The 288,358-nt window shown below is 38.9% G+C and overlaps 1 protein-coding gene across 1 annotated transcript; it reads left to right on the plus strand.

The window, feature by feature from the left end:
* The first annotated feature begins 4,665 nt into the window (after nucleotides 1-4,665).
* On the plus strand, nucleotides 4,666-230,924 carry LOC122803162 (hemopexin-like). The gene is made up of 10 exons (XM_044072779.1): nucleotides 4,666-4,856; nucleotides 14,003-14,073; nucleotides 24,187-24,267; nucleotides 44,724-44,863; nucleotides 95,135-95,288; nucleotides 132,467-132,703; nucleotides 142,728-142,844; nucleotides 186,377-186,507; nucleotides 199,895-200,045; nucleotides 230,281-230,924. The coding sequence occupies exons 1-10, from the start codon at nucleotides 4,681-4,683 to the stop codon at nucleotides 230,505-230,507; spliced, it is 1,485 nt and encodes a 494-aa protein (XP_043928714.1). The 5' UTR covers nucleotides 4,666-4,680; the 3' UTR covers nucleotides 230,508-230,924.
* Nucleotides 230,925-288,358: the final 57,434 nt, after the last annotated feature.

A 288,358-nucleotide genomic window follows, 5' to 3' on the forward strand; every position in this document is an offset into this window, starting at 1 on the left:
TCTCAGGTTGAGCTATATGTTTAGACAAATACATGGCAAAACGTGTATTATATTCAATAATGGGTCTGATGGGATACAACTAAGAGGGGAAAAAAGACTTCCTTGGATCTGGTGATGTGTTTGGAAATCACATGAGACAGATACAAGGCTATCCAAGCTACTGCACTGATATATTGCTTTTTCACAGCCTGACAAATTCAGAAAATGCTTCCAGGCACATGATGCAGTCTATTTTCTGGCAATATTAGCAGTCATTTATCAGACTGATGGACATGGGCCATGTGATTTAAATCTGCACTATTATCTACAATAATGGAGTGGTACAAGCTTAGAAAATCTTGCCCATTGTGGCAAAGAAATGATGTCCAACAGGGGCATGTTGGCATGATTCAAAGTATTAGCACAAAACAAACTAAAATATAAAATCTATATGAATATAAATCAATATAAACTGTTAAGGAAGTGAAGCTTGGCCTTAGCACCATGTAGGAAATGAGCACTGTTACCCTGGGCTATACACTGACACCAACCACTACTAAATAGGCTCCACACTGAATAACTACTGGTCAGAGTTATAGACTCCTCCTTCCCAGGCCCCTTCCACACCTTCATTTGAATTCAGTGCCTTACAGTTTAAACTTATCCACACTAACTGCAAGTTGAATAAACTATTACATTCACACACAGGCGTGCCCACACACACACACACACACACACACACACACACACACACACACACACACACACACACACACACATATTATAATTTGCAGAAAAGATCAATAACGCCCTTCAGTATTATAATCTCCTTTGAAATTAAAATTTCAGTGAATGGTACACCAAAAAGATCATTGACAACTTGTAGGTAAACTAGGCAAACATCTTGGAGAAAGCAAATACTTGGTGTTCTGGAAAAACATAAGTAGTTCATTTCTCTGAGGTGTGGCCACGTCATTGTTTGCTCATAGGTACATAGATTAGTACTAGGATAACTGCCCTTGTGGGCCATTTTAAGCCTAGCCAATTACCCCATAGGAGAATCAAACCATGCACCTTGTGTCTCTAAAGTAAACACCTTAATCACTATGCCAACCTCCCAACAGTACTTGGTTAGCTGTTCTTGCAGGCCATTTTAAGCTTAACTAATTTCCTTTCTAATATGAGAATCAAACCCTGTACTTTTTGTTTTGTGAGGTAAACACCTCAAGCATTATGCCAACCCCCAAATGTGCTTGTTTAAAGAAACATCACATCTCAGTTTTGCAAAGGTTTTGGCAAGATTTGGATGACTGATAACCTAGATGGGCAGTATTGAACCATGGATATGTGTACTGTGTGACTCATTTACTACAGTACTGCATTAATCTGCTCAAGTATAATCAAAGTTACATGCGAACACCAGAAAATAAAAAATATGATATCCCATTGCATTTGCAAACACTACAAAAGCAACTGGGTGAATTGTTTAGGAAATACTCTGTGATCCAGAGTTGCTTAAAAACAAGCAGACATGAATACTTATGTGCATCCCAAGATTTAGTAATGGTGATATTGTAATACCCCCATCCACAAAGTATTTTTTAATATTTTATGGCAAGGTCTGGGAATATAAGCTGCATTACATAGACTAGCATGCAGTGTCTTGTAGTATTGAAAGGTTTTGTACATTTGTACATATGTACTTTTGTAAGCTGTCAAAGAGCATGTAAGAAGGGCAGTAACCCCTAGCCAGAGCATTATGCTATTTAGTAATAATAAACTTCCTCATAGCACACTTAGCAAAACTGCTTGCAATAAGGGTGAGAATATGCTATTTCTGATTACTCCTCTGTGTTTCCTCTATGTTTTTATTAAATAATTAACTAGTAATTATAATATGTAAGATGGGTTCTCCCTTTTAACTCCCCTCTACTCCATGCCATGGAATACTTTTTTCTACTAATGTTATAAGACAATTATTTATTATTACTAAATAGCATAATGCTCCAGCTAGGGATTACTGCAGCAACTACCACAGGAAAGTGCCGATTTTCAATAGTTAAGGGCAATTCAGAGACATGTAAATTAGCTGATAATGAGGTCTGCACTGCAATACATAGATATCCAACAAAAATATTTTATCTACAAGTGGTTAAGGTGAAATTCCTTGTGAATCAATTTGCTGAAGCACAAGATGTATATGAACAGAACATTGGTCACTGTTTTCCAATGGAAATCATTGCCAGTATGATTTCTAGGCATGCACTGGCAATATTTGCCTTCCTTCAGGAGATTTTGCCCTTCATTAAGTTGGCAAAATTGTGATATTGGTATACACAAGTTTGGTGGGGGGGGGGGCCTGCCCCCATAAGGGGTGGGAGGGAGTCCTCATCAGAAAAAAACTTACACTATACTTTTTCACCCTTTTATGTTTCAGGCATTAGTTTTCAGTGTTTCTGATTCTTTAGGTTTTGCCAGTCAGTGTTCCATAACAGAACCCAAAAACATATGCCATATGTGAATTGGCAATACTTCCATGTGCATGCCATGTTCAAATGACTGCGCATGCATCCTTGGTTAGTTTGATGCCCCTTTCAGTATTAGTTCCTTTGCCTCGGGCTACCCCATAACCCTAAATTAGAAGGCATTTGCTAATCATTTAGTAAAATCCTTATGCTTCTTAAAGTTTTTCAAGCCTGTCACTTGAAGTATCCAGCATATCATTTTTATAAATATTTCAATGGCAACCATTTTAGCAGAAATTAAGAAAATTTTGAACAGAACATAAGATCATGAATGAACATTTGCTAAAATTAGTGTTTTATGCAGATTTGACAAACATTTTAGCAGAAATGAACGATACTGGAATCAGAACATAAGATCTTAAATGGACCTTTGCTAGAATAAGTGTTTTATGCAAATGCTACACACACACACACACACACACACACACACACACACACACACACACACACACACACACACACTCCACAACAACTGTGTTCCTCTACCATATCCCTGTTAGTTATTACAGTCACCTCACAGGTTGCTATTACTCACAGAAAATATGAGTAGTTGGTCTTTTCATGAATGGTAATCATTTCTCATTCCTTCTTCAGTGACTAAAGAATAGAAAAACTATAGAAACAATGTGCACAAATAAAGATACAGTACATAACTATACTATAGTTAAATCATACTAAACTACTTGGAGTTATCATTGACGATGAATTAAAATTTGATAGTCATATTTAACAAAGTATAAAAACGACCCACCAGAAACTTGGACTTCTTTTTTGTAATCAAAATTTCTGTCACCCACCTCCAAACCCTCCCTCGCTCAGGCCCTACTCCTACCCTGCCTTCTTTACGCTGCCCCTATCTGTATTCATGTTCAAACATCTCTTATCACTAAACTAGAACAAACTTATATCAAAATTGCCATATTTGCCGCCAACCTTCCTTACAAATCTCACCACTATCTTGCCCTTAAGTTACTCCAATAGCCATAATTCTCCAAACAGCTACTTATAACCCAGCTACATATTGCACACTATATCCTATGTGAACCCTCATCCTGTCCCTCCATCTTTAATTTAGTCTCCCTCTATAACCCCCTCTTACAAATACTCTGTAGCCCATGTTTGGAACTCACTGCCTCTCTACATAAGAAGCATTCAGCATAAATACCTGTTTAAGAAAGAACTTAAACTTTTTCTCCTGAAGACTTGGTCGTGCCCTTGTCAGACCCCCACTTGAGCCAGTCTCCTCCCTTCTCATCTGTCTGCTTTTCCCTATCGACTCTTTGTCCTTCTTGTACTTGGTCCAGCAAACGGTATTTATACTGTACTCCTTAGTGTAATATTCTCTAAACCTTTTAATTGTTAAACTCTGTTCATACTGTACTACTTCGTACAATATTCTCTAAACCTTTTAATTGTTAAACTGTATTCATACTGTACTCCTTAGTGTAATATTCTCTAAACCTTTTAATTGTTAAACTGTATTCATACTGTACTCCTTTGTGTAATATTCTCTAAACCTTTTAATTGTTATTTGGCCTATGCTATATACTGTTGTTCACAAATTTTGGAAATTGTACTTGTTAACTATTATTTTACCTATGCATTGTACTGCTGTATACAAATTTTTGACTTGTACTATATTTCTGTGACCCTTCTTTAATATTTTGTAAATATCATAATTGTATTATTTCTGGAGCTTTTTACCGGGTCTCCACTGAAAATGGGGTCCTGGCTTAGCTGGACTAACCCAGTTAGCAAATATCAATAAATAAATAAATCAAAGTCAGATTTATGCCTGATTTCATTCTATAGTCATCACAAGCTATATTTTATATTCCTTATGAAAAAAAAGTTCTCATCTTTTTTTTTATTTGATTATTGAAGCATCTGATTTTAGGCAAGCTATTAATGCAAATGATATGCAAAATTCAAAACTATTTTATTTATTAGGTTGCCTATGAATTTAAACCTTTCTGAGTGGACTGGAAGTACATTAAAAGGTTATGAGTAGTTTACATGTAGAATTTTAACCTTGCTGACTAATATCTTTAACACATGGTTAAATGAACTTTGCTCACAACCTCATGAAAAATCAATAGTATGAATACTTCTAACAAATAGTTTCAAAACTCTTCTTTGATATTTAGTGTGGAAATTTCCTGGCCAGAGTATATAAATGCTTGCGCAGTCCAGTTGTTCTACTATATCAGATTGTTTTCTACTTAGGATTTGCAAGTGCAGAGAAAAAATATTTCTGATCCGCCATGAGGCCAGTTCTGGAAGCCTTGTTTCTGTGTTGCATCCTCACATTTGGAATCAGCTATCCCATGTAAGGTTTAATTTTGTTATCCAGTAAGTTTATGCAAAATTTAGATAATGCATTATTTACAAAGTTGAAGGGTGAATTCCAAATCTGTATAGTTTATGGAATGTCTGGTGCAAATATTTTGTTTACAGGTTGCAGTATGAGTAGCATAACCTTACCATCTACCTTCTTGGCACCCCAGATATAGTCATGGTGTCCTTGAGTATGACACCAGACTGTAGCATCCTATGACTATCGGTACAAAATTAAGGAAAGCACACTAAAATAGTACAAAACACATCCTTCATCCACATTTCCAGGTTGTCTGTAAAATGTATTTGTTTATTTATTTGACATTTGTTTACCGGGAAAGTCCGACTGGGCATGTGCCCATTTTCAGCAGAGGCCCTGGGAGAAAAGCTCCAGAAACACATTAGCATAGTTAAATGTTTACATTTTTACATAGAAGTTCAGGTAAAATACAATATAGATACAATCATCACTGTCAACAAACAAAAATAGTTGTGTAAATAACAAATTCATCAAAAAAATATCTAGTACAAGGTATATTCAATATAATACAGGTTATTATAATAGGATGGGGAAACGGTAGAGTGAAGAGAGAAAAATAAATTTCGGGTAGAATATGGATTACAGGTGGAAAAGATAGAAAAAAGGATAAGTGTAATAGCTCATATGGTAGGACATGAGAAAATAGTACTGCACTCCAGCTATGAGAGTTGAGACAGAGAACTAAGTTGGCATAGGGCATTGGCAGAGCCAGTTGTTGGATAGATGTTCATTCGGTTGAGATTTTAAGGAAGAGTGATGGGGTATACATCTAATAGATTTAGGAACTGTGTTCCAGGTTTTAGCAACACATTGTGAGTGCAGACTAACTCCAGATGATCTGTGAGGTTTACATATAGATAGTAGATATTTATGAGATGAAAGTAAGTCATGGGATAGGGTGTAATATTGAAGTAAAGTTGAGGTTGATTGCGAAAAAGAAGTGTTATACATTATTTTTTGTGTTAACATGAGGTGATGCAGAGTTAGCAGGTTGGGGAATTCAAGCCAATGTAAGGCTTTGAGTGAGGAGCAGTGGTGAGTGCTGGAGGGCTGTCCTGTGGCAAACCTAGCTATTTTGTTGTAGCATTGACTGAGTTTTGCTTTTAGGGAATAGTGAAGATTAGTTAAGACTGGGCAAGCATATAGAACTGTTGGTACAAGATCGAAGGTGGCGAGAGTTTCTCTTGTGGAGTTATTGAGGAATTTTTTTACCCTATACAACATGCCTAGTTTTTGATAGGTGTTTCTATAATGCTATTGATATGCAGATCAAACTTGAGATTATGGTCAATTATAGCACCTAGCAGTTTGGTGTGAGTAACAACATCTATTCTGGTGCTGTTCAAGGAAGTAATTATGAAGGTATTATTATTAAGGAGGGATTGCTTTTGTAAGAATAACAGGAGTTGCGTTTTTTGGGAAATTCTGAGCAAGTACATCAGTTTCTCACTGCCATGCTATAAAACAAGTTTTATCTAGTCAAAACTCAGACTTTGCACACTGTACTGTTATGAAGTGCACTGCACAGAACTCAAAATTAAATAGTGAGCATTTATGTGCTTCAGTTCAGTCAAAAGTCCCGTTAACTGCATTTGTGGTGATTTGCTTAAGATACTCCTTTTGATCATATGGTGTGAGATAGTGTTTAGACTACTTTCAGCTTATTGAATGAAATTGATTGTTTACAGCAATTATTTTCCTGCATACAGTAGCTATTTGCTCAGTTAGTTTTTTGTAATCTTTATATCTTTACCATCTCAAAAGTGCTTACTCCTCTCTGTACTCTTCTTTTCTAGACCTGACACCACTCAAGTATTCAACTGCAGTACCACCTTTATCATTCTTATAAGAAAAGTGCAGTCCGGGTCTGAACTGTCTGCAAACAGCTAAAGTTAACTTTGAGTATGTGTCTACCTGTTTGAGCCAATATACATTTTCCCCTAGAGAGCAGTCTGCTTTGGCTTGTAAGCAACCCCCCCCACCCCCCCACCCCACACACACACACACACACACACACACTCGTCTTCCACTTTCTCTCTTATTCCCTTCTGTTAGCAAATAGTATCCATAACTGATCAATACTGTGTGTTTGTTAATTTAAACTGAGACCACAGTAGCCTACTGATACAAGGTTATCCTGTTTTTCCTCCTGAGAAATGGTTAAGAAATGACTTACAGTTCCAGAGCAGTCCTTGGTCAATTGTGATTGTTTCTTAAACACAAACTTGTCTTTGCTTTGGCTCATTAGCAGCAGTACAAAGAACTGCCTGCTCACACCCTTGTTCTCCCCTCCCCCTTCCCTGTTTATTACCTTAAGACAATCCCACAGTTAATAAATATTACCTGTGGCAGGCACCATTTTTAAAACTACAACCACCCTTGTCACTATCATATGTTCATTTATCAGTTAACTCTGTTACCTGATTGTTTCCAGCCCCCTTATAACAGCAACTAACAGGGTTTCTACCCACTTCACTCCCCACCCTGCCCCCTATTACCTCCCGCCCCCAGTGGTCCCACCTTTATTACACTCACAATCCCCACCCATCTTTCCAATAGCCAACCACAGTGCTAACCCAACACTACCTCCTCCGTCTTCCCACTACTATCACACCTCCTCAACTAACATGTAAAATCATACCTTATCTATGCTCATGGCATGCACTCTCCTTGCATATCTTACATCCTACCAAAGCTCCATCATTCCCCCCACTCAATCACTACCACTGTACTACTACTCACACCACCACTCGTGTCTCACCCTCACTCAGCTCCCCTCCCACCAACTCAAGAACCATCCCTATGTACCCCCCACATATTCTACCAACTATATTACTCAAGCATAAAGCATCCCTACAACTTAACACAGTAACCCTCCCAACATACCTATTACCCACAGAGCACAATCATAAAGTTTCCCTTATAAACAAACACATTCAAAAACTGAGAAAACTAATAACCTCATGCATATCAAAACTAGCCCTAAGTGGAGACATCCACCCCAACCCTGGCCCTACCATCTCCAACCCCAATCCTCATAATCAGACTAGAACCCACAACTTCTCCCATATTACAGCCAATAGAAAGCCAAGTGACTTCCTTCTACTAAGCCTAAATATTAGAAGTATATCCAACAAAGTCCATGAACTCCATGCCACCATAGACTTGTACTCCCCAGATATAGTCATCCTGACAGAAACCTGGCTAAAACCTCACATTACCAGTGAGCAAATACTCCCTACAGGTTATGGCATACTAAGATTAGACTGGCTAAACAAGAAAGGAGGCGGTGTAGCTATAATATTTAAACAGCATCTAAACATCCAGATCTTAAAATCATCAGCTACAAAAATAGGCAATGAAGAAATAATATATACCAACTTCAAAATAAGCCAAAACAAAACCATCAACATAATTGGATGCTACTTCCCACCTAGTCAAAACATCCCTCCACTAGAAAACCTCCTCAGCTGGTCTACCCACCTTCTCCCCCAAGAAACTATCATTTTAGGTGATTTCAATATTGACTGGCAATCCTGTTCTGGCAACCATCCAACCCATCATGTAAACCTTCGTGGCGTCACCCAACTAGTCCAGTCGCCAACCAGGATAAATAAAAACTCCAGCAAGCACACTACCCTGGATTGGATACTAGTCAGTAAGAGCCCCCAGTCATATATAACAGGCTGCTTATCAGTTAGCCTCAGTGATCACTCCCCAACATTCCTACTCAAAAAATACCTATACCAAGCTAAACCTGTCATCTACCGTCAAATACATAAACAACTAAACTTTAACCCACTCACATTCAACTCATCTCTCAAAGAATGTAACTGGCATCCTCTAAAGTACCTCAGTCTTGACGACGCAGTTGAATTTTTTAATACTACCTTCCTGAGCATCCTTAATTACCATGCCCCCATAAGACTTTCCAGAACCAAAGCACAACCCTCCCCATGGCTACAGAAAACCACTAAGTCAGAAATGAAAAACAGGGATAAAGCCTGGGAGCACTGGCGCAAAACCAAAACCCCTCAACTAGACAGAAATTCCTAGAACTATGCAATAGAGTCAAAAAGCTAATAAAACAGGACAAATTCCAATACTACCAGTCTGCCCTAGACTCCTCCCAACACAGCCCCAAACAATTCTGGTCCTCCATAAACTCCATCCTCCACCCAGGTAAAGTCAGTACCCTCCTCCTAACATCCCTCACTCCTCAGAAAATATTGCTACCTCATTCAACACACACTTCACACAAACCATACTATCACTAGCTAAACAACACAACCCCCCCTCCCCTCCAACCCACACTTTCAACTAGTAATCTCCCCACTGCCTTCTCTTTTTCTCCTGTACCTACCTCCATCATAAAAAAACTCTTAACTAAACTTAAGCCCACCAAATTAGCAGCAGACAACCTCCCAAGTGAATACCTACAAATCGCAGCTGATGCTCTGGCCTACCCAGTATCCATCTTGATTAACCGATCTCTGTCAGAAAGTTATGTTCCCACACTGTGGAAAGTATCACATATAATTCCCCCCCACAAAGGCGGACCCTCCACAGAACTAACCAATTACTGCCCCATAGCTATTCTCTCTCCACTCTCCAAAATACTAGAGAGATGCATACACTCTCAGGTTTCAGACTACCTCCTTACTAACAACCTCCTTTCCAATACTCAGCATGGTTTCCGACCAAACCATAGCACCACCACTGCCTTACTCTCCTTTACTAACACTATCCTTCAGCATAAAAACAATGGCTATCTCTCCTCTACTACTTTCCTAGACCTATCTAAAGCATTTGACATGGTCCTACATAAACAACTTATCTCTGTCCTCAATAACCTATCCTTCTCTCAATCAGTCACCAACTGGTTTCAGAGTTACCTGTCTGACTGCCAACAATCCATTGTATGGCAGAATGACATATCTCCCCAACTACCTGTCTCCATAGGGGTTCCCCAAGGATCCATCCCTGGACCCCTAGTCTTCTCTGTTTTCACCAATAATCTAGCCTCTGCCACCAAACATGGCACACTCATACAATACGCAGATGACTCAACCATCATCTGCTCAGCCCAGTCCCTACCCAAACTGCAAAAAGTCACACAGGAAGCCTTTTCCTCTGTTGAAACTTGGTTATCCAATGCCCAATTAATACTCAACCCAAACAAAACCAAACTACTCATCTTCCAACCCATAAAACATACTCAAAACAACTCTCACTTTAACATCACAGCAAAAGATAACACCACTATATACCCAGCTGAACACACCAAACTGCTAGGAGTGGAAATAAACAATAAACTAAAATTTGACATTCACATATCCATGACCATAAAAAAAGTCCACAAAAAACTAGGAGCATTATACAGAAATAAGCAACTTCTCACCAAAGCAGCAAAGATTTCAATAGCAAATTCCCACCTTATCTCCACCCTACTTTATGCCTCTCCAATATATATCAACCTAAGGCAATGTGATCTAAACAAGCTAGAGACCTGCTACAACAAAATCGACACATTCGCCACAGGGCCATCCTTCCGTAGTCACTACTGTTTCTCACTTGCTGAACTGGGATGGCTTGAACTCCCTCACCTCCTTCAATGGTATCAACTCTCACTCACCCACAAACTAGTAAACCATCCACTAAATCTCCCATCCCTCCAGAATCTACTCTAACCCTATTGCACCACCAGGCCACTAAGATCCAGCAACAAAAAACATTTGCAGACCACTAAAGCCAATAACTCTGCTGGTGAAGCACTATTCTCTTGCACCATAGCCAAACTATGGAACTCCCTCCCACCCACAATTACCTCCATACCATAATGCACCCACTTCAAAACTTTACTAAAAGCACTCCTAAAAACATGCTGGCTATGCCCTTGCAACTCCCACTCTAAAATCACCCACCCCATCCAACCACTACCTTTCTTTCCACTTCACTAACTACCTTGATTATAGCAAGCTCAGATGCTCATAAGTCTAGTACTTATTATACAGCAGGAACTTCTTATTGTAACATTTGTTAATGTCTGTTATGTACTTCACAGATAAAGATTCTAGTTGTCTACTGATGTACTATGTTCTTCATTTGTAAATATGTTGTACATAATTGCTATGTTATATTGTTAATCGCTATGTAATCCAATGTAACTACTGTCTATTTTAACTGTAGAGCTTTTCTCCCCGGGCCTCTGCTGAAAATGAACCTACATCCAGTCGGACACTCCCGGTCAACAAATGTAAATAAACAAATGTAAATAAATAAATAAATACAGCAGCTATATGACTCAGATCATAATGAAATCACAATGTATAGTAGTTCCCACTTCTAGCAATGGTGTTTTAAAGTTAAATTGTGGATATTTGGAGGTATGTCATATATGAAGTAATTCACTTATTACATTTGTAGAACTATACACTGAATGGTCACATTATACACATTAGCCATTAACTTCATTTAGAATTGTATTGTGCATACCTTGTAGAAGAGTGATTCAAATAACTGAAAGTCTCCAAAACATTAATTTCCCAAAATCTAACTGCCCTTTTACAGTTGTCTGTATAATTAACTGTAAGAATTGTAAGTAACCATCTATAGTTTCAAAGACAGGTAGAATGGTGACCATGCTTTGTCTTTGACTTTACTCGGAGATGAAGTCAGATCAAGTCATTTTAAAATAAGTAGAATCAGGTCTAAAAATATCTAACATCTAAATGTTTTTTTCTCTGAGATAAAGCAATCTTAAATGAGAAAACTGTTCTACCTGTGTCCATGATTAAAAGTAAGTATTTAACTGGTCACGTTTTAGTCATCATGCTAAAATGCAATCATGAAACTAAACAAAAACTGTGTGAAAGTAATGAGTAAATAAATATTATTGCAAATATATATGCCAGAAATGAAATACATCAATATTAAATGATATTTTGTAGGAAGGGGGAGACATACATTCCTGGTAAGAATGCTAATTAACTTTGAGGTTGCAGTATCTTAGAGATAATGCTTAGCTTTCCTGTAAAACCAATTATTCACTTAACTTTGAGGTTCTGCACCCTCAGCATTAGTATTTTTGCTAAGTAGAGATATGAGAGTGTAGCTTCTACCTCAGGGGTGCAGCACCACTGGAAAAAATCTCATTGCAATATTATTTTTCTCAAGATCTAATTTCATTACTCTATATTGCCATAGTAACCATGAACATATTTTCTATGTCTTGCAAGTTACTCTTACATGAGGAAACTGCTGTAACGTGGTACATATGTTTTTTTTATTGCATGTATGGGTACACATGCATGTGTGCAATGTATACCTACACATTTAATTTAAAATATTTAAAGAAAATCAAAGTACAAAACCAGCATGGTTTTAAAAATGCAGCAATAGAAAACCACATACAATTAACATTCAGCACCTTCAACCCTTGTTACTGACAAAATGGCCAGTTGAGAGAATTGGAGAGTTCAATTAGCAAAGGTTAACCAACCAACCAATGAGTTAAAAATTGAGAGCATTAGGATGATGAAGTTTCAGCCTAATGCAGACTGCAGACTGCTGCCATAAAAACCCAGACAGTTTTGTTCCAGGTCGTTAAAAATGAGTCTGCCTTAGAGACCTGTGTTAAGCAAAATAATAATTGTTGCTTTTCAGGATTCATTACCCCAGCATCTACATGTAGCTAATAGGCTTGCATACTGTGAGATACAAAGTAGCAACAGTATCAAAAATAAAACTATTAGTGCTATTTGCAGTGTGTTTCACCCTTTAACTCTAATGCATCAGCAGGATACTGCCCACTTGTAGCATGGGTCTGCACTGGTTTATCTATGTTTTAATGTCGTCAGTACAGTGCAGTTCTAGCATAATGTTTATCAATGGGTAAAAGTTATGTAACTATATTCTGTCTGCCTCATTACTTGATTGTACTGTGTTTTAAAATCCAGTAAATTAAAAGCAATGAAACAAACTAACACCCTGCCTCACATGGGCATAGAAACAACCCCCCACACACACACACACACACACAAAATCCATGTCCTGGCTCTAGAGTGACAGGACTGAATTATATTCTACTGTTGAGTGGAGTTCATACCTCTCAACCATCCCAGATTTTGCAGAATTTTTAATTGATTGTTTTTGGTCTGTTCCTAAAAAATATTGATTGAAGTTAATAAATAATGACACACATTTGAGTTCCAGACTTCTTATTGTTTGGAAAATTAATGTTTATGCAAAATATGTTATTCTAGCAAGTCTCTGAGTTTTTAAAAGCAATATTTAACATCTGTCCCTGATTTTGGACCTTTGTCTCTCCGCTATTTTTTACTTTGTCCAAAATTCGTTTGGGTGCTGTATCTAAAATATTTTACTGTAAAACTATTTCCTTTCCACTTGCTAACCATGGCTGCTAAAAAACGGTTAGTCATCATAATCATCACCATCATTAACCTCCTTTTTTCCCATTTTTTCTGCAGGAGACCAAGGTATTGCATCAACTATTGCCACATCTCTCAATTCTGTACCACTCCACTACCTTTTTTCAGTGGTCATGTGTGACTATCATACACTCCACCCTTCTTCTGGCTGGGCAGACTCATTTTTTCTTGTATTTGCCCTGTTTCTCCCAACTCTTCTTTACCTAATCATCTGCTTTCCTGCACACTTGTCTAAACCACCATGATCTGTTCTCTTTGACCTTCTCTGCAAATGGAGCTACTTTGGCTTCTGCTCTGATAACATACTTTATTTATCTAACAGTGTGCATCCTACCACCCGTCATGGACACTTCATCGCCATCATCTCTAGCTTCCTGCACACTTACACAGATATTTCTGTCTGTCTGTCTATATATCTATGTAACTCACTATCTATTTACAATTCACTAAGCTGTCTGCATCACTGTACTACAAAATAGTAGCATCTGAGTAGCTAATAGAAACAACAGAGATGGACAGAATATGTGTCTCAGAACTTTGTTACTGCGTTTATAATGCTTATATGCAGTTGGAATACAGATTCCAGATTAATGAATTAATGAATCTGCTACATGATATTAAACATTTGGCATCTCTGTTTTAATGGGTTCCTCTCTTTCTTTTCTAAACAGGAGAAATGGACATGGCAGAGACACTGGACATCTTGCACACTTTGAGTTCTACAATGGTTCTGAACCAACAGGTACATAGAATACTCGCAGAATGTATGCCCCCATTTTAGGACTGCTGTAGTGCTGTAGGATAAAACCCAGCATGCAAGGTCTGAAAAATATTTCTTACAATGTAATGCTGAAGATTTTGCTAGATTTTAAGACAGACTAAAATAAGTATTGTTACATATTGAATCAGCTTTGCCTGTCTATAAACATTATGAACTGTTTGGTAAATTAGTTAAACGTTGAATTATATTGCTGAAGATCTTCCTGTGGATTTTTTCTTTTATTTTCATAATTTTTGTATAAAAAATAGGGTCTATATTATGTTGTTGAACATTTACATGTTCGAACATCATATGGTCAATACCTTATGATCGAACATGTAAATGTTTGAACGTTTCAACAGAGATCTCCGTACATTGCAGAAATGGAAGTTTTCCATTGTCTGCACTGTAGTGCAATCTCTGAGTTGATATATTTAAAGAGCAGAGGGTGTGGTGGGTGCAGGGGGGTTCCCCTCCTGCTTAACCTTTCAGGTAGGTTTTTTCCTGTTTTTGTTTTTTTTTTTTTTTTTTTGATTTTTGAACTTTTAAGAGTTCTAACATATGGTGTTGACCATATGGTGTTCGAACTTTTAAAAGTTCAATAATCTAATATAGACCCTAGAAAATATACAGTGTTGTGAGAAATTTATCAAATATATGGCTGACAGTTGAAAATGCTTTTGGTGACTCCCACAGGATCAGTAATCCGGTATTGGCAAACGGCAAAAAACACAATAAAGGCTTTTTGGGAAACAGAGCCCCTACATCTATGGACTTAATGTAAATAACTTTGAGATTGCCACACATATGGGAAAAGTAAATCCCAATGCTCGTAACCTTAATTAAAACCACTATTCCAAACATGCAAGACCTTTTTAAAACCTTTTGCTTGACTAAATTATGCATCAGCAAATTAGGAGTCAGGAGATCATTGTATTATAGTGTATATATTTAAAGCTGTGCACTGTATAAATTCTGCAACTCAAATCCTGATGCTGTTCTTGTTTTGACCTGAAGCTTATTATGTTACCAAGATGTGTATACTATTTTATATCACTTAAGTACAGTACTAGAAGAAGAAGGCAGTATGTAATATCAAAATATTATCTCCTGAGGAAAAAATTGGGTAGGGGTAAAATGATTTTAACCAAGAAGTTACTAACTTACTTTACCTACAACTTACCTGTAATTATGGGAAACAAAGGCCCTGAGTAGTTCCTGAAAGTAGTTCAAGGGTAATGTCCAAGCGAGACGCCGTTACTCTAGTAATGTGATATTTGAAATAGCTAGTTCCAGCAATGAGCACATATGACTCACTGCTTAACTAAAACTTACCTCTACCACTTAATTTGCCCCAACAAGAGAGTCAGACCTCCCCAACTTAGTGGCTCACTGGACTTTTTGAAAACTGTTAAGAAAAGCAAAATCTGTCAAAGTCCAGTTATTTTCTTCAAGTGTATCCCCACCAGTCACCTGCATAAAGTATATTATAAAATGATAAGATCACTCAGGATAGTTATGTATCACAAAGAATTTCTGCTGACCTCTCCAAGGAATGTAGACTATAACAATTAAACAAATATATATGCCTGTCACTGATGAGGCCATACGCTGTATTGTTGTACTTGAACTGATGTTCAGGACAGCTCCTGACCTTTAGGCATGCTTAAGGATAGAGTGTTCAACAGTAAATAATTCATGCTCACACTCAGAAAATTCATAACAAAGGTAACCTGAGTCACAGAAAAAGCTGAGCCAGCAAGGGAAAGCAGGTCTAGCTACACTATCCAAAGAAACCTCACTAAAAGCTCATACAAGGCTGGTCAAAGATATTTATTTATAAAAGTACTAAAGAAGATTCATAGTTAAGTCCTGACATCTAGAAATGGATAAGTTAGTTCAGGGTGGCATATGAGATAAGAAAAGCCCTCTGGAACCTTAAAATGTGCAGGTTCAGTTGTTTTCTGCCATACAATTTGCTGAAATTATTAGTCAAGAATTTGGATTTTTTTTTTCTAAAGATTCCTGAACATGGTACATTGCAAGTAGCAGTACTGACCATTCAGAGCTGAAGCTGACTTGTCCCTGTCCTCTGTTTAGAAAACATAACTAATTTGCTATCATTTGCCTGCTCTCTCTCTCTCTCTCTCTCTTCCTTCATAAGGTAACATGACAAGTAATTGATAGTGTTCTCCCTGGATGTTTTCACTTAGTAAAGTAAACCTTTGCCAGGTACATTAGTATTTGTAATGAATGCTTTACTTAACACTATCACTATGCCATACCTCAAGAAAACAAATTGTGATTACATATTCCAAGACTGAATGCACCCTTAATATGAAAAACTATAGGCTAGTGTTTATGCTGCTCATCATATTCAACATTTTGGAAAGTGTGGCATATGCTCATTTTCTGGAGAATGTAACCAGAGTGGCCTCATCACAATGTGAAAAAAATGAATAATAGTACCCTTTAGAAAAACAACTACCCCTGGAAATAACCACATTGATAATACACCCCAAAAAGTGGATGTGATCAGGGATCTGAGAACACATGTTGACATTAACCTGGCCTTTGACCACCACTTGTTGGTAAGAACATCATTCTGTGTTGCAGAACTTATAAGGACATGGCATCCAGGTCCAAGGAGGTCATTATTCCACTGTACTTAACTATCATCAGACCAGTCATTGAGTATAATGCACTCTTCAGCATGTACCTAACCAGGAACTTGAAATAGCTTGAGAGACCACAGAGGTTCCTCACAAAAAGAATGCAGGGAGTAAACAACAAGTCCTCTGTGGACTGTCTCAAAGTCCTATTCCTGTATTCAGTGCCTTACACACTGCTGTATGGTGATGTATGTTTAGCCCACTAGGCATTCTCTGATCTGACATTGATGGATTTACTGCACATTCACAAAACAAAATTCATCAGATGCACCCATTCTAAAGACCTAAACCTTGTTTGCAACATAATCAGGGCATGTTGTAGGGACAGGTATGTGTCTGAACAACTATCCCTTTGCTTGAACAGGCTTCCCATCCATGTGATGTGAAGCTCATTACTACCCATATTCAAACATAATTTGCACCAATGTATGGGAAATCACAAAGGTACCCCTGGTTTTGAACCTATGTCCCTAAGGGACAGAGGCACACTGTGAACTCTTGATGAGTACAAGCCTATATCATAATCGTAAAATTCCTTGGGGGTGCTGACATATCCCAGCAATATTTTGGTAAAGTTGGGGTAAGCCTGGCTAGGACTAAAATGTCTCTTAGGCTGATAGCCTAATAACTATATATGAACCTCTCAACCTCTAAGATCAAGAAATCTGGACAAAGCCACAAATAGTGGGGGGGGGGGGGACACAAAGTTCCAAAAAAGGGACACTTTTTAAATATTGTTTACAAACTTAGAAATTTTCTGTTGATAGAATAACAGGTTTTGCATTAGCATGACTTTTCTGAAGGATGTGAAGTCTGAAACTCAAATGTCTGCCATTATTTTCTGATTTTAGTCCTCAATGATTTGCCAGTGATTTGCCAGAAAAATACAATTTTATAAAAAACGGACCAAAAATATGAGTAAAAAATGTGGAGATTCTGCAAAAATCTGGACAGTTAAGAGCTATGAACCTATGAACAATGAACAATTGTTTATCTAAGAAATGCTATAGCATGTGCAGTGCTACTGCTTGTCTTAGAAATAATATGTTCTGAGGAATACTCTCTGTGTATCTTGCTAGAGTGATCTTAATATTTCAAAAGCTTCTGAAAGTGAACTGTGACCTACTAAAAACAAAAGCAACATAGTGTTTTCAGGCATAGAACTTTCTAAGAGAAATTTCCAAGTATTTCTTGTTGGTGATGTTTCTCATCTGATGCAATCAACCATGTACTTCTAATGGACCTTTCTAGATCATCATCTGTTTTCAGGTTTTCTTAATGTACTAATATTGATAAATGGACAGTCAGAAGAGATACTCAGATCTGAACACATAATGGCAACAAAACTTTCAGTTGAAATCATATGTCTGTTCCATTAATTTTTAGCATTAATGTCATTAAATTCAGGATGCCAAAGATGAAATCTATGCTACTTAGAAAAGTGAAAACGATGGAGAAAATTATCTGGTTGCGGACAGCATGCTGTCCATATAATGACAAAAAATTAAGAATCTGGTGGTTTGATTAGACTTTATTCTGTATGTAATGTTCAGTACAAAGTTCAGAAAGCATAGATAGAGGTAACAGAAAAGACCTGAAGGCAGCTTAAAACATGTTTGTATGTCTGTGATTGTCTCATCTTGTAAATAAGGCTACATGTTTGTGGGAAAGAGTAGCTTCTACTACTAGAATTACTGTTCTTCTGGTTCACAAAAGACTTTAACCTTACCCACCTTACAGCTACCTACAAAATGTCTGCCATTTTATACTAGTGCTACTTTTTGAGAAAAAAGATTGTCTCTGTATTCAACTCAAATGGTTCCATCTGTTAGAAGAGCAGGGAGGACAGTCCTCACACACAAGTTTAACAAGAATCCCACTTACCATTTTGAATGAAAATTGTCCAAATGCAATGAACAATGTGGTTTAGCTCTGGAGATTGTTCCCTTCCGTTGGTTATTCATGCTGTGCTGGTATAATGTTCAGACTGCTCGACACTCATCTGTACAGCATCAAATCATAACTCATTGCAAAGAAAAGCTCAAGAATTATTTACCTCCACTAGTCCTTGCTTAATAACTCCCAACTCCCTGTTAAATCCCTAAAAAAACAAACTGTTCCTCCTTATTTCCAAATCACAGAATGATACTAAGTCAGACCTAACCACTATTTCCCTAAACAAACACTCATTTTCAACAAGTTACCCATACCAAACTATTCAGGGTCACTATTGGTGATAACCTAAAATTCAGTTTGACTTACAAATACAGAAAGTAGTGAAAAAAGACATATTAGGAACATTTCTTGTTATGTCAGTTTTGCATGCAAGCCTCTGCTTGTACCCTGGGAAGCAGTCACTGGACCACCAGGCCCTCCCACAAAAGTAGGTGAGCTGGCATTTACTCTTCACTCCCTTCCTCTCTTGCCAGGCTTTCCAGTGCCCAAGCTACTAATCAAAGTTGGTTTGTATAGGTCCTAGTCATGGCTTCATCCCTAGGTGCCCCAGAGCCATGACACCAGTATTTATCTGAACATGAACAGCTGTATGATGAGTAGTAAGCTAAGAACTGCAAAATCTTATTATAACCAATGCTGTCATAGTCATGGTTGTATTCCTGCAAATTAACAAATTACAGAGCAAATGATTTACAATAGGTTCGTAAGTAATTACTAGACATGCAGTCCAGGAGACTACTGAGGAGACTAGCACAGATTCGCAATAGGCCCAAAGCACTGTCTGGTTAAGTGACTTGCTCAAGATCACACAGTAGGCAAATGAAGACTAAGTTAATCAAACCCTGTGCCACAGGAAGTAGCTCATTAACAGCTCACAGCCTTGGTCCTCCGTGCTAACTGTATTATGAAACTGAGTATAAAGTGTAGTCTTCAGTATGGTAACTATAGCAATTGTGCTGGATGTTACTCACTAATAGAGTATTTCTGGTGTAAGGCTGACATGCACTGAAAGTCTCTTACAATGGCATAGACAATGCAGACAAGACAGAAGGTCAGCTATGAAAGGGATATAACGCACTTGGCAAGAAGTTTTGGCAATAATCCTTCAGTATGTTGCACTTATACTGCTATCTTACACAACATTTTAGGCTTGTGGACAATAATTTCCACTATCTTTATCAAACTTTGCACATTGTTGTAGATGTTTGTGCACTGACGGAAACCTGGTTCAAGGCTCAAGAGAGCACCCCAGCACTGCCAGGTTACACAGTTACCGGATCGCAGTACAAAGGGGGAAAGGTCCTACCCAACACCATAATCTTGGTGATTTTCAACTACCCTGGTATAGACTGGGGAAATACCAATGTTCCAACTGATCAACTAGTATGTTCCCCACTAGAGGGGGACAACATATTGGATTTAATCACACAAATATGGGCCACACTGTACCACACACCCATTACCCTGACATCCTCACCCCTCCACCTCCCCCAGTCAAAAAAAATAGTCAAAAACTTTTCCAAAAAAAATTTCAAACTACTGCATCCGAAAAGAAAGCTTCACTATTCCTTGCAGAAGGGTAATGATATCCAGGATGTATATGCATCTTCAGGATTGCATGGACCGTGCTATCCCAAATGAGACTTATACAAAAAAGGCCAATCTCAAGTAGAAAAAGCATCCTGATCCAGCATTAGTAAATTGAGGCTCTCATCATCTCAAGTACTACTAATTTTAAAAAAAAAAAGCTGCCATAATAATAAATAAGGCCTGGCTACATCACATCAAGACATTTACCATTCCAGGGGATTGTGTAGTCCAAATATTACTGATACATTGGTTAACAAGGCTCTATCTAAAGCTGTCCCAGGCTGTGTCATACGCAAGCTCCAAAAGGAATTAACAGGATATGTGCCCAGAGAATGGCGCATGGCAATGGTGACCAGTCTGATTTGTAAGGCTATGGAGCCAATCATTATGGAACTCATAAATGGTCAGGCTATAGATAAGGGAAAGGAGGTACACACAGCAGCTTACCTTTTTGCTAAAGCATTTGACACATTTCCCCATTCGGCATTATTGCAGACCAGTAATGAGTGGTGTGCCTCAGGGCTCTGTCCTGGGCCCCCTCTTTGTGGTATATATACTTCTCAGAAGTACAGGCAAAGGGAAGGGGCTGTGGCGACTAGTGTTATAATAGAGTCTCCGGCGACATGGAGATCCTTCTCAAGCTAAATTCAAAAATGCGCGTAAAATCCCTTTGAAAAAAACAGTACCTCAGAAACTACAACATAAGGGTTCGCATCAAGATCTAAGGATGTAATGGTGCCCTTCTACTCTTCCCCATCAAAACCATTATTGAGTACAATGCACCAATTGGAATGTACCTACATAGACATCTCCAGCAGCTGGCAGAGAGGGTACAGACCCCAGAAGAAGAGAACTGGCAAAACAAACAGTTGCTGCAGCACGCACAGAAAAAGCTTTCTCAGAGGCGCATCTCTCTCTAACGTACAGAGCCATGTCCAACCAACCCAGAATTGTTGAATCTTTCCATCTTAAGCAAGCTAAATCTACTGAAGCTACACGGATATATAAATAAATACACATCAATGAATAGAACATGCTGGAGGGATAGATTCCCTCAGCATAGACTTCCCTTTACTATGGAACAAGGTCCCACATATATAAGACAGAGCTCACTATCACTCTTCAAGAGGAACCTTGATGAGTGGATGGGTAACAGAAAGTTCACACCGGGATCACCACAACAGCACTACTAGATAGGCCAAGGGTAAGCTGCTAGTACAAGGGTCTAGGAACTACTAAAAGGGCGTGTGAATACAATGTGTGTGGGGGCTATACATGCTTCTTCGCAGAGATAGCTCAGTACCAACCAATGAACCTATGTTTGATTTTATTTGTGTTGCTTCATATAACTAGGCACAGAATAATGCATCATTATGTTGACTACATGTCTTTAATCACTACTGCTGTACTGCTGCAGTTCAACTGCTTTGCAACCCAACATTCAAAACTGACAACTGATTATTTAAAAGTATTATGCACTTGGATGCTGTAGATTCTCCTGCTAGGTAGAATTTATGAAGGAATATAAAGGGAAACAGCTTTGCTGAAGTTATGTCCACACCTTGGCTTTTTATGAGGTCTTGGAATGTACAATGGTGCACAGAGATTTGAATGAACTGGTATTAAGTCCCTGTCAAAAGTTTAGTCTTTACCTATATTCTGTGCTAATTTAAATTGTACTTGTTAGTTGTATCAGTGTGTGTGTGCTTATGTGTGTGTGTGAGTGACCTAGAATTCCTGAGAGAAGGAAATGCTAAGGATTTAGAGCTTTACTGAAAACAGTTTTGTTTGGCATTATACACTGATGATTCTTATCACATTGTGATATGTGGATATATTAACTTTTTGCCCTGATGGCATAGCAGTGCTGTTCAGTAAAAGACCCTACTTGCTTTTCTAGTCAGGACAGATGTCAAAGTCCATGACCATTGGGATAAGTAGAAAAAAATGTCTCCCCTACTTTGTTGTAGCACTCTGGTGTCCAGTATCCAAAGGTTAAAATTCTAACCTCTTTTCATGTTTCATGCACAGCACACACATAATACCCCCTCCTGGTAATATGATATTTAAGGACAAATATGAAAATAAAATTACCCTTTTGCAGTACATTCCCTAGCAGACATCCAATTGTAACTGTCTCCATCACATCAAGTAGTAACCAGAGGCCTGGCTCACTTCAACAATGTATATTCCCCATCCCTTTAGCTGTGTGAATTCCACAACACACAGAAGTGTACCATATATTCTCTTACTCCTCCTTGCAGTGCAGTCTTCACTGTACATATTATACATAACTTTGCAATACACTTGTGCACAAACTCATGCCAACATACACAAAGTAGCTTTATTTACATGCCAACAATCTTTTCAATCCCCAGAAGAGCTCTGTTTCCCAAACCCACTCCTCCTCTTGCATTGTACGACGGTACCTGACACAACAGTTCATTTGCACCACTCCATTTCATCCACTCCCACCTTATGTTCATACTGCTGGCACACACTGTAATATCTCCATGTGACTCCTACCTTGCAGTCATGCAGATATATTGCTAATGCAAAATATCATAATTACATCTTGCATTCTACCTAACAGTAATATACAAAACTATTTCACAAAGGACCTCCCACCTTGCAGTCACCTCTCCAGTGCTAGCATAGCTCTTAGTTCTATACCAAGTCCTTCTTTTGCACAGGGCATTATAATCCATGCCATGAACTGGTAAAAATGTGCATCTCATTACAATATTACCAGGACAGCACAGAAGTGTTATTCACAGTGCAGTTCCCTAGCTACCCTAGCATTTTACTGTTGTTGTAATAAGGCAGAGTATCAGGAGGCAGCCATCATCCTCCCTTCTTTCCTGTTCTGCACATTTCAACATGCCAGGACAAGAATCTATGTACCTTCGGTACACAACAATTTTTGGTGTGATACAAGCCCTATGCAAACCTTGCCATCATTTCCATAAATAACATGGGTCATCAACAGTAGAGCAGTTTTCAGACATCTACATCCGTAACCTGTTACCCCAGAATATCTTAAAAAACACAGATCGTCATAGCTTCAAAAAACTCCTAAAGGAATACTTTACTCAACAATGGCTATGCTCCTGTAATACTCCTGGTTAGTTTCTCATGCCTTCGATCAAATGTTTTCTATTCTGCTATCTTCTTGTCTTACTTCTACCAAATGAAAATGTCATAATGGTTTTTAGTTATATAGCTAATGAGTTTCATATAAGGCTTAAGAAATGTAATGTTTGCTGTCTTAGATTCACCTTTTGTACATTGTGATTGTTGGCAACTGTCAAACTTTTTTGTATATTGCTTGTAAATCTTTTAAAAATTTTTGTAATCTTTTGCACTATTGCTATGGAGCTTATCTCCCCAGGCCTCTGATGAAAACGGGCTACTTGCCAGCTGTACTCTACCCAGTTAACAAATATAAAAAAAATAAATAAAATTAAAAGTAAATGAGATAGGTAGCTGGTTATGAATATAGCATGTCATTTTAGCTACCAAAAGTAGTGTGTCTCTAGATTACATTCAGCTATATCTTTAAGTAATGCAAATGGTTGGGAGGGTGGCCAAATGGTTAAGGTGTTTGCCTTATAAACACAAGGTGCAGGGTTTGAGTCTCACAAGGGATAATTGGCTAGGCTTAAAATGGCTCGCAAGGGCAGTTAGACTAGTTCTAATCTATTAACTATTAACTATTACTCTGAATAGCACATTTACGAATCCTAACATCTGCACTGTATGGAAAATGATTCTGTGTTCCTGCCGTCTTGACCAAATCTGTAGTTTCTAATAAGAAATGTGACATCACCGTAATATCACAGTACTTCATATGGAATATTGTTTGCTTTGTTACAAGGTGCCCCAAATCGGTGTGAAGATGAGGAGGGCTTTGATGCAGTGACAATGGATCAAAATGGAGTCATGAACTTTTTTAAAGGTAATATTTTTATATTAACAGGTTATATGATGTTTCCCTTCTAGTGTAAGCTTATTATATTGAGTTCTGGTCTTACCCCTTCTATAAGATGTGAAACTCATATGATACAGAAGATGCTATATGGTGTATAGATTATGAAACATAGATAATACTTTAACATAAGAAATGGAATTTTATGCATTTTGACAATCCTTAGTGTGGTAGGTGGTTGGAGCAAGAGGTATCCCAAACCACTGTTCCTACCACTCATCCTGCAGACGTTGAAAATAGAAACAAAGGCCCTTGAAAAGAAGGAACATTCAGCCAAATATCTGGACCTCTAATTAGCATAACATTTGAATACCAAATAGCACATAACCATTGTTATTTCCAGTAAAAATGTGGGATAGTACTCAGGCACACATGTTTAAAAATATAGGGAGTGACAAAAATGATGGAAAAATATAAGCAAATTATGAAAGAGACAGTGTAAAATCTATAGGCTTTAAGGAACTCTTGCAAAATTCTACAGTACAAGGTAATTTATTTTTGCTTCAAAAAGGTGCAATATAGGATGTGTGTCCTCTGTCTTCAAACTGTTGTTTCCACTAGTATGTTGGCCACGTAGTACAGTTTTCTGTGTACCATACAGTTTCAACTGTCTGATGAGGGGATTAAAAAAAAATAGAAATGGTAAAATAGCCTGAGAATAGGAACATACCTGCAAATGTAGGAACATCCTGTGCCAGATCTAAAAATAGGAATATTCCTCCAAAATAAGGACAGTTAAGAGGTCTGCCACTGCTCTCTTCTGTGATGCATGTTGTAATAAAACAAGAATTTCACTGAAAATGAATACTCAGTAATAAATATGCATTAAACCAAACCATTTTGATAAGCCATTTCTTTTATTGGTACAGTGGCCAGGTTCTTCTTTAATGCTATTTTCACATTGGCTGTTATACATTCTAGAACAGTAGCAATTAATGCTGGATTTGTTTATACATAATGTAGCTACATGAACTCACTTCTTTATACAGGCTCTAGCAGGGGTAGAATACCACAGCCATTTCCTTTCTGGTTTATCAAACCTCTGCAATGTATATTCACTGGCAGTCATGAGAAGAGTCAATATGTGTTATGAGGTATACCCAGCAACTGTGGAACCTTGAAAAAGAGAGAAAGTCCTAAGTTCGTCTAATGTTTAGATGTTGTCATATTGACTCTTGCGGCAACCTTAGCTCTGTGGGTTATATACTACAGAGGATATAACAGCTGTCTAGCTTCCAAAGCTTCAGGGGACCTTCCACATGCCCTAAATTGTCAAGCATCTCAAGATGAGCTGACTAAATGACAAGTTTGGATGCAAAACCCTTTAGAAGTTTACTGCCACTGAACCGTAAGCTCCTCTGAAGCTTTTGAGGATCGACAGTTGGATTGTGCTTTCCTTTGCTGGGCAAATAAATTCCCTTTGGAGAAAAAAATTACATTTTCTTCAATTTAATGATGCTTTATTATTTTCCTCTTCAGGAAAGTTATTTTAGAGCTAGAAGTGGTGTTTGTAATGGACTGTTGATTTTTCTGTCAGTTTTACAGTGATATATTTTGTATGCAGAAATTGTATTTAATTTTCCATTGTGGGGCTGCCACAGTATTTGAAAGTCTTTTTACTGTTTTTCCTATCAAAAAAGTAACTTCTGTGAATTAGTAGTTTTAGTGGTATTTGCCGCTTGTCTTCCCTGGGAAAGAGGCTCCATTTTCAGCTTGACCATGGAACAGGTTGTCAGTCCCATGGTCAGTCCTTCTTCCAGCCACAAAAAGAAAAAGTTAAGCAAACAATGCTTTGCCACCACAGCAGGCTAGTAATTCACCTCAGCTGCAGGTGGGTGACTGTGCTGTAGCCATTTATTGCACCTCAGACCACTCATCTTTTACCCCAAAACCCTCTGATGTAGTACCTACACCCACCAGCGAATCTCTAAGATTTTCAGCCTTCTGTTTCCAAATTGCCCAAGGGAATTTCTTTCTCCTTATCCAGTTTTAGCAAAAGACAGAATAAATAGGCTCAACAGAATTCAAGTAAACAGATGTTTAAGAAGAATTGGCAAAGGGTTTCAAAAGGACATCTCAAACCTCCCAAAAGCTAAGGACAGTCCAACAAGTCTGAATGACCTTTCAAGAGACGTTGTGACACCCCCCCCCCCCACCAAGGCCCTTATTCTCATCAAGAAAGTCTGAATCTCCATTTTTTTCTTTGATAACTGATTGCTTCAGACAAATTGGATCTGAAAATTATTCAGCAGGGTTACAGATGGTAGTGGGAGGAAATTCTTCCTTTCCAGGGTGTCATTCCTCATCCTGCAGATCAAATTCTTTTTTAACTCCTGTTCTTCAGCACATGGTTTCCCAAGGAGTGATAGAACCAGTTCCTCCTTCCAACATAGGGAAGGGGTTTTATTCAAAGATGTTCTTAGTACCAAAAAAGAAAAAGAAAATGGTTGGATACTAGTTCTGGATCTTTCTTTCCCAAACCTGTTTGTGATAGTGCCCAAATTCAAAATGATGTCACTCCATAACCTGTTACCTCTTCTTCCTCTTTCATGTTTCCTGGTAAAACTAGACTTAAAAGATGCTTATCATCACTTCCGTGTTCATCAAGACCTCAGGTGTTTCTTCAGGTTTTATGTATCTGGATGACATTATCAGTTCTCTGTCTTACATCTACTGCACCAAGAGTGCTTTTGCTGACTACTGGATATCCACATTGTCCATGCATAGGCAACTTGTTTATCTTTGCAGAGTCTTTTTCAAAATGTCAGGAGTTTGTCTCTTGGGTGAGACATCTCTTGCACAAGCTGGGATTCCAAGAGAACATTTAAACTCCTTTCTTGACTTTCTCACACAGGATTCTGTTCCTGGGATATCAACTAGATTCCTGATTTCAAAGAGCTTTTCTTCCACAGGAAAATATAGTTCTTTATCTAGATCTATTTCTAGGGTTTTCCACTCAGACTTCAGTTATTAGAAGGGAGTACCTCAGAATATTAGGTCTCATGGCATCTATGATTCTCATGAAACCCCTGGTAAGACTCCACATGAGAAAGACACAATTGTATCCGAAATTTCTTTGGTTCCAGCATCAACACCATTTATCTTTTCAAATTCCAGTACTGGGGTTTGTCAGAAGATAAATGTTTTTGTGGAGACAACATATATCCTTAAATCCAGGCATCCTCTTCTCCATCTGTTCTCCAAAGCAGTCAGTCATTCTCCACAGATGCTTTGGTCTTTGCTTGGGGAGCAGTTCTAGGAGGGATAAAAGTGCAGGGGGTGTGGGACACCAAGGACAGATGCAAGCACATAAATATCAAGGTGATACTTCACCTGGTCAAGCCACTCAACTCTCTGAAGCATCTTTGGTCCCCGGGACCTCTTCAAGTGATTACAGACAATACCACAGTCATGTGTTACACCAACAAGCAAGGGGAAACCAGGTTGTACTCCCTTTGCAGACTAGCCACATTAGCTTCAGATATAGCTTCACAGCACAATCTCACTCTGCAGGCATCCTACATTCTGTCAGAGCAAAACTGTGTTGCAGACAAGCTGAACAGGACCAGGGCAGAACCTCTCAAATGGAAACTAGATCAAAAAGTCTTCCAGGATTTGATCCAGCTGTTCTGAGTCCTTCGAGTAGACCTCTTTGCCTCCTCTCAGAACAGTCAACTGGCAAAAGTCAGTTCCAGGACTCACTGCAAGGAGACCTGGAAGACAGATGACTTTTCTTTTCTTTGGACAGGAACATTCCTGTATGCCTTTCTACCTTTTCTACTAATATCCAGGGTACTTATGAAGATTTAGAGGGAATCCCCAAGATCATTGTGGTGACTCCCTTCTGGCCCAGGCAACCATAGTTCTCCCTTCTTTTGGAAATGGCTAGGGGCAAGTACCACAAGCTTCCTCACACCAGAACAGAGATGCTTGATACACCCCTGCATCAATCATCTTCAGATGACTGCCTGGATGATTGGGCCTTAATTCCTTTTAGGTACCTGTTTTTTGAGGATTTGCAGCAGGTACTAATGGAAGCAAGAAAGCCTGCTACTTGAAAATCATATATCAACAAATGGAAAAGTGTTTCTTGTTGGTGCAAACAACATAACCAGCACCCATTCAGGGCTAGTTGTTCTCTGGTTTTACAGGATTTGTGTGAGTTACTATCCCATGGCCTTTTTTATTCCTCTGATCAAGCTTCATTTATCAGTAATTTCAGCATGTCTGCCCATGGATCATTCTCTTTCAAGGCAGTCTCATGATAAAATGTTCTTGAAAGGGTTTTGCATAAGAGGCCTCCAAGTAAACCAGTAGCCCCTCCCTGGGATCTTAATTTTGTGTTAAAGAAGTCAACACTTGCTCCATTCAGCTATTCCAATGTCCCATTACTTGGCTACTTCACCCCATTTACCATAAACACTATAATGTGCATACTGCTTTACTTCTACGATGATTTGGATTTCATTTAAAAGTTTTATTTTACATTAACAACAGACATCTGCTAAATAAAGCAATGGAGTCTCACAATGAAAATAGACTTAGCATTAAAACTTCTCTGCCCTTGAAACTCTTGAAACAGCTTTGAAACCTACATTCAAAGAAAATACATCTGCCCAAAGATTAACTTTGAGCTGTTTTCAAATCATAGGCCCCTTGCACAGGAAACATGCATACACCTTCCTGGTTGTATTAAATTATATTCCTTATATAATACAGTGCAGTTGTTAGAGGGCATTTTAAATCTATTGTTTTGAACATTTTCCAGTAAACAATGAAACAAAATGCATGCACCAATAATGACAAAACTGCCCATTTCAGAACATTTCCATCATAAAAGTCTACTCAAACTTCTACAGTCCACCAGTATCAGTAAATATGCACAATCTCTGCAGAAGTAAAAGTCATCTAAATAATTCCACATTAAAAAGATCTGTAGCTAATGAAGAGGTTGCTGCCAGTAAACAACTTCATATTTCATTGTTTCAGCTACAAATAAAGTGTCTGCTGCCCTTCAGGAATAAATTGCCTATGTTACAATAAACAAAATGATAAGCTAGTAATATTGCAATAGGGAATGGATGGCAAAATGATAACAGGTTCATCGTTACTAGGTATCTCTGCCAAAGACAACATTCTCAGGACTGCAGCATCTACCCCCTTTAAAAGTACAACACAGTACAGTATCAGCAATGCACCTATACACTGTGGGAGTAGAACCCACAGCATTCTGCATCGAAAGTAAGTACACTACCTGTTGTACTATTAACAATGCAAGCAAATATAGCATAAGCAGCACTAAACATCTCTTCAAGCTCTCAGCTCCTTGTAAAATCCACTCAACACTCAACTGTATCTGTCAACTTTGAAGCACAAGAAATCTGGAAAAATCCAAAATTTATTAGGGTGATAAAAGCCCAGAAACTAGGGACATATTTTAAACATTGCTTGTATAATCTTGGAAAGTTGTTAGAAAATGTTGCATTACCACCATGCATTTCACTGCCAAACCTTGAACACAGGACCCTGTGCACTACAGTCAGAAAAATATAGCACTATATCAAATCAGCTGTTTTATGAAAGACAGACTGAAACTTAAATGTGAATTCAGTTCTTACCACAGCTTTCAACCTCTTAGCACAAAACACTTAGACAAAGACAATAATGGGGGAATACAGCCCCCAGACATATTCAGTGAATTCAGTTCTCACCATAGCTGTCAACCTCTTAGCACAAAAAACCTGGACAAAGCCACTATACAGCCCCAAAATTGGGACAATTTTCAAATATTGATCATATAAACAGAAAATTGCCAGAATAAAAGATTTTGTGTTACCATGTACTTTCTGAAGAATATGAAGTCTGAAATTTAAATGCCTGTCATTATTTAGTGAATTAAAAATCCTGAAAACCGCAGACATTATGAGGAACAAAAGTTACAGAACAAAATTTCACAAGTGATGAGGAACAAAAGTTACAGAACAAAATTTCACAAGTGGTGGTGGGTAGGGAGCCTAAAAGCCTGAAAACCATAGACATTATGAGGAACAGAACAAAACTTCATAAGTGATGGTGGGTACTAGGGAAGCTAAGCTGTAGCTACCTGCTTCCCAAGGCTCAGGATTTGAGTCTAGCTCATTCTAGCCACATGTAGCTGAGGCATTTTACACACACACAAATTAAAAGCTCTGCTGCTCCATTCAAGTTAAGCCATAACATTTTCTGCTGTAAAGAGTAAGTGCAAGCAACGGCCAAAAAGACCACAAAACCCAAAAATAAAAAGATGATGCCGAAACCAGTAAACCAGTCTGTTTATTACTCCTGGTTTACTGGTTTCAGTATCATCTTTTTGTTTCTGCTATAAAGACTCTGCAGTTCTGTTCTGATATAAAGACATACACACAAGACTCTGCAGCTCCGTTCAAGTTAAGCCATAAAAGTTTCTGCTATAAAGAGACTCTGCAATTCCATTCTGCAGCTGCTATAAAGACATACACACACAGTTCTGCTATAAAGACTCCACAGTTACACACACACACACACACACACACACACACACACACACACACACACACACACACACACACACACACACACACACACACTTACCTGAATGAAGCATAGTGCACCTTCCAGCCGGGAACTCCTGACCAGTCCATGAGAACTTAACTCTCCTCCTAATAATATCACCATTAGTGTTCCTTGTGAGAACTCAACTCCCCTCCTGTTTAGTGTTTGCAAGAATTCCTGACTGGTCCATGAGAACTCAACTCTCCTCCTGATTGGTTCGGAGAGCTCAACTCTCCTCCTAACTGGTCCAGCCTGCAGACCATGCAGTCCGGAGTTCCCAAACTTCTGGTCATCTGCGGGGCAGAGATGCCTTTCCCCCTATCCGGACTGCTGTGTCAGCAGTCTGGAGTTTGAGTTCTGAGTTACAGGAACTACGTGCACGCATGTGCGGAATTCCGGGACTCGCAATATTTTTATTTTTTATTTTCTTTATTTCTAGGTTTCCGTTTGCTTGTTTTCTTTCTACAGGTGGGGGGGCTGCAATCCTATAGCATGAGCCGCCCCTGCTTGGAATGTTTTTTTTTTTTAATCTCCTCCAGTGTAATAGAAAATACAGGTGCAATGCTTAGCTATTAGAACTGATAAGACCTCCCCTCCAGTGATTTACTATTCATTCCTTCTAACCTCTAGATGACACATTTGTTCCACCATCCAACCCGGTTTAATACCCTGCATCACCCTGTGGGACTTTTCTCTTTCTGGGAAGGAATACCTACTCAATAACCACAACTTATTCCTGGTTAGAAGGGCCAGGATTTGCCTGTGTCATATATAGGTTCATAGCTGTATACTAGGCTAATGACCACTAGGGCCTTTTGAAGGCAAGCCATGCATATCAAATCTCTGACAAGTTCTAGTACCTTTGATAAATGTAACAGGGGGTGTAGGAGATGAAGCATTTATAAGCAGGAGCCTGGGAAACAAACTGCTAAGTGTTTGTCTATATATCTGATATACCACCCTTCCTGAGTATAAATCAGAGAGCATAGAGTATGCTACGCTAGTCTTTAAAGGTGTCATGTGCATGTACTTTATCATGCACATCTGTGCTGACTGCTGCTGCTACTGCACAGTGTTAACCCTTGAACATCTCAGTTCTTGCAGCATATTCTTTTGGCCTCTGACAGGAGTCATTCCCAATGCAAAGGTCCCTTTCCACCCGTCCCCTGAAGGGAGTAGAATCAATAATAATTACTCGCTCTTATCATCTGGGCTAGCTCCTGCCAAGACTGGCCTTTCTTGCTACATAAAATCCATATCAACATCTTTACTGGTAAAGTTATATCCTTCTATATCATGGACGTGGTTATTATAAGAATTTGTGTTTGACTCTATTAAAGAAAAGCTTGTTGTAAATATTGTACAGAATATATTTAATGTGAACTATAGATGCTAATGCCTAAGTAATATGTTGCAGTATGCTGCTACATATGAATAATAATAATAATTTTCTATAACATCAGGAAGCTTAACTAATAACACAAAGCCACTTGTAATTTAGTGTAACCTCAATAAGGTGTGTATATTTTCCATCTGAATTATCTGAAAGTACAATGTGCCACATGACAAGCATACCATGCAGCTAACACATTAGTCTTAAAGCAACACACCCAGTATATGAAGTCATCCTTTTTAATTAAAAATTAATCTTTATCTGTGAAAAAGCATGCATTATGTTGTATTAATTGCAGTAAATTGTACATGGATATCAGCTCTTTTCATGAAAATGTTAACTGTAGCATATTAAAAAAACACTTTTAAATAAATTAAACTCTTCAGTCCATAGAATCACTTTTAATGCTCACAAACTCCATACATCTGTCTGATTTCTTCAGTAGTCTACCATATTTGAATTTACCAGGACTTTTTACAATGAATCTCTGGTCTTCCTTTTTTGACAATTTTTGTTTCACTACAACTTTGACTTCAGGGGATCCTTTGCAGCTAGTAGATACTCCAGCCCTCACATCACAGCTTATTCACATCATCTTGTAAATAACAGCATGAATACGCACATTCTTGTGAACTGTGTATTCAAGCTTATCATTTTATCAGATAATGCGAAAACTAATAAAAACAGTCAGATTTTCCCGGTTAACAAAAGTAAAATAAATAAATAAGTTAATGTTTTTGTTTAAAGAGAAGCATTATTATTGCAACATTGTTACTGTTATCTTTTTTGCGGAGCTTTCCTCCCCGGACCTCCACTGAAAATGGACCCAGTCCAGTTGGATTTTCCCAGTTAACAAAAGTAAAATAAATAAATAAAATAAATAAATGAAGGCAGGAGATTGGCATAATGGTTAAGGTATTTACCTTACAGACACAAGGTGGGGGTTTGAGTCTCACATGGGGTAATTGATTAGGCTTAAGATGGCCCACAAGGGCAGCTAGCCAAGTATTAACCTATGAATCTTGTATTGGGAAGCCCTACCCATGTTCCCTTACTTTATTATTGTCACTCTGAGGTTGCTGTATATTGGAAAAGCAACAATCACTAACAGGAAATTCAAAAGTATTCTCAGCATACCTCTCAACCTCTCAGCACAAGAAATCTGGACAAAGCCAGAAATAATGGGGGGACAAAGGCCCAAAATAGGGACAAATTTTAAAGACTGCTCCTATAAGCTTAGGCAGTTGCTAGAATAACATGTTGTGAATTTCTGTGTATTTTCTGGAGGATATGAAGTCTGAAACTCAAATGTCTGTCATTATTTAGTATTATTTAGTGACTTCAGCGGTGGTGGTGCTGCGGTAGCATTGTCGCCTCACAGTAAGATGTTGTCCTGTTCAATTCTCAGCTAGAGCGTCTTCTGTCTGGAGACATGCGTGAATGGGAGTACCTTCGTTGAAGGTTGTGCATCAGGGCCGGCAACTCCATACATAAAAATCTACTGCCAATCATTAGTGGACCGGAGTTCCACTGTGGCGACCCCTAACCGGGAAAAGCCGAAAGATACAACAAGTGACTTCAAATCTTAATAATTTGCTAGAAAACCACAAATTTTATGAGGACAACACCAGAAATATGAGGCAAAAATCTGGACAGTTTTGTTTCAAGTCTCAGTTTTCTTCCAAGGTATACCAACTTTGGAGAAATCATAGTTGCTTTAATCTAAGCACTTATCATGTCTCAGCACTTAGAAGCAAGCTATGAAATATAAGCAAGCTCAACTTATCTTGCTTTAGCAGCTGTGACTTGAGATTGGGTGGTCTGACTGAGTAACTGGACTCCAGAATCAGGAATCTTTCCCTGGAACTCTTAACTATCAATGTTGTCATGGTCCATATTTTCTTGCAACTGGACTGGTTGTTACACTTCTGATTGTTCCTTTTTCCTGGTACTTCATTGTGATTGTCTTGCACAGCTGTCTCCATTTCTTTCTACACAGCTTTCCATTTTCCCCACACAGGATCTTGGATAAGCTGCTTCCCCATCAGCTTCATCTTCAGGCTGCAGACTTTACTATAGACTTTGTATTCTTGTTCTGTCCCAGCATCTACATCTGATAATATTTTTAGTTTCTACCATATTAGTGTAATCAGTCTCTGCTGATTTCTCTGTCTCAAGACTATAGACTTCAGTGCATTAACCATGCTTGCAATAATTGTAGATGTCAGTTTGATTATTTCATGTAACTTGCAATAAATGTTCACACATATGAGATGCATGACATCTTTGGAATGGAATAGATCTGTGCCAACCCATCTCCAAGAAAGAGCTGGTACTATATATGGTGTCATATTTTCCAGGATGAGCTAGTACTAGATATGGTGTCATATTTTCCTTTAAATTGCTGTTGATATGATATGCATTGCTTATGATGCGTCTCTGCACTACTTGTTCTACTTACATTTCCATTCCTGGACAGTGGATTGCATTTATTGCAGCTTGTTGCTGTTTCATTTTGTACTTTACTATTCAGCAATATGATTCATATACCCTACCAATAATTGTCATATCAGTTGATGGGTAATTGATATTTTGTCAACTTTGAACATAAAGCCCTGGTCAAATTTCCTTATTCCCTGAAACAAAAATATTTATTTCCTAACTTTCTTTCTACCTTCATGATTTTTGGTCGAGCCACACTTTCTCTTTAACATCTTTCAGTAGCAGCATTTCTAAGTCTGCATCAGCACATCTCTACAACTTTTCTGTCATTCCCATGTTGTTACCCAAATAATCTCCGGTTCTTATTCATTATTCTTTATGCATCTTTGGTAAATATGTTGTACTCAGCATACTTGCTATTGGCAGTTCCTTGCCTGGTATGGTTTCAAGCCATGATTCTGTAGATTAAATAATATCCTATTAAGTCTAAGAGGTAACTGTTGTGAGAACTTTCTGAATATGCTTTACAATGATTTATAGTCTGTTCTTACCTGAACTTCATTAACATAAAAATATCCTTGAATGTTCTCATATACATTCATGAGCATATCACACTTGTAGATCGGTAAATGCTGTTGCTCCACAGGAAAGTGGTCTGATCTCTTGCTGAATCACAACTTCTATACCATTCTGACTGTATCCTACTTGTTCTAAAATGGCTTCTTCATACCAAAGTCTGCATCTGTAACTGCTTTCATGATCATTTCAAAACTATTTTCTTGTTTACAACTCAATTCCTATGCTGTATTTTACTCTAAATGTTCTCTTAGAAGAACAGTTAGCTTACACATATTATAACAAAACATATCAAGATCTTATATTGTTCTTAGAAACCTTTATAATGCCCATTTTTTTTCTTTTGGCTTTGTTATTTGCATAATTGCTTTAAGTTATCCTGCATCAGGTTTCAGGTTCTCTGACGTTATAACATGGCCCATGTATTTCAGAATTTGTCAGTCTAGTTTTACATTTGTTCTTGTATAAATTGACATTATACTGCATTAATCTATTTCACAATTGTATCAGTCTCTTGTCAAGTTTTTTACTTTTCAGATTATACATTAATGTATAACCAATTATATTTGTAATACCTTCCAAGTCATAAATCATGTGTTTAACTCACTGGTAATGACAAAATGGCATGGTTTGAGGTATTGTTTGCTTGTTCTACTACCAACCTTAATTATATAGTGATGCTTGAAAGGTCAGAAAAGTATTAGAGAAAGATTACCAACCTTAATTATATAGTGATGCTTGAAAGGTCAAAAAGTATTAGAGAAAGAGTGATAACTTTTTTTCATTTTTATAAATGACAACTCTTTCTGTGAGATGGAGCAACCTCGTAGTCAGAATGTATAAGTAAGGGGGGGCCAATGTGCCCCTTCACATGGGAGATCCAGGGAGCATGCTTATTTCAAAATGTGTCTTGTTCTCATAAAATACCATGTTCTTTGAATATATGCGTTTCGAGTTTATATGTACTTGAATTAATGAGGTGCACACAGAAATGTGTGGATTGCCATGCTTACAGCATACACGTTTCAGTAAAACATAGCAATCTCCTTGTTTTCTACTACATTTTCTTGCCCTACGTGCATTGTAGGATGGTACCAGTGAGCATTATTTCTATGAAATAGTATACTGCTGTAATTCCAAACACTTGAAATCTTGAAAACAAATAGATTTCTTCAGGTTTCCACCTATACGGTCTTCAGTAAAGGCAGTCATTTCTCTACTTCTGACAGATATTTCTTCACTTTTGACACCATATCATATCAGGAGGCTTAATACATAGCACATAAACACTTAGGATGTAGTGTAGTCTCGATGAGATTTTTATTCCAAATAAATTCTTTGGAAACTCTAAGTATGAAAAGCACTAGAGCAAGCTTATTAGCCTTAAAGATATACACCTCATATATGATATGTTCCATTTTGTTATGTAGAAGATAGTGTACTGTGACATAATCTATGAACAGGTAGCTTATAAATTGGAAATTTCTATATCTGGAAATATTTTTAACCTCTTCTTCATTAGAATACTTTTTTAAACTCTGGGAAAATTATTTGCATTGCCTTTTGTCTTCACATATCATGAACGCAGGGCATACATTACAAACCTACTACCATTCTCCCAGTACTGGTAAAATGTGTAAGAAAAGTTGTCTGTTTCCAAATGTAATCCTTCCAAATGGATTTCACAAAATTATGTTATGAGCACCACAATGCTCACCTTCACTGATGATGCAAAGAGTGCCCTAAATTCCAATTACGTGACTGGTCATATTTTTGCTGGTTTGACATGGTCATTAGTTTAAAGTAACATGGAACACTAAGCACATATAGTGATGCCATTCCCTAGTTAAATATGCCAAACCATACCAAGCTTCTTAAGTAGAAGTTAACTTGCTTCATCTTGTGTATATCCTGCTTTGGATTCCATATAGATCCTTAATGAAGCCTCTTCTTCCTTTATATGAATGGCATAATCAGACACATTACAGCCTTTAAATTCCTGCTTTGCATGGAACATGTAGTGCTTTAATATATCATAAATCTAACTTCAAATAGTTACATTTCAGCCAGATTTGGTTACCAGTCACTCCTTAACTGATTATCTAGAATCCAGTTTTCATCCCTTACTGGTAAGACTCCTTCTGTACCGTGCCTCTCTGAGTCAGAGCTATACACTTTGATGTACCTCTCAATGGCAATGCCTATGATACCGCCATTAACTTTATTGAGTGTTTTAAGTGTGCAGAATTCGTTATCAGCAGTGTTCTTACCATCAGCATATGTTTCTTATGAAAGTGTGCAGATATTAGGAATGGAGACAGACAGAGAGAGCACACACCTGCATAGGAGAGCTTACTTCGTTTCCTTACCTGTGATTTTATATCATTCTGTGCTGAAAGCAAAACAGCATTACTAGTTGTCATGCCACTACATCGATGTTTGCAGCTCTTCTGCCATCTACTACAGACTTTCCAGTTTAGAAATTATACCATTACAAGGAAATCTTAACAGCTCCCACCATTGTCCCATAGATCCAAAACTGTTGATTATAGAGTGGATTCTTTCATATGTTAGAATATAGCATCAGGCTTCATGGGTCTGTTTATCCTCTGCAGCTCATTTTCCTTAAAATTGGTGGAAAAAGCTTTCCCTCTTGCGTGTCTCAAGATATGAAACAACTGTGGGAGGCCAGCTTATTTAACAAATCTGCAGGACATTTGCAATGGCATATAAGCTGAAAATGTTGACCTGCTTCTATCAAAGGTTCCCTCCATCCCTATCAAAGGATTTTAAGATCAAACTTGGGTGCCAAACATTAAAATAGGTCAGTTTTGACTGCCGAACTGGATTAGCTACACTGAAATGTAATACACATTAAAGACGTTGTCATCCATGATAGTTGTTACTATCTATGTGAAAAAACCTTACATCTTGCAGACTAACAGTATAGACAGGAAACAGGAAATAGGTACTGATGTAATCCCAAGTGGCTGAGATCATCCCAATGTATGTTATTTGGGGCCAACAAAATGCTATGTAATATTAAACCAATATCAGTTTCATTCACAGTGTCATGATGTACTTTGCATGACAACTGACTTAAAGCTACACATTTCACTAGTCTTTTCTAAGTATTGTTGCAGCTAACTACTGTTACTCACTAGGTTAACCTGTTTATATAACACCATAAGAAATTGAACATATACAGTCTGAGAGCTTTGCCAGGGATAGCCAAATATATGTTATTGTCGTATGTATAGGAAATGTGAATCAGAAAATGTGAAATGAACAAGGACTTACCCAAATATTAAAAAGTATCTGCTAGATCCCCAGGATCATACACATTTATCAAGCCTTGTTTGGTAGTTGTACAGCTGCTTGGAAGGAGACATGAGTCATATACACTGATCAGACTTTTAAGGGTACTTATATGGCAACATCTAAAGGAGTTATGGAGCTATTGTAGTTCTTGTATGAGGCATGTCAAAGTTGGAGCCATTAAAGGCACAGAGTTCAGAACTTGCCACACTTCCATTGTGAGGTGCTTAAGGAGTTTAAGAAGTTGTTAGGGGAGAGTAACATAACTTATGCATGTCAGACCACAAATCAAAACATACTTGGATATTAATGTTATAGTTTTTTATCATACCTAATTCTTTGTACCAGTTCAACTTTTAACATGTTATTGAAATATAATAGCAATAATATAATAATCACCCATTTTTGGTGTGTAGTCTGGAATATTATAGCTTGAGACATATAAACCAGGTGAAATATAACTCTGGCTCATTGTGCATTGTTTACATGCATGAATGCAGCTATGACATACATGTCTGGCACTTTGTTCTACACTGGCAAATGGTAACTACATTTATAGACTATGGGAGCCTCAGACGGCACCAGCGGTGATCGCACAACTATCAGCAGGTATGAATGAATACAGAATTTTGAAAGGAATGCATTTTCCTACTTGTTGTGCATATGTGATATGGAGCAATGTTCCTCATCATGACAGCATGATTCTTTTTTTATTATGTAAGTTGCATATCTCTGTATTGTTATCCCAAATGGGTCTTTAATCTTTCTTTGGTGGTGACTTCAGAATATTAATAACTCTGAATGGAGAAAATCTGGCCATTACAAAAAGAAAATCGTCATCATCTGTGTCAAATGCCACTGGGTACTACGTGGTGCACCTGCTTAACCAGACAATCACAGCACTGAAAACATGATTTTATACAGCTGTTAAAGTTCCAGCTCCTCAGCAGGAAGAAGTCCCAGCAAAGTAAGCATTAGCATTGCAAAATTAAAAAGTCTCCACTCCATTCTGATGTTTAGAAGAGAAACCAGAAATACTTTACTAAATATTGTACATGTGTTTTAAGACATAAAAAACTTTCCTTAAAGTAACAATAAAACTAATCTTTAAAAACAAAAAAAAAATTGCATAATAGCAGTCTATAATGAAGAAGCTTCATAGGTAAGTATTAGGTTATCTGCCCTTGTTGGCCATTTTAAGCCTAGCCAGTTTCCCTTTTTTTGCTCAAAATAACCTATCACATTTGTTTACAGATTGGCCTTATTATCCCATCCCATGTCATGTTTAATCACTCTGTTAATATTTATACCCCAAGGCTTTACCCACTCCCCATCAGTATATATCGCTTAAAGTTACGTCAGTGTGAAAGGTAGCCATTCAGCAAAAACATCCCATTTTGTTCTACATGCATTAAACATTGTGTTGTAGAGATGGTAATACTTTTATACTCTGTTTTTCTAGCTAGTGGCACTCTGCATAGACGTTGTATAGGGATGGGGGCAACCGACCTCTTAGTGTAATGTCAAAGTCTCACTTTTGACACACTGCTAATCTGATAATGTTTATTTCAATGAATTTGGATTACAAAATTCATTTTTTGATGCCTCATAGTTGACCTGAGGTCAATATGTTAAAGATGTTAAATGCAGACCATGGCTGGGGATTTCCATTGATGATCTACAAGATATTGACTTCAGACAGTCAGTAATATAGAAAATTATGACTGAGTTTCTGCTTGTAACCAGGTTATCTGTTCAAGACAAGGCTGTTGACAAGTTCTTTTTCAGATATAACTTCTTACTGATAAATTTAGGTCCAACTATACACTTCCCACCTTCCACATCTAACCCACATTTCTCCACTGACTGTACCACTGTTACCACCCTTGATCAAGCGGCTTCTACTTTTTCAAAAACTTAAAATCCTAGCTCCATGGAACCTGGCAGTATTCCAGGCTGTATGCTTGTAGGTATCACATATCACAGGATGCAACCTCTTCTGAATCTATTTGACTTTAGTTTCTTAACAGGCAATGTATCTGAAATTTGGAGAGCATACGCAGTTGTCTTCCTTCACAGGGGCAGCCCCACAATAGACAGCAGTACTATAGTTCTATTAGTTGAATTATCTGTAACGCTGTGGAACACATTATCACTGAACTAGTTAATGACAGCTTAGATTACCTCCAACCCCTGATCCTAATCAGTTTGGATTTATTAAGGACAGGTCACGCCTACTCAACTTAGGCTGATATTTGACAAATGTCACAAAAGCTTTAGATGAAGGCCAGATGTTGACTATAACGCTCAACCTCTAAGCTCAAGAAATCCTGGCAAAACCAAAGACAATAGGGGCCAAACGGCCAAACTCAGGGTTAAATTGTAAATTTATTTATTTATTTTATTTATTTACATTTGTTGACCGGGAGTGTCCGACTGGACTTAGGTCCATTTTCAGCGGAGGCCCGGGGAGAAAAGCTCCATGGTTAAAATAAACAGACAGTAGTTACATTGGATTACATAGCGATTAACAATTTAACATAGCAATTACTTACAACATATTTACAGATGAAGAACATAGTACATCAGTAGACAACTAGAATCTTTATCTGTGAAGTACATAACAGACATCAACAAATGTTACAATAAGAAGTTCCTGCTGTATAATAAGTACTAGGCTTATGAGCATCTGAGCTTGCTATAATCAAGGTAGTTAGTGGAGTGGAAAGAAAGGTAGTGGTTGGATGGGGTGGGTGATATTAGAGTGGGAGTTGCAAGGGCATAGCCAGCATGTGTTTAGGTGCGCTTTTAGTAAAGTTTTGAAGTGGGTGCATGATGGTACAGAGGTAATTGTGGGTGGAAAGAAAGGTGCTAAAATAACAGTTATTGCATTAGCATGCATTTTCTGAATTATCTGAAGTCTGAAACTCAAATTTATATAATTATTTAGTAATTTTAATGCTTAATTATTTGCCAGAAAACCAGAGTTTATGAGCAACAAACCAAAATATGAGCCAAAAATGGACATTCTGCAAAAATATGGGCAATTGAGAGGTATGTATTCTGACTATATCAACGTTATTAGCACCTTTGACTCCATTTTCCATGTGGGCATCATAAGCAAACTCTCTCATTTCAGCATTAGCCCTTACATTGGCTGCTGGTTAGCTACATGGATTATACACCAAACACATGTAGTCTAAGTTGGGGGTGTCTTCCCTGGCTGTAGAAATGTTACTAGGGATTTCCTTCCATATTTATTCTTAGGATACTTCTTGACTGACATTTACTTCTCTGAGATAAACATCTATGAATAACCAAGTTTTCAGATCATTGCAAACTGGGTGTTGTTGCCAATTCACCCCATGATATCAAAATTCTCCAGTACGTCCCGGATCAAGCCCACATCTGCTAGGCTAATTCTTCTTCTTCTTTTGGCTTTTCCCAGTTAGGGGTCGCCACAGCGGATCACCTGTCCACTCATGATTGCCAGTGGAGTTTTACAGTGTCAAGTTGCCAGCCCGGCACCCAACCTTCCACAGAAGGCACGCACGCACTCACACATAGGACTAATTTAGAGTGTTCAATCCACCTACAGCATGTCTTTGGGATGTGGGAGGAAACCGGAGCACCCAGAGAAAACCCACGCAGCCACAAGGAGGACATGCAGACTCCACACAGAAGGCAGCCCAGCCGAGGATCGAACTGGAGAACCTCTTGCTGTGAGGCGACAATGCTAACTGCTGCACCACCATTAATTCTAAATGCTAAGAAGCATAGCATACATACCTTCAGTAAAAATATTATCTCTTCTTATTATATCGCTAGTGTTCCTCTTCAGACCCCTTTATTAGAGAACTGATGCTCACATTGACCACGAGCTCATGTCTCAGCTGTAATCAGAAAGTTCTTTTGCCCACATAGCTTATCTGTTGTGGCATCTAAGTACAATGATGTCCTTGCCCCCCCATTTAATCTTCCCCTTAAACCCATTATTAAACACAATACATCCTTTGAAATTTATGCCATCTCTAAACACTTTGTATAACTTGAAATGCTTCAAAGATCCCTAACTAGCAAAAATATCTGCTTTAATCCACTTCAACTGCTCTGTCTTACACACTCTTGAGAAGCGATTTTTGCCTAGCATATTGTGCTCTGAAAGGCCTGTTGCTTTTTACAGGTTATCTTAAATCTCCACTGAAAGATTAGTAATGCTTGCTTCTGTGATAAGTTTCTTACCCAAAGCATGTAAGATCAGTAATACCTGCTGGCATTATGGGTTTCTTACTCCACACATGCCACATGTTTGGTTTAGTCTCCCTCTGCATATCAAGCAGAGGACCTCTTAAAAGCTTTAAAGCAAATATGCAAAGCTCTATGAAGGGATGGGTAACTACAAATTCATGATTGACATCAGTGCTAATGATTTCCTGTCCAAAGGGAACTAGCCTATCCTTACCCTTATAAGGGTGCGGTGACTCATCTTCTTGATAGCTATCCAGTAGTAGTTTAATATAAACCTATGAACCTGTAACAATGCTACTGTTAATGACATGGTGAATTGCAATGTTTTCTTTCCTTTTATTTTATTTATTTATTTCTGTTTGTTAACAATGGCACATCAGTTCTAGATATGTGCAATTAAATTTCAGATGCATGTTATTTGAATTTTTAAAGTACTGCATGTTTCTATTTGTATTACTGACCAGAATTTAGTGCATGTGTGTGCGTGTGTGTGTGTGCGTGTGTGTGTGTGTGTGTGTGTGTGTGTGTGTGTGTGTGTGTGTGTGTGTGTGTGTGTGTTTGGGGGGGATATGTTTGTAAGAGATTCAGTGAATGTGATTGACTATGGGGAGAGGAGTATGCTTTTGGGCATTACCGTTACATGTTCTGTACTCCTTATATGTTCACAGAAGTTTGTTCTATCCCTCCTGAAATGTGTGAATTTCCTCACAAAATACAGTTGGTGACAGACGTAAAATTATGCTATGTGTATCTGTTACAAACTACCATTTTTTCAGAAGAAACAATATTCTTAATTATTCTAGCAACTTAAACCTTTTTGTCTAACTTAAGTTATGAGTTTGAGGATGACACAGCTGTATTATGTTGCATGCAATATTACATACTGTAGAAACTGATTAGGTAGTATATATGACTACAAAGTAAACACACTAAACAAACTTTAAAAAATAGTCTGGATTTAGACAGGCTTACTGAGAAATGGCTGTTTTCCCATTGTGGTAAACTCTCCTTTATTCCTTAGATAGCCCTATCCCTGTGGTCACTTGGAAAATGATCTCACTGGCACAGCTGCATTCTAATATGAAATCTGGGGGAGGGGCTAATGCTAATTACTCCTGCACTATACATCAGAAATGCAGGCAGCACTCAGTTTACACTGCTGTGCAATTCAGAGAATTGCGCAACAGAGTAAAATGTCACTGTTGGAGGAGCTATCAAAAGACAGAGGTCACCCTTTCACTCCTATGAAAGCAATCACACTGCAGGAATGAAGGTGAAAAGTGTGCTTGTATGTGTATTTGAATGGGTGTACGTATGTGTGTGTATATGTGTGTGTTTGTGTAGGCATGTATGTGTGAGGGTAGGGGGTGCCTTAGCCAACATGATGCATAGGAGATTAGGGAAAACACTTCTGCTGTCAGGTCTGACAGCACTACAATCACTTAGAGGACAATTCAGATATGTGCTAATGAACCAATAATGATTTTTTTCATTGTAGTCATAGTTGTCTCTAATTTGCATTTTCTTACCTTCACGGTAATTAACCTATCTGCTTTAAGCAATTACCACAAGTGATGAACTTTTTTTCTGAATCCTAAGATACATCTTTCTCCATTTATTGCTAAATTAAGAGTATAAATGACTGAAAAATAAGAGTAGACCCATAATCACTAGAATGATTCATTGTATTAATACTCTGAGAGAAAAGACTGTTTTGTATTATTCTAAATTATCCTTATGTGTAGTACCTGTGGCAGTTATTGGAGATATCTAAACATGCTTATAATGATTTATGTTAGCATTTGATAGCTTTAGCAGAGTGCAAAAGCATTGTGCAAATAGGAATAACTGAGATGTATTCATTTTTTTCAAATTTCAGAAAACTTCTTGTGGAAGGGTGGGTCCAGCGCTGCAGTTTTTGTAAATGAGAGCTATCCAGAAGTTGGAGGACAGATAGATGATGCATTCCGAATTAAAAAGAAAAAGGCAGAAGAGCATGATAGGATATTTTTATTGAAGGTATAGTAACTCTAGTCTGCTTTTCTTTACTGTTATTAAAACAGGACTGACAGTGGGAGCCTGACAGCTTAAAAAAGTAATTTTAGGAAGTTCAATTATGGTGCAACAGTTACCCTGAAAATGATTTTTTATGAACTTTGTGCCTTTGTGTGACCACGAAGTTAGCATATATAAGCTATGAAGGGGAGAGAGTACCCCTATATGGGGAAAGCAGGAGTGTTCCCCCTTTAAAAAAGGCTTGTTTTGTGTTCGCTGAAAGTAGTTTTCAGTGTATTGGTTGTGCAGTAACAGGACTTAAAGAATTACCTTCAGTCAGTTGACATGATTTCCCCTGACAACGTATAAACATGTATTGTTTTACAGGTTGCTGATTAACTTTATTGTAAGAGCCATATTTTATTGTACTGCATTATTTTTATTGCTGCAGTCCTATTCACTGGATGATGTGAAATGAACCAAGCTAATCAGAGATAAAAGTGAAAGTGTTACTGTAGCCCCTTTCTCCATCCTTGGTTCTGCAGAATAGGATAGGATATAAGGGCTATATCATTAGTACAACCACATGAAGCTAAAAACAGCACCCCAGGAAATCACCAACGTAGTGCAGTGTTTTATCCAAAAAAAGTCAATGAGCCAGGAAACAGATGAGGATGCTAGCAAAAGAGTTATATCCTTTGGTACCAGATCCACCTGAAACTAGAACAACTACTTCAGAAAAGTACAAATTTAATGCAATATTTTACCCAAGAATCCCAATGAAAGTGTTACATCTCTTGATAACACAATCCCTGAAAGTAGAAAACACCAGCATAGTACAATGTTCTATCCAAGAAGTTTACTGATTCAGAACACAAATGTGGACCCTGTAAGACTTCATAAAAGTTTATAATGCATTTATCATTATTTCTAAACCAACCTGTACTGTGTAGACACAGGAATCCCTCTGCCCACACCCATTTTTATAAAACTTCCATTTCCTCATAAAATATATTCTAAAATTTGCAGAGAAACCATGTTTTCAAATATCAACAGACTAATGGCACTTAAAAAAGCAAAAAACTGCAAGGCCTTTTTAGGAGGGAATTGATCATTCACATTGAGGTTGGGAAGGGAGCCTGCAGTTCATTGAGTCACATTTTATTTGAACCTCTGACTTGATAAACTGAAACCATTATAAATGCACCTTGTTGACTCTTAGAGTGGAGTGTTAATTGACCTGGCCCACTCCCAGACCCATGTTGGCGCTCACCTCTAGTCGATGTGATTTGGAGTTTAGTTGAGTTGATGACATTGATTCTGGGACAACATGTAGCTTACTTTCTTCCCATCTCTTAAGTTATTAAGATGCAGATTTGAATCCATGGTTAAATGCAATGCTTATGCTAAACAGGTTCCTATTACATGATCGTAAGCTAGAAATAGCAAACGCTCATTTGTCTAACCCAAATGCACAAAACCACAGAATATCAAAGGAACGGATCAGCGAATTTATGCCCAGGGAAAAAAATTTGCTGGGCCATTCTCAGGTCTTTGCTGTTTTCTTCACTGTGTTGCGATCTCAGAGTTGGTATATTTATGGTGGGGAGGGGGGTGAAGCCCCCCACTTTAGGTTGCCTTTACATTTTCCCTGGACAAAAATTTGCTGATCCGTTCCTTCGATATTTCCCTGGGGAAAAAACTTGCTGATCCGTTCCTTGGACATTTTGCGGTTATGTGCATTTGGGTTCGATAATAGATCGGTCGCTATTTCTAGCATTCAATCATATAATATGAACCCATGCTAAAAGTGTGCAATAATGTGTAAACATGGGTCCACTTCTTATTTTCGAAATACCACAATCTCAAGTTTCAGAATATCGAGTTCAGAATCTCGAGATCTTGGAATCTCGAAATTAAGAACCTCCCCAAAAAAAAAAGCAGTCAACACATCACAAAACATGTTTTTGCAGGGGGCAAGCCACCCTGCACCTCCCACACCATACATACTTAAATATACCAACTCTGAGATCGCACTACAGCGAGAAAAGGGAAATCTCCCATTCAGCCCTGTATGCCAATCCCCGTTCAGGATTTCGAAGTTTTAAAACATTGATCATATGTTCTTCGATCATATGAATTTCAAAGTTTTAAGCTTCGAAATTCTGTAGTGGACCCGTAGTCATATATATATATATATATATATATATATATATATATATATATATATATACATGTTTATCAGCTCACTGAAATTAAATCTCCACCAGTGTACTGAAATTAAATCTGATGGATCAATTACAGAGAACTCTGCAATGTTTTTCCAGTGTTTCAACTGCAACCAGAACCATCCAAGCTAAGATAAGATTATTTTCTTGATTAACTGCACTTGTACTTGCTTTATACAGTGATCATGACTGTTTTTGAACATTTTTAAAGCATTTATTTAATTTTGTGGTGAAAATAGTATTTTCTCTTTTATTGTTGGCTTTTCTAGTCTATGTGCCTCCAAATCTCATTGCAGATGGGCAAATTAGCAAGGGACTTAGTTGTTTGGTAGTTGTTTGTTATTTATTCTGCTTTGTTGTGCCTTTTAATTAATAAATTCCAGGATCTGACATTTTGTGGCAGAAGGTGTTTACCTGGTCTCTTGGAGTTGGGAAGCATTGGAGGAAGCTCAACGTGTGGTTGTTTATTGGTTAGAGAGCAAAGGAGTCCGTTTTCAAGCTTTCTTTCTCTGTGTGGAGCTGTTCACTAGGCTGTGGTGGTTAGCAATGCCCTGTATTGTAGCAAATGCCTAGGTGGTAAAATGTACCTATAAAGTTAGCATTAGATCCAAAACCTGTTAAACAGTGTGCCATTGTGCAAAAATAAGCTTAGAGCAGCAAGGCTGTGCTTCAGATAGTGCTACCATATCCTAGCATTTTAAAACTATCTGCTTTTAACCCCAGAAACTACAATAGAAGACCCTGTTAAACCCCAATCCTTAATCCTAAGCAGCCAACTGTATTATACGACCAGACAACATGGATATGAAATTTTCATTGGATAGCTTGGTAGATTTGGGCATCCTAATCATGTTCTCAGACAACCAGTTAATCATTAAGGAAAATAACACTGTATGTGATTGATGTGAATACACAATTTCCTTGGAGGCAAAAATCTTGCATACAAATGAGGTTGTCAGAAATACCCACACTTCATCCCTCACACATACCACTCACGATATACACAGATTGTTTTATGCTAAGGCACTTAAATGAAACCTTCCCAAATCTCACAGACCTCCAAAGCCACATAATGGCAATAGTGGTCCTCAACAATCACTAAAGTACACACCAAAAAGACACCAAACATTTCACATAAGCCTACCCCAAGTGCAAAGCTAATAAGGCAAGCATACACTTTACCTAATACTCTTATTGCTGTGAACTGAACTGTACAACATACAGATGCTTCACTCACTAGGTTGGACAAGGAAAAGGTAACGCTTAGTTGCCTATCTGGAGCTAGGATCCCTTGTAATATATGAACAGATAGATATAAGCCTTACATTGAGCAGCATTCTGCCTTCACCAAGGAAGATGCCACAGTATAAATGTAAAATGATTGATTTTAATAATCGGCATAGTTTCTGGTGTCACTCCAGGGAGATCCAATATTTGTCAGCATAGGCGAAAATGGTCAAAAGACCATGTTGCTTTGCCAAGGATGGGTTGCACCTTTTTGATAGTGGCTAAAATCTTATCCATTCCCTTAGACCATTTCTTAGGCAATACCAAAAAGACAAAACTACCAACATAGTAAAAAGGTCTACAAGCAACCTTAAGGTGTTACTGCTCAATGCTCAGAGCCTAAAAAAAAAAAAACTTCACAACCTTCAAGCCCTCCTCACTCTGGAGAATGTAGACATCTGAGTCATGACTAAGACTTGGTTTAACACTGTAGAATGTACTCCAGAAGTGGAAGACTACAGTGCCTTCCATACATTTAGACCAACAACAACACAGACTGGGTCCAAAGGGGAGATTCCTCAAGATTGGAGACGTGCTTATCAACCCCTTTTTTAAGGGAAAGGGGAACAGGACAAACCCAGAGTCATATAGACCCTTAAGTCTATTTTCATGTTGTGGAAAAATAATGGAGAAGGTAATATTGGATAAGTAATTGTCAGAACTGGATAGGCTGGGACTTGAAACGATATATCAGCATGCATACATTGAAAACAGATCTATTACCACCTGTAACATGATGTTCCATAACAGTATAATAACAGCTATGAGTAAAAAATTGTGCTGTGATGTAATTTTTGTAGATTTAACTTCAGCATTTGATAGGGCCATACACATAACACTAATCAATAAATTAGGTACTAGATATTGATGAACTCTTGATAAGATGGATAGCTGCATGGCTTACAAATAGGACATGGCAAGTATAATACAGAAACTGGACAGGCAAAATCTTTGGTTACAGTCAGGGTGTCCCACAGGGCTCTGTCCTAGGCCCTTACTTGTTTAGATTGCATCTTTCAGACCTAACGTTTTCATCTGAGGTGTTCTACAGTCTATATGCAGACAAGCTGAAACTGGGTAAACTGATTACATGTGTTACAGATAAGGCATGTCTGCGAAATAACTTGACTAAATTGACCATTTGGGCACAGGAGAATAATATGCTGATAAATACATCAAAAACTAAGCATATGAGATTTGGTAGGCACAAATTGAAAGGTGAATATTTAATACAGCACACAGTGATTGAAACTGTACATTCATTTAAGGACCTGGGTATATGGGTAGATTCAGTTATGAGTTTTTCTAATCATATCAACCAATTGGTTAATGATAGTTATAGAACTATAGGTTGTATAAAAAGATTTATAAAGTGTAGGAAATCAAAAATAATGAAGTCATTGTTTGTAAGTTACATTAGACCCAAACTTAAGTATGGAATAACAATATGGAAACCCTATAAGAAAAAAAGCATGAGTAAACTGGAAAGAGTACAACGGAAATATACTAAGGGCATCCATGGATGTGAAAATTTAATTTATTATGAAAGACTAAAATATCTGAACTTGTACAGTGTCTCTTACAGATATCTAAGTAAGATTTTATCACAGATATCTAAGTAAGTAAGATTTTAAGTATTTTCTTCTGATTTTTTGTTAAGTTTTACTGCTTTGCCACCTACTTTTTGGCTTGCTAAAGTTTATATCTGTAACAGTAACATTACTTGGAACACATCTAGAGCCTGTTTACTGCATTTCCTGTGTTGCACTTAATTTAAAATCATTTTTTTCTCTAAAAACTGCATTTTACCTGATTTTGGCCTAGCACTCAAGTGTGGGGTCATTTATTGCACTGTTGTGATTATTTTGCTGCTTGTGTATCTCTGCTACCTTTAAACTACAACAAAAAGAAAAAAAAATCTTGCTTTTTCCCACTTTCTGAAAGTTAAGAAAGTTCAGTTACAGATTTGCTGTTCTGAACTGTTTGGAAGTTTCTAGAAGGCCAGTGCTTGCTTGGGCTAAAGGGAAGTCTCTGTGTTCACCTGGAGGAGTGGTTACTACATAGAAGCTGTAGTTTTATTGGCCATTTTGGGTCAATTCTAAACTCCGTGATCTCTCTATCTTAAAACCCTACAACTCTCTTTTTGCGTGGTTTTGCGCACTGAGCAGCATCAGGCAGCGCCGCCTAAACAGGTTTAAACTATTCCAGGCTGCACAAAGTCTACTCTTCACTTTTTCCATAAGAACTGTTCAAACTCTCAAAGTAATCACTCTGTTCTCTTTCTAAAGCCCTGCACTTGCTCAGCTCTTATAAGGAAACACTAACTAACTAAAGCACTACACCCTCCTTGACTTCTCATAAGTATTAGGCTCCCGATTGGTCCTTCCTGATCAAGTGAAAAATCAGTTCCCTTCCCTAATCTGATCAGTAAAAAAACAGTTCCCTATACTAATCTGGTATGTCCAAGGGTCAGTTTCAAGGTTACTCTCCAGTCCAGCTGGTGAATCTGGGAATTTTGAGGCAATGTTACAATTGCCTTATGTACACAGACAACCCTCTCCTCCTTCCAACAAACTCTAATACATGTGAGAGATGCAGTTACACAGCCAAACTGGAGGCAGAGCTCTCTCAACCCAAGACTGGCACAGTCAGTCTGGAGGAAAAGGTAACCACTCACACCACAAATCCAGTCTCACACAGACCTATTGCATCTGCATACCCAACACATAAACACACAAAAACATACTCAGAGGCTCTAAATAAAAATCTGCCTAAACGGCAAAGGCCTCCTAAGCAGATATCCAAGCAACAGCCACCCCTCAACAATGCACATGAATCACATATCTCACAAAATCAGTGTGCCTCACAGTCACAGCCCTTAAGGCCAAACAACACACCAAATACACTTGTTATAGGGGACTCTATTGTCTGGCACACTGATGTCCCGCTCACCAGACTGAACAAGGAGAAGGTCACTGTAAGCTGCCTGTTGGGTGCCAGGATCTTTCACATAACGCAAGCACTCAGGTCACTCCAAAGCAAGTACAAGTATGACTCCATTATTGTCCATGCTGGTGTGAATGACCTGAGACGTACCTCCCTGGACTACATGAAAAGAGACATAGAGGAGCTCTCTGACCATGTAGCCCAGGTTGGTATGACCCTGACCTTGAGTAGCATCTTGCCCTCACCAAGAATGATGCCACAGTATAAAGACAAAATGATCAGTTTCAACAATTGGCTAAAGTATTGGTGTCATTCAAAGGGGATCCAGTGTCTGTCAGCCTGGGATGACATGCTCGACAAGCCACGTTGCTTCGCTAGGGACGGCTTGCACCTGTCACCCTTAGGCTTTCGTATACTGGCCAAGGCTCTTGCCACCCTCATAGTGCCTTTTTTAGGCAAGGCTCAAAGGACAAACCCACCTCCATAGACAGCCCAAGGATAAAAACACTAAAGGTAATGCTACTCAATGCCAGAAGTCTAAACCTCAAGATGCATGCACTTGAGGCTCTCCTCAGTATGGAGAAAATCGATGTCTGTGCAGTAACAGAAACCTGGTTCAAGGCTCCTGAGAGCACCCCAGCACTACCAGGTTATAACTCATACCATGCGTTTCGGCCCCAAAACTCAGACCGAAGCACAAAAGGAGGGGGAGTATCTATATTCATCAAAGATACCTACACCTCCAGGTTAGTGGCACTGCACGAAGCATCGGAAACCATCCATGTGCAACTAACAGTGGGCAAAACTGCCTTTCAGTTTGTAGCCTGCTACAGAACATCCTCCCTATTGCAGGAACCCCACTAGGCATTCCTGAGAACACTGGAGAATATGAAGGTCTCTCCAAACACTATGTTATTGGGTGACTTCAACTACCCAAACATTGACTGGGAAAACTACTCAAGCCCAAACACCCTCACTCAACGGTTCCTTGAATTTATAAACTCTAACGCAATGGAACAACTGGTCACCACTCCCACAAGAGGGAACAACATATTGGACCTGGTCATCACCAACATGGCGGCTCTATGTTCCACACGAGAGGTAAACCTCTCATTGGTAAGATCAGACCATAAACAAATTTCCCTGGACATCCATATCCCACCCCCAGCCAAGGAAATCACTGTAAAGAATTTCTCAAAAGCCAACTTTGTACTTCTCAAGACTGAGGTGGAATCCTTCAAAGCCCCTGGGCCAGAGGATAATACAGCCCAATCTGCAGAATCCTTTACAAATGCATTCTATGAGCACCTGCAGGAATGCATGGATCGTGCTATCCCAAATAAAACCAAGACTCACTCCTCCAAAAACAGGAGACTGGTCTGGTGGATCCCGGCCACAAATAAGCTATACAACAGAAGGAGGAAGCTACTACATGACAGAGCAAAATCCCAAAAAGGGAAGGCATCTCTGATCAGTATTAGAAAAAAACTTCGATCCCTCATAAAATCATCAAAGGCCAGTTTCGAAAGAAAAATTGCCCTTGACACTAAAGATAATCACAAGGCCTTCTTTAGTTATGTCAGGAACATGGGCGGAAACTCCCAGATATGCTCTGAATTGTTGCATAATGGTACAAAATATACCGAACCTACAGACATATCCAACATCCTGGCAGACAGATTCAGCGCAAACTTCCCCTTCCCCCAAAGGAGCAAATGCCTATCCCAACTGAATGTAACCTCCCTGACATCACAGATGCACAGGTGAAAGCTGCCCTCTCCAAAGCAAAAAACACAGCATCTATGGGACCGGACGGTGTCCCAGGCTGTGTCTTACACGAGCTCCAAGAAGAACTGAACCCTCACATTAAGTCACTGTTCAAACTTAGCCTTACTACAGGATATGTACCCAAAGAATGGCGTACAGCTACAGTGGTCCCACTCCACAAAGGTGTGCCACAACGGACCCCAGAAATTATCGCCCCATAAGCCTGACTAGTCTGGTCTGTAAAGCTATGGAGCGTATTATAATGGAACTCATAAACAAAGACATTGGGAGCCTCCAGACACTGGACCCTACCCAATTTGGCTTTGTTAAGGGCAAATCTTGCCTCTTAAACCTAGTTGATTTCTTTGAAACGGTTACCAAAGCCATAGATGAGGGCAAGGTAGTCCAAACAGCCTACCTGGACCTCGCAAAAGCCTTCAACACAATACCCCACTCTGGCATCATAAATAAGCTTACCAGCTTAAATATCAACCCCTATATCACAAGATGGGTTGCAAACTGGCTTAGAGATAAAACCCACATTGTCAGAATCGCAGGTGCCATGTCCGAATCCAAGCCAGTTACAAGTGGCGTCCCACAGGGCTCAGTTCTGGGACCTCTCTTGTTCAGTATATACTTCTCTGAGGTTCAGGCTAACATGGGGGAATTATGGCTGACAAAGTTCGCAGATGACTGCAAACTGGGGGCCATAGTCGAATCTCCAGCTGACACAAGCATCCTCCAAAAGGGTCTCACAGAGACGGATGCTTGGTGCCAGAGCCACGGCCTCAAGCTAAATGCTAAAAAGTGCATAGTCATCCCCTTTGGGAAAAACAAGGTGCCCACAAATTACCACATAGGTGGTAATCCATTAAGTACGGAAGAAGTAATTAGAGATTTGGGGGACAACGTAGTTAGCAATCTCTCCTTTGATAATCACGTTGCCAAAGTGGTTAGAAAGACCTTCTATATAGCCCACCTTATCACAAAAGGGTTTGCATCTAGATCAAGAGAGGTTATTGTGCCCCTCTACTCGTCACTCATCAGGCCCATAATTGAATACAATGCCCCTTTTGAGATGTACCTTACACGACACCTGCAGCAACTGGAGAGACCCCAAAAGTACCTCACCAAGAGGATCATGGGCTACAAACAGATGTCCTATGCAGCTCGACTAAAGAAACTCCAGCTCTACTCAGTTGCTTACCGCCTACTCAGAGGCAATCTATGCCTGACGTACAAAGCCATGTCAAACCGGGAATTAATGGACATGCTCCACCTCAAAAAATCCAAGTCCCTTAGAGCTACATGCTCCAGGGACCTAAACCTCAGCACAAAAATAAATAGGACATGCTGGAGGGACAGATTCATTTCCCAGAGGCTCCCCTCACTCTGGAATAGAATCTCAATTCATGTTAGACATAGCCCCTCACTGACCCTCTTCAAGCGAAATCTGGACGCGTGGATGGGAAATCTCTTCTGTGTCCCTGCTAGACAGAGGCACAGTAAACTCATCTTAAAAGGGTACCTTCTGTGACCTACTTTACAGAGGCACAGTAGGCTAATCTAATAGGGAGGCAGAAGCCAAATACACTCTGGCTAGGCTTATAAATGCCCTAGGGCAGATAGCCTAGTATCTACCTATGAACCTATAAGAGGTGATCTTATTCAGGTATATAGGGCATTTAGTGACAACTTCCTCTGGGAATGTTTGAGGTTAACAAAAAGTACAAGAGAATCACCAGACAACCTATGTAGAAGATTCTATAGGAACGAGAAGTGTACTAATTGGTTCTCTGACAGAGTAGCTGATGCATGGACTACCAAATTACATTAACGCAAGTACTAGTTTAGATATTTTTAAGAACAGCCCGGATACGTATTATGGGAACAAGTGTTTTGGTATATTGGCAAGCTAGAAGGGCATTAATGCCCGTGCTTGAAATATTTGTATATATGTATATGTATGTAAAGCTGGAGGTGTTGCAATCTATGTTAACAACACACATAACTACAGGTTCATTAAACAGGATGATACCGTGGAGCTCAACCATGTGCAAGTCACCATACGTAAGGTCCCTTACCATATAATGGCTAGCTACAGGTCACCATCTATTCCCCTAGAGTCTCATGACTCTTACCAAAACCTACTAGAGGTGCTCACCATCTATCCAAACACCCTATTCATGGGTGACGTTAACTACCCATCTATAGACTGGGAAACATACACTGCCTCAGACTTACAGGCACAATGCTTAATAGACATTTATTAAAACAAACACCCTGGAACAGATAGTGCAGACTCCGACCAAAGCATCAAACATGCTGGATCTGGTACTCACCAGCATGGGATAGTGTTGCACCCCCCCCCCCCATGTCACATCCTCATTAGTGAGGTTGGATCACAAAGCTGTCTCATTTGAAGTAAAGTCAAGCCAGAGAATCCATCTAAACCAGTAATTATTCAAAGGCAGACTACATCCTATTAAGTGACAGTTTATCAAAATTCAAGCCCCCACCCCCCACAACACTGAGACCACAGCTGCCTATGCAGAATTATTCACAGAGTCACTGTACAAACATGTGAATGGTTGCATAGAGGCTGCCATACCTACTAGAAATATACCCAAAACAAACATCAAAAACAAACTTACTGTTGGAATCCTCACCTAAGCAGGGTATATAATAAAAGAAGAAATCTCATGGCCAAAATCAAGAAAAACAACTCCCTTAAAGACAAATGTCTTGTACAACTAAACAAGAAATTAGGAGGTCTAATAAAGTCCAACAAAGCCAACTATGAGGTCAGGATAGCCTTGCAGGCTAAGCACAATCAGAAGTCCTTCTTCAGCTACATCCGGAACCTTAGAGGTAATACACAACACTGTGCTGAACTGATGGTGAATGGTATCACCTACACCAATCAGGGTGACATAGCAAATCTACTGGCTGATAACTTCAGCTCAAACTTCACCCCATCCCAGTTCCAGCAGGTGAAATACTCTCCAACATACTTCCCCCAGCTGTCAGCAGGGCTCAGGTGCTCCCAAACAGTTTAAAACATAACTTATTAGGACCACTTAGGCACTCTTCAACTACAGCATTGAAATAGGCTATGTTCCCATTGTATGGAGGACCACAACAGTCATTCTCCTCCACAAGGGTGGACCATCAACTGACCCAGGAAACTACAGACCCATCCATCTAACAAGCCTAATGTGCAAAGTCACAGAACAAATTATCATAGAAATGATAAACATGGACATTGGCAACCTACATACACTAGACCCATTCCAGTTTGGCTTTGTTAAGGAAAGGTCATGCCTACCTAATCTAGTGGACTTCTTTGAGAGGGACTCCAAGACAATGGACAAGGGTAAAACAGTGCATACTGAGTATCTTGACCTGGATAAGACATTTGATACAATACCCCACTCAGACATTGTTGATAAGTTCTCTGAGCTAGGCGTAAACCCTTACATAATTCACTAGATTGCTGTCTGGTGCATAGACAAGACCCAAGAAGTCAGGATCAGTGTCAGATCACCTCTACCAAGCGACCAGTCAGCAGTGGAGTACCCCATGGCACTGTGCTGCGCCCTCTCCTGTTTGGCATCTACTTCTCGGAAGTCAAGGGTAATGTTAAAGGCCTCTGACTCACCAAGTTTGCAGATGACTGTAAACTGGGAGGTATAATAGATTCCCTCAAAACACAAACCCCTGCAATTGGGTTTAACACAGACAAATGTCTGCTGCCAAAGCCATGGACTAAAACTCAATGCAAAAAAATCCTTTATACTGCTCTTTGGGAAACTGTCAATGCAAGTTAATTACTCCAGCAATAAAACACCCCTAAGAGTCAACCCAGTAGTAAGGGATCTGGGAACATGTATAGACAGCAATCTGGCCTTTGACCAACATCTAGCTAAGATGATAAGAAATCATTCTGTGTTGCCCAGCCTATAGTTAAGGGTATGACATCTAGGCCCAAGGAAGTTATATCACTGTACTTGTCCTTTTATCAGACCTATCACTGAGTACAGAGCCTCCTTGGCATGTATCTAACAAGACATTTGCAACAGCTGGAATATCCACAAATATTTCTTAACAGGAGAATTCAGGGCATGAATACCCTGTCCTACACTGATTACCTAAAAGCTCTGTCTCTACATTCAGTCTCCTACAGGCAGATGACAGGGGGTCTTTGAATGTCTTACAGAGCTTCATGATGTCCAGCCCGGATGGATCTATTACACATCTGCATAACAAACTGCACCAGAAACATTAGATCAAGGGATCTGAACTTTCCTTGTGACATAAACAGAATGTTCTGGAGAGACAGATATGTGTCCCAAAGAATCCTCATGCTATGGAATAGGCTCCCCATCCATGTGAAAGAGAGTGCACCCCTTACCCTTCTCAAACAAAACCTTGACAGTTGGACAGGAAATCATAAATTTAGCCCTGGTTTGGCCCCCATGTCCCTTATGGACAGAGGCCATTGATAAGAAAAATATTATTCTAACACCCCTTACAAATCCTTAGCTATCTGCCTACTAACATGCCCACCAACACCCCTCTGTATGACGTTTGGGACCCAAATGGTTTGGGGATATGTGGCTAGGCTTGTAAGGGCCTTAGTGGTCATTAGCTTAGTAACAACCTATGAACTTGTTTGTAGTTTATTCAAGAAATATAAACTTGTATTTAAGTTTCTCAGTTGCTTGTTTTTAGCCATTTCCTCTATATAACTTGCCATTTTAGCAAACATAAGGGTGGTCCTCAAGACTGTACATTGTAAGCCATTTAAGGCTGTGAAACTTGCTGTACCTCCTTTCTGTGTTATTCAGTTTAATTCTTAGTAGCATGATTGTCTGCAGCCTCTATATCTTATCCATATGCATGGTTATACTCAGACAATCCATACCATCCACAATCTGTATCAGAACTCTTGGAGTGCATTGGTGATTAAAGCACATTTCTAGTTTGCTGTATGAATATCCTGTTGTCAGCTCACCCTATGATATCAACATTATCCAGCATAGCAAAGATCAGACCCACATCTGTTAAGGAAACTTAAGGTCATATCCCTGTCCTGCAATAGAAACCTGTGCAGGTATTTTATTTCATGTTTACTCTATGCTTGACTCTTCACTGCTCCTTACAATTCCCTAAATGTTCCTTCTAACCTATCCTCTTAGCCGTCCCACCACATGCTCTCTGCAATTAACTGCACAAGTTTAGGTTAAATTGTAATTAACATGAACAAAATCCAAAATCCACAGTGTAAAAATGTTAAGAGTATAGCAGAAGAAATACTCTAGAATGCTGTATTATGAAAAGCCATTCTTTATTCTGGTAAATCAAAACGCTTTTGAGCTTTTTAACCCTTCATTAGGATGAACATCAAACTGGAATTATTCAACACACATCTAATAAATATCCCCAAAAACAATAAACATCATCCAATCAGATTAGAGATCCTGTTAAACAAGAACATCTGATTAGCACTTCATCTTGATAATCCATTTATTCTTTAAGGTAACCTTCAAAGAAAATTTACCATTTAGGTACTTGGTAGTATATCAGGACAATTCAGCCTGCCACTGCCCCTCACATTTCAGTTAAATGTTGGTATAATGCCCCTACAAAGGGGATGTTTTAACAACTACTAAGGTTTGAAACTTATAACCCAGCTCATGTTGAGTTTAACTTTTATATCTAAATAAAGCATTTGAGTTGCTTTGTTAGGAAATAACCCTTATATGCTCATATTTAGAAATTCAAAAGGCTCTTGCTATCTTCCCCACATAAAACGAGCTACAAAATCAGAATGCAGCAACATAGACATTTTTAGAGGTATAATTACAAAAAAAGACCTTAAAATATTTACTGTCAGTCTCAAGGTGTGGGGAAAGAAAAGTCCAAGTTGGACACATATTGACATATACTGTGGTCATTGCAAAGTCCTCATTCAAGCAATTATTACCCTTCTGAGAACTAAAGGCTTACTAAAGATCATCCTTATCTTTTAGATCTCCTGTGAATAAAGATAGGACAAACCCACTAACTGTGAAACCTGTGATGTTGATTTCTAATACTTTCCATTTGTTTCTGTTATCTCAAATTACCTAGATGTTTCCTTAAAAGTCATTAAAAAAGTACAAGCTGCACAATGTCCCTTCTTAAAGCCCCACATCAAACAAGGTAGTCCTGTGATGTGGGGTTTAACTTCCCCCCTTGCTATACCCCCTTGACATTGCCAGGAATCCTGTCTGACTCATGTGAACTCATAAAACACATACTCTTGTCCAGTTCACCAGAAATATTGCAGGCTGCCCACAGTAATAACCCTTCAGTAGATTATAGTACCATGAGTAAGATGACAGCAGGCTGTATAAAGAAGAGCATCCAAAGCTACTAACTTCCATAGGTTTTGGATGCAAATTATAACCAATCACCATCATCATTATTATCAACCCCTTTTTCCCATTTTTCTACATGGGGATGGGGTGTCAACTGTTGCCATCTCTATCAATTCAATGTCATACTCCCACCTTCTTCAATAGTCATGCCTGTCTGTTGCAGGTTTTCTCGCACACCATCCATCCACCTCTTTGCTGGATGCCCTCATTTCCTCTTGCCTTCCTCCTGTCTGTCCAAAATCTTCTTCACCAGATTGTATTCTGCTTTCCTGCACATATGCCCAAAGCAGAAGCTTTGCGGGCTTAACTAGCACCCTACGCCAGTACTATGAACCATCATCCCATCCCTTCAGCTTTTCAAGTGAAGAAAAAAAAAAGACTTTATTGTATTAAGCAATTGGCTTTTTACAGTCAGATTTATGCCCCCACCCCCAGCTTTCCCACTGAAGAGTGATAAAAAAACAGATGTTCCTTTTACTGGCACACCGTCTGACTAGGTGGCCAGATGCATGACATGACCCAGCCATTCGGGTACAATTTTTGTGCCCTGCCCTGATCCTCCTTCAACACATTAAAAATAAAATAATTTCTTCTTTTAAACTGTAGTAAACTGATTGATACAAATGTAGTAAACAATTACTGCAATTTATACTCTGCCTTCACAAGGCACTATGGCGCTCATGTTTTAGTTAAAAATATATTTCTTCTTCTGAACTGTAAGAAGCAGTTGATATAGTTTATACCCTGCCAGCATGGAGTACTACAGCACTCAGGTTTTAATTAAAAAAATAAGAGAGCTACAGTGCTCAGGTTTGACTGGGAATGCAATACTGGCTTTTGAAAAAAAACAGTATTGCATTAACAGAGATCTGGATCAGTTGATCGCGTATCCCTCCACCACTCTGTGCCTGGAGCAGTTGCCCCTTTTGCCCTGTCCTAACTGTGCTATTGGCCCAGGCCACTGTAATCTGTTCTTTTTGACCATCTCTGCAGTGAGAGCTACTTGGGTTTCTGCTCTGATGTCCTCATTTCTTCATCAGTCACACAGTGTACATCTTATGATTCATCATAGGCACCACAATGTGCATCTCATGATTCATCTTAGGCACTTCATCTCCATCACTTGTATCTTCCACAACTGTTCTGCCTTCTCTGCTCAAGTTTCTGTACAATGCAGTAGTACTGGTCACACCACTATTTTATAAACATTCCTTTTCAGTTTCGTTGGCATTCTTCTGTCACACACTACACCTGACACTCTGTGCCAATTGGCTGTAACCCCTATGAGTCTAGCTCTAACATCCTCATTCAGACCTCTTCTCCTCAACCACCCCTCCCAGATACTTGAAGCTGCTAACCTGTTTACTATTTTGCCTTCTATCTCAATTCTCATCTTCTGCTGAGTCCCCCATTTGCTGCCATTACAGCTCTTACCTGTACTTAGTTTCATCTTTTGTGCCTTTGGTTTTGTACTATATTCCCCTATCATCTACTGAAGTTCTTATTCAGAGCCTTCCTGTAATGCCACATTGTCTGCATACATCAGTTTTGTTAATCTCTCCCTGATAACGTTTGCTATTGTAGTCCATCACTAGTATGAACAGCAGTGGACTCAGAGCTGAACTCTGATGCACACCCACTCCCACTGGGAACCCCTCTGTGAGTCCAAACAGTGTTCATACTTGGGTTATTGGGTCATTGTACCTAGCCTGAACCAATTCTACTAATATTTCAGGGACTTCAAACTATCATAGGACTGCTCAAATCAGCTTTCTTGGAACTTTGCCATATGCTTTTTCCAAGTCTAGAAATGCCCAGTTGAACTTTTTCCTCATCTCTTGCTTCTTCCCATCTATCTGTCTCACTGCAACCACTGGGTCACTTGTGCTGCATCCTGTTCTAAATCCAAACTGCTCATTTCTCATCTTACTTTCTACTACTCTGCATTTTCATTAATTAATCACCATCTTCAAAACTTTCATGCAGTGTGACAGAAGTTTTACACCTTTGTACTGCCACATTTGTAAATGTCCTCTTTGCTGGTGTACACTGGCACTAGTATGCTTTTTCTCTAGTCATCTGGGATACGCCTATCTCTCCATACTGCTATGACTACCCTCTGAGACATCTCTCCCCTGAATGACTCAATATCTTGAGCATATCTGGCATGACCTCATCTAAACTTGCTGCTTTCCCTGGCTTCATTTTCTTAAATGCTGTTCTTACTTCTTACTTCTTCAAGTGTGGCCTCCTCTTCTTCTTTCATCATAGGCTGTGTCTGGGGTAGTTCAGCTTCTGTGGGTGTTTCTTCATTCAGATGCTGCTGGAAGTGCTCCCTTCATCTACCATATCACTTTTTGGTGCCCCAAGATCGTTTAATAACAAATCAATCCACTCTAGAGCTTCCTGATGTGGAATAGATGTGTATAAATCCACCACATCGATGGTCAAAAAGTTAATGTCAGCTTCTAGTGTGATCTTATTTAAGTTAGATAAAAAGGACCATGAATCTTTGCAGATACTAGGTATGAGCTCCATGTATTTAGACAGTAGTGAGTCAACATATTTAGAACAAGGGTAAGTAACAGATGACCTGCCATCAACTAAAGCTCTCATTGGGGGATCACCAAGGTTCTTGTGAACCTTGGGGATCCCAAACATGACCGGGGTCTTCGCATACAAGATGTCAATGTATTTAAAAGTATCTTCATCTATTCTACCACTAATGAATAGATCTCTAAAATAACCCCTAATCCTGTTAGAAGAAATGTTCATCTCATTAACAGAGGCCATCTCATAAGAGCCCGAATCTAGCACCCTATGCATTCTCTCAACATAGTCATTGTGCTCAAAAATGGCTAGGCCCCCACCCTTGTCTGGTTTAATGATCCTGACTCTGAAAACGGAGTCCACTAAGAGCTGACAATTGCTCCGTCGAGATGTTAAACTGGTTGCGATTGGAAACGGGATTTTTCATCATATACCTAATATCCAATTCGCAAGCACTCTCAAACATCCTTAAAGCCACATGTAATGGTGGATTGAAAACACTCGGAAGCTTCAATTTAGGAGCAGATAGTTGTGTAGTGTCATTAAACAATAGTTTTAGATTTAACTTCCTGACATAGCATTTAAGGTCTATTAAGACTCTAGCTACGTCACATTTCCTAGAAGGGACAAACGTGTTACCCAAGGACAATAGTTCAACTAGTTCTGATTCTAGTAGAAGGGTAGAAAAATTATAGATAGTAAAATCACCTCTTTTATTCATTATAATTTTCGGGGTAACATCCATACCTTCCACTGCTAAAGTAACTAGTGGTTCCAATTCCTGTTCCCCCTCCATTGTCTTTGGGTCTTTCTGTTCACTAAAAAAACATCATCACTATTTTGGTCACAATTAGAATCAAAATTATGTGTCACTGCAGATGTTACATTCTGTGCACTAACATTATCCTGCCTATTCCTATTCCTATTGCTTCTACGAAGGGGTTGCACATCTCTCCCCCTGGAGGCTTGCCCTGATGTATTATCTGACTCAACAGTGCCATCCACTTCCGTTTGGTCCAATAACTCATCACCCGGAACAGGGTTAGAAGGCTTGCATAAATTGGGAAAAGTCTTATTCTTAGAATAAGCTAGCCTATCCCTGTATAATTTTTTGGACTTATTAGATTTTAGTTTGACCATGTACGTATCAATACTTGAAAAGATACGAGCATGGTCATACTTGAATTGTATAAAGGCACTGTTAATTTTGATTTCCTCATCAAGATCACATATATCTTTAGTTAGTTCATCAATACAAATCGAGTAGTGTTTAACTAACACTTCTAACAGTTGTAAACCTTGTGACTGGAAAAGTAATCTCAAGTCAGACAAAAAATCACTATTATTTAGTAAACTTGACGGAGAAAAATTGTTCCTTAGTCCCTTAGGGATAATCCCTTCATTTAAGCATTGTTTGAAATATGCAACCTCCAGCTGCATTTTCCTCAGTTTTAAAGTTTTACTGTCCAGCAACTTCAGTTTTTCAGTTAAACAGTCAGGAGAGTTATTACCAGGCCGCACATTCTGCACCGACGGAGCATCATTCAAAGGCTTTGTAAATAAAAGAAAGTCACCTGTGTTTGAAATCCATTCGGATATCGAAGCTGCGCCAATAAGTGCCTCATCTCGACTGTTTACAACAATGGTTGATTTACTTAGTAAATTGGAAGACTCACCGACAAAAGAGCTGGTACCAGAAGCGGCCCCTCTAATCGGTTGCGCCGCTGGAATAGATCCTTGAGTACTTATAGAGTGGACAATAGCAGGACTACGATTGTTTAAAGCGCCCACATTATCACAAGACGCTAATGGATATACCTTCTCAAATGCAGAGAAACGCTCATTTAGAGCTTCAATCTTTTGCGTAAGCGACAAGAGTAAATTTGGAACGCCAGTGACATCCAAGTTAGATTGCTCCAACAAAACGGGACTAGCAGGACTCCCCATATCTCTGGAATGTACAGAAGAAACAGCAACAGACCAATTGAATCCACACACCAACGAAAAACCTCAAAATTCCAGAGTAACAAAAAGTCCGCACGTACAGGAACCTTAACGCAATTTTATTAAAATAATACAATCAAGACAGAGTTTTCGCTACTCTATGTAGGTAGCTTCCTCAGAGGTAAAAAAGTGCGCGATATCCGTATGCATGGTTATACTCAGACAATCCATACCATCCACAATCTGTATCAGAACTCTTGGAGTGCATTGGTGATTAAAGCACATTTCTAGTTTGCTGTATGAATATCCTGTTGTCAGCTCACCCTATGATATCAACATTATCCAGCATAGCAAAGATCAGACCCACATTTGTTAAGGAAACTTAAGGTCATATCCCTGTCCTGCAATAGAAACCTGTGCAGGTATTTTATTTCATGTTTACTCTATGCTTGACTCTTCACTGCTCCTTACAATTCCCTAAATGTTCCTTCTAACCTATCCTCTTAGCCGTCCCACCACATGCTCTCTGCAATTAACTGCACAAGGTTAGGTTAAATTGTAATTAACATGAACAAAATCCAAAATCCACAGTGTAAAAATGTTAAAGAGTATAGCAGAAGAAATACTCTAGAATGCTGTATTATGAAAAGCCATTCTTTATTCTGGTAAATCAAAAAGCTTTTGAGCTTTTTAACCCTTCATTAGGATAAACATCAAACTGGAATTATTCAACACACATCTAATAAATATCCCCAAAAACAATAAACATCATCCAATCAGATTAGAGATCCTATTAAACAAGAACAACTGATTAGCACTTCATCTTGATAATGCATTTATTCTTTAAGGTAACCTTCAAAGAAAATTTACCATTTAGGTACTTGGTAGTATATCAGGACAATTCAGCCTGCCACTGCCCCTCACATTTCAGTTAAATGTTGGTATAATGCCCCTACAAAGGGGATGTTTTAACAACTACTAAGGTTTGAAACTTATAAAACAGCTCATGTTGAGTTTAACTTTTATATCTAAATAAAGCATTTGAGTTGCTTTGTTAGGAAATAACCCTTATATGCTCATATTTAGAAATTCAAAAGGCTCTTGCTATCTTCCCCACATAAAACGAGCTACAAAATCAGAATGCAGCAACATAGACATTTTTAGAGGTATAATTACAAAAAAAGACCTTAAAATATTTACTGTCAGTCTCAAGGTGTGGGGAAAGAAAAGTCCAAGTTGGACACATATTGACATATACTGTGGTCATTGCAAAGTCCCCATTCAAGCAATTATTACCCTTCTGAGAACTAAAGGCTTACTAAAGATCATCCTTATCTTTTTAGATCTCCTGTGAATAAAGATAGGACAAACCCACTAACTGTGAAACCTGTGATGTTGATTTCTAATACTTTCCATTTGTTTCTGTTATCTCAAATTACCTAGATGTTTCCTTAAAAGTCATTAAAAAAGTACAAGCTGCACAATGTCCCTTCTTAAAGCCCCACATCAAACAAGGTAGTCCTGTGATGTGGGGTTTAACTTCCCCCCTTGCTATACCCCCTTGACATTGCCAGGAATCCTGTCTGACTCATGTGAACTCATAAAACACATACTCTTGTCCAGTTCACCAGAAATATTGCAGGCTGCCCACAGTAATAACCCTTCAGTATATTATAGTACCATGAGTAAGATGACAGCAGGCCGTATAAAGAAGAGCATCCAAAGCTACTAACTTCCATAGGTTTTGGATGCAAATTATAACCAATCACCATCATCATTATTATCAACCCCTTTTTCCCATTTTTCTACATGGGGACGGGGTGTCAACTGTTGCCATCTCTATCAATTCAATGTCATACTCCCACCTTCTTCAATAGTCATGCCTGTCTGTTGCAGGTTTTCTAGCACACCATCCATCCACCTCTTTGCTGGATGCCCTCATTTCCTCTTGCCTTCCTCCTGTCTGTCCAAAATCTTCTTCACCAGTTTGAATTCTGCTTTCCTGCACATATGCCCAAAGCAGAAGCTTTGTGGGCTTAACTAGCACCCTACACCAGTACTATGAACCACCATCCCATCCCTTCAGCTTTTCAAGTGAAGAAAAAAAAAGACTTTATTGTATTAAGCAATTGGCTTTTTACAGTCAGATGTATGCCCCCACCCCCAGCTTTCCCACTGAAGAGTGATAAAAAAACAGATGTTCCTTTTACTGGCACACCCTCTGACTAGGTGGCCAGATGCATGATATGACCCAGCCATTCGGGTACAATTTTTGTGCCCTGCCCTGATCCTCCTTCAACACATTAAAAATAAAATAATTTCTTCTTTTAAACTGTAGTAAACTGATTGATACAAATGTAGTAAACAATTCCTGCAGTTTATACTCTGCCTTCACAAGGCACTATGGCACTCATGTTTTAGTTAAAAATATATTTCTTCTTCTGAACTGTAAGAAGCAGTTGATATAGTTTATACCCTGCCAGCATGGAGTACTACAGCACTCAGGTTTTAATTAAAAAAATAAGAGAGCTACAGTGCTCAGGTTTGACTGGGAATGCAATACTGGCTTTTGAAAAAAAACAGTATTGCATTAACAGAGATCTGGATCAGTTGATCGCGCATCCCTCCACCACTCTGTGCCTGGAGCAGTTGCCCCTTTTGCCCTGTCCTAACTGTGCTATTGGCCCAGGCCACTGTAATCTGTTCTTTTTGACCATCTCTGCAGTGAGAGCTACTTGGGTTTCTGCTCTGATGTCCTCATTTCTTCATCGGTCACACAGTGTACATCTTATGATTCATCATAGGCACCACAATGTGCATCTTATGATCCATCTTAGGCACTTCATCTCCATCACTTGTATCTTCCACAACTGTTCTGCCTTCTCTGCTCAAGTTTCTGTACAATGCAGTAGTACTGGTCACACCACTATTTTATAAACATTCCTTTTCAGTTTCGTTGGCATTCTTCTGTCACACACTACACCTGACACTCTGTGCCAGTTGGCTGTAACCCCTATGAGTCTAGCTCTAACATCCTCATTCAGACCTCTTCTCCTCAACCACCCCTCCCAGATACTTGAAGCTGCTAACCTGTTCACTATTTTGCCTTCTATCTCAATTCTCATCTTCTTCTGAGTCTCCCATTTGCTGCCATTACAGCTGTCTTACCTGTACTTGTTTCATCTTTTGTGCCTTTGGTTTTGTACTATATTCCCCTATCATCTGCTGAAGTTCTTATTCAGAGCCTTCCTGTAATGCCACATTGTCTGCGTACATCAGTTTTGTTAATCTCTCCCTGATAACATTTGCTATTGTAATCCATCACTAGTATGGACAGCAGTGGACTCAGAGCTGAACTCTGATGCACACCCACTCCCACTGGGAACCCCTCTGTGAGTCCGAACAGTGTTCATACTTGGGTTATTGGGTCATTGTACCTAGCCTGCACCAATTCTACTAATATTTCAGGGACTTCAAACTATCACAGGACTGCTCAAATCAGCTTTCTTGGAACTTTGACATAGGCTTTCTCCAAGTCTAGAAATGCCCAGTTGAACTTTTTCCTCATCTCTTGCTTCTTCCCAACTATCTGTCTCACTGCAACCACTGGGTCACTTGTGCTGCATCCTGTTCTAAATCCAAACTGCTCATTTCTCATCTTACTTTCTACTACTCTGCATTTTCATTAATTAATCACCATCTTCAAAACTTTCATGCAGTGTGACAGAAGTTTTACACCTTTGTACTGCCACAGTTGTAAATGTCCTCTTTGCTGTTGTACACTGGCACTAGTATGCTTTTTCTCTAGTCATCTGGGATATGCCTATCTCTCCATACTGCTATGACTACCCTCTGAGACATCTCTCCCCTGAATGACCCAATATCTTGAGCATATCTGGCATGACCTCATCTACACTTGCTGCTTTCCCTGGATTCATTTTCTTAAATGCTGTTCTTAGTTCTTACTTCTTCAAGTGTGGCCTCCTCTTCTTCTTTCATCATAGGCTGTGTCTGGGGGTAGTTCAGCTTCTGTGGGTTTTTCTTCATTCAGATGCTGCTGGAAGTGCTCCCTTCATCTACCTTTGGTGACCTATTGATGAACAGGTGATTGCTGGTATCCATTATGAAGGGTGTCTAATGACTATTTTCTTTATCTTTCTGTCTTTGCCTTGCAGCCTGATAGTTTCTTTATGCCATTTACTGCATCACTTTCCAGCAACTTGCAGGGTGCCCTTGATGCCTTGTTCTTTGCTATTGCAACTGCTATCTTAGCATCTTAGTTAGCTTAACAGTATTCCTTCTTTGCCTGGTCTGTCTTTTCTATTTCTCACTTTTTCCTGCACTCCTTCTTTCTTCTGATGAATTCTTGGACTTCTGCATTCCACCACCAGCTTTTCTTATGTACCTTATCTCTATAGTTGGCACAGCTGCATATCTGTTCTATAGTCCTCACACATGCTGTTCTGAGGAACTGCCATTTTTTTGCAATGCTACATATTTCCTTTTCTTCTTGAGCTGTTAGAGCCCTGAGTATTTCACTGAACTGTTGTGCTTTCTTTCCATTCAGCTTCCAGGTCTTTGACCTAGTCTCTGTCGACCTGAGAACCTTCTCTGACCACTACTTACAGCTAATTGTGGCAATCAGTGGTTTATGCTGATAGCCAACTGTTTCACTGAGGTGACTTTTTATTCTCTGATTCCACCCACTCTCCTTCCCTAAGTAGGAGGAAGTCTACCTGAGTTGCATGTTAGCCACTCTTGTATGTGATCTTGTGACTGTCTCTCTTGCTGAACCTTGTGTTGGCCACCATGAAGTCATTTGCCAGGCAGAAATCTAGAAGGGCCTGTCCTTCTTTATTCCTGTTGTCCAACCCATGTGGACCCATGCAGTCCTCATATCCTGGTCTGTCTGTCACAATGTGCACATTTAGGTGCCCCCATCATAAACACCAACTCATGTTGTCCTGCTTTATCTAGTATGTCCTGCAACTGCTGCCTGAATGCAAATTCTTCCTGGCTATTACAGCCCTGCTGTGGGGCATAGGCTGGGATTATGAATACTGCTCTATCCTTACACTGAAGTCTGATTGCACTGAGTCTTTCACTTTTTCTGATGACATCCCTCACTGTCCTCTGAAGATCCTCCCTTACCACAATTTCCACACCATTTCTAGTCTTTCTTTCACCTGAGTAGTAGAGTCTGTAACCCAAGCCAAGTGGCTTTGCTGTACTTCCCTTCCTGTTCATTTCCTGGATTCAGAGGATGTCCAGCTTCTTCTTTATCATCATGTCATCCACTTCCAAGCTACATACTGTCAGTGAACCTATACTTAGTGTAGCAAACCTTAGTTCATGTTTGGCAGGCTGACTGATTTCACTTCCATCTTTCACACAACATTGTTATCCCAAGTAACCCAAGCTGAGCAACTAGACAGAAGCCAGCTAGTAGCTTACTGACTCAGGTTGTGATTACCCCACTGCTACAGTTACAGACTATGTAATGTACAGTGCCTTTCCTATGTAACCACCCTGTGATATAGACATGCTGGCAGCCATCACTGGCACTCATGGTAGGGCATCTGTATGGAGATAGACATGATGGCTATGTTTGCAGCATAATTCTCTTGAGACTTATCATGGCATTGCCTCCTGACAGTGGTGGCATTGCTGGGTCACATGCTCATGAAGATCTTGCATCATACTAATCATCCCCAAGTTAGCACACATAACTGAAGACTGTGCCAGGATTATAGCCCACCACATCTGTTGATTGATGCCAAGAGGTGATTTCTTATTTGAAGCTTACTGTGACCTTGAATGACACTGAAGGTTGCCAGGCTGCTGTTTGGTGGGTATAATCATGTCTGAGGCATTGTGCTGTTCTGCTACCATAGTCCAAGGGAAATGGTGACAGTGCTTTTGGTCAGTCAGAGGAGGGAGCCCTCTTTTGACAGGTGGTACCCCCACCCCTCCATTGTGCAACATGCAGAGTAGGTCTAGATGAGTCCACATTGTCACCCATGGAAATTGGTATAAGACCACCCAGTAGATAGATGGACTGTGAAAAATGTGTCTTCAGACTGTAACTTAATCTGTGTGTTGGCATTATCATCATACCCTGTGTAGGTGCTGACCTCATCCTGTCGTCTTGGCCAAGATTCTTCATTTCTCACCATGCCGTTAGTCTTCCCTGGTAAAACGCAATACAACACAAGAGATAACATGGTGACAGCCACCACTCTTTCAACATGTAATGCCCTGTGGTGTGCATGCAAATGACAGGTGGACACTTGCTGGCAAACAACATATCACACCTGTGCCAGCGGTCCCCTGTGTTTGAATACCAGAGGTACCTAAGAGGAGCAGATGCAATGGTAAGTGTGCATTCCTTACAGTCAGTCTGTGCACAATTGATGTATAGCACATGTAATATGGCTATTGAACTGGCTGGTCTTTGTATGAGACACTCATACTTCAAACACTTCAAAATCTGTGTCCATTCCACTTGACATGATTCCCATTCCCTCACTGTCTCCATGCAGTGATGTTATAAAGGATTCATCATTCATCAAGCTTGTAGTGGGAACATACCGCTCATGTGTCCAAATTTTCACAGAATGTCCAGATTTTTCTTCATATTTTGGTCTGCTGTTCATCATATTTGATGTTTTCTGGCAAATCACTTAGGATTGAAGTCAATAAGTAATGACATACATTTGAGTTTCAAACTTAAGAAAATGCATGCTAACACAAATCCTGTTATTTTAGCAACTTTCTGCAATTAGAAGAGCAATATTTAAAATCTATCCCTATTTTTGGGCCTTTGCCCTCCATCATTTTAGGCTTTGTCCAGATTTCTTATGGTAAGTGATTGACAGGTATAAGTGGGAGGTAGTCTCCTCCAACAGCAGATGTGTGAGCTGTTATACTAATTGCTTTCTGGGAGGGCCATCATACCATGTCATTAAGTGATCTGAAATTGTTGTCTTGTCCACTTCCTCCACCCTCTGTGGTACTGATGTCATGGCAACTGTGTCCCATTTACAGTCCCACAGAGGCTAGTGGGCACCCTCTCTCCCAAACAAGTGCTGAATAGGATGTCATTCTCAGCATGACTAAATTTGTTTTGTCTAACTTTCAACACCCAACCTTGAAGGGCATGTTTACATGTGGGAAGAGAGGATACCATAATTTAGGCCAGCGATTTCTGGGTAGAATGGGCTAGCTGTGACACATTGTGCCTTAATTTTCCAATACACACCAGGATGGAGTGGACAGGACTGAGAAGGTAGTGGAGGCCACACTCATGGTATGCACAGTAGTGTTCCCCAGTGGTAGCCAAGGTGACCAAGGGAAGGAGCAGACTTGTGCATGCATGCATACATCTGGAGTAGGTAACACCCAACATTCCACAAGGTTATGTGGGTGGTGGGGAGCTTCACAGGCAGCATAGGCACACAGAGGAATGAGCCTTTTGACAGGAGTTGCATGCATACTTTTCAACCTCCAAGTGGAAGAAATCTGGACAAAGCCAAAAATAATGAGAGACAAAGGCCCACAGTCAGGGACAAATTCTAATTACCCCTTTTATAATTAAAGTTGCCAGAACAACAGGTCTTGCAGTAGCATGCATTTTCTGAATTCTATGAAATCTGAAACTTGAATGTCTGTCATTATTTAGTGACTTCAGTCCTCAATAATTTGCCAGAAAACCTCAGATTGTATGAGGAGCAGACCACAAATATGAAGGCAACATCTGGACATTCTACAGAAATCTGGACAGTTGAGCAGTATGGTTGCATGTGCAGATTTCCACAACAGTCCTCACATGGCAAACACCCACACAATATGTCAAGAGCAGGGTGGAGGTTGAGGAGGTCAGTCTTGTTGCGGGCTACCATCCCACTGCTACAGTTATAAATATATAGGTGCATACATTATGCAACATATACCTGCAGGTACATATTGCAGGCCAGCATGGTACAGATTAGTTATGGTTCCTCCCACAGTATTGTTACCATAGGCTTTGCCCTGGCAGATGCTCACATGTATGCAATACTGGGGATATGAATTGAAGGGAAGAATAGATGGAGCCGAGGAGGTAGACATGGTGTGATGGGTTGCCATCCCATAGAGACCATGGTGTTTCAGGTCTGTAATCTATAACTGCAGGTACAGGTTGCACAGAAGCATAATACAGACATATAATAGTATGAGTGTTACAGTACGGTTACCATAGGCTGTTTCTAGGCACACACTCACATGTATCTGATACTGCTCAGATACTTCATACCACAGTACTGCTGATCACTGCATACCACCTCTGGGCTCTAGGATGCAGATCTGTTGTTACTGTGCTGTGAAATAGATATCAAGCTGTTTAAATATTGCTGCTGCTTCTGTTTTCTTACTGTGTATTTTTACTTCTAACTTAGCACATCAGTTATAAATGTAGTAGATACATACCAGTTCATTAGATATATGATAATGAGGCTAGATTTCTTATGTTTGACAGAGGTATATCAGTGAAATAAGGCAAAGAGAATGTCTGCTGCATGCCACTGGCATGTTTTGTACACCTGCTTGTGCAGACAGTCATAGCATGCTTGTGTGTGTGTGTGTGTGTGTGTGTGTGTGTGTGTGTGTGTGTGTGTGTGTGTGTGTGTGTGTGTGTGTGTGTGTGTGGCACAGTGCAAAGTGGTACTAAGATGCACTACATATGATTCAAAGTCCCATGTAATGCGTGAATCAGAGGCTGCCATATTGGTTTTCTATACATTTGTAGTGATGTCTGCCAATGCTACTGCCCCATGAGGAATACCTGCCTAGTTTGTCGGGAACAGTAATATAATATTGTACTTCCTGTACAGCTAGTTCAATGAGCACCTGCTGGGACCTTACACAGGTCTATTCTGTTAGGTGGATGCCTGGTATGACCTGACAGAGCAGTTTACCAGGGTGACTAGCATGCCAAATATCAGTGAGCAGTGCAGGCCCTGGTACTATCATGCACTGGTATGATGCCATTGTCCTGAACATCTTCAGAAGTTAGAAATAGAGGTAAGTATATGCCATTTCTATGTTGTTTTTTACTGTAATTTAAAACTTGTTTTTTTCTGTCTTTCAGAGCACTGTTCCTAAGAATGGTTGTTTCTTCTGATAGATACCAGGATGTAACAAGTTGGCTTTTATGTGTGACTCTCAGTTGTATATGCTGTTGTTGGCAACTAAATTATTGAGGCATTATAGTACTTTGTGAGGCAGAATGCATGGCTGTATTCATGTGCAGTATCACCATTTCATGCTTCTGCTGCACTGCACATATACGCGGTAAGGCAGATGCTTCTGGTCCATTGGGCTTACATGTGTTAGTGTAGCTTAACTCTCAAACTGTGGCCACCATGCCCTACTTCTGCTTTCTTGCATATACACATGATAGTGTAATATTTGATCTTAGCTCTGGTCATCTTCTCAGGGTTTTGCTTAGTGTCTCATATATATGTAGCTGTGGCTGTGCTCTGTTGTCTAAATCTTTCTCGCACTTGTATGTGATAGCTTGCATGTCTCTTGTGTATTTCATAATGGATAGAGTGCAAACAGAATGCCACTGGCATCCACAAGAGGACTCACAGAATCATTGTACTGTGGGGTTAGTGGACTCCTTCTTTAGCACCTGTTCTACACTGTGTACCAGCCCTGAGTCATCATCACTGATGGCACTCTTCCCTTTGTGCCTCCCTCCTGTAGGTCATGATGGTACTTCAGGTTTACAGGTTGAGGTGAGTAAGTATGGTAGAAATACCTCTCCAGGGAAAGCTCTCATGCCTCACTGACAAAGTCTATCCCAGCTGCTTGTTCCAGCACAGCCAGACCTGGATTAGGTGATAGGAGGTTGACTAGGGATTGACATACTGGGTCAATAAACATCATTACCTCCTGCAGCGGATTTCAGATTCACTGAACCAGTTGGCCCATGTCATCAGGCCACTGACAACCCAGACCCAGCACCACTATCTAATGGGTTCCATAAACATTCCTGTTCACTAGTCAACAGCTGGTGTTCTGCCTCCCCCAACTGATACCCACTCATCAGTCTGACCTCTCTTTTCCTGTTTGTGTCTTCACATGCTTCCCCCTCCTAGTGTGTGCTCATCTGCCCATTTGTCTGTCCTGTTATAGGTGTGTTTGTGTAACCCTGCTGGCTAATCTCCCTTTACAATCCTCCCCTAACAAAAAAGCTTCCCACCTCTCCTAGACTGATTTTCTATTATGTGCTCCTACAGTGTGCTCCTCTGCATGATATCCTCTTTTCCTACTTTCCTGTATGCTCATTAACTCAGAGCTTCCTTGTGCCTGACTTGGATCTCTGTGACTACAAGACTTGGATTGCTTCTAAAGTCATCTGGCCTGCAAAGCTGATATGAGTATATTGTTGTACTTGTTCTAACTGTTTCAGTGATATTTAACACTTCTGTGCTGTATTTATTTATTTGGTTGAATTTATCACTGTTTTCAGTCTACACTTGTTAAAGAAACTCCATCTGTGTGTTATTGTACTGCTCTTAAGTTGTTTTGACAATGTTCTGATATTTCCTAACCTCCTTTGATACTGCAAAAGCTGTTCTGAGTGAGTATGCCAAAATATTTCTAGATTTTGCAAAGTTTTTTGTGTTGTGAAGATTTCTCAGGGTTATTGAATTTATTTCCAAGGATTCCTGATATTGCAAGAATTCTTACTTCTATTGTAAAGCATTTGTTACTGCACTTGAGCTCAAAACCAGTTTGTTTTACATTGGAAGGATTTTTTGCACCCTCTTGGGAATAGAGAACTAAATTCAACCCATCCAAGGTGGAAACTACTGGTGGATAGCTTATTGTGTTTTTATCTGTTTGGCCTGAGGGTTTAACTTTATAAACGTTTTCCTTCCTGCTCATATAAAAGCCTCTCGCAAATGCAATTCCCTATGCTTGCATATAAGCAAACCTCTCCAGTTTAAAATCCTCTATAGGAAACACTCTCCATAGTCTCCCACTGTCCACAGCTGCTCAAAGAGCTGCCAGTTTGTGCAGAGGGCTTTACCACTGCAGGTCATCTAATAGTATATTACTAAACACTCTCACTTTGACCTTTAAGTGACTCTTCCTTACTCCTTCCCATCTTGAAATTGTGTTTCCTTGCCTTGCATAGCATAGGGTAGATTCAGACCTGCTGAATCTAGACTATTTGGCATCACTGTGCTCTTAAACCAGCCATATTACATTAATATGGCCTCCCTGCACCCTTGTGGCAGAAGTGCATAGCTTGGGACCGATCTGAGTTGGGGATTGCTGGGAAAAGGCTCAGTTTGGGGCTTTCCCATTAATACTTGTGTTAAAACTGTTTAAATTTGCCTGTATATAAGCCTCACATTTGCACGTGTTTGTGCTCAGTTTACCAGAGGTGCTCAATGTTTGACAAGTTTATCCAGAGGTCTGGAGTGCATCTACACTTAAATCCAAGGCTTCCACTGAAAAATAAGTATATTTTTAAGCCAACACTGCACTTTGTTAACAGTATTTAATTGAATTGCTGCTTCATTTTTGCTGTTTGTGACTAAGTCCAGCTAACCCACTCCCTTCCCAAATACCACATTCAGAAATATCCTGCCACAATGAATGGTCAGTTCCCATCATTTCTTCTGCCAGATTGATTGATATGGGCATCTTAAGGCAATGTAGCAATTGCTTCATGTATACTGACAACCATTTAATCCTAAAGCAAACTAACACCCTATTTGAGAGATGCAAATACACTGTGGAATTGGAGCAAATTCTCTCAAGTAAAACCAAACTAGACATCAAACAGGTTGTCAGCACACACGCTTTACCTCTCATGCAAACCTCACCTTTCACACAAAATAAAGTCACTACACATAAACCCACATGAGTGTTGGTACTCACTTAAAGCCTACCAAAAGAACAGAAATGTCCCAAACGCACACCACCCACACTCATTAGTAAGCATAAAGAAACCACTACACATATCAACACACACATCCATGTCTCAACAAATAAGCCCCTAAGGCAAAACACATCAATTATCTTGGTCATAGGCAACTCCATAGTGAGACACACAGATGTCCCCCTCAGCAGACTGGACAAAGAGAAGGTCATGGTGCCATGATCTGACAAATCATGCATGCACTCAAGTCATTCAACCACAATTACCATTATGACTCAATCATAGTCCGTGTTAGAGTGAATGGCTTGAGACATACCTCTCTGGACTATATGAAGAGAAACATGACTTTACTGTCTGATTATGTGTCTCAGACAGGTATGTCCCTAGCTCTAAGCAGTATCCTACCCTCATCCAGGATGATGCCACAATATAAACAAAAATTATTGACAATTGGCTCAGCTTCTGGTGTCAGTCCAGGGAGATCCAGTATCTGTTAGCCTGGGAGGATATGGTAGTCAGACTTTGCCGCTTTGCTAGAGATGGTCTGTACCTGTCCACCCTAGGCTTTCAGATGCTGGCAAAGGCCCTTGCCTCCTCCATAGTGCCTTTTATAGGCAATGTGAAAACAAATTTTCCAGTGTAACAAAATCTAATAGAGACAAACTCAGGGTCGTATTGCTTAATGCTAGGAATTTAAACATGAAACTGCACTCCATGGAAGCATTCCTCACCTTGGAGGATGCTGACATCTGTGGAGTTACCAAAACATGGATCAAGGACACTGAGAACACCCTAGCTATGCAAGAATACAATGCCTTCCACATTAAGACCTTAAAATGAACATGAAGAAACCAAAGGTGGAGGTGTATATATCTTCATTAAAACCAAATACACTTTGAGACTGGTCAAACAGCATGTCTCCCTCGAACTACTCTATGTCCAATTAACTACTGAGAAAGTACCATACCACATCATTGCTAGCTACAGATCCCCCCACCATGAACCAGGAAAAGCACACTGCCTACTTCAGTTTACTAGAATCCCTCACCATACAGCCCAACACCTTAGTTATGAGAGATTTCAACTATCTTTCCATAGACTGGGGGACATACACAAACAAAAACATGCTTGCCCAGATGTTATTGTTAACACAAATCCTCTGGAACAGATAGTCTTCACCCCCACTAGGAGCTGTAATGTTCTGGACATAGTACTCACCAACATGGGGGGTCAGTGTACTTTCCCATCCGTGATGCCCTCTCTGGTTAGGTCAGACCACAAATCAGTTTCATTTGAAGTAACTACTTGAACTGGCACCCTCACAGAAACAAAAATTATAAAAAAATTCACAAAGCTAACTAGAGCATACTATGCAATGGTATAAAAGGCTTCATACCACCGACAATCAGACAGCAATGATCAATATGCAGAAGTGCATGCAAATCCCCTGTACAAACACTTAAGCAACTGCATAAACTCTGCTGTACCTGACCAGATTAAAACCAAGTCTTACCATAAAAACAAGCCACCATGGTGGACTTCAAGTATAAACAGATTATATAATGAGAGGAAGAAACTGTTGTCCAAAAGCAAAAGGAATATCTCTCTGCAGAGGAAGTGTTCCCTCCCATACCTAAACAGGAAAATCAGAAATCTTGTAAAGTCTCCTAAAGCAAATTACAAAACTAAAATTACATCCCTAGCCAGGGATAATCATAAGGCATTCTTTAACAATCCCAATCCCTCTACACCACATGCTCCAGAGACCTCAACCTCATTACCACAATCAACAGAACATGCTGGAGGGACAGGTTCCTCATCCAGAGACTGCACATGCTCTGGAATAGACTTCCCATACATGTCAAGCAGAGCACCTCTCTGTCCCTCTTCAAGAGAAATCTTGATGAGTGAATGGTTAATAGAAAGTTCACCCCGGGGATCACTCTAGTGGGTCTATTTGATAGAGGCACTGGAAACTAATGTTGGGTGGCACGATGCCAGGGCACTTCTATGGGCTAGGCTTGTAAAGGCTCCAGGGCCATTAGCCTGGTACACACCTATGAACCTATGAACTAGGTCTGAAGTCTAAAAGGAATGCCCAGCAATGTGCTGAACTGGTTGTAGATGGCATCACTCATACTACACTGGAAGATATCTCCAACCTGCTAGCTGACCGATTCAGCTCAAACTTCTCCCCCCCATCCCCACCTACCATATCCCAAGGCATACCTGACACCAGTCCTCTGCCTGGTATCTATAGAGAACAGGTCATCTGTGTGCTCATCAAGGCCAAAAACATGGCCTCAATGGGACCAAATAATATCCCAGGTTGTCTACTAAACAATCCAAAACAAGACTTGGCAGATCACCTTGGTATTCTCTTTAATCATAGCTTGAGAACTGGCTATGTTCCTGCAGAATCGAGAAAAGCAACAGTAATCCCTCTGCCTGGGAACTACAGACCCATATGTCTACTCAACCTCACCTCCAAGGCCATGAAAAGAATTATCATAGACCTTATCAACAAGGACATAGGTAACCTCCAGATGTTGGACTTAACCCAGTTTAGCTTCGTTAAGGGAGGATCATGCATATTAAACCAGGTAGGCATATTTGAGAATGTCACCAAAGCCATGGGCAAAGGTACGACAGTGCACACAGTCTATTTCGACCTTGCCAAGGCTTTCAACACAGTTCCCCACTCTGGCATCATTGAGAAGCTCTCCCAGATCGGGATTAACTCTTATGTTACTAGATGGGTAGCCAACTGGCTCACCGTCAGGACACACTTTGTCAAAATTGGTGACTCCACCTCTACCAATAGACCCATCACCAGTGGAGTACCATAGGGGACTGTGCTGGGCCCCTTGCTATTTGTCATCTATTTCTCAGACATCTGGGCCGAAGTAGACTGCCTCTGACTCATCAAGTTCGCTGATGATTACAAACTGGGAGCAATCACTGAGTCCCCCAGTGATGTCAACATATTACAAGAAGGGCTAACACAAACAAATGTCTAGTATTAAAGCCATGGTCTTAAACTAAATGCAAAAAATGCATTATTATTCCCTTTGGCAAAACGGAATTCCCTACAAATTACAACATTGACAGCACCCCCCTGAGTTCCAATGCAGTGGTGTGAGACTTGGGAACACAGGGTGATAGCAATCTGAACTTTGACCACCAAGTTTTCACAGTGGTAAGGAAATCCTTTTATGTAGCACACCTCATAAGCATGGGCATGGCATCTAGTCAAGGGATGTTATAACTCCACTGTACTCGACCCTCATCAGGCCACTAATAGAGCATAATGCACCCTTTTGCACGTACCTCATCAGACATCTGCAGCAGCTGGAGAGACTTCAGAGGTTTCTCACTAGGAAAATACAGGCACTCTAAACCATAACCTACTTGGACAGGCTGAAAGCCCTGTCACTTTACTCTGTATTTTACAGGCTACTGAGAGGTGACTTGTGTCTGGCCTATAGGGCAATCTCCAACCCTGCCCTAATGGAAATGCTGCACATCCACAAGTCAAATGGCTCAAGAGTCACTCACTCTAGGGATCTCAACCTTGCTTGTGAATTTAACATATTATGCTGGAGAGACAGCTATGTCTCCCAGAGACTGCTGCTTCACTGCAATAGAATCCCTATCCACATAAAACAGAGCTTCTCACTGACCCTATTCAAATGTAGCCTAGATAATTGGATGGGAGGCCACAAATTCACCCCTGGGGTGGCACCCATGTCCCTCATAGACAGGGGTAGCTGGTGTTGATCATAGACCTGCCCTGTTTATAAATTCATTCTGCGAACTACCCAAAAAGATCAAATGGGGATACTTAGGATTAACATAACTAGGCTTGTAAAGGCTCTAGGACCACTAGCCTAGTAACCTCCTATGTACCTATGAACCTAATGTCCCTTTCCACACCTTTCATGAAATCAGTAAGGAACTCAGGTTGTTGGACACCATGAGAGTGATCTTTCCACCTGCTATATGTTGTTGCTATGCTGCATGAATTGGCAACATGCCACTTCAAGCACCAAACCATGATGGCTGCTGTGCCTCTTCTACATCTCCTCATGAGGCTCATGCAAGGGAATGCAAGAGGGCTGCCTCACCCTGCTATATATTGTATCAATTACATCATTGGCAGAGTGTACATCATTTCCATCCTGCTCTGTATACCTCCCTGAAGCACAGCTATCTGTCTACTCATGCAATATATACCTGCTTATATTCATGTCTGCATCGCACAATAGTGTATTGTCTCCATACAGCACAAGCTATCTCACTGCCCAAAGGTGCATCTCTATGAATCATACCCTTTATGTCTGGCATAAGTTTGTCTGATTTTTATAGTTTGATTGATTTGTGGATTTCTAAATTAGTTCATTGTTTTCTCATTAAAAGTGGCTGTTATGAATTATGGTAACCATACCTCTCAATCTCTTAGCACAAAAATCTGAACCAGCCTAAATAATGGTGGGACAAAGGCCCAAAAATGGGGACAGACTTTAAATATTGATCTTATAAAATTAGTACATTGCTAGAACAACAGGATTTGTGTTAGCATGTATCTTCTGAATGATATGAAGTATGAATCTCAAAAGTATGTCATTATTTAGTGGCTTCGGTCCTCACTGATTTGCAACAAAATCAAACTTTTATGAGGAATACACTGAAAATATGAGGCAAACATCTAGGCAGCTGTGATGTATGATGTAACCTAACTCTAAAAGGGTTCACAGTCTAATATTGTTGTATGATGTTTGCCAGAATAACTGCCTTAGGGATAGTCCATGGTTCAGCTCATCAGAAGTTACACTACCTGTGCTATGCAGACATCTTTTTTATCCATTCTGTTTAGGATATAGGTTAATAGGATCATAGGAAGTTACTAGGCTAGTGGCTCTGAGACCCTTGCAAGCCTAGCCCAGAACTTAGTTCATGTTCCAACAAGCCAGCACCTGATGACCCTGTCCTGCAGGGACACTGGTGGAATCCCAGGGGTGTATTTTCTGTTCCCCATCCAGTTATCCAGGTTGCGCTTAAAAAGAGTTAATGAGGTACTCTGCTTGATGTGGAGAGGGAGTCTATTTCACTGAAGGGAGAGTCTCTGGGACACAAATCTGTCCTGCCAACAAGTACTATTGATGTCACAGACCAGGCTGAGGTTGTGCGTATGGGTTACTCGAGTGGAGCTTGACTTACAGATATGCAGCAGTCTCATCAAGGTGGGGTCTGAGATTGCTTTGTATGCCAGACAGAGGTCACCTCTGAAGAGTCTGTATGAGACTGAGTAGAGGGACAGGGCTTTTAGACTATCTGTGTAGGGTAGATGTTTGAGGCCTTGGATTCTCCTGGTGAGGAACCTCTGTGGTCTCTCCAGCTACTGCCTGTGTTTTTGTGAGGTACATGCCAAAAGGGGCATTGTACTCAATAATGCATCTTATAAGGAAAGAATACAGGAATGTTATGACCTCCTTGTCCCTGGATGAGATACCCTTACTAATGTGATGGGCCATGTAGAAAGCTTTCCGTACAATGGCAATATGGTGTTCCAAAGTTAGTTTGCTATCAACCTGGATGCTCAAGTCCCTCACAACTAATTGCATGCTTACTACCTAGCTATTAATGTAATAATTTGTGGAGACATTACTCTCCCAAAAGGGGATGATGATGCATTTTTTGGCATTCAGTTTGAGGCCATGTTTCTTCCACCAGTCATTTGTTTGGGTGAGACCCTCTTGAAGGATGTCCACATCACTAGGTTAATTTATGACAGCACCCAGCTTGCAGCCATAGCCCAGTGGTTAGGGCCTGCACCTCAGGAAAGTATATCCAAAACAACAGAGGCCCTAAGACTGATCCCTGGGGTACACCGCTCATTACAGAGCTACTGCCTGAGGTGGCTTCCTCTATTTTGACTAGGTAGGTTCTATCAGTGTGCCAGTTTGCTAACCATCTGGTAACATATGGATTGATGCCTAGTTGAGAGAGTTTATCTATTATACCTGAGTGGGGAATAGTATCGAAGGCTTTGGCCAGGTCAGAGTAGGCAGTGTAGGCAGCCATCCATGACTTTGGTGACTGTCTCAAAGAAGTCAACCAAATTTAACAGGCATGACCTCCCCTTGATGAAACCAAACTGTGTTGGATCAAGTGTTTGGAGGTTGCCAATGTCTTTGTTAATGAGGTCTATGATAATCTGTTCCATGGCCTTGCAGATCAGGCTAGTTTGGCTGATGGGTCTATAATTTCCTGGATCGGTGAACGCTCCACCTTTGTGCAAAGGGGTGACAGTGGCTGTCCTCCACTCAGCTGGGATGAAGCCAGTACTCAGACTTTGGTTGAATAGAGTGCCTAATGGTGCTGCAAGTTCCTGCCTGAGTTCATGTAGGATGCAGCCAGGGATGTTATTGGGCCCCATGGAGGCTGTATTTTTTGCCTTTGAGAGGGCAGTGATGACTTGCTCCCTAGAGATAAGTGGGGGAGCAGGTACTGGGGATGCCCTGATTTACTGATGGGGGGGATAGAGGGGTGAAGTTTTCACTGAACCTGTCTTGACAGCAGGGTGGCTATATTTACAACATTTGTGTATGTGGTGTCCTTGACCACCAGTTCTGAACAGATCTGAGTGCTTCCTTTGAGACTGTGGACATGTGTGAAGGAGGCCTTATGATTGTCTTTAGTAAATGTGGCCAGTTTGGACTTGAAGTTTGCTTTGGAGGATTTCAGTAGTGCTCTTATTTGCTTGCTCAGTTTAGGAGAGATTGCTTCCAGTTAGGCACCTTCTCTTTCTTGGTCCTGGACAGCAATTTTTTCCTTTAATTATAGAGTTGATTTATTGCAGATCTCCATCAGACAGGTTTACTCTTCCTTGAGAAGGATGATTTTGCTCTGTCTGGTATTCCTGATTCCATGCAGCTATATAAATGCTCATATAGTACTTTGGTGTAGATTTGGACATATGTGCCAGTTCCTATGGAGGGGGCTGTGAAACTGTTTATACCTTCCCTCAGGAGGTTGTAATCAGCTTTGGAGAAGTCTTTTTGTTTGACCCTAGTTGGAGGTGGGGGTCAGGGGAGATGGTGACTTCAAAAGTGACCGCTTTGTGGTTGGATCTTACCAGGGAGGATAGCACTGTAGGGATGCTGCAGTGGTTGCTCATGTTGGTTAATACCAAGTCCAAGACATTATTACCTCTTTATGTGTCATATTTTGTGACTGCTCTTGTGAATACATTGAGGTGTCAAAGCTTCACTGGTTGCTGAGATGGCTATAATGTCTTTAGATACAACTATTGTTATATATCATCTAAGCAAACATAAGAAGTTTTGCATTTATTAGAAACAAATAAACAGGCAAAAACAAAAGAAGGCTCAGTATTTTACAAATAAAAGTTACGCACACCAACAACAAAGAATAACCACTAAAACTTCAAGTTCTGGCTAATTATCAATATATACAAATGTGTATTTATTATATGACAGAGAACATAAAAAGATACTCTGTCGCTCATCTCTCTCTAACATAGATGACATGAAGGCAGGGTATTTTGTTTGGATGCTTTAATACATAGAAACACATCAGGATGGATAGCAGCATCATAAAATACAAACGAAGTGGCTAACAGACAGACCTTACATACATACATCCTTACATCTCAACGGCTTACTACAAAATGGTAGTCTAGCTTGCACGTGCTCAGTATTAATATACTTGTGCAAGCCCTTGGATAGTTTCTTAAAGGTATATACACACATTGATCTATAAATACCATTCATAAGAAAAAGGAAATACTACATTACAAAGACAGGAATCATAATTTTCTGAAAAAAAATATCCAATCAACACAAATGTCCTTAATTTAATTACAGGGATAGAACCAAATTATGTCTCTATAAAGGCAGTTTTGATTATAAGTCTGGATGTGTTGTTAAAAAAGATGACCCTGAATGATGTGTTTGATTAAGAAAGGACTTTATGAGCAAGAATTGTGAGTCCCAGTTCAACATATCTCATTCCTCCAGATCACTTTATGCTTCTTCATTTTAACATTTTATGGAAGTATGTATAAAAGAGGTAAAATAATGAGGATATGTGGCATGGTTATTAAGTTAAAATGGTTGGCAGCTATTAAACTCCAGAAAAAAGATTAGTGCCAATAATTTTCCTGTAGAGTATATAGCCTAATGTCTACTCCATGCTGTAAAAAAGTCACATCCATAAAATAATTTGAAGCACAAGTTATGCTCATAGAAAATGATACATTTTTATGGTAAGTGGAGATTAAATCAAAACAGCACACAAAGCCCAAACTACACTTTTTCCAGCAAGAAAACTGTAATCAATAAAGCAGGTAAAGATACAAAATACTTATAAAATCTTATGATAAGTGAATAACTTCATATTCAAAAGCTACACTTAAAATTTAATTAAGATTAATAGGTGTTACTGTTATACCTGCAACAGTCCCCTTAACTTGCTAGTAAATCTTGCCAACAAAATGAAACTTGTTTTTACAATAATTTCAAGTAAACTTCATGTAAATTAGCAATAATTTCAATCTGCCCAGTTCCAAAGGTTTTGGGTTTTACTAATCAATATATTCAAGCTTCTGTTGCCTTACCCTAATGTATTTTGGGGGAATTTTTCCATCCACAACTCACTTCCAATGATGGGATTCCTCAGATACCCATAATACTTATGTGTTCCTTGTAGATGGGAAAGCTTGAGCAGAAGCACAGCTGGCCCAATCAGTGCCCTGTGCTGTTCTCATAAACCAAAGGCCCCCCCTCAAAACTTACAAGATGCATCCTGTACCCAATCCATGCCACACACCACCCCCAAACTCTTCAAAAGAAGATCAAAAAAGAAGTATATTCCTTTTACTGGCATACCAACCAAGTGGCCAGACCCCCCCCAACCATTTAGGTCCCATTTCTGTGCTCTGTCTCCAAACCTCCATTCTTACATTATAGTAAAAAAAAAATATTTTGAACTGTAGCAAACTCCTTGCTACAAATGTAGCTAAGAGTTGCTACAGTTAAACAACACACACACACACACACACACACACACACACACACACACACACACACACACACACACACACACACACACACACCACTATAGCACTCATATTTGACCACAAATGCAGTACTGGCTTTTAAAAGAAAGTATTGCACTAACAGAGATCAGGATTATGAATTGCCGATCGGATCATGCCCTGTAACACTTTGTGCCTGGAGCAGTTACCTCTTTTGCCCTACCCTTATTATTCTACAGTATTTGAGTGAATAATCCAGGTTAACATTGTACTGTTTACAGTACTTTTAATGAGTCTTAATGGCTTGCATTCTCAACATGCAATGCCTTAATGCAACCAAAATATTCTTATTGCCCTATACAGCTTACCTATGAACTGTGGAAAATCTTTTTTTTCGGCTCACTGTTTATCAGAAATGAAATACCAGAAATGGTGAGCTTAAAAAATCTTAAAAAAAAACTGCTATTAAGTGAGAACCTGGCAGAATTTCAAGCACCCATAAACCCTAAGAACACTTCTGCTTATGCAGAACTGTTCACAGAAACCCTGTACAAGCATGTTAATAGCTGCATAGAGGTACTGTAGCTGCACCCACCAGGAAGAAGTACAGAACTAACTCAAAAAACAAGCCACCCTGGTGGAATCATAAAACCTGTTATCTGTATAAGAGGAGGAAGAAAATCATGGCAAAATTAGGAGGTGCAGCACCCAGCAGGATAAAAGCACTCTCATCAAACTAAACAAATAACTCAGAGGACAAATAAAGTCTAACAAAGCCAAATTTGAGCCAAGTTTGGCTTCCCAGGCCAAGGACAACCACAAAACATTCTTAGCTATGTCCACAATCTCAAAGGCAATACACAATTGTGTGCAGAGCTCATTGTAAATGGCACCACCTATTCTAAGCCAGAAGATATAGTAAACCTCCTGGCTGCTAAATTCAGCTCCAACTTTACTCCTCTCTCCCTCTCAACCTTCCCTCAGTAATTATCATCAAATATAACTCCCCCTACTACCACTAGGGAACAGGTCCTTAATGTTCTCTCTAAGACCAAGAACACTGCATTAATGGGCCCAGACAATATCCCAGGATGCCTTCTAAATAGCATGAAATATGGCCAATCGGGGCCTCTGGAATTACTATTTAACTGTAGTCTCCAAACAGGCTTCGTGCCTCATGAACAGAGAATGGCAACGGTCATCCCTCTGCACAAAGGTGGGCCATCTACAGATCCTGGAAACTACAGACCCATAAGTCTCACTAGTCTTACATGTAAATCCATGGAAAAAATTATCATGGAGATGATCAACAGAGATATAGTAAGCCTCCAGACACTGGACACAACCCAGTTTGGATTCAAGGGCAGATCATGCCTACTCAACCTGGTGGACTTCTTTGAGAAGGTCACCAAAGCAATGGATGAAAGTAAAAATCCTGAATGCTGTAATAAATAGAACTGTTGAGGCAATGAATTGAATAAAATTAACTTTAATTCATAGATAAAAAACTTAAACAAACTAAAACCAAGAGAATAAACAGGCCTAAATAAGATAAGCACTTTCAGCGATACTAGCCTTCATCAGATCTTAATTACAAAGCCTTCAATTGGTTAGAAATAATAATGCTTGTCCAATCACTATGCTGTTGACTGACACACCTACTAAATACAACAAATCACAATTAAATGAAAAAAAAACAGGAAATAAAATATTATGAAGGATATATAACCAATCATAGGATTATGGTTAGATTCATTAGCCAATGGATACTGTTGCAAACATGGCCAATATGAGAAGTAGAAATAAACACTTTACTTTGATCAACCAATTTGGTGACACAATGGCAAGAATCAGAAAATGGCAAGGATCAGAAAACAAAACACCTTTTTTCAGAAAAAAAGTAATTTGAAAAACTGATGTTACAAAATAAAAGCTTATTAAAACACAAATAAAAATTCTACCAAACATGTCCGCCCTACTTTCACGGCAGCAGACATAAACTGCCAATCTTTAGGTATAAAACTTATGTAAAATTAAAAACTCTTTATGAAATGCAGAATAAAAGGTCAATCTGTCACGTCCGCCTGCTTTCGCGACAGCAGACATGTAGTTGCAATTATCTGATGTAGGACTTGTATACAAAAACGCCTCGCTCATTGCTTGTGTAAAAGAGTTCAGCAGACGTAAACTGCCAATCTTGTGTAAAAGAGTTTAGCGATTTATGTATATTAAAGTAAAAAACTTCTATCATCAAGCCAACCTATTGAGATACAGCAAGCTAAAACACTATACCAGTCTTCGGATAAAATCCAATAAAAGAACTGGTATTGTAAGAACCTTAGAACCGGAAAAAAAGTGTAGCTTTTGACCTAAAGGTTGGTTAAAAAGTATATATACACGTATTCATGACAACACACTCATTAGAGTTGACCCAGTAGTCAGGGACTTAGGGACGCACATAGATAGTAATCTAAACTTTGATCATCATGTGTCTACAGTGGTGAGGAAATCATTCTATGTTCCGCAACTTATAAACAAAGATATGGCATCTAAGTCCAAGGAAATCATTGTTCCATTGTATTCGGCATTCATCAGACCTATCATTGAGTACAATACCCCCTTTGGTATGTACCTAACCAGGTATATCCAACAACTGGAACATCCACAGAGGTTCCTCACTGAAAGAATACAGGGCATAAGTAATATGTCCCATGCAGACTGCCTCAAGGCCCTATCCCTGTATTCTGTCTCCTACAGGCTTTTGAGGGGAGATCAATGCTTGGCATAGAGGGCATTGCCAGATCCCACTCTGATGGACCTCCTGCATCTCCACAAAACCAGCAACACCAGAATTACCCGTTCTAAAGATTTAAACCTTGCCTGTGATATAAATAGGATCTGCTGGAGAGATAGGCATGTATCCCAGAGACTACACTATCTGTGGAACAGGCTCCCCGTCCATGTGAAGCAGAGTTCCTCCCTAACCCAATTCAAGTGCAACTTGGACAACTGAATGGAAAACCAGAAATTTGTCCCTGGTTTGGCACCTATGTCTCTAGTGGTCACAGGTAACCTGTAAATGGTTCATCTCATAGGCCCATGCTTACACTAATCAGGGGTAGCAGAACTTATCAGAGATTTGGGATGCATGCCTAGGTTTAAAAAATCCCTTGTGGTCGTTAGCCTAGTAAACACCTATGAACCTATAAAAAACGCAAAAAAAAAAATCTTTTTTTTTTCCACCGGGCAAGCCCCCTGTACCTCTTGATGTGGGGTGAAGGGCTTGCCGTCCATGTAGTCTTGCCCTTACATACCCAGAAATTATATATACCAACTTTAAGGTTGCACCACATTGAAGGAAAGGAAACCCTCAAAAAGCACACTGCCACCACGCGCGATACAGTAAATTATGGTAAAACTCACACTGACATTAAATTCTCACACTTATGCTGCTCACACCTGTAACTATACTTTCTTGTACATATGCACCTAGGCAGTACACTAAGGTTCCATATATACGTGGGGGTACAGGGGGTCTTGCCCCCTTGCTACACAGGTTTAGTTTATTTATTTATTTTTTTTTCTGCTTCAGTTTTCTAACTTTTAAATGTTTGATGTTATGGTCTTGGCCATATTGTCTTTGAACATTTAAAAGTTTGATCTACTGAAGTAGATCCATATATATATATATATATATATATATATATATATATATATATATATATAAGGACTCCTAGCAAGTTGGGCAACCTATGGTTTACTGCCAAGCTTATCTTCGGTATAACTATCATTCACACCCTTTCCATAGGATGGGTAAACAGGCTTTTGTCCTCTCAATCCCTCCCCACACCAGCCAGACTTCTAACTCCAGGGTTGCTGACTGATTCTAGAATGTATTTGACCTCTCATTCTCCATTACTCCCATTTTACTCACAGGCTGTTTGACTCCAAGGCTACTAATGTATCCCAGAATGCTAAGAGAATAAATGGATGTCTTGTATCTGTACCAGCTTGCAGCTCTTACCATACTCTATGGTTGCTTGCAAGGAGTTCACATTACTAGTAGTTATTACATCTTAGTCATTTAGCTCTGAGTTCTTTAAAACTCTCAGTAAATCCTGAGTATCCTTAATAAATATACACAATTTATCAATAAAGTTTTTTTTTAGGGAAGTATAACTTCTAGCAGAATCTGTTTGATCTTATGAAGGGATTATTCTGGTTTTTAGTAGTTTTGGTAGTCATACATGAATAAATAGTCTTGTTTGCCTACCAATAAAAATCAATTTGTTTCTTGTTCAAAACATAACTTGAGAGACATTTATTTAATAAAGTGTCTGTTTATAAAGTTTAGTATATTCCATCTGCTAATTCACTGTAGGAATTAGAATCAAATAACCATTCTCTTATCTTTTTACAGCTGGCATGTTTGGTTGATCCATGATTAATTTTTATAGCCACAACACGTCATTAACAAATAAGTCATCATCATAAAAGCAAAAGAAACTATTGATGTGTCTCTCGAGCACTAACTTAATTTCCAACAGCCTTCTTCCTAAAGTCAAGGCTAAGGGTACAGCTGCAAAATCAAACAGCAGAAAGAGAAAGAGAGCATCCTTCTCTTATTCCACCCTGATAGCTATACTCTCATTAAATTGTGGACTCTAGTACATCTGTTACTACTTCATTCAGACTGCAAATATTGCCTTTACCAGATGAGATCTATTTCTCTGAGGTATCATTATTTTGGTCACTGTTAAGTCTCGCAAGGATATACATTTCTAAATATTTTAAACATAACTTGTAGCTTAGGGCAAACAACTGGCATTCATTACTAACTAGGCATTACAAAGAGTCACTGCTAAACCCTCCTTAGTTGGAAAGATAACAAAATCATCATTTTTTGTGACTCAGGCTTGCAGCTTATTTTGATAAATTAGACTGCAATTTATGAGCAAATGTAAGAAGATCAGGAATGGAAGATGGTGCTGGCCTCTTTTCTTCACTTTGAATGTACTCTAATATATATCATTTATCTTTAAGTCTCCATTTGCATGAGATTCTTATTGCAAACGTCTTACTAATTATTCAATATATTATTTTGTGCAGTAGTGGTTCTTATATTGTTTAAAGCAGGCATGGGCAAACTATGGCCCGGGGGCCACATGCGGCCCGTTAAACGTTTCGATTCGGCCCACCAAACTTGAAAAAATTTAATAAATTAACCTTGTTAATGTTTTATTTCCCCTGCAATTCTGAGGTTTTCTCACTAGATGGCGCACTCTAGATATATTGGCTTTGTTGAGGTGAGGCGTAGGCCTATTACTCCAAGTTTGCACTTTACCCTTTGACCCACCGCCCCTCTATGAAGATGAGCGGACCCAAGAAAAGGAAAGTGGACAGAGAATGTCGAGTGTTCAATAAGGAGTGGACAACTAAATATTTTTTCAATGAACACCGATCATCTGCTGTTTGCCTGATATGCCAAGAAACTGTGGTGGTTTTTAAAGAGTATAATATTAGCCGTCACTTTGCCACAAAGCACGCTAATTATGCTAGCAAGCTCTCAACAAAAGAACGGGAAGCTGCTGCTGAGAAGGTGGCAGCTAATTTGAAGGCTCAGCAAAGTTTTTTTCACCGTCAAACTGCCATTCAAGAGTCAAGTACCAAGGCCAGTTTTATGCTTTCATTCAAAATAGCAAAGGCCAGCAAACCACTGTCTGAGGGTGAGTTTTTAAAAGAATGTATGGTAGAGACAGCAGGTATTTTGTGCCCGGAGACCAAAGACAAATTTGAGAAAATCAGTTTATCACGGCGGACAGTGACTCGCCGTGTGGAACTAATAGATGAAGATATCACCAGCAGATTAAACAAAAAGGCAGTCATTCACTTTTTATTCTTTAGCACTGGATGAAAGCAACAATGTCAAAGACACTGCTCAGCTCCTCATTTTTATCCGAGGAATCAACGAAACTTTTGAAATAACGGAGGAGTTTTTGACAATGGAGTCTCTGAAAGGACAAACACGGGGAGAGGACTTGTTTGAACGGGTGTCTGCTGCCATCGAAAACATGAAGCTTCCCTGGAGTAAGCTTGTTAACGTCACCATAGATGGATCTCCAAATTTAACGGGAAAAAACGATGGCCTGCTGAGGAGAATCCAGAATAAAGTGAAAGATGAAAACCCTGACCAGGATGTCATTTTCCTCCACTGCATCATCCACCAGGAATCTCTATGTAAATCGGTGTTACAGCTGAATCATGTTGTGAATCCTGTGGTGAAACTCGTCAACTTCATACGTGCACGGGGTCTTCAGCACTGTCAGTTCATTGCGTTCCTGGAGGAAACTGATGCGGATCACCAGGACCTGCTTTATCACTCCCGTGTCCGCTGGTTGAGTTTGGCCAAAGTGTTTCAACGAGTGTGGGAGCTCAAAGAGGAGATTGGCGTGTTTTTGGAGCGGCAGGGGAAGACTGATGAATTTCCTCAGCTGAGCAACAAGAGCTGGATGTGTGACGTGGCGTTTGCTACGGACGTATTTTCACACTTGAATGAGCTCAACGTGAAACTGCAGGGGAAGGAGCAGTTTGTGCATGACATGTACACAAACATGAAAGCCTTCAAATCCAAGCTGGCTTTATTCTCCAGGCAGATTTTGAACAAGTCATTCACTCATTTTCCTAGACTAGCCACGCTGAAAGAGGCCAGAGCAAAAGTAAAGAAATACAGTGAGTCACTGGATGCACTGCACGGAGAATTCTGCCGTCGGTTTTTGGATTTCGACAAAATTGACAAGTTACTTCAATTGGTGGCCTTTCCTCTGTCACAAGACACTGAAACAGCTCCAGAGGAGCTTCAGCTCGAACTGATCGACCTTCAGTCCGACCCTGCCTTAAAAGAGAAGTTCAGCTCTCTGAAACTAAATGACTTCTATGCTTCACTCAATGATGCCGCGTTTCCAAATCTAAGGCGAAAAGCGCAGATGATGTTGGCTTTGTTTGGCTCTACCTTCGTGTGTGAACAGACCTTCAGCATCATGAACATCAACAAAGCCAGCCACAGATCCAAGTTAACAGACCTACACCTCAGATCCATCCTGAGAATCGCCACAACAAAACTAACTCCAGACTTTGATGCGCTGGCTAAAAAAGGAGACCAACAACACTGCTCCCATTAAAATGTGTGTGTCTCCGTGATACGCACGTTGTTAAAATAAACAGTGCGCGCAGATCAAATACAACACTTCACAGACTGACTTGCTGCAACTGTTTCGTCCTTGCACTGGTCGTTGTTGACTTTTGGCACCGGGGAAACAAATTGAATAAAAGGAACAGGACAAGTACATCTGCATCTCCTACCGTTTTTGAAAAAAAAAGACAGTCAGGAGGAGAGTGATGGTGATATCCTGAAGGATAACAGAACTTTCAGTGCTTTAAAATAAAATGGTCATTTATTTGATTTTCAGTGTTTAAAGACTCATTTCGAAGTCAGAGATTTTATTGTAATGCTTTTCTTCATTTTCACTGGAAATTAAAGCACATGTTTTCTCCATATCCCAAGATGTGTATTTTTCCCCCAATGAGGTGATGTTTTCAAAGCATGCCATCTATCTGCTCCTGTTCCGGCCCCTTTGTCAAATGTTAGAACTCAATGTGGCCCACGAATCAAAAAGTTTGCCCACCCCTGGTTTAAAGGTACGTTCTATGCATTATCCTGATAAAGTATTTATTAAGGGAAATGAAACATTGGCCATCTGGATGGACGTCACATGTAGCACTAAGAATGGGTCGTGTAGAGAAAAGCTGCTAGTAATTGTGAAAATTTTTGCTGCTCACTTTGGAGCCCTGTTTGTTCTCCACTACCTTTTTATCAAAAAAACATATAAGCATTTTGTTTATTTCATTGCAGACTACTTAAACATGGTGTTAGTGTTGTATGGTATTCTTCAACTTAAGCAAGTAGTAGTTACATTACAGACAACTTAAACATGGTGTTAGTGTTGTATGGCATTCTTCAACTTAAGCAAGTAATAGTTAAATTACAGACTACTTAAACATGGTGTTAGTGTTGTATGGTATTCTTCAACTTAAGCAAGTAATAGTTACATTACAGACTACTTAAACATGGTTTTAGTGTTGTATGGTATTCTTCAACTTAAGCTAGTAATAGTTACATTACAGACTACTTAAACATGGTGTTAGTGTTGTATGGTATTCTTCAACTTACGCAAGTAATAGTTACATTACAGACTACTTAAACATGGTTTTAGTGTTGTATGGTATTCTTCAACTTAAGCAAGTAATAGTTACAGTACAGACTACTTAAACATGGTGTTAGTGTTGTATGGCATTCTTCAACTTAAGCAAGTAATAGTTACAGTACAGACTACTTAAACATGGTGTTAGTGTTGTATGGTATTCTTCAACTTAAGCAAGTAATAGTTACATTACAGACTGCTTAAATATGGTGTTAATGTTGTATGGTATTCTTCAACTTAAACAAGTAATAGTTACATTACAGACTACTTAAATATGGTGTTAGTGTTGTATGGTATTCTTCAACTTAAGCAAGTAATAGTTACATTACAGACTACTTAAACATGGTGTTAGTGTTGTATGGTATTCTTCAACTTAAGCAAGTAATAGTTACATTACAGACTACTTAAACATGGTGTTAGTGTTGTATGGTATTCTTCAACTTAAGCAAGTAATAGTTACATTACAGACTACTTAAACATGGTGTTAGTGTTGTATGGTATTCTTCAACTTAAGCTAGTAATAGTTACATTACAGACTACTTAAACATGGTGTTAGTGTTGTATGGTATTCTTCAACTTAAGCAAGTAGTAGTTACATTAAAGACTACTTAAACATGGTGTTAGTATTGTATGGTATTCTTCAACTTAAGCAAGTAATAGTTACATTACAGACTACTTAAACATGGTGTTAGTGTTGTATGGTATTCTTCAACTTACGCAAGTAATAGTTACATTACAGACTACTTAAATATGGTGTTAGTGTTGTATGGTATTCTTCAACTTAAGCAAGTAATAGTTACATTACAGGCTACTTAAACATGGTGTTAGTGTTGTATGGTATTCTTCAACTTATGCAAGTAATAGTTACATTACAGACTACTTAAATATGCTGTTACAGTTATATGGTATTTTTCAAGTTAAGCAACTTATAGTCAAGTCTGAGAAGAACATTGGAAAGCACAAACCTTAGTAGAACTGTTTGGAATATACTTTATAAAAGAATAGACTCTATGTGTAGATATATATGGTAGGATTGTGAGGGGGAGGGGAATAAGACAAAGCAGTCAGTAGCCAGCTCTCCTATCACATAGTTGTGTTTGGGGAAGCTTAATGCCTGTGTGACTGCTGGTGCAGACCAGGGGACTCACTGATTATCTACTCAGAGTACAGGGGAAAGTGATTGCATTAAACATCTCCCTAGCTAGGAACTTTAACCAACTCCAGTAAGAATGATGGCTACTGGCTCCAAGCATGAAACTCCAAATTGGAGACCTTGATCTTTGGGGCTATGATTGAGCCACCATTGAGCTCATCTCCCCAAAGAGTTGAGAAGCACATCTAGTGACGGATTATACTGAAAAAAGAAAAAACAATAGAGTAATCAAGGGATTTAAGATTAGGCAGCTGTGGAAATTGGAAGACTAGCCGGGGACTATGGATCCAGGAGTGGACAAATGCAATTATATATACATGTGTGCATATGCATGCAGACGCACACACACACACACACACACACACACACACACACACACACACACACACACACACACACACACACACAGATGCACACATACATTATACAAAATGCATGTTATGAGACCAAAGTCTTACTTAGCCTTATTATGAAACATTAATTGGAAAACATTACTGAAGACTGTACTTCACTGAAGATGCCCAACACTATGATATTATGACACATATCGGTTTATGATTTCTTCAACTACTCACAAATAATTCATTCCCAGGTCATACCCCATGAGTCTGTCATCATTTTGGTCTTTACCAATTGCCTTGAAATTGCAGTTCTGACCCAAACGTTACTGGGAATATATTTTTTTTCCTTCTTCATGTTATTCACTATCTAAAGTTTGTTTCCTTCTGTTGTCAGGAAAACAAGGTATGGATTTACACTAATGGCCAGCTGGAGGCAGATTGTCCTAAGCTGATTGCGGATGTATTCCCTGGAGTTCCAGATGATTTGGATGCAGCTGTTGAGTGTCATAAAGAGACATGCCAGGCAGAATCTGTGATCTTTTTCAAAGGTAAGAAGTCTACCTTTTGTCAAGAAAAGCACAGACATGGACTGCACACACACACATACCAAGTATGCAATTCTGATGCAACCCTGAGTACAAGCACAAAAGCTAAAATCATCATTCATTTCTAGTTTAAGTCAAAAGTAAACAGCCTTAATGAAAATACCAAATCCTTAACTGATACGTGAGCGGTTTATGTTGGTTATTTCATCCTATACACTCACAAAATAATATTCTTGGAAACATTTCCTTTTCATCAAAAGAAGATAAAATATAATTAAAATTAGATTATGTCTGTAGTACAGGAACTGATAATAGAAATAAAATGGTTTATGTGGGCTACTCAGTTAAAGAAACCCATGGTATATATGACCGAACTTTCACTTTATATCAATTTACAGGAAGCTTTTAATTGCCTGCAGTATCTTGAAAGATACATGCCATTTATGAAATTGTTTCCTTTCCATTTTTCAAATAAGACATTTGTTTTCTACATTAACAATATGGCTTATTTATTTGACTGCTCATCCAAACAGTTATAGCAAGCTGAAATAAGTTATTTCCATGTCTGCCCAGAAAAGGGAGTTGGCCCTGTCACTGAAAACATTGTATGTTAACAATTACATTAAGGTAGATGAACAAAGTTCCACATATTTATAGGACGCCTACTTTATGAAAAATATACTTGCATTTTGATAGTTGTCATCCCCTATATCAGAAGAGAAGCTTGGTAAAAGGGCAGTAGCCTAGCAAGGATTGTTTCTAAAGATGATGTATTTATTACTTATGCCTTAAAGTTAAAGGAAATGATTTTAGAAAGGAGGTACCTCAAGGAATTTTCTGATAATATTTTGGAAGAAGTTACTTCTAAGAGATGCACCATTTTTTATCAACCATTGCTAGGTTTTGAAGCTGAAGTGTGTGTACACAATGAAACAAACCAAGCTTACAACACAGCAGTGCTTCTAAAATATTGTCAAAAAAGTTGTTTCATAAGAAATGTTGTTACTTAGAATTGAAGACTGGTTGAACATTTTCCAGAAATGGCCAAAGTGAGAGGTGCAAAGCTAACTTTTTTGTACCAAAGTGGCTTCAATATGAAAAATATATTTGAACAGAGTAAGAGGCAAATTTATGCCACAGGAATTTAATGCTGCCATTACAATCAATGCAAATTTATATTCAAAGGTAATATTGTGACATTTAAAGGTTATGGTATTATTTCACCTAGAGGTAATTGTAACTGTGTTTCTAAAAGTGTAGTATATTTGGCCAAATGTGGGACATGCTCAGGATTTCATACAGGGAAAACTAAATGGTCCCTAAGAAAATGAATTAATGAGCATGATAGTGACACTCAGAAAAAAAGATCTGAGCAGTTTAAGTAAAGATACTCTTACTTGTAGAGAATTCAAAAATTTAGATTATTTGTGTTAGAAGGCATTAAAAAATGTTAGGTGAGGTCAATAGGAAACAAAAGTCGACCATAAGAAGTTCATATGGAAATTGAGATTGAGTGTTGATACCACTCCCCAGACTTAATAATAAAATATCCATCAGTAGTGCTTTAACTTTGAAGGCAGCTAGGCTTTGAATATTAATTTTTTACGTTATCATCATTTTTTAGGCCTTAAGATTGTCCCTATATATATTTTAGAGATGCTAATTAATAGTAATTCCATTTTTCATTTTCCGTTTTAATGTTTATAAGTATTGTTGCTGCTATTGTTTTAAATGGTTATAATAGTGTTCATGTGACTAATTTGTGTACATTGGTTGGATGCCACTGGAGATGCACAAGCCACTGCATTTCTTTGTGCCAGTCCCAAGCCTGGATAAATGGGGAGGGTTGCATCAGGAAGGGCATACGGCGTGAAACCTTTGCCAAATGACTTATGAGGAGAACATTTCATATTTCCATACTGGATCAGTCGAGGCCCGGGTTAACAATGACTACACCAGTACTGTTAGCCAACAGGGTGCTGGCAGAAATTGGGCTACTGTTGGCCGAAGGAGAAGAGGAGGGGGAAGGCATGCCCGAAGGCAGGAAGAGAGGAGGAAGGTTAGGAGTGTAGTAGTGAGGGTAGGAACTTTGAATGTTGGCAGTATGACTGGTATAGGGAGAGAGCAAGCTGATATGATGAAGGAAGGTTGATATATTGTGCGTGCAAGAGACCAGATGGAAGGGAAGTAAGGCCAGGTGAATAGGAGGTGGGTTCAAATTGTTCTATCATGGTGTGGATGGCAGGAGAAATGGGGTAGAGTTTATCTTAAAGGAACAGTATGCCAAGAGTGTTTTGGAGGTGAAGAGAGTGTCTGATAGAGTGATGTTTATGAAGCTTGAAATTGATGCTGTAATGATGAATGTTGTTAGTGCATATGCTCCACAAGTTGGATGTGTGATGGATGAGAAAGAAAAATTTTGGAGTGAGTTGGATGAAGTGGTGGTGAGTATACCCAAGGGTGAGAGACTAGTGATTGGAACTTAAACTCCAATGGGCATGTGGGTGAAGTGAACAGAGGGGATGAGGAAGTGATGGGTAGGTATGGTGTTAAGGAGAGGAATGCAGAAGGTCAGATGATTGTGGATTTTGCGAAAAGGATGAACATGGCTGTGGTGAACACATATTTTAAGAAGAGGGAGGAGCATAGGGTGACGTACAAGAGTGGAGGAAGATGCACACAGGTGGATTATATCCTATGTAGTTGGGCCAGTCTGAAGGAGATTGGAGACTGTAAAGTGGTGACAGGGGAAAGTGTAGTTAAGCAGCATAGAATGGTGGTCTGTAGGATGACATTGGTGATCAAGAAGAAGAGGAGGAGGAGTGTGAAAGCAGTGCCAAGGATTAAATGGTGGAAGTTAAAAAAGGGTGATTGTGAGGTGGAGTTCAGGGAAGAGTTAAGACAGGCACTGGGAGGCAGTGAAGAGTTACCGAATAGCTGGGCAACTACAGCAGAGCTAGTAAGGGAGACTGCTAGAAAAGTGCTTGGTGTGACATCTGGACAGAGGAAGGAGGACAAGGAGACCCGGTGGTGGAATGAGGAAGTGCAGGAGAGTATACAGAGGAAGAGGCTGTCGAAGAAGAAGTGGGAGTGTCAAAGAGATGAAGAAAATAGACATGAGTATAAGGAGATGAGGCGCATGGCAAAGAGAAAGGTGGCGAAGGCTAAGGATGAGGCATATGGAGAGTTCTATGAGAGATTGGACACTAAAGAGGGAGAAAATTACCTGTACCAATTGGCTAGACATAGGGACAGAGCTGGGAAAGATGTGCAGCAGGGAAGGATGATAAAGGATAGTGAGGGAAACGTACTCACAAGCGAGGAGAGTGTGTTGAGTAGATGGAAAGAGTACTTTGAGAGGCTAATGAATGAAGAGAATAAGAGAGAGAGAAGGTTGGATGATGTGGGGATAGTGAATCGGGAAGTGAAACAGATTAGCAAGGAGGAAGTAAGGACAGCTATGAAAAGGATGAAGAATGGAAAGGCTGTTGGCCCAGATGACATACCAGTGGAAGCGTGGAGGTGCTTAGGAGAAATGGCAGTGGAATTTTTAACCAGGTTGTTTAATGAAATTTTGGAATGTCAGAGGATGCCTGAGGAGTGGAGAAAGTGTTTTTGTACCTATCTTTAAAAATAAGGGTGATGTGCAGAGCTGCAGTAACTACAGAGGGATAAAATTGATCAGTCACAGCTTAAAGTTATGGGAAAAAGTAGTGGAAGCTAGGTTAAGAAGGGAGGTGATGATTAGTGATCAGCAGTATGGTTTCATGCCAGGAAAGAGCACTACAGATGCATTGTTTGCTCTGAGAGTGTTGTTGGAGAAATACAGAAAAGGTCAGAAGGAGTTGCATTGTGTCTTTGTGGACTTAGAGAAAGCATATGAAAGGGTGCCTAGAGAGGAGTTGTGGTATTGTATGAGGAAGTCGGGAGTGGCATAGAAGTATGTGACAGTGGTACAGGATATGTACGAGGGTAGTGTGACAGTGGTGAGGACTGCGTGGGAGTGACAGATACATTTAAGGTGGCGGTGGGATTACATCAAGGATCAGCTCTGAGCCCTTTCTTATTTGCAGTGGTGATGGACAGGTTGACAGATGAGATCAGAGAGAAGGCCCTGTGGACTATGATGTTTGCAGATGACATTGTGATCTGTAGTGAGAGTAGGGACCAGGTTGAGGAGACCCTAGCGAGGTGGAGATATGCCCTAGAGAGGAGTGGAATGAAGGTCAGCAGGGTAAGACAGAATATATGTGTGTAAATGAGAGGGAGGGTAGAGGAATGGTGAGGATGCAGGAAGTAGAGCTGGTAAAGGTGGATGAGTTTAAGTACTTGGGATCAACAGTTCAGAGTAATGGTGAGTGTGGAAGAGAGGTGAAGAAGAGAATACAGGCAGGGTGGAATGGGTGGAGAAGAGTGTCAGGAGTGATTTGTGACAGACGGGTACCAGTAAGAGTGAAAGGGAAGGTCTACAAGAGGGTAGTGAGACCAGCTATGTTATATGGGTTGGAGACGGTGGCATTGACAAAAAGGCAGGAGTCAGAGCTGGATGTGGCAGAGCTAAAGATGTTAAGATTTGCACTGTGTGTGACTAGGATGGACAGAATTAGGTATCAGTATATTAGAGGGTCAACTCAGGTTGGACAGTTTGGAGACAAAGCAAGAGAGGTGAGATTGCGTTGGTTTGGACATGTGCTGAGGAGGGATGCTGGGTATATTGGGAAAAGGATGCTAAGGATGGAGCTGCCAGGTAAGAGGAAAAGAGGAAGGCCTAAGATAAGGTTTATGGATGTGGTAAGAGACGACATGCAGGCAGTTGGTGTGACAGAGCAAGATGCAGAGGACAGGAAGAAATGGAAACAGATGATCCGCTGTGGCACCCCCTAACGGGAACAGCCGAAAGAAGATGATGATGGTTGGTTGACTGTCAACATGTAAAGTCAAAAAGGTCTTAGGAATGTTATTTTCTAAAGAAGTTATTGTGGACAAAAGCACTTAGCATTTAATAAAATTCCCTTGTTTCTTATTCCCTGGTGATTTTTATACATTTGAGAGGTTCCTAAGGGCAGGTACTGGCAAGGCATAAAAGGTCATGAGATTTTAATGCCTTGAAAAATTCCTATGAATCAAACAAAAGATGATTGGCTTTAATTGCTGGTTATAGAGCTGATATCATTCTAAGTGGATCCAGTATGTGCTTTGACAGGGATGGTCTTCATCATTCTTTCCATGTCTTTTGTATTATGGATAAAGCCCTTTCTACCCACAGATTGCCTTTTTAGGGAGAGTCACTCTACTGAACATTCCAACCTAGTAAAGTCTCATTCAGAACAAATTAAAGTGTCTCTATGTAAAATCAAGTGTCTCAACAAATAAGTCAGTGGCATAGGTGGGGCGGGGAATGAGAGGGGCAGCACTTTTGGAACTGTCATTTTAATTAAAAAAATATATCCTGTTTTTGTTTGTAAGGGCAGTCTTCTTTAAGAATGATCCAGTCACCATGTCATGTCTGTGCATGCATTGTCACACAGATGTTCTTTCCACCCGTGCAATTTTAAATATAGTACAGCATCAATCATGCTTCGTAAGAGTTGTAGCTAACATTTACAGATATTTGTAAGTGTTCAATCTATTTTGACTTAGGGTGTGTATGTAATTTTAAGGCTGCTGCTTTACTTGTCTCTTCACAGAATTTTGTGTGTGTGTGTGTTTTCACATTACAATGTTTATGTTAAATGGGGAGAAATAGCCAAGTAGTGGGACACTAGAATGGCTGTGGGGGCTGTGAATGGAGCGGCCCCATTTGACCATGATTTTGTGAAGGGGAAGGGTGGCAAACTCAAAGACAGCCCCAGGTGGCACAAACTCTAGCTACGCCACTGAAATAAATGCCCAAACTTAAGGCTGTCCTGCAACTTGAGCAATTTCATATATGTGTAATTACAGAAACATGGTTTCAAAGCAAACCAATACTTCTATTTATGTGTTTAATGCCTATTATATCTTCAGAAGTCCTTACAATTGCAGAGTATTTCTCAAGAATAGCATCAACTGATTCCAAGGGACACCAAATTTGAACTCCTGCATTTTCAAATCACCCTAAACAAGATTAATTTCCACTTCATAGCTGTTATAGAACGCTATCTGTATCCTCTTCTACCATTATAACTACTTTACCACCTTAGCCAAAAAGGTATGCGGAGACAAAACCAGGCTACTTGCATAAAACAAAAATTATTTATTCCAAAATGACATAAGCGCCTTTGCAGCTACATATGCTGCTTCATCAAATGTAAAAGAGCAATACCTACTGAATTGACTTATATAACTGCCTAATCACATGTTCTTTACCATTAATTAACCCTTAAGGGAACAGTTAATTTTAAAATAGCTTAATGCAAAACATTTTCATTTAAAAACAGCGATACATATCATACTTATTATTGTAAAAATAAAACATCAGCCAGAAGACATACTTCTTATAAAATACATACTTCTATCTAAAAAGTGGTCTAGCTTTTAGCATTGGTTTAACAGGCATTTTTTTTATTTAAACATGATGCATAATCTGCTCTTAACCTAGCACTTGCTTTCTAAACATTCATTATAATTCCTTATGTCACCTTTTCTTTTTTTAACTTCAACTTTACCAATAACCTGAAACAAAAATTTATGCGCTGTTGAAGTATTCTTTGCATGTTTAGATAGAGCATTGCTGAACTAATTTTGATATTATATAAATGCTTCTTATGCAATCCCTCAATGCTCTGTCGGTTTTACCAACATAACATTTGTTACATGTAGTACAGCAAGCCAAATAGACTATGTGCTCAGTACTGTAGGTCGCAGAAACGTTAAATACTTACTTCCTACCTTGATCTGGATGGTTAAATTGCCCTGAACTGTCTATATATTTACAATAATTGCAATAATTACATGATTTAGTAACAACCTCAGTGATCATGTTATTACTATTTAAAGGCCTCCCATTAATGAGCTTTTCAGGACAGCATGACATTTGTTTCAAACATCTTTTTTTCTTATAGAACAATCTGGGATTATCACCTATTACATTCCTCAAACTTGGGTTTGTTGTCATAATAGGCCAAAACTTCTTGATAACTTCTACAACATATTTAGAACTACTAGAATAAGTTACTGATATTCTACACACATTGCTGTTAACCTTTTTTTTGATCTGCTACTAGGGGATTTGTTGAAAAGTAGGGCCTACCCTTACTAGACCTATTACTTACTACTGTTTGCAGTGTATTATGTACCTTCCTTTTATTGTAGCCTCTAGCTACAAATTTCCCTTCCAAATCCTTAGTTTCTCTTTTGAAATTCCCATCACTAGCACTGACCCTTGAAATTCTTAAACCCTGGCCCTGCACAATATTATCAAATATAATGTGTGGATGCATGGTACTGCGATGTAAGACATTATTTTTGTAGTATGGTTTCCTATACAACATGGTATCTGAAATACCATCAACATTGACCTTATTAAAACATCAAAAAACTAATTTCAAACTAATTTCTACTTTAGAATAATTTACTGCAAATCTAAGAAATGTTGTACTACCATTAATATGTCTTAAAATCTAGCAGTTCATTCTCTCTACCTTGCCAGATCAAAAACAAATCAGCCACAAATATTCTGTAAAAATAATTTCTGTACTTAAAAGACCTGCATATCTATATTTCAATTCCCAAATTAACATAATTAGGTTGGTGTAGCTATTGACACATAATGTGCACATAGCTATGCCATCCTTTTGTATGAAATATCTATCATTAAATAAAAAGGCATTATTGTATAGAATTAACTCTAATAAAGCACTTAAAAGCTCAATCTTATTAGCACTTATTACGTTCTGTCCTATCAAAACCCATTTCATCCAGTCAATATCTAGATTATTAGGAATGACAATGAATAACAAATTGACATCTAGTGTCACCAAAAAGTATTAATTTATATCAAAATTATCTTGTGTAAAGTTATAAAGCTCAGTCAGGAACTGTCATGAATCTTGTAGCACATGAACTTTCGAGTCAATAATTGGTCTCAGTTTTTTCTCAATATAAACTGACATAGCCTCCATTGACCAATGTTGCCCCAAAACAATAGGGGGTAGAGGTGGATTAACAAACCCCTGGATTCAGCAAGCTCTGCACGGAGTGCAGGAATAGTGCAAGAGCTGCTGTACGCAGTATGGCAGCCGAGCGATCCAGGATCGAGCTCCCGGGATGTGCATGAGCACTCCTACACTATTCCCACATGGACACCACTGATATATGCTAATTACCTCATTTGCTGGTGAAAACCATGCAAATGAGGTGAATTGGTGATCCAGGAAGCAGGCAGGCATCTGTGCAGAAATAGTGTAGCCTGCAGAAATGTATTCGGTTACTAACCGAATACATTTCTGCACATTACAAAATGGAGGCATGACAGCTCGAAAGAAAGCATGTACTCAATGTAGTAGGCATGCCAATGGCCAAATATATGGCCGTTGGCATGAAAAATAGTTGCAATATTATAAAAAAAATTTAATTTTTTTTGGCAGATCTCGGATGTTTAAGCGTAGGGCAGCGGTGTGCAAATGGGATCACCACAAAAATAAGAAAAAAGGGTGAAATAAGCTTTTATACCCAAAGCAGCATTTTGCCATAATAGTCAATGGCATACATAAGAAAGCAATACCAGGGAATAGTGATTGCTAAGGAGTAAAAGGCTCAGTGTGAGTGTGTTAACTATGAATTAGCATTCTGTTTTATGTAAATAAGGGGAATGATGCTGAATCACAGATTTCATCTCAGTGTTAGCTTGCACCCAACCGTGTAGGTGCAGCAACACCATTGTATAAGTATAGGAGGTGAATGACCTCATAAGGGGAAGTGTCATGTATGCTGTAAGCTTATTGGAACTGTGTGGCCTCTGCTTGCCCTTAGCTAAGCAAAGCTAAGGAAGGGGGTGTGTCTCACATTGTTGAGCACTGTTTTCCCTGCTTAAATGGGTGTACATGCTGTGCACCGGGTTTTAAACAAAACAAGCAAAAAAAAAAAAAAAAAAAACAGGGAATAGAAGATCTGTTCACATCTGAGCACTGGGTATGTGCGGCCCACCTTGGAGCTTAAACGGGAAGACAGTGGGAAGGGAAAACAACAGTAGGGAGGCAATCAAGGAGAACTTGCATAGATGGTAAGTGAAATCTATCAGAATCAGCCAGTTACACAGGCAGCAGCCCAGCACACTACTATAAATTATGCAAACACCTTTCAATCTGGTTTTTCCCACAAACTCTACACCACTGGTGTACACAGATGGGAAAATTTTACCTGACAAAACTAACAAAATGTTAGGGGCTGCTGTCGCTCTCATACATCAATATGCGCAAAAGGCTGAGGGTGGTGAGGATGTGAATGCTGACGACCATCCCACAGTGAGGAGGAGAAGTGTGCACAGACCAAGGGTAACCTACCAGGGGCTACATGAGCTAGAGCTAGTGGAATGCTGTAGGGTGGACAGGGACATTTTACAGCAAATTGTTGAACTCTGCCGGCCCCGCCTCACACACAGAACCAACAGAGGGAAACCTATCCCAGTGGATACCAAGGTATGCGTAGGCTTAAGAATACTAGCCACAGGTTCCTTCCAAAGGGCAACTGGGGATCTCATGGGGATCTCGCAGGCATCAGCATCCAGGGTACTCCACCAATTCCTGGATGCCATGTCAGCACATGCCAGTGAGCACATATATTTCCTCAACACCTGTGAGGCATTGCCCAGCAATATGCGTTTCTTCCACCAAATAGCAGAATACCCTGATGCAGTGGGTGCTATAGACTGCATGCACATACACATCAAAGCACCATTGCCCAGCAATATGCGTCTCTTCCACCAAATAGCAGAATACCCTGATGCAGTGGGTGCTATAGACTGCACGCACATACACATCAAAGCACTATCCGCTGAGCAGGATAGGGTCTACATAAACCGCAAGGGCTTCCCCTCCATCAACTGCCAGGTCATGTGCAATGTCCAGGGCATTATCTTGAATGCGTGTTCTGGCAGCCTTGGAAGCTATCACTACTCCCACATCTGGCATATGACAGCTGTACCAGTCATTTGCCAGTGAGGACATCCCATATGGCCACCTAGTGGGGGGTGCTGGCTATGCACTTGAGCTGTGGCTGATGACACCCCTCAGAAATGCACACACACCTGAACAAGAACTCCATAATGAGGCACACACACAAACCACAATCATAATACAGCATATGTTTTGGATGCTCAAGTCACGGTTCTGGGGCCTGGACATATCCTGTGGAGCCTTGCAGTACTCTCCAGCTACATGTACACAAATGTTCATTGTATGTACCATGTTACATAATATGATCCTGCAGAAACAGCTGCAGCAGGAACAGCAGGAGGAATTCCACACAGCCCCCCACCATTGCCAAGGCCATCACAGGCACAGAGTGATTTGGAGGAGGAACTACCTTAGCCTGCCCATGTAGGCAGAAGGAGGCATGCCCAGTATGCTCAGACCTTGGCAAAGAGGCAATGCATAGCACATGCACTGATGCGGTAGAGACGCAGGGAATAACACCTCCCTCTGACTCGCACATACAGTAAAAGGGATGCCAAACATGACACTACCTGTGCTTTACCATGCTTTACCATGTATAGGGAGTGTACAATGTCTACCTGTTTAAGCCAATATTCATTTCCCCTGGTGAGCACTCTGCTTTGGCTTGTAAGCAGCCCCCCCCCCCCACCACACACACACACACACACACACACACACACACACACACACACACACACACACACACACACACACATCTTCCACTTTCTCTTATTCCCTTCTGTTAGCAAATAGTATCCATAACTGATCAATACTGTGCATTTGTTACTTTAAACTGTGATCACAATAGCCTACTGATACAAGGTTATCCTGTTTTTCCACCTGAGAAATCAAGAAATGACTTACAGTTTCAGAGCAGTCCTTGGTTAATTGTGATTGTTTCTTAACACATACTTGTCTTTGCTTTGGCTCATTATTTTTATTTATTTTATTTATTTATTTTTATTTATTTATCATTTGTTGACCGGGAATGTCCGACTAGGTTCCACAGAGCCTGTTTTCAGCGGAGGCCCGGGGAGAAATGCTCCAGATGCATGTCTTTAGAATGTGGGAGGAAACCGGAGTACCCGGAGGAAACCCACGTGAACACAGGGAGAACTGCCTCGTCACACCCTTGTTCTCCCCTCCCCCTTCCCTGTTTATTACCTTAAGACAATCCCAAAGTTAATAAATATTACCTGTGGCAGGCACCATTTTTTAAACTATAACCACCCTTGTCACTATCACATGTTCATTTATCAGTTAACTCTGTTAACTGATTGTTTCCAGCCCCCTCATACGAGCAACTAACAGGGTCTCTACCCGCTTCGCTCCCCACCCTGCCCCCTATTCCCTCCCACCCCCAGTGGTCCCACCTTTATTGCACTCAAACCCCTCCCATCTTTCCAATAGCCAACCACAGCGCTAACACAACATTACCTCCTCCATCTTCCCACTACTAGCACACCTCCTCAACTAACATGTACAAGCATACCTTACCTATGCTCACTGCATGCACTCTCCTTGCATATCTTACATCCTACCAAAGCTCCATTATTCCCCCACTCAACCACTACCACTGTACTACTACTCACACCAAAACTCATGTCTCACCCACACTCAGCTCCCCTCCCACCAGCTCAAGAACCATCCCTATGCACCCCCCACATATTCTACCAACTATATTACTCAAACATAAAGCATCCCTACAACTTGACATAGTAACCCTCCCACCATGCCTATTAACCACAGAGCACAATTATAAAGTTTCCCTTATAAACAAACACATTCAAAAACTGAGAAAACTAATAATCTCATGCATATCAAAACTAGCCCTAAGTGGAGACATCCACCCCAACCCTGGCCCTACCATCTCCAACTCCAGTCCTCATAATCAGACTAGAAACCACAACTTCTCCCATATTACAGCCAATAGAAAGCCAAGTGACTTCCTTCTACTAAGCCTAAATATTAGAAGTATATCCAACAAAGTCCATGAACTTCATGCCACCATAGGCTTGTACTCCCCAGATATAGTCATCCTGACAGAAACCTGGCTAAAATCTCACATTACCAGTAAGCAAATACTCCCTACAGGTTACGGCATATTAAGAGTTGACCGGCTAAACAAAAAATGGAGGTGGTGTAGCTATAATATTTAAACAGCATCTAAACATCCAGATCTTAAAATCATCAGCTCCACAAATAGGCAATGAAGAAATAATATATATCAACCTCAAAATAAACTAAAATAAAACCATCAACATAATTGGATGCTACTTCCCACCTGGCCAAAACATCCCTCCACTAGAAAACCTCCTCAGCTGGTCTGCCCACCATCTCCCCCAAGAAACTATCATTTTAGGTGATTTCAATATTGACTGTCAATCCTGTTCTGGCAACAATCCAACCCATCATGTACACCTTCATGGCTTCACCCAACTAGTCCAGTCACCAACCAGGATAAATAAAAACTCCAGCAAGCACACTACCCTGGATTGGATACTAGTCAGTAAGAGCCTCAACTAACTCCCAACATTCCTACTCAAAAAATACCTATACCAAGCTAAACCTGTCATCTACCGTCAAATACGTAAAAAAATAAACTTTAACCCATTCACATTCATCTCATCCCTCAAAGAATGCAACTGGCATCCTCTAAAGTACCTCAGTCTAGATGACGCAGTTGAATTTTTTAATACTACCTTCCTGAACATCCTTAATTACCATGCCCCCATAAGATTTTCCAGAACCAAAGCACAACGCTCCCCATGGCTACAGAAAACCACTAAGTCAGAAATGAAAAACAGGGATAAAGCCTGGGAGCACTGGCACAAAAGCAAAACCCCCTCAACTAGACAGAAATTCCTAGAATGACGCAATAGAGTCAAAAAGCTAATAAAACAGGACAAATTCCAATACTACCAGTCTGCCCTAGACTCCTCACAACAAAGCCCCAAACAATTCTGGTCCTCCATAAACTCCATCCTCCACCCAGGTAAAGTCAGTACCCCTCCTCCTAACATCCCTCACTCCTCAGAAAATATTGCTACCTCATTCAACACACACTTCACCCAAACCATATTATCACTAGCTAAACAACACAACCCCCCTCTCCTCCAACCCACACCTTCAACTAGTAATCTCCCCACTGCCTTCTCTTTTTCTCCTGTACCTACCTCCAACATAAAAAACCTCTTAACTAAACTTAAACCTACCAAATTAGCAGAAGACAACCTCCCAAGTGAATACCTACAAATCGCAGCTGATGCTCTGGCCTACCCAGTATCCATCTTGATTAACCGATCTCTGTCAGAAAGTTACGTTCCCACACTGTGGAATGTATCACATATAATTCCCCTCCACAAAGGCGGACCCTCCGCAGAACTAACCAATTACTGCCCCATAGCTGTTCTCTCTCCACTCTCCAAAATACTAGAAAGATGCATACACTCTCAGGTCTCAGACTACCTCCTTACTAACAACCTCCTTTCCAGTACTCAGCATGGTTTCCTAGCAAACCATAGCACCACCACTGCCTTACTCTCCTTTACTAACACTATCCTTCAGCATAAAAACAATGGCTGTCTCTCCTCTGCTACTTTCCTAGACCTATCTAAAGCATTTTACATAGTCCCACACAAACAACTTATCTCTGTCCTCAATAATGTATCCTTCTCAAAATCAGTCACCAACTGGTTTCAGAGTTACCTGTCTGACCACCAACAATCTGTTGTATGGCATAATGACATATCTCCCCAACTACCTGTCTTCATAGGGGTTCCCCAAGGATCCATCCTTGGACCCCTACTCTTCTCTGTTTACACCAATAATCTAGCCTCTGCCACCAAACATTCCACACTCATACAATACGCAGATAACTCAACCATCATCTGCTCAGCCCAGTCCCTACCAAAACTGCAAAAGGTCACTCAGGAAGCCTTTTCCTTTGTTGAAACATGGTTATCCGATGCCCAATTAATACTCAACCCAAACAAAACTAAACTACTCATCTTACAACCCACCAAACATACTCAAAACAACCCTCACTTTAACATCACAGCAAAAGACAAAACCACCATATACCCAACTGAACACACCAAATTGCTAGGAGTGGAAATAGACAATAAACTAAAATTTGACATTCACATATCCATGACCATAAAAAAGTCCACAAAAAACTAGGAGCGTTATACAGAAATAAGCAATTTCTCACCAAAGCAGCAAAGATTTCAATAGCAAATTCCCACCTTATCTCCACCCTACTTTATGCCTCTCTGATATATACCAACCTAAGGCAGTGCGATCTAAACTAGCTAGAGACCTGCTACAACAAAATCACCAAATTCGCCATGATTACCAGAATTTGGCAATCTTTTGGCACTGAGATGGGCCCTTTAGGGGGTGAGAGGGGGGGTGAAGTTGGCACTAAATCAATCTGCCAAGATATTGGCAATATCCTTGGGATCAGTATATTTAATACCATTCTGTTGAAGCTCAGAGCAGATCTGAGCACTGCCATTTAGATTCTTGACATAACTGTAGAATGCCTTGTGGTTGTCTTTGGAATCTTTGGCAATTTTATTTCCATAACTAGCTTTTGAGGATTTTATGAGGGATCTCAGCTTCTTACTGAGGCTGGTGAGGGAGTTTTTTGCATCCTGGGATTTTCCTGTTTTCTGCAACAGCTTCTTCCTTCTGTTGTATAGTTTGTTTATAGCAGGGGACCACCAGATTGGCTTCCTTTTTTTGGAGGAGAGCATCTTGGTTCTACTTGGGATGGCACAATTCATGCATGAGTGGATGTGCTCATACAGTGCCTTAGTGTAGGATTCTGCAGTTGAACTTTCAGATCCCATCTGCATGGGTGTCATGAAGTTTGTCACTTCTGACTTCAGTAGCATGAAGTTGGCTTTGGAGAAGTTTTTTAAGGAGGTTTCCTTACTGGGGGTGGGGGTGGGATGTGGATGTCAAAGGTGATTTGCTTATGGTCATACTTGACCAATGAGGGGGTGACCACTGGTGTGGAGCAGCTATCTTCCATGTTGTAAGTGCAATCACAACCTCAGTTACATAGCCAGGTCTCACCAAATGAGGTCAGGAATGCTACATCAGAAGATACCAAACTGTCCACACAACATGCCCCAGAGACCTCAAGTACACTTACACATGTCAAAGAACATGCATGTGAGACATGTGCACAACCCAGACACTGTCCATGTTATGTAATACAGATCACATACATGGGAGGTAGTACACATCACGGGCCACCCACAATAGAAACCTGGATGAGTGGATGGTGAATACAATACCCACACCGGGGACCACTCCAGTGACTATACCATTGAACCACACTGAGGACTGTTGTCATGTGGCCTAATGCCAAGCTATTCACTTGGGCTAGCCTTGTAGAGCCTTCAGGTCCATTCCCCTACTACACACCTATGAAGCAATGACCCTATGGATCTCAGTACTGGCAAGTGTGTGTGTGTGTGTGTGTGTGTGTGTGTGTGTGTGTGTGTGTGTGTGTGTGTGTGTGTGTGTGTGTGTGTGTGTGTGAATAGTAATCCCAATGTGTTTGGTTAATGAATATCCCCTGTGGCTGTGGTTATTAGCAATCGGAGGTGTGTCCAAACAAGAACATGTACCATTCACCATTCTACAACAGATGTTGTACATCAACATGTACCTATGTACAAACCTAAGCTCTATAATATGCAATCACTGTGTTACAGACCGGGAATTACTGTGCACATAGTGTACCCTGCCTATGACATGGTGGATGTGTCACCACACTGCCATACCTGGTGGCCTTGCTGCAGGGCCACATCCTGGTGACTCACAGATGCCTAGAATGGACATGGGATACAGCACATGAGAACACATTCACTCAGCACACTTGTGAGGGGAGAGAGGGGTAAAGCTGGCACTGAATGTGTTGCCAAGACTGTGGCCAATATCTGTTGTCTCAGGATCAGTATTAGCTTTGTGCAGTAACTCACAGCACTTGTGTTTAATGCTGTGGAGGTTGTTGATGTAACTATCACAGCTGTTGTGACTGTCGTCAGTGTCTGCTACATCTCCGCTGCCATCGATGCCTGTCGGGGACTCCATGAGGGATCCAAAGTTGTGTTTGAGGCTAATAATGGAGTTCAACAGTCATGGGACACTACCTTTTCCTGCAACAGTGTCCTTCTTCTGATATACACTTCAGTAATGGCAGGGGGCCATCACATTGTCTCCCAGTGTGTGGAGGACAGTGTATGGGTTCTGTTGGCTCTGACTAGTACCATGCATTCATGTACCTGTTTGTACAGTGCCTATGTGTATGATTCCACAGTCATGCAGCTACATCCCATTGCCATGGGTGCAGTGAAGACATCCACCCCTGTTTTCATGGCTACAAAGTCAGCTTTGGAGAGTTTTTGCCAGGTGCTTATCTTTGTGGGGGATGTGGCTGACATGTTGAGTTCCATGTTGATTACAGCCTGTGTGAATCTCACCATGCAGGGATTGATATCTGGGGATGAGCAATGGTCCCATATTTAAGTGGTCAACACAGGTCATGGCTGTTGCATCCTGTACCATGGATCAGTATGAGCTGGTGTAGGACAATGAAAATGATGAATCCCAGAAGTGTTGGGCCACTGTACTGGTGATTGGCTACATTCCCCAGGTGATGGAGAGGTAGTTGAAGACTCGTACTATGTCAGTGTTGCGTTGGATCGTCAGAGATGGCAGGGTGTTGAGGAATGTGCATTGACAGTCTTGGGACATAGATGTGGACCCATAACAGGCTATGGTCTGGATAGCACCATTACACCAAGGCGGTTATACCGGAAGTATCTCCTATGCATTATGATGGGATGCTAGTCTGGAGGTGTTCCTATCCATAATGAATATGGAGACAACACCACCTGTGGAGGTGTGGTGTGGTCCATGTTTGGGGGCTGACAGCTGTGGAATATGCCATAGCCTGATAGTACAGGTCTGCTGTCTGCTGCTGTAAACCACTCCTCCACTACAGCAGACATGTGTCCTCCACTCCAAAAACTGCTATGAGTGAATGCATCCTGACAGTTAGATGTCCACTGTTGAGCAGCATGACCCTCAGATTGCATACATGTGTCGCTGTTATGGTGGCAATAACATTAGGAACACTGCCCAATAAGGCACCATAGGGGTGCAAGACACTTAGCCATTACCTGGCGACCCAGTGGTGACAGATGTAGGACATCTATGGCAAGTCATTGGGTTCTGGCAGTCATGCCATCCCAGGCAGAGAGGTCCTGGATCCCTGAGAATGATACATAACATGTAGGCCAATGTTGCAGTCAACCATCTGCTGATAGTACTGCAGCATCATTCTGGGTGACAGTGGTATACTGCCCAGGAATACTGTCACACCTGCCTGAACCACATAGTCAGAGAGTTCAACCATGTGTCCTGTCATGTAGTCCAGGGAGGTGTGTCCCAACTCATTCACACCCACATGGATATGGAGTGATACTCGTAGTTGTTGTGGAGTGACATGACTGGCTGTGTCATGTGTTAGATACTGACATGTGATTAATATTTGGCTGTTACCTGCTCCATATTCAACCTAGTGAGTGGGATGTGTGTGTGCCTCAGTATTGAGTTACTTATGATCACTGTATTGTGCAAGGTAGTTAGCCTTAGGGGCTTAGGTTGGGGGCACACTGTAGGTTAAATATATGTTCCTTTGCATGTGCCATGTCATGGTGTCTGAGTGGGTGTCTACCTTGCTGGTCTATGCTGTTTGGGTAGATGTCCATTGAGTGCCTCTGGGAAGGTAGATGTGTGGCTTTTCACTGTATGTCATAGCAGTCAAAGTGGGAGTCAAGGTGAGCTACATGTTCCACATGGTGTGGTGCAGGTGTTGATCTTATCCTCTTGACCTACCAGTCCATTATTTGCTGGAGAGTGCATATGTCCACATTGGGTGATATATGGGTAACCCTAACAGGTCTGAGTGTTTGGAGTTTAGAGGGGAGGGTTGTCTGTGTACATGTGGCAGATGCAACAGTGCCCTGGAATGGACATGTGCACCAGGTCAATGGGTGAAAGCACAGATAAAGCCCTTAAAACATGCCAGGAGGGGTGGACATAACTAGTAAGTACTGAGGCAACATCTGTGATGAACGAGTACTGCTGACAGCTCACAGGTGTACCACACTTCATGATACAATAACCTGGTGAAATGCCAAGCCATAATGCTAGCTGAAGTGCAAGACAGAAAGAACTAGCATGATGTACAGGTGGAAAAGAAGGCAGACTGTCTGCCACCTGTAATACTTTACCACAGCTGTGCAGTTATCAGAAGCTTTGTCCATGTGAAAGCTCAGTAAGCTCTGTAGTGTGTGCAGTAACTGCGTAACACTACAGTATGAATACCTAGATAGGCAGGAGTTCTAATCCCAGTACTGGTGAGTGTATGTGAATGTGTGTGTGTGAATCATGTACTGTCTGGCTCATACCATTTGTGTCCTGTGTACTACCCTTTACACTTCCCTTCACTCCAATTTAGTAAATATGTTGATGTCATCCACCTCAGAAGTACCTTTGGTTGAGTTGGAAATATGTAAGCTCTGTGGTGTGTCTCATAACTGCATAGCACTAAAGTAGGAATACCTAGATAGGCATGAGTTCTAATCCCAATCCTGGCAAGTGTGTGTGTGTGTGTGTGTGTGTGTGTGTGTGTGTGTGTGTGTGTGTGTGTGTGTGTGTGTGTATATGTGTATGTGTGTGTGTGAATCATGTAGTATCTGGCTCGGTTCCCCTTTATAATCTCAAAATACTGAAATCTCGAATTACAGTATCTTGAAACTATAAAGGTGAATGACTCACAATCCCAAAACACACAATCACGAACATACATACACCATACACCACACAACACACACACCCTTCTACCCACAGCACACAAACTATACAACCCTACACTACATGTAAGCCCCCCACACCCCCTAATTATATACACCAACTCCGAGATCACACAAACAGAAAAAAAACTCACACCCAGACATTCTACAGTCCCTCGCACACACAAACATCACACATACACAAACACCAACATATCCAACACTCACACTCATACCTCCGTACCCTAACCCACATGTACAACATACAAAAACACTCACATACACTCACTCACCTTAAATTCCGGACACCATCTCAGCCAAACACTTCACGTAACGTAGGGTAAATGCATAAGTGTGGATCCAAGATATTCGGATTCATGCTTATGCGCTTTTGCTATTTTGAAGTTTCGCCTTTATGGTCTCGGAATACTGAAATTCAAGATTTCAGTATTTCGAGATTATAAAGGGGAACCCTGCCTCATACCATTTTTGACATGTGTACTACCCTTTACATTTTCCTTCACTCTAATGTAGTAGACCTGTTGATGTCATACACCTTAGAAGTAAGTTTGGAAGAGGTGGAAATGTATATGCTCTGTGGCGCATCTCATAACTGTGTAGCAGTATAGTAATAATACCGAAATAGGCAGGAGTTCTAATGCTAATGCTGGCAACTATTTGTGTGTGTGTGTGTGTGTGTGTGTGTGTGTGTGTGTGTGTGTGTGTGTGTGTGTGTGTGTGTGTGTGTGTGTGAGTCATATCATATGTGGCTTATACCATTTTGATGTGTATACCATACACGGCTGGTGACCACCTCCTGCTGCCATTACTTTATACAGTGTGGTGACAGCATCTGCCTCACATGCAGCAGGTTAAACCTTTGTACAGTCCTCTGTACAGATGTGCCTTGAATATCCATATGTTTGAAACCTATACGTGGTCAGAAGTGGTCTGTGTGCCTTAACAATGCCCATGTATGTGATATTATAGCAAAATAGGGCACATTGAGTGTACAGACACATATGGCAGCATGAGGTATCATACCTGACTGAAACATCATGCTGATCGGATGTCTACTGATCTCACAGGTGGCCTGCCTTGTAGGTGCAATACATGAGTACAGATGCTTGGTTTTACAAGTGAACTGTACCTGTTATGGGTCACATTAAAGGCTGAAAGAGGTGTGGACTGTCATATTGTCATCCTAAATTAGTATGTAACAGGAACACCTTGCATCTTAAGAGGGGTGTGTACACAATTTATATCCACTGTATACCAGTAATGTGTCAGGAATGACTTTACCTTAGGATGTTTGTCCAGCACAATTTGGTGGCCTCTGTCCAGACATCTTGGCATTGACAAGTTGTGAGGTATGCTGCAAGAATGTTGAATTCACATCAGATAGGCCCCAGTGGTGACCACTGTGATGCAATACAGTTAACCCCAGCACAAGTGAACATGCATAACAAGCAATATAGCTATTACATAAAGCAATATAGCTGTTACTGATGGTTATGTGCATGGTAAATTGCATGTGCTTCACAGGCCTGGGGTATTGCCAGGCAACAACAGAACAATGTAATAACCACCAGCTACAGGCTGCTGCCCCATATGCAGACCAAAGGGTCCTAGGTAGTTGTGAGAGGGGGTTATTGTCAGCAGACACAAATGTGGCCTTGGTATAGGATGGATGCAGCATGTCTGCACATCTGCAGTACTAACCACAATAAAACACAATGTCCTGTCCTCACCATAGATGTGCACCTCTGTGCATTAGAAAACCCCATCCACAACTGCAATTGGACCTGACACATGCATGTAGATACAATACAGATACATGTATGTCTGATACATTAGTGTACTAATCCCCACTGGGCCCTTACCCGCATGTTCCTCATCCAGTGTGTGTGTGTGTGTGTGTGTGTGTGTGTGTGTGTGTGTGTGTGTGTGTGTGTGTGTGCAACTCAATGCTTCCCTCAGTGTCTTGGCCTGTGCGTTTGGGGTGTGGGCCAAGTGTGGTGAGGAGCTCCTCGGGGGGTATCACTGGGGGCTGGAAGGCTGGGCCCCCACCTGTGTCTAGCCGGTCCCTCACTACAACAGCAGCCCATTGATGGTCATGGCATTTGAGGTTGGTGGTCCGATGCTACACATGCACGTAAGTTCTGCTGTGCAGTCCGGCATCATTTACCCTGTGGGCCACACTGTTCCACAGGGCAGTCCTCTCCTGCACATATTCTGCTCTCTGTCCACATGACAGAGTATAATGTCCAATCACATATTGGGTGGTGGTGTCTGTTTCCCCAACAGAGAATGCTGGTAGCCATGCACTCTGCATGTTACCTGGAAGACATGAACAGGAAAGAGTCACAGGACCTCATATGGTTGTCAAAATGCACAATAACAGTGGATATTACTTGCAAATAATTCTGACTACCCCAGAAAACTCCAAGCTATCATGGTTATAGCAGCTTGCATTACACACCTGTTCCTGAGCTATCTTATTCCCCCTAATGTTGGACATTTGTTTGTATAATCCTCTATTCTCCATTAATTTCTGTGTAGAGGGTTGACAGTGGTCATCTTCCATGTGGATGGTGTGTGTATGGTGGCAGGTCTGTGTTTGACTGTGGTGTGTGATGGAGATCTGAGCACATGGCTGAGTTCATCCTTATAGGACGTCACCTGTGAACTTACCTGCTTGCTCCAGTATAGTTGGACTTGCTTCAAAGTTGTTGCCTGCACCTATGTGTCCCTGTACAGCCAATGTAACAACCTATTATGTGGTTTGTGTATTGTTGCTGTCCACCAAAGGGGATTACTCTACCTTGGTGGAGGCTGGATATACAGGTCAGGTACTGCTGTGTCCATATATCTACAGTGGATATAAAGGCTGCACTCTCCTGATACACTGCCTGGTATTTGTGCAATTGGAACATGACACCACAATAACTCATTCCATAACAATTCCCACCTGTAGTGTGTCATATAGCCTGTACAGTTCAATTGAAAACATAACAATGTGGTTTGTGAAAACATATGGAAATAATATAAAGTAATAAATAATAAAATAATATAAGGCATAGCCCCCCACATATTATAAACATTTTGAACTATACACAGTGATACTTACAAGTCTAATGAATAACTGTTTCCAGAAGAGAATATATAACCAACATATGTGGGGGGCTTCACCCCCCCATACCCACCAATGTGGGGGGCTGTGCCCCCCACACCCCCTTACTATATATACTAACTCCAGGATTGCACTACAGTGGGGAAAAGGCCATATATAACTTTCAACAAAATTAGTTTCAGTCAAGTGAGTTTTCAGTGACGTGAGCTTTCAGTGAAGTGGTCCTAGTAATTTCATTTTCAATCAAGCGAAGTACACCCATATATATATATATATATATATATATATATATATATATATATATGTATATGCACCTCAGTATTTATTGTTAATATAGCTATATATTGTTGTACACATATATGGATCTACCTACATATCTCACTCTCTCTCTCTATGTATGTTTCTATTCATATATATATATATATATATATATATATATATATATATATATTTATAGATACCAATCCTTCCTAATTGCGCACTTGTCTCTTCCCTATTGTACACTGCTGTAAAGAAGGGTATGTTTGAGAAAACATCCTCAAATTTTACAGCTGAGGTGGCTTATTGGTAAATTGCATAGGCTATGATGTGCAAGGTCCTGGGTTCAAAACCTACAAGGGCTGTTTATATTGTTGCTAGGCAGAACAAGGACTGTTTAATACAGAGTGGTTAAAACAGTTTTGAGCAGCTCTAAGTGGGTTTGCCTGACAGTAAGCAGTGCTAACGTACGGTTAAACATATAGGTGCTTACACTGTATAGGCTTCGCTTACCAGTGCGCAAATCTGCTTAGCATTTACATTTAAGCAATGGTTACACCTGCTAAGCATAGCCTATCCTTGGTAACCAGTGATCACATTCCAGACTGATAAAATTTAATTCCTTTTAATTTTAATTAAATGTAATTCCCTGTACATAAAATGCTTCTGTGTGCTGTCATTATAGTAGCAAGGGGTGTGAGTATACTGTATGGGACAACTGGATATACAAGGGTATACCACAATCTGTTCTCTTTGGATTTGTTTCATACATGTAGTATCCTAATTTATATGCAGTCACACTTGCATGTTATGCCCGCTACAGTGCACTGGTTGACAGAAATAGTTTAACACATATAGTATCATTACGTTAGTACTTTTAACAGTGCTTTTTCAAGTAAGAGTTGATTGCAGATTGTAGTACTGCAACCATGCAACCCTGCATGCAAAGCTGGACTCTGAGTACTGAATATCTTGTTCTACATGTTTGAGTTGTATGTTTATATGCATCTCCTATTGGATATTGATCTGATATGTTGATATTAACTGTAGTCTACTATGTTCTTTGGACATTTCATTGGGGACTGCTGTCATGTAGTAATGGCATACCTTTCAGTTTCAGAGATGTATCTTTCAATACATTCATCCTAATGCATAACCTGTTGGCTATCTACTTTCTGTTTGTCCTCTGTACAGATGTGCAGATTTCAGGTATTACTATGGCCATACCACTATGTAGGTGCCCACATTGTATTGTGCTGTGGGCCTGGACACTGCTGCTAGTTCCGACATATAGGACATTCCTTAATATGGGCCTTGCTCCATTTCCTTGCTTGTGTGAGGGACATTACAGAGGTGGTGGCCTACAGATTCACATACAGTGGGTGGCAATATGTCACAGGACAGGACATGTGGAGACAGCCAACCAACATGGGGGACATATCCCCAGATTTGTGAACAGATTATGTGTCATCAGTGCTGTTATACACATGGTGGATTGATAGCTTGACAGAGTTTGTGTGGACATGCATTTAGTGTGTGACGTCACGACTCATAGTGATATGTCTCTGACATAACTCTCCACTGGCACACAGTCCACAGACTGGCCACATATCTGCCTGTCATGTTTTGTGTGTTCACCAGACAGTTGGTGTCCTTTGTATATCAGTTGTGGACTCTAGGGAATGCAATCAGTAAATACTCACATCTATTGGTATTACTGACATCATATTCCTCATAAAGGATGTTACAACAAACCCAGTGACATCTGCAACTGTCTCAATGTATGAAAGCAGTATGTCGAATCTACCCCTGTGTTTGTGCCTCTGTTCCCACCTAGTGATATAGAAGTTGATGCCGAGCTTAGTGAGTGGGGAATGTTATCAATGGGTTTGGCAAGATCAATGTAGGCTGTAGGTGTCACCTTGCCTTCACCCACAGCTCAGGTGACTGACGGCAAGAGGTTGACCAGGTTGAATGAGCAAGTATGACATACCCTTCCCAAATGTGAACTGTGTGGGATCCTGAGTCTGCAGATTCCCATATCCATGTTTATTAGGTGCATGAAGATGCATTCCATAGCTTTGCATAACAGACTTGTCAGGCAGTTGGGGCAGTATTTCCCAGGCTCTGTAGTTACACATCATTTGTGGGGAGGGGTGACTGTAGCAGTGCACAATTCAGTAGGGACAAAGCCTGAGGTGGGGCTGTGCTTTAACAGGGCATACGGGTAAGGTACCAGGTCACTCTGTAGTTCATGTAGAACACAGCCAGGGATATTCTCAGGTCCCATAGAGACTGTATTCTTGGCCTTGGACAGTGGTGTTGTAACCTGTGCAGTAATACTGGGTTTCTGGCAGTGTACTGGTATTGGGATTGGTCCTTTTGGGGGGAGGGGTACTGTTTGCACACAAGATGCCAGCCAGTATATTGGCATTATTTGTTGGCTCAGTCTGGGAGGTACCATTGTCTAGTTCCTCAGAACATTTCCTGGTATTGCCATGGAGATTCTTTACATAACTGTATGTGGCCTTGTGGTTGTCTTTACTATGTGCTCCAAGTCTGTTCTCACAGCTAACTTTGTAGTATTTGATGAGGGATCTCAACTATTCATTGAGGCTGATAAGGGTTTATTTCCTGTCTTGGGACTTCACCTTATTCCACATTGGTTCCCTCCTTCTGTTGCACAGTTTCTTTATGGCAGGGGACCACCAGATCAGCTTCCTTGTGTATATGTTCATAGTGCATTGTAGTTTGATTCAGCTGTCATGCAACTAGTCTCCATTTACATGGCTGACGTGAGGTTAGCCACCTCTGCTTTTATGAGGCCATAGTTAGCTTTGGAAAGGCTTTTCATGGTGGTTACCTGTGCAGTGGGGATAGGATGGCTGTGGATTTCCAAAGGTGATTATTTTGCATTCAGATATAACAAGTGAAGTGTTGCCTATTGGTGTAGAGCAACAGTCTCCCATGTTAGGAAGGACCAGGTCGGTGTGATGGGCATGTGCTTTGGTACATGAGTACCTTTCCCACTTAATGGTGGGGTAGTTGAAGTCAACCAGTATGATAGTGTTAGGTTGGACACTAATATTCTCCAGGGTGTTTATGGACATGGAGTGTGAGTCTTGGGAAGTGTATGGGGACCTATCACAGGCTACAACCTGAACCACTGTCTTACCCAATGTCAACTACACCTGTAGGATCTGCAGTGCATAATGTTGGTCTACCACTCTGAGGTGTGTGCATCCTTTATTAATATAAACATACCACCACCTTAGCAGCTTTGGTCCACATTCTTTAGCCAAATGTTGTGGAATTATGTGTAGGCTGGTACTGCAAAGGTGCTTCCTGCTGCCTTTATCCAGGTCTCTATTACAGCACAGATGTCACTGTTCCCCATTTTAAGGAATACTTCCAGTCAGTAAGTTTCCAGATGTAGAATTCCAGTGCGCAGCAGCATGACCCTCTGATTGCCATGTTTTTGTAGCTGTCATATATTTTTGTATATTTATGTATACATATATATATATATATATATATATATATATATATATATATATATATATACATACATGTATTTATTCACCTTTCTATATATGTGTATGTATGCATATATGTGGATATAAATGTGGATGCATATCTCTCTATGTAGATATGTATCATGTATATATTTGTCCACATATATGCATCTCCATACATTTATAAAGGTATATATATATATATATATATATATATATATATATATATATACTACCTGACTGATTCTACAGACTCCTTTCCCTGATGTTGCATGACTGTACTAACTGATATGTTTGGGATGTCATCACTATTTTGTAGGGCTCAGATGGTGTAATGGTACATTGCTTTAATCATAGTATACAAGGCCCTGGGTCCAGGACTTGGCAGACCTTATTATGTTGTTGCAAGGCAGAACAGTTCAACTGTGGAGTCTGGGATAAGGGCTATAATTACAAGAGGTCCCTAGTTTCACCACCATTTACACAGCCTTTGAACCAATGTCTGAATGCACTACATATATATATATATATATATATATATATATATATATATATATACATATATATGTGTGTGTGTGTGTGTGTGTATATATATATATATATATATATATATATATATATATATATATATATATATTTCTACATATATAAATACAGTTTCCCTACTGTAGAATGACTGTGCTGCATATGTTTGAGAAAACATCAGACATGTCTTCAGCTCAGATGGCTTAGTGGTAAATTGCTGTGGCTATGGTGGGCAGGGTCCTGGGTTCGAGACTTGCAAGGGCTGATTATTTTGTTGCTGGCCAGACCAAGGGCTGTTGGATACAGAGTGATTAAGACACATTTAAGCAGTTGTAAGTGGGTTTGCATGGGTTTGCGCAGCGGTAAGCAATGCTAACTTCCGGTTAAATATGCTTACAGACAGTTAGCCTTAAAAGTGCTTAATCTGTGTAGGCATTGTTAGTGCCACACAAACAGGGTTAATCCTGCTTACTACAGCTTAACAAAGCTTACTCCCACTTACCCCATGCTTATTTCTGCAATAGAAAAGAAAAAAGGGGTGATAGGAAAGTGCTGAAAAAGGGGGCATGCAGAGGGAAAGGCAATAGGGAAAGTAGCTAGGAATGTGCAGGATGGGTGTAGGGAAGGTCCATAGCTGTCCATTTCTTCTACAACAACAGCTGTGCATATATACTAATTTTGGAGGTATATTTGGACACTCAAACCCCTGAGAGAGGCATGAGGACAACAATAATGTGTTGTGAAGCCAATTAGACCAGATTACATGTCCAGTGGACATGTGTGCAAAATGGACAGCTATGTATGTCACAAAATTTTTGGGGGGAAACAGATTGCCCTTTTTTATTCTTTTAAGATGAGAGTGGGATGTTGGGGAAGGATAGTAGGTATATTTGAGGAGGTAGGATGGGTAGGTAGACAAACAAGACACCATAAAGGATGCGGTATATGACACATGTGGGAGTAAACACCTTGGACGGGGAGAGGTGTTTGAAAATTGGAAGCTCATGAGCCCCCAAATGGGAACAGTGGGACTGAGGACCCACCCATGGGCAGTCACCACTGCACCTTCACGGCCCCGAAGGTGGCTGTGCTGGGGGTTGAGCAGGAGGGGCAAGCTGATCCTCTAATTGTGCCACATAGCCCTCAGGCTGGCATAGCAGATCTCCAAACTCCTTTCAGAGATCAGTACTCACCAATCCCTAGACCTGGCTTCAGGTGACAGTATCCTGTCCATGCCCGCTTCGAGCCCTATCCCCTGAGGTGGTTCCACACAAAGGTGGTGAAGGACCAGCAGACGAGGAGGTCCTGGGGTGGGTCCCAGATGTGCTGCGGCCCGGTGCCAAGGCCAGATGAGGTGGGAGAGGTGGGTCCGCTGAGACCGGCCTTGCCAAATGTTTTATGGTGTTGCAGTTTTAGAACATATGTGGGTTAGTAATAGTCAACACAATCCAGGATTAGTTATAACAGCATGTATAGATATTCTGATTAACCCAAAACAACAGATTTGGAACAGTTGCATAGCAAACATAACGCATGCATATATGGAACTTCAGTGGCCATTACAATGGCATGCAGGTTACATTGATAGCAACAGGCCACCAATGATGATATTTCAACATGGAACATTAATAGAAACACATTTCAATATTTGTTGAACAATAGGATATATGTCCCAACAGTAGGTTTGGTGTAAAACATACTCATTAATTTGTGTGTTTAGATTATTGTTGCATATATGGTGGTGGGGGGGAGATGTTAATTAACAACTTGTATATCCTTGCAGCACTCACAACTTTAATTGCTCTAATCATTACTCTACAGGTATTATTACAATACCTTATGGCCTTGGTTTGGGCAATGGTATGTTTGTACACAGTGTATACTTCAACCGTCTTATAGCTACATTCTACTTCTCTTACCTGGTAGACCTGTGGGGGGAATGTTTGTCAACACTAACTGACTGTTTCTACACATATTCCCAGATTCCTAGTTAAAATGATACATACAGCTTACTACCACTCCAGGGATTTGAACCATGGCTGTGTCTGCTAAAAATACAACAATTTGTCTTTCACCAGAATGAGCTATTTAGAAACTGCTGTCTCTTCTTTCAGTGTTTGCTGTCTAAGTCTCTCTTGGTTGTACAATCTGACATTGTAATTGCAACATTCTTATACAGACATTCTTAGACATATTTTTATGTAGCACAGTGTGAGAAACAGTGGTTAACACAACAGTACTAGTCGGATATCAGATCTTGGTGAATGCAACATGTCAGGCCATACAATACCAGAGTAAACACAACCGGTCCAGGATTTAGAACTTTATTGCCAGACAGTTACACTTTTATTTAAATATGACCTATACTGTCATATTGTCTGGTTTATTCAGTAGAAACTGTACACATTTTTTTATACTGCCAGGTGACATTTTACTCCTTTATATTTATTTGGTATGACTACTGCAAGCAGGTTTGTTACACACCAGCCTCACGACACAGCCTTTGCAACCTGCTGTCATAGGATTCCTGGTTCACAGCCGCTCAGCTGGAGCTGTAATGAAAATAGAGAAACATTTATGCCTACCTATCCATCACATACACAGGCTGGACTTTGGTAAACAGTTATTGCTATGAATACTTACACACTGCTGGGACATCTCCCCTCTATCTTGCTTCTTGGACTCACTGTTCCAAGAGATCCCTCTTCCACCATTTCAAGTCAGCATAGTGGTGCCAGACCTGCTCACCAGTCTGAGGGATACCACTGGCACTAGTGAGATTATGGGCAAGACTTTCCCAGGCTTTCTTCTTTATACTGGGAGCCCTGGTACTGGTCCTGCAGCAGTCTCATGTCATGTTTTTTTACCAGGAGTCCTACCATGACCTTGGACTCCTGTATGCCCCAGTGCTGCACCCAAAAGTGCATGCCCTCTCCAACACCTGCCATGCTGCCTACAGTGGAGAGCTGCAACCAGTAATGAGCTGTATTCCCACCTGCAGGGTTTAAATACGGATGATTTCCTGCCCTTTGCTATGATAGGATGGTTTTAAAAATGCTGAGCTAAGCTAAGCTACGGGCAAACCTGCTTAGCTAAGGTTGGCAGTGCTTAAAGGGGCAAGTTCAGCATTGCTTACCAGTGGGCAAATCCACTTAGCTGGGCTATTCATTGCTTAGTATTCATATGTACACAATGCTTACACCAGTCAGCATAGCTGTGCAATGCTTAGCATTGCTTATGTTTTATTATATTGGTCTAACATCTGTATGGGATTGATTCATCGTTCATTACATAATATAGATTTATTTACCATCTTTGACATCCCCCAATGTGCTGTAATTAATTTATTCTTGTGTGATTATACTGTATGGGGCACTTGTGGTTATTTGGGGGTTTCACTACTTTATTACACTGACACCTCACATCTGGGCCTAATACACTACTCTGGTTGAGAAAAATAAGTTACTTCCTACATAAATATACAAATAAATTATAACTGTAATGTTTACACATACAAAATGGAAATGGCTTTGGTGAGGTTCGCACCGTGAATGACTACATGCAAGGCATATGCTGTAACCACTACACTATTGCACTTATGCTTATGCTGGATGTCTATTGCTTTTTAACTTATCCTGCAATTTCAGCTGGGCTAAGCGTAGCTAAGCAATAGGCACACCTGCGCAGCTACGCTTAAACTTTATTGCATATCTCAAAAAAAAATGTATTTGTTGTGTTTTTTAATTTGTACCCTTCAGAATATCCATGTTAATGCTGAACCTGTTATTCAAGCAACTTTCTGGCTTTGTAGGAACAATTTTCCCTTATGGCTTTTCCAGATTCATTACTCGGATGAGTTGGGAGGTGTGTGCTATGTGCGTATGCTAAACCTGTTATTCTATCAACTTTATAGCTTTGTAGGGATGATTGTCCCTTATGGCTTTGTCCAGATTTCTTACCCTGATGGGCTGGGGGTGTTACGAGCGTTCTCACTCATCTTAAATTGCTGTATGACAATACTAGTGTGCAGGGGGAGTGTGTATTATGACAGCACTGCTCTCAGACACACCCCCTGCACTCATACACAGATCCGTGTCCGTTTTACAGCACGCTGTCATACATATGCATAGCGCGCTGCTGTGCTGAACAGTCACGGTCGCTTCTGTGCAGGAATAAGTTATTCCTGCACGGACGTTTGCTGAATCTGGGGGAAAGTCTTTATGTAGTTTGGGCAGTCCTTGAATAAATGGGATTTTTGGTTTATCAATATAAAAATAATCATACAATTTTTTGTCAATTAAGTTACTTGATAACATACACATAAGCATATTCTTCATTCTATCAATCTTTATACAAACTTCCAGTGATGTAATTTGTTTATAATAACGTTCCTCAGTAAGCATATCACCCATTCTACTTACATACCAGTCAAAATCCAATATTATAATGGGACCACACTTATCAGCAGGTCATACAATTGGTATGTAAGTAGAATGGATGATATGCTCTATCTAAACATGTTAAAAATACCTCACCAGCACATACATTTGTGTTTCAAGTTATTGGTAAAGTTGAAGTTAATAAAAGAAAAGGTGGCATAAGGAATTATACTGAATGTTTAGAAAGCAAGTGGATAGCTAGTTTAAGAGCAGATTATGCATCCAGTTGAAATGAAAAAATACCTGTTAAATCAATGCTAAAAGCTAGACCATTTTTTAGATAGAAGTATGTATTTTATAAGAAGTATGTCTTCTGGTTGATGTTTTAAATATGATATGCATCTGCTGTTTTTAAATGAAACTTTTTTGTATTAAGCTATTTTAAAATTAACTGTTCCCTTATGGATTAATTAATGGTGAAGAACATGTGATTAGGCAGGTATATAAGTCAACTCAGTAGGTATTGCTCTTTTACATCTGAAGAAGCAGCATATGTAGCTGCAAAAGCGCTTATGTCATTTTGGAATAAATATTTTTTGTTTTATGCAAGTAGCCTGGTTTCATCTCTGCATACCTTTTTGGCTTTGGATACATTATTTATTGGGTTTCTTGAGATGTTTTCTCAGTGGATACAGGTCTCTTGGTTTGTTTGACTTTACCACCTTAGATGAAATCCCCATTAAACCTAACACCTTTCTATTGGGGAACTTCAAACATCCATCAATAAATTATGTTGCAAACTTCCTCAAATGGATCTCGTTGCCACCCCTGCCTCTGACTTCTACTCCCACTTAAGTAGTTATATTGATAAGGCAGTTCCCATCTGCATCAAATCTAATGAGAAAATTAAAAACAACCCCTGTGCTGGAATACTCATGTAAATAAACCATATATCAAGAAATAGAAATTATTTAATGCCTATAAGAGGTCTCATTCTACCTACCCTAAGAACATCCTTAATCAACCCTTAAGGAGCTTAAGATAACTATTAGGAAGCTCAAACCTGGATATTAACATAAAATAGCCATTGAAGCCAAAATAACTACAAATCATTCTTTAACTGTGTTAGGAAGTTAAGAACCAACATCCAACAATGTTCAGAACTAGTCCACAATAATGCTGCCCACTCTGATACAAAGAAAATAGTTATAATCCTAGCTGACAAATTTAGGGCACATTTTACTGTACCTACAGTTATATCTACTCTAAAGATTCCACAGACCCAGCCATCCCCTTTAATTACTATTGAACCAGTCCTCTTAGCCCTCCTAAAAGCTAAAAAACACCTTACCCATGGACCCGGATGACACCTCAAATTGCCTGAATATCAGTGCCACATATAGCCTATCTGGACCCCTTTTTAACCTCTTTAATCTAAGCCTATCCACTGGTTACCTTCCTGAAACCTCAAAATCAGCCAGTGTTATGCTGTTGCACAAGGGAGGTCTAACCATGGATCCTGGTAACTACAGACCTGTAAATCTCACTAGCCTCATATGTAAAGCTATGGACATATTATCTCAGACCCCATTAAGCTTTCTAAAAGACTTTCTACTGCATATCACAGATACTATTAGTATTTTTGAAATTCAGGTGATAAGAAAGTTAGATATGTTTTTCATATCCTTCATAAAAAACAGGTTTTGATATTATGGTCAGCTCCATTCTGATCTATTTTCAAATATAGATATGGATTCTCTTTAAAGTGTGACATTATATTCTAGTTCATTCTCTTCTAAGCTGTCTTCCATATCCTAAAGAGACATTTCCAAATGTAATTTTGCTAGATTTTCTTTATTTATTTGTTTTCCATTTAATTGTTTTCCTTGACTGAGTTAGACCCACTTGGCATGTACTGATTTTCAGGTCAGATCCAAGGTGGTATTAATGCAGATGGGATGAGTCTGCCAGGACAACTAGGAAATGCCCTCACTCTGTCTGTGTTGCTGCTGAATAGTGCTGCTTGGTGGGGAGGGTGAGGCAGTGCTGCTATGACAGATATGCTTATTGTTGCTATGACTGAGATGTTTATTGCTGCTATGACAGAGATGTTTATTGCTGCTATGACAGAGATGTTTATTGCTGCTGTGACAGAATGTTTACTGCTGTTATGACTGAGATGTTTACTGATGCTATGACAGAGATGTTTATTATTGCTATGACAAAGATGTTTACTGCTGCTATGATTGAGATGTTTACTGCTACCATGACTAAGATGTTTACTGCTGCTATGACAAAGATGTTTATTGTTGCTATGACAGAGAGGTTTACTGTTGCTATGACAGAGAAGTGTATTGCTGCTATGACAGAGAGGTTTACTGCTGCTCTGACAGAGATGTTTAGTGCTGCTATGACAGAATGTTTACTGCTGCTATGACAGAGATGTTTATTGTTGCTATGACAGAGATGTTTATTGCTGCTATGACAGATAGGTTTATTGCTGCTATGACAGAGAGGTTTACTGCTGCTCTGACAGAGATGTTTATTGCTGCTGTGACAGAGATGTTTAGTGCTGCTATGACAGAATGTTTACTGCTGCTATCACAGATATGTTTTTTTTGTTGCTATGACAGAGATGTTTATTGCTGCTATCACAGAGAGGTTTACTGCTGTTCTGACAGAGATGTTTACTGCTGCTATGACAGAGATGTTTAGTGCTGCTATGACAGAATGTTTACTGCTGCTATGACAGAGATGTTTACTGCTGCTATGATTGAGATGTTTACTGCTGCCATGACAGAGATGTTTACTGCTGCCATGACAGAGATGTTTATTGCTGCTATGACAGAGATGTTTATTGCTGCTATGACAGAGAGGTTTACTGTTGCTAAGACAGAGAAGTTTATTGCTGCTATGACAGAGAGGTTTAATGCTGCTCTGACAGAGATGTTTACTGCTGCTATGACAGATTTTTAGTGCTGCTATGACAGAATGTTTACTGCTGCTATGGCAAAGATGTTTATTGTTGCTATGACAGAGATGTTTATTGCTGCTATGGCAGAGATGTTTAGTGCTGCCATGATAGAATGTTTACTGCTGCTATGACAGAGATGTTTATTGTTGCTTTGACAGAGATGTTTATTGCTGCTATGACAGAGAGGTTTATTGCTGCTATGACAGAGAGGCTTACTGCTGTTCTGACAGAGATGTTTAGTGCTGCTATGACAGAATGTTTACTGCTGCTATCACAGATATGTTTTTTGTTGCTATGACAGAGATGTTTATTGCTGCTATCACATAGAGGTTTACTGCTGTTCTGACAGAGATGTTTACTGCTGCTATGACAGAGATATTTACTGCTGCTATGATTGAGATGTTTACTGCTGCCATGACTAAGATGTTTACTGCTGCCATGACAGAGATGTTTATTGCTGCTATGACAGAGAGGTTTACTGTTGCTATGACAGAGAAGCTTATTGCAGCTATGACAGAGAGGTTTAATGCTGCTCTGACAGAGATGTTTACTGCTGCTATGACAGAGATGTTTAGTGCTGCTATGACAGAATGTTTACTGCTGCTATGACAAAGATGTTTATTGTTGCTATGACGGAGATGTTTATTGCTGCTAAGACAGAGAGGTTTATTGCTGCTATGACAGAGATGTTTATTGCTGCTATGACAGTGAGGTTTATTGCTGCTATGACAGAGAGGTTTACTGCTGTTCTGACAGAGATGTTTACTGCTGCTATGACAGAGACGTTTAGTGCTGTTATGACAGAGAAGTTTATTGCTGCTATGACAGAGATGTTTATTGCTGCTATGACAGTGAGGTTTACTGCTGTTCTGACAGAGATGTTTACTGCTGCTTTGATAGAGGTTTACTGCTGCTATGACAGATATGTTTAGTGCTACTATAACAGAGATGTTTATTGCTGCCATGACTGAGATTTTTACTGCTGTAAGCTGTTCTGCAGTTTCAGCAGATAATGTTATTATTCCTGATGCGATACCTATGACTACCTACTCATATGATGGATGGGATGATGTAGTTTTGAAGGAGATGATTGACTAAGTTTAGCCTTTTTTTGTAAGGCTTCAGCCTGAGTGATATCATGGAGGAGAAATTCGTAATACATCTATTTACTGTCTTCTTCTGTGTGACTTCCTGTTTTTTCTTGTTTGTCTGAGACTGTAGCTGTAACTACAGAGGCTTCATCAAGACTTACTGAGCATACCGGCATGGAAGGAATTTCTGCAGTGAATCATTCTTATGCTTATGTGGTTGGAAATGCTATTTCTTGTCTTGCTGGGAGTAGTATGTCTTCCCTTCAATCAATGATACATGTTTAAGTGCATGAAGGGAAGATGACGGATATTATGTGTTGCAGGATTGCATGGTGCAGCCATTGGTTTTAACAGGACTGTTTGTTGATTTACTTGGGAAATGAATATTTTGTGTTTTTAACTTCTGTGATATATGATCTAGCTTTAAAGTTCATTGACTTGTTTGGGAAGAAGGGGTGAGTAACTGTGGAAAGACTACGTTGTAAGTGAGAGGAAAAGTGACTTCACAATTCAGAACTGATGATTCGACTCTCAGGAATATTGCATCATATTTGCGAGCAATGCATGCTGAAGTGTTTCATGCAGTTACACTGTTTGATAACTCGTGCATATGGAATGCGGGGGTGCTCATGTGCTGATGAAAGTACAAACCAATGATGTTTGTCATCTTCCTAGTTCTGTGTAATTAAGAATTATAACAGTGCCCTTTGTTACTGAGGGAAACAAAATGCCTGCTTTTTGTAGAAAGACTGATGATCCTATTCAGTTATGTGTTCTCTGTGGGGAACAGGGGCATACTGGGAAGGAATGTCTACTGGGGTTGTTCAGGATAGAGCTACATAGTGCTATGTGTTGGGAAAGGCTGACAGCAGTCCTGCCTTGTCTATTATTAACCTGGATCCTTCAGAGATCCTTCCTGATACATAAGAGGAAATGGTGAACATGAGTTATGAGGAATATATGTGTTTGCCTGCCACAAATAATTCTAACATCTGTGATGCCTCTGCTGTAAAGAAAGGGAATATAGTGGAAGCTGATAGTGGGGAATTCTTGTGAGACTGATGATAGGATAGAAGGAGGTTCTGCTAGTGAACAAATACTAAAGCGTAAGAGAAAACCTTGGCAGCAGATGTCAAAGATGAAGAGTAACGGGGAAAAGGTTAATACCTGTCTTATTTCTTTGAATGATAATAGTATCATTAATGATGGTAGGCAATTAGTGATATATCAATGCTGTAAGGAAAGGCATGAAAATATTATTTGTTGACTGGATACTAGATTTTTCTATCTCTAATTACGAGGGACCATTTTGACCTGTTGTGGAGTGAGAACGTATGTAGGATGTTTGGCATAATTGGGAGTTCTGAGACTGCGGTTATTTTTGGGGTAGGCAGGTGCAGGTTTTTTATATTAGAATTATTAGGTGTGGCAGGGGTATATATTGTAGGAGGTACTAGGCTGAACTTGTATATGCTGCAATCTGATTATCCGACCTATGGACCATATGTTATGCCACCTTGACCTAACTCTATAAGTGAAAATGATATTTGGGACGTATTACCAGTACAACATACAAATGAACATAAACAGCAGACTGCCTAAGTTTGATTGTCCATTAAAATAACAATAAATAAATAAAGTGACCCTTTGATTTAAAAATAAAATAAAACTTTCACCCTACAGAAAGATTGTTCTGTCATATGGATCTCAAAGTCAGCTTTAATAAAGAAGATCATATGTTACAAAGGTTTGCAATTCTCCATACATCAGTCTTTACAGTTTTACCTGCAGTGACTTGTCAGGTTACATTTTGTATTAATTTATCAGATTTGCTAGAGCTGTACTTCTACCTCCTTCACAGGGCTACCTGATCTACTAAAAGACAAATAAGAGCTTGGGAATTTAGTTGACTAAAATAGCTGCAATAATTTATAATAAATTAAATATTATTTACCACAGCATATGTCATCACTGAAATCATCCTAAAACAAAACATAGTGTCAGAAGGAGACATACTAACGTACTTCCATTTATTGCTATTTATTTTCAAGAATTACATGTTAGATTTGTAAAAATGAATATCTGGATTCAAATATCAGTCTGTTTGCACAATGTACAAATCTTAAGTGTTACTCTCTTATATTATATATGGAAGCTAGTTCAACCTTAGTGTGCCTCTTGTTTATACAATTATCACATTTTCCATTCAATGTATATGTCAAGCAGTTGCAAACAATCATGTTTAGATTGTTGTTTTACACTGTTCTATAAACGCTTAAATATATGATCTTGTGGTTCTTTGACAGATAATGATATATTCGTTTATGATTCGAGTACAAACAAAGTCAAGCAAAAGAGCTGGCCTAAAAATTCTCCTATTCAGTTCTGTACTGCTGCTCTGAACTGGATGGAAAGGCATTACTGCTTCCAGGGAATAGACTTCTACAGATTTGATCCAGTAACAGAAGAAGTAGCACCTGGTACTTACCCAAAAGATGCACGAGATTACTTCATCCAGTGCAAAGGCCGACGTGAGTATATTCTTACCCAAACTCCTCTGTTATGTAATGTAATCTCTTTGGCTAATGAATATGTCTAGGAAACATGGAATCATGTACTGTTTTATCTTTCTGAAATACAAAATTATACTGCTTAGAATAATTTTAGAACACACAGATAGTATGTTATTTACAACATGGGATAAAGTAGTTGGTGTATGGTTAAGGTGTTTAACTCAGACACAAGGTACAGGGTTTGATAGTCTAGAAGTTGGTGTAAAGGTTTAAGTTGTTGAACTGCAATTCCCATCATGCAAAGTTTGATTCCCTCAGCCCTTGTTTGCCTACTGTGTGACCCTAAGCAAGTCATTAACTAGACAATGCCTGAGGGCAACTGGGAATGCAGGCCAGGATCCTCAAAGGTCCCCTGGACTGCAAATCTAGTAACAACCCTATGATAACATACAGTACATGCAAGACACAGGTTCATAGGTTCATAGGTGTGTACTAGGCTAATGGCCCTGGAGCCTTTACAAGCCTAGCCCATAGACGTGCCCTGGCATAGGAAACATGTTTCACAGCCATGCTGTCACAAGTGAAAATTATGTGTAAAGGTGTAAGTGGTATGGTATGCTTCTTCTGTTGTAGTGTGTACTTCTCTAAAGGAGCGTATGACAAATGTAGTTCATTGTCTCAAATATATATGCCTCCTTACATGGTACTAAGGGTAGTAATAACTTGAAGTACTGACTAGTACTTTTATAGATGAAGATTTCTATTCATCACCATAAGGGAGCTGAAAGGAAGTATCATCCCATCCTTAGCATAGGTGTTAGGAGACTCATCTTTGAGAAAGCATATAGGAGGAACAGATGGGTCAGAAATGTGTACGCCAAGACAGTGCTGTGAAAAATTAAACTCTCCCAATGCAAGCATAAATCTGGGAAATATTATTATGAATAGTAATTACACAGTTTTGGAGTCTTCCAAGATGGTTGCACACTGGTTAACAGCTTAACTTCGGCTCTCCCAATGTGAAAACAGAAACTGAGAAAAAGGAGTGCCATTGAAACTGTTTTTGGGGGTTAAAATTCATTTACTGGCTAGTACGTACACTGCCTGTATGCCAGCAAAGAAGAAAGTTAAAAAAGTGAAAGAAAATCAACCAGAAAAGGTGAAAGAGAAAACACTGTCTTGGAAGAATTCTGCAGCTGCTCCGCAAAAAGCAGTTCAAGCTTCAGCTTTGGTTCAAGAGAGGGCTTCCAGTAATTTAGAGGAAAAAATAAATCAAATGTACTCAGATATGATTAAAATAAATGAAACATTGAAGGAATATATAAATTCAAATAACAGAAAGGTGGAAAATACAAGAAGCTTTAACTAGCTGTTAAGATGAGCTGATAAAACTGCAGAAATCAGAGGCTGAAATAAAGAAAAATCTGGCTGAGTATGAGGCTTCTCAAGAAGAGATGTTTCAAAAAATAGTAGAATTAGAAATCAGAGCCAGCAGAAAAGAACTGAGATTTATGTTCTAGAGAAATTGTAAGGAACAGACCGTATTAATTTTATGAAAGCACAAGTAAGTATTCCACAACAGAATTTGCTCCAAACCTGCACATGAGAAAGCAGCCAAGACCTATATTAGTAAAAATGTAATCATACCAGCAACATATTAAAACTGGGGTTTGCCATCAAAATGTCATAAAACAGTTACGCAACATTGGAAGGTCTTAAGGCACTCTTTCAAGGTGTCATAACATCGATTTTTAAAATAACGAATCCAAAAGCTTGAATGGTAGTGTCCATTCGCTCTTGTGAATTTGTCATTTTGAATGGAGATCGGACTATAATGGGGATCAGGAAATGTACCCTTTCCCTCACTGTAGTGTAATCTCGGAGTTAATATATATAAGTAGCAGGGGGTGTGGGGGTTGCAGGGGGCAAAACATCCATAGGACATAACTGGAAGTCCAGGTTGTTTCGGCAAAGTCGACATTCCTGAGTTGTTGACTTTCCTAAATGACCTCTTTTGGTTATGTGAATGTTCTGCATTTGGATTTTCCAACATTCTGAGTCGGGTAAGTGATGACTTGCACAAGAGTGTTGCAAGATTTTGATAGTAAACCTAAAACTGTAAACCAGGCAGAAGAGAAGCAAATTTATCCCAGCAATTAGGGAATATCAAGAGGCAGGTGGGACATTGAAGCTGCTGTATCCAGCTGTCTTTAGAGTATTTTTTTTTCCTGGAGGATCAAAGACATTTTTTGATGCAGAACAGTCTATGGAGAAAATAAAAAAGTTTTTCCAACAAAAAGTGAGCCAGCAAGCAGAAGGGGACTCTACTTTTCATTCTTCTGATAATAATGTTCATAGAGAAACTATTTCAGTGAACCCTCTTCCAATGTTCCAAAGGAAAATTTTTGAGAGATGGAAAAATGCACAGGAGTTAACTAGAAGAATCAGGAGTACCTGGGACTTGAACTAGAGTCTGGTGTTGGGAGACGGAAATGATCAGGAATAAGACTGGCAACATTAAAATTAATGAATAAATGGGACTGTAAAGCATCAATCATATTTATGAAATAGGGTTTTGCAAAAAAAAGTGGTTGGAAAAGACTGGACTTTTGTTGACTTTGTTAAACTTGTGGGTGAACTGTAAAGCATATACCCCACTTTATGTCTTTAATGTTTAGAAGGGCACTAAAAGGGTAAAAGTAACTAAGTAAAACAATTGTTCTTATTAGTATTTGTATAATTATCTCATGATATAAACTGCATATTATATATACTAAATCAGTTTTGTGTAGTGTGTAGTCAGGAATATTTTAAATTTGGGGGTTCTTTTCAGTGACTGGTGTATGTGTTAAAGATATTAAAGTAAACAAGTACTTTTTATTTGTAAGAAATGTGGGCTTTACATCAGCACATAACTCCTGCTTGCCTCAGTTTATTTCACCACCTTCCTGGATATGTCCTCTTTCCCTTACTAGGGGGTTTTACCTCTCTCTCTCTCTCTCTCTCTCTCTGCAAAAATACCTTATGGTTAGCATAGCTGTTGCATGTCTCAGCAACTGGGGACTGGCTCTTCAAGGGATGGTCATCATACTGCCTCTGGCATGGGAACTGGCAAGTGTGGGTGTCTTTGGGTGAAGATTCTACCCCCCCCAGGTATGCTAATCCTTCTTATAGGCCACTGCACGTTATGAAGCATGGAGTCAGAGTGCCCTCTTCCTGACAATGACACTTCTGCATAGCTGTCATCCATCTTCCAAGCCAAGCTTCCAGTGTTCTTATGAACCCCGGTCTGTACTGGGCAACAGGAAATGGAGATCACACTAGCATATTACCCTCTCCTCCCCCTGAAGAAGGCAAACAGGCAAAGCCTTGTCCTTCCCACACCAGCTGTTTAAGGTGCCCAATCCTCTACTCAGGCTGCCTGGACCATAGCCAGGGCTTTATCCTTGTACACCAATAAATCTATCAAAAAGGAAAATGTACAATAAAGCAAGCAAGTAGAAAAAAGTAGTACAGCAGTAACAACAGTTGAGAAACTTGTCACAAATTAATATCATGGGACACTGCTGTGCAAGAACTGCCAGAGAATTGGTTTTACCACTGGGTATTAAAAAACACTGCTTTGAGATTTTTTTTAAACAAGAAACATCTTTATTAAATTATCACATATGACATAAGCAATAATACATTTATATAAATGAAAACAAACCATATTGACTTCATTTTATTTGCAAACATTATACATTGCAAATCATATTGACATAATTTTATTTGCAAACATAATACATCACTTATAATCTATCCAGTCATTGTCAGTCAAACATTACATAGCTCATTCATATCCTGCCTTCTATTAAACCTCATTCCCCCTCTGCATGTATTGTTCTCAGAATTCCCATTTTTTCCTATGTAATTTGCTCCTACCCTTTTCTAAAGATCCCAGTTCCAGTTGTTTTATCTCTGTTACTACATTCACTACTTCTAATACAGTTGGTTTAGACTTTGATTTCCATTTTCTAGTAATTGCTTTTTTAGCAGCCACCATAATTAGCCTCAGCAAGAGCTTACTATGTCTAGGTAATTCCAGTTCTGTATCATAGCTCAGAAAAATACCATTTCCTTAGTTACACCAATTTGCTCACCCAGTATTGTTGACAGAGCAGTCTGTGGGGAATCTTGAAAGTCTGCCAACTCATTACTTTTCCCCATCACACCTCCAACATTTGCTGCCTACCTGAGAAAAAAAAATCCTTTGGAGTGTATGAGGTATAAAAACATCTATGTAAACACTTCCAAGCAAAGATCCTAAATCTTCTAGACTTTGTTGCCTATCTGGGAAATATGTATATACCCCCATTGCTTCTTTGTGACTTACTTATCCATCTCTCTTCCCAATCCTTTCTAACCTCCTCTGATTGATTCTTATAGTCATCATGCAATATTTTATATGCTCTACTAATTATTCCTTTTTTAATGGCAGCTTCTGTTCTAGATTCTACTAAAAACTCTTAACAGTACTGGCATTTCACTTAGGATACCCCTATTTCTTTCTCTTTGCCTATACTCTGATATTAGTCCTTGATAGGGAAGGCAATCTCTAGCCTGCAGTCCAAATAAGTTCTTGGTGTCTTCCCATTCTGTTACCTTTCCCCTCTCTAATTATTTGCTCCCAATACCTTGTTTTTTTGCCAGTTTTGTCCAATAAAGTCCAGCACTCTCTTGCCTATTGTCTGTATCCCTAATTGCAGTCATCCCTATTGGCAGAATCTCCCATCTCCATTCCCATGTTGGCTTAGTTCTTAGAATACTTTCTGCTACTTTACTGCTTTGAGAAATGTTGTATGAAACTTCCAGTAACATGCAGGTTTCGGCACTTACATGGCAGAGCTAGTGAAGAGCAGAACCCTGTTCTAAAATATATATAATTTAGAGAAGTATAGAAACCAAACTAAATGATGATAGAGGATGGCTTTTCATTACTTTGCAAATGTTGTATCTTGCCTGTTGTAGCTTGCTGTTCTACTTTCTCATCTTTCGTTAGCACCTGCCATAGACAAAGGTATAGCCCAAAATATGTCATGTACACCACAGTGGCACTCATTTGGAATAATTTATTTGTTTTGTGCAATAAGCTGTGTTACAATTTAGGTTTAAAATAGTATATGTGTACCATGTCTTATTTAATTAATAATATACATTTTTGTGTTGAAAATGTGTGATGTTCAGAAATATGCACTATTTAACACAGAGGGACTACACTCAGAGGAAGACAGGGATGCATTCTAGAAGGTATTGCATAGCTCTGACCCTGGGCACAGACACCTTTAAATCACTTCTATAGATGTGCACTGTACCACCACAAATGCAGTCCGGGTTCAAACTACCCTCTTCATCAAATAATATTGCAAGTTCCAGTCTTAAGTTTTTACACCCTGAGCTACTTCTCTTGCCCCTGCATTCTTCCTGTCTGCTGCTTTTTTCCCATCTGCCCAGTTCTGTTATAAACCACTACACTTTTGATGATGATGATGATGATGTTGTATGGTTACATTATATTATCAATCCCCCTCCCCAAATGTACATTCTCAGTGCTCTGAGATTTTCCTTATATTCTGGATTGCCAGTGTACTAACCATCTTTGTACTCATGCAGTTTGCTGTCCCTTAGTATTCTAGTGCTGAGCACAATATTCCTAATGGGTCTTACTGGTGTTCCATATAATGAAAGCATGATGCTAACCTGCATAATCCATAGTCCTGTCATTGTACAACACCATTCATAATTACAACTGCCCACTTACTCTGTAATTTTCAGTATTGGGATAGTTACGATATAAATTTTTTTCCAACTTATATTGCCTTGCACTTTTCTAACAATAACTTCCCGTTGCCATATAGCTACCCACTTATTAAACTTTATTTGTTCACTGGAGGATGTCTGCTCCACTGTCAGTCATAAGAACCTTACTGATGTACCATCAGTAAGCATGCTGACTTATTCTGTACTATGGCTATGATCTCTAATGGAGACATGCTGAAAAGGACTGAATCAAACATGTGGTTCCACATTAATCAATGGCTTCAGCAGTTCTTCTCTAGCTACTATTATCTGCTATCCATCAGCCAGGTAGTTCCCAGTACTCTGTACCAATTTAGTCCGGAAATTGTGCTCTTTAATTTTCACGCTGACCAACTCCCATGCAGTGTTTTGTCAAGGCCTTCTACATATACCACATCTACTATTTTTTCCAAGTTAGCACTGGCAATTACCCAGTCACAGCCCTAGTTTAGATTAGACTAACAAGCATACCTCTCAGCTATCTCTAATTTTGTAGAATTTCCCTGAGTTTGTCTCATACTTTTGCCCTGTCCCTCATAATTTTTTTATTTTTTTTTGGTAAATTGCTGAGGACTACTGTCAGTCAGTAATGCATGCATTAGAGTGTTATACTTCTTAATGGTCAGACATATACATTAATGCAAAATCTGTTCTAATTTTTAAGTGAATTAGAGTAATATTTAAAAATTATCCCTGTCTGTGGGCCTTCATCCTGCCATTATTTTTTACTTTTTCCATGATCCTTGAGAAAAGAAGTTAAGAGTTACACTGACAAGACTTGTATGTTGTGAATCATTGCTGCCATCCATCTACTGAACTGTGTGCACAAATTGCACAGGCTTCACAGAATCTTCTTACATGTCACTGGTGATATAAGATAGTATAGGACAGTATTTGGGATATTTTTGAAAAGTCATTATTATTTAAAACTAATTTAAAGAATACATCAGTCATGAATCAGTTTTAGCAACAGGTATTGCTGAGCAACATGGAGGTGAATAGACTTTTTTTCTTTTGATAACTAGGACTTGATGCTGTAGACCTTCCCAGATTACACCATTATTTTCACATTTAGGAGGATAATCTATTTTACTTAGTACAGCAGAACACAGAGGCAGGCCTAATAGTCAGTGTAATAGCAATTTTGTAATGTAATGTTACTGTCAGCAGTGAGCATCATCAGACACTGCCATAAGGGAGTAACTGGGAAGAGTATGTCAGCACTAAGTACAGTGATATACCTCTGAGGTAGTCCCAGAACCTCAGAACTACTACTGCCATAAGGGAGTAACTGGGAAGAGTATGTCAGCACTATAGTCCCAGAACCTCAGAACTACTACTGCCATAAGGGAGTAACTGGGAAGAGTATGTCAGCACTAAGTATCAGTGGTATGTAACAGTGATACACCTCTGAGGTAATCCCAGAACCTCAAAACTACTACTGCCATAAGGGAGTAACTGGGAAGAGTATGTCAGCACTAAGATTCAGCGGTGTATAACAGTGATACACCTCTGAGGCAGGCTGAAACCTCAGAAGTATTCCAACTTTGCGTGTGCATACCAATAGGTACTCCTGGGGAGGGGTCTAGTTAACAGAATGTGCTGATTCTAGAAGCAAATATTGAATGACGTTAGTGCCAAAAGCAAGTTAGATGTACTTCACTGTCTCTGAAGCATGAATTTTCAGATGCAGCTACAGACAAGTATGTTAGGGGTTAGAACTGCCAGTCTTACTATCAGAAGCAACCAACACCAAGTGGTGCTGTAAGCAGATTGATGGGGTCTCCCTGCTGTCAGCTCTGTGAAACTAGGTGCTGCATGTGAGAAAAGTAATAAAACTTCATTTCTGAAATAAGCAGTGAATAGCACTGCCATAGCAAAATAAGGTAAGGAAATATGCTCTCTGTTAATACATCATGAAATTGTGTTGTGAAGATTCAGATGGGAAAGACAACTGGCTAGTACTGCTTTAGAGAAATGTAAAAATGAAGAATCATATCTTCTAAAATCACCAAGCATCATTGAGAAGGAGCTGATGAGGTATACACCAGATGTAAACAAATGACATTCACTTTATTAAGGCTTATGACAAAACTCGAAGTGGGACCTCATTCCTTCCACTAGCAGTGAATGTGTCTCTGGGAAAACTAGTGGGGAAAATGTTTCTGGAAACAATGAGCATCACTGAAAACTGCGGTTGTGGAACATTATAGTGAGCCACTTCCTCACTGTTGGCAGGCAGTATCAGGTTATATCTAACTGAGGAATTACATCCATCTATTATTAGTTAGCATCACTGGGAGGTACTGTTACAACACTTTTGCAGAGGGAGTGAATAACACTGCTGAATGTAACTTATTATGTTAGCAGTGTCAGTGGTGAAACTGATAGCATACTTGCCTTTCGTGCAGAAGGCTTTCTATTCCCACACCAGATACATGGGTTGCTGACTCTACAGTACATCGTAAGTCAATGCTGGATTCCTGAGTGCATCATCCTTTGGATGAGACCTTAAATTGAGGTCCCATCTGTGGGAGTTGGTGATAGTTCAGATGTATGTAAAAGATCCCATAATACATATCAAAAAGAGAAGCGGAAGTACCTCAATGTCCTGCCAAATTACCCTACTAATATAAAAAAATGCCCCCTTGTGTCTTCCCTGAACAGAGACTACTAACCTAGTGAGATTAATGTGGTCACCAAATGGTAAATAAATAAAATAAATTATTATGGAGTGCCTTTGTGATAATAAGAGCTGCACACCTGCTGTCAGCACTGTGTCAAAGCATACTGTTGGGTGATAATAAGAGCTGCACACCTGCTGTCAGCACTAGATCAAAGCATACTGTTGGGTGATAATAAGAGAAGAGCTGCACACCTGCTGTCAGCACTGTGTCAAAGCATAGTGTTGGGTGATAATAATAGCTGCACACCTGCTGTCAGCACTGTGTCAAAGTGTACTGTTGGGTGATAATAAGAGCTGCACACCTGCTGTCAGCACTGCATCAAAGCATACTGTTGGGTGATGATAAAAGCTGCACACCTGCTGTCAGCACTGCATCAAAGCATACTGTTGGGTGATAATAAGAGCTGCACACCTGCTGTCAGCACTGCATCAAAGCATATTGTTGGGTGATAATAAGAGCTGCACACCTGCTGTCAGCACTGCGTCAAAGCATACTGTTGGGTGATAATAAGAGTTGCACACCTGCTGTTAGCACTGTGTCAGAGCATACTGTTGGGTGATAATAAGAGCTGCACACCTGCTGTCAGCACTGTGTCAAAGCATACTGTTGGGTGATAATAAGAGCTGCACACCTGCTGTCAGCACTGTGTCAAAGCATACTGTTGGGTGATAATAAGAGTTGCAAACCTGCTGTTAGCACTGTGTCAGAGCATACTGTTGGGTGATAATAAGAGCTGCATACCGGCTGTCAGCACTGTGTCAAAGCATACTGTCAGGTGATAATAAGAGCTGCACACCTGCTGTCAACACTGTGTCAAAGCATACTGTTGGGACAGGAATAAAATGAGAGGTAGCAATGCTGTTGTAAGTTAGTGTTACCAGTACTGCTGTGAGAGAAAGAGCTCAACAAAGAGTGCAGTCCTTCTCTATAAATGTCACAAAATGTAAGAGCTCAACAAAGAGTGCAGTCCTTCTCTATAAATGTCACAAAATGTACATTTCATAGTTCTGTTGTCAAGAGCTAGTGTCATTAGGAAATATGGATATGTGTGTGTTTTTATGTGCATAGTGGGGAGTGTGTGTAGGTTGTGTATGTTAATATGTATATGTGTTTGGTCACGTTTATGTGCATGTGTGCTTGTGTTTATGTAAATAGTAATCACACACAGGAGCATATTCCTACGTGTGTGTGTGTGTGTGTGTGTGTGTGTGTGTGTGTGTGTGTGTGTGTGTGTGTCTGTGTGCGCTTCATTTTGTTCTGCATGTGTGTGTATGTGTTTGTATGTGAGGGCAGTGCTGTGAAAATGCTGATAATATTATTCCTTAGTGTCAACAGATTCAAATCCAACATCCTATTATTCAAGGTAATGTGACTGCTTTCTGCTATGTGAATGCCAAATCAGATATGAATATCTGCTGAGTCATTGCAATGAGGACTCTAAGTAGAAATATTAGAGAAATTGTTTAAATCAGGTGATGCCTGTGACTTACTGTTACTCTTATTTGTTGTGTCCACAGACCATGGCTATGAGGCTGCAAAGAATGCTACTCTCTGGTCTATAAAGAATCGGTGCAACAGCAGGCCATATGATGACTTCACCTCAGATGACAATGGGCGTGTCTATGCTTTCAGAAGTGAGTATTTTTTTAATAGCCTAAATTACAAAATACCAGGGATTAGGTGAGCACAGTTGCAGTTGTACTAATGAGGTTAACAAAGGTAGCAAAGTTGGACTTAATATCATAGTGAAATACAAATCACATTTGAAATTTTGAATTTTCAGTTTTCCTTCCTGGTGCTAAACACATTTTGTTGAAGATTTCTCATTCTGTGCATCGCCCTACGGTATTAAATCGGGATTAAAATTAAGGCATAAATGCCCAGTCATATTTCAGTCTGCTGCCTACTCATCCCATTCCCCCAAAAGATAGCCACCTTCTGTGTACCTTTCTGATGTCAGACACAGAAAAAACTGAAAAGACAGACAAGGCATAGCATATTTGCTGTCAGACATATATAAACACCATGCTTATTTACTAAAGCTAGCCACCTGTATATGCCCCAGATGTTTGACCTGTATATGCCCCAGATGTTTGATTGCAAGGAAAATAGAAAAAAAATGATTACCATAATATTTCCAACTTATTACTTGTACAGTGCTCCTATAAAGCTATAGTGACTCTGAAGATTATGAGGAAGGTTAAAAAAGTGACCACACTGTCCCCAGCCCAGCAAAAGGTATAATGATTTTTGATGTTTGAGAGGAATGTTAAAGAAATAAAGACATCATTCCCATGCCCCCCCCCCCCACACACACACACATACATACTCACCTTCTGTGTACACCTATGAGCAGGGTTGGTTTTAGACTAGATGGAGTTCATGGCAGAGATGATTACTAAGCTCATGTCAAAATCCACTTATACAGCTTTGGTGTGTTGGGGCCACCAGCCCCTAGAAGGTCTGGGTATTCTGTGACGCGTTTATCCCTTGTTTTTTGGAAGAATGTGTGTTAAACTGAGCAAGTGACAACATGGTCAGTTACTTTCATTAAGACAGCCCCCACCAAGCAGTTATAACTACTTCTGTATGCAATTCAGACATAAGATCATGATAAAAGAGGATGACTGTGTACTTCAGCTTTGTTCTAAACAAACAGTTGCCACACATTAACATATTGCAGTTTGCTTCACATAATTGCATTAGTCCTGCAAACCCAAAATGATAAGTAAACAGCAACAAGCAGATAACCATTCTTTTCCACAAAAGACAGTTACAGCAATTATACCTACACTGTTTGTGCATATCAGGTGTCCTGTTAAGTAGTCCATCTTATTTCTCACAAATGCACACTAGTCCTGCTAAGCCAGGAAGTGATTGTTTAAACTGAACAATTGACAAGAGGATCAGTTAATTTTATCTGGCCAACCTCAACCACAAACCTTACCCAGAAGTTATAGCCATGACCTCTGGTGGTTAAATAATATTTCACACCCACATATATCTCTCTCAACTGTCCAGATTTTCACAGAATATCCAGATTTTTGCCTCATATTTTTGCATGTTACTCATGAAATTTGTGTTTTCTGGCAAATCAGTGAGGATTGAAGTTGCTAAATAATAGCACACATTTGAATTTCAGACTTTTTATTCTTCAGAAAATGCATGCTAATGTAAAATTTGTTAATCTAGATACTTTTGTAAGTTTTTAAGAGCAATATTTGAAATCTGTCTCCAGTTTTGGGTCTTAGTCCCCCACCCCATTATTGTAGGCTTTGTTCAGATTTCTTAGTACACACAAACAATTTGCCACACATTGAAGTATTATTCTCCAAGTAGCCCCATACAAATTATAAAGTCAGATAAATGCTACCAAAATATCTGATTGATGACTGCCAGCATTGTAAAACCATTAACAACAGTTATCTCGCCACACCATTTCTCCCACCTCAATTGTCCACACAAAGCTGAAACTCTGAAATATTGTCCAAACTACCTGATAAATCACTGCCAGCATTGTAAAATTAGCAATAACATTTCTCTCAACAACAATGGTCCATGCCATTCCACTCCTCTCCAGAATTCTGCAGAATGCCCCTTGTACATCGACTGGGCAAATAAAATTAAAATAAATAAATAAACTCCTTCAAGTGCCTTTGTGTCTACATTTGAATGTTGCAAGATCTGTACTCCCATGACCTTGCAATGTTTAGAGTGAACATAAGGTGCCCCCTGGAGTGCTTGATGTGCTGTGCTATAGGTGCATTTTTTTCCTGCAGGTGTGCTTCATTTATTTATTTTTTTTTTTTTGGAGTAATGATATATTTTTCTAAAAATAAATAAATGGGCAAAGAGCACCCCATAGAAGTATGGCACCCTAGGGCATTGCCTAGTTTGCCTATGCATAAGACTGACCCAGTAAGCTGTGATTTCAAAATAAACTGTCAAGTCATAAAACATGACACCATCATTAAAAATTTGGGGAAAATAGTAGATGGCAATTTAAACTCTTCATAAGTGTATATCTGTGAAAGTAGAAAAGTATATTTAATAATTGTAAAGAGCATGCCTAGTTACTCCAGGAGATCACCATGCAAGTTTATACCTCACTGATCTAACCCATTATTGAATACAATGTTTTGTTTTTTAGTCTTCAAACAAACCGCATGAAAGAACTTTAAAGTACTGCTTTGCCTTACTAGAAAGAATCATACAACTGACAAACTTGAAGTATTCAGAAAGACTTCAGAGGCTATCATAGTCTGTCTTATAAGTTTGTAAAATGTGCCCTCTAAATGGACTGCAAGGCAATATCTTGTCCATTTCTGTCTAAACTTCTATAACTAGAGAACACCTCTGGAAGCCTAGCACAAGGACATTGAAACTAGTACTGAAAGTCTTCTTCGTCTTCTCCTTTCAGTGTTTCCTGTTAGGGACTGTCACAGTGGAACAACAGTCCGCAGAACGATTGACAGTGGAGTTTTATGGTGTTCAGTTGCCAGCCCTGCGCCCAACCTTTCACAGAAGGCACACACATGCACACACTCACACCTAGGAGCAATTTAGAGTGTCCAATCCACTTGCAGCATGTCCTTGGGATGTGGGAGGAAACCAAAGCACCCAGAGGAAACCCATGTGACCACAGGGAGGACATGCAGACTGTACAAAAGGCACCCCAGCTGAGAATCGAACTGAAGAACCTCTTGCTGTGATGTGGCAGTTCTAACCACTGCACCACTGTGGATGCTCAAAACTAGTACTGAAAGTAAATATCAAAAGTTGGAAAAATTTAACATATCCATTACATGGTGCACTGCAAGATTATGAAATAAACTTCCCCTTATAGTAAAAATGAGTCAGTCATTAAAATAATCTTAATATGTATATGGGAAGTACAAAATATTAACAAGAGTTTATGGCAAGAATGCTTTCTTCATGTCAGTAAGCTGTGAGCTTGACAATCAATCCTATAAACCTAGAAAAGTGTGATAATAAGGAATAATGACTACCTGAATTTCCTGACCAATTTATCATATACTAGGTCAGTGTAGTTACACATCAAAAAAGTGGAAAGGTAAAACCAAACTAATAATTAAAAAAATAACACCTTGTGGGACATAATCACAAAATCACACACTTTAAGAAAGTGATTTTCCACAGAACCACACAGCATGATAAAATAATTAAGCACTTTTATCCTGCTAAAACAGGGGCTTCTTCAGAATAACACCACCAATGCCATAAATGCAGGGTATATTACAGATAAAGAATATGCAAATATTAATTCTAAAGGAACATTTAGACCATTATAAAAAGTAAAAGTAGAAAGGTGAAACCAAACTAATAATTCAAAAAATAAAACACACACACCTTGTAAGACATAATCACAAAATCACACAATTTAATAAAATGATTTTCAGCAGAACCACACAATATGATAAAATAATTAAGCACTTTTCCCACTAAAACAGGAGCTTCTTCAGAATAATACCACTAATGCCATAAATACAGGGTATGTTACAGATAAAGAATATGCAAATTCATTCTAAAGGAATGTTAAGACCATTATAAAAAGTCACATGATAAATTTAGTCCAATAAAAACAGCCTCCAGTCTTAGATGTTTTTTAAAGTGCCAGCCCCACGTTTCAATAAGTTAACACTGTTAAATTAAATAAATTCCTAAAAAAGCTTTCTTACTGTAAAAAAACTTTTTGTGTTAGAAAATAGAAGCACAATCATATTTGATTAGATTTTAACTTAAGAAGGCATGAAACTGAAATTGTATCATTCAGCCCAGGGGAAATTCCCCTTCTTAACTTAAAGCTGCCACCATAATTCTCTGTTTTCCAAAAACAATCCCCAAGGTCCACCTCTAAGATTCTTTTTCACCTTTTCCAAAACAAAAAAAATGGAATCTTGTGATTGGGATGACAAAGTATATGCTTGTATATAGCATTTGTACACTTTTGCTTACTTATCATACAGATGTTATACACGTACTCCTTGATCTTTCTTTCAGTTTTATGAATATAAAACCCTGCATGTTGGTGGCATTTGGCTAAATATAGAGCCCCTTTTATGTTAAAATTACAAAATCCCCTAGTCTTGACAGAAATGTTTCCGACAATAGCACTATTTGCCACCAGCATATAGTTACACTGGTTACAACTCCCACACTTGTAAATTCCACATTTCTCATAACTCAATAACTTATTACTGTTTTCAAAAAAGTATTCAAAGCACCTCCCTCTTTTATAAACAATGCAGGGTTTTGACCCAAACTTGTTTTACAACTTGGAGTTATTCCTAAACAATGCCCAATTTTTGTCGATAAATATTGGCAATCATAGGGCTATCAATACAGAAAGTAGTCACAAATGTTCTATAAAAACTTTATGTGTTGGATAAATTACAGTCAGCCCATCACCCACATTATGCATCTGTGCATTTAGGTTGAGACCATGATTAGCGCATCAGTTATTACTGTGATTAAGGCTTTATGGGAGTATTGGTGAATCTAAGAAGGAGTTTAGAATGATTCCTAGTTTGAAGTCATTTGCAAATTGAGTTATTATTAGCATTTGCTTGTACTTCAGAGAAATTGATTCAAAATAGCAGAAAGCCTAGTACAGAACATTGAGGGATGCTACTAGTTGCATTTTGTTTTTGAGAGATAGTACCATTTATTCTGATCAAGTGTGTTATGCATAATATCCAGTTATCAATCCAACAAACTACAAATGGGATGATGTTTAGTTGGGTTAGTGGATTTATGAAGCCACAGTGGTGGATGGTATCAAATGCTTTGGCTAGGTCCAGATAAGCAATGGTGACCTTTTTGAAGATTAAGAGACATGCTCTACCACTAATAAAGCCAGACTGCAAAGTGACTAGTCTGCAGATCTTGTATGCCACATTAATTTATTCTATAATAATACATCCCATGACTTTAAAGATAAGGCTACTGGACCTATATTTTTCTGGGTCACTGCCTTTATGGAAGGGAATGCCTTTTTCCATTCTTCAAATACATATCCAGCGAAGAGGCATTCACTTAAAGATGTTTAGGAGAAGTATGGCTAGATGGTACTTTAAGAATACTTCTAAGAATCCAAGTATATTGTCTGGTCTTATCAGGGTGTTATTTTTTGATTTGGAGAGGACATTTGAAACTTAGTCAATATTAATTATGAGGAGTTTGACCTGAGATGTTAATGGGATGAGGATATAATAGATGGAATGAAATTAAAGATTAATTTATTACCCAAGATGTTAGCTAATAGATGGAATGAAATTAAAGATAAATTTATTAGTCAAGATGTTAACAATGGATTCTGAGTCAGTGTAGGTTTTACCATTTAGAATAAGTACAGAGCACAGCAGGGTATTATCACAGATTCTACATATGTAGCTAAAATAGGCCTCATGGTTGTTCTTAGTGTTGGTAGCTATCTTGCATGTATATGCAGCGTCGAAGCTTCTCATAGTATTCTTGTGTTCCATTTCTAATTTATTTAAGCTTTGTTTTATGAGCTAGGAGGGGCAAAATATATTTAAGGCTAGGATCATTCATGTGTTGATATATAGTTTGTCGATTTCATTATCCCACCATACTGGAGATTTGATGCATTTATCATTCTGTATACGACAGAATGGAACAGTTTTCTCTGTACAGAGATTTCATAGATCAAAAAATTCCTTGGTTATGGCTACAGTGTCAATGTTCAGGGATTTCAAGTGATGGAAATTTTGTTAACATCTAATAGATTTTTTTCTGGAGTTCCTGAATGTAGGTGTGAATACTTGTGGGGCTGACCAGAGGGAAGGGCAGTTAGTTAAGTCAAGGTCTAGGAAATATGGGGCCTGTAACAGGGAGAGTAACTGCTTGGTCTATGCATCTGGAGGTGATGATGTTGTATAGTTTTGAAGGGGGTCTGAATTCTACCACTGTCAACCATTGTACCACCCAGGTATGTAGGGCAAAGCTATGGTCCTCGGATCTGGTCCACTGTCTGAATGGGTATGATGGTTACCAAATGGATGGCCTCTTGGGTCATAGCACTGGGACTCAACAAGCTAAAGTTAAACAAAGTGCACACAAATCTGATTTAATAACTAATTCACTAAATGCAATATGGCCCCAAAAGCATAAAGGAAATATGCACTACTACTGTATGTGTGGGCTTCCATTATCCATACCTAAATTCTAGGACTACACACTCACCACTTATAGAACTGAGTCTTTGGCCTAGCACTTCAGGCCCCTTTCTCACCACTGCCTACACACACACACACACACACACACACACACACACACACACACACACACACACACACACACACACACACACAATTCCCAGGGAAAAATAACAGATTTGTCCAACTCTCCTAGCTTTTGTCCTGGAAACGTAGCTGTGCCACCACATTAGATGTGGTGAGGGGCCAGAAATACCAGTTACCTATCACTCTTGAATTAGGCACATATAAATTATAAACATGATATCTTGCTGGTGGTATGCTCAAGTGATATAGCTAATTAGAGGTGGATAGTACAACTTCCCATAATACAGTGCTAAATGATATCCTTTTCTCAAATAATAAATAACCATAATAAATTAATAAATATCAGCCACATCTCATTAAATATGCAGATGTAAATAATGCATAAGGGACAGAAAATGATAATCTGTTGTACAACAGGATATTTAAAGAAATATCTCTCAGTTTGACAAATACCCAGGCTAACCCTGACTTAAAGAAATACTGAAATTAAGGTTTCTAAAATAAACAAGGCAGAAATGTAGATTAAACAGGGCTTGAATATAGCCCACAAATGTGCCAACAATCTGGAACAAAAAATACATTCAATTTTAAATAAGTTTTTCTGCCCTGACACTACAGTTGCTGTTAAATTTCAGAACCATTTTCAATCTGTGTAACATATATTTAATCAAATAAATCAGTAATTTATCTAAAAGGGGAACATTATCTGCTTACATTTATGACATGACATTATAGCAATTTGGACTTTAAGTTTTTGATAGTATTCTGAGTTATTTACTTATCTTTGCATGGATTGGGTTTTGTAGTATTAAATAATGATTCAAAAAGAAAGAAGGAAATGACAGGGTTATCTATACCACAGAGACCTTATGGTAACCAGGAGGATCATCTACCATAGATGTACTGAAGGTAGCTAAAAATAACAAGGTGCTGGCCAATACTGCCAGTGTTGTAGAAAGGAAAATATAAGTAAAACTGCCTCAGGAGAAAGCAGTGACAAACAGTTATTTAGATAATCTTACAGAACCATTCTACAGGAGCACATTCAACACACAGTACATTTGGAGAAAAACATTAGGAACCATCTACCTTTACCTCTTCTGTGACCAGCACAGGGTAACAGCTGCACATGTACTGGTCAGCCATTAGAAGTTAAAGAAGAAAGCGCTGCTGCAGGATGGCAAAGAGGAGCCTACCATGGAAACTACTACAGAAACATTACCCTGTGGACAGCTAAGGATCATATGTCACCAAACAGACTACAGATCCCCCTCCCTGCAATGTATATTGCTAATTCAAAGTATTTAGCCCTAAAGCAGACAAAAATATGTAGGAATTCTTAGTGTGTCCACTAATTTGCTGTTTGTATTAATGTGTATGCAGTTGTTTTATATTATTGTAGTGCAAAGAGCTCAGTGACTATGCTCAAATATTCGGAAAAAGACAAATCAGTTAAGTGCTACTATAGTGTGAGACCTGAGCTTAACAAATGTTAAGCACCCCCTGCTTAACTTGTTAAGGTTGGGTCTCATGTTAGACAGTCAAATCTTGCAGTACTGATCAGAAAAAGACAGATGCAGAATAAAAAACAGATTTGTTTCTGCCTTCTGTTCATGCAAATAACACATCCCTCAATTCCCATCGTAAACTTAGAAAGTAGCTAGAATAACAGAATATGTCTTCTCTTGTATTTTCTGAAGGGTATGAAGTCTGAAACTGAAATTAATGCCATTATTTAGTGACTTCAGTCCTCAGTGATTTGTCTAAAATCCAAATATTGTATTAGGAACAGACTAAATGAGACAAATTAATCTGGGCATTTAAGAGGCTTCAGCAAACTAAACTTAGGAAGCTTCAACGCGATTTTAGAGACTTTTCAACGGGCGGCGTCTTTGTTTGGCCCAGGAGGTCTGACAATTATCATATAAGAGAAAACCCTGCTTCAAGTTTATTGGTCCAACAACATCAGAACCTATACTTGCTTCTCGTAAGGACACATCTCATGAATCATTTACTACGCCACCTGAAACATTTGCTTCTATTGCTAGTACTGCTCTTATTTCCACTCCGCTTCCAAATCAAGAAGCAAATAAAGCTGCTAAATCCTTGCAGCACAATATGGGAGCTATTAGTAAACGCCAGATAGAAGACAATACACCTTTTTTACCTCTACCCATCAGGAAATCATGGAAAGAAAGAACAGCTGGGAAACCAGAAAAAGGAAATTTTCCGCAGCCCAGAAGACAAAAACAACAGTAACACTCTATTTTAATATGTCTAGGTATGTTTTAAATACCAATGATATTGCTTTACTAAACAATGGCTTGTCTTTTGTTCCCTCACAAGGGAGCAAATTATCAGATGTTTTAATAGACTTCTGTTACTCTTAAATTGTACTTTTCAAAGGAAATGAAGTCAACATCTGACAATGCAGTTAACTCTTCTCTATATAAAAAGAAAAGTTCTTTTGCACCAATAATGCCTCATCATGTAGATTCTTTTGTTAAGCTATGTGAAATTGATTTTTATCACTATTTCTATAATGGAAAAAAGAAATGTGCTTATTTTAATATGTCAAGTGACACTACTAAGTCACTACAAAATTTTAGTCATGATTATTCCTTGACCTTCAGACCAGTAGATAAAAGGGGGAGGCATAGCAATATTTGATACAGTTGATTACAATGTTTTAATGAATGAAATGTTGAATGCTGATGCCACATATTTTTTAATTAGTCCAGTTAAGTTAGATCAAATAATTAAAACAGTTAAGGATGATCTCTATGATTTGCTTATGTGCTATCAGATTCCTAACAGTTTATACGAATTTTTCTCCATTGATACTCCAGTTGTCCCGATTATTAAAGGGCTACCAAAAATGCATAAGGGAGTTAAACCACCACCCATGCGCCCAATAGTATCTGGAGCCAAATGGATTACTGAAAACATATCCATTTACTTAGAAAATACTTTAAGGCCCCTAGTTGATGCTATTCCCACAATTCTTAAAGATACCTATCAGCTTATAGATTATTTGCATTCACTTGATTCTACCCTCATACAAGATAAACATTTACTCATCACAATGGATGTACAAAGTCTCTTCACTTCGATTCCCAATGATGATGGTATTGAAGCAATACGTGAACTTTTACAACATACTCCTACAATAGATGGGAATAAAACAATTTTAGTTTGTCAACTACTAGAATTGGTTCTTAGCAATAATGTGTTTGCATTTGGGGGTGACCTATACCTGCAAACTTGTGGTGTAGCTATGGGTACCCAAACACATATGCTAATTTAGTCATGCATCACTGGGAATTAAACCATGTTTTTCAACATACTTTATTTACTAAAGTTTTAGTCTATAGGCGTTTTGTGGATGACATTTTAATTGTATGGGATGGCTCCATGGATGAATTTATTTCTTTCAAAACATATTTAGAAACCACAACTACCTTTCTTAGATTTTCAATTGAAACATCATATTTATCAGTAAATTTCCTGGATGTTAGTCTAAATATCAGGAATGGGAGATTGGTATCTACATTATATAAGAAAAAATGCTGGAGGAATACAATTTTGAAATATGATAGTATGCATCCGCGACATATTTTTAAAGGGATATTGAGGAGTCAATTTACTAGATTAAGCAAAATCTGTCTTGATGAGAAGGATTTAAAAAGAGAGGCAGACAAATATGGTAGATATGTTTTTAGAAAGGGGCTATGATTATGGCTTAATAATGAAAGTTAGGAACAGTATCTTGTTTAAAGATAACTTAGAACCTAATGCTACAAATGGCAATAATTTCTTTCCTGCTCCTAAAAAGGACACATATAATAATAAGGAGAAAGTATCTTTCATCACAACTTACACCAATGATTTTCATAACATCAGAAAAATATTACTCAACAACTGGAAATTCTTACTGATAGATGAACCTACATTAAAGGTAGTAGGCAATAACCCACATATAATTTACAGGAGTAATAAAAATTTGAAATCTTTATTGTGTGATAGACCTGTTTTGACCAGCAATGATCTACAAAAGTCAATATATCCCTTTGGGACTTATCCTTGTCAGCATTGCAATTATTGTAAGTTTATTACTAAACAACAAGACTTCACACATCCAGAATTTCACTATGTCTTCAAACCAAGATTCAGGGCTACTTGTGATACCTCAGGCCTAATATACTTGGCTACTTGTGAATGCTGCTCCGTGTTTTATATAGGCCTTACTAAAAGGAAACTGAGAAATAGAATCTATAACCACCAGTACGATATCAAAAAGAAGAATGCGCTAAATGCCCTAGCCAAACATATTATATCCAATCCATTACACTCCTTTGTATTCAGGGTGTTACAAATAGTGGAAGCTAATGCTAGGGGTGGTGATTATATAAATTCGATTGAATTAAATGAATTGAAATGGATTCTCAGACATAGAGGCCACTACCCTCCGGGACTAAATAATTATATCACAATAAGATCTTTTCTTAATAACCGTAGATAACTTTTACTGCCTACTATTGTTCTATCTCATTTCATATTTACTATATTTTAAAATTTTTATCTTTTGTTCTATTTCTGTGACAAATTACATTTTATTCTGTGGCATACAGCATTTTTATTATGAATTTTATTAACTACATTCAATTTTATTAACTACATTCAATTATGAAATATTTATTTATTTATCTATTTATCTTTCTCTTAATAATCCAATGCTCATATTGATCCATGAATTACTGATGGTATCTTAACAAATGTTGTTCTCGAAATACCCTATGAAACACATTTTTATTATTTCTAATGTTTCTAAGGTTTATGAACTATATGAATATCTATATATACATATATTCACTTTCATCTTTGTATACCTGTGTCCATATTTCTATTTCAATGTTTTATCATAATGTGGTTTTTAAATAAGCTATAACATACTTATCAATTAATTGATTAACACATTTATTTATTTATTTATTTATTTATTCAACCGCTATTTAATAAATAATATGTTATTTATTCACTGTTTAAGGTCATTTCTGAATCATGAACCATGATTTCATAAAATATTTATTTATTAAATATTTTATTAAATAGACAAATTTATTTTTGTCATGAAACTTTTACATCTACATTCACTATAGTATCTGTTATTATATGCTATATTAAATTAGCAAGAATGTTTAGATAAGAATGCTGATTTATATTTTATTGACATCATAAAATTTATTTATCCATCTATGTTGTTTATTTATTTATTCATCTATATAGTCATTCACTTATTTATTTATTTATTTATTTATTCATTTTCTCTTTTTTATCCATTTACTGTCAAAATGTATTTTTAAATGTTTAAATATTTGAATATTTAATTATTTTTTAAAACATTTATAATATTTATAATACACATAATAACTACCATCTGACAGATTTTGATTTAAGAAAAGGTTATGAATAAAGATGAACTGTATATCGTATATCATATATTACGTTATACATCAAGATGGTATATATTTAAGTGAACCCTAGATAATTCTAAATGGACACTAAACTATGTATGTCTCATCATATCAAATGTTTTTATTACTGTGTTGCTTTAAATTTTTTACAGAAAATGACCTTCTTAATTGAATTATTACCTAATTAACCAACTAATTAATCACATTTATTGAACTATGCCTCCCTATAAATATGCTGACTGTTTTCAGTTGTATATTGTCTGAAGAAGCGTATCAGAGCATGTCAGCGAAAGCCACCGCTGTCTTTTCTTTTCAAATAAATTACTTTATTTTATGTAACGTGGAGAGTCCGAAGTTTTTGTTTTTCATTCATTTTCATTTCAACGTGAGTGTAAACATAAGGGAGTGAGTGACACTATCTTTCTGACAGTGTTCTCTAAGTGCTTTATGGCTTTGAAAGCTGGCAAAAATGTAGCTAGTAGTACATGGAAAAGATAAATCTCCATGCACTACAAAGAATTATGATCTTCGCTCTCTAATTGAATTTCTTTGTATCCATGTATTGAAGGCATAATAGGCAGGTTATGATCAGCAACCCAGTCATAATCCTCTGTATTATTATCAGTAGAATTTACACTATTCATATCAATTTTATGGTGTATATTAATAATGCAGAAAGAGATCTTAAAAAAGATCACAGCAGATCACCAACATCCTTAGTCTCCCCAAGGAAAGGGGAGCAACTCCAATGGACTCATATAATCCATTTCTTGCCAGGTTTCTGATCCAGTTATCTTCTTTCCATGGCTCAGGTTGTCAGTGTCACATTTTTTGCAGTTTTACCTCCACACAAGGGTTTGCCTGTCTAATTTTGTTGGACAAAGAGATCATTCATATATATCAGTTTTGTATCTAGTTAGAGTAGTGCGCTCCCAACTTTAAAAACAAAGTTATTTTATGCATAAATACATATGTACATACAAAGTAATCCAAAAATATTAAGTCCATGTTATGGTAAAATAGTTCTTATACAATGAAATTAATTACTTTACCAAAATGTGCATGCTGAATGGAGGAATCAAGCAGTGTGCTTGTTGTTAAATGAGCATTGTCAACAGAGAGGAATCCCAGCATATCTTCAGTACCATGTTTTTTTTTTTTTCTAAACATACTGGTACTGAAGAAATGCACTCAATTAGCATTATAGTGTATCTGCATTAGTGGCAGGCTACACACCTACTTTTTAACCACGTACAGTACAAAATTCTGCAATCACTATCCCCTGGATTCACGAAAGCTTGCACGAAGTGCAAGAAGAGTGTAGGAGCTCACGCCGGCAATATGTCTGCCGTGCAATCCAGGAACAGCCGGCAGGAGCATGCACGAAAGCTGCTAAAACTACTCTTGCACGGATAGCATCATGGTATGCAAATTACCTCATTTGCTGGTGAAAGCCATGCAAATGAGATAAATTTGCGATCCAGGAAACACTAACCTGTCCGTGGAAGATTAGTGTTACCTGAAGAAATGTACTCCATTGGTAACGGAGTACATTTCTGCAAATAGCTAAACGGAGCTATGACAGCTCCAAATAAAGGATGCATACAGTTGAGGAAGCATGCCAATGGCCAAATATAAGGCAAAGTTGGGCAACGTTGGGCAAAGTCAGGCAAAGTCGAGCAAATTTGGGTAAACACGCTCACACCTGCTTTACTGTTCCTTAACCAGTCATCTCTGCCCAGCAGGAAAATAAAAAGCAGTGATAGGGCTTGAACTCAGGATACTGTGCACTATAGTCATAGTACTGAACCACTAAGCCATGATAGCATTTTACTGGCACAGACACAACTTAAGTCACTCACACATACCAGTTGGGGGGGGGGGTCACATACCTAACAGTCACAGCCAGCAGGACAGTTGTAGACAAACGCAAATACAAACACAAACAAATGCTGTATCATGCCCTCTGAAGAGGCATATGGGTAACCTTCCCCCCAGGGCCTATGCAGACAGATAACAGCAGGCCAGGCAGTGTGATGTGGGTTGGGTAGGCTATGAAGTCACAAACTAATATGCGTGTAATTGGAAGCTAAGTTCTGTAGAACAGTGGTATGCCTCAAGCCAGTACGATAGGCAACAGTACAGACTGAAATGGAGTACCTGACATAGCAGTGCAGGCCTAGCAAATGTGTATAAGTGTCAGGGGTACCCCTCATCCTATGTACACCCACAGTAACAATCAGGTGTGCCCCCCCGGGTAGAAATGTACAAATAATAGCTGTTCCCCCCTGTATGTAGAAATGTTGATAAGTCTATGTAAATTGACTCATGGAAGCCCTGCAGGCACAGCATGCTTCCTGTCGATGTACAACACAAAGGTGAGCCCTGAAGTAAAAACCAACTTGATTTTTCACACTCATATAGTATATATGCCCATAGTGGGCATGCTCACACACTTAAACAAATTTTGCAAATTTTAGTCAACAACATACTGAAAGGTCATACTGGGCATGCTCACACACTTAAATGAAGCAAATGTCAGTCAACAACATACTGAAAGGTCATACTGGGCATGCTCACACACTTAGGCCATGTCTGAGTACAGCAGTGGGCCACACATATCTGGCAGTTGCAGTTCTTACTCCAGACACGTCACTATTCACCAGTCCTACTTTGTGCACACAGTGATATGAAAACAAACCTATATAATATATTGGACCCCTGTCATAATCAAACTATGTAATACAAGTACTTAAATTGTTCAAAGAAAGTTAAAATCCAAAGAAGATCAATAAATCTCCGATCAGTATCATCAAGAAACAATGAGCACTCTTAACATTATCCAAGCCAAGCTCTGCCACAAATATTGCCAAAGATTCCATACAGAACCATGAAGCTTTCTTTAGCTATGTCATAAATATCAATGTAAACTCATATATGTTCTGAGTCAGTACAAAGTGTAAATGAATACATGTACACGACTGACATTGCTAATATCTTGTCAGACAGGTTCATGCATATTTACCCCGCTCTCACTGACAAAAGGGCCCATTACCATACCTGGAGATTGCGAAAACCCAGAAATCACATATACAATGGTTAAATAGCTCTATCCAAACCTAAAAACACGGCGTCTATGGGATGACACAGTGTCCCTGGCTGTGTCATATGTGAACTCCAAAACAAACAGACCCTGCACCTGAACAGTCTGTTGAGACTAACCCTCTCTACAGGATATGAAACTGTTGAATGGGTTACAGCAATGTTTGGCACACTCCACAAGTGTTGGTGCATAACAGACCATGGGAACAATTGTCTTATAAGCCTATTAAGCCTGATCTGCAAGGCCATGGAGTCCATCATTATGGGACCCATAAACAGAGCTATTGGGAGCCTACAAACTCCCAACCCTACCCATTTTGGTTTGGTCAGGGGCAGATCATGGTCCCTAAACATGCTAGACAGTTTTCAAGGCATTTGCCCAGGACATACATCAATGAAATGAGATCCGCACGGCCTACATAGACCTTGAAAAGCCCTTTTCCAACATCCCACACACATGTCATATCCACAAAATCAACAACCTGTGCATAAATCTGTATGTTATCTGATGGATTGCCAACTGGGGCACAGATAGATCCCACAAGGTAAGAATTGTGGTCTCCCTGTTGGACTGTAAGCTGGTAACAACTGCTGCCCCCATGGCTCAGTCCTGGGACCCCTCCTGTCTGGTGTATACTTTTCAGAAGTACAGTCAAACATACAAGGGCTATGGTTAGCAAAGTGTGTGGATGACTGCAAAAAGGTTGTCATAATCGATGTTTGGAACAACAGAGACATCCTTAAAAAGGGTCTCAGTCAGACAGATGTGGTGTCAGAATTATGGCCTCGAGCTACAGTCATACAAATACCACATAGGTGCCAACATCCTAAATATGGAGGTAATAATAAGGGATATATGGACACATGTGGATAGTTATCTCTACTTTCAGTAACACATTCACAAAGTGGTTAGACAATCATGCTATGTGTTCCCACAAATTGTCAAAGTCTTTGCATGTAGGTCAAAAGAGGTTCCCTCTACTCATCAATCATCAGACTCATCAGAGAGTACCATGACACACTTGTGATGAATCTGACTAGGCACTTTCAGCAGCCAGAAAGACCACTGAAGTACCTCAACAAGAGGATTACTGGCCTCAAACAATTGCCCCATGCAACAAGACTGAAGTAACTCAATCTGTACTCTGTTGCATACCGTCTACTCAGGCGATCTCTGCCCAACATACAGGTCCATGTCCAATGCAGAACTAATGTACATGCTCTATCTGAAGTAAACCCAAGCTCACTGTGCCACATGCTCTAGGGATATAATCATCACAACAGTAAATAGAACATGTTGGAGGGATACATTACTAACTCACAGACTTCCCTTGCTTTGGAACAGGCTCCCAACCTACATTAAGCTGAGTCCCTCACTGACAGTCTTCCAGAGGAGCCTTGATGAGTGTATGTGAAACTGAACTGTCACACCATAGATCACTTCATCAGCTCTACTACACAGAGGCATAGGGAACTAACCCCAGGTGTGGTGATAGCACACTCTGGCCATACTAATTTATGCCTTCAGGCAGATAGCCTATTACCTACCTATGTACCTATATATGTAGGGGGAAGACAGTATAATAAGCCAAAGATGGATGGGCAGAGATGTGTGTAAGAGAGGGACCATGACAGGGAGCCATCCAGGACTGTCCCACCCAGCACACATCCCATTACAGTATATGTGGTGCATGTGCCAGTGTATAACATGACTGTACAATGAAGTACACATCTACTATCTGTAGACATGTACCTGTCACATAGGCTCATAGGTATGTAGTAGACTATCTTCACGGAGGCATATATTAGCCTAGGCAAGTTGTGCAGCTTTCACCACCCCATTGGTTAGTCTCCTAAGCCCAAGTTCTAGTAGTTAGCACCCTAAAACCCTAAAACCCCTTTCTAGTGGGGCTGCTGATGTGATCCCTGGTGTGAATTGTCTGTTTTCCATCCACTCATCAAGGTTCCTATTGAAGAGTGTCAGCGATGGAGCATGTTCAACAGTTATGTGTTGGACATGGCTCTGTATGTTAGGCAGAGTTTGCCTCTGAGTAGGCGGTACGCAACAGAGAACAGATTTAGTTTTTCCAGTTGTGTTGTATAACACAACTGTTTGAGGCCAGTAATCCTCTTGGTGAGGTACCTCTGTGGTCTCTCCAGCTGCTGGATATGCCTAGTCGAGTACATCCAAAATGGTGCATTGTACTCAATGATGGGTCTGATGACTTAAGAGTAGAGGGCCACCACTACCTCTTTTGATCCTGATGTAAACCCTTTGTTGATTAGGTGGGCCACATAGGATTTCCTAACCACTTTGGCAACATGGTTGTCAAAGGAAAGATGACTATCTACTTCTGTCCCCAGATCCCTTATTACCTTGTCAGTTTTTAGGGGGTAATACCTATGTGGTAGTTTGTGGGTACTTTGTTTTCCCCAAAGAGGATTACTGTGCATTCTTTCACATTGAGCTTGAGGCCATGATTCTGACACCACACATCTGTCTCATAGAGTCCCTTCTGGAGAATATTTGTGTCATCCGGGGAATCTATTACGGCAAACACTTTACAGTTCCCAGCAAACTTAGTCAACCACAACCCTCCTGTGTTGGCATGTACTTCTGAGAAGTATATACCAAACAGGAGGGGCCCCAGGACTGAACCCTGGGGGGCACCAGTTGTTACCAGTTTAGAGTCTGACATGTAGCCAGCAACTCTTGATTTGTGGGATCTATCTGTGAGCCAGTTTGCTATCCATCTTGTGATGTATGGATTTATGCCCAGGTTGGTGAGTTCATTTATGATACCCGACTGGGGAATTGTGTCAAAGGCCTTAGCAAGGTATAGATAGGCTGTGTGGAGCTCCTTTCAATCATCTGTAGCCTGGGTGACTGTCTCAAAGAAATCCACCCAGTTCAGGAGGCATGATCTGCATTTGATGTGAAGGTTCCCAATGTCTTTATTGTTGACTTCCATTATGATTGGCTCTATTGCCTTGCAGATCAGACTCATCAGGCTCATAGAGCAGGAATACCAAGGGTCTGTTGTGGCCCCACTCCTGTGGAGTGGGAAGAATGTTGCTGTGCAACATTCTATGGGTACATATCCTGTAGAGAGGATGTAGAGAGAGGTATAGGTATCCTTGATGAATATGGCTACATAACCGCCCTATGTGCTATGATCCAGGTTCTGATGCTGGAAGGTATGAATGAGTAGTATCCTGGTAGTGCTGGTGTGCTCTCTGGAGCCTTGAACTAGGGTTCTGTTACTGCACAGATATCAGTATTCTCCATAATGAGAAGTGCCTCGAGTGTGTGCATCTGGAGGCTGAGACTTCCGGCAATGACTAGCATTTAGCTCACTTTGTGGTTATTTGTGTTGGTTACGGGGTTTAGTTTGTCCTGAGTGACCAGTGTTCCACACCTGAAGTCAATGCCTCATTGGTCTGATCCAACCATAAGCTAATTACCCTAGATACCCACATTCTGCCCCCACCTCCATTAAGGAAACCATGGTAAATATTTTCTCCAAAGCCAACTTCATGCTTAAGACAGAAGTGGTGAACTTCATGACACCCATGCAGATGGACAATGCAGTTACGACCACTGAATCCTACACAATTGCACTTTATAAGCACTTACACGAGTGCATGGATTGTGCTATCCCAAACAGAACCAAGACGCTATCCTCCAAAAAAAGGAAGCCAATCTTGTGGTCCACTGCCATAAACAAACTGTACAACAGAAGGAAGAAACTGTTGCAAAAGACAGTAAAATTCCATGAGTGGAGGAGCTCCCTGGTCAGCCTCAGTAAGAAGCTGCGATCCCTGATAAAATCCTCCAAAGCTAGTTACGAAAACAGAATTGTCACTGATTCTAAAGACAACCACAAAGCATTCTATAGCTATGTCAAGAATCTCAATGGCAACACTCAGATCTGCTCTGAGTTACAGCACAATGGCACTAAATATACAGACCCAACTGATATTGCCAACATCTTGGCAGATAGGTTCAGTGCTAACTTTACCCCCCTCTCACCCATTAAAGAGCCCATCTCTATACCGGAAGAATGCAAAGTTCCTGTAATCATGGCTGCACAGGTAAAAACCACACTCTCCAAAGCCAAGAACACAGCATCCATGGGACCAGACAACATCCCAGGCTGCAGGATGAACTGACACCCCACCTAATTACCATGTTCAATCATAGCCTCACCTCAGCCTTTGTGCCTGCTGAATGGCACACAGCGACGGTTATCCCACTCCACAAGGGAGGAGCCACCACGGACCCTGGGACCTACCTCCCCATTAGCCTGATGAGCCTGGTCTGCAAGGCCATGGAACGTATCATCGTGGAACTTATAAACAAAGACATTGATAATCGACAAACTCTGGACCCCACCCAGTTCTGGTTTGTAAAAGGCAGATCATGTCTCCTAAACCTGATAGACTTCTTTGAACCAGTCACCAAAGCCGTAGACGAGGGTAAGGTGATTCACACAGCCTATCTAGATCTTGCCAAGGCTTTCAACACCATCCCCCACTCTGGAATTATAGATAAACTCAGTAAACTAGGTATAAATCCCTATGTCACAAGATGGGTTGCCAACTGGCTCACTGACAGAATCCACACTGTGAAAGTAGCAGACTCCAAATCCAACTTCAGACCAGTGACAAGTGGAGTACCACAGGGTTAAGTCCTGGGTCCTCTCCTGTTTGGTATCTACTTCTCTGAAGTATAGGCTAACACAGAAGGTCTTTGGCTAATGAAGTTTGCAGATGACTGCAAACTAGGAGCCATAATCGAAACTCCTAACGATGTGGACATCATACAAAATGGCCTCACTGAGACAGATGCCTGGTGTCAAAGCCATGGCCTCAAGCTCAATGCCAAAATGTGCATTGTCATCCCCTTTGGTAAAAACTCTGTACCCATGAACTACAACATAGGCGGTAGTATACCTAACACCAAAAGTGTGATAAGAGGCCTTGGGACACAGGTGAACAGTAGTCTCTCCTTTGATAATCACAGCACCACAGTAGTCAGGAAATCCTTCTACATGGCACACCTCATCACAAAAGGTTTCTCATCCAGAAAAAAAGAGGTAATTGTTCCCCTCTACTCATCACTCATTAGACCCATTATAGAATACAATGCCCCTTTTGGTATGTACCTCACAAGACATCTACAACAACTGGAAAGGCCGCAGAAATACCTCACAAAGAGGATTACTGACCTCAAAAAAATTCCAGCTTTACTCCATAGCATATCGCCTACTCAGAGGTGATCTCTGCCTAACATACAAAGCTATGTCAAACCCATAGCTGTTGGACTTGCTCCACTTAAAGAAATCCCAATCCCTTTAAGCTACATGCTCTAGGGACCTAAACCTTGTCACCACAATAAACAGAACATGCCGGAAGGATAGATTCCTGTCCCAGAGACTTCCCATACTCTGGAATAAACTGCCTATCTATATCAAACAAAGCTCCTCATTAGCACTCTTCAAGAAAAATCTTGATGATTGGATGGGAAATATGAAATTCACCCTGGTGATCACCTCTGTAGCTCTGCTCGACAGTGGCACAGGAAAATAATTTTCTTGGGTGGCAAAAGCCAGGGTACATTTTTGGCTGGGCTTGTATAGGCCCCATGGCCGATAGCCTAGTACCTACCTAGGAACCTATGAACCTTTGAGCCTTACCTAAAAAAAGTAATATGGGTCAGCAAGAGCCTTGGCCTGTATTCAGAAGCATAGGGGTGACAGGTGCAAACCATCTCTAGCAAAGCAACGAGGCATGTCTACCATGTCATCCCAGGCAGACAGAGACTGGATACCCTTTGAATGACACCAGAAGCTCAGACAGTTGTTGAAGTTTATCATCTTTCTGTTATATTGCAGTATCATGCAGGTGAAGGTAAGATGCTACTCAAGGTCAGGGTCATACCAGCCTGGGCTACATGATCATACAGCTATTATATATCTCTTGTCATGTTGTCCTGGGAGGTATGTCTCAGATCATTCACACTGACATGCACAAAGACCGCGTCATATATGTACCTGTTCTGGAGTGATCTAAGTGCTTGTATTATGTGGCGGATCATAGCACCTGACAGACAAGTGACAGTAACCTTCCCCTTGTCCAGCCTAGTGAGTGGAACATCTGTGTGTCTGACTATGGAGTCACCTATTAATAGTATGTTGGGTATGTTGTTTTGCCTTAGGGCCTGTTGTGAGGCACACTGCTTTGGTGTATTCTGTGCTTTCTGGTGTGTGCTTGGAGGTGCATGTTGCTTGCTTGTCTGCTTAGGAGGACACTCTTTCTTTTTCAGATTAATATTTGTATTCTCAGAGTATGGTAATGTGTATTTATGCGTGTGCTTTGCTGGTGCTTATATTGTAGGGCTATGTGAGACTGTTGGTGTTCTGCTTGTATTACCCTACTCCTCTTGACTGTATTGTCCAGTATTGGGTTGACAGAGCTTAGCCACCAGTTTGACCCTGTGTGTGCCAGCATGTGGTGCATCAACCCATATATGATATGGTTATGGCCTATGCATACAATACACTCACAATACACCTAGTATGATAAGCCTGCTAAGGTTAGCAAATGTGAAAAAAATCTTTGGACAAACTGTCAGTGAGTAATGTCTGTATTGCACCCTGTAACTCCATATTGCTTGCTGAAGTGTAAAGAAATACTTAGTCTGGATTAAGAACCCCGCACTTGCCAACTGTGTATGTGTGTGTCTGTCTCTCCCTGGGGAGAGAGCAACCTTTTTGGAGACTGCTCACACCCCTTAAAAGTAACATACTCATCTTTGTCAAGTCTGATGATGTCACCATCCTACAAATACACCTGTGGGAAGGTGAAATCCCAGTAATGTGCATAGTGTGTCATGTAAATGCATACTGTTGTAATTTCATAATGTAGTTAGGTTAGGGGTTTGAATCCTGCACTTGCCAACTTTGTGTCTGTCTCTCCCTGGTGAAGGAGCAACCTTTTTGGAGACTACTCACACCCCTTAAAAGTGATAAAATCATCTTTGTCAAGTCTGATGATGTCACCATCCTACAAATACACCTGTGGGAAAGTGAAATCCCAGTAATATGTATAGCGCGTCATGTAAATGTGTACTGGTGTAGTATCATAATGTAGTTAGGTAGGGGTTTGAATCCTGCACTTGCCAAATGTGTGTGTGTCTGTCTGTTTTTCCCTGGTGAGAGAGCAACCTTTCTGGTGACTACTCACACCCCTTAAAAGTGATATACTCATCTTTGTCAAGTCTGATGATGTCACCATCCTACAAATACACCTGTGGGAAGGTGTAATCCCAGTAATGTGTATAGCGCATTGTGTAAATGTGTACTGCTGTAGTATTATAATGTAGTTAGGTAGGGGTTTGAATCCTGCACTTGCCAACTGTGTGTGTCTGTCTGTCTTTCCCTGGTGAGGGAGTAACCTTTTTGGAGACCACTCACACCTCTTAAAAGTGATATACTCATCTTTGTCAAGTCTGATGATGTCACCATCCTACAAATACACCTGTGGGAAGGTGTAATCCCAGTAATGTGTATAGCACGTCGTGCAAATGCATACTGCTGTAGTGTTATAATGTAGTTAGGTAGGAGTTTGAATCCTGCACTTGTTAAGTATGTGACACCGTTGGCCAATGTGGAGTGGGTTTTGATTTTTCTAGTGTATGACATATCACAATGACAACTGTATGTGCATAACACATGTAAGGTAGCTGTGGGGCAAAGCCACATACATACATGTGACCTAAATTTTTTCATAGGTAGGTACTCTGCTTTCTCCATGAAAGCATCTGTTAGCTTTGCCAGAGCGTGCTGGTGCTTTCCAGACCTTAGGTCACTTCTGTATGCTTGTGACAAGCTTAGCCACTGCAGTGATCCCTGAGCTATGTCTTCTGTTTCATATCCACTCATCACGGTTTCTATTGAAGAGTGTGAGTGAGGGTTTATGCTTGAGGTATATTTGAATCCTGTTCCAAAGCAAACAAAGTCTGGCAACGATGACTAATCATTATAGGTGTGCAACAACCTCTATGGATCTGCATGCAAACCATTTATTGCTTATGTGCTCCATAGAGGGATTTCCCAAACCCTTTGGTAGTGTGATTATCAAAGGAGAGATGACTAAACACATGGCTCTATGTATGCAGTAGTACCTGTTCCACATTTTGGGGGCTACTACCTATGTGGTACTCTGGGGATACTTTGTTTTCTAAAAGTGGATAACTATGCTTTCTTTGGCTTATAGCTTTACAGCATGATGTTGACACCAGGTATCTGTCCCTATGATACCCTTTTAGAGGCTGTGTGTGTCATCTGGAGAATAAAGTATAGCCCACAGTATGCATTTTCATCAAACGTGGGCAGACATATCCCTACTGTGTTTGCTTGTACCTAAGAAAGCTATATGCCAAACAGGAGTGGTCCCAGGACTGAGTGCAGGTGAATACCACTTGTTTCTGTCCTAGAATTGTACATAGGGGCTGCAAATGTTACTATGTGTCCTACATCTGTGCATCAGTTGTCAATCCATCATCTAACAATCGTTTATGGTCAGTCTGTTGAGGTTATGTATAATACCAGAATGTGGGATGGGTATGAATTGCTGGTGAGCTATAGCTTGGCTGTGTTGACCTCCCCTCCCTCACCTATAGCCTTGTTAAATGGCTTGAAGTCTACTAGGTGTAGGAGCCATGATCTGGCCTTTAGAGAACCTAAGTGGGTATGGTGCAGTGTTTGCAGGTTTATAATGTCTCTGTTAATGAGTTCCATAATGCTGTGCTCCATAGCCTTCCAGATAACATTTGTCTGGCTTATAGGGTGAGAGTTTCCAGGATCTGCACTGGGTGTGACGAGGGTGGACAGGATTAGGAATAAGTATATTAGAGGGTCAGCCCAGGTTTGAAGGTTAGTAGACCAAGCCAGATAGGCAGGATTACATTGGTTTGTACATGTGCTGAGGAGGGATGCAGAGTATATTGTGAAATAGATGCTAAGGATGAAGCCGCCAGGTAACAGGAAAAATGGAATGCCTAAGATAAGGTTTACGGCTGTGGTGAGAGAGGACATGCAGGTGGATAATGTGACAGCGCAAGATGCAGAGGGCAGGAAGAAATGGAAACAGATGATGTACTGTGGCGACCCCTAATGGGAGCATCCGAAAGGAGAAGAAGAAGCTGTAGCTCAACCCTTATGGACTGTGAACACCATTACTGTGTGTCATTCCACAAGTATGTAACCTGTATAGAGGCTGCATCTGAACAGGGTGTTTAGGTGAGTGGTGACTTCATATTTCAGCTTGTGTATGACACAGCCAGGGACACTGTCCAGTATCATTGCCACTGTGGTTTGGACTTTGGTAAAGAGATGTTTTAACTAGAGTGTCTGTGAATCATCAGGTTTTACATTCTTCAGGTCTGGAAATGTGGCCCTTGTGTAATGACAGGGTGGTGAAATCCGCATTCAAACTGTCTGACAAGATATTGGTAATGTCAATCAGATAAGTGTACTTTGTGACCATTTACATTAACTCTGACCCGATCTGAGATTTCCCCTCTAGATTATAAACAACACTAAAGAAAGCTTTAGTGTTGTCTTTGGAATCCTTGCCAATTTGTATATTGAAGCTTGCCTTTTATGATTAATGAGGGCTTATATTTTCCCAATGATACTGACCAGAGAGGTTATCCCTTCTTGGTATGTAACTCTTTTTTGATACAACTTCACACCTTCTATTATATATTTAGTTTATGGCAAGGGTCCATGAGACTAATGCACTTTTACTGTATAAGTGAGTATTTATTGTGTTTGTGATAGCACAGTCCATGCAACCCTGTATGTGAACAGTGTGCATTACTAAAGGATTATGCAGCTGGGACAGTGTTCACCTTAGTAATGCAAACCAATGACAGATAGCAACAACATCACCCACAGCACAGTGTCAACCTGTGTCATACACACACATGCGTACTCAAGTTCCAAAATGTGTGTAGTACAATGCATACTGGCCACCAATAGAAACTATGGAGTGTTAACACTGGCCAATACAGGGCATGTCACCCTGCCCATGTGTCCAATATGCATGTACATGCAGACAGTGCACCTCCACCATGTTCACAAATGGACACCTCCAAACCTGTGTTGCACACACCCCACACTTACTGTCCACTGTATAACGCTGCTGGCACAACTACACACATCAGCCAAGTGGCACATGGGCAAACAAAACACAATTGGAATAAGCACTGGTAAAAAAAATACAACATTGCTAATTACAGCTTTAATGCATCATGCCTGCTCAGCTACACCTTCAAGGATATCATTACACTTTACTGCTGACAACATATTACAGATGACAGGCGGTGGCACAGGTTTCATCATATGCACAGGGTGTGTTGTTGGTTTGCCAGAGGCCTACACTGAGCCATACAATCAACATGTGTGTGTGAGTGTGTGTGTGTGAGGGCCATGAGTACTGTTATGGGCCAATGTTGATGTCGTGTGCGGGTATGCGTTTGCCCTAGGTTTCTGGTTTATGTGTGTGTGTCTGCATGTACACAGTTCCACCATGTGGCTCCCATATATGGGGATTTGTGAGACAGCTACAGACTGTACCTGGCAGGCTTTACAGATCACCGTCTCTGGCCATGGATATGGAACCTGTGCCTGGCAGGGGTGCTACAGACAGTATCAGGTACTAATCCAGATTGGGTACTATCCTCAGAGGTTGACAAATGTCCACTGGATCCAGGTCCCTGCTGGGACTGGCCAGAGCCACGTGCACGTGGTCTGCTAGGACGGTCTATAGACAGCCCCCCCAACATTGCTGGGGCTGGTACTGGCACTACGGGAGCGGCTGTGACTTGCTGGACTTCCACAGTGACCTCCAGCTGGTGATGTTGCTGGCATACGTCCACATCTCAGCTGTCCCGCACTGTCCTAACACATGGACATGACATTGTGGAGGACATCCAAAGTCTCACCCCAACGTCTATCAATGACCTCAGTGTAGTTACGTGTGACACCTGCTAGGTCATGGATACTGTCATTTACAGAGGTGTAATGAGCCCTCTGTGCCCTTAGCCCCTGTCTGGTGTACCGCTTCATTCATGTCTGTGCCTCCATGACAGCCTGGAACATGCGTGTGGTAGAAAGAGGTGTGGCACGTTTGCCAGGGGCATGATGACCAGCAGTGCTCTGACGAGAACCCCTGAGCATTTGCCTATGTGGTACCATTCCAGACATCTGGCTATGGCTGCTGTGTCCTGATACAATTGCCATAGATACCACACTGTCCTGGCCAGTGCCAACCATACACTGTCCCTCAGCTAAGGGCAATGATGATGGATGTACAGGCAATATGACTGTGTGCATGGATGGGGAGGAGACTTGTGTACTGTCAATTAGTGCACCCAACAACAGACCCTGACAAACCTGCCTGTGCCTCAACACACCTATCCTCATGATCACTGTCTGTGTCAGTGACGTCATGTTCCCTGCTGTACTGAACCAGCCCCACCTCACCACCTGTGAGAGGAAAACAGGAAACACACTTTAAGACCTGAACATGACTTCAGACCACATGCACACATGCACACATGCACACACACAAAACTACACTCCTCCCGAAAGCAGACACACACAACACCAGCAATCACAGAACATACACAATAGCAGTTGCTGGTGGAGTACAGTATCACAAGCAAAACAGTCATATCACACCTGTCAGCATATAGGACATGTGTTGCTCAACAGCATGCAGTGCAAGTGTAGTCAATCCTTGTTACTAACAGTATACATGGCTTTGATGCATGTGTTTTGTTATTAGGTGATGGCTCTCCCCCTGGAACACAATGCATACATGGACACAACATTGCTGTGCAGGTATTCATAACCCTGTGATGTACTGTGCACCATAACTCACAGGTGTACATACCATTGCTGGATGTGTATCTGTGTGTCAGATAGGTATCCAATGCTGATTACAGCCTTTGTGCCTTTAGCAAATAATTGTGGACATGTGCTAATTGTGGACACGTTTTTAGCACATGCATGATGAGTATTCACACATCATCAGTGGTGCATGGATAATTGATTGAAAACCATTTGGCCACATACCCAATGTACGGTACTTATGGTGAGTGTAGATCATATTGTGGACATGCCAGTCTCATCCATGACATGGCATGCTAAAACACAACTGCATATTTAAACACTACACATACCAAATATGTGTCATATGACCTAGCCATTCAGTAGCATCACAAGACATATATGTGTCAGTTGTGCAAATGATGATTGGTATGCATGCTGTTTAGAGGTGCATATGTGTGCACAAATGCATCATAATGGTGTGTAGCAATGACAGCTATGTGTAGTACTGTGGTTACAATAACTGGATGGGGTATATTACCATAGGCCATCATCGTGAAGCATCAGGTGGTCACTCAAGGCTACAAATGTTTCACAAACCAGCACAAATCATGCTGTGCCGGAACTGTACTGCCTTGGCTAAATTCACCATTTCACAACCAGTTGTTACGTGAGTTTGTAAGGAGGCCAATAAGGAGCATTCCCTGACATGAATGTGTAGTGTGTTGCAGAGTGTTTAAATGACCCAGGATAGGCCTCTTCCCCTCAGGTATGTTCTGTGTAATGTGTGGATGAGATTTTGGATACTGGAGTGTGTCTTTACAGAGGGTTTGGGAATCCTTTATGTGTAGCATGTTAAAATGCTCTGTTTATGACATAGATGTGTATGTTATGTGGATGTTGAGTATCAACTGTGCCTATCCAATGGTCACTACAGTCTAGCCACATTTGTTTGAGATGGTCTGGGTATTGCATTTGTATGAGGCTGCTAATCACATTAGTGAGATGTGCGTGCTCTTTCACCAAACATGCACAGCATGCATTATTGGTAGGTGTGTTACATGTGTTACTATGACATGCACTTTTTATTTCCAATAATAAATGTAGAACACACTCACCAGCATCTGTCTGCTTCCTTGACGTCAACCCCGAGGTACCTACATAGAGATGAGAAATTTTGTCAGTGGCCACAACTGTGGCATTGCTACTGTGTGTTTGCAGTCTTACAGTACAACAACAGTTTACATTCACAGGGCTACAGATTATGTTCCAAATGATCAGTATTGCACAACAACAAGCTCCACATCTTTGAACGACACACTCCACATCTCACATATGCATGATCTACCAATACAGATAACAGTAGTCTACAGATATGCCATGTTACCTGCATGCTCCATGTGTGCTTGCTGGGTTGCTCCAACCTCCATCATGGTGTATGTCTGCTGCTGTTGTTGTTGGGCAGGTGCCACCAGGATCATGAGCAGCTCCTCCACTCTGGTGGATGGATGTTAACACCACCCCATGTTGCAAGCTGTTCCGTACACACATCAGCGGCATGCTGACAGACATGTCGGAGAAGATCACTGCAATGGTGGCGTACCTGCTCATATGTGTGGTTATGCAGGCCTAACTCATTGACCCTGCAGACAAGATCATGCCACATTGCAGTACTCTCCTGCTGGTCCTGGCTGGTTTGTGAAAAGAGCACACGGTAGTGCTGAATCATGATGCTAGTGATGATATCATCTTCAGCCCTACTGTAGCTTGGGTTCCTGTGGTGGGCCATGATCCCTGGAAGACATAAATACAAAAATATGTCTGAGCAAGTTATATGGCACATTTAACATTATACAGTACAGATATCACTGAACTGCTATATATATATATATATATATATATATATATATATATATATATATATATATATATATATATATATATATATACATACATAATACAATATATTGTACCTGAGCAGCACAGATTACAATAATTACTCACACACATACATCTACGTGTTGGAGTACATTTTCTATAGTGTCAAGTCCAAGATCGAACAGCAAAAACCCCAAGGCAAAGGACAACGTGCAAACAATGTAATAATAAACAGTCTCCCAGAACATGCACGTAGTCCAACTGGCTATAAAACGTTGTAAAAAATATACTTGTTGTACCAGAAAAGATAAACCGTGTAATATCCAAATCAAACGACCCGTTGTAGAATAAAAAAGTAGTTTATTCAGCTAAAACAAAGTAAGCGCTTTCGCCGATTGGCTTCTTCAGACTTTGATAAAATTACATAAACTCAAACTCTTTAAAACAGCCACCCTAAACTCTGATTGGTTAATAGTTATCAAAAATTGCGCCTAAAAATTTAAAGTAGAATGCACGTGAAAACCGTACAAATTCCCCGAAATAGGCTCAGCGATAGGAATAACACTTCGTTGCATATTAGTAACATGCAATCAGGTAATAGTGGGCAGGTGAATAGGGCAGTTAACAGGGCAATGAATTTCAATGGTTCAGGCCTAAATGAGGTAACAACGCCCCTCACTGAAACTGAACCTTCAGTATTACAGCATTTTAAAAATTCTAATGAGACCTTAGACAGCCATACGCGGACAATCATGGCAGAAGTTCACCCCAACCCAAGTAATGATCCTAATACCACTATAGGAGATGGGGAGAGTGGTAAGGATGATTTAGAAGGTGAGGGAGTTTCATTGGGGACAGCGACTACTATTATACATTCACAAGTTGTTAGACCTAAAGAAAATGCAATTAAACATACTAGTAAAACTAATAATGGAAGTAAGGTGAATGTACCCTTTCCCATTGCCCAAGACAATTTTTTGGGGAGAAAGAGGTCTGCAAGCAGGGGCAGACAAAAAAGGAAATGGTCAGTGGAGGAACAACAAGGACCTACTATCAAGAAGATGTGGGAACGAGTAACACATTAGTAGTTAATTTATCCAGTAGGCCATTAACGATTTATGAAGAGCAAGTGCTGAATAAAGGGTTAGGTTTTATCCCATCTAGAAAGACCGATATTGTTGACTTGGTTTTGGATACTAAGCTCTTTACTAGGAAAATACAACTAGCTTTAGAGTTTGGGAATAATTCCCAAGAGAGGGATAGCAACAGATTTAGACAAGTCAGTACTTACACCCCACAATTGAATTCTACCTTAGAAGTATTTAGTAATGTTGTTGAGAATGATATTTACACACAAATACGAAATGACAAGATGGATAGACACAAATGTAAATATAATCTGAACTATCAACAAAGAAGAGCTTTGAGGGAACTAAAGGTTGATAAAGACCTGATAGTTAGACCAGCGGACAAAGGTGGTCCGATAGTGCTTTTGGATACAGCCTATTATAATACTAAGATGAAATCTATGCTAGAGGACACCAGGTTTTACATGAAGATAGATACTCTGACCCTGATAGATAAGGTGTTTAGTATTTACTATACATTAGATGATCTATTGATGTCCTCTGACATCAGTAAAGAGCTATATGACTACTTTAAAGTCACCAACCCTGTGGTACCATGCATCCAGGGGTTACCTAAGGTTCATAAATCCTTAATAGATCCGCCCATGAGACCAATTGTAGCTGGTCAAGGATGGGCTACTGAACCACTGTCAATTTATCTGGATAGTATACTTAGACCATTAGTAGATAAGAACACATTGATACTGAAAGACAGTAAACAGTTTCTGTTAGATTTGTATACATGTACTAAAGACCTGAGGGAAGATGAGCAGTATATATTGGTAACGCTAGATGTAGTTAGTCTATTTACAGTGATTCCTAATGACATAGGTCTGATCTATATTTGTGACTACCTAAAAAAGTACACACATTTCTCCAATAGTAAGGTGGAATTGCTGACATTATTTCTGGAAATAGTCCTTACAAACAATATTTTTGTGTTCGATGATATCTTATACCATCAAAAGGATGGCGTAGCTATGGGCACATCTTGTGCCAATAGCTACGCCAACCTTGTCATGTCAGCATGGGAAGACAGATTCATATGCAATAATGAATTGTATAAGAGATACGTGAGAATATACCGACGTTTTGTCGATGATCTTTTCTTTCTGTGGATGGGAGATGAAGATACCCTGGACAATTTTATACTAATGTTAAATTCCTCCACTGAATTCATTAAGTTTACTGCAAATATATCTAGGACGAACATTTCTTACCTAGATGTTGAAATTTTTAGAATGGATAATGGTCTTCTTAATACAACAATACACAGAAAGGCTTGTCATAGGAATAGTCTGCTACACAGACAAAGTATGCATCCAGCATATGTTTTTAATAACATCCTAAGAGGCCAATTCTTGAGAGCGTCACGTATGAACCCTAGTGACGAACGATATCAGTTAGAATGTACAGATTTAATGAATAAGTTCATAGAGAGGGGATATGAGTCCAAGAAAATAAGTAACATTATGGAAGAGACTGGTGTTTTGAGGATGGAGAGAGCAAGACCATACTTTATGGATCAAGAAGAATGTATTCAAATAGATAGATTGGATGATAACATAGTGAAACCTATCACCTTTTATAGTAGGAATAGCAAGGAATTTGTCAATACCCTAGGCAAACATTGGAGTATTTTATCGTCAGACCATCAGATACAGAACTTAGTAGGCTCAAAACCAAGGGTAGTTTATAAGAATCACCCAAATTTGAAGAGATTGTTATGTAAACCGAGAATGAATATAGGTAATATTCAGATGGACACATCGCACGTTAATACAAAAATCTGTGGGAAATGCAATCAGTGTAGATATATTAGTGATTGCATTGAGTTTATACATCCTGTTACAGAACGGCAATATACCTTTTATACTAAAACCAATTGTGAATCTAGGAATTTAGTCTATCTTGCTATGTGTAAGGCCTGTTCAAGCTACTACGTAGGGAAGACCAACAGGATGTTGAAAGAACGTATCAGGGAACATATATATCAGATAAGGATAGGTTCAGACACTAATGCACTGTCTCGACACATTAAGCAGGTAGGGAATAGCCACCAATTCTGCTTTTATGCCATACAAGCATTAACATCAGGCATTAGAGGAGGGGACATTATAAACAGGACCCTTGAATGTGAGACTCGGTGGATCATTAGGTTCAGGTCGGATACATCACCTGGCCTGAACGATAAAGTCCAAATTAAACCCTTTTTAAAGAATAGGAGGAGGCATAAAGCTAAAAAATAAAAAAACATAAACATTATTTATAGCATCCACATTTCAGGGTTTTATCCCCAGGGTGCAATGGATATGTGGCCATTATGCTCCTTTGTTTTAATTTGGTATGAATAAAGTTCAGAATTTTTAGCTGAGCCCCTACACCCTATGAGTTGTAAGTGCCTTTGTTTGTTTGGAGCTTTATGCACCTCCATTTCATATGACATGCCAGTTTGTAAGGAGATTCCATATGAATGTAATATCCCCAGAAGTATATGTTTCTCTCTATGTACCATTGAGATAATTTGCAGCTATGGTGGATTTAAGTAGTTGCAATTGTGATGTCAATGGTAGGGGGGGGATCGGGAAGAGCTGGCTGGTTTTGTTACACAAATGCGTTCCACCATATATTTAGATAGGTTCTGTTTCAGTTTGAGAATTGTAAGTGTTGTTTTTCCCACACACGGATAATATTACATATTATATTTTATATTTTGTAGCGAGGATTTATATGACCAACGATTGATGTCGTTTTTATACAGAATGATTTCAACCATAATAAGATCTGTGAGTTAGTATATGGCCACTCCACTGACTATGTTTTATCTATACACCCCTTATTATGGTAGTATGAGATCCCCTGCCTAGATGTTACGGCTGCGCATTAGGTGCAACCGACATTGATTCAACTGTTTTGGTTTTCACTATGCGTGCGGTTATATTTTCCGGCACGTCAGGCAAATATAGGTATCATGTCGGGCAGTGGAGTTATGGATTACCACTGCAGTTTTAACAAAACTGATTCAAGGGATATGCTGGAAATAAGGTTATAACTCTGCATATGTTTAGTTTTTTAAGTAGTTATGCTTTTAGCGGCAACTATTTCTTTTTGAGCAGCCGTCGTAAGTATATATCTTTGCCTATGTGAATTTAAGGGAATGCCTTTCGGATATACGATGGACCATTTTAATGAGTGTCACTTACCTATGTATATGTCTGTTTGTGATTACCATCAGAGGGCAAGAACTGTATATAATCTTTATAACTGTTCTATGGAACTGTTACCATAGCATTGAGTTTTAAACGCGATTGCAGTTTATTTTGTTTTAGGTCATGTACTTGATCGCATAATGAATACATCTCTTGAAGTGCTCTTTAATGAGTGTCATTTACCTTTATATATATTTGTTTGTGATTATTATCAGAGGGCAAGAATTGTATATGATCATTATAACTGTTTTATGGAACTGTCACCATAACATTAAGTTTTAAACGCGATTGCAGTTTGCTCTGTTTTAGGTTATGTACTTGTTTGCATCATGAATATATTTCATGAAGCGCGTCTTGCAATTAGTTCAAGACTGCGTTTTTTATTCAGTTTTGTGTTAGGGAGATTTAATGATTTACTGTTTTAGAATGTATTATCTTGAACCTGAGGTGTTTTGTTATGATGAGTTTGTACGTTTTTTTCGTGCATTCTACTTTAAATTTTTAGGCGCAATTTTGATAACTATTAACCAATCAGAGTTTAGGGTGGCTGTTTTAAAGAGTTTGAGTTTCTGTAATTTTATCAAAGTCTGAAGAAGCCAGTCGGCGAAAGCGCTTACTTTGTTTTAGCTGAATAAACTACTTTTTTATTCTACAACGGGTCGTTTGATTTGGATATTACACGGTTTATCTTTTCTGGTACAACAAGTATATTTTTTACAACGTTTTATAGCCAGTTGGACTACGTGCATGTTCTGGGAGACTGTTTACATTTTCTATAGTGTTGTATGAGTGTACTGGATGTTATGTTTGTGAATACATAAATGATATGTATATCTGAGATGGCTTAGGGGCAAATCACATATGCTGTGATGTGAACGTTTGTGGGTTTTTTCCTAGTAAATGCTTTTTAATTTGTTACTAGCCAAAACAAAGTCCGGGGGCTACAGGTGGAATAAGGCACATTTCAGCATTTGCAAGTGGGTTTTCAGAAGGTTAAGCACAGCTTATGAAAGTTTAGCAATGTATAAGCTAACCGAGAGTGAAACACTGCAACTGCCACTTATCACTGCTCACTCCACAACTGCTTGAAAGTGCCTTGCTCACTCTCTATCCAATGAACCATGCTCTGCACAGCAACAAAATAAAATCACTGTATAAGACTATACAAGAATACCTGGCACACTGTATGCAACATGATGCACCACCTAGCCACAGCAGATATACATCAAGCTGATGTGTAAAGAAATATATCATCCATCACAATCAATGTAAGGTCCAGTAAATGTATTAATATTATACCACACAACTTGTTAATGCCAAACCCGTGGCCAAAATATGTGCACAATTGGGAATATAGGTCACATACTGCTGTAGTACAGTATGAATGTTGCTAGATACACAGTTATATGTATTACCACACATATGTCAAAGGACATGTTACAGACATACCCACACACATGTCAGACATAATTACAGGGCACAAAAGTATGACAACCCAGATAAGCTTTCAGTGTGTAGTATACAGTACTGTGTGTCAGTACTTACACAACCTTAATCTTGAGAAATGTAATCTGTGATGAATACAGGGACCACACAAAACAGTTGCTAGGATCAAAGCAAGGACCCAGAATACCATAACATAAACAGTTTCCCAGTAAGCTATCCCACAGATACATATATTTGACGTATTCACAAACATATTGACCATCACAGTCAGTCAACAGTACAATCTACTGCAACAAGTAGATGTAGGTGTGTATGAGTATATATATATATATATATATATATATATATATATATATATATATATATATATATATGTGTGTGTGTATATAGACATATACACATCCATTTGTTTACATATATATATATATATATATATATACACATATACATTTCACCTTTCATAGTGTGAATATCAATTATACAAAGGATGTAAGGTGTACAGTAATGTAATAACATTGCACATTCTTGGGATAAATGCATTCAAGGTGTTCACAGCCCTGGTAGCTTTAGCAGGCTTTATTGGCTTCAACATTGCAAACTGAATGAACCACCCACAGTGTTTAACCACTGCATGTCATATACCAGCACTGTATGCTGTCTTGTTTGTCACACACTAAAACCTACATACAAATATGCGCATATTAATCTTCACCAACATATATATCCCCCCTTTGCAAACAGTTGCAAGATGTCCCCTGCTCTATGCACATATACAGATGTGAATATATATGACACATATATATTTCTCTGTATGTGTGTGGCATACACACACATGGTCCACACTGATGTCAGTCCCTGGACCTCACAGCTGAACTGTTGGGCCTTGCTGCAACACAAACAGGTGTCACATATGAACACAGACTAACATTAGGAGGGTATATATGGCAACAGATGCTAGATAAGCATACTAGACTGCTACAGCAGTTGCCAATGCTAAGCTACACTTTAATATGACTATCATGCATGTGTTGTTCTGTCACACCCATGTTTATATAATGTCAGCGCTAATCTCCCCAACAGCCACTGGCCACACTACTGTACAGAACACAGATAACATAGATCATATCTTTGACATTTAATGCTGAGCTACACATTTCATAGGTATGTCCCACTGCCCACAGGTACACACAGTATTGTCCATAGCAGTAGTTAATCAGAACATCTGTGCAGAAAGAAGTACTGCTGTCACATATGAATGTTTCACATTATGTAGACTATTCTTCAATAACATCTACTACATGCCAGTAAATACATGTGTCACATACCTTTCCTTTCTATAATTTGGTGATATTTATTTTTCCTTTTCTCTCTGTCTCTCTCTCTCTCTCTGTCAGTCTCTGCAATAGAGTGATTGAGTTTGTTGGCATAGATTGCAGCCTGCTTTTGTAGGAATTGCACATGAGCATGTGATGGCCTCTGCCCACCAATTAGTGCCCACCATTTGCTAATTGCATGCAGCCTGCTGTGTAGTAATTGCAGTAATCACTGTCATAGCAACCCAGTAGTATAAATTGCTGACTCATGTAGGAGTGGCCCTTTCTGCTTTCCAAGATGGAGATCATCCTTGTTTGGTGTGGACATCATTGTTTAAGACAGAAAGTTGGTATAGTTCTTACATCAGAAGCCAGGGGTGTAGCCAGAGATTTACATTTTGTACTCAGACCTAATGTTGCTGCTTCCAGTACCCACTTGTCAGTGTTAGAAATGTACTCACCCCTCAAAATGCTACCCCAAGATACATGGAAAGATGTACTTTCTTTTCAACTGTTACAATTAACTGCCATACAAAACTAGTTATAGAGATGTATTCCTTTGGCACAAGAATTGTTTGTGAACTGCTATACTGTGAATATTCATTTACATAGTTCTAAACATTTTGTGCTTCTTTAGTGTTGACATTAGCACGAGCTGCTTAGAAAAACTGGGCACATTTCAGTACATTGAGTATGCTTACCTACATCCTTGGTAGACCCTGCACACACCGGTATATTCTACATTTGGTTAGGGTTGCAGAAGTACAGAGAGCGTAAGTAGTATTGTGTGGATTTTATCTTGCTGGACTTACAGGGTTGCTGTGTACATGTTAGTTTATCAAGGCATGTAGTCTGTCTGCATAACTCCCAACTGTGGACCTCTCCAAACGATAGCCAGAGAATAGCCTGTTATTTTTTGGTCTGTGCACCACACAGGTCTTTTCAGCAATAGAGCAATGGCATTCTTACAGTTGGTTGCTACCAGTACATGGCTACATCCATTTGTATTTCAGTATTGTATTCCTACATAAGGGTATGCTTCCAAAACTCCTTCCAAAGCTATTTGCACAGTGTGTAACAGCAGAAAGGCTAATATGCCTCTGTGTTTCTGCCTCTACCAGACCTCTCAACCAATTAGGTACATATTTGAACAGAATCAGGGAAAAGTCAAGAAAAAGTCAGGAACAATGAGGGACACCTTTAAAATATCATTGCCATTATGTTGAAACATTGAGGGAATCAGAGCATATGAATTAATACACCTTTTCTGAAGTAAAAGAAGTGTCTAACTCTTAATTATTGCCATTATTCATTAAGTATAATTCACCACGTTTCTGCCCAAAGTCACTAGTTTTAGGAGGGATTCAGAGGGACAAAGCTAAAATTTGGGTTAAAATCTGGGACATCCCTGAAAATTAGGGACAGTTGAGGTATGGCCTCTGCCCTAAACAGATATGTCAGTGTTTGTCCTGCTGTGATACTGTGTGGGGTTGTAAGGTGATGGTGTAACATTATTTCCTGCTAGAATGGCTGCTTCTCTTATCGCAGTCATGTAATGTAATCTCACAACAACTGTTAGTCAACATCCACAGAACAAGTTGTGTGGTATGGTATTCCTAATTTTCCTTTACATTCACTCATTCTGATGCATGATATAATTAAGCACCAACTTGATGTATATCTACCGTGGCACTTCATGTTTTGTAGTGTGTGCAAGGTCCAGGGTTTGAGACTTACAGAGGTGTTTTATTTTGCTCCTGAGCAGAATAAGGGCCCTCACATACAGAGTGACTAAAGCACTTTTAAGCAGTTGTAAGTGGGTTTGCATGGGTTTGCGCAATGCTGCGCATTGCTTAGCCAAGTGCAAATAAGTGCAAAACCATGCAAACCAGCTAACTACTGCTTAATAGTGCTTACTCCTGCTCACCCCCGCACTAATTTCTTTGAAAGAAAACAAAAAATGGGGAGATAGGAAAGTGGTGAAAAAGGGGCACAAAGAGGGAAAGACAGTATGGAAAATATCTCAGGATGTGCAGGATGGGTGTAGGGAAGGTCCATAGCTGCCCATTTCTTCAACAGCAACAGCTGTGCATATGGAATAAATTTGGAGGTAGATATGAACCCTTCAACCCCTGAGAGAGGGGTGAGGACAACAAAGTATGTTGTAATGCCAATTAAATAACATTTCATGTGTCCAGTGGACATGTGTGCAAAATGGGCAGCTATGTATGGGGCGTAATTTTTTTTTAGGAGCAGATTGCCCCTTTTTTTCAGGTGAGAGTGGAATGTGGGGTAGGGGAAGTAGGTATATTTGGGGAGGTAGGTTGGGGAGGTAAACAGACAAGACAAACAAGACGCATGCAGGGGCGGTATATGACACATGTGGTGGGTGAACACCTTTGACAGGGAGGGATGTTTGGAAATCGCAAGCCCATGAGCCCCCAGATGGAAACAGTGGGACTGAGGTCCCCACCCATGGGCAGTCACCAATACACCTTCACGGCCCAGAAGGTGGCTGTGCTGGGGGCTGTGTAGGAGGGGCAGACTGACCTGGGAGTTGTGCCACTTGGGCCTCAAGCTGGCATAGAGGTTCTGCAACAGAGCGTTCAATCTCTCTACGCACCACAGCCCGGTCCGTATGAAGGGTGATAGGTGCCTCTCCACCCACGCTTGCAGGGGGAGGCCAAGCCCCGTCCCCTGCAGCACTTCCACCCGAAGGTGGCACAGGGCCAATGGAGGAGAAGGTCCCAGGCTGGGCACCATATCTGCTGGTGCCAGGTGCCATGGCCAGCTGAGGTGGGACAGGTGGGTCTGCTGGGACCGGCCATCTCATACAAACTATGTTTTGGAGAGTTTAATAAAGATATGGGTTAGTAACAGTCAACAGCATTGCCAATTAGTTATAACAGCATGCAGAAGTATTCCCATTAACCCAACACACCAGATTTTCAACAGTTGGAAAGCAAGCATGACACATGCATATATAGAACAATAGTGGACATTACAACAGCATGTAGATTTAATTGATGGCAACAGGCCACCAATGTTGTGGTATTTTAACAGGGCACATGCATAGAAATAAATACAAATATTTATAAACCTATATGTCCCAACAAATGTTTTGAGATTAGACATGCCAATTGAGGTGTGGAGTTGCATTTTTTATGCACATACAGTAGGGTGAAAAAAGATAGCTGAATTAACAACTTATATATCCTTCTAGTTTTCACTACATTCCTATTAACTGCAGTTATTTGTCCCTTACATGTATTATTACACTACCCAATGCCCTTATATTGTGCAATTGGATTTTGCTATATCATTATATACATGAGCTGTATCTTACATAAAAACTGTCCAAGATGCAGATGTTACTGCAACACATTTTGAGAGTTGCTCACACGCACTACTGCTAAGATGGTACACTGACAACTCTACTTTCATATAATTATCTAGATATGTTCAGGTGAAAATATCAGTTATATGTTAACAGCTCCCTACCTTTCTGGCAGCACACTGATATTTTTTGGAAACACAATAACAAGCTACTCATGTGCCAGATTAACCTGTACATGCTGGGCATGAACCAACAGTTGAGGGCTGAAAATATGCATAAAAGCTACTGGCACTCCCTTCATCCACGTTATATAGGCCTACCCAAGTGTGGGTTGACACTGCTTAATACAACACTACTATTTGTAGAATACAACAGTACAACAACATATCAAAGAAAATGACACAGACGCACTCCAGGAATTATACATTTATTAAAGGAGTATTACACCTTTATTTATTGGGTTAAAACAGTTTTTGAAGGCTGTCTCATTTATTTAATATAACAGTACGTGCAGAATAATTACTAACCTGCCTCATGACGTAGCCTTTGCAGCCTATCTTCATGGGCTTGCAGATTCGTAGCCTGCTCACCTGCAGCTGTGAAGTAAATGCAGTGATATTGAGACATACCTATCCATAGTATAGACAAGCATGGCAAATCTTAACTACCTAATACAATGGCTTCTTACTCAGTACTGGGGCATTAGGCATCATATGGGATTCCTGGATCCACCGGTCCAGTTCATCCCCGCTATGCTGCTTCAGGTCAGAATAATGGTGCCTAACCTGCTCACCAGTCTGAGGAACACCAGTGGCACTGGTGAGATCACGGGTAAGACTGTTACAGGCCTCCATTTTATATTGGGTAACCTGGTACTGGCCCTGCAGGAGTCTTTCCTCATGTTGGTGGACAAGGAGCCAAACCATAAATTTGGACTCCTGGATGCCCCAGCATTGTAATCTAAATCGACTGCCTTCACCAGCACCAGCCATGCTGACTGCAGAAGGAAGCTACAACCAGTTATAGCAAGTATTCCCGCCTGTGGAGCTTAAATATGCCTCATTTCCCACACTTATTTGTGACTGGCCAGTTTTGGAAAAGCTCAGCTGTAGGAACACCTGCTTAGCTGATGTTGGCAATGTTTAAAATTCCTTTGATAGATATGTGTCTGTTGAAAGTGCATTTTTGTAAAATACTGTCATGTCTTAGTGGTTAAGTACTGTGCACAGTATCCTTAGTTCAAGCCCTGTCACTGTTTTTTATTTTACTGCTGGGCAGACCTGATTATTTAAGGAACAGTAAAGCAGGTGTGAGCGTGTTTACCAATCTTTGCTCGACTTTGCCCAACATTGCCCAACTTTGCTCAACGTTGCCCAACATTGCGCTAGTTAGTGCGGAGTGCAGCTATGCACAAAGACGTTGCGCTGGTTAACACGGTGTGCAGCTACACGCAATTGTATTTAAATATGCTTAATACTGGTAAAATGTGCTTAGCAGTGCTTTATATTGCTTAAAATAGGCTGCTCATGCCTCAGAATGCATAAACATTTCACTTTCATATATATATAATTTGTGCACTACTACATTTAACATTTTAATGCTTTTTACAAAACTTATACATAAAAAAATGTCAGGAAATATTTTTGTATACAGATTTCCCACATAAAATGGAACGTGCAGTAGTGGGACTCGAACCGGGAATGTCTCCTCTTTGTGCGAAGGCTGTAACCACTACGCTATCGCCATGTTGCTTAATTTGCATATATTTTTTTTATTATCCTCTTCTGGTGTCTAAGCTGCTAACTGTAGTTAAGCAATGGGCAAACTCACGCAAACCCGAGCAACTACGAGCAGCTATATCAGAAGAAAAAAATTATTTTTATTTTTTATTTTGTAAGTTGTTTAACATATGGGGAAGTGTAGTGGTACCTTGTACACATGTGAGTGGACTCGCTCATGTAAATGGAAGTTGCTGCATTTCTTCATTGCATGGGCATGGATTTTTGGACTGCTCGGCAGTCCGACATGCCCCTTAAACTCATCCACGCTCCATGTAAGCTTGAGGGAGCGCACCCTCATTAAAATGCATGGCACGCTGCCATTATACTCTTACACTGGCGCTTCTGTGTAAGACTAATCTAGTCTTACATGGAAGATTAGTGAATCTGGGGGTATGTCTTTTTTATTTATTATCATTATTATTATAATATATATCCTAACATATAAATGTCAGGCAAACTCAAAGACACTTAAAATGTAGGCATCCCCATCCCACAGTTTATATAGGTGTTACCCACACCCAGTCATGGATTATTGTTAAAATATGTGTTTATTTGATATGCTTTTCAATGATTACTTCAGTGACTACTCAGAATCATACTGTTTTTATAGCAGAACCTATTACTCCTGTAATATTTGGTATGCCCAAAGTTCACAAGGAAGTTAAAAAAATGCACTTAAACTTATGAGTAGTCATGTATGGCTAAGAGAGCTCATATGTATTTATTTGGAAAATATGCTAAAGCCTTACATTTCAGGTTAAAAATTAAAGATATAGAGGATATTTAAATGGTGAATGGATACTTTTCAATTAACCCCCTACAACTTCGCGCTGCTGTGTTTTGGCGGTATTTCAGTAGTGGATTTTCGGTCAGACACCTGGACCTGGACATGGTTTTCTGCAGCACAGGTACTCCACTACCTAGTTGAGTTTTCTGCAGAATGCAACAGTGTGTGTGGAAGGAGGTAAGTATACCAAGCCTGCTGAAAAAAAAAACCTTCCTTTCTTGCCTTCATTCTGATGTAACTATAACAGTACATCGTGTACTGCACATCCTCAGCTTTCGGACACTCAAGTCACGTCTCCTCTACAGTCACTTGACAGCAACAGAAAAACTTTCTCATATAGCTCTACACTTTCAATAGCCACAATAGTCACAAAACACTAAAGATTTTATTTCCACGTTTCAGCACTGTTGTGATTCACCACTGACACACTTAAAGGAGGTTGCATTAGTCCCTTTACCTAATATACGTCTTGTATAACAACTGGCTTCTCGGGATTAATCACATTTTCATCATGATTCATACATACCAAAGTCACACAAATGAATTACAAAACATTACACTTTGTTCAATTCTCTCCAGTCTTTCTTAAGCTTTAAAACTGGGGTTAGTGACCTAAACTATGACTCCTTATACTACACATGTCTGTTGGCAAACTCAAACTGTACAAATGTATTATTTGCAGCATAATCCACGGTGGTGCAGAGGTAGCATTGTTGCCTCACAGCAAGAGGTTCTCCCATTCGATTCTCGGCTGGAGTGCAGGGAGTGCCTTCTGTGTGGAGTCTGCATGTCCTCCCTGAGGTTGGATGGGCGTTTGAAAGACTTGCGTAAATGGGCGTGCCTCCTTTGAAGGTTGAACATCGAGCTGGCACCTCAGCGTTCGTGAAAAGCTACTGCCAATCATTAGCGGACCGGAGTTCCGCTGTGGTGACCCCTAACCGGGAAAAAGCCGAAAGACAAACAAAATACTGACTGGAAGTTTTTTGCCAAGTCACTCACCACATTAGCATGAGTCACAGTACAGCTCATAATAAAATACAAGTAAACGGAATTTAAAAAAAAAAGTTATGTTTCTCTTCTTGCCACCATACCTCTATAAAATTGTTACTTTGACATCGACCCAATTACTTCGTTCTTCACAGCAGAGTGAAGTGGTAGGGGTTTAACGGGACAGTACTGGCAAATGAAATGAATATAACTTTTCATTACCAGTGTTCTTTTTCTTCATGTTACCATTGCTATAAGCAAGATTTTATTTGCATAAATGTTATAATAAATGTATTTATTCTGGATTTTAAGTTACCTGTTTTTATTTACTATGATCGGTCAATCATGATAATGGTATGTCTAGAGCTGTAATATTCCTGTCTCCATTTTAAATAATCAGTTAGCTCTTTCTCATTTTATGAGCTGTTCCATTATCCCATTTTTTTATTTTTCCTCTGTTAGTGTTTTTATATTGTACCTAGCACCAACGTAAATTTGTATATACTTTTTTTTTTTTTTTTTTTTTTTTATATACAGCTGGCTGGTACTTCCGTTTAGATATCCATAGAGATGGCTGGCATGCCTGGCCTCTGAGTCATACATGGAAAGGGCTACATGGAGTAATCACAACAGCCTTCAACTGGGAAAATAAAATGTATTTCATAAAGGTATTGTACTCCTTTCATTCATTGTTTCTTTTAGACACTACAGATTTGAAGTAGATTTAATGCCACATGGGTTGAATAGCACAGGCCATAGATTCAAGCTAAGTATCATTGAAAGAGCATATAACTGCAAACCTAGCTCTTGGTATTACAAAGTACATGGTATAGATGAATTACACTACAGACATTCACTTATATTATTGTTCACTGATTTGCACTAGACTTAGCTAGCAATGGGAAACAATTTCTACATTACCTGATGAACTGCTAACACTAATGGCTCTCATGTAAAGGACTTGTATGGGCATCAGAGCAACACAGCCCTGGCCAATGATGCACTTCATTAGCCTGTATTGACTTCTGTGGGAAATGGAATATTTGTGATTGCCATCATGAGCAGAGCTGTTGCCCTGTTACTCATAGGGGTTTCTACTGACAGAGACAGACAATGAAGAAATGCACACACTTCCAAAGGTAATCTCCCAACCAAGCCTTTCTGTAATAAGTTAAAGTGAATCCTGCAAAGAATGGACAAGTGATAAGTTCTAACATATCAAGTGTCAGCAGCAGTGAAGAACTGGTGCATACAGGCCTATGCATCCTGTGATAGAATTATCGCGCCATTACTTGTATAGACGGAGATTAGAGCAAACTAAAAGAAAGACATTTGATAGTCATTCTGTCTGGAACAACCATGAGTTTAGCAGCACTCACTGTGTCGACAGTTGGTTAAATTGCTAAACACTGTTAAAGATAGTTTGTGATAGTTAAAGATGCAGATATCATGGTGATGAGTCAACTCTCAAATAAATATCACAACATTCTATGCTTGGTTTCCCAGATTCTAATATAGTAATGCTCTAATTGATATCAGACATGCCAAAAAGAGCTAAATTCAGATTGCAGATAATACAAGACTCCCTAAGTGGGTGAGTATACCAAATGAGTCAGACATCTGTGAAGATCCAACAAGTTGTCTTTTGTTTATACCAAAAAAAATTGATTTTGGCCACAAATCTTAGGAAAGAGCATAGTGGTATTCAGATCCTATTAACTAAAGTTAGAAATTGAGGTGGGGGGTTGTACTAACAATAATCCAAAGCTTATCTTGAAACAAAGAAGGAGAGAGGCAAACCAAAGGAATGCCTGACTGCACTGTCAGGTCATAGGGTGCCTAAAGCCTGTCTCAGCACTCAGTGGTTACCAGGCAAAGAAACATATCCTGGATGGGGTGCCAGCCCATCATAGGATGAAAACACACACACATGTATGCACACACATATTCACATGCACTTTTTGACACAGGACAAACACTCCTAATTTGCATGATCACTGGCTCATCTGTGGCATGTCACATTTTAGGGGTGCGGGAGAAAACTGAAGTGCTCACTAAAACTTTATGCATATGCAGAGGGGGCAAGCAGACTCTACACAAAATGTACCCCAACAGTGAACTGAACTGGACAACCAAGTGCTCTGAAGCAGCAGTGCTAATCACTGTATCACTATGCTATGCATTTACGTTATTTTACAGTTTGTGGGTTTATTTGTTTATTTATTTATTTATTTATTGGTATTTTTAACCACTAGATTTTGTATCTAGTAAGATTTTGCAGCATTTATAAGTTCATGTTTCTGCCATTTGACCACCAGTCTAATTCTGTGGCCAGTGTTGCAGTTTTCTAGAAGTTTAGCTGCTCTATAGATCGTAATTGTACTGCCATTGGTAGGCCACTTAAAGCTATTGCTGTTTCATTTTTATGAAATTATTATTGATAATGCTTTAGTTTCGTAATTGTTTCAGGATCCCCTAAATCAGTCTTCTCAAACTGGAACACTATTGTTTAACAGCTTCAACAACATTAATTTCTTGCAGAAATGGGTTTTCCAAATTCCAACTATATAATGAGTCAGAAACATCCTTTCTGTACACTCCACCACCCCCTGCCCCTGCCAAAAGTCTTCAGCTTTTTATGGCCAATTTTTACAACATTGCTTCTAGAAAATAGTCACATAAACATATTTGCATTTCTATAAATCTTTGGTTACTTTCCCAGGTACTCAGTATGAGAGCAACCTGTTGGGAATTTTTTTAAGACAAGTAGATCAGAGCTCTAAGCCTATCTTTTATCAGATTTAAACAATCCAATGAAAAGCACACAAGGCTGGAAACCAAGAATATAGCTAAACTTATTTATTTAAACACTGGTAAGCGCTTTCGTCTGGTGACCATCACCAGATTACTTGATGGTCACCAGACGAAAGCACTTACCAGTGTTTAAATAAATAAGTTCGCCTGTATTCATAGTTTCCAGCCTCGTGTGCTTTTTATTGGATTGTTTGGTTTATTTTTATTTTTACTTTGGTCTTTATCAGATTTAGTTGTTTTAGGCTATAGTGACAAAAGAGAAAAAGTGCTTTAAAAATGACTAAAAAACATCCAAAACAAAGCACTCAGGAAACCAGCGTAATGAAGCCAACAACACAGCGTAGATTAGAGCAGAAAAACTATTTATTTTAACATTTACAAAACACCACGTTTTTGTCCTAGTGTATCCAGGACTTCTTCAGAAATAATAAGTGCATTGTGTTTCCTCTTTATATATCACTCTCCTAAGTGCCTCAGGGTCATAATAGATCCCAATTAAATACATTTCCTAAACCATTTGATTTTAATTAACATAAAACAAAATTAAAATACTCATACTAAGAATTACTATAACATTTTCACAATAAATACAATACAAACATCTATCTACTTAAAACATTCTTCAACACTGATATAAATATATAATTACATATAATTAATGTTTCTAAGCATTGCATATACACCTGTGATAAACTAGTACCTATGCATAAATGTAAAACAAACATATCCCCTCTTTTTATATAAAACATGTATACATTAAAAACCTAATAATGAATATATGTACTAAAATATGGATGCACTAAAAAATAACCTAGTTGAATTAAACATTGCATGTAAACTTATTTTGTGTTTATTTTTTTGTGTGTATGTAAAATTAATTATATAAAAATATCCCTAACATATTTCATGTCAAAGTTTAGCAGATCTTAATTTGAGAACTGGCACCAATGAAACATGTTAATTGAGTCCTAGGGGCTTATTGGCTTCTAACCTCAACTGCCAAAGAAGCTCCTTGAACTCAGTGGTGAAGGTCTTCCCTGTGGGTCCGTTTCAACTTTTTTCTATCACAAAGAACCCAAAAACTGCTTCTGTACATTCTTTACTGTGCTTATACAAAGCATTATTGATGTCACATTTTTTTATGTCATTCATGTGTTCATATATATGTCACTTTAGTTTCCTATTGGTCTTTCCAATATAGAAAGAACCATAAAATTTACATATAGCAATGCATATTATTCCAAAAGTATCACAGTTGCAGTAAACATTACTTGCCAGTTTTGTTTTTCTAGCTATTAAATCCACTGATTCCCCCTGCAAGAATTTATTTAATTGGGATCTATTATGACCCTGAGGCAATTAGGAGAGTGATATATAAGGAGGAAACACAATGCACTTATTATTTCTGATGAAGTCCTGGATACACTAGGATGAAAATGTGGTGTTTTGTAAACGTTAAAATAAATAATTTTTCTGCTCCAAGCTACGCTGTGTTGTTGGCTTAGTTACACTGGTTTCCTGAGTGCTTTGTTTTGGATGGTTTTTAGTCATTTTTAAAGCACTTTTTCTCTTTTGTCACTTTGGTTTTGGTTTGGTATGGAGGAATTGGACACCAGCATTAACTCCCCAATTGGGGGAGTAAGCGGCTTGCAATGTGTAAGCGAAAGACTCACACGTGTAGAGGGGCAGCTTACACAACTTGTAGAAATTCTAACTCAGCATTCCGCCGGATTACCTGCCCTGTTTGGATCTGACAACAGCGTTGTAAGATCGCTACCAGGTAACCAGGAAGCATTAGCCTTACTCAAAGGAAGTAAATGTTTACTACAGGATTGTTTGTTGGACAGACAACCTACATGTGGTCAGATTCAAAGGAGGACTGCGGATAAAGAAAAACAGCAAGTTTGTTTGGATCAGGGAGATTCTGAAATACATTCTCCTTCTAACAATTCTGGAACTAATATTTCGAATAGAAAGGAGGAAAGATGGCAAGCTGGTTTGCAAGGTGACTGTTTTAATTCTGTCAATAATCATGTCGGCAAAACAGCTAAAGTTTCTGAGACTATTGGTCGGGATGGGGTTCATTCTGTAACCAAATGGTTGAATACTAATTGTAATTTTACTGAAGGCCGTTCAGACAAGAATTTATGTCTGGGCGGCATGATACAAACACTTACAACACTAATGTTAATAATTTACATATTATGTTAATGTACAAAATATTGCATATGGACAATTGTTATCTGAGAGAATGTATTGAGAGGGGAATAGTACCTAAGGGGTTACATGTTTTTAAATATCCTAATAATGTTGTGGATGGGAGTGATTTTCATAAAGAACTGATAAACATTTTTAACCAATGTGGCTTGGCCATCCTACAAGCCATTATTTCTAACAACGAAAAAAAAATGGATGCACTATATGATCAAATAGGAGACATAAACAATAAAATTGTAACACATCTCCTATTTACTGTGGAGAGTGAAAAAGTGAAATATTTCAAAGCTAAAGAGAAAATAGAAGAGAAATGTAAACAAATATATTACAGAAAATTTAAAATGTTAGACAGGGATGTGTCAGAATATAGAGAAAAACGTAGTTATCCTAAACCCAACAACAATAGGAGAACATATAGGAATTATCATGAAAATGGAGGGGGAGAAATACAGAGGGGAGACACTGTTAACACAGGATGGAATATGTCAATGGAACCTATGGAATTTCAAAGACGTGAGGATCAGGGGGGATACAATTTGAATGACCCTTTATAATTTCCTACGGTGAGGAGATCGGAGAGAATCAGACAACAAACCCCAGTGAATTATTTCTATCCAAAGGGCGAGTACCAGAGGGGGAGGGGATTCTAAAGGTTGACGCTCAAACAAATGTAACACATGTAACACATGTAAATACAAGGGAAGAAAGTATTACAGTGGATGGGTACAGACATGTGTACCAAAATTTCAGCATTTTCAATTACAGTTCTTTAGATATAGGACCTATACATTTTAGTTTGTTTACTAAAGGACTGAAATTTGTTCCAAGTAGTGTAAGTCAAAATGAACATGTTCTTATAGATCTAAATTATTTTTGAGGAAAAAAGTCTTGAACTTTTGATGCCTAACAATAGACTTCCCATTAATGCTATTAGGAAAAAGAGTATATTTAACCCACCCTTCCATCCCCAACTTAAGAATTTTTAGACTCAGGTAGAGATGGAGTTGAGACAAAATTTAAATAGTCAAAATAGATTTTATAATTTGACTAAAGAAGAATACACATTGTTGGATTTATTGAGGAAGAATGGTTATGTCAGGGTCATGAATCCTGACAAGGGAGGAGGTGTGGTTTTTATGGATAGTATAATGTACTTGGCTAAAATGTTGGAAATGTTGAATAATCCTGAAAGGTATTCCAGGGTTTCTCACAATTAAATCAATGTCGCCCACAGGAAAATAGATTTTATGTTAAAAGAAATGGCTAATGGCCAACAGATTAGCCAGGGGACTCTATCATTTCTATCTATAGACAAACCTAAATCCCTTCCATTTTTGGAATGCCGAAGGTCCATAAGGATGCCCTTAATCCACCTTTGAGGCCTATAGTAGCTGCTTCTGGGTCCAAAACCTACCCCATAGCAAAGTTTTTGTATTTAAAATTAAAAAGGGTATGGTTAAATAAGGCGGGCATCCTTAAGGACTCTTGGGATTTTTTGAGGAGTATCGATCAGGGTTTATATCAGGAAAATCTTATTTTTGTCACTTTAGACATCCAGGACCTGCTCAATGTTATACCTTATCAAACAGGACTGGATTGGTTTGAAGAAGCATTGAGAACAAAATGTAGTTTAGACAATGACACTATTATTTTAATGACAGAATTGATGGAAATGGTACTCAAACATAATTTTCTCTATTTTGAGGGCGAATTTTTTAAGCAGAAAAGTGGGGTGGCTATGGGGGCCAGTTGTGCCCCCATGTATGCCAATTTGGTTCTGTCCACTTGCGTAGAGAAATTTGTATTCCATTCTGAGTACTCCCAATACTGGAGTTACTATATATGTTACCTGGACGACATAGTTATTTTTTGGAATGGGCCTGAACTTATACTTAATGAGTTTATAGACTATTTGAATAGTACCACATCCTTTCTTATATTTACGCACAATATTACCTATGATCAATTACAGTATTTGGACGTACTTATTGAAAAAGTACCAGGAGAGAAGATATTTAAATCCAGTGAGTTTAGGAAAAAGACATTCTCAAATTCCTATTTATTTTTCACTAGTTGATATCCTTTCAGTCAAAAGAAAGGGACAATCAAAGGACAGTTTATTAGAAGTTGTAGAATGACCTCGAATGGCCAAGATTATGTCACTGAGAGTGGTAAATTAAAGGCTATGTTCATAAAAATGAAGTACCTAATGGAGTTGTTAGAGCAAGTGGAAGGTGAAATTTTGAAGGAAAGAAAAGGTAGGTTCGGTCCAATCTTGGGTAAGCCGGAGCGTAACAACCACCGAGAAGTGAATAATGACATAGATCAAACTGGTTGGAATGGTAATTTTATTTTGAATTTCAGCAGTAATGTCTGCTGTATCAAGGAAATAATTTAAAAAAATTGGGAGAGATTTGGGAGATATTCTAACCTGGATTTATTATTTAAAAATCCGCTCAGGTTTACCTATAGAAAGGGCAGAAATATAAAAGAGATGTTGGAGAATTATAAGGTGAAAAACTCCAGATCCAAGAAGGGCACATATAAATGTGGTACTTGTGCACAATGTTCATATGTCCTGCAGGGGGAATCCGTGGATTTGATAGGCAGAAAAACAAAACTGGTAAGTAATGTTTACTGTAACTGTGATACTTTTGGAATTATATACATCACTATATGTAAATTTTTTGGTTCTTTCTATATTGGAAAGACCAATAGGAAACTAAAGCGACGTATATATGAGCACATGAATGACATAAAAAAATGTGACATCAATAATGCTTTGTATAAGCACAGTAAAGAATGTACAGAAGCAGTTTTTGGGTTCTTTGTGATAGAAAAAGTTGAAGCACATCCACGGGGAGGACCTTGGGAGACCACCACTGAGTTCAAAGAGCTTCTTTGGCAGTTGAGGTTAGAAGCCAATAAGCCCCCCAGGACTCAATGAACATGTTTCATTGGTGCCAGTTCTCAAATTAAGATCTGCTAAACTTTGACATGAAATATGTTAGGGATATTTTTATATAATTAATTTTACATACACAAAAAAACAAAAAATAAACACAAAATAAGTTTACATGAAATGTTTAATTTCAACTAGGTTATTTTTTAGTGCATCCATATTTTAGTACATATATTCATTATTAGGTTTTTAATGTAAACATGTTTTATATAAAAAAAGGGAGGGATATGTTTGTTTTACATTTATGCATCGGTACTAGTTTATCACAGGTGTATATGCAATGCATAGAAACATTAATTGTATGTAATTATATCTTTATATTAGTGTTGAAGAATGTTTTAAGTAGATAGATGTTTGTATCGTATTTATTGTGAGAATGTTATAGTAATTCTTAGTATGAGTATTTTAATTTTATTTTATATTAATTAAAATCAAATGGTTTAAGAAATGTATTTATTTGGGATCTATTATGACCCTGGGGCAATTAGTAGAGTGATATATAAGGAGGAAACACAATGCACTTATTATTTCTGAAGAAGTCCTGGATACACTAGGACAAAAACGTGGTGTTTTGTAAATGTTAAAATAAATAGTTTTTCTACTCCAATCTACGCTGTGTTGTTGGCTTCATTACGTTGGTTACCTGAGTGCTTTGTTTTGGATTGTTTTAGGCTATCTTACCAATTTTGTATTTAGTCATCATCATCTGGATGCCATTCATTTCATGTAATTGTGTTGTTTCTTGACTAAAATATGTTAAGTGAATGGCTGCAGGTTTTCTATCAGGGATACTGTAGCCAAAGTATTATTAAATATAAAGTTACTGCAGTATTATTTTGCAAAGTTATAGCTGTATGGTTTATCTGTGGGATTTAAACTGAAGTATGCTTTCTTTATATTAATGGCTCGGTTCTTTTATGTTATCCTCCAGAGGTGTGCAGTAAGAGATTTGTTTCCTCCTTTGTGGGACATACTTTTACAGGGTTCATCCTCTACTGTTGCACTTTGTTTTTGAATTTGGCTCATTATTCAGTTTGTTTCATCACTGAGTGCCTAGGCCATTCACAAGTTCATATGGTGAAAAAACTGCAAGAAAAACCTAACCAAGCTAGAGTTTTTACTGTGCGATACCTTAAAACTCCTGTATCCTCACATAGGATATATGCAAATTACCCCTTAAGGACATCAAGTATTTCAGTTATATGGCTTCTGAATGTCCATGACTTTAGTCTTTAAGGGTACATTCAGGCCAATAAAGCCAAACCCCACTAGATGTGGATATGCACATTTCAGCCTTTTTATGACCTTGTCAGCACAGCATAAGTGGACTGTTTGGCTATCAGCACAGGGTCCTTAAATCCAGCTGATGTCCATAGCCATTAAGATGTGTACAAAATATCCCAAATGACCTCCAAACCAAAGAGTAAAATGTCACATTGACAAACCAATTAGCAAAAACTGCAAGGGAAAACCTAGCCAAGCTAGAGTTTTCACTGTGATTCCTTAAACCTCTTAATGTTATCACTGTGATACCTTAAACCTCCTAGTGTTTTCACTGTGATACCTTAAACCTCCTGCAATAGTGAAAACTCTAACTTGACTAGGTTTTTCTTGCAATTTTTACTAATTGGTTTGTCTGCATGACCTTTTTCTTCTTCGGTTTGGATGTTACTTGGGATATTTTGCAGACAGTTTAATGGTTCTGGACATCAGCTGGGTTTAAAGACCCTGTGTTTCTTAAGTATAGCCAGTCAACTTATACTGTGCTGATGATGTCATAAAAAGGCCAAAACATGCATTTCCACAACTAGCAGGGTTTGGCTTTATTGGCCTGAATGTATCCATGAATACTTAAAAATAAAAAGTAAAAAGTCATGGACATTCAGAAACCATATAGCTGAAACACTTGATGTCCTTAACAGGTTAGTTCCATATATCCCATGGGCCTTTATTGCAGGAGGTTTAAACACAGTGAAAACTCTAGCTTGGCGAGGTTTTACTCATAGATTTTACTAATTGGTTTGTCTGTGTGACTTTTTTACTCTGGTTCAGATTCATATGCTGAACTATAATAGTTGTTGGTAACTGCAGGGTTCCTGTTTTTTGGGTCCCACTCTAAGGTACCCATTTTTGGCTGCAGTACTCCAGCACCATAGAAGCCTCAGTGTGTACAATCAGAAACAGTGGGAGACTGAAGAGGGTAAATGTAGATGTGTAAGCTGGCATTCCTCTATGAACAACCAACTGATATTTGTGCAGTTCAGGTACATCCTGAATATTTTCATAATCCGTGTTGGTGTCATGTATCTTGCCTTCCAATACTCAAAGATATTTTTCACTCATAGGTTTCTTGTTGCTCATACAACTCTCTTTATTCAGCTGCACAGCCTGTCAGCACTTGCTTTAGACATCCACTAGGTCTCATACCTGCAAATGATCACTTACAAGTGGAGGTAACACATGCATTCAGAGTGGACAACAAACACAGGTCTTGTCTGATTCCATGGGTACTAGTGTACCATTAGTACAGAATCAGTATATATACTCAGCGCATAACCTCTGCATATAGTTAGTAATCATGTAGTCTCCTTTACAAGGGGTACTCCTACTAATTTCCTATTTAACTCTGTTGAACTACATGGAACACTGTACTTACGCTCCAGTATCGGGAAAAAGACAACCTAGTTAAATGATACTCGAACATGAGACCCAATATTAACAGCACTTAGAAAAGTGCATAACAATTAAGTACCTTTCTAAGTGCAGATAATATCAGGACTCACACTAGACATTAAGTACTGATAGCGCTTCCTAAGATCTTTACCAGATTTCAAAGCCAGTAAAACACTTACTTTTTTTCTCAGTAACCAGTAGTACATGGAGCACATAAAGCTCAGTGCACTGCAAAGAATTATGATCATGTATCCGATCATAACCTTTTATTATGTCTTCTCTACATGCTTGTCAAGAATCAACAGCTTTGCTGTTGAGAAGAATTTCTTGGCATCTATATCTCAAGCACACAATAATGTGGTTAAAATCAGCGTCTCAATCATAATCCCCTATATTGTTATCATTTGTCTGACTAGGTTACATCACCTCTCTAATCTTTCAATAGATGAACACCATATCAATGTATAAATGATATCTATCAGGCTCCACACATCAAGCCATGTTACTCTCCTTGCATAAATTCCCATCATGCAACTTCCCACAACACTATACTGAAATTGTTGTTAAAGACTACATTTTATTTACATGCATATAAGCATCTCCAGTCCAAATTTTTCAGACACCACGCATACCTGCCATGTCGTTAATTCCAAGTGGTGACATATACCCTACTACTGTACCTCAGTACAAATGATGGCACTGTCAGTTTGAGTAGTGACTGCTGTAAAATACCGAATATCAGAGCCTGTGGGATCTGCAATTAAGTGTCTTTGTTACAAGGATGTATCTCATACTACAACACAGATATCTTAACTGTCATGGAAATTTGGCTAAGATCTAAAATACTGGACAGAGAAATACTGCCTGCAGGAATCAGTATAGTTTGATAAGAAGGGAAACACAAAAGGGCAGATTGTCTGCCTTTAATTTATAGACTCTGTACAATGAACCCTCCTCCTACTACAGCTTCCATAATCAGGATGTGTTTCAGCTCCAGTGTTAAGAATGAGTGACAGAAGACTGAGCTGTCAGTGCCAGCTGTCCACTTCTGTATGTGTGTAGGAAGAAGGAGGGATGCTGTAGCCATCCTGTTGTGGAAAATAAAGGGCGGTCATCATACTTCTTGACTGTCCAGATTTTTGCATCATATTTTTGGCCTGTTTCTCTTATAGTTTGTGGTTTTTCTGGCAAATCATTGAGGACTGATGTCAGTAAATAGTGACAGACATTTGAGTTTCCGACTTCATGCCCATCAGAAAATGCACACTAACACAAAACCTATTATTCAATCAGCTTTTTAAGTTTATAAGAGCATTATTTAAAATGTATTACTATTTTGAGGCCTTTGTTCCCCCAATTATTTTTGGTTCTGTCTGGAATTCTTGCATTGATAGGTTGAGAGGTATGGCACCCTTGGCTAGCAATGGTTGGGGGGACATGTTGGAGTAGACAACTCATAGTCACATGTAAGAGTATGACATAATCTGTACATGAGGCACCATTCCATGCTTTTCCACACTTAATGGTGGCTCCAACCCCATCCTTTTTATGCATAATAAACATTGTATTTCTAGACAGTACAGTGACTACCCTGGCCTGCAAGAGTCAACTGGGAAAGGGACTGAGATTCAGCAGCATAAATAGGCCTCTCAAACATTAAAAAAATAGTCATCAGATTAATTATTTAAGTAGATAATTAAAATGAATGGATTTGTGATCAAGGGAAACTTCAACATTGGCTAGAAACTGTCATCTGACCCATTCCTTATTCTGTTACATTTATGTGGACTGTCACATCTAATTATTTTACCTATCAATAGAGAGAAAACTCTAGCACAGAAAGCATACTTAACAGGACTGTTGTATCTACATCAGGCAATGATATAACAGTTGCCTTTATCACAGACTCCATCAGGGATCACCAATTACCTGCATCTAGTGTTAGTCCTAAGGCAACATTCTGAAAGTACCTCATTAGTCTTTATCAAAAAATACTTGTGATGTTTTGTGTACCCCATGAGAGCATTATTCATACATTTACTAAACTTAATGTAAATTCTTATGTTGGCTATTAGACAGCAAATTGGTTGGCTGACAGAACCCCATGTAGGGGATGTTGCAGGAGTATCTTTTGAGTGTAAAATTTTTGCCTAACTAAACTAAAAATTATAAGCTGGTATGATGCTGCCAACTTTGTTAAGGTTATATTGCACATTTTGTACTGCACTACTGCTGCACACACTACTCTGTTCTCAGTAATTTAACATTTTAGTAAGCACAGAGATATATAGCTTAACAACAAATAATACTTACTTGCCCCATCCTAGCTGCTAATATACTGTAGCTATTAAATCTGTAGCCCTATATACACCACTTATTCATAAATTATTAGCAAAGTGTCATTCTACTCTTTTAATCTCTCTTGTCTCATTTCCTTTCTCTTATAGCTTTAAACTAAATCTCATATCTGCTGCATCCTATCATATCTACTCCATTCATATTTATTATCCCTACTTTATTGGACAATCTAGCATTTTCTTTTACAGGCCCCACTTCAGAGCTCAACTGTAATCTTTATTAAATATCCATAAGCCACTGCAGTCTAACTGCCATGTATTTTATTTATATATTTGTTTATTTACCAGGTAAATACACTAGGCACATGTGTTTCTTTTCAGAGGTGACCTGGGAACTATGGTTAAGTGACTCATTCACAGTCGCACAGTATAGAAAGTCTACCCAGGACTATGGGACAAAGCTAATTAGTAGCTCATACCTTTAATCTTCTGTGTTAGTCTGCCAGTTTAGGTCTAACACCTAGCATAGCTAACCATACAAGATTCCTAGATTGCCATTTCATAGAGGTATGTATAATAACAAGCAGTCCCATATCAGACAAAGATGGAGAACTGCTGTCTGCTTCTTCTAAGAAAATATGTTTTATTTTTGATAGATCCATGTAAAAAACTGTTTGGCACATTATTGCACTGACAGTTCATACTTTGCATCTGTTTTTCTGTTTTATGTTCAGGGTGCCTTTATTATTTACCAGATATCAAAAATATTACACAATGAAAAGAAAACTTTCAAAAATTACTATCTTGTTAAACAATATATACTTGATGTTGACTAATGCAGGGGTAGAAAATAATTGATTTTGCCAGTATAATTTGGTTCTCTCCATTTGTGTGGTTTGTCTGAAAGAAGAAAGACTGTGATACACTGTGCCAATGAAGAAAGACTGTGATACACTGTGCCAATGAAGAAAGACTGTAATACACTGTGCCAATGAAGAAAGACTGTGATATACTGTGCCAATGAAATGTGACATATATAGTTAAAACCTTTCACCATCTGTTAATAGAAATGTTAATTTATTTTCTTCAAAGGATTCCCTTGTGTACATCTACAGATCAGGACAGGGCTACAGACTTATAGAAGGATATCCTAAGCCTCTTCAGGAGGAGTTAGGCATTACTAGTGAAGGCTTAGATGCTGTTTTCACTTGTCCACATTCATCACAACTTTATATCATTAGAGGTAAGTCACAAGATTAAAAAATATATAAGTTTATGGATGGAAAATAGTTGAAAAACTGTAGGCTGTTTTGCTGTAATACTATAGGGATAAGTGTCCTACCAGACGATGCTCATAAACCGAGATGTGCTGTAGTATGAGAAGGTTTGCAGTTTTCAAACAGTTCATGCTATTAGTGAGAGTGACAGCAAGATTCAAACCTATTTCACAAGGTTTCTCCAGGTTAGTAATTTGATACTAACACCACATGCACTGTTGTAATATTCATGTATTAATAAAACAGTCTGCGTATGAATGCTATATCAATCTCCTCAGATGTAAAAGGCATTGTGTATGTTTTTTTGAATATTGGTTGGTAATTAAATGGGCTATGGAGCTAAAGACATAGAATGTGCCAGAAATAGCAGAAGTATAAATAAATCAGATGTCACTGTGTAACACAGGAAGCTCCATATTCACAATAAGAAATGTCAATGAACATAAAACAACAGACTATAGTAGACTGCATTATTATCTTGTCAAGAAAAGATTTGAAATGCAAAAACAAACAGCAACATGGTTGATTATATGCACGCATGGTGGAACCTAGATGGAAAGCTGGCTTGCACATGTGCAGATCATATATATTTCTGTAAGAGACTGAGAATCATAGCAGTTGCATAGAGATCTGTACTATAACAAGTTGTCCCATTTCACAGAAGAAACAAAATCTCTGTACCTGTTTCTTCTCTTAAAATATTTACCCCAAATACCTTGTTTACATACACAATAGGATGGGGCTTTAAATTTATTGGGGACTATCGCAAACACCTTCAGGAGGACATGGGTATTAATGTTAAAAGGTCTGGATATTCCCCTATATTCCTCTATATTGATGTATACAAAAGAAGGGGTTATAGTTGTACTTTGAATGTGCTCACTGACTTAGTGTACATTACGGTTATTCATAGGGAAGTTCACAGCTTTGGAAGAGACTACACAACTGATTAGGGTTGCTTGTATGAGGGACACATCAGTGATTTCAAGATATAACAGAAATGCAGCTCTCCTTATCTGGCCTTAGCTACAGGAAGAAAGGACAGATTGTTAAACAATATGTTGTCCGTACATATTCATGAACAGTATCATTCCTTTATAAAAAGTTGATTCCACCAGTATATCACATACATGTCAGTGGTACATCCAAAGCAGAAGCATTCACAAACAGCTCTACAGTCCCCACTATCTAAAGTAAGAGAAAGCTACAAAAAAGTCCATTTTCCACCTACAGGGATTGGGTGAGCAGCATAACATACAATATGCTATACAGACACACATCTCTAAACACCTTCCTGCGCTAAATAGCTGATAAGGCTGTATTATCCCATTTTGCTATCTAAACCGATAAGCTGAGCTGTTGTATTTATCCAGCTTAAACTAAGTAAAACTTCCTAACCATCTGCACAGTTCTGTTGCTGGTGATTTGTTATTCCATCTCACCTGCTTTAACCATTGCTTTTGCTGCATTCCTTTTTCCTGTGCTTACCTATCTAAATCTCAAAGATTTACTTCTGATCTGTTTTACAAACTTCATTACAGTCTTAATCACCTAACTGCTACTTCTTAGGCCATTACTGTTGTTGTCTTCATTCTGTTATGCTGCTATATAACTTACATTACAATTTTTAATCATTTAATTGCACCCACATTGCTCACTGCTACAGTTGTGCTTACTTTTCATCTAGTTTCTTACTAAACACACCACTACTTAATGTGCTTACTTTTCATCTAGTTCCTTACTAAACACACCACTACTTAATGTGCTTACTTTTCATCTAGTCCCTTACTAAACACACCACTACTTAATGTGCTTACTTTTCATCTAGTCCCTTACTAAACACACCACTACTTAATGTGCTTACTTTTCATCTAGTTCCTTACTAAACACACCACTACTTAATGTGCTTACTTTTCATCTAGTCCCTTACTAAACATACCACTACTTAATGTGCTTACTTTTCATCTAGTCCCTTACTAAACACACCACTACTTAATGTGCTTATATTCATCTAGTTCCTTACTAAACACACCACTACTTAATGTGCTTACTTTTCATCTCGCTCCTTACTAAACACACCACTACTTAATTCCCTTATCTCAACAAGAATTAGTCAAGATACCCTGCCATGGTTCAGAGCTTTCTTCTCAAAAGGACATTTCAAAGTCCAGGTTGGCTGCTTCACTTCCATCTCCTTCCTCCCCTGGACAAAGGAAATTGTTTTATATCCCCAATATGTTTCTTATCGTTTATCAATAACTTTCTAATTGACCTCCCAAAATCAGAAATCATATTATATATTGATGACATAGTCTTTTATAGAGTAGATTCATCCACATCTGGTATCAAAACAGAATTACAGACAAGGCCACATTTTACATGAAGCTGCTGCCTGTAAATGCTTCCATAGAGAAGCTATTCCCTAAGTCAGCAGTCACAAATTAAGTACCTCATGGTCTCAATAACTATGTTACTTTTTTTTCTCTTGGACCTTTATCACAACACAATAGCCCTATCCATTTCTTATTTTCTCTCCTTTCTTTACTTTTTCCTAAACATCACTCTTTATTTTCAATCCACTAAGTCTTTCTTTTTTTCTCCACCCATTCCTAATTGTGCATATTTGTACACTTTATAGAGTTTAGAAAGCACATCAATATTGTTAGCTTATTCCTTGTAACTTTTCCTTATGCATGGCCTGTTGTGATTATATAAACTTTTTATACCTTCTGTATTATTTGTTACTTATTCTGGCTGTACAGTCTTGAGTAATGTAAACCCAAAAAATGTCCAATTACATCAGTGCTGTCCAACTATTTTAAATAAATCAATAAACTTAGCTTGTGTACCTTGGTTGATGCACAAATTGCACTACAGACCACTGATGTGATTATGTTCATTCTGTTATGCCCTTGCACAGACAGTAGTAATTAAATGGATCTTCTAATTGGTACCTCCTTGTCTATTGCTCTTGTTGTGTTCATTTTATTGTGTTGTTGTATAATCGGCATTTCAAGTTTTGATCATGCAATGGCTACATTCCTTAACACTGGGTTTGTTGTGTTTCATCTTTACTCCAGCTGGCAGCCTAAACGTGTGTTGTGTTCATCAGTTGTCCTACCTAATACAAGAGTTACTATCACTGTGCCATTGTTCTTATTTCTTTTTATTTTGTTCATTTAATTTCTAGCTTGTTATTGCATTGTTTGAGGCTGCTGTGCCTGCATTTTACTGTCTCTAAGTCATGCTAATATACTGCATTATGTGTTCCTTACACCTTATTACTACTGTGTTTGGATTTTCCTGGACTCCTTGCCTGCATTGTGGTGGGTTTTAAGCCAAACTATTCAAATACATTGTGTCTCCTAAATCTCAGTGTTATAATGTTAATTTATGTGTTCTTCTGTGGTTATAGTTGTATTTGCTTAATTGCTTCCTATTGTCTGCACAAAACCACCTGCATTACAGTTTTGATCATTTAATTACTTCCTAATGTTTGAGCAAAACTACATGCATAACAGTTTTGGTCATTTAAATACTTTTCAATACCTGTACACATCTACCTGTATTACAGTTTTGGTCATTTAAATACTGCTCAAAGTGTGTACAAAGCTACCTGCATTACAGTTTTAGACATTTAATTACTTCCTAATGCCTGCACAAAATTACCTGCATTATAGTTTCATTCATTTAATTACTTCCTAATGCCTGCTGAAACTACCTGCATTACAGTTTTGGACATTTAAATGCTACCTTGTGCCTGCATTGTTTACATTGTTTGTGCCTGCACTGAGAATTCTAAGCTGTATTCTTATAGTGTAATGTGTATTACAGTGTAAGCTTGTGTTTGCACTGTGGAAACACAAGCTACCTCTTGTGACTTCTGTACCTCCCTTGTTCCTTAGACATTTTTGAAGGCTGTTTTCATTGAGCCAGTACAGAGTAGCATATTAATGTATAGCCTCCATGCCCTTTAGTTTGTCTCTTCTCATAGCACAACACAGAATGTACTTGTCTTGGATATTATTTTTTTTTAGTGTAGCATTGTATTTAACCCTGCCTGTGAGACTTCTGTGTACCTGTGTGTTGCCTCTTAACATCCTTCACTATTCATTACCCATTGCAAAAATCTCCTACTCCAGTGCTCTAACCTCCACTGTTTTTGAACTCTAGATTCCCTGTTTACTCAAATGTAAAACCCTTTCCTCCTAATGTATCTCTAACCTCTAGTTTGCATCTTCATCCTTCTCTCGCTATCTTCATCACAATGTGATCACAGTCTGCCCTCATCTCATCTATAGCCAGCCTGTTGGCCCTAGAGACTCTGAGGCAGTGCAACAACTACCTGATATACATTGACACCCCCTAAGTCCTACTATTACTGAATCCACCTGTGAGATATGCAAGTATTAATTCAGATTGGAGGCTAATCTCTCAAAAACCAAAGATGTCACCTCACTACAATCTAACACTAGGTTCTAAAGGAAATTTTTGCTAAGCCTCCAAGGCAACATATCAGAAAACTAAACCTCCTTCACACAGTCAGACTTAGAAGTATACACTTTCACCTATACCCACTACTTTCTGTCATGGTTCTAGTCATCCTTAACGCACAAGACCCCCGGTGCATGTGGCCACCAATATCAGTGTCCTAGATATAAGTGGGATATTATTGTTGCCCACATTAATGCTCCATTCACCTGACTGTACATGGAGAGGAGGACCATTAGCTGTGTCTTAGACTCTAGGATTCACAGCACCACTAGGTATCTTAAAATCCCTTCATCCAAAGTATGCATATGACCTAGTCTTAACCAATGTCTGGTTGTATGACCTTGAAGTGTATGTGTGACTAAGGCTGGGAAGGAAACAGTTTTGAGCAGCATCTTGCCATCACCAGGAATGATGTCATAATTCAAACATAAAAATAAAAATCAACAGTTGCCTTAGTAACTGATGTCATTCTAAGAAGAGTGAACATGTGTCATAATGGAAGGTAATTGTTGATGGTCTTGTTACTTTACCAAATGTTTTGGGTTTCTTATACTGTGACAGGAATGAGCCCCATTCCAAAGTCAGGGTATGATTAGACTTTATGAAATTAGTATTGCGTCTGTCTTTGATGTTATCTAAGAGTGCACCAGCATTGTACTCAGAATTGCTGCCTTTCTGCAGTTCATTGTTCATATGGGGCATGTATTGGTAGCATATGCTACTACTCCTGCTTGCAAATCCAGATTTTTATGACTTTGTGTCTTTCAGTACATGAGATAGTATAATCACTGCGTGCATCAATTTCAATGATTACTCTTTTTTTGGGTAGGGCTATTATATCTAGTTTTCTTGCATCTATTTTTTCAACTGTTGGTCTTGGGTAATTCCATGAAATCCAAACTTCATTGTTGATAAATCTTTCCCTTCAGAGCTTACACATTTTGGCTAAAACAGTTGATATTCCTATAGTACCTTTTTAAAGCAGATTCAATCCTGTAGACCAAACAATTTAACAAATCCTAATCCAACCTAAGTCTGCTCATTGCTAGGAGTTTTAACAGAAAAATATACTTGACCTTGAGGCTTTCCTGGCCCTTGAACACATACATATCTGTATAACTACTGCAACTTTGTATAACTGTAATAAAATACTCCCTCGTTACCCGTGATTAGCATCTATCACTTGTTTAAACCCTCTGGCTATGGTGATGAGGGTAGATACTAACCTTGAACTTTTAGAAATTCTAATGTTAATAAAAAATCCAGTTTCCACATTATTGCCAGTTATAGAGACCTCCCTATTTGTCCCCTGCTGACAACAGAACCTGCCTATACCAGATTGAGATTTTATGCATTAAACCCAACAGAAATATCATAGGAGACAGCTGTTAACTAGCTCCTTGATCTTGCTCTCAAAAATATTATCCCTCCATGCTCCTCACTTGTAGTCACACTTTCCATGATGAAATCAAACCACCTGGCTGTTCTGTTCTGCTATACACTTCTCTAGTTCTAACCACTGATTGATCTCTGATAACTTAAGGAAATTCATTAGCTTCCCCCCCCAAAGAACCTACTACCAATGGCATTACATATACCTCTGACTTCTGTTCTTATCTAAATTCTTGCATTAAATTGTCCATCAGCTTCTGTCAGAAGTTTGTGGCATTCACCCACACCCTGGCCCTTCTCCTAATCCAAACAATAATCCTCAAATTACCACCAACTACATCCAACTAACAATGATCCCCCAAGAAACAAAACTCATATGTTAGTATTAAACATTAACATTAGAAGTGTCAGTAACAAAATCCAGGAGCTGCATGCCAGCCTCTCGCTATACTCACCTGATACAGTATTAATCATCGAAACATGGCTTAAACCTAATATTAACATTAATGACATTCTCCAAACAGGTTATAATATAATACGTCAAAACAGAGTAGACAAAAGAGGAGGCGGTGTAGCCCTTCTATTTAAAAAATCACCTTTGCCTTGAAGCCACAAATCAAGTCACCCCCAACTTCGACAATGCTGAAGTGCTACTTACCTAGCTAAACATTAACACAAAAAACATATACATGTAATTGGAATCTTTATCTCACCCAGGGACAGCATTTCCACTTTAGAAAACATTCTGAATTGGACCTCAAGTTCCCGACCTCAGGAAACTATAATCATGGGTGACTTTAATATCGACTGGTCAAACTGCAGTTCCCGAAACCCCACTAGTCACATCAACCTGTATTGTTTCAGCTAACTCATTCAAAGCCCCACCAAGATAGATAAATCATCCAGTAAGCACTCTATTCTGGACTGGATCTTAACAAATAAACCAGACCACTCTGCACTCTGGCTATCTCCCTGACAGCCTCAGTGACCATCTCCCAACCTACCTACTTAAGCACCAAACTAACCCAACTAAACAAATTATTTACCAACAAATAAGGAACAAAATCACCTTAACCCCAATAACCTCACAAACATTCTCAAACTATGTAACTGGTCACCACTTAAACAACTTCCCCTCGAAGATGCTGTTGAATATTTCAGTACCACCTTTCTTTCAATATTCAACACACAGGCTCCTCCCGGGACATTAAGAGTTAAAGCCAACTCTACCCCTTAGCTAAACAAAGAAACTAGGTCTCTGATAAAAGCAAGAGACAAAGCCTGGGAGCATTGACACAAAACTAAATCCCATACAGCAAAGCAAACTTACCATGAACTAAGAAACAGGGCAAAAAGACAATTAAACAGGATAAAATAAATTATTACTCAGACATCCAAACTAAATACAGAAATCACCCACAAAAATTCTGGTCAGCAGTTAACAATGTACTCCTACCTGGTAAAGCCAGTACACCCCCTCCCAATACTAACAATAGCTCTGACAACATAGCCACCCATTTCAATATATATTTTGCAGAAACCGTTCTAGCCCTCTCTAACAATCAAACCTCCACTCCTACACCAACCATCCCTACACCGAAACTTAACACCTTCTCTCTTCAACCTGTCTCAACTAATACTATAAAACAACTCTTAAGAACTTAAAACCCACTACTCTAGCTGCTGACAACTTACCTGCAGAGTTTTTAAAGCTAGCTGCTGAGGGAATTGCATGCCCAGTATCCATTCTTATCAATAGATCTGTATCAGAACACCATGTTCCTACCATTTGGAAAACATCCCACATTATTCCACTTCATAAAGGAGGCAATTTAACTGGGGTCTATATCAGTTCATCGAAACGTCTGAAGTTCAAACACCATATGTTCGAACTTCAAACCATGAACTGCAAAAACATTGAAGTCTTAAAACAGTGATTTTTTTTCCCAGGGAAAAAATTGCTGTTCCAAGAATCACACACAACACAAACACACCAAAACAACATCAATCCACACACATACACTCAAAATCCTACATCTAACCCTACACTAAACTGTACATACACTACTACCTATCCACTTACCTTAACCCAAACCCTAACCCTAAGGTCCGTCACTATCGCACACTCACCTATCCCGCCCTAACCCTAAAGTCTTTCACTATCGCACACCCACCTCAGCCATGCCCTAACTCACCTAACCCGCACCATAACGCTAACATCCACGCAATCGCACACTTACCTGAAACCAACCCATAACTTCCCACCACAGTCCTGATACTCGTGAAGCCACAGAAACAGCCCACCGAATTCTTTCCCTGGGAAAGAATTTGGTGGGCCATGGCTTCACGATTACCAGTGTTCAAACTTTACAGTTCGAACATCTGGTATTCAATATTCAGCCGTTTCGATGGACTGATATAACCCCATTCAACTGATCTGTCTAACTACTGACCAACTGCAATCCTGCCCGCCCTGTCTAAGATACTAGAGAGAATTGTTCACAAGCAATTCATGGACCATCTACAGGCAAACAAGCTACTAACCAATATGCAACATGGTTTCCACCCATACCTCGGTAGTACCACTGCACTAATGTCATTTACCAACACTGTTAACCTCCACAGAAACAATAATAAATACATATCTTCTATCTTTTTTAGACTTATCAAACGTCTTTGATATGGTAGCACACAGCAAACTTATAAATACCCTCTCTGAATTGAACCTCTCCCACTGTACTCTTGCCTGGTTCCAGGACTACCTCTCTGAGCACTAGCAAGCAGTGCAGTGGCAACAAAGCCTTTCACCTCTTCTTCTTGTGATCCTGGGAGTTACCCAAGGCTCTATACTAGGCCCCCTACTGTTCTCTATATTTACAAACAACCTTCATACCTCAGCTCCTCAAGCCACAGTTATTCAGTATGCAGGTGATTCTACAGTGATATGTGCTGCTACTACGCTACATGATCTACAAACACTAACACAAAAATCCTTCCTTGATGTAGAAATGTGGCTAACAAACTACCAACTAATTCTAAACCCCCCAAAAAACTAAACTCATGATATTCCACCCCATTAAAACTACTGTACTCCTTCCTTCATTCAACATAGTGTAAACAAACAACACCATCATCTCACCCACACCTCACACCAAATTACTGGGAGTAGAAATAGATTGTAACATGAGATTTAGCATCCACATATCACATACCATAAAAAAGTACACAGCAAACTTGACACACTGTATAGGAACAAGCAGTTTCTTACAAAAAACACACAAGTTGCTATAGCTCAAACCCATCTGATTTCAGCTCTACTTTATGCATCACCTATTCTAACTAACCTAACAAAAAACAAATTAGCTAAACTAGACTCCTGTTATAACAAAATTGCCAGGTATGCAGCAAACTCAGCCTTTAGGACTCATCACTGTTCTTCCCTCAAACAACTCAACTGGTTAGAATTCACCCATCTCTTACTCTTTAACCAACTAACCGTGGCCCAGAAAATCTTCTATCAACCCGAGAATACACCTATCCTTCAAAACCTCCTACAACCATACTCCAGCAAGAGAGCCTTACAGTCTAGCAACAAACCCTGTATGCAAATAACCATAGCCAACAATCATGCTAGAGAGGCCCTCTATTCCAACTACATTCTAAGGATCTGGAATGCACTACCTCTAAACATAGCATCTAATACAGCCTTAACTCAGTTTAAAAAATACTAAAAGCTCACTTGTCCAACAAGTGGCTATGTCCATGCACTGCTCCATATTAAATTGGCTGTCTCAGCTAAGGTAATTTACCTCCTCTATATGGACTCTGATGCTCTATACATACACATAGGATCCCTGACTTCTAGCAACCTGGCAGTACCTTGCACTCAGAAAACCCAATCTGTGGATTTCTAACTAATGATGTTGTAAAAAACTATTTAATATTTGTATTAATTCCCTATACTATGCTATACTCTCATTGATGTAACCCTGTGATATAATATGTTCTCATAAATCTGTATAATTGTTTGTTTGTATTTTATACTTTAAAGTATTTCTTTAACTTTTATGTACTATATGGAGCTTTTCTCCGTGGTCCTCCGCTGAAAAAGGACATGTGTCCAGTTGGACTTTCCCAGTAAACAAATTTAAAATAAAAAATAAAATAATAAAAATAAATAAAATACAAAACTAAGCCCTTATTGTATAATTGCAGAATGAACAACATTCAAATCCTCCTGCCACAAAAGGATATCAAACTGATCTACAAAGTACTCAGACATGCTGTCAAAAATTGCAAGGCCAGTTCCAAATTAAATATTGCTACCTGCTCTATGGATAATCATTAGGTCATTTTATCTATGTTAGAAAACTCAGAAATAATGCTGTGTGTTGCAGTGAGCTGATCTCAAATGGTACTACCTACTCTGACCCTGAAGACATTGCTAATATACCCACAGAAATATATTTTTTTCACCCCTGTGTTTCCCCCACTTTCTCACCTCCCTCAAATTTCTTCCAGACAGATGCTTACCATGCTTCCTAAAAGCAAATATACCTGTTCCATGAGCCCCAATAATATGCCAGGTTGTCTCCTTTCTCTCACAAGTTGCAGGTGATTCCTACAGTAACCCCACTATCCGTGGAGTTGAGAAGTGGCAATGCTACCGATTCCACCACTGTGTCACCAAAGTTGTCTCCCAGGCAGCACAAAATATTGCATCATTAATCTCCTGCTTAACATATGCAACCTTAGCTACTCTGCTAGTATGTACATGAAGCTTGGAAACCAGATATCATGGTGCTTCGGCAAATGGGTTGCACATCCCACCACTTACCCAGGGAACCTTTGAGCACTCAGTCCTACCACTATCAGTTTGTGGCATATGCTGTTGTCAAGGTCATAAACAGCAACACTGATAATCTACAGTTTCTTGTATCCAGTCAATCTGAGTCTGTAAGATATATGTGTATGTATGTATGTGTGTGTGTATGTATGTATATATATATATATATATATATATATATATATATATATATATATATATATATGTGTGTGTGTGTGTGTGTGTGTATAAGATGTTCAACACTAGATCACTGTTACAGAAGTCTAAGTTATTCTCATTATATCCTGCCAAGGATATGACCAACCAGGCCACTTATCATAGCTAAAGGGCACTGTCCACATGACCTAGTTGCCAAAAGCCTGAGCAAAGCTCTATACAAAAGCAGATAGAGTGCCTAAAGCTTCAAAGCCTTCTTCCCACCAAAGTGAGCTCCTTCTAGGGGCTTTATGGAACTGACTGTCAGCTAGTATTCCTTCAAGGCTCGGCAGCCAAGCCCCCTTCAGGGAAAATCCTTCCAGTACTTTATTATTCTGAGTAAAAAGCTAGTGTTTTCTCTCTGAAGCTAATATTATTCATGCTGAGGACACTTGTTTGGCCTATTATTCTGTACCAGTGGATTTTATTACCATGTTCTTGTAGAAACATATTTTTCTTAAATCTGTTTATTGGAACTTTTTCTAATATTGTGTAGAATTATGCATTAGGAGCAGGAATCGAAGCTTTCTGAAACTGTCAAGATGTTTTTTACCCCAAAACCATCTTTTTATCTGGCACTGTGTTTACTGACTCTTATAGGTATCACTGAGCGTCTTTGAGGCTTCTTTTGCAGCTGACCCCATATAGCAGTTACTGGTCTCCTTTGTAGTACCTCCCCCCATCCATAAGAAGAAGAAAGTTGTCAGGCCATCTCTGGTTTTGCCTTAGCCTCTGATGGGTGACTTTTCTGTAACTGGATTTGGTTTCTCAGACTGCTCATTTTTCTCCCCTAGTCCCTCTGGTGTAGCACCTACAGCCATTAAGGACTAGATGGTCTGCACATCCTCTGTTGCTGGAGGGTTGCTGTCTGTAAGCAAAGGAGAACCACTCTTGTCAGTCTCATGAGAACAGGCAGATGAAGGTCTGCCTCATAGTCCAGAAAAGGAACACAACACTGAGATAGTGAGCCTGCTTTTGGTCAGTCCTTCTCTAGAGAGTTTCCTAGGAAGTGAAAACAAAGGTTAAAAAAATGTTTTCTCATGTTACTTTTTAAATGGATAGGGGAGCTTTTCTGGGATTTGCTATGGAATTAACTTCTTTATCTACTTGCTCTTCAGAAAAGAAAGAGTTCCTTCTTTTTCTCACTCAGATGTTCAGATAGAAGAGCTGGAACTGTAGGGAAAATGTTGTGCTTCAGGAGGTTCTTCACAACCTGAAGATTCTGAGTCTATGGAAAAGTGTTGCTTCAGACTTCCCTCCAAAAGAACTTTCTTTTTCCTGAAACTTTATCTTAAATAAGAGTTTTTTTCCAGTGGATGATAATGAAATTCCTATTTTCCAGCAAATGTATTATGATTTGTTACAGTGGGATATTCCTCAGTCTGTAGCTGCTTCTTCTATTGTATCGCCTTTAGAGAATGATTTCCTGACATTGTGTACTTTATCTGACAGCCAACCTCTTACACCTAGGAAATGTGATACATTTTACAGGGTACCTCAGACTCATAAATACTTGTTTTCTAACCTTAAAGCAAACCCTGAAGTGATTTCCTTATCCAAAACTGTTTTTCTAGACAGGTTACTAATGCTAGCTCCATGACAATCCCATGAGAAGGATGGGAAAACTTGACAAATCCAGGAAGAAAGCTTATTTTTTTACCACTTTACCATTCATAATTTTATTCTTTTGCAACATTAACATTTAGAATTTTAAACTGTCAGGCTCACATATTAACTTTTTTACGTCTGTCTTTTGACAAGAGGAACAAATTTCTGTTAACCTTCCATCTTCCGGACGAAACATTTATTGAATGCCTCTTTTATATCTGCTTCTCAAGTAATTAAACATGCCTTAAAGAGTATTCTTTATCCTTTATTAACCATGTTAGTCCCACTAGGTTAGTGGTCCCTTTTCAGGGGAGACCAGAGGTGGTACTTATAGTACTGGGGAAATTTGGCCAGAGCACTGGGGAACGTCCCTTATTCTTTTCCCTGTCAATCTGCCAGAAGGCTGTCACCAGAAGGAAGTACAATGGAGGAGACTGAGGAGCATTCTGTGAAGCGTACTCCTAGTGAGTGTGTCAAGTGATGCTGATGATATTTCGGAGTGTGAGCAGGAGAAGGAGTAGAACATTTTGGATACAAATTGTACAGATAGTGGATTACCGCATATAGAAATCACAAAGATTCAAAATGCTGGTTTGGAAGATATTTTATTTAAAATGTTTAATGGGTTAGAACTATCGGATGAAATTTCTGCATCATGGCCAGACATGACATAAGAGATTCTAAATGAGGAAGTTGATGTGCTGGATGATATATATCTGAACAGATCACAGACAGTTGTTGGCGAGAAGGAGAGACAGAATACTGAAAAAGGTACTGTAATGGAATCTTTTGTAGGAGAGAACTGATAGGACTTATGCTGTAATAACAGAGCAAGGTATAAATAACAAGCAGGTTGAGCAGGAAGTTAAAAAAGTTAAACCGATAGTGAGAATTGAATCAAAAAGGGAAGAGACTATTGATGGATACTTTGTTTGGCACAATGCTATTTCAACTTTGAGAATGAAACCTGAAGAAATCAGAACATTTATTCATATTAGGGCCAAATCGTTTTCCGAGGTGACTTTTGAAAATTTTGATATAGCAGAAAAAATTGTAACTATGTTTGAAACAAAAGCTTTTTATATTCCATTGAATGAATATGTGGTTAGGGAAAATGAAAGAATGTTTAGGAGAAAAATACACTTACAATTTCAAACAGCTGATAATGATGAAACTGAAATAAGACTTTTTTTTGAACAGCAATGTAAAACTGTTTATAAAATTCAAAAATGTTATGATAGGATGTTATGCAATGGGGCTGAGATGTTATGGTTGATCTGGCTGTCAAGGATGGGATTGTTGAACATTTACCAAGTTTTGTAATAATTAATGAGAAAGGGGGATTTTGAGATATGTTGGGTAACCTAAAACATGTTTTCATATTGGTTCTGGGGAGCACCTAATTAATGAATCTCCAAAAAGAAGATGTTTTCAATGTGGGGAGCCAGGGCATGGAAAGAAAGAATGTTTAATGAAATGTCAAAACTTTAATGATTTAGGGCATTTTGGTTGGATGCTGATAAAAAATATTGAAGGGCAAGAAAAAATTATGATTTTTTTTAAGTGAAAAAGTGGGAACCAATGATGAAGAGTTTAGTTAGAAAAAAATAGAGGATGATGATGAAAACGTTAATTTGTTTGAGAGCTTAAGTCAAAAAGATACAGGTACAGAGCAAGAAGAAGATGCAGATAAACGATGATAGGAAAAAGAGTTAAGAAAAGAAAAATTAAACAAATGAAAAACCAAACTGCAAAAAAGGGGAAAGGATGATCTAACAGTAATCTCTTTGAATGTTAATAGTATAATTAATGATAGAAGAAGATTATGGGTAGCAGTTTGGTGTAAGAAGCAAAAACATGATATTATGTGTTTGTTAGATATTAGATTATATAAAGAAAAAAGGGCAATTAGAAACTATACTGAGTGGAAAAATGAAGTGGCATTTTGGTAATGATATATGTTCTGGAATTGTGTTTGTGATAAGGCAGCCACAAATGTAAGTATTTGAATTCATTGTTGTAAAACCCGAGATATGTGTGATTTGTGATATAAGGAAGGGGTGGATGTTTGGAGAACTGTTGGTTTATCTGTGTATAAAATAAAAATTCAAACTTATACGTGGAAACACCGGTTTAATAGGACACAGTACAGAATCCCAACGACTAAGTGCTTTCACCATAACAATGGCTTCATCAGAGTACTATTGGGTAGTACAGACAACATTTAAATGACATAAAATTCAATTACCCAGCCAATCAACATTCAATGACATCATCACAGCACATCTGAATTTAAACAAACAGATGACAAACTGTAGTACAAAACATTATCTACTCAAAGTCTAAAATATATAATATGTAAAAAAATACTTTTTACTAAAAGATGTTAAAAGTTAAATAATACTTACATTAAACTCAAACACAGATCTTGAAAATGTATAAAACCATTTTATGCACAAAAAATGTGAAAAACATTCATATCCTAGTTGCTTTAGTCTTAAGCACAGGGAGAATGGCAATACTGTCATTAAGTCCCAGTGGATGAGTGGCGTTTAATCTAAGTTGCCACATAGTCTCCAAATTTTCCACCTTGAGCTTTAAATCACCCCCTCTTTCATTGCATTTCACCCTGTCTATAACAAAAAAAATAATTTTTTGAAATTGGCACAGTTTAAACTATGCCTATACAATGCATTGTGGGCATCTTTAATTCTGATGGCCCTGACATGTTCAGCTATTCTCTACCTCAGTTTACATACAGTTTTACCAACGTAAAAATTTGTGCAACTGATGCAGGTTGCCACATACACTAACATATCAGTGTTGCAACAACACCTACCCGGGCAAGCTAATGTATGATTGTACCCAGTGACAGATACATAAGGGCCATCGTTGATGTACTTACATGCCCTACATGCTCCACATTTGTACATTCTAGAAATCAAGAATTTTCTGGAGGGATTTTCCATAATATCTTTTACATTCCTCCCTCAACTATACACTATCCTTGGTTTAGGTCCTAAGATCTCCTTACGTGTGCCTGTGAGACCCAAATACCATGCGTTGTTGAACACTGAAACAATGTCCTGAGCAATGTAAAAACCATTACAGCAGAAACATCAACTGAATCTTGAAGAGGCTTCACAGGAAGCCCTGCACCAAGAATAGGTTGGTAAAGGGTGTTCCTTTTCTTCAAAATTTCATGCTTAATCCTCAAAATTAGTTTTAAGGGATAATCCCTATCTAGGAACATACCCATAAATTGGAACAGCTCTTGTTTGAATATGTCAGGGTTACTCACCAACCTGGACAACCTAACCATCTGCCCCTTGATGATACCCTTCTTCTGATGGTAATGGTGACAGCTGCTATAATGGAGTATTGAATTGGAAAATGTTTTCTTCCCGTGGATACTACTTTCCAAAATTGTACCATCAAATTTAAGATTAATGTCCAAGTAATTAATTTCACTTGGATGCCAGGAGTGAGTAAACCTGAAAAAAGTAGTGGTACTGTTGACAGACTCAAGGAACTCATTGGCTTCTTGTTCATTTCCCTTCCATAGAATGAGAATATCGTCCAAAAATCTGTTATATAGCAGAATTTTGGACACAAACCTAGAGGTGAAGACAAATCTTTCTTCCCAAAACAGGAGTACTAAGTTGGCAAAAACCGGAGCACATTTTGCTCCCATAGCTACTCCCACTGTTTGTTGGTAAATTTCCCCTTTGAAGAGCAAGAAATTGTTCCTTAGGACAATTTCCATTAAATCAACCAATAAATTGATTTTAGTCCTGTTACAGGTTTTACTATTTAATAGACCTTCCCTAAAGAAGTCCAAAGCCTTTTTGTGGGGTATTGTAGTAAAAAGACTGATCACATCAATAGTGAGGAAAGAAAATGACACTGATGAGTCCACACCCCTAAGTCCTTCCAAGCAATGCCAAGAGTCTCTTAAAATGTGCCCAAATTCACCCAACACTGTTTTAGTACATGAATCAAAAAAGGCTGCCAATGGCTCAGGTTTGGACCCTCTGGCTGCCACAATAGGCCTAAAGGGAGGGTTAGAAATAGACTTATGTCTTGGGTATACCGAACATAGCCAGTATAACCGGGTGTGGAAAAAAATTGATAATTTTATTCATCCTCGTCCAAGGTGCCTTGAAACAATGCGTCTAACAAGAATAAATCTATCTTTGAATAAGCCCTATTAACCTCATTGATACTAACCCTAGTATAGGTTAGTTGATCATTTAATATTTCACACATCCTGAAGACATAGTCATATTGAAACATAATGACCATGCCTCCACCTTTGTCTGGTTTCAACAACCGCAATTCATGTTTTTTAGCCAAACTCAAAAGTGCCTTCCTTTCCTCAGTAGACAAATTGTCATGTACTTTTCTACTGTTGTCACTATTCAAAATTCTTCTTAATTCAATCTCACATAGCCTTTCAAACACTGACAAATCCACATTCTGAGGTGCAATGAACAAACTGCGCCTGTGCATCAAAACTTTTTCTTTAATTAAAATATTCCCCTTAAAAAACAACTTTAAATCAAGCTGTCTAATGTACAATTTTAAACTACTCAACACATCAGCAATGTCCAAGGAAAATTCAGGCACAAAGGTAGTACCCTTGCTCAATAAACTGTAATGAAAATTAGTTAAAGTCAATGAGGTGTTGTTATACACCATAATGTTGTCCTTCATAAGTACATCACAACGCAGAGCTTCATTCATTAAAGCATGTTCAACAAAAGAATTACAGTAAACATCCTGCAATATAGGTGATTACTCCTAATGTCAGGGGTGGCAATTTGTTTAATGATACGGAATGTGCTGAGACTAGATGGATTGTAAGATTAGGGGCAGATAAGCCACCAGGTATAAATGCTGTTGTACCTTTAAAATCCATCCTCAAGAAAAGGAGGGTAAAATACTGAAAGCTGATTGGTTGTCATGTATTTTAAATATGGTATCTGTGATGTTTTTTGTTATCTGATGAAGGGCAAGTAGCCTGAAAGTGCTTATGGAAGATTTTATCTTTGGTTTTATTGAATAAAAGTTTTGACCGGCTCTACGTGGAGTTCTCTGCCTTATTGTATTTTCTGGGACTGTGCTTGTGTTAGGCAGAGCAACTTTGGTACAAATAGACTTTTGTTTGTTACTTGTAGTTTTCATATTGCTTATTTGCACACGTCTGAGCTTAATAATGGAAACTTGGAGTTGGCTTACCATCCGCGAAGTAACTTGGACCGAATGACTAATGAAGGTGCTGGGAGAAGCCTATTTCATAATGTTAATCCATTATTGCATATGGATATACAACGAATGGCTAACACCAATCCTGAACAGGAGTCGACAGCTATGGGTGAGCTTGAATTTCAAGAGTTGCTCTTGAAATTTCATAATAACATCATGAGACTGAAACGTTTGCAGTGGCAAAGGTTTCATTTGGAAGCCTGCCTGAAATTTAATGTGATTCCTAGAGGAATGCAAGTATTGTATATGCCTACAGAGGGTGATGTGTATCCGGATCTCCTAGCAAGATGGCAAGAAATCAATTTACAGACTAGTTTATCTTATATACAGTTGTTATTAGATTACTTCCAACCAGAAGAACAAAAGAAGTGTGAGACATGCAGCTAGACATTGAACGATGTTTTACTGTGGAGTATCACTTTGAGAGATTGAGTAATGTGTTCTTTTCAGCAGCTTCATATGACAACAAGCTGCAACAGATCAAAATTAAGAAATTAGAGCGGGACATTAGGGACTTTGCTCTAAATAATATTTTCATTTGGCCAAGAGTAAGATCTGGGACTGCTCGTAGGAAAGAGGCTGTGCCTACAAGAGAACCGGCACCTGATCAGCAGATGGAAGAAGAACTTGCCGGTAATGTTAAAACCACTTCTGGAGCTGAGCAATCCTTTATTTCCATTTCCAGCCCTCCAGCTGCTTCCACCCATGGTGAGAGGGTGACGTCAGTACACTCCAACATGGAGGTCAGCCAGCAGGAGCAGATACGCTCAGCAGTTGACAAAGGGGAAGTGTTTGCAGTCTTGGGAGCCAAACCCAAAACTACATCCACAATCTTCAGTAAAACTTTTCCTATGCTACCGGCTCCTGTCCACAAGAAGAATGCACGCAAATGGAGTGTGTCGCAGTACAACGGACAGAAGAGATGGAGAGTCTTGGGATGACTGTGGGTGATGTTAACATTGTGTATAATATATCTGCTTATGAACTTAGTGATGTACAAATGCAAGTACTGAACAAAGGTCTAACATTTGTACCAGATGCTTTATCCAAGCACAGTCAAGTTGTTTTAGATGTTTTTAATTTCGCTAGGAATGTGATGTTAAAGCAAATATTTAAAGGGAATAATATGTCTGAAACTAATATTAAGTTTAGACAGCCTAGTGAGTATATGCCATTTTTTTGTCCTGCCATGTCAGTGTTTGTTAAGATGTATGAACATGACATAGAAGAGTATTTTAAGAATGATCGAAATAAAACATTTTACAATTTATCTAGAGCACAAAGGATGGCACTTAATGATTTGATAAATAATGAGAATATCGTTATAAAACCAGCGGACAAGGGGGGGCGCAGTAGTTGTCATGAATAAACAGTTTTACAGTACAAAATTGAAAATGTTGTTGGATGATGAACAAACATTTATTAAGGTTTCTCCAGTTATGATTAAGAATTTGATAGATAAGGTGCAAAATAATATCAGCAATCTGCATTTTGTAGGATTGGCAGATAAAGAATTGAGGGATTTTTTGTTGATTCAACATCCGACTGTACCTGAATTTAAAACACTCCCAAAAATACATAAGAGTGCTGTGGACCCACCACTTAGACCCATTGTATCGGGTAGGGGGTGGGTCACTGAACATATATCAATTTGGGCTGAATGTGTTCTGAAACCTGTATTGAATCTCTACCTGAGAATATTGAGAGGTACAGCACAATTCATTGGGTCTTTGTCTGAGCATTTGACGGTGATGAATGAGAAGAAGTGTATGTTTGTTACATTGGATGTAAATAATCGTTTTACAGTGATTGATAATGCTTATGGAATAAAAGCGATTGAGAGTATATTGAGGAACAAAACTCATTATAACACTGACACTATTCAAAGAATTTGTAAATTGTTGAACATTGTGTTGGAATACAATGTATTTATGTGTCAGGGGATGTATTTTAGACAACAGCAGGGTGTTGCCATGGGAACACCTTGTGCTAACTCATATGCCAACTTGGTGTTGGCATATTGGGAGGACAGTACCATATTTGAGGTTACACATGCATGGTCCAACAATTTACGTTTCTATGTATGTTTTGTGGACGATATTTTCTTTTTATGGGATGGCCCGGAACAGGAATTAAAGGCCTTTATAATGTATTTAGAAGGGAGTTCTGAATATTTTAGATTTTCAGTTAACTATTCTGAAGTTTCATTAGATTTTTTGGATGTAAGATTAACTAAAAGGGATGGATGTGATGTAGTGACATCGCTGTACAGAAAAACTTGCTGGCGTAATAGCCTGCTTACTTATGATAGTATGCACCCACGTCATACCTTTGACAATATTGTCAAGGGACAGGTTTGTAGGGTTTCAAGACTCCGCAGTGAGGATAGTAAATTCCAGGAAGAAGTGGATAATTTTCAAAATAACTTGATACAGAGGGGATATAAACATGATAGGATAGAACCGCTAATTAAACATAGTAAGATTAAACGTAACAGTACAGCTAAACCCTGGTTATATAAAGAGACTGGAGATATAATTGATAAACAGAAAAATCCATCTGTCTGCAAAGAAAGAATTAATATGGTGCTTACTTATAGCAGCGATGTGGGTAATATATGTGAGATTATTAAACATCATTGGCAGGTACTGCACACTGATCCTAAACTGAAAGAGATTTTAGATTTTACACCTAATTTTGCATTTAGAAAAAATAGGAGTTTGAAAGATATACTTTGTAAAGAACCTAAAAACTGTTTAAAAGGTGTCCCTAGTATTAACAAGAAGGGCACATATCCGTGCTATCACTGTAAAGCATGCCAGTATATTTTACAGAAGCAGACATTTGTGCATTCAAGGACAGACAAAGAGTATATATTTAGAGGTTATGCTGACTGTAGGACACACAATTTAGTATATATAGCAGTCTGTCAGAAATGTGAAGTATATTATGTGAGAAAAACCAATAATATGTTCAAGACAAGGATATTTCAGCATCTGTCAGATATAAAACATTGCAATGAACATAATGCATTGGCACAACATGTAAGAATGAATATGGATCATACATTTTTATTCATGACAATACAGGTGATTACTCCTAATGTCAGGGGTGGCAATTTGTTTAATGATATGGAATGTGCTGAGACTAGATGGATTGTAAGATTAGGGGCAGATAAGCCACCAGGTATAAATGCTGTTGTACCTTTAAAACCCATCCTCAAGAAAAGGAGGGTAAAATACTGAAAGCTGATTGGTTGTCATATATTTTAAATATGGTATCTGTGATGTTTTCTGTTATCTGATGAAGGGCAGGTAGCCTGAAAGTGCTTATGGAAGATTTTATCTTTGGTTTTATTGAATAAAAGTTTTGACCAGCTCTACGTGGAGTTCTCTGCCTTATTGTATTTTCTGGGACTATCTTATCAATTTCATATGCTACACTTTATTCTTTATAAACCCTCCTTCTGTCCATCTCTATCTTCCTTAGTCTCCATCTACATCCCATCCCGGACCTTCCGTACTTCTAACCAACAATTACTTGATATCTACCACCCAAAAAGGTCAGTAGGCAAACTACTCTACAAACACTCCCTTGCCCATGCTTGGAACAAACTCCCCCTTGACTTATGTTCAATCTCTCACACCTCACACTTTAAAAATGAACTAAAAGCTTATTTTCTCAATTCCAGAACCTGGCCTTGTCATGACCCTACCTAGTCTTCCTTCCCTTTATGTACCCTTTAAAGGACCATACTTGGTACCTCATTACACCTCTCTCTCCAATGTGTCTACTATGCATTTGCATAATTTTATACAAACAAAAAAAATTTATTGTTGACCAATTGAACTATATCAATGTAAAATTGTTACTTAGCTTCTTTTTAATGCAACTTTAACTTTATGCATGTAACCCAACATATGTGAATCTTTTTGCTATAACTGCTATTATATCAATATTGTTTAAAATTATACTTGTTTAAAATGTACTACTGGAGCTTTTCTCCTCGGGTCTCCACTGAAAATGGGCCACAAGCCCAGTTGGACAAACCCAGTTAACAAATGTCAATAAATAAATAAATAAATGCTTAAGACTAAAGCAACTAGGATATGAATGTGTTTCACATTTTTTTGTACATAAAAAGGTCTTATACATTTTCAATATCTGTGTTTGAGTTTAATATAAGTATAGGTTTAACTTTTTAACATCTTTTAGTAAAAAGTATTTTTTACATATATATTTTAGACTTTGAGTAGATAATACTTTGTACTACAGTTTGTCATCTGTTTAAATTCAAATGTGCTGTGATGATGTCATTGAATGTTGATTGGCTGGGTAATTGAATTTTATGTTATTTAAATATTGTTTGTACTACCCAACAGTACTCTGATGAAGCCATTGTTATGGTGAAAGCGCTTAGTCATTGGGATTTTGTGCTGTGTCCTATTAAACCAGTGTTTCCATGTATAAGTTTGGATTTTTCTTTTCTTTTCTTGTTTTTTGCTTCATTTGAAGTGTTGCTTGGTTTTATTTTTGTTTATCTGTGTATACACAGATTGCGAAGAAGGAATGCTTTGTTCAAGGAAATGGGAAAATATGTAGCCATAAGTATGAGTATAATTATGGTTGGGGAATTTAATTTAATTTAATTTGAGGAAGATGGTAGGAAAATTTAACAAAGACATTGTAAGTTGTAGAAAAATTATTAAGGATAGACTACTTCAGTTAGAAAAAAAAGAGATTGTACATATATGAGAGGAAATTATAAGATTGATATAGATTATGTTATTCTATCAGAAGAATTGCATGAGAGTTTTGTTCAAGTAACAAAAACTGATTTTTTCAGATCTTTGTGCTATAAAATCAACCATAACTAGTGCAGATGAAATAATAAAAGAATGGAAAGGGAATAAATAGACTATATGGGAAAGCTGTGAAACACAATGGTTGAAGAAGGAAATGGACAAGCTGTGGGGAGATCATTTTACTATGTTAGACTTTTATGAAGATTTAGATAATTGGCAGTGAGTTATAAGGAAAAGTATAAAAAAGAATATACAAAGTTAGAAAAATATTTTGTTTTAAAAAAGCAAGAATATGAGAAATTGGTAAGTGAATGTGAGACAATGATAAATGGAAGGGAAGAATAAATAATAAGAAATGAGAAATAGTGAAATAAAATAAAAGAGATACATTTAATGATATTTAAACAAAAATATCTACTAAAAGGAAGAAGTGAAGAGGTGTCTCCCTTTCTATGGAAAATGATTAAATTTGATGAAGAAAGAATGACTTATTTTAATAATCAGAAAAGAGAATAGTGTCAAAACATAAGGGTTATAAGGAGGGAAATGGAGATATATGTTAAGAATTTGTATAAGGAATATAATATAGATATAGACATATTATTGAAGGTTAAGAAAATTATTGATTCTTTAAATAAAAATATAGATAAGAAGATAATGATGAAGAAATATAAGGGTATATTACAGGAGATAAAAAATAACATCTCCCAGACCTGATGGGGATATTAATATTATAAGGAAATGGAAAAAGAAAAGAAGAAGATGATGGTAACAGTTATGAATAACTGGACTTAAACAGGAATAAAAAGTAAAAAAACATGTAAGGGGATTGTAAGGTTGATATATAAGAAAGTAGAGAAAGTTGAGAAGAGAAATCAGAGGCTATTAACTTTGAATAATGTGGATTATATATGTTTTATGAGAATAATGCAGAAAAGAGTTAATGAGATTGTAGGACAGGTGACTGGAGATGGGATATATTGGATAGTGGGAAGAGGGCCTATATTACAATGTCGAAAGAGCTGTTCATTGAACACCCTTACATCGACACATATCCACCAAAATACCAAAACTTCGAACGGCCAAAAAAGCAATTTTATTTCCAGGGGAAAAAATCACTGGGCCAACAATAAACAAAACAAACCAACAGACACCCCCCCCCTATTTAATTATACCAGCTCCAAGATTGCACTACATGGAGGAAAGATCAAATTCTAGACAATGGCCAAGTGATTTTTTCCCCTGGGAAAAAAATTTGCTTATGGAGCTGTTCGGAGTCTTGGTATTTTGGTGAATAAGTGTCAATGAAAGGGCATTAGATGAACAGCCCTTTCAAAAAGTGAATATAGACCCTGGGAAGAGAGTGAGAAAATGATAATAATTTTAGAAAAGTATTAAATAATTATTTATTATTTATTTATTTTACGTTTGTTCACTTGGAAAGTCCGACTGGACACGGGTCCTTTTTCACCGGAGGCCTGGGAAGAAAAGTTCCTAATACAGTATATAACTTTTACATCTGACAGTTTTGATTACATAAAAGACATAGACATAGACATAGATTAGTACTAGGCTAACTGCCCTTGCGAGCCATTTTAAGCCTAGCCAATTATCCCTTATGAGACTCAAACCCTGTACCTTGTCTTTGTAAGACAAACACCTTAACCATTAGGCAAAACACTTTGATATACACAGCAACAGTTCACAGTAGTATGATAGTATTTAACAGCATAAAAGCTAGATACATTTACAGGACTTATTTAATTTCTGATTTATATATTTTCTAAATTGTGAATAGACACATAGTTAGTATACTGTGCAGATTCACAGGATCTCAAAGCTAAGGGTGTAATGCAAGTTGACATAAAAGGTGGGCTAAGGGGTTAATGAAAGTTGAGAGAAGGGAAAGGGTTAATGGGGGTAGCAATAGGTAGTATAAAAGATTAATGAGGGTTGTCACAAGTACAGAGCCAAGACTGAAGTAGGTGAATTTTAAGTCTAAGGATGTAATACAAGTTGGCATAAGAAGGTGGGATGAGGGGTTAATAAGAGTAGGAGAGAGAGAAGGGAAAGATGTACATTAGTGGGAGTAGTAAAGTGCTAGGTAAGAAGGAATTGGTAATAGAACAGTTGGAAGTATAAAAGATTAATCAGGGTTGTCACAATTACAAAGACATGATTGCTGTAGATGGGATTTGAAGGCCTTTTTGAAGAAAGCAATAGACGTTATGGCTGAGATGTTGGGGGGAAGGCTGTTCCAATGTTTGGCAATAGTGTTGCTATAGCAGGATATGCCTGCAGAACTATTGGCTTTGGTCACATCTAATAGGAGTTTATATTAAAAAAGGAATTGCAAATAGAAGAATAGCTGTATGTGACAGAGAAAGTATATGATGTGATTAATCCTAAATGTATGTTACAGATTTTGAGATGACTCATACCTCTCAACTGTACAGATTTTCGCAAATGTCCAGATTTTTTTATCTCATATTTTTGGTCTGTTCCTCATAAAAGTTTGGTTTTCTGGCCAATAACTGAGGATTGAAGTAAAAAAATAATAGTAGACACTTAAGTTTCAGACTTCATACCCTTCAGAAAATCCACATTAATTTAAAACCTGTTATTCTATCAGCTTTCTAAGTTTATTAGAGCAAGATTTAAAAACTGTGCCTATTTTTGGGCCTTTGTCCCCCGATTATTTATGGCTTTGTCCAGATTTCTTGCTCTAAGGCATTGAGAGGTATGTGAGATGTTATGGTTACTGTGGGAGGCTTATAAGATGAATTGATTCTGTGTATGAAAAATCATGTGTGAGAATAAATATTTTAGTGGGGGAATAAATATTAGTAGAGGTTTATTGCAGGGATGCCCACTTAGCAGCATTATTTTTGCTTTATTTATGAATGCAGTAATAGAGAGGTAAAAAAATGAAGTGAAAATAAGTTTAAAATCAGTAATATATATTCCTGTGTGTATGTCTTATGTGGACGGTTTGGTGATTGTTGAAAATTTGAAAGAATGGATAAAGGAAAGTATAACAGAAACAGGGTGGTGAGTGAGTAAAGAAAGTTTAAAGATGAATAAAGAAAAACGCAAAAGATGTAGAGAAAAACTGAAAATTGCAAGTATTATTTTTTATGACTGAAATCAAGTTGTTAATTTGGAGAATATAGGTTAACCAAAGAACAGAGGGAAGATTTTTTTTCTCAAATTGTAAAAACAGTTAATATGTGGAAAAATTCTGAGCTATTTTATTTCAAGAAAGTGTTTTAAATGCATATATATACATATGGAAAACTGGGTCATGGGGCAATTTTTCTTATATCAGCAGAGACGGGGAAAGAATTGTTGCAGGTTATATTCAGTTTTATACGGGGATTTAGATTAAATTTTGTTAAAAGGGGAGTGGTGTATAGTAAGGAGGAGGAAGGAAATTTGGGATTAAAATTCCTATTGCATTTTTAGCATTAGTACATACATATTGGATTTTTTTTCATATAATTTGGATTACTTGGAACATGAGATATAACAAATTGTTGTATAATCAAATGTGAGTTAGTTGGAATATGGTGAGAAAAATAAAAGAAATGGATGTGGGAAAAGGGATAGGGAGGGTAAGATGAAAATTATATTTTTGAAGATGCAAATATTGAATATGTTGTATTTATGGAGAATATTTGTAAGAAATGTAAGAATGTGTATATAAGATAAAGCCCTACTTTTTTCTGTATGTTTCATGGGATATTTTACATCCACCTGAGCTACCACCAACTCAAGCAGATAGGACCCCCGTTTACCTCTCTCATCTCATCTGAAGGACAACACATTCAGGAGTGCAGCTTCCCCATAATGCTGAACTACAGTGTCAGAAATCCCATCAGCTGCAATGGGAATAGAACCCACACACCTGTGCTACCTGCTGCACCACTGACACTGCATCTGGTGCTGCTGATACTGTCTCCATGGTACTGCTTCTGGATCAGTCATGAGAGCTTTGCTTGGTTATAGTCACAAAATCTTCCTAAAGATGTCAAAACTGAAATTTTAAATTCTGCATGACAAGGGAGTTTTGTTTGGCTCTTCTGCAGATGAGGTGCTTAAGACATTTCATGAGAGGTAAAAGTTGATTGAAGGGGTGACCCAAATCTTCCAACTTTCCTTTTTCCCCTCAAACAAAAAAATTCCTTCCACCTTGCTACCTTTTTTTCAAAAAAGCAATTCAAGTAGTAAGGTGCCAACAAACAGGATTTTAAAAATCAATGGCAAGGAGGCTCCAATAAAAAAAGAGAAAGCATCCCAAAATTAAGTCCAGTAAGAAAGGGAAAGCCTCTCAAAGTCAAGACCAGTCTAAAGAGTAAGAATGATTATTTACCTCTTCAACTTCCCCCACACCCACTTTGGCAATTTCTTCCTCTCTCTGAGTCTACACATTCTTTTGTGACACAGGATTGTTTAAAACTGATGGTTTCTGAAAGTCACTCATGACATGTACATTTGGCAATGACAATCCCTTCATCCTTTCAAGGGGATGTTTCCTTTCCCAGAAACCAAATATCCCTGTTTCCCCAGTTCCAGACCAATTGTTATATCAGGGTGTCAATAAAACACTGTCTGCCTACTAGATGGAAATTTTTTTGGGGTGCCAAAGAAAGAAGAGACTCAGAGACCTGTGGAAACCTGTGCTATATTTCTTCTTTCTCAATCATTTTGTCAAGGTCCTAAAGTTCAAAATGTTATCCCTTTAGAGCCTGTTGCCTCTTATTCCCTTTACTAGCTTTTCTGGTAAAGCTAGACTTAAAAGATGCCTTTCTTCACTTTCCTATTGGCAAACATTTCAGATGTTTCTTAAGATTTTCTGTATCTGGATTACATTACCATTTCTCTTGTCTTACTCTTTGAGCTATCTAATTTTCTAAGGGCATTTACAAGGTATCAGGTTCCAGTAATTGCTACTTGAAAACTTCAAGGCAATCACCTTTTTCCATGTTTGGATGATTGTCTTATATTTGCAGACTGTTTTTTTTCATTTGTTAAGAGTCATTAGCAATTGTTCCAAATCTTCTAATCAATCTATGTTTTCAAGTAAACCTACAGAAATCTCTCATCCCTTCTCACAGAATGGTTTTAGGAAGAGTTTTCCTTTCTCCAGACAATGAAGAGAGAGGTTCCAACAGTTTTTCCTGTGTTTGTTTAAATTAAAATTAGATTTCTGCCAGGGAATTGCTCAGGATTCTGAGGTACATGTCTTCTATATGTCTTATAATCCTTTTGGCCAAACATTGCATGAGAAAAATTCAATGATACTTCAAGTCAGTCTAGACTTCAGGACTATACCCTTTATCTTCTTAGATCCCATTTCTGGTATTTGTAAAGAGGAAGGTTCTAGGGAGGGTAGAAAAATTATTTCAGAATTCAGTTCTCCTATTTTCCTTTCTACTTCCTCTTCATCTGGTCACAACATATGCTTCAGAGCTGGTGTGGATAGCTGTGCACATAGGGGGGAGGGGAGTGTGCAAGGTATGTGGAACAAACCGGATGGTCAAAAGTGTACAAACATCAAAGGGATGATGGTAGTTATAAATGTTTTGAAAACCTTAAATCATCTCTGGTCTCTAGACCCTCTGTAAGTTTATACAGACAGTACCACACTGATGACTAAATAAATGAAGACACCAAATCTTACCCTCTTTGCAGACTTGCTGTGATAGTCTTGGAGGTTACAACTCAGTTCAGTTTGACTCTTCAGGCTTCAAACATTTTATCAGAGCAAAACACTGTAGCAGACAAGCTAAGCAGGACCTGAGCAGATCCTCACAACTGGAAAGTGCACCTGGGAGTCTTCTAAGAAATGATCCAGCAATGGGGAACAGCTCAAGTAGATGTTTCTTTCTCTTCTTTCAAGATTCCTCTGTCAGTCATTTCTGATTGGTTATGCTTGGATGCTCCCCCCATTTCTATTCCAAGTCAAGCAGTTTTTCGGAGGAGTTTTCCATATCCATCAACCTAGAAAACGGTCGCTATTCCTTTGGATCTGAAATTTGTGCTTGGGAAGCTTACTCTTTTTTCCATTTGAATGGTTCATCAGGCTGATATGAGGCTCATAACATGGAAGATTGTGTTTCTCATTGCTCTGACTTCTGCTAGAAAAGTACGAGTTTCATGCTCTTATGGTGTCAGCCTTATCTCATTTTCCACAAGAATAGGTTTAATTAAAGAAATAGTCCATCTTTTATGCCTAAAGTCATTTCAGAGTTTACATTCAGCCAGACCTTTAGTCTCCTTGTCTTTTTACCAGAAACCCAAAACAAAAAAAATAATTATTCATATTCTGGATGTCCACAGGCAGCTTAGATTCTGCCTAGACAAAACTCAGTCTTTCAAGAAAGCAGATCAGCTGTTTGTCTCCTGTGATGGTAAAAGAAAAGCATAATCAGTGTCAAAGCAGACTGTTTCTAGATGGCTGTATCATGGTATTTCTTGTTGCTATTCTCACCATAACAAGCTACCTCCAAACAGGGTTAGGGCCCATTCCACTTGGGCTTTTGCTTCTTTTGTGGATTTCTGGAAATATTAACAAGAGAAAGATTAGTAACAAATCTGGCACCTTCCCCTATAATAATTGTTCATGCTGTAAATGCATTTTGATAAAGACTAAGTTTTGTCACCCTAGAACTAATAAGCATTTTTGCTTTAAATGCTTTGCTACCTGCAGCACCTCCTACATTATATATTTGGCTACATGCATTGCATGCATGAAATTTTTGTAGTAAAACGCAGCAGAAGATAAAAGATAATATTATAGAACATCACTCCGATATAAGGAGAAATGTCAGTACAAATTATCTTGCTAAACATATAATGGAAGCAGGTTTATATCATGATTTTATGTTTAGGGCAATTGAGGTTGTTTATAAAAGTGCAAGGGGTGGTGTCATTAACAGTAAGTTAGAGGTTAAGGAATACAAATGGATTGTCTGTTTAAATGCTGATCATGAACCTGGCATTAATGCCGGTGTCAGCATAAAACCAATTTTAAAGTTAAAGCAAATATGCTTAGATAACTGTAGAACAACTATCTATGAATTTATATATTACTCTTGAGGTTTTTATTGTATTTGCATTTAATTATATTAGTTAATTAGTTGCATATTGTGATGGGAGGTCTATGCCTTGTGACTTTTTAAATGCTATTACTTAATGAACTGGTTTTATAATGTCTATTTTCACACTAAAGAAGGGTTTAGTACTCAAAAGCTTTGTGGTTATCAACGTTTTAGTAACTTTTCTAAGTCCGGTATTTTTATTTATTCTTGTTGATTACTTTTTACCATGACTTTGTTTACCATTGGTCTGGATCCAGTTTTGCTGGTTTTGTTATTCTCCTTTGTTAACAAGAAGAGTTCTCAAGGAACAATTTAATTACTTTTCTCATATTTTTAAACTGCATTATGCTCTGATTCAAACTTTCTTTCCTGGTAACTGATATGATGCAGCTTTTGTATCCCAACCACTAATTGTAAAATATACAAAAAACAATATTTACTATGCAGTCTGTCTGTCCAAACAAACTAAATAATAAATGTTTTGTTCCAGGTAACAAGATGAGGAGTTTAGATCTCCAACTGGAGCAGAAGACACTGAGTGAAGAAACGTCCATTCCTCATGCTCACATTGATGGTGCTATGTGTACCGCAAAGGGAGTATTTTTGTTTGAGGCTGGAAACTACTACCACTACCAAGATACCAATGTCCTGTCCACTGCATCTGAAGCATCAACACCACATAGCATTGCTAAGGACTTCATGGCATGCAACAACTGAGATAGATTTATAGTTGAAAACCAATCTTTGGTGGAACTGCCATGATCAGAAGTTCCAGAACATGAATTATTCTCTTAGATTTGCAGTACAATGTAATCTTTAATCTGAAACTATGCATTTTTCCATACATGTAATGTTCACTCATTTGTTGCAGTGTTTCAATGTAAATGGTGTAGCCCCATTTTCTGCCTGCTGACTTCATTTTACAGAAGTGGTTAGAGTTTGGAGACTTTGACAGTCCAAAACAATGAAAGACAAATAATACTTTAACTTAAACATAAGCTATATACCGAGTGCTGAATTTATCATCTGTTATCTCAAACCGTCACTGAGACACTGTGCAAGTCTTATGTTATATGTTCACCAGAGACCTAATCTGTCATTAAAAAAGTTTATATAATAAAGCTGTTAACTAAAGAGCTAGAGTAATCCTGTGCTTAATTACTTCATTGGAGTGACAGGTATCTTTATTGTGTAATCTGTGAATACTGAATGAGAGATATATGTATATAATTGTTAAAAAGAGTTGAGCAGGGAACATGCAATGCAGGGTTACTTCCAAGACTGGGTATGGCAGGTAAGTTTTGATTCATGACCCAGGACCTAAGGGCAAGGGTAAATACAGTCACTATATATATATGGACAGTTTACTGTAGCAAGACAGACAACATGGTTTGGGAAGAAAATGGAGTAACCAGTGAAACTCCACACAGACACAAAAACAATATGAAAATGTCACACAAACTGTGACTAGGGGTCAGGTCTGAACTCTAATTCCTGGAGAAATCAGTGAGGCACAAATGTGACATGTGAGCTACCATGACAATCATATATATATATATATATATATATATATATATATATATATATATATATATAAAGATATTTATATATGTATATAGATATAGATTTATTATATCTATACAGATAGATATTGATAGACAAATATGTACACATATATATATATAATTTAGTATTGTTAGTCAAATAGTATGTTTTGGGAGGAAAATGGAGTACCCAGAGAAAATCCACACAGATACAGGGAGAACAATAAAACACTCAGACAGTGATTGGAGTTCAGGACTGCATGCCTCTTGCTAGATCATTGAGGCAAAGGTCTTACCCCTGAACTACCATGAATATAGTGTAATGTGTGACAGTTTAAATACTGATTTTGGTTTTCTATTTCTTTTGTTTCACTTTTAGAAGGTTCCTTTTTGTTACATTGTGCATTCTGGTATTATTGTAATAACTGATGTCTCCTGTTTTTTTTTCCTTTGCAACACTATACGTTATGATAAGAACCCCATTTTAGCTTGTTGCTTTTTCTCCAATGGGAATTTGATCCCTGATATCCTTTTTCATGAGTTCAGAAGTTGTAAGGAATGGGAGGGTTATTGCCAAAACATTAGTGGTCCCCAGAGGATATCATCATGAGAGAATGTTGTAGATTGTTGTTAGGGTTGCCTGGCCAACCCTGAGGCAAACTCTTCTAATGGCAGGGGTAACTTCTGCCTTAGGAAGATAGCCAAAGAGCCTTTAAGGCAACATAGGCTAAGGTGTATGTTCTCCTTTAGCCTTGCATATGACACTGTATCAAGATGTGAGATCCATTTGTAGTAAGTTTGACGTTGTGTCTGATCTGTTGATTATGTTAGACCTTGTATTCATAACAGAGAGCTGTCTCAGTGACAGATTTAATCCTCACCTAACTCAATGTTCCACCTAAGATCTGTATTATTCAGTACCCTAAGTTCAGTGTCAGAGTCTCCTTTTGAAATGTCCTTCTTGGAAGGACAAACTAGGTTTCTTTGAAAATAATGCCTCCCCAGGAATGTGGTTATTCTCACAAGACTTTTATTCAGTTTGTTAACAGGTAAGTGAACAGGTAAGCAAACCTTTTTGGCCAGCCTCAGTATTATTCTCTTTGACTTTTTGTTGTTGGGTTATTTCAAGTATCGTTGCCCTATTCATTTTTTAAGTGAATTAGTGTAATATTTAAAAATTGCCCCAAATTTGGACATTTCTACCCCGATTATTTTTTGGCTTTGCCCCTAATTCTTGTGCAGAGTTGTTTGGTATAGCTATTATGTGGTACTTTTTTGTATGGCTCACCAAACATTTAAATTCTCTGATTAAGAGCTATTCTTGTACAGAACTTCAAATAATACAGATCTTTTTGAATTTATATTTGCACTGGTCTGGTTACTAGACTTGTCCTGTACAGAAAGTCTTGGTGAGAACTCCTAATCACATCTAAGAATACAGCTAGTGAAGCAGTTGACCTTTTCTTATTTCTTTCTTTCTTTATTTGTGATTTGCTGACTGGGTTAGTCCCACTTGGCCAATGGCCTGTTTTCAGGTGTGACCCAAGGTGATATTTATACTGACTAGGGAAAATTTGGACAAGGCACTGAGGAAATTCCCCTACTTGTTTTGACCACTAGGGGCAGCTGTAAAGATTTCCAACTGTAGAATGGAGCGAGAAGGAGTGGGTGAGCTAAAGGTAGTCAAAACTATGGAAACATAAGACTTTGAAAAGGAGATGAATAATACTGTTCTGCATACTGAAGTGACTATGCTAACATAAGGTAGATTGTTAACGTCAGTGCTGGAACAACTGATTAATGAAGAAGACCCTACAGATACGACTGGTATTTCCTGGTCAGAGGTAATGGAAAATGTGTTGCTGATGAGAATACTGACTTTGAGGTGAAACCAATATGTTCAGGTGAATGGAGCCAGTTAGAACTTAATACAGATGAACCTGTAATGTTGTGATATGGATCTACAATTCATGAAGGAAAAGAGCAAACTCAGGCACAAAAGAAGCTATGCAGCAGTAACAGCAGCAATTAAGGTATGACTGGAGCAATGAATAGCTGAAAAAAATGACCAATCATGAGACTTTCCATAAAACAAGAAGGAGACATTGACAGATATACTGTATGGGACTAAGTGATTTATCTTTCAGGTGTTTCAGTGAGATCTAGACTAGAAATGGGTAAAGGATGTTTTTGTGATGTAACCTTTGAATGTTTTTCTATAAAGGACTAAGTATCCATGGAGTAAATATTTTTTCTGGGACATTAAATGCTAAGAAAAAACTGTATATACAATTCAGAACAGATCTCATTATTGAACATTATAGTAAACTGTATTTTGCTGATGTGATACAAAATGATCACTCTTATACAAAAGTTAATGATGCTAAAAAAATATGGAATAGTGTATGGACAGTGTGGGTGACTCTAATGGAACTGAATAACAATGTGAAACATATCCCTTGTATTGTGAACACAGAAGGTATAAAAAGGACTGTGAGTATGTGGTACAGTCCAAGTGTGATATTTTTGTGGAGCTGAAGACTGTTTTATTAGCAACTGTATTAAAATAAGATGCAATCAGCGTGGGGAAGATGGACATTTAAAGAAAGATTGTGAAATGTGTTCAAAATTGAAAAATTTATAAATAGCTATATATAAATGAAAAAATATATTTTAATTTGTGCTCTCTGCTTCTATGTTGTGCTGGATCCAAAGTCTTCTTAAGACACCCAGTCTTGCTGGCTGTTTACTGCTGAATCAGGGACACAGAGCTTTGCATGACTCCATCTGTAGTCTGTTTAAAGCATCAAGCCTTTCAAATTGCACACTGATAAAGAAATATATTTTTCAGCTATAAGCACAGCTACAGACAACTTATTTTATAATAAATCACAATACTCTTTCTGTCAGATTGTAGCATATATTTACAAAGTTTTCCTTCATTACAGATATGAATGATGACTTCTGCAAAATACCTCTCTCTGTCCCTCTCTCACATAACTGAATTACTTACAGTTATTATATAGAGTGCTAGTCACGCACATATATTTTGTTATTTCCTCTTCGTTTCTTTTTTGGCCTTCTGTGGGAAGTCACATAATGTCTGTTTTTAGACTTTTCTATTGTTCTTTTGTGATTTACTTGTAAGCACCTTTGCTGATGTGAGGATGCCATTAACAGAAATCAGAAAGGAAACATCTGTACAAGCTGTTCCTATTGAAAAAACATCACGTATTGCTGAGTTTAGATATTTGTTCTGCAAACATGAGAAAAGCATGTGATACTTGATTTCCAATATTGTTTTGTTAGGCTTTTCTTGATGCTGTGAAGAGAAGCCTGCCTGTTATACATATAGTATGAATGCACATTTTACATTGCTAAACTCTATACATATATTCAAGCAAACTTTTTATTCTATATTTCAGCATATTTACAACAGAATTAATTTCAGCCTTATATTCATAATCTCTAACAAAAATGTCAGGCAAAAGGACATTTATGGTTTAAATATCGGGAATATGAAAATATATGGGTGATTTCACAACTGATTACCCAACAAAATAGTCAAGTACTAGGAAGTAATGGGAAAATAGCATTAACTGAAGAGCAATCGGGGGGAGGGCTTTCTAGAAGTGAGAAAACTAACACTGTTTTACAAATAGCTACTAAAATAATAGAACGTTTTGAAAAAAAAAACAGTTTTAACTGATGAAAGCCCTGAAGAAGAGGGTGAGTTTAATAGAAGTAAGCAGAAGTTCTTTGTATTACAAACAAATGAAAAATCAGAATCCAGATTTTATGATATATTACAAAGTTAAAGGCAGGATAATGAAGAGAAAACTAAGTGAATTAGTGGTAAAGTTAAAAAAGGGAAAGTTAAAAAGGTTAAAAAAGATACAATAAAGGAAATTTCAAGTTCAAAAGTTCAGATATATTTAAATGCTTGAATGTAAGCATAGTACATATCATGAGGACGACCTTATAGATAAGACTGGTATTTATTTTATTTTTTATTTATTTTACATTTGTTAACTGGGAAATTCCGACTGGACCAGGTCCATTTTCAGTAGAGGCCTGGAGAGAAAAGCTCCAGCATCAAGTTATACAAATACAGTACATCCAGCATAATACACAAAACAGGTTACATCATGTATGCTGAGCATAGTAATATAACAAGAAATTAATGAAACACTCCAGGTAAAAGAAGATATAGAACATAAGCAAGAAGAAAATGTCAGTCATACATTGGTAAGAGAAGAAAATATATCAAGTAAGATTCTACAGTTAAAAGTACCCTTTCAGGCAACCAAGCCTACAGGGGATCAGAGATCCAGCATGTGATCACAGAGCAGTTTGGGGAGTTAATAGCAGTATGAGTAGGGTTATGTGATACAAGCGCATAACCAGGTACTAAGAAGATGCAATTTGAGGGAGTTTTTGAATATGGCTGTGGAGGGGGCAGTGGATACGGATAGGGGAAGTGAGTTCCAATTTCTGGCAACGGTGTGGGAGTAGAGCGCTTTCCCTGCATTATTGTTAGCCTTGGTGATGGAGAGGAGAGATTTTTCACTAGATCTTAGGTACCGGTTTGCAGTGTAGACAGTAAGTAGGTTGGATAATGAAGGTTTTTTTTCAGGATATTTGAGAATATTGTAAGCTGTGCCCAGCTGGTGATAGTTAAGTAGCTGTGGTAGCTCAAGCCATTTTAGTTCTTTTACTGCAGTACAGTGATGAGTTCTATAGGTTGAGTTTGTAGCAAACTTTGCTATTTTATTGTAGCATGATTCTAGTTTGTCTAGGTCACATTTTCTTATTTGGGTAAAGACCTGTGTTGCGTATAATAGAGCTGAGAGGAGGTGGGTCTGTGCAAGAGTGACTCTTGCTTTTTGTGACAGAAGGACTTATGCCTGTATAAGGAGCCTAGCTTTTTGTGTACTAGTTTTATGGTATTTGAGATGTGAACATCAAAGTGGAGATTGTGTATTTCAATGCCCAGAAGTTTGGTATGATTAGAAGGGGAGATGGTGGTGTCATTCCTTAGATGTAATGGTAAAGGAGAGATAGATTTTTTTTTATCTATTAGGGGTAAATAGTAACAGTTTTGTCTTTTTGGGATTTAGAATTAGTTGGATACCTGATATCCATTTTTCTACTGAGATAAAGGTATCTTGAGTGGGTGTATGTAGGGTGGTGGGGGATGAGGCGGCGCAGATCAGGGTTGAATCATCTGCATATTGTATGAGTGTGGCATGTTGTGTAGAGTTATTGAGGTTATTTGTGAAAATAGATAACAATAGTGGGCCCAGTATAGAGCCCTGTGGGTCTCCTATGGTGGGTGGAAGTTGTGTAGACAGAGTTCCTTTCCACTGGACTAATTGTTGCCTGTCAGATAGGTAGCTTCTGAACCAGGCCATAGTAGATGAGGTGAAGGATAGTGATGTTAGTGAGTCTAGTAGAATGGAGTGGGAGACAATATCAAATGCTTTTGAGAGGTATAGGAAAATGGCTGATACATATTTGTTATCATTCCTGTGAAGGTTTATTTGATTAGGGAAGGATAGAATGGCTGTGATAGTGCTGCGATGTGGACGGAAACCGTATTGTGTGGTAGCTAGTAGATTGTGTATGTTGAGAAATGTCATCACTTGCAAGTGGATGCATTTCTCAAGAATTTTGGATAGGGGGCAAAGGATAGCAATAGGTCAGTAGTGGAATAATTCATAGGAGTTACCTCCTTTATGGAGAGGAATGATGTGAGATACTTTCCAGAGTTTGAGTATGTAGGATTCAAGTAGGGAGCGGTTGATTAGGATGGAGACAGGATATGATAGGGAGTCACTAGCCATTTTTAGGTATGCAGCAGGTATATTATCAGCTGCCAATGTGTTTGGTTTTAGTTTTAGGAGGAGTATTTTGATAGTTGAGGTGGGCAAGGGTGATAGGCTGAAAGGGGGCTGATATGGGATAGGTTGGGTTGTGACTGAGGTAGACGTTTTTGGTAATTTGACTGGACAGGGCTAAGATGGATTTGGTAAAATGGTTATTAAATTGAGAAGCTATGCCTAGGGTTTTGTTAGTAGAGGTAGGTGCTGGAGTAGTGGTTTTGCCTGGCTTTAGTAGGGAGTTAATGGCATGCCAGAATTTTTGTGGATTATTTGAATATTTGCTTCAGGCACTAAGAAAATAGTTTTTGTTGGTTTAATTTGGATTCAGCCTTGACCTTGTTTCTAAGCTGTTGATAGTATTACCTGGAGCTAGGGGTTTTCTCAGTTTTCCAGGTTTTCCAGGTTTTATCTCTGGCTTTTAGTAAGGCTCTAGTGTCCCTGCTTAGCCAGGGTGCATAGCTGGCTTTAACTCTGATCTTTCTGCTGGGAGCTAGACTGTTAAGAAAGTTAGAGAAAGTAGTATTGAAGTAGTCTACTGCCTGGTCTAACCCAAGTGACCGTAGTGGTTCCCAGTTGCAGTGGCTTAGGACAGTATTTAGATGTTGCGGGGTAAGGTTACAGTCATCTCGTATGAGTTTGTAGACTACTGCTTTGGAGTGTTTGTGAAGTAGGAAGGTGGGAAGATGATCACGTAGGTCATCTGGAAGACAGCCTACTGTATAGTTTTGTTTGGGATAGTTGGGTAGTGTCCAGTCCAGTATGGATTCTTTATTTGTTTTCTTATCTATTCTAGTTGGTTCTTCAATTAGTTGAGAGAACCCATATAGACTGATATGTGTAGAGGGGCTGCTGGAGTTACAGGCTGCCCAGTCGGTGTTAAGGTCTCCTAGTTGGATTGTTTCCTGGGGTAGATTGTCCTTTGTCCATTGTAGGATGTCTTCTATTATGAGTGAGTTGTTGCCTGGAGGAATGTAGCAGCATATTATATTGATCTTCTTGGTGTTTCTTATGGATAGGACAGAAAATAGGACTTCAGCATTTTGAAAAGTGGGTGGTGTGGTGGGCAGGAGCTGGGGGTTAAGGGTGTTTTTAAAGAGAATGGCTACTCCTCCTCCTTTCCTGTTTGTTCTATCAGATCTAAGTGTATTATACCCTGGGGGAGAAAGTCTTCATCTTGGATACTGGGTTTAAGCCAGGTCTCTGTAATGGTGAGTACATCATGGTTGTAGTGGGCTATGAATGCATGCAGGTTTGTTAGCTTGTTGGTAATACGTCTTATGTTGAAATTTAGGATCAGCCTGTCAGATGTTTGTCTGGCTGAGAGGGGACCTGGATTTGGGTAAATGTCACCAGAGGTTAGCAGAGTTTGTAGGAGTGTCAGTATGTGCTTTTTAATTTTAATTGTTTGTGAGCTTGGTCTATGTGTGTTTTTCTTAGTGTGGTGAGATGGTGTTATTTTTGTTAGTGAGTAATATGTAGTTGTCACATTTATGAGTGTGGGGCAGATGTAGAAGTGTGAATGGGTTTGAGAGGGTGGGCTAGTGTGATAGGAGTAATTGTGCAATGGTTGATCTGTTTGTAAGGAAGTTAGGAAGGCTAGCGATAGTAGAGCTAGTGATAGGGATGTGAGTGTGGGTAACATGATACTACTTTGAATAAGAAGTACAACTAGGATTCCTGGTTGGCTGTGTGTAAGGGTGGAGGTGTGTTATATGGGAATGTATTGTTGGGAGGGGGATCAGTGTGGGATGTAACTGGATTGGATTTCCTGGTCAAAGGTAATAGCAAAATGTGTTGGTGATGAGAATACTGAAAACAAATGCATCAATAAAACAAACATACATAATCATATTGAACAAATATGTTTTAACAGCACTCATAAAGCCTGCAATGTTAGGCATTTCCCAAAGTTAACCTAGTAGATGATTCCATAGGACAGGGCCTTGGTAGCCAAATGAATAACAACCAAAAGGATCCAAGTTATAGTTGGTATAGTAGGAAGATTTTGTGAACTGGAATGAAGTGAACAGGAAGAAATATGAATATGTAAAAGCTTCTTCAAGTAAAGTGGTCCATGGTTATAAAGTGAAAGCTATACCATAATAAGAATATTGTACATTATGCAATATCTTACAGGGAGCAAGTGTAAGCTGTACAAAATTGGACTAATGTAGTAATGCAATAATGTCTTGGAACACCAGATAGTAAATGTGAGCAGAATTATGAACAAGTTGTAAACCTGCAAGCTCAGTTTCAGAAAGGCCAACAAGTAACGAAAGGGGTCATCATTAGGGCTTTATCCCTCTATGCCATGCCACTGGCAGACATAATAGGAGATTTTAATTTTGACTTAAGAGGAAAGAAAAGCTGAGTGGGGAGGTATAAATACAATAAAGATTTTTTTTCAATGAAAATATCACAGGAGAGGAAGTTTATTTGCATGAAGTAAAATTCAAGACAGAGACATGAGTAAGATGTTAGGATTTTCTGACCATAAAGCAGTGCAGACAGAATCTGAGGAAGAAACAGCAATAATAAGAGAAGGCAAGGGAACTGATTCAACAATGAAATGCCTTTGGTTACCATACATATGTGCTTCTTTGGAGGCCCTACAGAAAGAAAGACAACTGCTACTTGAGGAACACAAAGAAATGAGAGTAAATAAAGTACTGGAAAAGCTGTAAAAAAAGAAATTAAGAAGTCAGACATTGTGCCAGGAGAAGATGGCACTGGATATGAATTTTATATAAAGTCATAAGAGGAAAAGGCATGTTTCTTAGAAGTACTTAATGAATGGTTTGATAATGAATTATAAGATGAAAATATGTATACTGGACAAATTAAAGTTACGCTGCTCAAATGATATGATGAATCTGAAGAACCAGAGACATGTAACTTTAGGAGATGTAGGGCCTAGTTCTAAAACAAACTTGCTGTCAGTGCAAATGACCACTTACACTGACAGCAGGTCTTTTGGAATCTGGTCTGGTGTAAGCCTTTTTGTAGATAGGCCTTACACAGTAGCAAGTCACTTACACTGACAGCAAGTCTTTTGGAATCTGATCCCTAGTGTAAGCCTTTTTGTTGATAGGCCTTACACCAAAGTGAGTCACTTACACTGACAGCAAGTCTTTTGGAATCTGGTCCCTAGTGTAAGCCTATTTGTTGATAGGCCTTACACCAAAGTGAGTCACTTACACTGACAGCAAGTCTTTTGGAATCAGGGCAGACTTGTACTGACAGCAACTCATTTGGAATCTTCCTGTAGATAAAATTATGATGAGCTTTTTACAACAGGCGTTTAAGAATGTACTAAAGGAAGAAATAGGAGATAGGGTATATGAAGTTAAGGGAAGGAATTTCAGAGAGATGTTAGTGATATTTAAAAAAAGTGGTTAATGGTATTCAAAAAGGAGAAATGTAAGGTAAAGCTGTGTTGGGTGGTATTTATAAAGTCTATGATAATATAACACATGGAAGCATACAGAGCATGGTGAAAGAGTATGAGACACCACAGAAAGTGTTAAAATGTATTAAATGGTGTATGATTGTTCCTGGGTTAGACCAGTAGTTAATGGATGGGCAGACCAGGGTATCAAAGCTGATAAAGGCATAAAGCAAAAAGGTCCTTTAAGCACAACATTACTGAATGGGGTTACTGAAAAGTGAAACAAGAAAAGAGCGGAGCCGACGTACAATATTTAGGACAAAATAAGATTATTTTAATAATGAATTACTATGATGATTTAGTACTTACAGTAAAGAATAAAAGTGAGTGATTGAAGTAATAGCATTTAATGAATACATTACAGAAAGTAGGATTGAGGAGGCATTGTATAATACAGAATGGGATTTGAGACAGATTTTGTAAAAAGTGAATGTCTTGGTGTAGATTAAAAGGTGGGGGGGATTAAACACATACTCTTGTATATTAACTATAGTAAATATGTTATCTATTTTTAAAGTTAGGAAGATAGGGTAAATAAATATGGATTTAATAAATACCCACACTCTTTTCTGTCAATTAATAGAGCAGGGGCTAGGAACTATGATGGAGGCCATATAACCATTTGTGAACATGGATGAGATGCCTCTGGAATCTATGAAAAATCAGCAATTCTGAAAGAATTAGCTAAAGGTGGACAAGCAACTTAAATATCTACTTACTGAGGAGATGGATTTTAGAAGCTGTGTGTTCTGGAGTGATTTTGTTGAGAGTAAATGTCCTCCTTGTGGTACTTTACCTGATGATTCACCCTTGGCAATACTTTCTGATAATGTGAAGTATGCAAAACAGCATGGAGAGAGGTGTTTAGTTTTGAGAAAGCTTCTAACCTAACTTTCAAAAAAATCTATGCACAAGCTTTACAGTCAAAAGGCACTCCTCCAACTACACCATTTATGATATCCATTTAACCAGGCTCTAACGTGGATCAGTAGGTTATGAGATTTGTTGCTCTAACCAATGGGATTAAAGACATTAGGACTATTATCCAGTTTTCTTCTTTAACATAATTAAGTTTTTGAAACCAATGATTTAACTTATAAATTTGTAACTGCTTTTGGATTGCGGGAGAAAAAAAAACATCAAGGGACAGTTATAAAATTTCTGCTCTTACTTTGACACTTAAAAAGTATTTATATTTGAAACCTCATTCTCCTGAAGTTGAACAGTCTGATATTTGTTGTATAGTTGAGTGTTGTATGTAATGATGTATTTCATGTTGGCAAAACGTTTGATGCTCATAGGATATGGGGAAGGGGGCTTGGATGCATTTTAAAATAATTAGCAATTCCGTTTTTCACTTCCCAAGTGCTTGCTTTATTAAAGACAACAAAAGGCATGTTGTAATATAGAGTAGATCCAAAAACTTGCTCTTTTCTGTGATATATTTTACTATTTAATACAAAAAAAGTGTGATAAGAGACCTTGGGACACAGGTGGACAGTAGTCTCTCCTTTGATAATCACATTGCTAAAGTAGTCAGGAAATCCTTCTACGTGGCACACCTCATCACAAAAGGTTTCTCATCCAGGAAAAAAGAGGTCATTGTTCCCCTCTACTCATCACTCATTAGACCCATTATAGAGTACAATGCCCCTTTTGGTATGTACTTCACAAGACATCTGCAACAACTGGAAAGGCCACAAAAATACCTCACAAAGAGGATAACCGGCCTCAAACATATGCCCTACGCAGACCGTCTCAAAATACTCCAGCTTTACTCTGTCGCATATCGCCTACTCAGAGGTGATCTCTGCCTAACATACAAAGCTATGTCAGACCCAGAGCTGTTTGACATGCTCCACATAAAGAAATCCCTCTGAGCTACATGCTCTAGGGACCTAAACCTTGTCACCACAATAAACAGAACATACTGGAGGGATAGATTCCTGTCTCAGAGACTTCCCATACTCTGGAACAGCTACCTATCTATATCAAACAAAGCTCCTCATTAGCACTCTTCAAGAAAAATCTTGATGATTGGATGGGAGATAGGAAATTCACCCCAGGGATCACTTCTGTGGCTCTGCTTGACAGGGGCACAGGAAAATAATTTTCTTGGGTGGCAAAAGCCAGGGTACCATTTGGCTAGGCTTATATAGGCCCTAGGGCCAATAGCCTAGTACCTACCTATGAACCTATGAATGTCGCTATAAAAGATATACATGAGGAGACCATGGTCATATTCTGAAAGACTGTCAGCTTAAATGTTCTTGATATGGGGGGCACAAATAGGTTGACTGCAATGCTGAACATGTATATACAGCACAGTAGAAATCCTACACAATGAATAAAGAGACAGTACTGCCTATACGACAGGAAGATGAGGGTATGGAGGGGATGATCAAAATGCATCAGATCATACTAGTATTCTGTTGATTCTATACACACCCCAGGTGTTTGAGTTAATTTTATTCTGGCAGTTAACACAGAGAATTGATGCTATTAGCTATTAATTAGCTGATTCCTATAGTCCAAAGTTTGATTCCATCAGCTGACATTTGCCTGTGATGTGACTCTGAGCAAATCACTTAATCAGAGATTGTTCTAGGTAATTAGGAAACTGGGCTAGGCTTCTTAATAGACTCCTTGACTGCATGCCTAGTAACTACCTATTAACCTATAAGCCAATGAAAGTTTTCAACAAGAACAGGATGGGGACCCTAAGACAGTTTCTTCCCAACTGTTGAGCTTACAAGAAGGAGATGGTTGTTTAGATGATAATGTCCCTGATTCAGGTGCAGAGTAGGAGGGGATTACTGCCGAAATCTGTCCTTCTGATCAGACATTAAAATGAGGCTCTGGCTGCCTGAGTTAGAAGTAGCTCAGGTGAGTATAAAATATAGCACTTAGGAAAAAGACCAATCTGTCTAGTGGGACTAACGCAGTCATAGCTCTCAACTGTACAGATTTTCACAGAATGTTCAGATTATTGCCTCATATTTTTGGACTATTTTTCAAAATAATTGTGGTTTTCTAGGAAATCATTGAAGATTTAAGTTAGAAAATAATGGCAGTCATTTGAATTTCAGACTTTATACCCTTCAGAAAATGCATGCTAGTGCAAAACCTCTTATTCCATGTACTTTCTAAGTTTGTAAGAGCAATATTTAAAAACTTTCCCTGTTTTTGGGCCTTTGTCCCCCCATTTTTTATTGCTTTGTCCAGCTTTCTTGTTCTAAGAGGTTGAGAGGTATGAAACCAGTCAACAAAAGTGTAAATAAATAAACAATGTTTAGTAATATGGTCTGTTTGGAAATGAATTCATAAAAGAAAAATAAGCTTTTGCAAGGTAGAAAATGCAAGGTATGGGAAAAAATTAGTATTTCTGAGTCATTGTATAATGTGAACAGTTTTTATTTGGAGATTTGAGGTGGATATTGATTTTGAAATGTGTACTTTGTCTTCATTTTTACGTATACTATAATTTACTTTTAACTACTGCTTTTTGCATTTTATACAGTATTACTGATTGACCAGTATCATTTAAAGAAAAAGAATAAAGCTGATTATTTACTTTTGTGAAAACTAGATTTCAAACAGATAAGATAGAATATATGAGCCTACTCTTAAAGTATAGATCTTTATTAGAATATGAGGATGTGTATACTTATAGATGGGGAAAAGATTAGAAAATGGGGATGTGTAGGCATTTGTATGGGAAAAGGAAATCTTTTGTAGCAATATAGATAGAATGAAGGAAGTGTTGTGGAAACAAACACTTTACAAAGTAGGAAAGAAGAAGTACTTTTTTTAGAAAGGGGCTTAAAATGAAAATAAAAAAATGATAGACTAAGAATATGAGAGTATAAAGGCCACAATAGAAGCAGATAATGAAAATTGTAGTTACTTACATAGCTACTATGTACAATAAACCTGGAGTTGTTTCTCCAAGGCCATAATGTGTTTGGATAATTCACAGCAACCACTGTACAGTACACACACCAATAAACACACAGACTCTGCCGGTGCCAATAAAGGCTGTCCCTCTGTAAAATTCTTCTGTTATAACAAGTAGGAATAACTTCACAGGCAAGCTCCAACACCACAATTTATTGAACAAAACACCATAAAATAAACAACAGATTGAGCGCTTCATCTCCCTTGGGAGACTTCATCAGAATTACCTGCTGAAAATAAACCATCCATCTCTATACATCCTCATTAACTATCATTGGCCAAATCAATTAATTAATAAATTAAAGCAATGAAACTATTAAAATAATGTATTTCAGATCAAATGTATGCTAAAATCAAATCCATACGCAACAAAAAATAAGAATAGTAGTAGTTATAAGTAATAATATATATACCACGTTTAAATTATAAGACATTAGTATGAAGCATATGAATAAATAGTCATGGATATATAGAAAGTGTACAACTATAAAATCATATATAATGACATATGTATAATGAGGTCAGTACAGGACAGTACAGAATTCTTTAGTGCAGACCAGAATACATTCTGTGTGAGGTATAAACAAAAGTGTCAAGCAAAAAATATATAAGAATTCTGTACTGTCTGGTACTGACCTCATTATACATATGTCATTATATATATGTTTTTATAGCTGTACACTTTCTATATATCCATGACTATTTATTCATATGCTTAATACTAATGTTTTATAATTTAAAGGTGGTATATATTATTACTTATAACTACTACTATTTTTATTTATTTTTATTGTGTATGGATTTGATTTTAGCATAGATTTGATCTAAAATATGTTATTTTAGTAGTTTCATTGCTTTATTTTACTAATTAATTGATTTGACCAATGGAAGTTAATGAGGATGTATAAAGATGGATGGTTTATTTTCAGCAGATGATTCTGATGAAGTCTCCCGAGTGGAGATGAAAGCGCTCAATCTGTTGTTTATTTTATGGTGTTTTGTTCAATAAATCATGGTGTTGGAGCTTGCCTGTGGATTTATTCCTACTTGTCATAACAGAAGAGTTTTACAGAGGGACAGCCTTTATTGGCACCAGCAGAGTCTGTGTGTTTATTGGTGTTTGAATAATTGCTAGTGATTTTTTTCAGGATCTTACAGACAGCACATTTTCTTTGGAAAAACTGAGTAGGACATTGGTTTAGGAGCAATAATTTTGGGGAAATTAATAGGGTTTTGGCCTTTGTAAATGTTAATAGTGTTCATAGGGAGGGTGGGATTGCTATAGTTTCTATAAAGGTTGTTGTATCTTTCGGATTTTCCCGGTTAGGGGTCACCACAGCAGAACTCCGGTCCGCTAATGATTGGCAGTAGAATTTTACATACTGAGTTGCCAGCCGTGACGTACAACCTTCAACAAAGGTACGCCCATTCACGCATGTCTCCACACAGAAGGCGTTTTAGCTGAGAATCGAACACGACAACGTCTTGCTGTGAGGTGACAACGCTACCGCAGCACCACCAATCAAAACGTTTTTTGGCACTTATAAATAATATGCAAATGTATTTGCCATAAGAAATTATCCTCATTATCATAATTATCATCAACCCCACTTTTTCTCATTTTGTCTATATGGGGTTGGTGTGTTACACTACCTACCACAACCTATCTCAGTTCAGTGTCTCTCTCTCTCTCTCTTATCTTCTTTGACAGTCATTCCTGACTGTCACCCTGACTTTCACAGGTCTTCTCTAAAGTAATCCATCCATCTCTTGGCTGGACATTCCAAGTTCATTTTGCCCTCTTCATGTCTCTCCCAATTCCTCTTCTGCTTTCCTGCACATGTGCCCAAACCAGTGTAGTCTGTTCTCTTTGAACTGCTCTGCAATTGGCTTCTGGTCTGATGTCATCATTCTTCATCATTCACAAACTCCCACCCGTCTTCAGAAGCATAGCTGACTCAACTAGTGCCATTGCCAGTACCATGATCCAGCATCCCACCCCCTCAAGTGAAGAGCAAAAAATAACAAAAAAAAAAAAAACACTCTACTGTGTTAAGCCAATTGCTACATTGTAGTGAATGAATTATTACAGTCAGTCCCCCACCCCCCAGCTCTTCCACTGAAGAGCAAAAAAGGTACTTTAATGTGGTTGTGGTCATATCAATGACTGAAGAGCAAAAAAAAGCAAACTAACCAGGTGGCCAGATGACCCTCCCACCTACCCCAGCTATTCAGGTCCCATATCTGGGACCTGTCCATGACCCACCAGAGTAGCAGCAATCTGCAAAACCAACCTTGAATGCTTTTCTGAAATCAGTGTGTCTGTATTTCTTTTGCAAAGTTTTCACTCATTTCTTTTTATTTTTTAGAGTGGCTGAATAAAAACATTCTTTTTATTAAAAAATCTTTTTTTTTACTTAAATTCTTATTTTTTACTTTTTAGTTTTTAAGTAAAATACAGCAGTAATTCTGTATTTATGTAGATTTATCAAGAGGATGTCATCAATGCAGGCAACATCTACATCCATTCGGAACCAATCAGCATGTAATACACAGTACTTCAGCACCCTGAACAGGTCATATTGTTTTTCTCTTGGCTTTTCCCATTTAGGGATTGCCACAGTGGAACTCTGGTCTGCTAATGATTGGCAGTAGATTTTTATGGTGCCAAGGTGCCAGCCCGATGCCCAACCTTCAACAAAGGCACGCCCATTCACGCATGTCTTTCGAACATCACTTGACCATGGGGAAGACATGCAGACTCCACACGGGTCATATACATGGAATAAATTAAACAATTTGTCAAAATGGATGGCTTCCTCACAAGGTCCTTGAAGTAGTGGCACTTCCTTTTTGTTAGTGAACTGAGTCTGAAAGATTTACTCATAATAATGGAATAGTAGTCATCTCATACATAGCTGTATTTACAGAGTTGGTGGAAAACAGCATTACTCATCACAGGTGTATGGACTTGACAGTACACATCAGTCATGACAGCTGCACTGATTTAGTAGTTATTCAGTCAGAGAATTACAGATTTTGTGTGTGCGTGTGTGTAGGAAATGATGTATCATCACAGCTGTACAGAGTTTGTGGTACATAATATCAGTTGTGATAGCTGTACCGACTTAGTAGTTATTCAGTCAGGGAATTGCATATTTTGTGTGTGTGTGTGTGTGTGTGTGTGTGTGTGTGTGTGTGTGTGTGTGTGTGTGTGTGTAGGAAATGAAGTAAGGATATGTGATTACAGACAGCAAAAAAAATATATATTTGCTGCAAGAAGTGGTCTTGGGTTTTTGGGACTCACTGTATGCATGTATGAGTGTATGTGTGTGTGTGTGTGTGTGTGTGTGTGTGTGTGTGTGTGTGTGTGTGTGTGTGTGTGTGTGTGTGTGTGTGTGTGTGTGTAGGAAATGATGTAGGGAAATGTGATATCAGGCAACACCTACATCCAGTGAGAAGCAATCATTATATGATACACAGTACTTCAGCACCCTGGATAGCTCAGATGAAGAAACACCTTCATCCATTGGGAACTAATCATCAGCACCTTGGACAACTCAGTGCATCGAGGAACATGACTAAAAAACATTCTTTTAAAATACAACAGTAATTCTGACTTCAGCACCCTGGACAGCTCAGTTTAGATGATAATGCAACTGAGCGGGTGTTGTTCCTGCTTCTGCAACCAATAGGAGGGGCATGACAAAGTCACAAAGTCAATTTCAATAAAGAAGCATAATAATAATAATAATAATAATAATAATAATAAGCCAATTTCAATAAAAAATATTCTAATAATAATTTCTTCTTTTGGCTTTTCCTGGTTAGAGGTCACCACAGCAGAACAATGGTCTGTAGAATGATTGGCAGTGGAGTTTTATGGTGTTGAATTGCCAGCCCAGCGCCCAACCTTCCACAGAAGGCACACACATGCACACACTCACATCTAGGGTCAATTTAGAGTATCCAATCCACCTACAGCATGTCTTTGGGATGTGGGAGGAAACCCATGCGACCACAGGGAGGACATGCAGACTCCACACAGAAGGCACCCCTGCCAAGAATCAAACCAGGGAACCTCTTGCTGTGAAGTGGCAATGCTAACCGCTGGACCACCATGGCTGCCCTAATAATAATAATAATAACTAATAAATAAAAAAAATGAGAATAATGTTTTTTTAAATACTCCATGTCTTGTCAGTTCTCTAATTAATTTAGATTTGCTATCCTGGAACAAATTAAACCCAATCCTCGTGGTGGTGATAAGGTGGTTTGCTTAAAGAATAAAGAAATGAGGAGGCAACTTAAGTTGAAAGCAATAAGTTTTCCTGCCATTAACCATCACATTTCCATTCAGCCTGTATTATTGATGAAATCAGCTAAATTGTAGTACATGAGATGATATTTATAACAACTTTTTCTATCTGCCTTTTATTTATAATTTTTATTTTTTATTTTTTTATATGCAATTTTTTACGACATGCATTTTACTAGTAATAGTGGTGGTTTGCCTTTAAATAATTGTGTCTCAATTAATTAATTAAGAGCCATGAGGAGTTCATATAAGGGTTAAGTCTGTTTGCTGGTGTTATTCTGATGAAGTCCTGTTTGTGTAAGAATGAAAGTGCTCAATAAATGTTGTTTTTAATTTTTCTGGTGGATCCTTTTGTAACCTGGCTCTAGCATTATATTTTCATTGTTCCTTTGGATAACCATGTGAAATGTTGGGACCTGCTAGAGTGAGTCCTGAAATATGGAGAGTGAATAGTAGAAAGAATGGATTTATGGTACTTACGTATTATTGTAACCAGATTTTCGCAGTTGCAAAATTCACATCATGGAATCAAAACAGGTGCAGGAAACACTGTAAGGTGTGTTTTTAAGTCAGTACAGCTAAAAAATAAGTTTGGATTTCCTTCAGGATGAAAAATAAATGAAAAATTCCACTTCCTGTTTTGCATGCATTACGCACACATGCTTGAATTGTCATGGGTGCTCTCTAAGTAAGGAAAGGAATGTTTACACTGTGAGGAACGAATCCTGAGAATGAAAAGACAGACAGGAATCATGCTTTTGGTAAACTAAATATTTCTGACAGTTTGTAAATATGCTTGAAAATAACACTTTCAGTGAGAAACTTGCAATAACTGGTGCTTTTCTAAAGGGAGGGTGGATTATGTGGGCAGCTTATTCTGGGGTTGTTTTTCACAGAAGAAGTTGGCATTACTACGTTGGTTTAGTCATTCCTTCATTCATTCATACTTTCTTTAATAACTTGATTATTCATTTAGGGTTATAGGGTAGCCAGAGTCTAATCTGGTACTTAATGGCCACATATCAGTGAAACTAATGCCAACTCAACCCACGTGTTCTTTCAATCCTTGGAAAAAAATACAAGATTTTCAGTTAAGCAACAAGAAAAGTTTTATCAAACATGTGGCCCTGCACTATCTGTTATTAAAATGAAGAGTCGGTTCATGTTACATGTGTTTAGACCAGCATAGGAGAGGGATCCAGTGAATGTATACATGAAACATAAAGTGCATAAAGAAACTAGACTACCTCAACTTCTTCTTCACTGACCAAAACAAACTGCTGTGGTAAAGAAAACACATTATATTACATTTTTACAACATTTATGATCACATTCAAGGATCGGGAAGCAACCGCTATTGCTGCAAAAATCTGGTTGCGATAATATGTAAGTACCGGATTTACATATACTAAGTCCTAGATGCCATTTCTCAGATTATTCCTTTTTCTCTATGGCATGGTGATCTCAGAGTTGGTATATATAAATTTGGGGGTGTAGGTGGCTTGCCTCCCACATGGGAGTTCAGGGGGCTTGCTTATATACATATGAGGGAGGCAAGTGCAAAGTAACCCCATTCTCCTGTGGAGGTATCAGGTTGTCACTATCTCACTGCAGCATCATTGCTTTTCAGTCAAGGCAGAGTAGCCCAAACATTTGACCTCTGCTGAAAAGGGATTTTTGACTAAGCCCACTTGGACAAACACGATAAATGAAAGCAAAAGAAAATAAATACAGTGGACATACCTGAACAAATGCAGTCATTTAATGGTGAGAGGAGTATAACACAGATATACTCCAGAATGACCTAGCACCATTCTTTCTGTGGTACTATAGCAATAACATGAGAAGTTTATTATTCTGCAGACAGAGGCACTATCATATAAAAATGACATAACACGCTAATTTCTTTTATTAGTATTTCAAAGCCACATTCCTAGTTTAATTATTCACTGACAGTCAAACCACTGAACAGGTGGTGTAGTACATCCAATAAAATATAACTTAACATATATAGGTTCTTACACAGATTGGTGTGTACTAGGCTAACAACCACTGAAGCCTTTTTAATCCTATCCATGAATCCCAAATCTTTGACAAGTTTTAGTAGCCTTGGTAATTGCAAGCAAGGGCTTGGAAGGTTAAATATTTACAAGCAGGGGCCTGGGAGATGAACCATTTACAGGCTGCCATTGCCATTAGAGACATAGGTGCCAAACTAGGGATGAATTTCTTATCCCCCATCCAGTTATCCAAGTTGCACTTGAATTGGGTCAGGGAGGAACTTGGCTTCACATGGATGGGGAGCCTGTTCTGGAGAAGTGGTAGTCTCTGGGATACATACCTGTCTATCCAGCAGGCCCTATTTATATCACAGGCAAGGTTTACATCTTTAGAACAAGTAATTATGGTGCTGTTTGTTTTTGCAGATATGTAGGAGGCCCTTCAGGGTGGGGGTCCAACAATGCCTTGTGTATCAGCATAGCTCTCCCCTGAACAGCCCTAGGCAACAGAACACAGGGATAGGGCTTTGAGGTGGTCTGCATAAGACATGTTATTTACCCCCTGTATTATTTTAGTGAGGAACCTATGTGTATGTTCCAATTGTTGGATGTGCCTGGTTAAGCACATACCAAAGGGGAAATTGTACTCAATGATAGATCTGGTGAATGTTGGATACAGTGGAGCAATGACCTCCTTGGTCCTAGATACCATACATTTGTTTATAAGTTGCACAGCATAGAATGATTTTCACACTACGATAGAAACATGATGGTCAAAGGCTAGCTTACTGTCTACATATGTCCCCAAGTCCCTGACTACTGGGTCGACTCTGAAGGGTGTGTTTTCAATGTGATAGTTACTAGGGGTGGCTCAATTCCCAGAGGATACTGTTATGCATTTCTTGTCGCTTAGTTTTATTCCATGGCTCTGACACCAGTTATGTATCTGTGTCAACCCTTCTTGGAAAACATTAGCATTTGTGGGGGATTCTATAACTACTCCTAATTTGCAATTGTATCCAAATTTGATCAGCCAGAGGATTTTGATGTTGGTCTTGACATCAAAGAAGTGGATGCCAAAAAGGAGTGGTCCCAGGACCAATCCCTGAGGGACTCTGCTAGTGACTGGCCTCTTTGTAGAGGTGGACTCCCCAGTTCTAACTTCCTGTGTCCTGTCTGTGAGCTAGATGGCTATCCACAGGGTGATGTAAGAGTTTCTACCCAACCTCTTGAGTTTGTCAAAAATCCTCAAGTTGTGCATTGTGTCAAATGCCTTGGTTAGGTCAAGGTAGGCAGTGTGAACTATTTTGCTCTCATCCATTGCTTTAGTGACCTTCTCAAAGTAGTCTACCAGGTTTTGTAGGCATGATCAGCCCTTGACAAAACCAAATTGGGTTGGGTCTAGTGTCTGGAGGTTTCCCATGTTATTATCAATCATCTCCATGATCATTCTTTCCATGGCTTTGCATATGAGACTAGTGAACCTTAGAGGTCTGTAGTTTCCTGATTCTGTAGATGGGCCACCTTTGTGCAGTGGGATGATGGTTGTTCTCCATTTGTGAGGCACAAAGCCTGTTTGGAGGCTATGGTTTAAATTCTGAACTATGAATATCAAACACTGTATATTCCAATCAGTTTCACTTTCTCATGCACTACTGTTAATGACTTAGTTATACCCTCTTCTTTTGCTGCATCCTGCTCATAATACTCCACAAACAAAACAACATATTTTCTTCTCTCTTGTGAACATATTAGTATTTTTATAAATGAGTCCACTCTGCCTCTTTGTTTTATTGCCGTAAAAGAGCATGCTTCCTTGTTGTTTATTAATATAGTAACAAAATCCTGCTTATAATTAGGTTGCAGCTAATTGTTTTTTCATGTACATCGTTTGTCACCCTAATGAGCTCTCTGCAACCACTTATTTTACCACTGTTTTTCAGTATCAAGTGAAGCTCATATCCTCATTCAGAAGTTTTTGTGTTTTCTCCACCTTCTACAGGAATGTTTATTTCTTACTATTACAGTTGCAGAGACACTCCACCAGAGCTTGAATAGGATACTCTTGCATATCTGCAAATAATTTCTATGCCAACCACAAAGCATGCATCAAGGCATCTGCCCCAATAAGACATAAATGCAATGCCAAATTCAGGAATAAATCCCATATGGTGGAACCCTGGTATAAACAAACTATTCAGTAAGAAGAAGAAACACATAACCCATAATAGGAAACTTAGTACCATCATCTAGAGATGAAATAAAAAAAATCAACAAAGAACTCAGTAACTAAATCAAATCCATCAAAAGTAAATATGAATTGACAGCTGACACCTCGGCTATGGACAACCAAAAAGCCTTCTTCAGCTATGTCAGAACCCTTAGAAGATATGCCCAGCAATGCTCAGAGCTAATGTATAACAACAATTACTAATTACTTTGAGAAATATCCACATACTAGCAGACAAATTCAGCACCAACTTTACTTTCCTGTCTCCTCTGAACTTTCTCCAACTTATTAGCACTCCCGCACCACCCACTCTGATCACCTCCAAGCAAGTTCTGAATGCTCACTCCAAGGCCAAAAACACTAGCTCCATGGATCCTGATAATGTGCCAGGCTGCCTTATTGTCAGCACCAGAAACTGTCTGGTAGACTCACTGCAAAGTCTATTCATCCTCAGCCTCTTCACTAGATTCATGACAGAGAAATGTGGAACTGCAATAGTCATCCTGCTTACAAAAGGAGATCCACTACTGATCCAGCAAACTATACATGTATAAGCCTCTCCTGCCATATCTGCAAAGCAATGGAAAGCATCATTATGGAACTTATTAACAAGGACATTGTAGTCTGAAAGTCCTGGACCCAGCCAGTTTGGATTTGTTAAAAGCAGATCCTTCCTCCTGAACCTGGTGGGCTTCATTGAGCAAGTCACTGATGCATTAAACTTGGGCAAATCTATTCACACTGCCTACCTGGACCTAGCCAAGGCTTCTGATACCATCCCATATTCTGGCATTATAAACAAGCTAATCAAACTTAATGTAAACCCCTATGTAACCCACTTGAACATAAACTGGCTAACAGATAGAACACAATCTATTAGTGTAGGAGCCATGCTCTCTTCAAAAAGAATAGTTGCCAATGATGTCCCCTAAGGATCGAACCTTGGGCCACTTTTCTTGATCATTTACTTCTCTGCATTTCGTCACTAAGATACTCAAAGATGTTATGATGTTATGAGGTAGTGTCATCTGTGTCAGGGAGAGTAGGGCAGTACATGTGTACATATGCCAGCATAGCTAGCCAGAGTTTTGTAAAGAATTTTATGTTATTTGTCTATCACACTGATTTGTACAGACATTTGAGTTAAAAATATATTTAAAAAGTTACTTGTGTTAAAAATGCATCAACAGTAGGTCCTGCTAGGCAGAAAGAATGTATGCATGTATATTAGGTTGTATTGTTGTAACTGATTAAATGTATATGATTATCAGAAAATCCTGGAAGGGTGGAAAGTTTGAAATTATGTTATAGCTTCTGGATGCTGCCACAGAATTTAGCAAAGCTCTGTGTGTGTATTGTACCAGAGTCAAGTGACCAGAGGTGATGTCATCCTCTAACCAGCATCTGGTTACTTTGGAACTCTCGCAGCAGCACTTTGGAACCTGAGAGGAAAGATTTCTTCTGACAGGATACATATCTCACACATCCACACCAGCAAAGAGAGACATCATCTGGCTTTTGCTGTGGTAAGACACTCAGCACACATCAGCTTGCTTTGGTTTAATAAGTAGTCAGGGAACAGTAATTCTTTAGTTAATCAGAGACATTTAGTGAGAATAGTTTAGTATTGTTTTCTGTTACCTCATAACATCACAACATCTTTGAGTATCTTAGTGAGAATCTATGCAAATGTATTATTTTTTTAATATCTCTCTGGTTGAAACTCTGTTGTTTATTGTATTCAGTATTCTCCTGTTTTCTCTTTTATTATTTATTATTAAATATTTTAATACCTTTCACTGTGGCTGATCCTTTAGAGAATGTTTTTAACATCTTAAGAATACTTATGCTTGTTTTAGTGATATTGTGGCCACTCCTGAAAGCCTTGCTGCTTTGGTCACACTCTACCATCTGTATTAGTATTAATTTAACATAGTATAGTTGGGTACCCTTTATAAGAGTCCTAGGGTAGCTGACTGATGGCAGCATGATTACCTCAGAGTCTGGGCAGAAAGGGACACAGCTAGTAAATCTGCCCCAGTTTTTCCCAGGTGTGTGTGTGTGTGTGTGTGTGTGTGTGTGTGTGTGTGTGTGTGTGTGTGTGTGTGTGTGTGTGTGTGTGTGTGTGTGTGTGTGTGTGTGTGAAACTCAAATATCCAAGTGTGTGTGTGTGTGTGTGTGTGTGTGTGTGTGTGTGTGTGTGTGTGTGTGTGTGTGTGTGTGTGTGTGTGTGTCAGCTACCTGGAATAGGACACAGAGCTCCAAAGTGGTCAGTGAGGAGTTTTGTGTGGATCTAAAGAGAGAGGGAGAGTCCAGCCCCAGGTCTAGAGAGTGTTCCCTGTGTGCTCTTAAGGGAAATTGTGCTTGGTGCATGGAGCTGCATCTAAAATACTGTGTGAATCCATCTTTGCTCTTAGTGACCGACCCTCACTGGAGTCAGTGGTTAGGATTGATTCTCCTTGATTACTGGCCCCAAGTAGGGACCTATCACAGATATGCCTTCCTTGAGCTACCCAGACCACCTTAAAGCACTCTCTATTTTCTGTTTCTCACATTCTATTTAGAGATAACCTCTGACTAGCCTACAGAGCCTGAAAGGATCCACTCCTCTGTGACCTGCATATCTGCAAAATAAGTAACTTCCACCAAAAGATAAATAAGACCTGTCAGCAAGATAGATATATATCCTAGAGAATCCTTCTTTTATGGCATAGCCTTCCTTGGATATAAAGCAAAGTATCTCCAAGATTATTTTAAGTATAATCTGGAAGAATGGATGGGCAGTCACAAATACACTCAAGATCTTTCCCTAAAGACTCATTGAAAGGGATCACAACTGGGTATAAATTAGCCATGTCAATGGGAACCTACAATTTAGGATACTGTGGCTATACTACTAATTTTCCTTGGGATCAACAGCCTAATATTAACCTATGAACCTAAATCTTTGTCTCTGGAAATGTATAATGGAAAGTGCCTTTGTCTTTTCATACCTACAGACCTACATAAGAAGACCCAATCTGTTAAATGATTGTGTCTGACCCATGGGTACTTCTATTGGAAACCTAAGTCCAGTTCTCATCATATATATTTTTCTTTTCAAAGTACTTCCCATATGTAATTTGCTCTTTGTGCTGCTTCAGGATCATACTCGCAGTCTGCAGAGTACTGTTTCGTACGGACTAGGATTGATATTATAGACCAATGGTTTTGAGTTTTGTACTCTCTTCAGTCATACAGCAGGTATACTGTTCGTTTTGAGTATTCCCCAACTATTAAAAGCAAGCAAACACATAAATCATTAGTTACATTATTGGTCTGTAAGTAGAACTGAAAATGTGATATACATATTAGCTCCAGAAGCAAATTGCAATTTCATGAACAAAACTGGAAAGAAGATTGAAAACCTGCAAGCACTGAATGGGCACATTTTACAGACTGAAACAAGCAGTATGCAATGATAAGACATGGAAACAGCTGCTCAAGCCTTATCCAGTGTAAAAAAGGCATAATGTACAGTGCATGAAAATGGGCTGAAAATTACAAAATTGCTGTTGCTTACATGCTGCATTGTATGCATTTTAAGAAAAGATGTTTCTGCCATATAACTGATAATGTTATTGCTGTGAGCAGCTTCTATTTCACTGACCTAAAGGTGTCCTTCACCACATGCCTTCTTGTGTGCCCACACACATCAACGATGGTTAAATATTATACTACAGCTAACAAAGGAGAGAGTTAAAATACACATGACCTTGAACAACATGCACTGCCAGCTCCTACCGTAATTCCAGTATCTATTTTTTTTAAACTTTAGCCATTGCAAGCATAGTTTCTCCGCATGCAGAAAATTAACAAACTATTCAACATACAGACATGATGACAAGCAAGACATTAACGTCACATCAAGGCACTGAAAAAAGCCAAAAGGGTCATTAATGCTGGTGAAGTAGTTAAGAAGAGTAAAAAGTGAGCACAGGGGTGCTTATTTCACTGTGAATACAAAGTGTGAAATAGCAAAATGAATGAATGCATCACAATGATCTCCATATTCAGTCAGACAAATGTAAATATATCCATTGGATACAGAATCTAAAATCTGATATGGCTAACCCCAAACCTGGTAGTTACAGAAATGTTGTAAACACGCAGTTCTCTTTGACTGGGAAACATGGTGCTCTGCATATGGCATTTCATTCTGTATCCGGGGAGAGAGGCTGAAGAAAATCGGAAGAATAATATTTAATCACACGTTTGCTGGCTCTGAAAGTGGCCAGGACTAGCATCAGATGGCAACTACTGGAGAAAATTACTCAGATCATTCGGCCTTGCATGGGCCACTACTAGGTTGTAGTCATGTTTGTCTGGTTGTTTAAGGTCCTTAAGGTCCTTGTGATATCAGGGATTCTGGCACTGGACATACAGCTAACAGTTACTCTTTACTTACCAGTCTGGTGAATGTTGGGTCTGTATACCTGATTATAAAATCACAATGGCTAAAATATTTCCTGTGTACAAGCATATGTAGTGGGCCTTACAGGCTTAGGTCTGCTTTCCAAGTGACTCTTGGGTGAACTGTGTGTTCTAGGAGGCTTTGACAATTGTTTTCTTTACAACCTTGGCTTAAGATACAGGCTTAGTGGAGCATTGTAATTGGTTGCTGCTTCACCAACTGAAGCATTAAAAAAAACTGCTCATTCATCATGTGAGCCATACTTTAAGATCAGCAAACAAAAATTCAAAGCAGGCTGTTCTGAGATTGTGTCTGCTGACAGAGTAACTGTGAAAGTTACAAAACACTCTACAGTTTTCCCTACCCAAAGCTACTTTCTGGGATATTTGTGATTTAAAGTGCTCTGAGACTATTTCCAAAACAGTGTAGGCAATGAGGCTAAACCCTAAATTAAAACAAACAATATTTCTGCTACATGACTTGAATGTGACTTGGAATATTTTGTTAAAAATATATATGTTGCCCAATAGGGGATGCTGTTAATGTGTGCAGAGACTTGAGTTTTGAATGAGACTATGGGGTTCTTTTTAAAAGTTTCCAATACAAGATATTTGACGTACTGTATTATATCTGGTATAATTATGAAGGGTGACAAGACAACATACCTTTTAAGTTTTTTCTGCATTTTCAAACAATGGTTAAAATGGAATGTGAAATATAAATAGTTAATGCCTTCTCAAGAGTCACTTTTATCAGTTACCACTGCTTCATTAGATATTGAACACCAAATCCAATTATTCAGTCATCTTTTGGATTAAACAAAGGTTGCTTCTTATTGTACTCTGGGTGTTTCTACTTCCTGACCATATATCTGAGCACATGCATTGCTCATGCTGAACTCTGTGCATACCTCTCAACTCTCCAGATTAAAAAAAAAATACCCAGGTTCTTGCCTCATAATTTTGATCTTTTGTCTTAAAATTTGTATTTTTCTGGCAAATCATTGAGGACTGAAGTCACACCTCACACTTGTCCAGATTTTCATAGAATGTCTAGAGTTTTGCCTTATAATTTCACTCTGTTACTCATAAAATTTGTGATTTTCTGGCAAATCACAGGGATGATCTGGGGAATGAAATCACAAAATAATGACACATATTTAAGTTTCAGACTTCATATCATTCAGAAAATAGATGTTAACACAAACCCTGTTATTCTAGCAACTTTTAAGTTTATAAGAGAAATATTTAAAATCTGTCCCTATTTTGAGGCCTTTGTCCCATCATTATGTCAGGCTTTGTCTAGATTTCTTGGGTTAAAAGGCTGAGACATATGACAGGCATTTGTGTTTCAGTCTTCATATCCTTCAGAAAATGCATGCTAATACGTAACCTGCTACTTTATCATCTTTCTAAGTTTAAAATAACAATACTTTAAAATTGCCCTTATTTATGGGCTTTGTTCCCATTATTTTTGGCTTTGTCCAGAATTCTTGCTGTGAAGGTTGAAAAGTGTGCTCTAGAATAATGTATAACTGTTATATTTGATGGTGCCAGTATTCGTATGTATGAGGCATAACTTTTTTGTTAAATTGTAGTGCAGTTTTGTTAACTATTTTTGTAGACTTACTGGTACTTCAGCAACCATGATTCCGTTTTACTCCTTAAAGCATGTCTACCTGATATTGTGTTAATACCGCAAGGCTTTTATATCTAGATTTATGATACTGCTTCCTTTAAGGTCTGACTTATTGTAACTATTAAAACAGAATGAATGCACACTGTATTTGACTTGCTTTATTAATACCTGCCCACACTTATTAATAACAGATAGTCATTCCCTCACCAGTAATTCTTTCTAACTTTTCTCTTCATAGCAGGTCCTTAGACCACTTGTTATTATAAACTATAGTACCAGCATTCCTGATAATTCATGCATTCTCTCGCTTTCTCTAGTATCAGCTACTGATAGCAGACAGGCTCATCCAGACTCTGCTACACTTTGCTGTGAAGGAAAGGTTAGTTTGCTTTTATTTTTTGTATTACTGTATTGCCTTTCTATATTTTGAATACTGTAGTTTGTTTTCTTTACCTTGTGTTTTGCTTGCATTCTGTTTTAACAGCATATTAAAACTTCAAAAGAGACCACAGCTCTCTCTGTTCTAAGTTAGGCAGGATTTTTTCCCGCCCTTCCACCCATTTAAGTTGTCTTGTTAAATACCACTGTCTTTCTAGTTGCCCGCCTCTTATGTTAATCTGACCATATATCTCATTTCTCTCTACTTTCACTGGCTTATGTGAGTAATCACAAAATCATCATTTTTGAAATCCCACCCCTTCAATTATTTAAATTTATTGGCCATCCTACAGTATTTCATAGTACCAAAATACAAAAGTGACCACCCCTTTCAATCCATCTTGCTGTTTTAAAAATAGTAACTCTCCACTAAACCTTAACTTTTTAAACAGGTAAAATTCAAGTTACCTACTTTCACATCTAACTTCTCTAGTGTACACTGCAGAGTGCATTCTTTTCAATCTTACCTTTAAGCATCCCTGTGACAAGCACTTTCTCTAATACCTGCTGGAAAGCACTAGGAAGCCTTAAACTCATACAAACACTGAACTCTCCTTGTTAACAAGGAGAAATTAATAGTAGGCACTAAACAGCCTATAATTACAAAGTACCTTGCTAAGGAAACAGCTCCTATACTTTACAAAGAAAAAAAAAAGCCCCAAACCAGGCATGTCCAAGGGTCAGCTTCCGGTGATTTCTCCTGTCCATCTGGTGAATCTGGGCATACTGGGTCAATGCAGCAATTGCCTCATGTACACAGACAACCCTCTCCTCCTACCACCCAACACTACAACCTGTGAGAGATGCACATACATAGCCAAAATGGAAGCAAAGCTCTCTCCACCCAAGATTGTGCTAAGCAGTCAAGAGGAGAAGGTTAACACCCACACTACACCTCAAGCAACACATAGCCCTTCTAAACCCGCACCACCAACACCCACATATAGCAACACTAAATCCACATATGCAGAGGCCCTTAACTGTAACCTGCCCAAGCAACAAAGACCTCTGAAGCTGAAACGCAAACAAACACCAATCACAACCAATGTGTCACATAGTTCACAACACCAGTGTGCCACCCAGCAACAGCCCCTAAGGCAAGACAATGTACCTAACACTTTAGTCATAGGTGACTCTATAGTCCGGCACACTGTTGTCCCTCTCACCAGGTTGAATAAGGAGAAAATTACAGTCAGCTGCCTGTCGGGTGCCAGGATCCGCCACATAACGCATGCACTCAAGTCACTCCACAACAAGTACAAATATGACTCTGTCATTGTCCATGTTGGAGTGAATGACTTGAGACATACCTCCCTGGACTACATGAAAAGAGACATGGAAGAGCTCTCAGATCATGTGGCCCAGGCAGGTATGACCCTAGCCCTGAGTAGCATCCTGCCTTTGCCCAGAATGATACCACAATATAAGGATAAAATGATTGACTTCAACAATTGGCTAAGCTTATGGTGTCATTCAAAGGGGATCCAGTATCTGTCTGCCTGGGATGACATGATTGACAGACCACGATGCTTTGCCAGAGATGGTCTGCACCTGTCGCCCTGGGATTCAGGTTACTGGCTAAGGCTCTTGCCACCCCTATAGTGCCTTTTTTAGGCAAACTTCAAAGGACAAAACCACGACCGTAACAGGTACAAGCATGCAAAATCTGAAGGTAATGCTACTCAATGCTAGAAGTCTAAACCTCAAAATGCACTCTCTCGAGGCACTCATAAAAATGGAGAACATCGATATCTGTGCAGTAACTGAGACCTGGTTCAAGGCTCCAGAGAGCACCCCTGCAATACCAGGCTACAACTCTTACCACACTTTTCGGCCACCAAACCAGGACCGAAACACTAAAGGTGGAGGAGTGTCAATATTCACCAAGGATATTCACACCACCAGGCTAGTTGGCCAACACAATGTGTCTGAAATTCTCCAAGTGCAACTAACACTAGGTTAGACTGCAATCCAAACTGTAGCTTGCTACAGATCCCCCACCATACCCCAAGATTCTCACTACACCTTTCTAAACATACTGGAAAATATTAAGATAGAACCAAACACCCTAATACTGGATGATTTTAACTACTCTGCCATTAACTGGGAAAACTACTCATGTCCCAACACCTTTGCGTAACGGTTCTTGGAATGCATAAATTACAATGCCCTGGATCAACTAATCCATAGTCCCACCAGGGGCTCCAATATCCTAGACCTGGTCATTACCAACATGGGAAATCAATGCTCCACACCTATGGTCACCCCCTCATTAGTCAAGTCTGACCATAAGCTAATCAACCTTAACATCCACATCCCACCGCCACCCCCCAGTAAAGAAACCACCATAAAAAACTTCTCCAAAGCCAACTTCATGCTACTCAAGTCAGAAGTGACAAACTTCATGACACCCATGCAGATGGGAACTGAAAGTTCAACTGCTGAATCCTACACTAAGGCACTGTACGAGCACATTCACTCATCCATGAATCGTACCATCCCAAATAGAACCAAAATGCTCTCATCCAAAAAAGGAAGCCAATCTGGTGGTCCCCTGCCATAAACAAACTTTACAACAAAAGGAAGAAACTTTTGCAGAAAAGAGGAAAATCCCAGGATGCAAAAAAATCCCTTACTAGCCTCAGTAAGAAACTGAGATGCCTCATAAAATCCTCCAAAGCTAGTTACGAAAATAAAATTGCCAAAGATTCCAAAGACAACCACAAAGCATTCTATAACTATGTCAAGAATCTAAATGGCAATGCTCAGATCTGCTCTGAGCTAAAACAGAATGGCATTAAATATACTGATCCAAAGGATATTGCCAATATCCTGGCAGATCGATTCAGTGCCAACTTCACCCCCTCACCCCTAAATGGCCCATCTCAATACCGGAAGATTGCCAAATTCCAGTAATAACGGCCACACAGGTACAAAATGCACTCTCTAAAGCCAAGAATACAGCATCCATGGGACCAGATGACATCCCGGGCTGTGTACTACATGAACTACAATATGAACTGGCACCTCACCTAAGTGTCATGTTTAATCATAGCCTCACCTCAGGTTTCGTGCCCACTGAGTGGTGCAGAGCTACAGTTATCCCAATCCACAAGGGGGGATCCACCTTGGATCCCGGAAACTACCGTCCCATCAGTCTGACAAGCCTTATCTGCAAGGCCATGGAGTGTATTATCATGGAACTTATAAACAAAGACATTGGCAACCTTCAAACACTGGACCCCACCCAGTTTGGGTTTGTGAAGGACCGATCTTGTCTCCTGAACCTGATTGACTTCTTTGAATCAGTCTCCAGAGCCAAAGGGTAAGGTGGTCCACACAGCCTATCTAGACCTTGCCAAAGCCTTTGACACCACCCCCCACTCTGGAATCATAGATAAACTTACTAAGTTGGGCATTAATCCCTATGTCACCCAATGGGTTGAATGGCTTACTGATAGAACTCACACTGTAAAAGTAGCCGACTCCAAATCCAGCTCCAGACAAGTGACAAGTGGAGTACCTCAGGGTTCAGTCCTGGGGCCGCTCTTGTTTGGCGTCTACTTCTCTGAAGTACAGGTCAACACTAAGGGACTCTGGCTAACAAAGTTTGCAGATGACTGCAAACTGGGAGCCATTATTGAATCCCCAAATTATGTGGATACTCTACAAAAGGGCCTTACAGAAACAGATGCTTGGTGCCAGAGCCATGGGCTCAAGCTCAATGCCAAGAAATGTATTGTTATCCCCTTTAGGAAAAAACATGTATCCATGAATTACCATATAGGTGGCAGTACACTAAACACAGAAAGTGTGATAAGAGACTTAGAGACACAGGTGGACAGTGGTCTCACCTTCGATAACCATATTGCCACAACAGTCAGGAAATCCTTCTATGTGGCACACCTCATCATGAAGGGCTTTTCATCCAGAAAATAGGAGGTCATTGTCCCACTGTACTCATCCCTCATTAGACCCATTATAGAATACAACGCCCCATTTGGTATGTACCTCTCAAGACATCTGCAACAACTGGAAAGGCCTCAGAAATACCTCACTAAAAGAATCACAGGCCTAAAGCAGATGCCCTACGCTGACCACCTTAAAAAACTCCAGCTATACTCTGTCACATATCGTCTACTCAGAGGCGATCTCTGCTTAACATACAAGGCCATGTCAAACCCAGAGCTGCTGGACATGCTACACTTAAAGAAATCCCAATCCCTCAGAGCTACACGCTCCAGGGATCTAAACCTTGTCATCACAATAAACAAAACATGCTGGAGGGATAGGTTCCTGACCCAGAGACTCCCCAGACTCTGGAATAGATTGCCCATACATGTCAAGCAGAGTGCCTCTTTGGACCTCTTCAAGAGGAACCTTGACGACTGGATGGGAGAAAGGAAATTCACCCCAGGGATCACGTCAGTCACCCTGCTAGACAGGGGTCCAGGAAATTAAATAATGTGGGAAGTAATAGCCAGGGAATTGTTATGGCTAGGCTTGTATAGGCCTTAGGGCTGATAGCCTAGTACCAACCTATGAACCTATGAACAGCTACTAAGATGAGTGTGGGTCTAGGCTTGTCAGGCATGTGCTAGGGCATAGAAAATACTACAGTCAAATCAAGATGGGCTAGGCCAGAAAAATGGATATAAATTCCTGTTGGGAGGCAAGGCCCTCACTATTATGCAGGAGGCTGTGTTCCCCAGTACCTAGTTAATGTAATCAGCTCCAAGATCACTCCATCTTAGTCATGTTACTTTTCAGCTTATGGTATATTTTCAATTCTGTAGCAAGTGACTATTTGTTCTACTGTTAAATTAGCACTCAAGTTGTGTCTTCTTTGTCCTTCTTTTCTTTCTTCCTTCCTTCCTTCCTATCTAATATTTCAAGCCATTTTCTCATGATATAAAAAAAACAAGTGCTTCACCATATTTCCTACTCCCCGGCCTACAATCTCCCGTCAAGCTTATTTTCTTTTACGTAGATAACCTGAAGTACTCACTGTGTATTTTCTCTAAGCAACCTATAGTCTCCGTCTTGATTATGTTCCATTAATGCCAACTATAACATAGTCATGCGCACTTTATTGCTGGGACTGCAGATACTTAGACAAAGGCTCACACCTCTCAATGTGATGGAGATGAGCTGCTTAATATTACATGGTGTACAATAATTTATCAACATGACCCAGCAGTGCTGCACATTCATTGTTTCCTGCTGGTGGAGCATGCCTCATATTATGTGTTATTCCCTAATCTAGTCTTTTGCCACCATATACAACTGCTGATCTTTATTCTCAGCCTATATTTACTTATGATCTACTGAGTCTTAGTGTGGTACAATAGAAAGATACTACTTCGCTTACCAGAGTGAAGCTTATAGTCATTATCGCCTCTGCAGCTGTACTGTAATGACATACATAAAGTGTGAAGTTGTGGGAAAATTGATAAGTAAGTACCAAAAAGAAGAGAACCAGCACTGGGTCATGAGGGACACTGCTGGTCACTTTCATACTTTCTGATGATGCACCTGCAACTCATATTGTGCAGGTTTTGTCTTTTAGCTAGTTTGCTATCCAACTTACCACATATAAGTCAATTTTTAAAGCATTTAGCTTTTGCATTATCGAAGCATGGGTTGTACAATGGATGGCAATGTCGGCTCATAGCAAGAGGGTCTCTGATTTGATTCTTGCCTGGGGTGCCTTCTGTGTGGAGTCTGCATGTCCTCCCTCTGTTCAAATGGGTTTTCTCTGGGTGTTTCAGTTTCTTTCTACATTCCAAAGACATTCAGTGGGAGGACTGGGCACTATAAATTGGCCATAGGTGTGAGTGCATGTGTGTGGTATGGAAAAACAGTTGTGGCAGAACTAGACATTTGGCAGTGTGAACTCTGGCAGTAGATGATGATGGTCACTGTTGATGTGACACCCTAACCCCATGTGCAAAAATGAGAAAAAGGAGGATGAATGGATGGGTGGATAATGGCGGCAAGAGAATGGAGTTAAAGGCCTTGGCCTTGTCACGATATACCACGTGTACTGCATGAGGACTGTCTATAGGCTCTGTAACCCTCCTGATGAAATTTACTAGAATAAATAAAAAGGAGCTAGCCTTGACAAAACCAAACTACTGACGAATATGATTAACCGATTTTTCATATCGCAGTTTATGAGGTCAGTTATAAGTGTCATGGTTTTGTAGGTGAGGCTTGTAAAACTGATAGGTCTGTAAATACCCTATCACTTGTAAGGCCACCCACCTACATGGCATCACCACTACAGCCATCATTCATTAGGGACAAAACCTGTAGCTAAACTTAGGTTAAAAACATTGAGGAGTCTGTCTACAAAAACATGTTTACCACTATTAATTAAGTAAACAGGTATATTGTCAGGTCCCATGCAGGAAGTATTTTTGTCCCACCAGTTAGCACATTCAGTAAATGATCATTAGAGATAAATCAGGGTAGTAAGCAATTCAGATATTTTGGGGCTTTGAATAAAAGTCTCACTGGTGAAGTTAGCACTAACTTTGTTTGCAAGAATATTGCCAATGTGCATTAGATCAGAATATAAAGTGTCATGAATAACTTCACAGAGCAATGTAAGGCATTTTGTTATTTTCTAACTAGTATTAGATAGCGCTGCACTCACATTCATCAAAATTAAACATAAGTAATCAAAATACATCAGCAAACCTGCCATTAGTTAAGTTTCTCTCCAACAGAGACTTGTCCACAAGTAAACTCCCCTCTGTTTCATAATATTAAATATAATAACTTTAGCTGCACAATCATCAAAACTAAATAAGCAAAAATTATCTGAAATTCATAAGTGAGCCTTACATCAACAGTATCTTTCCAGCAAAAAACATATCCATAACACTGCAGTATATATCAAAACTATTTGCAGAAAACATCCAATTCCCTGCATAAAAATGTGTGCTGGAGCACCATCTAGTGTTGTAATTTATAAAGATTTTAATCCACACACATCACAGCCACCAGTAGTAAATTGTATTACATGAAATAAAGATCCCATTCCAACATTTACTAATGTTGATGAAAAAGCAGAAATGGTTTTCCCTGCACATATCAAGAAAAATAAAATGTGGAATGGCAAATTCCTCAAACCCAGATATCTCAAAATCCAAAGCTATATTCTTGTTAATGACATAAATGCTTGTAAATTAAGTAAACACAAAGTACACAAAAAGATAAAAAAAATGCATTCCATCAATAAAATGTATATTCTCTGTCTCATCCTACTGCTGTACAGCAAAATAATAGGGGAGAGATAGTGCTTCCTAAATACATCTGCTCTTCTAGTAAAATATTCACCAAGGTTCTATCTCACCAAGCACGGGATACTTCAGGACACCACATGGGTAAGGGCTGTGTACCCCATTGTGCTACAACACTGGTATGGGACAAAGACAAGAAGTACCAGAATGAAATAAGGAGCTCTGTGTGTGTGTGTGTGTGTGTGTGTGTGTGTGTGTGTGTGTGTGTGTGTGTGTGTGTGTGTGTGTGTGTGTGTGTGTGTGTGACAGATGTGTGTGTGTGTGTGTGTGTGTGTGTGTGTGTGACAGATGTGTGTGTGTGTGTGTGTGTGTGTGTGTGTGTGTGTGTGTGTGTGTGTGTGTGTGTGTGTGTGTGTGTGTGTGTGTGTGTGTGTGTGTGTGTGTGTGTGTGTGTGTGTGTGTGTGTGTGTGTGTTTGTGAGCGCGTGTGTGCCCATGTGCATGCATATGTGCGTGTGTTTATGTTCTATAATTATTATTTGTTGTTACAGAGTAGATGTTCATATGAGTGGTGTCTTTGCCACGGTACATAACTGGTACTAGTTAGTACGAATGGTACTGTCAATGGTCCTTAAGTTGAGAGGATCCTTTGAAATGGCACAAAGGCTTGCTGTAACATAACAACGTTGCTACTAGAAGTCAGTCTGTTTGTCTGCCAATTGTATTCAAAATGATTACTTCTGTAAGGATATGTGTATTAATCAACACACAACAATGCACCTATAAAAGGGGTTTCTAATGGCATACATGTGCAAAATGGGAGGAAAACACTAAGCATACAATAGTAGTTTGTGTGTTCCATTTGAGGTACCACTAACCTGGTCAGAAAGGACCTCAGTTCAACATTTTCCTAAAGGAAAAGACTTGCAGCTCATGACTGCTGTATCCTTTATACATCTGTAGAACATGAGGATGGGATAAGGCTGAGCAGTACCAGTATTGAAAAGGTACCATCAACTCCACATTGACAGATATATGATCAATCTCAATCACCAGTAGCATGGTCAAATGGGACATTAGTTATACATCTTTTTTAAAAGAAGTACAGCCATACTGTATCAGAACCATTAAGCCAGTTTAATGCATCAGAGAAGAAAAAAGGGTAATGATTATCAGATTAGGATGAGGACAAATACCCCAGTGGTATGAGGATGAGAAGAATTAGGATAGTATGACAAATACCCCAGTGGTATGAGGATGAGAGGAATTAGGATAGTATGACAAATGCCCCAATGGTATGAGGATGAGACGCATTAGGATAGTATGACAAATGCCCCAATGGTATGAGGATGAGACGCATTAGGATAGTATGACAAATACCCTGTGGTATGAGGATGACAGGCACTAGGATTATATGATAAATACCCCAATGATGTGAGGATGAGAGGAACTAGGATTGTATGACAAATACCCCAATGGTATGAAGATGACAGGCACTAGGATAGTATGACAAATATCCCAGTGGTATGAGGATGACAGGCGCTAGGATAGTATGAGGATCTCGCTGTAAGAGTCAGTTCCATTTAGCTATCCATACATGGACAGATGGGACCTCTGTCCAACATATGACCCAAAGGGAAGCATTTCAAGGCCTCAGCATGATTTTATCCTGCTTACCATAAGTAGGATAAGACAAGGGTGTGAATCACCAGGATGAGATGAAAAGCAGAACCTATGCACTGTTTGAAGTGCCACTTCTCACATAAGACCTTATTTCAACATCTATTCAGAAGGTCAGCACGTTCTTGGTGTGGTGTACTCTGCTGCTCTACAGTAGTACAATTGGACAAGAATGAGGTAAAGCAGCATCAATAAAATGAGGTTTTGCATCTGGATGGTACAAAGATGAAGATCACTAGAACTAAATGAGGCCCACAAGGTAAATATTGGTAAGCTTGTTTTGTTTAACAGAGACATTTTCAGCAGAGGCCCGGGGGAGAAACACTCCAGATGCATGTCTTTGCAATGTGCAAGGAAATCGGAGCACCCAGACAAAACCTATGTGGATGTAGGGAGGACATGCAGACTCTACATAGAAGGCACCCTGGGTCTATATTATATCATCGAATGCTTAAAAAAGCGAATGATGAATAATCGACCCCATGTAAGCGAAAGCTTACAATCTCAAAAGCTCAGAACAGCGATTTAAAAAGAAAAAGAAAAAAAAATTGAAAGAATACATAAAGTGGGGGGCTTCTCCCTCCACACCCCCAATGTGGGGGGCTGTGGCTCCCACACCCCCCCTACTTAAATATACCAACTCTGAGATCGCACTACAGTGCCGAAAACGGCAAAGTAATGGAAGCGGCCAAGCAAATTCTTTCCCTGGGAAAGAATTTGCTTAAAAGCTGCTTTGCTATTTTGCCTTTTTGTTGTTTTAAGTTCAACTAAAACACATTCGATAGAATGCGTCTTCGGTCATCTAACAGGAACCCAAGCACCCCAGCTGAGAATCAAACCAGAGAACTTCTTGCTATGAAGCAACAATGCAAACCACCACACCACCCAGCTTCTCAGTATTTATGTTTATATGACTAATATTTTTTGATATGGATGGCAGTGCGAGTGCAGTCTGTGATTCTATAGATAACTGATACTAGTCGATACAAAAGCTCATGTTGTATACACACTTACCACAATGTTACATTATTGCTAATAAAAAATAGCCTCTGCATCTGCTACTGGTGATTAAGACAGCTGCATGTATAAAGTGTTATGCATTCATCAAACAACACAAATTACCAAGGAAAAAGAAATATCTAATAGCATGTTGATGTATGCAGTAGCAGAAGAGCACTGGATATGTAGCTGTAAACAAATCTGAATAAAAAGGAAGTCAGTTTAATATCTTATCCAAAAGAAAATCAAATTAGCAGTGCAGCATCCCCTTATAATACAGTAGAGCATGAGGCCTAGGGACAAGGCCAAGCAGTACCATCACTGGAGGTGTACTGTTAGCTCACTACCTTCACAGGAGGTCTACTGTTAGCTCAGTACGATCACAGGAGGTGTACTGTTAGCTCACTACCATCACAGGAGGTGTACTGTTAGCTCACTACCATCACTGGAGGTGTACTGTTAGCTCAGTACCATCACAGAAGGTGTACTGTTAGCTCAGTACCATCACAGGAGGTGTATTGTTAGCTCAGTACAATCACAGGAGGTGTACTGTTAGCTCAGTACCATCACAAGAGGTGTACTGTTAGCTCACTACCATCACAGGAGGTGTACTGTTAGCTCAGTACAATCACAGGAGGTGTACTGTTAGCTTAGTACAATCACAGGAGGTGTACTGTTAGCTCAGTACCATCATAGGAGGTGTACTGTTAGCTCACTACCATCACAGGAGGTGTACTGTTAGCTCACTACCATCACAGGAGGTGTACTGTTTGCTCAGTACTATCACAGGAGGTGTACTGTTTGCTCAGTACCATCACAGGAGGAGAACTGTTAGCTCAGTACCATAACAAGAGGTGTACTGTTAGTTCAGTACCATCACAAGAGGTGTACCGTTAACTCCAGTCTAGAAAGTATCTCTTCATGTCAACTAACAACAATGTTCTCTTATGGGACCTCAGTTTTACAGGTTATCTGAAAGAAGAGCTCCCCTACAGCAGCACAATCATAGGCTGTCCTGCTCTGTTATGACAGGAATAGGGCAGGAAAGGATGATGAGAATCAGACTGGGTTGTGAACAAGTACCACGATGCTATGGTGTGTGTGTGTGTGTGTGTGTGTGTGTGTGTGTGTGTGTGTGTGTGTGTGTGTGTGTGTGTGTATGTGTGTGTGTGTGTGTGTGATTTTTCAGAAGGAATGTACCACAGGACTGCACAACCCTACTATATCCTACAAAAAGAAGTAGAATGTGACCAGGATGTGAAGCACTTGAATGGGCTGATTAGCACAATAAACACACTGGCAAAACTATGTTCCACATGAAATGCCATCACTGGCAAAACTATGTTCCACATGAAATGCCATGACTATGGACAAATGGGATGTTAGCCTAATACCTTATCAGAAAGACAAGACATCCTTAAGAATGGTGCACCTCCCCTTATGTTGCTTTACAGCAGTAAGGTGGGACAGCAGTGAAAAGACTCAGGATGGAAGGACAATCTGCATCCTGATGTACAAACTGAAGACCACCACAATGGGCGGAAGAAGACCAGTTTCACACCTGTAAATGTGTGTGTATTTAAATTTATATAACTATTATATACAGTATATGGAAAGATAATGGTGTCTATAGCCCTCTGCAGATATCTGATATTCATCTATATGAATGGTGGTGTGAGTGTGGCCCTCTTGGAGACTGGCTACCTCGATGTGGCACAGAGGCTTGCTGCAATGTAACTACACTGCCATTAGAAGATTATCTGTGGTTCTGACATTTGTGACTAAGAGGGTTGCTTGAACATGAGTGTATGAAATAAAATGAGCATGTAACCACACATTGGTATACAGAATGGGAGATGAGCATCAAATTCTAAGTAGTATGTGGCTGCTATTTCCAACCTACCACAAAGATGTCAGAAAAGATCTCAGTCTAACATCATGTCCAAAAGAACAGCAGCTCAGCAGATCCACCCTCTCCCCTTATTGTTATATACAGCATGAGGATGGGGCATGAAAGAGCAGTGTGAGGATGGGAAGAAACACCATCAGCTGCAGAGGTACATTTGTAAGTAATATGAACATGCTCAAATGGAATCTCAGTCTTATATATTATAGAAGCATCGTACTGCAAGTGCAACCCTCCTTATGTTGCTGTGATGTGATGATGAGCAACTGGTTTGAATGAGGACAAAAATACACAATGCATAAGGCTGGAAAGCAGCATCTTTATACTGGAAATGTGTGTTCTGTTCAAGCCACCACCAGCTTGTTCAGAAAACAACTTCAGTGAAACATCTTATGCAATGAAAACAATAGCTGCTCAGGAGTAGGGCATTGTGATGGGGCAAGGATGAGCAGTACTAGGGTGCTATGATCACTGATAAGAGTGGTTCTTAATCTGAGCTACCACCAGTGTGGTCAGATGAGACCTCAGCTTTATACCTTATCTGAAGGACATTTCCTCAAGTGCAGCATCCCCCCTTATGCCTCTCTAGTTTATCATGATGGATGAATGATTTTGACCACCAGAATGGGACGAGAACAAGTGGTTATACTCTGTGAAGGTGAGGATGACCAGGACAGCATGAGCAGCATCAGTTACACACTGGGAAGTCTGCATTCTTCTTCAACTACCCATGCATGTTCAGATGGGATCTCAATGTAACATATCATCAAAAGGAAAATACATCAAGATCTTAGCATCCTCTTTTATCCTGCTCAGCAGACGTAGGCTATGACAAAGGAGTGAAGCTACAGGACAGGATGAGAGCACAGTGTACCTAATGCCTGGAGTTAGATGTATCAGTATCAATGTCAGATGAGACTTGTTTAAAACCTTAACAGAAGTACAGCATTTCATTAAGAGTTGTGCACCCCTCTATGGTGGTATATAGCACTAGTATGGAGCATGGATAAGGAGAACCAGGATGAGATAAGGGTCTGCATCCAGATGGTACAAAACTGAAGACCACCAGACAGAGAATGAGTTAAACAATGGTAAGCCTGTCTGTATTAATGTTTATGTAATTATTATTTGTTGTTATGGATGGTAGTGTCAGTGACATTTATGTCTCCCTGCATAACCTGTGCTTGTCAGCATGAATGCTGGTGTGAGTGGTCTGCTATGAAACTGGCTAACTTCACATAGCTCATATAGAGGCTTACTGCATTGATATAACATTGCTGCTAAACGCCATTCTGTATATTTGTTATTTGTCATTAAGAAAACTGCATTTGTCATGAGTTATACATTCATAAAACAACATAAATATACTAAGACTTTGCTTGTTTGTCTTTCAGCTTTTTCCAGTTAGAGGTTGCCACAGCGGAACTCCGGTCTGCTAATGACTGGCAGTTGGTTTTTATGGTGTTGAGTTGCCAGCTCCATGCCCAACTATCAACGAAGACACACCCATTCAACGCATGTCTTTCAAATGCCCACTTGACCATGGGGAGGGCATGCAGACTCCACACAGAAGGCACTCCCAACCCAAGCCGAGAATCGAAAGGGAGAACCTCTTGCTGTGAGGCAACAACGCTACAGCTGCACCACTGCAGAAGTAATATACTAAGACCAAATAAAAGAAATCTCTAACAGCTTAGTGTTGCACAAAATGCCAAGGAAAAACAGATACATATATGTTTCCCTTTTAAGAAACTCGTGTATACTCAACTAATGATAACTAGCAATGCTTACTTTACCCCAGAAATACTCAAAAATGTCAACTTGGACGTTTCACCAAACTGTTCGTGCTGCTACTCACAAATAGCAGACCTATTCCATAGCTTCTGGAGCTGTAAATGTACTTATAAATTATGATGCTCACTGAGGGTCAGACTAGAGAAGATGGGATATTAAAAATCCATACTATCATGGAAATTTGCAGTTTTGCATATCACCTCTCAAAAATTACCCAAACTTAATCTGCATATACTATTTACCCTCTTCTCTTTAGTAAAGTTGTACATTACTCAGAACTGGTCACACAGAATCAAACTGTCATGGGAGGGCTTCAGAAATATAGTAATGTAGTATATATCAGCAAATAAACTGATAATGAATAACCAAAGTAAGCGTTCATATTTTCTAAAATACTGGAGTGATCTCCTGGATCATGTCTTAAAAGAATAGATAGACGAGAAAAGACAATTTAGTGTGAATATAAACTGAAAAGGGCATAAGACATATTCTTTCCTGAGTGTGTGTCTAAGCTAAACCTTGTATGTAGCACTTATAAATAGTATGTAAACTGTGACAAAGATATTAATCAGAAGTTATTTACGTAGCACTTGTATGTATTGTATATAAGAGTATTATCTATATTGTGTATTTTGTTGTAACACTGAAAATTCTCCTGCAACAAGTTGTACCTAAATATGACTGTAACTCGTCTACAATGTAATTGAATCATGGCTTGTAAAATGACTGGAATTGAAATATGCAAACAAAACAAGGGAAGAAGAAAAATAAAATTATTTGAAAAAAACAGATACATATATGTAAGTTTGTGCTGCAGACAGGCTATGACTGACTTGGTCAAAATAGAGCTTTTTGTACAGCATGACATACGGAGAAGGAGGAATGTTAGAGTGGGAACAGCATCATTAACTTGTCAATGACAAGTGTGGGATTAATCTCAGCTATCAGTAATGTGGTCAGTAAAACCTCAGATTTATAACCTATCTGAAAGAATAGCACCCCTACTGCTAAGGAAGATGAACAGCATGCTGGAATAAGGAGAAATACCCATATGATATGAGAACGGTAATCACTAGGATAAGATAGTGGGCATCATCTATATCATTATTAGGTATCTTTTCCATTGTGGCCACCACATACCTGAATGGATGTGACCTCATTTTATCATACCATCAGAAGGAGCAAATCATCAGACTACACTACTCTACTCTATCATACTAAATTGTAGTAGGATGTGACAAGGGTGTGAACAAGACTGGCCTTAGCGGTTGTGGGGTACAATTTGGACCATTGTGGTGGGGGCCGCTCAACTGATGCTACCATCTACCTCTCCAACCCTCCCTCCACTTGCTGGCTTCCAGGACTCAAGAATAGTTCTGATTAAGTAGCAGAAATATGTGCTATGGGGAATTAAAATGAAAAATATGTTTGTCAACTTCTGTTTTAACATGTCTTTTTATTTTTATTTAACATTTGTTTACCAGAAAAGTCCAACTTGAAACAAAGCCAATTTTCAGTGGAGGCCTGGGAAAAAAATGCTCCAGATGCATGTCTTTGTAATGTGGGAGGAAACCAGAGCACTCGGAAAAAAAACCCACAGGAATGCAGGGAGGATATGCAGACTCCACACAGAAGGCACCCCAGCCAAGAATTGAACTGGAGAACCTCTTACTGTGAGGTGACAACATAACTGCTGCACCACTGCGCCATCCAAAGACTGTAACATAGCATCCTTTTTAAAGATTTTTTTGTTCTTAAAAACAAAGTTAGGTTTGTAGCCAACTACTGATTTAATCTCTGGGTCCATTAATAATATCTGCCAGTGTTTCCTCATAATATCTTTTGTCTAACATTACTAGAGTAGACCAGAGGCACTCTCATAGAGGGAATATCCCTTTGCGTGACTGGTTTATCCCATGGACCTTCAGAGATGTAGGGGTTTCCTTGAGTAGTTCTTAAATCTGATATCCTTTCTAGGATGTTAGCAATATCTCTGGTGTTACATCCCCTATCTTTAAATCTGCTTTTTAACACATTTAATTCTTGTAAGAAACCTTCATCACTGGCATTTAATCTAGATGCCCTCACCTCTTGACCTTTGATGATGTTTTTAAATACATGCGTTGGGTGCATACTCTGTTGGTGCAAAAATGTATTTCTGTAACATGTTTTCCTAAACACCCTGGTATCCAACAGGCCATCTGGACTTTTTGAGATGCTAACATCCAAAAAAATCTATCTCTAAAAAAGATTTATGCATGCTGAATTTCAGGAAAGGTGTAGTGGTGTTTATATATTCATAAAATGCCAATAACTCATCATCACTCCCTTCCCATATCATAAATAAATCATCCACAAATCATCAATAAAAGGTGAGGTATCGTCTAGAAGGTGTATTCAGAATATGTTCTTCCTCACAAAAAGCCAAGACAATGTTGGTGTATCTTTTGGCACTGGAGACTTTGTGTCTACATGACTCTCCATCAGGTGGGGGCACTCTTGCTTACCAGTAAACATATTCCCAAACTTCTGCACTACTGCTCTGATCTCCTGAGCCTGGGAATGGGATAGCTGCACACTCTCCCCTAGTTTCTTCCTTCCACACTTCTTTTTTATATTTCTCTTTCTTCCATCTCCCTTTCATTTTTCCTTTATTTGACTCATTCCTTACCCACTAACTGTACATACTGTAAATACTTTGCTCTTTGTACATTATTTTCTCTATAGAAACATACTATATGATGTTATGACAGTGTGCAGGTACTTTCTTATTTTGCTGAGTGAATTTTTGTATCATGCTTACTTAGGATTACATTCATTTATGGTATACACTATCCTGACATACCTCTCTGCAAGCTTGCTCTTATGTTACTACTGTTGCAGTGATTTGATTAAAGTTTATTTGGTTGTATTTCTGGTTTACTGAGTCTGCAAATGATCTAGGGGATCAGTACTCTATTATGGTTATTCAACAAACAAACAAACAAGCAAATAAATAAGTAAAAAATATCTTTTTAAGTTAAGTACTCCACACATTCCAGCATCTCATGGAGGTGCTGCAGAAAACGCCAAGCTGACCATGCTACTAAGAAATGTGCTCAGTCTGAAGCATGAAGCTTGGTAAATTTTCCTGGCTTATCACAGTCACTTAGTCACATCTCCCATGCCCAAAGTCCTTTCATGCCTCAAAATACTTGACAAATGAGTCATTGTGGGACTGCACATAATGGTTATGGGAAGTAATGCTTTATTTACAAAGTATTTCAGCAAAACACCATAAAACTGTTGAACCCCCTCAGAATGTTCAGTATTAATAGCAGCAATAATCTTAGGCATCTTCTTAAAAATGACATTATTTACACATTGCCTCATGTATAGCTATTTCTGAAAACGTATTTTTATTTATTTATTTATTTTTAATTTGGTAAGTGGACTAATAAATGCAGATCTTTCTCAGATATATCCCAGGTCACAAGGACAAACAATAAAGATTACATGCAAGCAATAATGCCTGACAGGGTGCGTGTTTATGTGTAATTAACGCCCCCCCCCGGGCTGTTATGAGGCCTGACACCACAGGTGGAGGGCTTCTACACCCCTGTAAGGGCATTAATTACATATTAACACACACCCTGGAGGGCATTATTGCACTTAGAGAATGGGATATCTGAAAAATTATTGTGTTTTACTTACTTACTTATTTATTTATTTATTTATTTATTTATTTATTTTTTAAGTACTATATTATTTTCTTAGATATATTTTTGATGTAAAAAAGTTCCTCTGCCTAATGTTTCAAACTTGCTGTAGTGTATGTTAATGGTGTTAGAGGAAGCATTTTACATCCAAAATATAACACTTAAGAATATCCAAGTATTTACTTTTATTTTTGGTCCCTTACTCCTGAAATCTTTGGTTTGTTGCCAGTCATTGGCGATTGAAGTTACTAAATAATGACATACATTTGTGTTCAGATTATTATTTTCTACAGAAAATTAATACTGACAAATCCTATTAATTAAGCAAGTTTGTAATTTTATAAGAGCAGTAATTAAAATATGTTCCTATTTTTGAGATTTTGTTCCATCTTTATTTTAGGCTTTATCCAGATTTCTTCAGCTGAAAGGTCCAGGGGTATGCAAATGTCTTTACTGTCACTCTCACTCAGTCTCTCATGCACACTTCTGTTTCAGAAAATGTATGCTAACACAAATCCTAATAATCAAGTAAAATATGTTTCTATTTTGAGCCTTTGTCCCCTGTTTATTTTAGGTTTATCCAGATATTTTCAGGTAAGCGTCAACAGATCATACCTTTTAACTGTCCAGATTTTTGGCTCATATATTTGGTCCCATCCTCATAAAATGAGTAGTTTTTCTGGCAAACCACTGGGGATTGAAATCATTAAATAATGGCAGACATTTGAGTTTCAGACTTCATATCCTTCAGATAATACCTGCTAATGGAAATCCTGTTGTTCTAGCAAATTTCTAGGTTTATAAGAGCAATAATTAAAATTTGTCCTTATTTCTGATCGTTTGTCCCTCATTATTTGTGGCTCTGCCCAGATTCTTTGTGCTGAGACGTTGAGAGATGTAGCGAAGAGGTATGCAAACCTCTTAACTGATGCTGTTGCTGCCAGGGATTGCTCTCACTCTTCGCTCTCTCTCACACTCACCCACACGCACGCACGCACGCACACACACACACACACACACACACACACACACACACACACACACACACAGTCTGTTCTACTTTCATGCACACATTCACTCACCCACGCAGACAGAAACATAAACACACATATACACACGTGCATGCGCGCCACACTTTTTTCGGTTTCAGGTATTTTACATTCGCTAAACAGCAAAAACGCTGCTTAGTGAGTGCAAGATAATGGCTTGATCGATCTCTCACTCTCATACACACATACACTCTCACACACAGACATAAACACATACACATATATATATATATTTTTTATTTTACTTTTTCTTTATTATTTTACACTCACTAAACAGCAAAAGCACTGCTCAGTGAGTGTAAAATAATGGTAGCTGTTGGGTTTTTTAGTCTGAGCTCCAAGGCAGCTTTATATGCTGCTGTGAAGTGGCAGACTCATTTTTCAGCAGACATTACTTGTATATCAATACCCTATTGGAGAACATTCGTTCTCCAGTCAGGATGTGATCTACAAATTGTCCATTCTCTAAGCAGGGATAATTCAGAATAGTGACTAAGCATCATGTTTTGGCAGGTGGGACAAAATTAGAATGCTTTAAGGAATCCTAAGTGGATGTAGGGAGAACATGCAAAAATCAGACAGTTTATTCAGCTTTCTTAAATACATTTCCCTCAAAAACAGCTTTGCAGTCCAATCCAATTATTTTCTAGGTTTACATTTCTGCTTACCCTTCTGCTTTGTATTTGACTCTGAAACTGTGATACTCCTGCAATATATTTATGAATCAAACAGTTTCTGTTACTGTTACAGTTTTTCTACTTTCACCCACTGAATCATTTCATTTTCTGTCCATCTCTACATCCCACCACTTAGCATTTCACTTCTTTGAGATTTTTTCCTGATGTCTATGACTGCAGCAAGTACCTCTCTACCACGCTGTTGAATAGGTATCATTCTGTCACACGTCTTAGTGATCAAATGTTACCTCACATCATAGCGTGTTAGTTTTATTTACTTATTTTTATGCTTACACTGTTTTCAGAGTGTCTGAGACTGACTATTCTACAGTTATTTCTTGTAATTGTATTCATTAACAGCCAATCAAACCCCACGCCAGCAAGAGAAGCAAAAGAAAACATTCTACTTCTGCATCAGTTTTCTAGTTAAGCTTGGTCTTATTATATTCTTTAACAGAAAATGGGGAGATTCATAGTTTTGGGTTGAAAACTGTCGAGCACTTAATAACAGCAACTGATTTCTATGTGTGCAGGTGACAGAGTGAACCAAACAAGAGTCGTGAACCTGCAGGTACTTATACTGGACTAGATACTAGTGCAATGCGTAATAGGAAATGTTTGTTCCACTGACAAGACTTGTAACTATAAAGAAGAAAGACGTCCGGTAGGAAAATGTTCTGCACTTTGCTGTAGTGTCTCTAAAGCAGGTGTCTGGACCACATAAGGTAGAATGACCTTGTCATAGTGTAACGTGCAGCCCCCTGAAGGAATGGGGTCCTATTGGTCTAAATAGGTTCAACTGGCCTAAGACCTGCCTTAGGTGTGAAGCAACAGGTTGGACTGAGGAGTCCAACACATACACTGGCAAGAGTTTGTTCCATTTCAAGGATTGTGAATGTGGTCAGAATGGACCTTATTCTTACAGCTTCTAAGAAGGATGAGGAGAATCAGGATGGGATGAAGATATGCATCCTTGTGGTACAAAAATGAAGACCACTACAATGAGATTACAAATGCTGGTTTAATACCTGTAACCACGCACACATTTATGTTTATATATCTAACTAATAGTACGAAGGGATAGGGGTGTGAGTGATGTCTGTACCTCTGTTCGTAACCGGTACTCATCAATATGAATGTGGTGTAAGTGCACTTTTTTCCTGGATGGCTATCTCTGTGTGATACAGAGGCTTCTTGCTATGTAGCAACAATGGCACTAAAAGCCACTCTGTGTATCTGCTATTTGTGATTAAAGTTTTCCTTGTGTAAACAGCTATACATTCATCAAAGGTCATGGATGTATGAAGTAAAAGGAACATCTAACTGACTTCTGGTGTATTTCATTGGAAGGAAGCATCAAATACACAGTGGTGTCTATGGGCTCCATCCAAACTACTACAACCTTGGTCAGAAAATACCTCACTCTAACATGTTATCCAAAAGAAGAGAAAAGAAAAGAAAGAACAGTAACATAAGACAGAAGTACACCCAAATTCTTCTGCAGAACATGGTCAGGGACGAGTATGAGCAGTACCTAAATAAAAAGAACACCATCATTGCCGCAGTGGTAAGTTTGTGATTAATCTGATCTGCCAGCAACATGGTCAAATGAAACCTGAGTTGTACATTTTATATGGAGAATAGTATCCCAAATGCAGGCTCCCTTATGCTGTTGTCCTGCTTTAGGAGAGGAAAAGGATAATGAGAGGTTGGATTAGGATAAGAATCCGTGTTACCCAAGGATGAGGAGCAGTAGGACAGCATAAGGAGCACCAGCTGCACTGTAAAATGGGAATGCAACTTGAGCCGCCACATCCATGGACAGCTTCTGATACCATCTAAATGACTGTATTTCAAGATGGCAGTGCCCTCTTTTCTTCTGCTCAACAAACGTAGCAAGTAAAAACAAAGGAAAGCAAAAGGATGGAATGAGAACGGCAAGCTACACAATAACAAGTGTTTGCTTCACTTGAAATGCCACCATCTTGGACATATAAGATTTTAACTCAACATCTTATCAGAAGGATAGTGCATGCTTCATAGTGCTATGCCACAAATTATGCTGCTCTATAGCACTAGAATTTTCTATACTTTTCTTTTGGATAACATGTTAGAGTGAGGTCTTTTCTGACCAAGGTTGTAGTAGCTTGAATGAAGCCCATAGACACCATTGTGCATCTGATGCTCCCCTCCCATACAAGATGGGGTGATGATGATGATGATGCTACAACACAATGGCAATTATGAAGTATCTACTAATTGTTGATATGCATAGTGGTGCTTGACATTATTATATTGTTGCAGATGATTAGTATTTACAAATATGAATGGTAATGTGAGTGGATCTATGTGTATCTGGCCACCTTGATATAGTACAGAACCTTGCTGCAATAAAACAGCATGTTACTAAAATCCACTGTGTGTGTCTGATGTTTCTAATTAAGGTAGCTCCAAGCTCAATATAGCCTGACCCCGAAAGACACAAAAAGCACAAAGACAATGCCCTCACAGTGTGAGGGGAAGACCCACTTAGCCATAGTAAAAGGAGTGTCCATTCTAGTGTATTCCAAACTATTTTATGACTAGATAACTTACATAGGCTTATCAAAAACACTTATGTTTAAACTGGAACAAACCCATGTACTGTACAGTTCATCTTTGGCTGTACTGGCAGAACCAATGACTGTGGCTCACAAAATGATCCTGCCTGCCATTCAAAAACAAACTAGACCTCATCCTCTCAAATAATACCCTAAAATTTCCCAATCAGATTTCAGAATGCCATACCTCTTGAAATTTTCTTCCCACCCATGTACTGCATTCAGCTAAGAAAGTGCTAATAAAAACTAGCAATGTAAATTATTTTTCAAGAGGTAACTTCTTCAGAGGATTTCCACAATTAACCACTGACTTAATAAACCACAATCCTTTAAAAACAAACTAAAAATTTTACTCATACCCACACTGTAATGAGACATTTAAAACGGTGTAGCTTAGGTAAGAACTTGTATATCCCCTAATTTATCATATACATCAAAAACATAAATTGGGAGCTTTCACTGAGGAAACAACACAAAGGTGCTTCAACAAAGTATTAGTTTAAGGGTGTGCACACTTATGCAACCAGCGTATTGTACATTTTTTTATTTTTTATATTTTTTCCCCTAACAGATTTGTTTATTTTTCAATTGAATTGTACTGGTTATAGGTCTAAATATGGGAAAAGTTTTGAAATTATTTATTCTGGTCTCATTTTTTATATCCAAAACATGGTATTTTAACTGAGGTGTGTACACTTTTTATATCCACTGCATGTCTCTGATGAAAACAGGTAACCTGTAAATGGTTCATCTCCCAGGCCCATGCTTACACTTATCAAGGGTATCAGAACTCGTCATAGATTTGAGATGCATGGCTAGGCTTAAAAAGCCCCTTGTGGTCATTAGCCTAATAAACACTTATGAACCTATGAACCTATGAGACATCTGTCAGATGCTTCTGATCTGGTTCTGGGGACAGAGGTGGGGAAATAGAGCCCTGGGTTACTCTTCACCAGTGTTTCCCATAAATTAGTTGTTTCTTCTGAAAGCAGATTGAGGAATATCACCTGTTCCAAGAGGTGATCACTACAATCCCATAAACTTCTTAGATACCACTAGAGCTTCCCATATATAACTTACCAGGATGACTATCAGAAAGAAAGAAAGCAGACAGGACCCTCACCCCAGGTCCTTCAGAAGTATTCTAGATGTTAAATAACATTTTAGGGAGGGTATAAGGAAAACAAAATCATGCTGGGAACAGGAAAGTCATCCCTGGTTTGGCATCTATGTCTCTAATGGACACAGGCAACCTGTAAATGGCTCATCTCCAAGGCACTAGCCTGTAAATGTTTCATATTCCAAGCCCCTGCTTACACTTATCAAGGTTATCAGAACTTGTTGGAGATTTGGGTTGCATGGCTAGGATTAAAAAAGCTGTTGTGGTCATTAGCCTAGTGAACACCTATGAACCTATGAATCTATGTAAGCTAGCTGTTTAACCCCTTCTCTTCCAGTGTCCTTTGCTAACATATATACATACAGTCTTACATGTATATTCCTTTTCTGTCCAGTAGAATCCACTGTTGATACATTTTTTTAACATTAGTAACTTTACAAACACATTTTGCTTTTCAAATGCCATACAGTTTTAATACATTTGTAACATAAGCATATGTACAAATCAGTTTGATATTAAAATGCCATAGAGTTATAATACATTTGTAACACAAGCATCTTGTGTAAATCAGTTTGATATTCAAAAGGCATATCATTCTTTACAGAACTCCAGCTGGCTATGCTGGCACTAGTCCATTATCATCACAACAGCCAAACTATTTTTCTGTTTAGTTACATTACATTATATTTTGTCTCTACCCAGCTAAGTGAATTTTGTCTTACATCAGCTGCAGTTTTTGCTTTAAATTTATATTTAATTCACTTTAAAATAAAGGGCAAGACATAAACCACATAACATAAGTAAGAGTGTGAGAAAAATAGGCACTATTCTTTGCCGAAACATACTGAAGAATAAGTAACTAGGGTGACAAATACAGAAACTGTATTTTCAGTGCTAATACCACTGAACCTTATCTTCAGTACTCACTGCAGTGCAACAAAACCAGCAGTACTGAAATGTTACTCTGATAAACCACTGCTCATTCTGTAACTGCCAGTATTTCAACAGTACGTGAAACAAACTATATTACAACCGTAGTTAAAGGGCATTTTGTGGAGCTTTCCCAAGAATAGAACATCTCTGTTGCCATGACAAGAACATCATCAGAACAATGAAATTATGACTAATCATACTTCAATGCAAAAAAACAATGATCCAATAAACCACTATCATTTGCTTCTAGCAAGGAATTAAGTGGTTACAAAACAAGTCAAGCAACACGAGTAATGAAATTCTGCAAATGGATGCCAGTATAAAGGAACCAAATCTCATCCTTATTCCCCAGGGGAAATACAACTGTTACTCACTATTCAGTTCATTAATACATTGATTTAAAATGGCAATGCAGTGCTTCAAATTCTTTCTCTATAAATGTTTAGCCTGCTGCAGCCTTGATTATCTAGTGTCATCTAGTGTCAATTGATTCTTTGGGCCTTTGTTTCACTCCTACCCTCCTCACTCTCCGTACCTCATTATTATTATTTTTGTCTCCTTTTATCTTGGCCAGTGTGCTGGCCAAAATATCTGCTTGATCACTTCCAGCATACATAAAAAAAATAAATAAATAATACATATCACACTACTGCTGATGAAATTCTTAACTTCTTAACACTATGCCCACTTCAAACATCATAATCCATTCACATTACATTTGAAATTTGCAGGCTTTTCTGCAATGTTCAAGTGTAATGTGACTTGAATGGTCACATCAATTGCATCACTATCCCCTAGACCACCCACCGTGCAATGGGTATGTTTTCTTTAAAAAAAAGAGGCACCTGGGGATGTTGTTGAAACACTTATTTGTATATTTTAGAGTAAGGGACACTCTGCTCTAAAAAATAAAAAATAAATTGGGGAAAAGTGCTCTGAAAGAAAGGCATGCTAACTGGACACCTACTTGGTTTATGCATAAGGTTAGCACAGAGTCAAGGTTATTCAAGTGTAAAACACAAAACCAGGATGTGTAACAGTCTGCATTCAATGGCTGAGCAGGTTAAAACTTTGTTAACAGAAGTGAAAACTTCTAAACTGACATGCAGGGATATTGGCAACTTAATAAAAATATTAGAGATTGTCTGACAGCTTAGAAAAAAACAAGCAATAGTTTTAATCACTTGTATAGTACCATCTAAAATAAAAATGAAATCCTAGCAAACAGAATGCCAAGATTTATAAACACTGTGCATACATGATACTTAAGGACTTCAGGAATGAAACTTTAAGCATGCAATGCATACATAAATGTTTAAAGTGCTACAAAGATAAGAGCAACAACACCTTCATTAAGGTGCCTCTAAATTAACATATATAGCATTTTCACACCTAGTTAATCAAGAATTCAAGTTATGATAACACAGGACAATGGGTAGGTTACTTAATTATACTGCTAACTAAACTTCTTTCAAGTAGCAATGCAGACTAATCCTGAAAAATCGTTTCAAGATTATTTGTCTATGCAAAAGTTGTATGTTTGTCTTTCGGCTTTTTCCCAGTAAGGGGTTGCCACAGCAGAACGCCGGTCTGCTAATGACTGGCAGTAGATATTTTACGAAATGCCGAGGTGCCAGCTTGATGCCCAACCTTCAACGAAGGCACACCCATTTACGCACGCATGTCTTTCGAACGCTACACAACCATGGGGAGGACATGCAGACTCCACATAGAAGGCATTCCCAAGCCAAGCCGAGAATCGAAAGAGAGGACCTCTTACTGTGAGGTAACAACGCTACCGCCGTACCATCGTGGCATTGTCTATGCAAAAGTGAAATGTTAAATTTATAGCAGATTGTTTATGACATATTTTTTATCCTGGTTACATATATTCAGTTTGTACTCTTTTCCTGGGTAATTCAAATGATATCATTAAATGTGTATTATTCTGAGAATTTGTGGGCTGTCTGTGTACACACATTCCATTAGTACTGATTTTGTTTGCATTCTTATGCATAGGAAACTTTAAGTGCGTCTAGTGTAACATATATGACTAGAAAGATAACATTAAAATGTTCTGCTTACAACGTTCAGTAAACATTTTACAATTGTTGCTCCTTTTTAGTTAGGTTTGTACCAAACAGAAACAGTCTGTATATTCCAATAAATGATCTAAATTAATCAGTTCTGTCTTTTGGTGGTACTATTTTATACACCAAAGAACAAGAACCCAGCATCAAGCAAAACAAAATATATATCTTTAAAACTGCTAGCCAGACTACTTAAATGTTAACATATAAAATACAAACCTTTTCCTGCAGTGCATTGCTTTACATTCTAATATGTTTGTGTTTTCCCAAAAAGTCAATACAGAATGGCAAAATATTTAAAAAGATGAATTATCCTGTTCTTTTTTAATTTACCAAAAATGGGTTTACTACAAGTGACTGCAAGTAGCTCAAGACACACTTGCTTTCTTCACTTATTCTAAATGACATGTGTCCTAACTCCTAGGAGCCCAATCCTAGTTAATTACCTACCCTCCCCCATCCAAAACTATTTAACTGTATAGCTCTATCAGAGCAATAAACCTAATCCTAAAACTCCCATCCTGTATCAAACCCTACAGTCCCTGATCACTCCCTAAACCTAAAACTCCAGTCCTCTTCTATCTCCCTAAACCTAAAGTCCCCAGTCACTCCCTAAACTTAAAACTACATACCTGCTCCCTAACTCTAAATTCCCTTTCTTAAACCTAAAGTCCCCAATCACTTCCTAACCTTAAAACTGCATACCTCCTCCCTAACATTAAATTCCCCTTCCTAAACCAAAAGTCCCCAATTGCTCGCTAGCCTTAAATCCCTCTCCCAATACATAAACCCAAAGTCCCCCATCCCTAAACTGAAATTCCCCTCTTGATTGTTGCCTGAAACTCTAATCTACACTTCCACCCCCTCCTACTTCCTTTCCATGGGTGCCTGACTTACCTTGCTCAAAATCAGCCACTCTGTTCAAGATAGGTGTAGCAACTTCACTCTGTCCATGTGGTTACTACAACTCACCCAAACACATTGTATTTGAGCATGAGCAGAAGACCATTTGAGCTACAAGATGCCTGAGTCCCTGTTTGAAACATAGTGGCCTTTGACTGCCTGGCTCATGTGTTTTTAACAGAACACCTAAAAAACTTTTATTATATTAGTCATCCTCACTGTCTTTATTGTCACATGTGTTAAGAAAATATGTACAATGAGAATACAATCAGAAAATAGTTAATAATATTAAATCATACCTTGGTCAGTGTGCTGGCCAAAATATCTGGTTGATCAGCATCTAAAAAAAAAACAATAAAAAAATACTTATCTCACACTACTGCTGATGGGCTCCTCAACATCCTCACATCACATGCATTTCAAGCACCATAATCCATTCATGTCACATATGAACTCTGAGAGAGAGCGGCGTTTTAGGTTTAGGTAGTGATCAGGGACTTTAGGATTAGAAAATGTGATGTTATGATTAAGGCTGGGGACAGGGTGAGAGATTTAGGCTTAGATTTATAGTTCTGGTAGGGCTAAACAACTCAGTAGGTAATTAACCAGGACTGGGCTAGTGGGAGTTAAGACACTTGCCATTTAGAATAAGTGACAGAGAGCAAATGTCTCTTCAGCAACTAGCAAAATGACCCCTTAATGACATTTTATTTATTTATTTATTTTTATTTGACATTTGTTGACCGGGTTGGTCCATCTGGGACGAGGCACTTTTTCAGTGGAGACCCGCCATTTAGACCAATTGTGGCAGCAGCAGGCTATAAAACAGAACCTATGGCTGCATACATTGATTTTTGGTGCAAACCATTATTAAGCAACTATGTTCATGTGCCAAAAGATTCATGGCACTGTCTACAGATTTTGAGGGACATTGTAATTCCAGATGATTTTTTATTTGTCACTATTGACGTAATGAATGTATTTACAGTTATCCCACACAATGAAGGTTTGAAATGATTTCAGGAAACCATAATGGTGGAGAACAATTTAGACAGTGTTAAAAGACAATTATTAGTGGAACTAATGGACTTGGTGTTAAACAATAATTTTGTAAGTTTTGAAGGAGAACTTTTTCATCAAATATCAGGGGTAGCCATGGGGGCCAAATGTGTACCTATTTATGCCAATTTGGTGCTATCCCAATGGGAACGGGAATGTGTGTTTCCATCAATTTATTATAGCAAATTTCCAACATGACTAAGATTTTTGGATGATATATTGAGTTTTTGGAAAGGTACTCAGGAAGAACTAGCATCTTTTATCACTTATCTTAACTCTACTACTTCATTTTTAAGGTTTACATACAAGGTAGTTGTAGAGAGTATAGATTATCTTGATATAAGACTGGTATGGGACAGGTCTAACAAGAAACTACAATCAATGATTTTCAGGAAGGAAACATATTGTAATTCCTTTCTCCACTACAACAGTTGCCATCCTATGCATCGAAAGAAAAGCATAGTGAAGGGACAAATGGTACAAATTTCAAGATTAACAAGCAATGACACTGATTTTGAGAATGAGATATACACATTAATTGGCATGTTTGGAGACAGAGGATACCCATTTAAAATGTTGATTAAAACTAGAAATTATGTTATGCAGAACAGGAACAACAGGTTTATTCCAATATTAAACACAGAATCAGGTGTTAATAATAATAACAACAACAACAACAAAGTTTTGTCAACTGACAGTATGTTGGTTCTCCCATACAATAAAGATGCTTTGACAATTACATCCATAGTTCATAACACTTGGAAGATAATTTTTGATTAAGACACTATGAACATACTAGGATTGTTTCCTAGAATTACCTATAGTAGGGGTCCCAACATTAAAAACTTATTGGAGAAGCAACAAACAAAAACAAGAGGTTTAGTCTCCAAAATGTCAAAG

The sequence above is a fragment of the Protopterus annectens genome, chromosome 5.part1, assembly GCF_019279795.1.
Source record: "Protopterus annectens isolate FY-2018-M chromosome 5.part1, PAN1.0, whole genome shotgun sequence".
NCBI classification, from domain to species: domain Eukaryota; kingdom Metazoa; phylum Chordata; order Ceratodontiformes; family Protopteridae; genus Protopterus; species Protopterus annectens.

What these genes read in the sequence shown, in the direction of transcription:
- LOC122803162 (XM_044072779.1), top strand. Translation starts at nt 4,681, where the DNA reads ATGCTTGCGCAGTCCAGTTGTTCTACTATATCAGATTGTTTTCTACTT. An exon ending in ATAGGATATTTTTATTGAAG is followed by an intron (nt 44,864 to 95,134) that starts GTATAGTAACTC and finishes TTCTGTTGTCAG; the next exon opens with GAAAACAAGGTATGGATTTA. An exon ending in ACAACTTTATATCATTAGAG is followed by an intron (nt 200,046 to 230,280) that starts GTAAGTCACAAG and finishes GTTTTGTTCCAG; the next exon opens with GTAACAAGATGAGGAGTTTA.